Source organism: Peromyscus maniculatus, chromosome 7 (genome assembly GCF_049852395.1).
Source record: "Peromyscus maniculatus bairdii isolate BWxNUB_F1_BW_parent chromosome 7, HU_Pman_BW_mat_3.1, whole genome shotgun sequence".
In the NCBI taxonomy this organism is placed as follows: domain Eukaryota; kingdom Metazoa; phylum Chordata; class Mammalia; order Rodentia; family Cricetidae; genus Peromyscus; species Peromyscus maniculatus.
Genome location: NC_134858.1, coordinates 10,204,430 through 10,492,787, shown reverse-complemented (window position 1 = coordinate 10,492,787; position 288,358 = coordinate 10,204,430). Strand labels below are relative to the sequence as shown.

At 42.2% G+C, this 288,358-nt stretch overlaps 3 protein-coding genes and 2 pseudogenes across 26 annotated transcripts; 2 read left to right on the top strand and 3 right to left on the bottom strand.

Annotated features, from left to right (window-relative positions):
• The first annotated feature begins 52,828 nt into the window (after positions 1-52,828).
• Positions 52,829-53,526, top strand: LOC102920887 (biorientation of chromosomes in cell division protein 1 pseudogene; annotated as a pseudogene).
• Positions 53,527-85,582: 32,056 nt separating this feature from the next.
• On the bottom strand, positions 85,583-86,660 carry LOC102922431 (sorting nexin-3 pseudogene; annotated as a pseudogene).
• Positions 86,661-109,777: 23,117 nt separating this feature from the next.
• Positions 109,778-197,017, bottom strand: Fam76b (family with sequence similarity 76 member B). 7 transcript variants are annotated; one of them, XR_013052606.1, is made up of 11 exons: positions 196,882-197,017; positions 196,131-196,195; positions 195,141-195,195; positions 194,013-194,168; positions 191,927-192,126; positions 188,648-188,695; positions 188,393-188,473; positions 187,606-187,741; positions 184,672-184,773; positions 147,932-148,127; positions 135,129-135,546 (listed from the first exon to the last, which is right to left on the bottom strand). XR_013052606.1 is itself a non-coding variant. In XM_076575664.1 (10 exons), the coding sequence occupies exons 1-10, from the start codon at positions 196,966-196,968 to the stop codon at positions 109,785-109,787; spliced, it is 1,008 nt and encodes a 335-aa protein (XP_076431779.1). In that variant the 5' UTR covers positions 196,969-197,017; the 3' UTR covers positions 109,778-109,784. The 7 variants fall into 7 exon arrangements, 6 of the variants coding, with proteins under 6 accessions (XP_076431779.1, XP_076431781.1, XP_006992861.1 ...); XM_076575664.1 differs by lacking the exons at positions 135,129-135,546; positions 147,932-148,127 and adding an exon at positions 109,778-109,862; XM_076575666.1 differs by lacking the exons at positions 135,129-135,546; positions 147,932-148,127 and adding an exon at positions 170,659-170,742.
• Positions 197,018-197,131: 114 nt separating this feature from the next.
• On the top strand, positions 197,132-219,644 carry Cep57 (centrosomal protein 57). 10 transcript variants are annotated; one of them, XM_042280368.2, is made up of 13 exons: positions 197,132-198,095; positions 203,190-203,346; positions 206,300-206,479; positions 206,886-207,007; positions 208,624-208,740; positions 209,305-209,382; positions 211,670-211,780; positions 212,517-212,594; positions 215,955-216,190; positions 217,052-217,196; positions 218,034-218,142; positions 218,756-218,801; positions 219,486-219,644. In XM_042280368.2, exons 1-13 carry the CDS (start codon positions 198,051-198,053, stop codon positions 219,505-219,507), a joined length of 1,446 nt encoding a protein of 481 aa, XP_042136302.1. In that variant the 5' UTR covers positions 197,132-198,050; the 3' UTR covers positions 219,508-219,644. The 10 variants fall into 10 exon arrangements, with proteins under 10 accessions (XP_042136302.1, XP_076431775.1, XP_006992857.1 ...); XM_076575663.1 differs by lacking the exon at positions 197,132-198,095 and adding an exon at positions 198,402-198,678; XM_076575662.1 differs by lacking the exon at positions 197,132-198,095 and adding an exon at positions 198,404-198,950.
• Positions 219,645-220,484: 840 nt separating this feature from the next.
• On the bottom strand, positions 220,485-279,053 carry Mtmr2 (myotubularin related protein 2). Of its 9 annotated transcripts, XM_076575650.1 has the most exons (17): positions 278,750-278,883; positions 274,267-274,405; positions 271,189-271,259; positions 251,838-251,943; positions 246,183-246,258; positions 241,776-241,870; positions 241,308-241,418; positions 238,572-238,673; positions 236,925-237,008; positions 234,671-234,820; positions 233,922-234,110; positions 230,128-230,313; positions 229,433-229,639; positions 225,497-225,589; positions 223,834-223,947; positions 222,048-222,224; positions 220,485-221,644 (listed from the first exon to the last, which is right to left on the bottom strand). In XM_076575650.1, the coding sequence occupies exons 5-17, from the start codon at positions 246,226-246,228 to the stop codon at positions 221,483-221,485; spliced, it is 1,716 nt and encodes a 571-aa protein (XP_076431765.1). In that variant the 5' UTR covers positions 246,229-246,258; positions 251,838-251,943; positions 271,189-271,259; positions 274,267-274,405; positions 278,750-278,883; the 3' UTR covers positions 220,485-221,482. The 9 variants fall into 9 exon arrangements, with proteins under 9 accessions (XP_076431765.1, XP_042136300.1, XP_006992859.1 ...); XM_042280366.2 differs by lacking the exon at positions 274,267-274,405 and having other exon boundaries at positions 278,750-279,053; XM_006992797.4 differs by lacking the exons at positions 271,189-271,259; positions 274,267-274,405 and having other exon boundaries at positions 278,750-279,046.
• Between the last annotated feature and the right edge of the window lie 9,305 nt (positions 279,054-288,358).

Here is a 288,358-nt window from a genome sequence, read left to right as displayed (position 1 = left end):
GACACTCTGAAGAAGACAGCATTGCTTCTGGACCCCCAGCAGCTCAGACGACAGGAACCCCTCCCACAGAAAGCAAGATAACCAAGAGACAGCCTCCCTGGCCACTCTGTGGTCGACACTGAGACCCGAGCTATCCACTGTGTTTAGAAAGTCCAAGTGCTATCGGCCATGGACACCACATCAGCACTGGTGGGGAATTTCCCAAACGAGGTCAAAATTTCACTGCACAATTTACTGATTGCTGTGATGATTATGGGATGTCCTAAGATTGGCATGGCTGTCTATGAGAGCTCATCACTCTCTTCTGGGTTGGGGTCAGAGAAGGATCCTTTCACATTGTAGGATGTTATCAAGGTAGGAAATGACCTAGAAAACAGCAGATCAGGACCAGCTCCTACTCCTGATGGTCCCATGAAAACTGGCCCCTGGTGGTGGCATTTTCCATCACTTCATTGCATCAGGGAGGCAGGGATCATGATTTCATGAGCTATGAATCAGAATTTTTTCTCTAGAAAATTGCTTTTTCAAAGGGCCTGGTGGTTCTGACTAAGAGTTTTTGTGCACGGGGGTTTCAGTTAATGTTTGGGTTTTTTTTCTTATTATGACTTGAGGGAAAAATCCAAATCTAAAATTAGCCCTTGTTTTTTCAACTTAAATCTTTGTAAATAACCAGCAGTGCTGTGTATATGTGTGTATGTGTGTCTGGGAGTGTGTATATGTATGTTGCTCTGTATGTGTGTGAGTGTGTGTGTGAGTGAGTGTGTGTGTGTGTGTGTGTGTGTGTGTGTGTGTTTCAGAGAGCATTATTACAATTTCTTGACATTTTAATTGCTGTTTCTTGACATACTTAGTGAGGTTTTAAAGGTTTATTCAGAAGTGGGGGAAGAAAATAACAAAGAAAAAATGGCTGTCTTGCAAATCAACATATGTTTCTAATTTCAAATCCAAAAGTAGAAGACAGGATTGAACGCAAGCTGTGCAGCCTTGGGGGCCTGGGGGGCGGGGGAAGCGGGGTCTCCTTTTAAATTGACTTAGAATTTCAGCATTACCCAATGAAAAAAATGATTAGTGAGAATGAAAAGAAAGTATTAACAATTGTTGAGGACCACTTCTGTGTAGGAGGTTTGAATGAAGTCTAGCTGGGGATGGAAAGGTATAAAAGAAAGCACATATTCAGACAGGCATGGTGGCTCAAACCTATGACCCCAGCACTCAAGAGGTAGGAAGTTCATTGAGATTGAGGCCGGCATGGGCTACATAGTGAGTTCTAGACCGGTCTGAACTGTAGCATGAGACCCTGTCTCAGTGGTTCTCAACCTTCCTAATGCTGAGACCCTTTAATACAGTTCCTCACGTTGTGGTTGACCCCAACCATTAAATTATTTTCATTGCTACTTCATAACTGTAATTTTGCTACTGTTATGAATTGTAATGTAAATATCTGTTACATAAGATATCTGATATTGACCCCTGTGAAAGGGTCATTTGACATCCCCCCCAGGGGTCACAACCCACAGGTTGAGAACCACTGCCCTGTTTAGATAAATAAATAGCCAATTCAAGATGTTAAGTGGGTGACTTTCCCCCTGGACATTCTTGGGTGTTCACAAAGAAGGTGACCTAGTCTAAGAAGGATTTCTGGGTGAGATGGTTTTGATCTGGGTCCTGAAGAGGGCTAGGAGGACATTCTGGGCAAAGGAAGTGTCAGTCCCAGAAGTACCGGGATGGAAGGGATCCAGCTCATCAGGGCATGAGGTGGTTTCTGTGGACGGAGCTATGTTGGCACCCTGGGAGTGACGTAGACTGGCCGCACAGGCCTAGGAAACTGTTGCTGTCCCACACATCTATACAGTGTAAACAGGTCTGCAAGGGAGGGTATCATGGCACACGCCAGGGCACAGTAGAAAAGGCCACATTTTTTCATACACTCTACAAGAAAGCCAAAACGACAGGCGCTGGCGGGAGAGCTAGCTGCATGGCACAATGCACGGCTTTTACTTCAGAACCATCCATTGGGCTAGGGTCCCACCATGAAATCCCTGCCATGCAGGTGGAGGCAGTCCTGCTTGGCTGAGATTTCACGATGAGGCTGGGTTTATGTGGCAGTGGCTGGATGGTACCAGATTATGGTTAATTTTAATTGGTCAAGAGCTGTGGTTTTCTTTCATGGTGTCATGTAAGCATGTGGGTCCTGATAGGGACCAATTCCCTATATTCCAGCAGGTGCAATGATGTTTTAAGCAGGGCAAGGAAATTAGAATAGGTAAATTAAAGAATAGACCCAAGGTGACCACATAGATGCACAAAGACTCTTAAAGCCACCCTACTCTGGGTAAGTCCTCATCTACTGTGGGATGCTACATGTCCCAGCAAACGGATTAAAAGAAAGATTCCAGGTAAAAAATCAAAATAGGTAAAGGCGGCTGAGCCATAGAGCCTAATATCTCCTATTTCAGTGACCGCTCTCCTTGTACACTTATGTTTTTCTCTGAGTCTCCAGCTCTTGGGTCAAGTCCAGGTACAAACACTCTGCGCACCGAGGCTCAAGGGGCCAGGGCTGGCCAGGAGCTCAGGCTTCTCAGTCACTTCATCTGTGAGTACCATGTGTTTAGTTGGAAACTAGATTTATTACTTCGTGTTAGTGACAGACAGGGAAGTGAAGCAGTTCAGACATCGCAAGATTCGGGTACTCCAAGTGTGTGGTTTCTCTTTCTCCACCTCACAGCTCTGCGGTCCTGATGCGGGTCTATTCTCAGGCTGGTTCTTCCAACGGTGACAAGTGCAGCTAACAGCTCCAGGCTCACACTCCTCTGTTCACCTGCCCCACTGAAGTAATGGTGTTGTGATTTCCGGAGTCATTTCTCCATCACCACAGCCAGACTTCCAGTATTTACAGGCCTTCGTCCAGACAGTGGCCAGGAAATGTCAGGATCTTATTGGCTAGTTCTGGGCACAAGTCTATCCCTAGTTTGGGGAGTGGAGAGAGAGGCTCTCGCTTCATCTAACCCCCACAGTATATGAGTGAGAAATGCGTTTCTGTTACCGGCAGCTGTGATGGTGGTGTCGAAGGTATCGCCAGGGATGGGGAAGGGCAAAGGGCTAGCGAGCAAGAGGGAGTTAGTCACCTCCACGAGCAAGCAGGAGGGACTTGTAGATTGCTCGTTCTGTCTGCTCGGTGTGTGACTGCGAGTGTCCTCTCCAGCTCTGTCACTAACAGTTTCTATGCCACACCATGCTCCAGAGCCAACGAGGGAGCTAGCCTCCATCTCACATTCGGGCGTCTGCAGGCTGCTCCTTCCTCCGGAATGTAGCCCCATCCCACCCGTCATCCCAGTATCCACCCCATAAATTAAACATATATTTTGACATCTCCAAGCATGCCTCCTGGCAGAACAGCAGGCATTCTTTTCTGTCAGGTCCCATGTGTAACAATTCAGCTTTCTACACAGAGACACACATACACACACTCACAAACGTACACACAGTGGCACACTTACATACACACATGCACACATATACCCATGCATACATACATACATATACACATGCATATACACACACATACAAATGGAGAACATATACACACACTCACAGACATATACACTTACACATGCACACACATACACACATGTACACACACCCATATGCATACACATACATATACACATATACACTCACAAAGACACATACACAGACACACACTCACATAGACATGCACACACATGTACCCACACATACACACATGGGGACACACATACTCATTCAACAGATACACACACACAGAAACACACACACTCACATACACATGCACACACATACACACTCACACAAACCATGACTTCTCATGGCTTTGCTTGGGAGCATCATCTACAGCAGTGCACCTTGGTAGATTCCAATAGTACCTGGAAGAAATGGTTTGCTGGTTTCTGTCTGTGAAGAAGCAAGGGAGACCCTTTCTCTGCTACCAATGTGCCGCAGACCCTACAGGCCATGCATGCCTGTGTGGATTAATATCAAGTCTTAGCAGAGTCACGCCACAAGGTCTGTGACCTGATTTTCTGCCCAGCTTTCTCAGAGAACATGCCAAGTCTTTCTCACAGAGCGCAAATATCTTTTAGAAAGATATTAAAATGCAAAATCGTCTAGAAGTTTTTGCGAACACTGATTCACATTCTTCCCTTTTGCTTAGTGATGATTAACTTTTGAAGTCCCAGTTAGCTGAGCGTGAGGTGCCTTGGCCCTCCTTACCAAGGCTTTCCCATCAGACATCATGATTCAGGAGGCATAAGGGTGGGAATGAGAAACTTCTCCCGTAAACACGGGCTTTTGAACACTTGGTCCAGGTTAGTGGTGCGGTCTGGGGAGGCATGACGGCGCACCCTTGCTGGAGGAAGTACACCACAGGCTTTGAGAATGAAGAGTTTCACCGACAACCACTTTGCTGTCCCTGCTTCATGGCCAAAGGACGCAAGCGCTAGCACCCTGCCTGTACCACCACGCCTGCCTCCAGCAGTCACGCTTCCTCCTGATTTGTGACCAGCGTATGTGGGGACAGGCCATGTGACAACCAGTCTAAGCCTGTCCCAGAGCTCCATGGGCCCATGTAGAGAGCAAATCACTCTTCACTCTCCCGCCCCAGGCTTTCTTTTGTTTGTTATTTTTCCTGTTTAGTTCACCAGACTCTGGCTTATAAACCACTCCCTTCTCTGACAGGCCGTTTGGATAAAATAGGATGGAGTCTTGTCCCTCTGGAAGCATAAGCCCAAATAAACCTTCCATAAGCTGCTTTGGTCATGGTGTCCTCTCACAGCGACAGACAGGTAGCTAACACAGGATGGTGTGAAAAGACGGGAGTCTCTTCCAAGGTCCAGCTCTACCAGCATGAGAGTCTACACTAGATAACCCAGTTTATTCCAAGTGAGTGGCCTCAGGGAAAGTTCTTGTGGGTGGTAACTTTCTGCCCATTACTTTCAGTGGGATAGATTTAGGGCGGGGATAGTCGGACACTAGGATGGGGCCTCCTGAGAGGCTCCTGGCAAACTCTGGGCTTTGACTCCAGCAGGCGAGACGCTCACCTTTTGTACCCTGTGAGAATCTCAGTTTCTATCACTGGTGAACTTTGAGGGGAGCATTATCACACCTGTTTTCCTAGGTATGATGTTCTGAGCCAGCCAGATGGCTACGGGTAAAGGCACCTGCCTCGACACCTGATGACCCAAGTCACAGTGGAAGGAAAGGACCCGAAAGCTGACTCCTGACCTCTGGCAAGCACACTGTGCCATGTGTCCTCTCTCACACACATATATTTTTAAAATGTAATAAAAATTCCTTAGGAGAAGGGATTTGAAGAAAGCAAGTACCTTGAGAGGGAATTGGGTGTGTAAGATAATACCCATATTCAAAAGTGAACTCCAGGGTACTTGGTGAATTCCATATTCTGTCTTGTTTGTTGGCTTTACAGTGCTGAGGACCAGACCTGAGCATCCTTCAAGATAAACAGTGCTCTCCCCGTGAGCTGTATCCCAGCCCAAGCTTCTCATCTGGTAATATAAGATATTAGGGTAAGTCAGAAGAATACCAAATGACACTCAAAAAGTAGTCCCCTCAGGCACCTGTACACATGAGTGTGCTGTACATGCATGTATGTGTGCACTTGCACACACACACACATACACACACACACAGAATTAAATCCTTTAAAAATAATTTCTGTTAGGGGTTGGGGGGGAAGGCATACAGGAAAGAAATCAGACACATAGTTAAAAACCATAGTTAAACTTACATTGCTATAACATAAAATGTACAGATGAGGGTGAGTAAAATGGAGCTAGAGAGATAAATCGGGAGCATGTTTGGAGTTATATTGAAAGAGTGAACAATATAGTAGCACATGTGTGTCTGGTCCTGGCAGAGGCCAGAAGAGGGTGGCAGATCCCTTGGAACCAGAGTTACAGATGGTTGTGGGCTGCCATGTGGATGGTGGAAACCAAACCCAGATCCTCTGTAAGAACAAGAAGCATTCTTAACCAGAGCCATCTCTCCAGCCCCGAGAGGTCAGGCCATTTTCACAGGCATATCTAATGTGCTCTGAGTGTCCATGCCCCTGCTCCATCCCCTCTGCTGGCCCTCCTCATCCCCAGTGTCGCCTCTGCTCCGTCCTCAGTACATATGGGAGTTGATGTAGCTATAAAGTCTAGGATCCACAGGTAAAAGTGAAATGCAGTGTCTGTCTTTCTAAGACTGAATGGGGCTCTTAACATTTTTCCCCCATCTAAAAAATGCTAAGTTAGCAAATCAGAGAGACACCAGTCCACAGCCCATGCATGTCAGCAACACCATCTGCCAAGTGCCTCCCAATGTAGGTGCCCAGTGAATGGGTAGAGAAAATGTGGTTTATATACAAAAGAATCTTTTTTTTTCAGTCATAAAGAAGAATGAAGTCTTTCATTTGCAGGAAAATGGGAATTATTTTATAAACTGTTCTCTTGGTGGCGCATGCAGCCAGGCCCCCAGCTGAGAGTGAGGACGGAGGAGGGGGTTGTCACAGGACAGGAAGCCATGGAGCGATGGAAGAATGGCGGCTGAGCAGTATGCAGAGCCCGGTGACGGTGACCAGTCACATGACTAAATGAGGCAAACTCTGGCTGTCTATGACAATGCCGAGCTGAATGATTACTGCGAGTATGTAGAGTTGACTCTAGACAGTCAAGCCTCCGTAGCCAAACCTCCTTCCAAACATTTCTGTTCACAGCTCAGTGGTCAGAGGTTTGTGTGGGGACTCAGAACTAGTGGAACTGGTGAGAATGAGTGACAAGTGCATGTTTAGTCCTAAATGGGGGTCTCTGTCAGCTACTCCCTGTCCCCAATCCACAGGAAGCATCATGGAGGAAAGGGTGGAAAGGATGTCCGGGAAGCATGGAGAGAAGTGCTGAGAAGTTCTGAACATAGCATTGTCATGGTGATCATAAACCCACAGCTACTGTAGTTACCTGTCCAAGACCTGTGTCAGAGCAAGCCAGTCAGCACTTCTGCACAGATAAAAGTGCTCATGAGGCTCCACCCACAGGTGAGAAGCTATTCGCATCTAATGGTCTCCGTGGGGATGTGGCTGCTGCTGTGCTGCCCATGTTCTGGGGGGTGGTTCCACACCCATCAGCCCCGTGAGCATGTGGACACTAATTGGCCTCAGTGGGTTATAAAAAGGGGGTGGGGAGAACGAAGGTGGGAAGGTCTGTTAGGTGGGTAGATAGTGGGCGAGTGAAGGGTAGACATGGTCAAGATGCACTGTCTACATGTATGAAACCGTCAAAGGAAAAAAATAATTTTTCTTTAAAAAGTAATGCTTCTCCCACAAATGAGCATGAACAAGAAGCTGATCCCAGCGCCATAGGACTCCTTGCAGGGTGTCGGTTGCTTGTTATGATGGTTCTATGCAGGGTTTTCATCCTATTTCTTGGATCTGCTTCCTGCGTACACCCATCATGTTCCTCTCCCTCTCATCACCACGTTATCTTAAAGCATCTGTGCTCACTGGCATCCTTTTCTCATTTCTCTTCCAGTTCTCTCTCGTGCGACTTCTCTTGCTGTCCCATCTCCTCTCCTCCATGAATTCCCATTTCTCTCTACTCACTTCCTTCCTCCCTGTCAGCCCTGGTGTCTCATCCCCCGCCCTGTGGTTTTCTTTGCATGTGCTTGAGGCTGGCTTCCGAGTCGGATCCTCCACCTCGTATTGCTCTCCTAAGTCCTAGCCTGCCTTGCCCATGTGTTCCAAATAACAAACTAAATTGTTCCCTAGTGTCTTGGTGTAAGCTGTATCTGTCGCAGTAATAGACTGTCATACTTAGAAGGTTGATTAACCGTTCAACCTTCTCCCCATCACCATCGTACATATTCTGTCAATTAACCATCATCCAACACCCAACCACCCACCTTATGTGTCTCCACATTTCACAAATTACCGGCAGTGGATATGAAATTGGGAAAATATCTTAATAAAAATACAGTTCTTAATGTCAGTTTGAACACAGTGTTCTATCCACTCTATCTCTTTAGACAACTTACCACAATCTCTATGCACAGCCTGACAGTTTTCGGCTTCCAGAGAGACTGGGGGGAGATATGAATATGAATATTTAACCTGTTTCCCATTGAATTATCCAAAAAGAAAGCAGAAATGGAAACTCCACCTACTCACCAGCCCTAGTTGCACAACTGAGCATTCTCAAATTTTATGGTTGGGGCCACAAGGGAAAACTCCAGATGAAACCCCGGGTCTTTAATCCATGCGTGTCCCTCCTTAGCAGGCAGGAGGACGGGCCCTTACCTTCCCCTGTAGCTGACAGGCTTTGTTTAGAAGCCAAACAAACGGAGATGTGTTCTTGGAAAATGCTGGGTAGCTGGGGCATACCAAAGGGAGCTTGGGATGGTTTATGTGGTTTGTAAGTTCTTCAGGCCAAACTCCCTTCCTGTTGCTCTTGGCAACTACAGTCCAGATTTGGGAAGGATGTGACCAGCAGGGCTGTCCTCACCACCTGGCTGGATTTCCAGTTGGCCTTACTGTTTCACACTAGCAAGACCAGTCCAGTCCTCTAAAGGACCCCTTTTAGTTTTGATTTCTATTTTTATTTTGAAGCTTGCTGCTACCAGAACAGTTGGACCATGGAAGGTACCAGCTCACTTTACCCTCCGTTTAGGCACAAACCATCTCCTGTGAGAAGGAGTTCCTATGAGTTGCCCACCCACCCCTGTTCCTTTAGTCCTGGAAGAGATGGGATCCATTTGGGATTGTAATTAGCTTCTACCCAAGGCTGAGAGTACTGAAAATTTCAAAGTAGTGGCTGATGGTCATGGATTTAGTCATGCCCAGTGTTCCCACCAGTGTTCCCACCATGTTCCCACAGTGTTCCTACCATGTTCCCACAGTGTTCCTACCATGTTCCCACAGTGTTCCCACCATGTTCCCACAGTGTTCCTACCATGTTCCCACAGTGTTCCCACCATGTTCCCACAGTGTTCCTACCATGTTCCCACAGTGTTCCTACCATGTTCCCACAGTGTTCCTACCATGTTCCCACAGTGTTCCCACCAGTGTTCCCATTGTGTTCTCACCAGTGTTCCCACAGTGTTCCCACCATGTTCCCACAGTGTTCCCACCATGTTCCCACAGTGTTCCTACCATGTTCCCACAGTGTCCCCACAGTGTTCCCACTGTGTTCCCACCAGTGTTCCCACCATGTTCCCACAGTGTTCCCACTGTGTTCCCACCAGTGTTCCCACCATGTTCCCACAGTGTTCCCACCAGTGTTCCCACCATGTTCCCACCAGTGTTCCCACAGTGTTCCCACAGTGTTCCCACAGTGTTCCCAGTGTTCCCATTGTGTTCTCACCAGTGTTCCCACCATGTTCCCACCAGTGTTCCCACAGTGTTCCCACCAGTGTTCCCACCATGTTCCCACAGTGTTCCCACAGTGTTCCCACAGTGTTCCCACCAGTGTTCCCACAGTGTTCCCACAGTGTTCCCACAGTGTTCCCACAGTGTTCCCATTGTGTTCTCACCAGTGTTCCCACAGTGTTCCCACCATGTTCCCACAGTGTTCCTACCATGTTCCCACAGTGTTCCCACCAGTGTTCCCACAGTGTTCCCACCATGTTCCCACAGTGTTCCCACCATGTTCCCACCAGTGTTCCCACAGTGTTCCCACCGTGTTCCCACCAGTGTTCCTACCATGTTCCCACAGTGTTCCCACCAGTGTTTCCATTGTGTTCTCACCAGTGTTCCCACAGTGTTCCCACAGTGTTCCTACCATGTTCCCACAGTGTTCCCACCAGTGTTCCCATTGTGTTCTCACCAGTGTTTTCACAGTGTTCCCACCATGTTCCCACAGTGTTCCTACCATGTTCCCACAGTGTTCCCACCAGTGTTCCCATTGTGTTCTCACCAGTGTTCCCACAGTGTTCCCACCAGTGTTCCCATTGTGTTCTCACCAGTGTTCCCACAGTGTTCCCACAGTGTTCCTACCATGTTCCCACAGTGTTCCCACCAGTGTTCCCATTGTGTTCTCACCAGTGTTTTCACAGTGTTCCCACCATGTTCCCACAGTGTTCCTACCATGTTCCCACAGTGTTCCCACCAGTGTTCCCATTGTGTTCTCACCAGTGTTCCCACAGTGTTCCCACCAGTGTTCCCATTGTGTTCTCACCAGTGTTCCTACCATGTTCCCACCAGTGTTCCCACAGTGTTCCCACAGTGTTCCCACCAGTGTTCCCACCATGTTCCCACAGTGTTCCCACCAGTGTTCCCACAGTGTTCCCACCAGTGTTCCCACAGTGTTCCCACCATGTTCCCACCAGTGTTCCCACCATTCTCCCATTCCCATTCAGTTATCCTAACAACTTCTTCATTCCCTTCCTTCTCAGTTGGCACTGAGATGGTATGTGTGGCATGTGCACACACATGTGTATGTGTGTTGTCAGGTGTGTGTGCAGGTGCCTATCCATGTTTGGGCATGTCTAACATCTTTCTCTTCCTTTCCTACTTTATTCATGGAAGCAAACCCAGTGAAACCCAGAACTGGCCTGTAAGGTTAGTCTCCATGTATTCCCTGTATCTGTCTTCCTAGGTTGGAATTGCAGGTGGCATTTTGACTGGGTCCTAGGAATCTCTAGTCCTATTTCTCATGCAGCAAGTGTTTCAACCATCTCCCTAGCCTGGCTCTGCTTTCTTTATTCCAAGAGTGTACATATTTGCTTATGTCTTCTACGCCTTCTGTATCTGTGCGTTAGTATCTTCTCTCCCCTCACCATAATTTCAGCAGGATTTGAGGGAAAGAGGACATAATCATCAGTCAATCATTTTTAACTAGAATCTTAGTTTTTTGTGTGTATGCTTGCTTCCAAACTCTGGACAGATGTGGATTGACTAACTCTCCTGACCACCATGCAGCATGCCAGGCATTTTTGGTAATTCTTACTGAAAAACAAGAAGATGAAATGAATTTATTTCAAGGTTCCTTTTTGGCTAACTAATGTATAGCACAAAATAAAAGTTTAACTAGATAATGAATATATGACAGGCATGATGTTAAGAAACGGCTCGATTACGCTTTGGAGGTTGGCATGAGAGCCAAAGCTCGCTTTTCTAAACTGCGTTTTCAGAGTTGACGCTTGTGTCTATCTTTGTATTCAGATCCCCAGAGAAAGTCTTCCATTACCCAAGGGTGGGACTGTGTTTGTGTGCAACAAGTTGGGGTAGCACCTCCCCCCCCCAACCATGGCAGCAGCATCTTTGAATGGATCTCAGAAGGCAAAGAGTGCCTGCCAGACTGAACAACTGACTAAGGTGGGTGAAGAGGAAATATGGGTGGTCCAGCCATCTAACCCACCCCACGCTGCTGTGCCATGATGATTTAAGCTATTCCCTCTCATCAAAGGGGAGCTTTCAGCTACTAGAGACAGCCTGGAGCTCTCTGTCCCTGTTCCACTCAAGGGCAAACACACCTTCCACCAGAATGAAGGATCAAGCCAGGCTTCTTCCAGAACTCCAGACCAGCTGGTTGTAAGAATTTTAAATGTGTGTTTAAAAATGCATCTGCTCTTCCCATGTGACTTCCATGTCCTTTTTAATCCAGCAAGTGGAGAGTCTGTAGTTTGAAGTCCAACGAGGAGCTGTACTCCAGTACTAACTGCTTCCCTGGTTTTGCTGGTTCCTGCATATTTATAAAATGGGTGTTCCGTCCCTCGTGTTCACAGGCTGCCTGCCTGACACACTCAGTGTCGACTGCATCCATCTTCTCAGGGTAGAAAAACATGGCACTTGTACAAGAACTTGGCTTATATATTTTGAGAAACCTAAAGCCTTGCGAAGCTTTTCTGAACTGGTATTTTGAAACTTCTAATGCCCCAATTAAAGGGCTTTACAGTTTTCTGAGCTTCACAGCTCAGCCTGGTGTAATCGGGATTGGGAGGCTTCCAGGGGAGGAGGTCAAGACAAGGGCAGATTCATGCATAATGCATGTGGGTTTAATAAGCATCTTCCACACTGCAGCTTCTTGTCATGGCTTCCCATAAAACTTCATGAGCCACAGGCACGATCACTATTATTTTTTAAAAGAGCAACAGAAGGAAATATCCTCCCTCTCCAAATCTACATTGTTCCAGGACTTAAATGTCTTTATACAGATGCCTCACAACAAAAATATACCCATGGCAGTGATCTCCATCAACTTATATGAGGGCTAAGAATCCCAACAAGCATTTCCCAGTTAGAACGTGAAGATAGTTTAATGCCCAGAGGAGCAGAGGTTAAACAATGACCCCTGAACCTAGAGACAAAGTAGGCAAGAAGATACAAGTTAAACAACCAAGACTCCAAGAAGCAGTTGCAGGGGAAAGGTGGTGGTATATTTGCAATCACAACCCTGAGGCAGAGAAAGCAAAAGTTCAAGGTTAGCCTCCTCCACTACCCAGAGAGTTTGAGGCCAGTTTGACTTCATGAATCTTTGTCTCAAAAAAGGTTTAAAATTTTAACAAAGTTTAACCAAGCAACTTCCCACCAGTTTTATTCAACATCTGTTTTACAAGATGAGTTTGTATCAGGTTTGAATGGAACCTTGGGAAATGCCTAAGGTCTTACCATGCTAGCACATACTGTCTACTGTTGACTGCAAACTCCCTTATCTACTGTTTCTCACTCAGAAAGATTTAGGGGGGTCTTCCTCTGGGTCACATGGACTCGTGTTTAGACTTGACACACACCAAGAATCTAGAGTTCCTACTGTAGTATATGAGGTTTGGCATCTCCTTTTGAGAGATAATAGCTAGCAGGGATTGGATCAGGGGCAGGGAACTTAAAAGGGTTTGCTCCTTTCTTGGTCAACTCTGAGGATTAGGAAATGCTCCCTTTATATGAAACTGAGTGTTAGTTGTGAAACTTGCAGTTACAAATTATAGTCCCTCTTTTCTGTTTCTCTTGAAAAGCCCCTGACACTGTTTAGATATAGCCAAAAGCAGCAGTGAGGAGGCCTTAGGAAGACTGGAGAATCTTATGTGTTTGTGATGAGCATCTGTATACAGAGTACTCTAGTCACGTGTGTGAACAATTCTGATCCACAAGGTCTAAAACAGCTCAACTCCAGAGTTGGTGAAAAAGATTCGGTTGCTCTTCAGCCACAGGATGGAACAGAATTCTTATAAAACCAAGGTGATTCCTTTAAAGAAGGGAGGTGGAATGGTGCTGAGTAGCCCACAATGTCTCAGTCACCACATACGCCTTCCCTTGGTGCGGCACAACAGGAAAGAGAGGATTCTCTTTTCTACCACAGGAAAAATTCAGTTACCGGTTTCCCTTTTCCTACGTCTCTTTGGGGCTATCCATCTGGCAAGCATTCTTTTAGGGCAAGGCCAGATATGGTACTTCGTAGACCTTAACCCAGCACTAAGTGGGAATTTACTGAATAATCTTCCCTTCAAAACAGGTTGTTTGATACAGACGGGAGAATTGAATCAGGAATGCTCCATTCTGTTCTCATGGTAAGAGCACACGCAGGAGTCACCGCATGTCCCACACGGGTAGACAGGAACTCTCACATGCAGTGGAGGGAGACCCCGGGGCCACCCTGGCCAACTTCAGCTCCGTTCTTCCTGGTCATGTGTAGCCAGTCCAAGAAGAAAGGGGCATTGTGGGATTCCTCCTTGGCAAATGGCTCCACCCTACCAAGCCTCATGGTTCATTGCTTTTGGTTTTGATTCAGAGATTTAGGGGATTTTGGAGGTGGAGAAGATAAAGCCTTAGGGATTTTTCAGTCATGCAGCTCCCTTAAAGAAAAAATTAACAGCTGACCAACTTGCTGGTGGAGCCAGTCTCCAAACACGTGTCCCTATGGTATAGGGGACTTAGATTTATACTTTTGCTTCTTTTATTTTGCCATCTACTTTTATTTTGTTGTGGAGGTGGGAATCAAACATGCAGGGCCTCACACATGCAGGGCACCACTGTGCCTCTAGCCAGGAGTTGTTCTTTATCATCCCTCTGGACCCAAAGACTGCGTCCATCTTTGCCCTGCCTCAAAGCAACTCAAAACACACGTTAGACATGTAATTGGAGAGGTTTGTGTATTTTTGTGTGTCCTCCCAAGTGCCAGGCTTACATCCAGCTGTTCTGACTTCTGGCCTCATGTGTACCATTTGAAGTAGAGAACTGAGAGCAGCAGTCCTGCTTCTGGATGACGAAGACTCTCAGCTACCTTGACCTTCTGGGCGTGTATCAGAGGGATTTGGAGGAACACTGGTTTCCCTGCCCATCACTTGCCTTTTCCTTGTGTGAGGTGACTGGTCAGCAGGGCCATGTCCCCACCACACCCAGGAGCAGGAAGAAGAAAAGAGACGCCATCTCCTGGGAACTCCACGGAGCCTTGTCACCACCTCACTGCTGTCCCCGGAGCTCCACAGCACACCCACACCCTGTCACTGGTGCCCTCCCGAGTCGCTTGTTCTTCCCGATAGGAGGCAGGAACCCTTGCTTGCCTGTTCTCTCCTTTTGAAATTTTTACTTTAAATTGGTGGATAAAAAGTTCGTTTCGTTACAGCACGCCCAGACATATTTTTGCTGTGGTTCACCCTCCACCTTCTGTCCAGTTTCAGCTGCCGGCATGAGGCTTTCATCCGTGTGTCCTGTTGTCTTCTTTTTCAACACTTCTTACTTCCCCCACACCTACACACACAATTGTGTGCAGAAAAATAGATGCTTCTCTTTCTGAATCTGGGTCACCTTGTTTAAAGGAATAATTTCCAGACCAATCCAAAGTTGTCACATTTCACCTTTTACAGCCAAATGAATGGCCTTTGTTGTACGCAGCACGCTGTCATTATCCGTTTGTCTGTTAATGGGCGTCTGGGTTGGATCCAGTTCATCGCCACTGTGAAGAGAGCAGTGGACATAGATGTTTAAGTATTGAAGTGATGGGATACAGAGCCCTTTGGTCATAGACTGCAGGCTGCTGCTGGGTCAGACGATAATTCAGTTTTTTGAGAAAACTTCATCCTGGTTTCTATGAGGCTTTACCAATCCACACTCCCGCCAACAGCAGACATGTTTTCTTCTTTCTGCACAGCCTCTTCAGCCTTTGGTGTTATGATCTCCTGAGGACCGCCATTGTGAGTAAGATAAGACAGAACGTCAAAGTAGTTTCAGTTTGCATTTCCCTGAAAATTAAGGCTGTTGAACCCTTTTAAAAAGATTTATTGGCCATTGTCTCTCTTTTTTAAGAACTGCCTGTTCAAGATACCCCCACAATAGACTTCTGGCAATGGTCAAGAGACAGCCAGGACTGACCTACTCTGGTGATGGGATGGCCAAACACCCTAATATTGTGCCAGAAACCCCATCCAACAACTGAGGGATCTGGATGCAGACATCCACGGCTAGGCCCCAGGTGGAGCGCCGGGAGTCTAATTAGTGAGAAAGAGGAGGGTTTATATGAGCAAGAATTGTTGAAACCAAGGTTGGATAAAGCACAGGGACAAATAGCCAAACGAATGGAAACACATGAACTAAGAACCAAAGGCTGAGGGGCCCCAACTGGATCAGGCCCTCTGAATAGGTGAGACAGTTGGTTGGCTTGATCTGTTTGGGAGGCATCTAGGCAGTGGTACCAGGTCCTGTGCTCATTGCATGAGTTGGCTGTTCGAAACCTGGGGCTTATGCAGAGACGCTTGGCTCGGCCTGGGAGGAGGGGACTGGACCTGCCTGGACTGAGTCTACCAGGTTGATTTCAGTCCTTGGGGGGAGGCTTTGCCCTGGAGGAGGTGGGAATAGGGGATGGGCTGGGGGGAAGGGGAGGGGGGCAGGAGGGGGGATAACAAGGGAATCGGTGGCTGATATGTAGAACTAAATGGTATTGTAAAATAAAATAAAAGGAAAAAAAAAACTACCTGTTCATTCCACTAACCCGTTTCTTAATTGGCATTTTGGACTTTTTTTGCATGTTAAATTTTTGAATTTCTTTATCTATTATAGATATTAACACCTGACTGAGATAGAGCTGGCCAAGATTCTCTACCCTTCTGTAGGCTGCCTGTTCCTTTTACTGTGAGAAACTTTTTACATTTTAGATTTGTTAAATCTTGGGACATGTAGAAACTACAGAGGCAACACCCTTATCTTCCCAAGGGAACACTAGATTTGTGGGGAAAGGAATTGGGGGGGGGAGCTTCTCTCCCCTTCATTTCTGGCCACTCTCCAGGCATTCCATACAGCTCCTCACAGGTTCCTATTAGATGAAAGCATTGGTCTGTTTCTTAGTTACTCTTCCCAGCCCAACTCTTGTTCTCAGAGATGATGTCTCGGGAGAAACAGCCTGCATGTGAGCCTCACGTGAGACTCTGCCTTTGGGGGGACATGGACAGAAAATACTATGAAATGAGAAAGCACAGTGACCCACAAGCTAGGAATTAGAACTCGGGTTCACATGTTGGCTCGAGTGCTCCAGTCCCCTGAGCCCACAATGAACAAGGCCAGCAGAGTGAACAGGCCGTGAGAGGATGGAGTGGAGAGTGAGAGTGGAGAGATGTCAAGAGAGGGGACCAGGAGCCGAGAGAGACGGTCAGGCAGAAACGACTGGACACACGGGGATCAGAGGCTAAGGAAAGGGCAGCAGAGCCCAGGAGCTGCAGAGGTTCGGGACGGGGTGAAAACTGCTGAGAGGAGCCCGGAGTCTATAACAGGCACTGGAAGAGCCTGACAAGCAGTATCGGCTTTGATACATTAAACATAACAATATATTCTTGATAAAATCCGTAAAGTGTCCTGAAGTCAAGTCCTTGTTTTGTTTTGTTTTTTTCTTTTGGTTGGTTTTCTTTTTGTTTGTTTGTTTTTTGTTCATTCGTTTGTTTGTTTGTTTGTTTTGAGACAGGGTTTCTCTGTGTAGCCCTGGCTGTCCTGGAACTCACTCTGTAGACCAGGTTGTGCTCGAACTTAGAGATCTGCCTGCTTCTGTCTCCTGAGTTCTGGGATTAAAAGCGTGTGTCATTCAGATCTTTCTGATCTGGACACCATTTCTAAACATTCTGGCTCTCGGTCAATTTTCTGCCAGTGGTAGAAGGCTATAGTTCCAATGACAAGAATAAACAAAGCTTTAGAAGTTTACAAGCACATACTGTCCTAACATTCAAAAGATGGAGACTAGAGGAACTGCTTACAAATTCCTGAAAAAATTCTAAAGTAAATTTAAAAAGATTCCTTGATAGTATGAGTAAAGAAAATACTGATTGCTTAAAAATGATATAAACCCTAACCCTAACCCTGAGGAAGAATGGAAGGAAGGAAGGAAGGAAGGAAGGAAGGAAGGAAGGAAGGAAGGAAGGAAGGAAGGAAAGAAGACAAATGGAATCCTTAGGCCACAATTCCAATATAAGCAGAAATAGCTGGAAGTTTGACTCCTACAGGATGAGAGACCCCCGGACAGGCTGTGAACACAAATGGGGGCATATCAGATTAGGGCCTGAAAGGACTCATTTATAAACCCTCCTACAAGAAAAAGAGAAAGGTCATGGGTATAGCTCAGCTGGTTGGGTACTTGCCTGGTATCCATTGCCTGGTTGCACTCCCCAGTACCCCACAAACTGGGCATGGTGGTGCAGATCCGCAATCCCAGCACTGAAGAGGTAGATACAGCAGACTGGAAGTTCAAGCGTATCCTTGGCTATGTAGGGAGTTTGATTCCAACTTGGAACATATGAAATACTATCTCAAAGGAATAGTGGAGAGAGGGAGTGAGGCATGGAGGGAGAGAGGGGGGAGGGAGGGAGGGAGGGAGGGAAGGAGGGAGGGAGGGAGGGAGGAAGGGAGGGAAGGAGGGAGGGAGGGAGAATGAAATGCTTGGACTTTAGTAAACTCTATTTAAGGCAAATAAAAGCCTCCGCTTGAGGTGGGGTTTTCTTTCATATTCTCTCTATCACATATTTATATAATGATGAAGGAGCCTGCCTCCATTTTAGGCTTAAAATCCCTTTTGTAGCAAAGAAAACCCAGGCCTGTTCCTGTTTATGATTAAACATCTGTTTCTCAAGGATTGGGCTGTGCCCCACCTGTGACCTTAATTATAAATGGCTCTGCACTGCCTGTTCCAGGAAACAACAATCATGCCTTTGTTTGAAAAAGTTGTAATGACCATCTTGCAACCCTGCCTTGGTTTCAATAGGTTGTATGACTGCCTTGTTATGACCACTTTTGCAACCATGTTTTTGTTTCAGGAGGTTGTTATGACTAACTTATTATGCTTATGTTCTGCTCTTGTAACCCCACCTATTTGCCTGCCAAATCCCCCATTTGGAAAGCCCCTACCCTGAGCTATAAAGGCCTTGTCTTCCTCAAGTCCAGTGCTGATCTCTTGAACCCCACTTTTAGAGGGGACACAGCCTGTGTACACAAATTAAAAGGCTTGCTTTAATTCATTTGGCCATGATGATTTGGATTGGTGGTTTTTCTCATCTCATCTTCAAGATTAACAGTAACGTGTATTTCATCTGTATCTCTACACATACACCTGCATATGTTGCCTGCGTGCATATGCATGTAGCCTCCAAAGCAATATTAAAAGTAAATAATATTAGTGTAGGATTGAAAACAGAAGCCAGTTGCTGGGTGTGCAATTTGTCACACCTAGTCTCCTTGGCACTGACCCACAGAAGACTGTGTGGTCACACCTAGTCTCCTTGACACTTAGCCACAGAAGACTGTGTGGGTCAACCACGACTTCTCATATTACAACTTACGCTGTGGCCAGCAGAAATTTGTGTCATGCTTGCTTATTATAGCATGCTTTCTCACTTTGTGCCTTTCTGGGTGGTTCTCACTAATTATGGCTATGCTGCATCCCAAGGTAACTGCTTTTCAATCACTTGTTGTCTGAGTCTTGCTGAATTTCAGGAAGGAACCTGGGCTGTTTGTTCTTTTGCACTCGGGTGCGTCAATGGTTCGACCTGGCAGACTGAGACTCTCATCTCCTCTCCAAACCAAAGTTCAGCAGAAACCTGCCTGGTTTCTGTGGTAAACAGATTTCTGTGGCAAGCTGGGAACTTTATAACAACGTGACATGCAAGGAAAATCTGATTCCACACACATAGCCCACAGACAATCCAGCACATTATTCAAATGAATAATGGCACTGTGATCACTTAATAAAAAGCCTGGTTTGAATGCCTGCATGTATGGTTCCCGTTAGTGTACAGTTTGCAGTTTTTTGCAGTGGAAGGTATAACTGTCTGCTGAGTACCAATGTGTGGGAAAGAGTAAACAGTACTGTCATGTGCAGTGGAAACCGACCAGGCAAAGTTGAATACACCCAGATTTCGCTTTCCCAAGCCAAAAGAAGGATCTCTGGCTTCTATCTGTGACCCTTGGTTCCAGAGGAGGTGATAGGAAGAGATGGACAGCCACCAGGAAAAGTGTCTTGTGTATGTACAGACACATTTTCTTATGTTAAAAATCAGTACAGCAGTACATAGCATTCATATACATTGATGCGTACATTATATTCATAACTCTATTCTCTCATCCTTTCCAACTTCAACATCCCTCAGTAACTCCTCTGAAATAGAGGCCGGCTCTGAGAAGTCTGTTGGAATAAATATTCCTGGAGGAAAAGTCTTTTGTCTCACATTTCTTAATTTAAATTTTTGAGAATTTCATAAAAGAGTACTGTATTTACATAATTTCCACCCTTCTCTGCCCCCATATAACTCCTTTTATGTTTTCCTAATTCCTTCTTAAATTCATGAGTTTTTCTGCTTTAATTATTATCATTTTACACACACACACACACACACACACACACACACACACACACGGTTTTCAGCAAATGGATATGATGATCAATATTAATTGTCAACTTGTCTAGACCTGAGAGGGCCCCTGAGCATGTCTGTGGGGAATTATCTTGATTGATTGAAGTAGGAAGACCCAGTTTGGTTGTGGGCTAGGCTATTTCCCGAGGTGATCTTGGACTATATAAAATGGAGGAAGAGATAAGCAGGTTTCTCGACTAATCCCTCAAACTCCTGCCACCGTGACTTGGCCACCCTGAGAGGCTGCAGTCTGTGATCCAGAGCAGAACAGGAAAGGAAACTACACAGTAGACTAGGGAACCCTGGCAAAGCAATGGTGCCTGGTGAGATGATGGCGAGGAGGCCCAGCACTGTGTATGTCTCCAGTTCTCTTCATTCCCTTAGCGGGCGGAATCCAAGCCTTAAGCATAGTTTGGCATTTTAACAATTTACTTTACTTAATCAATAAAATTAATTGAAGTCTTTTTGTTTGTTTGTTTTGTTTTTTTTGAGACAGGATTTCTCTATGTAGTTTTGGTGCCTGTCCTGGATCTTGCTCTGTAGACCAGGCTGGCCTTGAACTCACAGAGATCCACCTGGCTCTGCCTCACAAGTGCTGGGATTAAAGGCATGAACCATCACTGCCCAGCTGAGTTCAAGTCTTAATACTGTTATTATAGTCAAAAAGCACCAGCCAGTGTGGGCTTTAAAATCTCCAGGCAGGTAAATGTCTTCTGTGTATGATTAGATTGTTCTGGAGAGCAACATTAAGATTCATAAAGATGATGATTTGCCAGTTTACCACACCTAGACAATGGTTTTCCCCTGAACTGTGACGCTCCCAGCTTGTATGTGCCTCAAACTGTATACTCTTTCTGGAGATCATGTCAACTTGTACCTGGGTATCTCAGTCACCCATTCTTACGTGTTCTTAGATTGCATGTAACCTAAGGAAAATGTCTACTGTGGCCTTCTTAACTCAAAGATAAGAACTAAGCAGCTGAAAATATCCACCCAAGAAAATAAAAAGTATATCAATACTTCCTCAATATTACTGTAGTGATGCAGAGCCTTGGGGTGGACCCCACACAAACAGCATCAGAATCCCACACAGGGGTAGGGATGACTTATGTGGTCATCCCCAAAGGTTAGTCTACTCCCTTCTAAAAATGAATATGTATTTCCATCTATAGTTTACAATTATACACACACACACAAACACACACACACACACACACACACACACACACACACACACACACACACACACACAGAGCTAGATAGAATATTTAGCAAGAAAAAGATGTCAAACCCACCCAGAAATCTGAGGGTTCTTGCCAGGGTCAGCTAAACAGTGATTTTATAACTCTGTGTTGTACTAGAAACAAACTGTTACCACAAGTAAAGACCCAAGGTTTATAATTTGTTTATTTTGTAAGAGTAACAGACTCATAGAAATCTCATATGTTATTTTTATTAACCTTCACTTTTCTGTGCTCTATTTCTGAGGGGAGAAGAGAAAAACATGACATTTTGATTAAAACAGAGTTAGAGTATAATCTAAGAATGTCTAAGATGGAGCCACAAGGTCATGTGTATCTGCATTATCATGTCCATTAAAGGAAAAGACAAGAAATTCTGAGCAACACCATAGAGTGGTCGACTATCATGTAGACTACTATGTATGTGCTGTTGACAACTTGAAATCAGCCTAAACACACAACACCGTTTGCTGACACACTTCTGTACATAGATGCCATTCGAGGGATATTTAAAACCTGTGTCCTCAGACACTGATGGCATTGGGGGAAAGTTGTTGTGTTAAAAAAAAATGCATGTTTGTTGTCTCAATGGGAGAATTAAAGATGGAAAACCTAACAATATCAGTGTGAGGAGAGTGGGGGTGGTAGAAGACCCTCATTCTGATCGTTCTGATCCATCAGGTTTTCTGTACACCCCATGTGCTCCTGGTGAGTGCACACAGTCTGTAACTGGAGGCTGTTGAGAATGTTTGGAAAATAAGAACTAAGGTCCAAGACAACAAGAAGAGAGTTGCTGCTCACCCGTGTCAATTTGAATGGACTTTAGAAGCTACATAGTTAGAGGAAGCAACATGGAGGTGCAGGGTCTCTAAATAACTAGGCTGGAAATTAACATTTTAATAAAAGATGTATTTGCTTGTGTGGGGGTACTTATGTGTAGGAGGCCAGCTGCGAACTGTCCAGGGTTCTTGGGGGTAAGAGTGAGGAATGAGGAAGTATTAGATAGAAAGACAGATGGAGACAGAAAGACAGACACAGGATAGCTTTAGGAGGACCCTGGGTCAATACCCAGCAGCCTCAAGTTTATGTCTAATGGGATTTTTATACACTAGCAAGGGGAGAGTGAGGTAGATCACTGAATCTACTCTCAGAAAAAAGATAAAGAAATAATAGGATAACTGGGTAGATCATTAAATTTACTCTAAAAATAAAAAGGGGAAGATATAAAAATGACAAAAGGCAAATTATTGAATCTATTATGAAAAGAAAAAAGAGAGAATATGGATATGATAAGATAAAAAGAGAGATTATTGAATCTACTTTTAAAAGGAACTACTTGTTTTATATAAGATAAGTAATGAAAATTTTGTCTGAGTTTATCAAATGTTTCTGGACTGGACATTGTTAATATATATATAATGGAGTTTTTCATCTGAATCTGTCAAATTTAATGGACTAGACATCATTAATATAATTCTTGACTGTATATATTGTATATATTTATTAGATACAGCTTTTCTTGCATTAGTTATAAGCTTTTTTAAATTTTAGACAAAAAAGGGGAAATATGGTAGTATTGTGTTCCCCAAAATATTTTACACCCTAATAAATTTATCTGGGGTCAGAGAACAGAACAGCCACTAGATATAGAGGCCAGAAAACGGTGGCACACACACCTTTAATCCTATCACTTGGGAGGTAGAGATCCATTCAGATCTCTGTGAGTTTAAAGCCACACTAGAAACAGCCAGGCATGGTGACTCACTCCTTTAATCCCAGGAAGTGATGGCAGAAAGCAGAAAGGTATATAAGGCATGAGGACCAGGAACTAGGCTGGTTAAGCTTTCAGGCTTTGGAGCAGCAGTTCAGCTGAGATTCATTTTGGATGAGAACTCGGAAGCTTCTAGTCTAAGGAAACAGGAGCAGCTGAGGAACTGGCAAGGTGAGGTGGCTGTGGCTTGTTCTCCTTCTCTGATCTTCTAGCATTCACCCCAATACCCAGCTCCAGGTTTGTTTTTATTAATAAGACCCTCTAACAATTTGTGTTACAGGAGAGACAAAAAACCTCCTCCTTTCAAGATCAAAGCACAATGTACAACCAAGTGTAGACCCTTCAAAACACCTGGTAACCAAGCCTTTGGCCAAATCATCTCATTATGTAGCCCTGCTGGGTAAAGCAAGCTCGGACTTTCTGACCTTGAGTACAGCCTCACTAGGGAGCCTCTGTGGCCCCCACACTATGACGGTTCCTACACAGGGAGGCAGAAGAAGGTTCCAGTGTCCTCTTCTATCTTGGCTTATCCTTTGAGCAAGTGTCTCTCTCTGAACTTGGGGACTCCCATTTTCTCAGTCTGGAAGCCAACAATCTCTAATTGTCCCCCCATCTCCGCCTACATTGGAGTTGAGGTCACAGGAGTGCTGGGTTCTGAGCTCTGGCCCATGACTACAGCAAGTGCTCTTAACCACGCTGCTGTCTCTCCAAATGTCCATAAATTCATATTTTAGTTTCTTACATTTTTCCTGTTTTAGTCACGGCAGTCATTTAAGAATAGGTGTTCTTTTTCTCAGAGATGAAATTGATTTTAGCCTTTCTAAAGCTTACCTTTTAACTTTTCCCCCCGCCTTTTGATTCTGCCCTGTGTTTTCATCTTTCTCCAGAAAACTCAAAGCAGTGGCTTGATGCCTGCTGGAATCAAGGCCCTTGGCTACAGTGAAGGTCATGGAAAATGTCTGAGATGAGCCTCGCACAGGGCTGAGAATTGATGGTTCTGAAGCCACAGCTAAGAGGCCTTCCTCAGTTTCTCATCCCTTTCTGCTCTTTTTGTATGCCTCACCAAAGGCTCAGTCCCCAGGGGAAGCTCTAGTGAGAGGTCCCTGTGTAATGAGAGTGCTGACTTCAGTGATAAGTTTATGGATTCATGAGGAATGGCCACACTGACCTGGCCCAACTCGGGGTGTCATCATGAACAGCCACCTCTTTCCCTCAGTGGTTTGTCTCATGTGGCTGTCACAGCGTCTGACACATACTCATCCGAAGTTGGTGTCTGGACTCTGCGGAGGATGTTATTAACCTCCCATGTTTGCTTTGCTCTCTGCTCCTGAAACTTGAATTTCCTCACAAGTCCGTTAGGAATTCTAGCAGGAGATCTCCTGAGACCAGGGAAGGATTTTCAACCCTTAACATCAGCAGCAGCAACAACAACAACACTGGTGCTTACACCCACAAATTAAAAATTAGATAATTCTAAGAAAAATTCTTATTTCTGTGAGGATTGGATGAGATCATTTATTAGACACTTAAACTCACTATAATAGGTGGCTGATCTGTGTATGTCAGCTGACTCTAAATTTCATGTCTCCAAGACAATTTATGGGAGGAAACAACAGGGGCTGCTGAGGATGTGTGACTCGGAAACTGTATCTAGTCACTCCAACACTTGCCAAGTCCATGAACTGAGCATCTCTAAGTAGTAGGTGTAACTATAAGACAGTAACAGTTACCACTAAGTCCATTGTGAGAGGTAAATATATTTAAAAGCAAGTTCCTATAAATCCCTAAAGTTGACAACGAAGCCTTTATTGTTGTTGATAGCATTAATAATCAGTGAGAGCCAGAAGGGAAAGCTACAGTTCTGAAGACTCTCTACATGGGGATAAGATAGAAAAGGAACCCCAAAACAGAAAAAGACTGTTTGACTTCCTCTACTCCTAAAATCCACCCAGAGTGAACATGGGGTGTTAGCTTTTCCTCATCTCAGAAATGCAGTATAATGGAAACAGCGACTAGGCCCAATCTAAATGAAGATATCTACAGGAATAACACTTCCAGAGACACGGGATTTGTTTTGGCAAAGGAAGAGTTTTCTGATTGTTTTGGTTTTCTCCTCTTGGAGCCAGGCAGCATTTGGCTTTGAGAACTCTGGGCATGGTCACCATATGTCACTACATTCTTTCTAGAGCAATCTCAATTTAAAATTTTGAGTCATGTCACCCTCAAAGAACTCTTGTATTTGTGAGACCATGGGTCCTTACTTGCAATTCAGAAAACAAGGCCAGTGTGACTAGACATCAGGACCTGACAGGGTCTAGAGCAGTGGTTCTCAACCTTCCTAATGCTCTGACTTTTTAACACAGTTCCTCATGTTATGCTGACCCTCAATCATAAAATAATTTCATTGCTGCTTCAGAACTATAAATTTGCTACTGTTATGAATTGTAATGTAAAATCTGTGTTTGCTGGTGGTCTTATGTAAACCTGTGAAAGGGTCATTAGACACCCCAACGGGGTTGTGACCCACAGGCTGAGAACTACTGGTCCAGACAGAGAGCTCAGGAAATCAGGGTAGGTCATGAGCTCAAGAAAAATGGGCCTGTTTCCCCCTTTTCTCCTCACATTTGATGCCAAACTCTGGTTTGGTGCTTCACTCTAAATTTTAGAGTCTAAAGTGAGAAGGTGATGGGTTTCCAGGGCAACGGTGACAAGTCCAAAGTTTTCCCAGAGTCATCAGTGTTCAGGAGATGCCGTGTAGTCTGTTAACTTCCGACTGAGAGAGCGAATGCGGCCAGGGAGATGGCTGAGCTGGTAAGCGCCTGCTGCGCAAGTGTGAGAACCTGATTCGGTCTCCAGAACCCACATTCTAAACAGCCAGTGGTGGTGGCTTGTTTCAGCAATCCTCGTGCTGGAGAGGTAGCCAGGAGGCTCCTGGAGCTCGCTGGTTGGAGTGTGTGAGCAACCCTGTCTCAGAGAGAGAAAGATGCTTGCCACTGGCTTCTGCCTCCACACAGAGGCACACACACGCACATACACATGCACACTCTACCACACCCACACACACAAAGAGAAACGGGAGAAGGGGTTCATAAGTAACTGATAGGGCTCATAAAGTCACTGGAAGTTCTAGCATAAACAACATGGCTGGATGTCCAGCATTCATTAGTTCATCCCGTACTAGCGATGACCTCGGAATGTGACACTGTTATTCTTCCATGCTTTTGTGGAAATGGACTCAGAGAGACTAAGCACCTTGCTGAGAGTCACATAGTTGACTAGCGGCAGAGCTGGGACTGAAGCCAGGCTTACCCAGGGTTTCTCAGTATGTAGACTCATCATACATTTCAAGTATGTATTTTTTAGACAAGAAGATTGAGGGTCAGCACCTGCAATTTCTGGGGTGACTGTGGAGCTCTGGGAGTATCAGGAAGGCTACCACTCCAGGAGAACAATTCTCTCAAGGAGTTGTTTTACAAATTGGAAAAAAAAAAATCTTGAAACCAGAAATCCACGCCATGAAAGTAAATGAGTCTGGATGGGATTATTTGGGACCAGCGAGTCCAGGGGTGCTGTGGGTTTGGCTCCACATCATGTTCTATTTTTCAAAGGTTCTGGGAGAGGCAAAACTCAAAACATGTTTCTGCATAGTAATTACCCACTTTAGTCTCAAATCCATGTGTATTTCTAGAGGAGCTGACTACCCTGGACCTGTTTCTTATTTTGGAGGATGCCCCTCCTATGAATGTGTGCAGACAGGGCAGGCCACAGCACACCGTGGCAGCCAAAGGCCTGGCTTAGCCTGCTGGGAGCAAGCACACAGGAAGTGAGTGGCCCTGCCCTGGCCTCTGTGCAGTGAGTCAGGGCAGCTTCTTGGGTTGGAGCAGGAAACAGAGGATAACAAATGGGGTACCTGCTGTGCGAGCCTTTGTTCTTGATGCTGGGCACCACCTCATCCTTAGGAAATAATTACTCCACCGTGTGGGAGGACAGTGTTCCACAGACACACAGAGCCGGGGACTCTTAAGGTCAGCTTTGAGTGGTATCAAGCAATGTATTTCTGGGTAACAAATTTTCAAAAACTTAGTGTCTTAATACCACAGTCATTTCTTTATTTTCCATTTGTTTGTGGGTCAACAATCTGGACAACAGCCAGGTAGAGAATTCTTTATCTTCAGCTCTGGGGGCTAATTTATCTGTAAGATACATGGCAGCTTCACTATCACTTCCCTTGGCCTCCTGGGGATCACCAGGTTTTGTTAGTCAAAGCAGATGTAAATATTGCCAGGTCCAAGAAGAGGAGGCAGATGTATGCCTCACTTCTTGATAGGGGGATAACTAATGTGTGGCTATGTTTTAGAACTTCCACAGCCATCTCTAGGACCGTCAATTCTTTAGTATACTATATACACCAAATTCCCTTCTAAAGGCCTTCACTTACTATGGTTTAAGGCCCAGGGTCTAGGATCTCACCATCAAAACTGATCCAGAAGTCATTAAATCTTGTCAGGTCCATTTCCTTGGATATGGCTGCCCTAATCCTGGATGCCTATAAATTGAAAGTATTTTTTTCTATCTGTGTTCCCCCAAATGTGCCAGAGACGGCAATGGGATGAAGAGGAAAGGCGTGCACGCAGGCATGCTTGAGAAGGCATGTGTTCACCAGCTGACAGCACTTCAGCTCACTCAGGATCATATACCTACTTTAACTAGGGTTTGATCACGCACTGGGACTCAACGGTCCATTCTCCAGGTTCTTGGTTCCCCCTCTGAATCATTCCAGCCTAGGTCTGCAGCCAAACACATCTCTCACTGTGCTTCCTGCTCACAGGAGTTCAGAGATCCAGCCTTGCCTCCCGGCACTGTTTCTGGATCTTTTCATTCACACTGAGAGAATTCCCTTGAAAGCCTTTTGAGTTTCGGTTCAGGTTCGTTCATTTTGCTTTAACAAAGATCTGAGGGCAGACGATTAACAAACAACAGGAATCTCTTCCTGGTGAGTCTAAGATTCCAGAGCTGGTAGGATCCATGTCAGGCAAAGGCGAGCTCTCTCAGAATGGTGTATTGCTGCCACACACACACAGGCATGCACGCACACAGGAAAGCAAAGAGGAACAAACCTATCCCATCAAGTCCATTGATAAGACCTCTAGTCTTATCTATGATGGCCGTTTCCCATCCTCATGACTTGGCACCTTCTAAAGTCATGCCACTTAATGCTGCCGTACCAAGCATTAGGAGTAAACAAAGCGATTTTAGGGCACCATATTCTGATGAGAGTATAGTTTCTTTGCTATGTTTTTAATATTTGTTTCTTTGCTATGCTACAGTACAAGTGTGGAGATCAGAGAACAACTTGCAGGAGCTGGTTCTCTCCTTCCACCATGTGGGTCCCAGGGACTCGGCAGCAAGCACTCTCACCTTGCAGGAGCTGGTTCTCTAGTTCTACCATGTGGGTCCCAGGGACTAGGCAGCAAGCACTCTCACCTGCTGGGCCATCTTGCTGGTCCTGTATTAGCTTTCGTGTGATGATTTATAGAATTAATTTCAACAAAGATCCATAGTCACTCGTACTTTAAGATTAGCTATTTGCAATCCTGGACTTTGGGACCATTCTGAGACAATGCTTCTGGGACTCTCAGAAATACAACAGTGACCTGTGAGTCCTATCACCTATGTCCATAAGATTCTTAGAGAGCTCTTTACTCAGCAAAGAGGTTATAGAAGTCAAGAGTATGTAAGATCCCAGACTTCCCCCTCACTTGACGTTTCTGCCATTATGAAGACTGCTGGAAGGCTGAGCTGAAGATGATTGAAGGGGAGTTTACCAGAGTCCAGAGAAAATGTCCATTTGGAGACAATGTCTTTTTGTAGACTAGGCCTTGGATCTGGAACCAAGCTGCCTGTGAACCTCAGGAACTGTACACACCCAAGAGCTGACCAACAGGTGACTGTTTCTGGGAGAGTAGATGAAGGCTGGGTATGAGGGCTGAAGTGTCCCTGTGTGATGGAGAATGCAGCCTCCTGCAGTGTGAGGTGAAGAGAAAAGAGATTGCATTAGGGAACCTGAGCCAGGTCCTTGCAGTTACATTTGTCAAGGCTTCAGGCAGGGAAGAGCTGAAGGAGCGTTGGAGAGGTTGATTTATAATGTGAAAAGTGATATTCAGGCTCCCTTTATACTAATAGTATAAACTATTATCCTTGGAAGTTTGCAGTACAAGCTGATGTGTTTATACCATGTCCTGGGGACAATATGCAGCTATTGTAGGATTTTAGTCTGACAAGTGTTGTTTATTTACTGGTATCTCACAAGAACCTGCAAGGGTGCCTGGGATACTGTAGACCCACAATACACATATTTGAGTGAGTTACTGACATTTGAGTTCTGAGAAGGTTGCTCTGTGGTAGTGAGAATACTCCCAAAGAGAGTGGACTGAGAATTTGGGGACATGAGTTAGATTTACTCTTAAATCTGGAATGTCCCCTCAGAGGCTACTGTGTTGAAGGCTTGACCCTTTGCTGATGATGCTGTGGGGAGATGGTGGGGTGTCTAGGAGGTGGGCTTTCACTGAAGGAAGTAAGTCATTGGGCCATATGCCCATCCCAGGACAATAGGCTGAACCTGAGAACCAAAGTAAAGCTACCCTCTTTATAAGTTGACTCTCCAGGTAGTCTGCCATGGTAGCAGATAGTGATGTGGAAGACTCTAGAAGTAATAAGAGGTGTTGAATAATGTCCCGATTTACAGCTATTGTGCTGGGGATAACTGCAAGAACAGAAATACAGAGGTCTGAAGCTGTGTCTGAAACACCGCTACAGTATTTACAGTGTTACAGTATGGGTCCATCTCCCACACTATCTGTGGGATCACTGACAGCAAGCTGTAGCTTCCTCATCTCACTGAGGGAAATGCCTGGGAAGACATATGAACACTCCCGAACATAAGTACACTGAATTAATTATGCACAAAAGGATTAGAATGGGATTCTTGTAAACAAGATGCCTTTGTTCAGTTGAGGAAGCTGTCCTGGACAGTTGGCACAGACTGAAATCTGAGGGTCTTTATGTAGTCCACAAAGCTCTGATGCCACCTGGACCATGCTCCTCTCCCTTTCTCCTTTACTACTGGCTTCCTTTCTCTTAACCAAACAGCCAGTTCTGCTTTCCATCTCATGGTCCCCTCACGCCTACATCTGTAGTTCTCTCTGCTCTTCCTCTAGCTCTCTACTTTGATTGGCATTATCATAACTCAGATTAAAGCTCACTTTTCCAGATGAGATGTCCCCTGACTATTTAGTGTAAAGCAGTCAGAGTGCCTCACACCCCATCATGGCCATTTCACTTCCTTCACAGTTATCATGATACCTGAAAAGAGCTAGCTCTGTGTGTGTGTGTGTGTGTGTGTGTGTGTGTGTGTGTGTGTGTGTGTGTGTGTGTGTGCATGTGTGCACATGCAATGGATTGAAGTGAAGGGAAGAGTGACCAGTTCTAAGACTTCAGGTAAGAAAGGTAACCCAGTGATCAGAAAGCACATGAACACCACAGGCCTCCAGTTCAGGAGCCATCAGGTGTATTACTGCCCACTACCTTGAAGGTCCATGTCTGGGCTTGTACTGCATGGGTATTAAAGGAAAAACCTTAAACAAGTCTGGCTTTGGAGCTGTGAGCCCTTGGGCAAGTCATCCAACTCTCATGGGGACTTCCTCAATTTGAATTCTGCTCCCTGAGGTCAGTATAGTTTGTTAGCTGTCCTTGAGTTAAGGGATTGCAGAGAGAGGCACACTGAGCACCTTCTCTGTAAGTTGTGCTCAATGCCATTTGGGCATCTAGAAATACTGAAAGGTCTAGACACACAACTGAGAAGCAATACAGATCAATGGAGATGTATATGATTAGGGGTCCAAGAAAGGAATGTGCAAGCAAAGCTAGATGGGATGATTTTAGACTAATGTCTCTGTTACAGCCTTTTATGATGTGCTCAAAGGTTTTCCTGGTAAAAGTATCACAGAGAAGGATACATTTTCCCCAGCTGGACATTCTTTTTGTCCTAACTCCTCGGTAACACTATGCCTGGCTAGTAGGGAGGGAACTCACTCATCACCATGATTAATATTAACAGCGACTTCCTGAGAATAGCTTCTCTGAACAGCTTCCTGCCCATGCCTGGGTCCTGCACTTATTAATCCAGTCTCTACTTGCATTCTCCTCATTGTGTCCCTTACATTGTAATTAGACACTTATTCATTACCTGAGATTCACACTAGCACTAGGTTCTTTGAAGACTGGCATTGTGACATTTGTATCAGGTATGTAACTTGATGCATGGCACAAACTGAGGACAGAAGATTGTAGGCAGAGTTTTTCTGTCCTGGCAGTCACTTCCAAATAACTGCAAGAGACCTAATATTAATTATAAACGCTTGGCTGATAGCTTAGGCTTGTCTCCAGCCAACTCTTACAACTTAAATTAACTCATTTCTATTAATCTATGTGCTGCCCTGAGACTTGATTACCTCATCTACGAACTTCCCATGTTGTTTCTTCCATATCTGGCTCAAGACTCCTCAGACTCCAGCGTTCTCACTGCCCCCAAAATCCTGCCTAGCTATTGGCTAATCAACTATTTATTAACAATGAGAGCAACACATTTTCACAGTGTACAGAAGGATTATTCCACCACAAGAGGTGATAGATAGATAGATAGATAGATAGATAGATAGATAGATAGATAGATAGATAGATAGATAGATAGAGATAGGTGATAAATGACATGATAAATTATAGATAGATGATTGATAGATGATAAAATATAGATCAGTGGTTCTCAACCTATGGGTTGAGACCCCTTTGGGGTTGAATGACCCTTTCACAAGGGTCACAAATCAGATATCCTGCATATCAGATATTTATATTATAATACATAACTATAGCAAAATTACAATTATGAAGTAGTAACAAAAATAATTTTGTGGTTGTGGGTCACCACAAAGTGAGGAACTGTATTAAAAGGTCACAACATTAGGAAACTTGAGAGCCACAGATATAGATGATAAATAAGTAGATAATAGGTAAATTGGTAGATGGTAGATAGATTGTAGATTATGATTGACAATAAATAATATCTGATAGATGATAAAAGATAGATGATAGACTGACAGAAAGTAGATAGATAGATGATTTCTATTTGAAAAGTCATCTGAAATGAAAGAATTGGAAACAGGTCTGTCGACAGAACAGCTTTGTCCTCCACTCAGGGAAGCAGATGTGGAGAGCTTTTTCTCACACTGGCAGCTAGGGCCATTTGTGGCTGGATCATGAGCTCTCCTTGAACCTTTAGAGTTTAGCTCTTGCTTCTTGAGCCCCGAATAAGAGAAAGAAAAGATGTTTTGAAGTAACCCCAAAGAAAAGTCTGTTTGTTCTCAAGACACTGAGCATGTTGTTCAGTGCAGTGAGTTCATCCCTCATCTTCTTGGAGCCTGTGAGGGTCATAATGGCAGCTGCATTACAAGCCAGTGGTTCAACTCACAGCCACCCAGCTGCCCCAGGGCAACGTTAACTTGGGTAGTTGCTTTTCTTTTCCTTTCTGAGTTAAATAGACTGAAAAGAGAGGACTGTTATAAGCCAAAAAAAAAAAAAAAAAAAAAAAGAACAAGAAAGAAACAGGGAAGAGGGTGGTAGGCTGGATGGAATCAATCACTCTTTAGAATGGGGTTTATTAGAGGGAAGTCTAGAAACCATGGGGGTGAGAGATGGGGGAGCCTAGAAACCATGGGGGTGAGAGGTGGGAGGAGCCTAGAAACCATGGGGGGAGGTAAACTATGGGGGTAAGAGGTGGTGGGGAGGCAAACCATTGGAGTGAGAGGCAAGACAGAACTCTGAAGCAGGAAAACAATTTGATGGGACAGCACATCAAATCAGAGACAATGTGGTGGCGCCTTGAAGACATGGTGAGAAAGAGGTTTCCTTTTAAAAACCTGGAGATGGAGAGCATTCTAAACTTTATGAGAATGTTAAAAGACAGTTTAAGGTAAAGAGTAAAGAGAGATAGCCTTTGTGTACAAAGTGATAGGGAGACCTAAGGAAGCAGAGAGAGCAAGCCTTCAGAGAAGTCTGTGTCTCCCTTATCCTTTCAAGGAGTGGCAGGAAGCTCCACACCATTTAGTCTGGGTTAGTCAACTCAACGCCTGACAGGCATGAGCCAGGTACTTGGTAGGGCGATCATTTTATCTTGCAGCTGAGAGGGGGAGGGGCGGGGTTTGCTCTCTCCCTGGAGATCTGTGAAGGATGTCACAGCCTTCACAGAGGGGATGGATGTGAGGGAGTAGCATGGTCTGATTACTTAGAGAAGCAGGCCTACCAGAGGCTCTCTGACCTCAGGGCTATGGAAGGACATCTTGCTCCTCTAGGGCTCTCTGTGTCTCTGTCTGTCTCTGTCTCTGTGTCTCTCTCTTCCCTTCTGTTGGTCACTACTGCCTTTGTGACAGAGATGACCAGCCTGAATGCAAAGCAGCTCTCACCCCACCCTGGAGCTCACTTTTCAGACAGCAAGAAAATGGAGAGATAATAAAAAGAACCCCAGTGGCCATCCACTCTAGGTACTTAGGAGCCAGGAATTCTTCTATTCTTTGGTTTAATCCGATTACTTCTGAGGACAGAGTCCTGTGAGTGCCTTGAGGTGTATTCAGTTGAGGGGACTTATCCACATAAGACCTGGCACAGCATATGACCAAATAAGTTAGAGGAAAAAATGCCCCTTAAAAAGTCCCAAGTACAAAGATTAATGTCCAAGAATAAATATTACTATATGACTTACAGGATTTAATGCAGGGAAATACTAAACATACACAATAAGAATATCTCTCTCTCTCCATATATGTGTGTGTGTACCTATATGTATAGCATTTGATATTATATTTAATAAAATGTTCAACACATTATGTTAAAATGTAATGACATGTCACATTAGAGAATGTGTTAGTATTTGTAAAGGAAAATAAAGGATTACTTGGTTAGGAATAATTTTTTCTACTTGATATTAAAATTTTATTTTTCCAACTTTTCAACAATAAACGTCTAATTTGTGTAGGCAAAATTAATACTATTTAAACTAAATTATTATTATTATTTTTAATTATCATCATTCTTATGCTGGACTACATAGCAAGGGGGATTATTCTTAAACAGTTTAAAAACAAAGCATGTCAAATAACCAGCCAGCATTTTCGAAGGGAAGCTGAGAGACTCACGGAAACAACTTGTAAGCCCTTGCAGCACAGGGTGCCAGGCTGATGCTCGCTATGGTCCCCGCAGAGCCAGTGGCTTCCGTGTTCAAAGCCGGTGCTGTCTGCCTTTCCGGGGTTTGCACTTCAGCTTTCCTCTGCAGTGAGATGACAGCGGCCTGTGGTTTGGGGAGCTGCAAACAGCGGGGAGCACACTGAGGCATGGGCACCTAGTTCTCTCAGGACAGCATTAGGTCCAGGTTCCGAAGCCTTGATCTCCAACTCCAGCTTTGTTGGCTACTGACAAGCTCCAGCTGCCTCAGCTTTAAAGCAGGAATGATGCTGCTTTGACGGCTGTTGTCTTAGCAGACAATTATTTAATCAGCAAGTGTTTACTGAGCACTTACTTTCTACTGTGCTCTAGACACCTTCTACCAGGGTTGAGCCCTGTCTTTAACACAATTTGTAATCCAGCAGAACTGGGCAGACACACACACACACACACACACACACACACACACACACACACACACGACAAAGGAATGGCTTCCATAGGGACAGCATGCAGCAGTGCAGGTGCAAACAAGAATTGTCCCAAATCACAAGCCTGCTCAGTAGGTAAGGGCACCCGCCACCAGGTTTGGCGAACTAAGTTCAATTCCTAAGAGCCACATGTGTGGAAAGAACAGACTCCTCAAGTTGTCCTCTGACGAGCATATGCACACACAAAAATGAAGACATGTGATGAAAACACTTTTAAAAATCATCCTAAATCTGGTAAAAAGGGTGACATAGAAAATAAAACACAGTGGTGAGCAGGAACTTCCTGTATGAAGACAGAGAGAAGGCAGCCCCAGGCAATGTAAATGGAAGGATGTAGACCGGTTTAGTAAAAGATCCAGCAGTCAGAAGTCACTGACAGCCACTCAGAATGTACTGCCCAAGAGCTCTGAAGTTGCAAGGCTTTGTTTGGAGAGAGAACACACTCAAATTTCAGTTGCAGGGGCCAGAAAGGTGACTCGGCAGTTACAGAACTGACTGCTCTTCCTGAGGACCCAGGTTCAGTTTCCAGCACATACATGGTGCCTCACAACTGCCTGTAACTCCTGTTCCAGGGGAACCCAATGTCCTCTTCTGGCCTCCGTGGTCATCATTGTACATCCAGTACACAGATGCCAATGCAGGCAAAACACCCATCCATGTAAAATAAAAATGAGTAAGTCTTTCTTTCAAAAGTTTAACTGCTGACATAAAAGCTTTTGCAAAGTTTACTTAAATTTTAAAAAATTATTAGTAATGGTTAGTTGAGGTAGTCTATTACATTAGTATACTAGATCATGCATCAAAAGCTGTCTTGAAATTTCTGATGCTAAGAGAAAAAACATGTCGTGGTCATTAGAATGTTCTCACATTGTTTAACTGTGGCGTTTTCTTTAATGTTCTTCTCTGCATTCTACAAATGCCCAGTATGGCTTGTATCCAGGCATAGTGCACATAAGAGCATAAGCAAGATTTGCCATGGGAACCACGGTAAGGCATCTATGGGATAAAGGAACTGTGACGATCGTACCCCAGGAATAATGTACAGAGGACCAAGACTTCAAGGGTTCCATCTATTTGAGGGTGCTGAGGCTACACATGGCCGCCTTTCAATGGACATTGAAAATCTAGAATCTGGCTGGGCAGTGGTGGCGCGCGCCTTTAATCCCAGCACTCGGGAGACAGAGCCAGGCAGATCTCTGTGAGTTCAAGGCTGGCCTGGTCTACAGAGTGAGATCCAGGAAAGGCACAAAGCTACACAGAGAAACCCTGTCTCAAAAAACCAAAAAAAGAAAAAAGAAGGAAGGAAGGAAGGAAGGAAGGAAGGAAGGAAAGAAAGAAAGAAAGAAAGAAAGAAAGAAAGAAAGAAAGAAAGAAAGAAAGAAAGAAAGAAAGAAAGAAAGAAAGAAAGAAAATCTAGAATCTGTTCCCAAGAACAAGCTGACACCATCAGGAGTAGTTGGCAATGCTGGGAAGCATTTAGTTCAGAGAGGAAGGACACAAAAGGAGACTGTCTTCAAGTGTGAAGACAGCAGGTCGGTGGATGGCATCAGATCTGCTCTCTGCCAGACCCCAAGAGACACTCAGCTGGGCCTCTTCAGCTCAATATAAAGATCTCAGTCTCAACACCCCAAACCCACTCTCACTATTAGGAGATGCCTTCTCTAGCACAAAAGTTACCAGCCATATGTGGCCACTCAGCACTTGCAATGTAGCTCAGCTAATCTAAGATATGCTATAGATGTAAACTACAACCAGACTTAATCATTACATAGCCCTAGATACCACTTATTGCAATGATATTGAGTATATTGCATTACCTAACATCTGCTGTTAAAATTAATTTCACTGGTTTCTTTTTATTGTTTAATGAATTTGCTAGACATATCAAGATCACATCTGCAGCTGGTCAGAAAGGAGCCTGCCAGTCTCAGCTAGGCTGCACGCCCCTCTCTCCTAGTCTAGACAGCAAGCTCCTTGCCCAGCCATTCACTGGAGGCTGGGAGACCCCGGACCCTGGACCCCATAGTCAGGGCCTCACAGCAAATCTGACTGTAAACCACGACAGAGGACAAACCATGCTGAATTCAGAAAGGAGCTGAAAGACATCAAAAGGTGTTAATTCTAAAACACTCAGCTGAAATACAGCTGAGGGGCATCTTCAAGCTAAAGCTGAACCTATGTATTCCCTAAAGCTGGTGAACAACAGCATCATACTGAGCCAGCACTAATTGCATTTGGGTTCTTGCTATTATAACCAAGTACAAAATATTTACCGAGCCTGTGTGTTTTGGCTTCTGGCATAGAGACTGCTTTCAGAGTGAAATGAGTGCAGTCAGCATTCTTTTCTACCAGGCAAGCATAAACGGGTGTTGCCTGTCCACAAGTGGGCGGAACTGCTGTGTCCTCAGGAATACGACCTGAACAGACTGTGGTTACCTTTTCAGACTTGCTTTGGTCTGCAAGGTCGAAGGCCTCAGGGCTGAAGACACAGTGCTGGATCAGAGGGGCCTTGTTTCAATGGCTGCTTTTTCTGTTGGCCACTGTGTAATGGTAGGCAAGTCACAGGATTCTCCAAAGCCTAGTAGACATGCCCTGTAGACACAGTGCCTTCATATAGTTACCAGGAAGATTCTGATCAGCGAGTGTAAACACCATCGGCCACACCACCAGCATCATTCCCAGTGAGACTACTAGCTCCTTAGGAGTGGGAACCTGCCTTCATTCAGTCAATACACAATAGTTCTTACTGAGGGGTGGGTGCTGGGGATGTGGAGGGAGTACGTTGCCCTGTTCTAGAGTTGATGATCTATGATCTAGAGCAAGTCACACATAGAGTAGTCCACAAATACACCATTTCAGTAGTGCTGAGTGCTAAGACAGAAGGCAGAGTAGGGTGAGGAACAGAGGTTGAAGCTGGGGCATGGCAAGCAAGACATTTACAGCTAGGACGTCAGGGAGGTCTCCCCAAGCAGAGATTCAAACAGGGTGCAGAAAGAAGCTGCTGAAGGACTTAAAAAAAAAGATATTATTTCAGGAAGAAGAGTAGAGTGCAGCAGTGCAGGAGCAGAGCACAGGGCTTTGGAGACAGGAGCAGAGCACAGGGCTTTGGAGACAGACAGGAGCAGAGCACAGGGCTTTGGAGACAGGAGCAGAGCACAGGGCTTTGGAGACAGGAGCAGAGCACAGGGCTTTGGAGACAGGAGCAGAGCACAGGGCTTTGGAGACAGGAGCAGAGCACAGGGCTTTGGAGACAGACAGGAGCAGAGCACAGGGCTTTGGAGACAGGAGCAGAGCACAGGGCTTTGGAGACAGGAGTGAACAAGCATTGCATAACTTGGGCACTGTAAAAGATATGATCAAACTCTTGACTTGGTCAAAATAAAACTCATTAGTGACCTTGACCAGAGTGAAAGAAGGTTAGAGAGACGGATGTGAGTGGAATATTTTAAACCAACGTAGGAGGCTAATAGCTAGACAAATATGTAACGATGCTTGGAAGAGCTTTGATTAAAAATAGGGCAGAGAAATGCATTGGCAGCTAAGATGGGAGGCACTGGAGTGAATTCCATTAATGGAAATCACTTTGCAGAGGACAAACTGTCAATGAAGGAGACAGAGGAGATAATTTAATGGTGACTATGGGAACAAGTCCTTGGGTCAATGTAAGAAGAGATGAAGCAGCTCATGTCCCTGTTTCCTCTTCAATGGGAAAAATATGGGGTTGTGCACACAGGCAGAGCCATCAATTTGGTGATGGGTATCTAAAGAGAGACCTGCTGCCCTCCATCCCATAGAGCCTAAAGAAGATGAGGGGAGGGAGCAAGGGAAGGCAGTCAGCTGCCGTCTTCCTTCCTGCCTTGACAGCAAAGCCTGCACTGGGGTTCTCAGAAGTCTATGCTGACTTCCTGAAAGGGTTTAGGGCCCATGACTCACAGAAGGGCCAACTACCCTTCTCTTCCATGAAGCTGCCTCACACCTCACCTGCCTTCTCACTCTCTCCCCCACTGCTGAGTTCTGCTCATGGTTAACAGGTAGACTGAGGCCACCAAACATTTCCTAATTGTTTGTTCTGTGGAATACCTATGCGAGAAGCTGAATCCATCAACGGACTCCTAGGCCTGGGCAGGATACATACTTGTCTAGACATCTAGAAAGTCAATAGATGGTAGTCCTGAGGACAGCGCAGAAGAGCCCTGTTGGGAGGCCTTGGCCTTTCACAGCATCAGGAAAGACTAACCCTGCCGGGTCTTCATTCCCTCCAAGCTCTCTCCAGCCACCTGAGCTGAGCTTCCCTACTTCTAAAGCCCCTCTCAGTTTCCTTCTCCTCAGTCAGAAAACACCTCTTCTGTTCCCAGGTTGTGTGTGTGTGTGTGTGTGTGTGTGTGTGTGTGTGTGTGTGTGTGTGTACATGTTTACACATGCATGTGCACAGAGGAGCATGCATATGTGGCCTGTGTGGATGTCAGAGGTCAATTTTGAGTATCTCCCTCTACTGCTCTTCACCTATTTTCTCTGTCTTTTTTTCTTTAATTATTATTGCTACATGTGTGTATACATATACATGTATAAATACAACTTGCTGAGTCCATTTAGCATTGCTGGTATGCATAGTTTCAGGGCTGACCACTTGGGATCAGATGACCAATCAGGAGGCTTATCCCTGGGGAATGATTCTCCCTCTCTCAGGGACATTAATTGCCTGTAGCTCTTTATCTAGCCGGCCTTATTTTTTGAGGCAGGGTCTCTTGCTGAACCTGAAGTTCACTGACTCAGCTAGTCGCCTGGCCAGCAGATGCCTGCTGTCTTCACCTCCCAGATCTAGAAGGACACACGTGTGCCACTGTGGTGGCTTTTTACTTGAGTCCTGGGCTTCTAACCTGGGGTTCTCACGCTTGAAACAGCAAGACCTTCCACCTGCTGGGCTGTCTCCCAGGCCTTTGTCCCGTCTTTCTGAAGGGTGGTAAGTGATGCATTTCCTCAGCAGCCCAGGGCCAGGCACTCCCCTCTGAAAAAGAGACACTGGTATCAGCAGTGCAATTCCAAGACAGAACTCTGGGTGAGAACAGTACTCCCCAGGGCCTTAGCCTCCTGGACCCTGGGCTCAGGCGGACAGGATGGGTGACTGGGGGCAGGTTAGAGATGAAAGTGGAGCCAGGCTCACAGCTTCGCCCAGATTCCTCCTGTGCAGCTCCTCCGGGTTCTGTTGAGCTTGCAAGGCTTACTTGAAATGCTTGCATCCAGCGAAGAGCTGGAACTGCTGTCCCTCGAGGCTCTGGGCAAAGCAAACATGCTGCCTGGCATACTCACTGGAGGGAACAAGGCTGAGGGCTGTAGGGCAAGCTGCCAGCTGGAGCGAGTGAGACATCAGGCTGGAGAGCTGCAGAACTCCGAAGCACAGGAGTACCAAAAAGGGCCTGTTTTGCTCCAAAGCAGAGCAAAGGTTTGCTGTATTCCTGGTGACTGTAGTTTCTAAAACTCTGGGGGGAAGGTCCACATGCATTTGTGCAGTGCCCTTCACAAAGGCCCGGGTATGCACTCACCTGAATTCTGATGCACATGAGGAAGTTTGCCTGAGTGTGTCAGTAAAGGCTTTATCTCCTCCCCTTCACTCCGTCTTTCCTCTCTTCCCTTTCTCTACTCTACCAAAGAAGTTCCTCAGAAGGAAGCCACAGGCTTGAAACATTAAGAATAAAATTCATATGGAAAAAAGGCCTCCTGTTTTCGGGTCCAGTCATTTTGAGATGAGAATGAAGGTGTCTGCATTTGGTATGCTGACTCTGCTATCGTGATAGCTCAGGGCTGCAGGCCAAGGGTGAGATCATGCAGTAATTTCTTTACCTCTATAAGAGCTGAGCTAAAAACAAGATTCAATCCAAATCACTTGGCTAAATAGCAAGCCATCACTACTCATCAGCCTCCCCTCATGAGACAGGCTGAGGACAGGAAACTCCTAGCCCATTCCCAAGGCATATTTGACACTCTGGAGATAAGAAAGAGCTTTTCAATGCACGTGAACCACAAATCTCACTTCTATCTTATTCTGAAACAATATAGAAAATGCAAGAGTTTCACCCTGGCCGATTCCAAAGCCCACTACTTCTGTAATATCAAGTGCTCTGTGGTCCCTCACGTCTCAGACGGTGACATATCTAAACAGCCCAACCTGGAACATTAATCCGGATCATCATGAGGCACTGGAGGCAGCTGGAAGCCAGTGTTGCTACTACCAGCCTCCCACTTCACTCTCCACAAGAGAAGCTGACAAACTGCTATGACTGAGTCACCAGAAAAGAGGGACAAATGTGAAAAGCAAAGCTTTCTTCATATTTTTTCTCCAGCGAGCCATTGGCTGTCCTGAAGTTTGTGACTACCCTTTTCACACCATCTTGTCACAGCTGCAGGAAAAAGTCTTTGTGCTTCTAAGATGTCTTCCTGCCAGCTGTCTCTTGGGGGAGTCAAGGATCATTAGAACCAAGGAAGGTAAGTTCAAGACATTCTGTCAACAACTGTGGAAGAAATGAACATAAGAATGTATGAACTGACCACCTGGGGTACTTGGGGACAATGATAACCTCAATTATTTGAAGTTTGTTCTTTCTGAAATACAGTAGAAATGACGTTAATGTAAAGGTAGACTTGAAGGTACCTATTCTTAGATCAATCCAAGATCACAAGGAGAAACTTGTAGAGTTATTCAAGGTGTGGACCATGTTCTTGCTTCCTTGCTGTTGCTGGAATAAAACACTGACTAAAAGCGACATAATGAAGGAGTGGTTTATTTCAACTCTCAGGTTGCAGTCCATTGTTACAGGAACTCATATCAGGAACTCCAGCAGGATCTGGAAGCAGAAATAATGGAGGAAACTTGCTTGCTGGCTCACTCATTAATTTCCTATACAACTCAGGACCCCCTGCCAGGGAATGGTGCCACCCACAGTGGTCTGAGCCCTCCTGCATCAATTAATAATCAATACAATCCCTATATACAAGCCTACAAACCAAACTGATAAAGACAATTACTCAATAAAGACTTTTTTTCCCAGAAGATTTGAGGCTGTGCAAGTTGATAGCCTATGCTAAGCAGGACAGGAACTGACATGAATGGTGCCATTCCCTCATATTGTTATGCTGACTGATTTTATGCTAACTTGACACAAGTGATCTGATTGGAGGGGGACCTCAATTGATAAAATGCCTTCAGAAAACAGAGCTTTAAGCAGACAAGACTGTAGGGGCTTTTTTCTTAATTAGTGGAGCCATCCCTGGACTGGTGGCCTTGGGTCCTATAAGAAAGCAGGCTGAGCAAGCATGAGGAGCAAACCAGTAAGCAGGACTCTTCTACGGCCTTTACATCAACTCTTGCCTCCAGGTTCCTGCCATATTTGAGTTCCTGTCCTGACTTCCTCCAGTGATGAACAGTGCTAAGGAAGCATGAGCCTACTGAACCCTTTCCTCCCCAAGTTGCTTTGGTCATAGTGTCTCATCACAGCAATAGTGACCATGACTAAGGCAGGTGTCTTCTTAAGATTCTCAACATAGCTCCAAGTGTTGGCCTGCTTGGTCTGCTGTTCCTAGTGGAGACACTTGAGGGCCTGTTCCAGGCTCACGTTATTCCTAAATTTATCATAATTCTCATTCCTCCCAAGGTCAGAGAAAGCTCAGACAGAACAACTCTTGTCTCTGGCCCAATGATGTACCTTTCAAGAAGTGCTACAAAGCCTTGACTATAACTTCTACCCCGAGTCCTCCAAGACCCTGACTCCCATCCTTGGGAAACCCAGATTCTCTGAAGGACAGTTGGGCTATTTCTCCCAGATGCTTGACAAGGGCTCTCAGCTCCATTCCCAAATTGCACCTGCTTGAGGATGGAATCAGGCAGCCATCTTACCGGGGTTTAGAATCCACGTCTTGGAAGCATTTGGAACCTTATTTGTGACTATCTTCTCATGCTCTGGTCTAACCTCAGCGCCATCACTGTGCCTTGACATATGAACCCCAGAGAAAAAGCAACTGTCAGCTTTCCACCATGAGATAAGATGTCAATCTTTTAGAAGCAAGCTTCAGGTTTGAACAAGGAGTTTCTTCTAATGCTGAGAGGTAAAATGAGTTGCAGCTGATGATTGGAAGAGCAGGTTAGGATGTAATGCCCAAGAGTGTGGGTGATTAATGTATCTGGCCTACTGAACAGTTCATGAGACCATGAAAACAGTCTTGCTTGATTCATTGTTTGTCTTCTGTGATATTTCCCTCTCTCCACACTAAGGATGACGTGCACATTCCAAATATCCACAATTTTCATTCTCTTTCTCCCCTCCCTTCCGCACTCTCCTTACTTAGTCTAGTTTTAAATTGTCCAACCGTAACCAATTCACTCCCTATCTCTTTCTCAGATCTTCTGTAGAGGTTGGACATGAGGTTTACAATTAAAAAAAAAAAAAAAGCCTGCCCCTTTTTGCTCTGGCTCCCAGGAAAGTGGAGGAAAATGGTCTAAGAAAAGACATTGATGTATTAAAACAGTACATGAGACAAAACAAGCTCAGAAACATGTCAGCTATTGTTACTACAATTTCAAGAAAGGGGCTCAGCCCGGAACTCAGCACCCAAAAGCCATAAGTGCTCAACTGAGGGGACCCGTGTACTATACCATCTCATGATGGCTACAGGAAGCTTGGTGGGAACCGGGGAGTCCCTCTCCCAGTTCACCTGCTTAGCTTTAAACACCCGCTTGGCCTTGGCCAGACTTTCTTTTCCACACCCTCGCCTCTTGGGATTTCTCAGCTTCCTGTGATCTACTTGTGAACTCAAAATCCTGAGCAAGCCTAGGCGGCTCCTTCTTCCAGCACCAGCTACCACCAGCTGAGTCTCCTCCCCTCAAAAACAACTTGCTATTTGCCCAGAGGGTAGAGCTCTAAGCAGAGCTGTTTACCCACAGTGGAACTCCAAAGGAGGCTCATTCAGCAGGTTTCCTCCCCACAGTCTGAGAGCAGGTCCACCCAGCCGCCCCATAGGATCTGACACATATCTTACACAACTGATTCAGCAGTGGCCAGCCTCCTACATGGCGTTCTTTCCAGTTGGATATAAATTAATACCTCTTCCCCACACTGTCACATTCAGATTCCCTTGTGAGCAAGAGGTAGAATGGCCTCTTGATGGTCAGAACGCTAACTGCCCATACCACCTTATGTGCCCTGAGCCCCAGTCAAATCCAATTAGAGATGCCAGAGCCAGTGTGCTTACCGCACCTCCAGACCTTCACAGAGGCTTCCCCTCCCTCTGCTGGGAACCTCCTTCCCTACCAGAATTGCCACCCATGAACTGAAGAACTTGAATTTGTCATTTGGAACTTGGTATCATACCTCCACTCCTGAGACCTCTTAAGGTCTTACCAGTACCCATCCCCCAAACTGGAGTTAGTTACTCCTCCTTGGTTTATATCTACTAACATATCATGTTTAACTTGTATTTTGTTTTCCTTAGTAAACTATGAATTCTTTGGCAGCTGACACTTCATTTTATAGCTGTGTATATCTACTAACTATAGCAATCGACTCATCAAACACTAATATTAAGCAAATAATTGAGCCCTGGATGAATTTCTAAGATGACTTGGTAGGTTGGCTCTGTTGCCTTGTAGACCAGAGAACAAAGATCTGGAGCTGGAGGGACAATGCATTCAGTAACTTGCTTGCCTTGTGAACATAAGGATGTGATTTCAATCCCCAGGACCTACATGAAGAAGACAGATGTGGCAGTAGACACTTGTAATCCCAGTGCTGGGAGGAGAGACAGGTAGATCCTGGGGGTCCGATAGCCAGCTAGCCAAGCTGAAGTGGTGAGTTATAGTTTAGCGAGGGGCCCTGTCTCAAAAGAGTCAAGGTGGACAGTGGAGGAAGGGGGATGATAACTAATGAAAAGGAAGCTTGTTCCCACAGAAGTTGAGTGTGCCCTGAGTGTGCAGGATAAAGAGCAGTAGCGAAGCTCTCCAGTCACAGAGAAACATCCTCAGTTCTTGTGAGGTAAGAAGGAAGCTCAGCTCATATGACTGAGTTAGCCGAGCTGATCAAACTTCTGAAGTCTGATCCCAAGTGCTTTATTTTTAACATATTTAAGCACAGTACAACTTGGGAAAAAAAGTTTCCTCCTGACAATTATCACACCAAAGCTCAGGATAAGGGTCTGGGGAGGAAGGGTTTGTGATAAGCATCATGGCAAACTCTTTTGCAAAGTACATGGGACCTCTGATATGTATTCACAACATGCCCCCATGGTTGTGCATGGTCGCGCATGCCCTGCGGGACCTAGCCACTTCTGCCTAGTCATTTCCGGGTCAAAACGTCTCACCCCGTGGCTTTTTGTGGTTTCATAAAGCATGCAGCGCAACCATGTGATCTACACGCACGTGTGGAATAGTCACATGGCCCTGTGTGCGCAGGCGCGGCCCAGCCTTTATAAGCCGGCACCGTGATTCCTGGACCCACTTCACTCACATGTCTTTCCGCAGGCCTGTGCACATCTGTCCCTCTCCCTTACCTTAATAAAACTCTTGTTAGTGGATTCTGTCGTGTTTCATGATGTTTCCTCACAGGGTAAGAGCACCGCAAAAAACAAACAAACAAACAACAAAAAAGAAAAAAACCTCTTTCCTAAGAATGGGTTATTTGTGGCCCGGTGGTGGCGCACGCCTTTAATCCCAGCACTCGGGAGGCAGAGGCAGGTGGATCTCTGTGAGTTCGAGGCCAGCCTGGTCTACAGAGTGAGTTCCAGGAAAGGTGCAAAGCTACACAGAAAAACCCTGTCTCGAAAAAGAAAAGAAAAAAAAAAAAAAGGAGTGGGTTATTTGGGTGAGGTCTGGTCCTACAGATAGTAAAAGATCACTGGGCTACTAATCAACATCCACTCCTCCAGCCTTTTGGATGGAACAAGGATAAATCCCTTCTGTTGAGAAGAAAAGCCTGAATGCTTAAGATTTCTGGTTTCTCTAATGCTTAGTTGAGAGCATGTGAACCTCATGCCCTCCACAAAGGTGACAGTTCTATAAAGGGAAATGCAACCAGGAAGAAATCTTCCTGTAGACAAGTACTCTCCCCAAAGGATGCCATCGTGGCCCTTACCATCTGGCTGTTAGAAGAAGGTTTCAAAAGAGCCAGTGTTCAAATGACAGCCCTGTTCCCCTTGTTCTACACATGTCAAAGTTGTAAACCCACGTAAGACATGTTTATTATAAAAGAAAACAACTTAAATGGTTTTTACCAGGAACCTCTTCATGGGTTCCCAGAAGAAATCCTTGTTGAAGGCTAGACAATCTAGCTAATAGAAACCTATGTTGAAGGTGTAGGAGCCATGAGAAGACACTCTGGAAATAGTGGCTAGTTCTAATTTGCATGTTTCTGCTTGTCAGCTGCACAACCTTCAAAGACCAGATTCCCTTTCCAGCAAATTAACAAAGCTATGGTCTAAACAAGAAAACCTAAAGGGAACCCACCGGGAGGCACATTTACACTTAGAGACCAAAGCTAAGTTCTTGGAAGCATCCAAAGGGACAAGCACTCACAGGGGAACACAGTTAAGACCATATAGTCCATCTCTCCTCAGAAGTCATAAGGTCAAAGACAAAGTAGCCCAATGTTTTTCAAATACTGAAAGAACAGGATTTAAAGGTAGTTTTCTATTCTTAATGAAAATATCCTGGGTGAAAAGAACCATGAGAGGAGGTGTTCTCGACTGGGAAAGCTGGTTCAGTTTATCATGGGCTGACATGGAAAGGAATGACTGAAGAATGTCATCAGAACAGGTCAGGAAAGAAGGAATCCCAGGACATGTGGAGAGAAGACAGAAGGGTGTATCATGATAAAATGCAGAATTGTTTCAGAAATCTGAAAAATTCTGGCAATCAATAAATTTAGCAAGGATACAGGATAAAAACCCCAACACAGACATGGTACATTCATATACTAACAAAAAGCTCACAGAAACCAACAAAAATTAAGTATGACAGTGTTACATTCACTCTAGAGTAAAAGAAGTACATGTGAATCTAAGAAAATGTGTGCTGTGAAGCTATAAAACACTGGTAAAAATACATCACAGGATCTGAACACATGAAGTTCTGTTCTTCTCTTTAAAGAGTAGAAGATTTACTACAGTAAATGTGGCAGTTCTCCTTATGTAGATATGGAGGTTCGACACAATTCCTGTCAAAACCCCAACAACTGTTTCTGCAGACATAAATAATAATATTCTAAAGTTTATATGAAAATGCAAATGAGCTCATTTGCTAAAATAATTTTGAAGTTTTTAATTAAATTTGTTATTAGGCAGTTCACCCCTGTGCACAATGTATACCAACCAGTCCCAACTGCCTCCCACCCCTGTCTACTCCAGCCCGTGACTCCACCTTCTTGCTCTTATATACTTCCTACCCCCTCTTCCGCAATGTCCCTGAGCCTTAGAGAGGGTGGTACAGGTGATGTGTTTAGGGCTGAGCCCACAGCTGACACATATTCTCTGTATCTTGGGCAGACATGAATCTAATTCACCACCATTGGTTGTAAAGAAGAGGTATCTCTGATTTATTCCAGAACTGGGTGGTTAGCTGGGCTTATGGTTCCAGGATGGATCCCCCTTCCCCTCACCTCCACAGAGCAGTCCTAAAATGCAGCCAGCGGACAGATGGTGACCCCCACAGCAGTTAGGCACAGTTTCACCAGGAGCACATCTTGCCCAGAGGAATGGCCTGATTCACACGATTTGCAGCGAACCTTTGGCAAGATGGATGATGCCCTTTCTCCCCCAGCAGCCCACTTAGCACCCTCTGGTGTGCTGGATGCTAGTCAGCAGGGAGGAAGTTCCCAGCCAAAAGCCAGCCTGTTTTCTCTACATCCTACAATCAAGCTGTGTGGTGTCCTCTGTAGTGGGACCTTATGCTCTAGTTCTGGTGGGCAGTCACAAGGGTCCACAAGCGCTTGTACAGTATCGGGTTGGACTGATAGTGAAGTGGCCTTGGCCAGCTTGAGTTTTGACATGTTTTATTGAACATTAAATGAACTTATCACTGCTTAGCTGTGTGATGAGCACACAGAGGCCCAGCTCAGGCCTGGGGCTATGGATTGTATTGCAAAATGATCACATTATATACAGACTTTTGAGACTGAGCTTTGATGTGTGTGGCTTAGCGCCTTGGGTCCTCTTACTGGAGAATTTAGTGAGACCTTCCTAATTCAGCAGACACTTGATAAGTCTTTTTAGTTTCCACCTAAGAATTTTCTGATTATAGCCTTTCTGCAAATGTTCAGCAGGAGCTGAGGTGAGAGATACAGTAAGAGTTCAGTAAATGCTTTGAGTATTCTCGGCAAACTATGATCACATTGATGAAGATGAAGCCAGGTCACAGGAATTCTCACTGGAAGTCATACTCCTGTGAGGGCCTGAGTGGAGAAGAGTTTTCTCTAATCTGCCCAAGAGGTCTCATCAGCCTTCTGGGCTAGCCATTGGCATCTGAGAAGGCCCAGCACAGGGTTAAGGGTTCTGTCTGCGGCTACAGAACAGAGAGAAGCTAAGAGGCCCAAGAGGGGATTAAACCCATGACCTACTCCTCATTAGTGCAGTGTTCGAGCAGACTGAAAAATAACACGGGCTTCCAGGGTGTCAGCAAATCCTGACCTACTTAGACAGGAGGGTTGGAAGTGCAGATTTCCCCTCCAACATCAGCACAAGCCGTCTCTGGGAACAGAAAGGACAGAGAAAGCCCCTTTACAGGGAATTTCTGGGTCAATAACTCTCATCTCTTGCTCGTACAGTAATTACTGGATTATGTTGCCCAATTATCCGTACATTCAGTAACTGCCCCTCTCTGCCTACATGCTCGTGTCCAGTATAGTATAACAAATATAACAAGTAGTGGGCAATATGTTAAGGCCACTTGAGGCCTTGTGACATGGGCTATGTCCCTGCCGCTAAGTTCCCCTTTGCTTAGATTATTTCTACCACCCCCACTTCCACCTCTACCTCCGCCTCCTTCATTGCCATGCCCCCTGTTCCTTACATATACGTATACATTCACCTGGCTCACACAGATTCACTCCTCCTATCCCAGCAAGCTGCCCTAGAGGCTTTCAAACCTTCTAAGGGCTGAATAAAGACCTGCCTGTGTGCGCCCCTGTGTGCTCAATCCTACCACAGCACTGAACAGAATTATTGCCATGATCTGTTTTCCTTCCTCCAAGCCCTGCACTATAAGAACAGGGGCTAGGTCAGGTGAAAGCTGGATCCTAGCTGCTCTGTACCCCATGTAAAGTAGAAATTCAATAAATACATGTTGGATGACTGAGGCTAACTAACTCCAATTCTCCTCTTCTATATTAAACTCCCAGAATTCTGCTAAGTAACATCTAAAAGTGTTAAATAGTGCTGACATCAAAGCAGCCTTAACTGCGTCCCCTGGACTGGGCGTTTCCTGAGACAGGATGAGAAAGTGTCTTAGCCTCACACAACTCTGAACTGAAATTCTGAGGTGTTTGCCAACTGCCTCCCTTCTAGTGTTTCTAAATGGACATGGCACTGAGTGGAGACACTGGGAAGATGCAGGAGGATCACGTATGTAAGGGGCCTGCTGCTCAAAGCATTAGCAGATAATGTCTTATGCTCCCTAGACATAGGGATACATTCTCCTGAATTTCCTTCTGCCCTGCTTATCAAATAATAAATACTGTTTTATTTCCATGTGTACACAAACATATCCACTTATGAGCTAACTGAAAAGGTGGAAAAGAATGAAGAGCTGGGGATCAGTATGTCACTCAATAGTAGAGGTCTGTCCTAGAATGTGTGAGGTCCTGGGTTAAACGCCTGCGTGTCAAAAAGAGTTAAAAATTGACTGTGTTTTTCTTCAATCCAAAGTAATTCCTTCCAGTATTGTCTGTAGGGCTGTCGTGGTGGTCAAAATTCCTTTTGTTTGCTTTATTATGGAAAATGTTTCTTCCCCCCTTGACTATGACAGTCTTACATAGTCTTTCAAAACTCATGGTAACATGGTCCAAAGCCTTTCAGCTTTGAAAATAGCCATTGAAAAATCAGTCATTATTATGATAAGCCTCAGGACTTGATCGTTCTCTCTTGCACCTTTCAATTGTTCTATACATTTAGTGTTTTGACTACTATATGCCATGGATAATTTTTCTAGTGTGTGTGTGTGTGTGTGTGTGTGTGTGTGTGTGTGTGTGTGTGTGTGTGTTTTACTCTATAATAAGAGGACAGTGCCTCCCCCAAGACAACATAGGCTATCAAACAAATGTGACAGGTGTGTTTTACCTCCTTTCAAGTTGTTGGTCAGTGGGATCACTTAGACCACCAAAAAAAAATTACAGTTTTTGCTATTGCTCATAGTAACCTTCCAGACCTGATGATAAGACCCTATTACTGAAGACACCACATACTTGAATCCCAGGATTTGAGAAATGAAATCAAAGTGATACTTACTTGGAAGCCTTACCCCTACTGGCCAGCTTTCATAGCACTGGAAGGTGCCGTACAAACTATCAGAGAAGAAAAGTAACCATTGATCTTATCCAGCTGTCAACTGCATGAGCTACAATAACTGGCCTAGCAAGATATGCCCAATGTGCAATAGTGTTACAAAAGTTACAGCAGTAACCAATCACATTCAGATCTGATTTAAAGCCTCTTCCACAAAATGAACTATAACTGTTAACTGGGCCAGGTTAACTGTTAACTGTGGTGATATTTTGTTTTATGTATTAACAAATAAAATTTTCCTGAAGGTCAGAGAACAGAACAAGCTACTAGATTAAACAGAGTCTAGGCAGTGGTGGCACACACCTTTAATCCCAGAACTTGGGAGGCAGAGATCCATTTGGATCTCTGTGAGTTCAAAGTCACCCCGGGCTACACGGGATTAATCCAGTCTAAAAGGGAAACAAAGCCAGGCAGTGATGCACACACCTTTAATCTCAGTATTTTGGAGTCACATGCCTTTAATCCCAGCACTAGGAAGGTTGAGACAGGAAAATATGGCTGGGTGGAGAAAGGCATATAAGGCAGGAGGAGAAAGGAACAGAGACCCCTTTCGGCTGAGGGCTCAGAGGCATTCAGTCAGGGGATATGTGGAGTTAGCGAGGTGAGAAGTGCCTGTGGCTTGTTCCTTTGTCTCTCTGATCTTTCAGCATTTACCCCAAAATCTCCAGGTTTTTATTAAAAAACAATTTGGGATTCATGCAACAAGAACCAGTGACTGAGTTTACTAGGAAAGCAACTACTACTATTATTCTGCTAAATGGACACAGTATTGAACTCTTCCTAAGCACTTATCTTTGTGCCCATAGGCTATCAAGCCTCACCGGAGAAGCTTCCTTTAGCTGAAAATTAATACAGACTCACAAGTAGAAAGTACAGAGATTAAGAGACAGTGGAATTAGAGCCCGCCCTAAATGGGACATCATTGTCACATTTCCTGCCACAGGGCTCAGAGATGATCATGCTAGAGAGGGCAGATAGATTGTGAGAGCCAGAGATAGTAAGCAGCTATTGTGGAACAGTGTTTCCCAGACATTACAGGCTGGTGCTCACAAGAGCTCACAGAGGCTAACGTGTATGTAAAAGACCTGCACACGACTGAGCCCCACGGAACTCCAGCAGAGATGGGGAGGGCCCTAAGATGTCCCACCCCTAGCTGAGGACCTATAGCTTCTAGGAGAAGGTGAATGAGTTTTGATCAGAGAATCAGCCCTTGATAAACTGCCCATGCTCCCACACGGCCACACCCATGCACATAAGTGGACTCGGTGGGTTTAAAAGAAGAGCACATGGCATTGGGAGGAGAAGTGGAGTGTAAGGGGTGTGAGAGGGACTGGAAGGGAAAGGGAGAAGAGCAAATTTGATCAAAACACTTATGTGCATGTAAGAAAGTCTCAGTAATTAGAAATTTAAAGTGAATGTGATATCTTACGTCTTGATCATTTACATCCTTCCTACTAATGTTTAGTTTACATGGATTTGATTTTGTGTTATCTGACTCTGATATTCTTGCTACGTTCCTGCTTTAAATAAATTCTGATATTTCATTTTAATTCTTCATTTTGTAACTATCAGTTGAATCTCTTGTGGTTTCTCTAGGCATTTAAATATTCAACTTTAACAATATGTAAAGGGTTAACATTGCACCAATTAATATACAGAGTCTTGTGCATAAAAGTTCTGTTCATATCTTTAAGTTTCTAGTCTTTGTTTTTCTGTCATGTAAAGACTGTAAAGCTATGTAAAGACTGTAAAAAACTTTACACTAGAATGTTACATTTTCTGTCTTAAGCAATTTTGTTTAAAAGTCATATGCGTTTTAAATCTCTCTTTCTCTCCTCTCTCTCCTTTCTCTCTCTCTCTCTCTCTCTCTCTCTCTCTCTCTCTCAAACACACACACACACACACACACACACACACACACACACACACACACACACGCTTACTTATTTTCCTTTCCTCCCTCTGTGTTATTTCTTCCTGTAGATCTGAGCTTGCTCCTGGTACTATGGCTCATAGTTCACAGTGCATTTCATCTTTCACTGGGAACTCATCTCCAGTTTTGCCTACTAATTTTTAGTCTCGGTAAAGCTTTTGACTAGCGCATGCATGCACGTGTGTATACAGGTTTGTGTGAGTAAGAAGTACTGGAGCAGCCATAAGCATGTTTAGTAAGCAGGAAAGAGAAAGCTGGTTCATTCATGTCCCATTTAGTTGAGTGCTGGGGAAGTTCCGGCTGGGAGGACTAACTCTCCTAGACCAGTATTTCTGAAATGTCTGATCAAGGTGTGAAATGTGCTGTGTAAATAATGGATCCTGCAGTGCCTGGTGTTAAATATGCGAGGAGCAAAAATTTTCCTGAAAATGGGGCAGAATCCGTGAGTCTTTGGGAAAAGTTTCTAGTCATCAACAAGGAAATCACAGAGCTGAAGCTTAACACTCTGGTCAAAGGTCCCTTTCTACAGAAGGTGCTGGATAACTCAACATACAGAATTCTAAATTTATTTTGCTTTGCTTCCCTTCCCAAGAAATTGGGGAAAAAAAAAAAAAAAAAAACAAAAAACAAACAAACCTGAAATCTACCAGAATTCCTTATAGGTCACAAACACTGGGTGTGGTGGCGCATGTCTGTAATCAGAACACTCAGGAGGCTGAGCCAGAAGGATTATGACTTCAAGGCCAGCCTAGGCTACGTAATAAGACCCTATAAAAAGAAGAGCAACGGGGAGCGCCCTGAGTTCTGCCGCCTACCACGGTCGCCGCCACCTCCTCCGGGAGGCTCTCCGTTTAGCGCAGGTCGCTCGCGTCTCCCGGAGGAGCCCGGCCATGGAGGAAGATGCGGGAGCAGGCGTGGCGGGCCTGGCCTCGGAACAGGAGGCAGGCTCCAGCAGGCCAGGCAGTTCCGTCAACCTCACCTCCACGCCTCTGGGAGACCTGCGGTGCATCCCCCACATAGTGAAGCAGCTCAAGAACCGTGGCCTGTTACACAGCTTCTTCCCGAACTGCCCGGCCAATGTGGATACCAAGCCAGAACCTGAAGCAGAAAGTGGATAATTGTGTGTCAACACATCTGGACAAACAGGAATGGAATCCCGCAATGAACAAGAACCGGCTGCGAAGTGAGCTGAGGCAGAGCATAGTTGAGTCGGGCGTTTGGAAGTAGGAGTGGACAGGATCATTTCTCAGGTGGTGGACCCCAAACTAAACCACACCTTCAGGCCACAGATAGAGCGAGCAATCCATCAGTTCCTGGCTGTTCAGCTCCCGCTCCAGAACTCAAAAGCCAGGATCCTCCAGCGCCATCTCAAGACACTTCCTAAGAACAAGCCTGATTGATACCTTTGGAGAACTCCATCTAATAAAGAAATGGATTCCTGGTTCATAAGACTATTAGTCGCTTACTGATGTCAAGATTTTGGCCTTGACTGGGGTGGTGTCCATATGGGGATGGAGAGCAAGTTTGGTGGTGGGACAATTGTTAGTACTCACTCATGCATTGTGGTGCCTTTGACCAGTCTGTCCAAGGGTGTGACCCCAATAGATGCTACAGAGGTTTAATGACTCCATGATCTGGGCTGTCCTAACAAACCTTTATACTTGAACACGGACACTGCCTGTGGATGTTAGGCTTGTGCTCTGCGGTAAGCAGAAGCCAGGCTGGAGGCTAGCGGGTCAGGGCAGCAAAGGCCAATGGGAGCAGCTGTTTGACCATGGGTTTTGGTATTGTTGCTACACTTACAGGCCGGAATGTACAGCAACTAACACCAGCAGCCCTACGGTGGTTGGGGCCTTCTTGTTCTTGGGGATTTTAGTGGTTTCCTTTCCCTTGTCAGAGCTAACTTGGAGCCCTGGATTGAGGTACCTTGGGGTACAAAGAAAGCCCGGTCATCTCTGCCCTGGTCCCCCTAGCCACAGGGGGTGAGTCACTCTGGATGTGGTGATCAGTTCTCATATTTGTGTTTTTACAAAATCAACTGCTAATGAATAGCACATGTTTTATAATAAAATCATTTGATGATTTTCCCCCCTCACCCCATCCTCCCCCAAAAAAGAGGAAGGAGGAGGAAAAGAAGAGGAAATGATGATGATGATGATGATGATGATGATGATGATGATGATATTGGATCCAGAGATAGCTCAGCAGTTATTTCTTTTAAAAGAATTAAAAGAAGTGGCAAAAGACTAAAATATGAGGACAGATAAGGACACTACAGTTATATGAACTGTTGACAGACACTGTGGGGGGGTCGGGGACTGAAAGCATGCCATATTTCCAGTGCTGTTATAGTTAGTATATAGTATTCACAAGCAAGGCCTGATCATCAACCAGTCTCTGGTTTAGTGCACTGTCTTTTCACTTGTCAATACTCACTTTGAAAGGACACCAATAAGAACTACTGGGGTTTGCAAGGTGGCCCGGAGGTGAAGATTCTGTTGTTGTAGAGGACCCCAGTTCTGTTACCAAGCCCCACTGATGACTCACAATCACCTACCCCTCCAGCTTCAGGGAGCCTGGTGTCCTCTTCTGACCTCTGAGGGCACCTTGTACAGTGTGGGGATTGGGGTTTCCTGGGCTGTCTATGCTAATCTGTGGTCATTATTAGAGTTTAGAACATGCACAGACATGGATACTGGATTACGCTCTGCCTATGACTTCTGAAGCCACCCCCTGGCGAAAGCCACTGGCTCTCACCCTGTCCTGGACGTCAGTGATTAATAATGTCTGTGCAGTGGGTATGTAGTAGGGAAACAGAAATATCTCTGTAAAATAGTTTGCTTTCAAACTGCAGGGAAGGGCCTTGAAGCCCAGAACTAGGTCTAAGTAATTACCTTAATGTCAAATCAAGTGAAAGACTGATAAGTGTCGTGGGGTTAGGCTTTGGAGGAAATTCTGTAATCCCACGGATGGCTGTTCTCATCATGCTCTGTCCTCTAACCCAGACAGCGTCACTCTTCTGGGGTCTGACCGTGTGTGTCCTCCACACACATCCCGAATTCTCCTCCATACACATCCTTCTGAAACCTGCAGTCCACTGAGGTGCCTTTCAGAACTCCCTGTTTCTTCCTCATCAACAAGCTTGATTGTTTCAGGCAAGGTGGGAGTCTCAGACAAAGACACAGAGAGAAGCCTGAGTCTACAGAGCAGCCCTAAAAAATGAAGTCTTTCGCTCAGCTCGCCTCTTTTAGGAGGTTGGTAGTAGGACACAGTGCTCCTTCATGGAGATGATGTGGGTGGTGGAGGCAGAGACCACAAAGCACCGGTCAGCATCTGATTCAATGGCGTGTGCAAACTCTGCCCAGGCAGGGCGGGAAAGCCCCAAGACTGCCCACTTCAGGGGAAGCTGGAGTCAGGTGTTGAGAATTCTTTCTATTCCTCAACAAGCAAGCAGCCAGCCTGCCTCTTTCTCTGAGTAGCTGCATAGTGCTTTAGTCCTTGAATTAAATAGGCCTCCACATGTGGCTTCTTTGAAGAGTCACCTTAGTTCCTGTCCCTTCCCTTGGTGAAGGCTAAAGTCAGGGAGGAAATGTGGATGACGACGGTTTACACTATGAAGGCAGTAGACTGTGTTTATTTATTGGCCTATTGTGTGCCAAGCCCAGCTCACCAGGCAAAAATAATAGCGATCATTATAGCCCAATACATTATGTGTCTACCCTGTATGGCTGTGCTAATGGTTTATGTAGTTTTTCTATTTTTCAGGTCTCAACATGACCTTAAGATGTTGTGTGATGGAACAGAGCTTCTAAGGGTTAAAAGCTTGCTTACAAATGAAGACAGTAAAATACCAAAGCCAAAGTTGAGAACCAGTTTGCTTAATTCTAACTTCTGCTCTAAATGTCATTCTAAGCTTCTTCAAAAGTGACAAAGTGGTTTCTGACCTCTGAACAATGTAGTTTCTAGTCCAGTTAGCAACTCAGCAGAATGGAGTCCCAGACAGACAGGCTGAACTATACAAGGAACTCTGAGACCCTTGGGTTTCCACACCACCATCTACTTCCACAGTCTGAAGAGCTCCTCTGTTTTCCGGAGAGCTACTGGAAGGTTTGAATGTCAAGCCGTCCCGTCCCGTGCCCACCCCCCCCCACCCCCCCCACCCCCACCCCCGCTAGCCCACGTGTTTTAACATTTGGTTTTTGGCAGGCAGTGCTGTCTTTGGAGTCTGAGGAGAGTGGGAGGTGGGGGTGGGGTAACCTGGAGGAGGTGTTGCTATGGGAGTTGACCCTGAGGGTCACTCAGAGACCCAACTCTCTGCTTCCTTGATTCTCAGAACAGGGATAACATGCCTCCCTTACTGTGATGGGTATACCTCTTTAAACTAGGAGCCAAAGCAAACGTGTCTTCAGGATGCTTCTGCCAGGTGTCCCACCACACCACAGAGAGGAGAAACCAACTCCAGGAGTTCCTATGTTCTGTAACTTTATGCTCAGCACCTTGCCCTCTGCTCTGCTCTCAAAAGCCCAGACCAAGAGAAATTCCACACACAAAATTCATCCAACCCAGAGAATGAGTCACCTCCTAACGTTAGAAGAGTAAGTTGAGAACTGGAGTCTGAAATCGGTTAGCATTAATGGAAGTTGCTGAGTATGTACCTGTCAATAGCCTGCCTACCTGATAGTGAGAAAGGGATTTTGCACAAACTATATTATAATGTTAGAAAGGCTTAGCAAATGCACATGTGTGCAAATTATAAATATCCAGGTAGGCAGAAGCCAGCCAAGCACATTTCCAAATACATTTAAATAGAGTTATATTGATTAAATCCTTTGGAATTTTCAATTCCATATAAATGTTTGCATTATTACATTCATTCTTTACAGAGCTCTGTATCTTGGGTGCAATATCAAGCTTTAAGGTAGAAATAAAAAACAGTACTGTTTCTGGGCTGGAGAGATGGTTCAGTGGGTAAGAGCATTTGCTGTTCCTTCAGAGGATGAAAGTTCAATTCCAACCACCTACATGGCAGCTCACAACCTTCTGTAACTCCAGTTTCAAGGGATCCAGAGTCTTCCCTGGCCTCCTTGGGCAGCAGGCATGTATGTGGTGCACATCCACAGATGTGGGCAGACCATTCATACATATAAAATAAAATTAAGTTTAAAATTAAAAACCCATGTTGTTCCTTGGGAATTTTGCTTGCTATTTCATTTAACAATAGCATTCAATGAAAATCACTTTTTTTTCTTCTTGTGTTTTAGCCTAATTTATAATATGTTTTCAACTTAGCTCTGGACTTGCACTTTCTTCTCTTCATCAGGCAATTATGTACCTCAAACAATCCTTCTGATAAAGCAGTTGAAACATTGCCTCTGTGTATCCATTTGTATATTTAGAATATTTTAAGTGCATCACTGAGCTGGTACAAAAGCATCCAGTACGCTGAAGCTTAACCAAAGTGATGATAAGATGAGAAGCATGGAACCACAAGGGCTGGTTTTGGCCAAGACTCTACTAAATCATGGTGAAATGGAATGTTTGTTTTGAGGGCTGCAAAATTCATGAAAGTAGATCAAGTTGAAGACATCTCCAGAGTAGAAAGGGAAACTGTGTCCCTCATGTACGCCTGTCCTCTCATCCAGTACAGCTTCCTCTTAGAAGTACAGCAGGTAGACCTCTGCTTGTTTTATTGCGTGTATGAGTGTCTTCCTGCATGTATGTAAGTGTACAACATGCATGCCTGGTCCCCTTGGAGAACAGAAAGGCATCAGATCCAGTGGAACAAGGCTTACAGGTGTCACATGGATGTAGCTGTCACATGGATGCTGCGAACCAAACCCAGGTGCTTCCCAAGAGTGGTATGTTCTCTATTCTCTGGGCCACCTAACAAGCCCCAGAGACATCTCTTTTCGTCTTGGCAGTGGAAACAGGATAAAGAAAAGTCATCTGATGATTTTAGAACTATAACCAGCCCTGTGCATGTTTTTGGTCTAAGTCCAAACCTTCTATAGGGTGAAAAAAATCTCAACATTGAAATTTTAATAAAATGGCATTGTATTTTGGTTCTTACTCCCAGCTTATAAGAAGAAAGCAAAAATATTACTTGAGGTAAATAAAGCTATTTCAGCATGACCTAAACAAATTCTATGGATAACAGAACAAAAAATATTAGGTAAAGGTTAAAAAAATGACAATATGTAGATAAATAAGACAACATGGCTAAGAATTATCAGAAACAATGCTGCAGACATAGCCAGACAAAACTCCCAAATATTAGAATTATCACACACTAGATATAACTTAAAAGATGTTTGATCTGCTTGAACAAATAAGGTCTGAAAATAAAAGCAAGCTATAAGACCACCAAAGCAGAGCTGAAGAAAAATAACTTGAAAATCAACATGACAAAAAGTAAATGGAATTAAACAAATGGAATCAAATAGAAGATGAGGGATGAGGGCTGAAGAGCACTGGCTGACCAGAGGACTAGGTTCAATTCCAGCACTCCCATGGCAACTCATGACCATCTGTGGCTCCAGTCCCAGCATACCTCACAGGACATCAAACATTCACACAGTTCCCCAGATATACATGCAGGCAAAATCCTCACACACATAAAACTGAAAGAAATTAGAAGGTTGGAGAGAGAGAGGCAGGCTGCACAGTGAGTGCAGGTTAGTCATAAAGTCTTTGTTCCCGGAGTTTCCGAAGCATGTGTGAGCGCAGGTTAGTCATAAAGCCTTTGTTCCCGGAGTTTCCAAAGCATGCACAGCTAAACACGAAGACATCGGTAAACTCAGAAGTCACGACTAGAGATCTATCCCATACAGACTGCAATCCCAGAAGGAAACTACAACAAGAATGAGAAAAAAAAATGTGAAGAGATAATTGAGGATTTTCCAGAAGATACCAGCTCTGAGCCAAACATGGCAAGACAATCCACACCACAGAAAGCTCTAGAACGTGGAACACTTCAGGAACGGGTAAGAAGCAGCTAATGAAGAAACCTAAACTTGCCTTTTGTTTCTCATCTCTAAACAACATAGTGAAGCCAGATGTGGTGGTGTGGTCCTGGAATCCCAGGAACGGAGGCAGAAGGATTAGGAATTCAAGACTATCCTCAGCTCAACAGGAAGTTTGAGGTCAGCCTGTGCAATAGAATTGTCTTTTAAAAGAAAAAAATGTAGAAGGGGGAGCTTAGTGGTTACGAATACACACCGTGGTTACAGAGGACCCACATTTGTTAACTCCAGAGGATTTGAACCTCTTCTGGTCTCTGAGGGTACCTGCACACATATGCATGCATGTACACATCTATATGATTAAAAATAAAATAAATTAGCTCTTAGTGGCTCTCAGTAATATTTTCAATAAATGAGTGAATGTATGTAGCAGATCCAAGATGGAAGCTTCTGATGGTAAAATCTGTACACAAACATCACAGTACAGGAATCTCGGCTTCAGGAGAACCCTGCTTCTCTCTTTGGGTGAGATTTTATCTTCTTTCCCCTCCCAGTGGTGGGCACTTGTTATGTTTTGAATGAAAATATTCCACACAGGCTCACATATTTGAACACTGGGATCCTGTTGGTGGCACTGTTTGGGAGGTTATGAAACCTTCAGGAATGAAAATAATGTTTCCTAATTGTCTTAGTTTGGGATTTTATTGCTGTGAAAAGACACCATGACCATGGCAACTCTTAATAAGAAAAATTTAATTAGGGTGACTTGCTCACAGTTTCAGAGGTCCAGTCCATTATCATCATGGCGGGGAGCATGACAGCATGCAGGAGACATGGTACTGGAGTAGCTGAGAGTCCTACATCTTGCAGACAACAGGAAGTGGACTGAGACACTGGGTGGTATCCTGAGCATAGGAAACCTCAAAGCCCACCCCCACAGTGACACACTTCCACTAACAAGGCCACACCCCCTCCAACAAAGCCACACCTCCTGATAGTGCTACTCTCTCTGAGATTATGGGGGACAATCACATTCAACTACCACACTAAGTCTCTTTTTTTGTTATGTCACTGACCAAAAATTTCAGAGATCATATATTTCCAAACACCACATCAAATGGCTCCCGAACTCTGCAGCAGTGGTGTTGTTTTTAGCTGAATCTCAATCATTCAATTTTGCCAATAAAGACTCAGGAGCCAGAAGCTGGGGTGAGAGCCTGCTGGCTCAGAGAGGCAGAGAATGTACCCAACTAACCTTCTGCCTCAGCTGATGTCCCCAAAAAAAACTCCTTTCTCCTACATGTTCTCAAACAAAAAAACCTCAAACTGAATGCCTGTCCCTTCTACTCCTGTATGTCTCTCTATTTGTCCTCCTGACTCCCTCTTACTCTATGTTTTTTTCTCATTAATCCTATGTTCACTTCCTGTCAACTGGCTGCTTGCTCCACCTCTTGACCTATGGTTGACTTCATTTAATCCTGCTTACAATATTCAAGCTGAAAGCCCTTGGATTAAAGGTGTGTGCTAGGGCTGAGCCACACCACAATGAGACACAGGATTTTCCAGTAAACAATGCAATCTTGGGGTTCACAGTGTGATCAAATATCCTGCAACACAGTGATATCCTCTGAAGCAGTGATACAACTAAGGTTGTATTTCACGGTGGCCTTAAGTCTACATGTCTATGGCTTGGGAAGGTCCTAATGTATGCAATTCTTTCTCTGCTGTAAAGGGAGTAATAACTACACATAAGCTTTGATTCAAGGATAAAATCATAATATATGTTGGATGTTTTGTAAGCTTGGGCTTGGAATAGCTATCAGTAGCCAGCTGTCAGACACTCATTCTGTCCTTCATTCCTGTTCCCATCTACTGTCCTCAGCTGTATCCTGGCCTTTCTTATGGGTCTTCTTGGCTTCTGCTTTAAAACAATGGCTTCAAAGTCTTTCTACAGCATCATCAGCAATGCCTATGAGTTTGGTAGAAATACACATTCCTGTGCCTTCTATCTAATCAGACACTCTGGAGATGGAGCAGTGTGTGTGTGTGTGTGTGTGTGTGTGTGTGTGTGTGTGTGTGTGTGTATTGCATGTGCACACCCATGCTCATGAACTCCTAGGTCATATGAAGGTGTCAGGTGTCCTGTTCTATCACTTTCCACCTTATTCCCTTAATACGAGGTCTCTCACTGAACAAACAAGGCTGGTGACCAGGAAGTCACAGTGATTCTCTTTCTTCTCCTCTACAACACACACACACACACACACACACACACACACACACACACACACACACACACGCAGCACTGGGATTATAGGCACAGAGACAATACTGGCTTTTTGTTTTGGTGCTGGGATCAAACGCAGGTCCTCTTGTTCACACAGCAAGCACTCGTATCCACTGAAACATCACCCCAGCCCTGGTTTGTGCCTTACTAAGAGTGAGTCTCATGCACACAAGGCCTCAGCTCCAACCTTATACAGATGACTCAAAGAAAAAGCTTTTACAACTGTGGAGAAACTCTTGGCTCTCACAGTGTTTGATGGAGCATTCTAGCAATTGATGGAGGCTGGACTGCTCAGTATCCAGAAATATTCCTCCACTGTTACCTTGCCCTGAACCTTCTGAAACTCTACATCTTTTCTGAGGCATGGCTCCTCTCCTGCATACTGGATCTCCATTATCCATGTTAGCCCAGACCATTATCTCTCTTAAGCCACATTGTATACATTGAATATTCTTTCTCCTCTATGAAGGTGTTAGCGTCCCACAAAAGGCCACCATCCATGTATGCAATCAACAAGAATGTTTATTATTCTGGCATGCTGGGACTTGCCATCCCACACAAAGGCAAGATGGTGAAGACCCCAAGAGGGATGTGTGGCTTCCTTGTAAGCATAGCCAAGGGGAGGTCCTAAGGCAATCATATTTGTGTGTTTTAATTGACCAGGGCTAGTCAGGGGCTGGCCAGGGATACAGTTTTCCATTTTTGGACAGAACTGGACAAGTCTCAGGCTTTATCCTTATTTGGTTATAATCTTGAGCTATTTATGGCTCAGGCCACCAGGCCTCCTCATTCTTGCTGTTGGGGGTACTGGAGATTGATTATCCTTTGTTTGTGGCTCTTCTTCAGAAACTGTTTGCTCCATTCCAAAAAGCAGGGACTGAGGCCTAGTTCTTAACTGAGTAATTAGGGCAGGCTGTCATGATATTTGCCTGGCTCTCTCAATAGGCAGCATTGGTTTTGCAGTTAAAGACATGGACTTGAGGGCTTAAGAGATGGCTAAGCAGTTAAGAGCACCAGCTGCTCTTCCAGGGAATCTGGGTTAGACATTCTAGTGCCACATGATGGCTCACAACTACCTGTGGCTCCATTCCCAGGGGATCTGATACCCTTATTGTGAGTTTTCCACCAGATGAGATTACTTGAACATGAGTTTAAGCCAATAGAACATCTCAGAAACTACACAAGTGTTGGGGATCCAGGGTATCATTGGGACTTTCTCAGGGTGAGCTTTTAAGCACACACACACACACACACACACACACACACACACACACACACACACACACATTCTGAGTTGACATACATCAGTTAACAAGAACAGCGACCAGAAGTTAACAAGAACAGTTAACAGAAGCCTGAGAGGGAGGTTGGTACATTTAGAGACTGTCCTAGAACTACGGACTGGGATGGATGAAGCCCTTCTTTTCATTTCGGCAGGCGGTGCTGTCTGTGTGCTGAATTTTATGGTCTGACTGGCACTTCCTTCATGGTGTCAGTTGTGCTAAGGTCTGGGGCCTGTTACAGCCTCTTCTACCTTCTGTGGGCACTGGACACACAGATGACACACAGACACACATGCAGTCAAAACACCTGTACATATAAATAGAAAATAAAAATTTCAAATCTTTTAAAGAAGAGGACACAGACAGGGGAGTAATAATGTCTAAGTATGAATTCCACATGCATGTAATGGGTCTTAAAACTCATCCTTTCTTTGCCTCAGTTTCCACAGCTGTATAACAGAAATGAGAAGAACACTTTATAAACAGTTATGAGGGCTGAGCCCTTAGAATGGTATAGATGCTGGGTACTATTGTGCTGCCTCTCCTTCAGTGTGCAGTGTGAGGAATCTGCTGCCTGCTTCATAGGCCTGATTAATTTACTCATCAAGGAACCCCATTGTTATTATTAATTCAGCTTTCAAATGATCATTAGAAGACCCAAAGAAGTCATGATTGCTGACATTAAAACTGTTAAATACCTCTGTGTGGGAGGAAACACTGACTTCTTCATTGTCTCGGGCCCAGAATGTGGGGCAGGAGTTCCAGGCTGCTTGACAGAGTGTTTGGCCCAACATGCTCCTGGTGCATCTCTTCCTCCTGTCCCAATGACAGCGTAGTGCAAGGACACAGAACCTCAGGATCCCAAGCATCACTTTCCACTTATACCAAAGAGGTGTAAGTGAGGGCACAACCATATTTTCAGAGTCTCTGAGATTCTGTTGGATTCATGTTTTTAATAGATTTTTAGAAGGAGGCCTGTTTCCTGCCAACTTCTGATGGCTGTCCTCCACTACCTGCACTTTCTCTTCCCAGAAGACCACAGACCATTAGCCCAAGAATGCATCACTGGCACAAGTCCTTCCTCTCTTGGCTCTAAGCTCAGTGTGGCCGATAAAGTGCTCCTTGGAGCTTGCCCTTCCAAAGAGAGGCATCCAAAGCTGGAGGTGATGACACCCCAGCCTGATGTGGAACATGAGGTGCCTGGGGTCGTTATTTAAAGCAGGAAGAAAGGTGCTTGGGTGTGGAAAGACAGGATCCCACAGAGGTGCTGTGTTTTTGTTGTTGTTTGGGGAAGGCTTCACTGATTCTGTAGTGTGACACCATCCAAGGTAGCCAAAAGCCCATATAGACTACAGGTGCCCCTTTGAACTGCATAAGACATCATGTGAGAATACCCAGATAGCTCATAGCCAAGTTCAAGATTCCAAGTAATACTCTCATGCTGATAGAAAGGACCTGGGCTCAAACTAAAGAAAATAAATACATTTATATTTTTGGTGTCCCAGTAAATGCCCCTAAACTAAGGTCTGTGAAGGAAGCCTCCATGGTGTTTCATAATAACTATGGAGAATTAACAGTGTTTTCTTAATGCATTACATTTACAATATCTAGTCTATTTGTATTTGGCAAATTCAGAGAAAATACTCCATTATTTATCCTATCTTGGTAAGTTCAAAATTCTATACCTAATTTACCTTCTATCATAACTAAAGAAAACTGCAGGTATAACTAGCTAGTCTTCAACTCCATCAAAAACCCCAGAAGGGCCAGGCAATGGTGGTGCATGCCCTTAATCCCAGCACTCAGAAGGCAGAGCCAGGACAGGCACCAAAACTACACGGAGAAACCCTGTCTCAAAAAACTAAAACCAAACAAAAACAAAACAAAAAACAAACACCCCCAAAAACAGAAGGATGTATCATTATCTGAGTAAACAGGAAGTACAGTGTAAGCCACTTCCAAACCTAGAGAAACTATAGACCCATCTTTGGCCTACAGGCCTAGAATATCTTGCAGACTCTTCTATGAAGCAGGAATTTTGAAGGACTGTTCTGCCTTGTCTTAGCAAAGTTGAGCAACCACTTTCCTGTGTGTCCTTCAGAATGTCTGGCAGATTTTTCTATGAAGCAGGAATTTTGAAGGACTGTCCTGCCTTGTCTTGGCAAAGTTTGACAGTCTTTTTCCTTTGTGTCCTGCTTGTCTAATCTGTACAGCATACTGTCAACAGTCAAGGCAAGAACAGTATCTTGCCCAAATGGGTAGCTTGCCACAATGAAGACAAACTCCATATGGAAATTCTTTGATGCCCATCATCCTTTTATGAAGTGGATTGGTGCTGCTAGGAACACACGTGTCTCACTCTCATGAAAAGCCAATGTTAACAAAACATTTTAAGTGCCATATTCTGTAGTTCTTTAAAGTGTTTGAAGACCTTCTATCTATCTAAAATATACCACTGTGTGTTCTTGAAAACATACTTAACATAACTACAAGTTTGATTGTTATAAATGACTAACTACTAACCTGTTTCTTAATTATCCTAAAGGTTTATAATAATAGCTTTCAAGGACTAGAACACAATACATTTTTAAATGAACTGCATAGGTACAATACCTTAAACAAGCATATAAACATATATACAGTATATTGTAACAAAAATAACCATAAATTTGTATCAATATACAAAATCCTTTGAACAAGAGTAGAGACATACACACAGTATAACAAAAATAGCTCAATATACCAAAATCCATACCAATGTAAAATGTTTGATGTTAATAGTTGTCTTTTTATCCTATATTCCTATATCCCCCACTAAATGATGACAAACATCCATAACTGAATGACCAAAAATCACCCACACCACCTCTTGGCAATGTGGGTGTTGTATTCTCTAGACTGATTTCAGTTGTGTGTGTATGGTGGTATCTTTAGGGAACCTGAGAAAATTGAGATAATGGTCAAGTCCTAAGAAAACTAGCTGTAATATTTGTTGTCCAGTCTCTCTGTAATGGGAAATCACAAGGCTTATCTGCAGTCCTGGCTAGGATAGGCTGTGAGGCTGGACCATCTCAGCCAGCAGCCATGAAGCTGTTCTGGATGCAAAACTCCAAGGAAACTGCAACAGAGACACTCTGAGAGGCTAGATCACCTGGGTCACTCATTTTCACTGGTGTCTGGTCATCTTGCTCTGAAAATACACAGATTTTCAAAGGTTAACATACATATCTGCATTGACACAAGTATGGACTGTGCGTTGTACAGGCCAAAGATGATTTTTTTTGTTTTATGTTTGAACAGGTAAAATATACATCATGTATCTTGTAGTTTATCTAGGTTTATTTCTTTATGTCTTGTAGCTAGGATTTTCAGAGTGTCTTTCTAATCAAACCCAATCCTATCAACCTTGAATGAATCCTGTGGAAATAAAAGTATAACCTCTTCCCCAAAGCAATACATTTTCTGACTTCCATTTTAAAGTCAAGGCATTCCTAAAATATCTAGGCTGTTTTAATTAATGAGTCCCTATTGCAATCCCATGTCTCAGCAGTTGCCATTTGCTCATCAGAAATCAAAAAATTCAAAGTCAACACAACATACAGGATCCAGATTCCCTGTGTATTTCCCATCTCTACATGGCTTATTTTTCTATTATTATTTATAAACTATTTACTTTTTTCTATGACTGTCTAATCCCATTTTCTTTTCCTTGTAAGCCTATGCATATTTTTAAACGTACTGTAACCTGTTTAAAGGGTTTTGCTTGCTTGCTTGCTTGCTTGTTTTTTCATCTGAACCTGCTTTACTGCATCTCTCTAGCCTTTTCTGTCTGCATGAATGAGCAAAACCTTAAACTGCTCAGCTACTGCTGGGTCCTCCGCTTCTGCTTTGGTGGCTGGCTCTGCCCCATCCTGGGGTCTGTGAGAGCTGAGCCATAAGCTCCCTGGCTGGTCCAAAGGTGTGTCTGAGTGAGAACTGCAGTCAATCACCCCAGCTCTGAAATGCCAGTGCCCACCCTGTGGCCGGCATTTTCACGTAGCTTGCTGCTTCTGCCAGGCTGCTCAAGGGCTCACAGTATGCAAAACCTCTTAAAGGAGCCGTAGCCATTTTTTGTTTTTGTTTTTCAGCTTTCTCAGGCCCTATGTTGGACACCAAATGTACCAGGCTTTTTCTTTGGGGCCATCAACCAGCTCCCAAATCATGGGGTGGAGACTTATCATTCGTTTTGAAAGCTTTGGCCTAGCTTAGGCTCATTTCTAGCTAGCTTTTTTTCTTTAACTTAAATTAACCTGTTTTTCTTCACCTACATTTTTCCTTGGGGCTTATTATCTTTTTTTCTGTATGCCCTACTCTGTGTCTACTGGCTGGCCCTGGGTGTGTTCCTCTCCTTCTCCTCGTTCTCTTCTTTCTTCTTGTTCTTCTTGAACCTAGATTCTTCTTCCTATTCATTCTCTCTGCCAGCCAGCCCTGCCATACTTCTCCTGCCTAGCAATTGACTGTTCAGCTCTTTTATTAGATCAATCAAGTGCCTTACATGCAGGCAAAGTGAAACAGCAACATATCTTTTCATAATTAAACAAATGCAGCAGAAACAAATGTAACACACCTTTATACAGCTAAAGTAATATTCCACAGCATAAAAAAATGTAGCACACATTACATAGTTAAATATTCCATAGCAGCAGTATTCACGTACATCTTTCATTTGTAGGATCCTCATCGTTCAGATATCAATCCATATGTAAAACTGTGGAATCCATACATCAATCCATATATTAAACAGTGTGGAAATAATGGCACTCATACTTGTATTTTTAGATTATTTTACTTTTCTGTGATGGGCACAATATTCCTCCACCCCCAAAGACGGTGGCTGTGTCTTAACTTCTAGAACATACAAATATGTAATGTTACAACAATAATAAAAAAGAAAAGTTGTGTGCTAAATTAAGATGACTAATGAGCTGAATTTAAAAACAGAAAATTTATCCTGGATTCTCTAAGTGAAGCCTAAGTCGTCACAAGAGTCCTTACAGGAGGAAAAAGTAGCAGAGGCATGGGAGGGAGACGCAGCCTTAGACTTCAGTTTGATGCGGCTGGACTGGGAGCTGAAGAGGTCCATGGCCAAGGGAACGTGGGTGGTTCCCGAGGAAACGCCCTGACACAATGTTGGCTCTAGCGCTGTGCCGTCCATTCCAGACTGCCGTTTGGAAGGAGAATGCCTTCGTGCTGTGTCATGCCATTAACTCGCTAGGAACTGTGTTACAGCAGGCAGAGGAACTCATACACTCTGATAATGCACTAAAGAAAAGCTGTAGGCCATCCGTGTATGTGGTAATGCAGGGTAAAAGAACAAATACACACACACACATACACACACACTTACATTGTTAACTTTGCATCTTTTTCCTTGTAATTCATCATGTTTTCTCCTCAATCCTGCCAGCATAGGACCAGCTGCAGTATTTGACTGAACCAGGAGATACTGGAATGTGGTTGATATATTGTGTACCCCAATAAACTTATCTGGGGGTCAGAGAACAGAATAGCCACTAGATTGGACATAGAGGCCAGAAAATGGTGGCACACATGCCTTTAATCTTATCACTTGGGAGCAGAGATCCATTCTGATCTCTGTGAGTTCAAGGCCACACTAGAAACAGCCAGGCATGGTGACACACACCTTTAATCCCAGGACTTGAGATCTCATGTCTTGCTTGGGAAAGAGACACACCTTTAATCCCAGGAACTGACGGCCGGAAGCAGAAAGGTATATAAGGTGTGAGGACCAGGAACTAGAGGCTTTAAAGCTTTTAGGCTTTTTAGCAGCAATTTAGCTGAGATCCATTCCAATGAGGACTCAGAGGCTTTCAGTCTAAGGAAACAAGATCAGCTGAGAAGTTGGCGAGGTGAGGTTAGCTGTGGCTTGTTCTATTTCTCTGATCTTTTAGCGTTTGCCCCAATATCTGGCTCTGGGTTTTTTAATTAATAAGACCATATAACAATTCGTGTTACACTGGAATGCCCACACAGGTATTGTCTACATTGCCTGGGGATAAAATTCTGATTGCATAATGGAGAATGAAAACTCATTAGATCTCTGACAAAGAAGGAATCTGTGGTGTTTTGAATAGAAATGGCCACCACTGACTCATATGTTTGAATGCTTGGCCCATAGGGAGTGGCACTATTAGGAGGTGTGGCCTTGTTGGAGGAAGTGTGTTACTGTGGAGGCAGACTCTGAGGTCTCACATATGCTGAAGTCATGCCCAGTGTGGCAGTCTCTCCTGCTGCCTGTGGATCAAGATGTAGAATTCTCAGCTCCTTCTTCAGCACCATGTCTGCCTGCACACTGCCATGTTTCCCACCATGATCATCATGGTGTTTCCCACCATGATGATAATGAACTAAACCTCTGAAACTGTAAGCCAGCCCCAATTAAATATTTTTCTTCATAAGACCTACTGTGGTCATGATGTTTCTTCACAGCAATAGAAACTCTAACTAAGGCAGTATCTTTAGAAGAAAGTTGTCCTTTTGTTAACACAGTTAATCATTTGCAAATCTGCAAAATGAAGGCATAGTATAAAATAGGTACAAACAGATGACTATAAAGAAAAAACAAAAGAGTAATTTGGGTTTGCTTGGAGAGGGCCAGCTGGTCATATCCATCTCCAGGATTATTGCAAGGAGAGCTACCTCATGCTCTGAGTGTCAGCTAACGGTGCTATGAGGAGACAGAAGTACCTCCAACCCTCACCAGTCCCGTCAGTCTAAAGGGTCTAAAGTGTCGGCCTGACTGACATCCTGAAGCCACTGTCAGAGCCGGGTGTTTTCTATGAAGAAGCTCTATCCATTCTCAAAGCTGCTTCAGAAGAGGGTTCCACCTCATGCCTGCCAAAGAGAACCTCTAAGCCCCTCCTATATGAAAAACTAAGAAATACTATTTATCTGCAGTCTTTTAATTATATATTTATTTCGTTTTAATAATCACAGAGTAATATAAATCAAGTAGTACACTGAAGTAAAGATGTAAAGAAAATTAACAGAACCATAGCCATGGCTAGAAACATGGCTTTCCCAGTTCTGATGAAGAGAAAAACAAGAGTTGCATATTATTTCATTCCTGAATGTTCTTGACATCTGTATTTCCATTCTTTTGATTTTCTTTTTCTTAAACATGGTTTTGCAAGTGGCCCAAACTGGGTTTGAACTTCTTATCCTTCTGTCTCTGTGTCCTGAGTGCTAGGATTTCAGTAGATGCCAACACAGCCCATTTGGTCACCTGTACAGAGTCACAGAGTGAGTGTAACAGTGTCTTCCCTCTTTCCTGATTCTCAGAATGGTGACCAGCATCTTCACTAATGTGCTCATTTTGTAGAAGAAACTGAAGCCTAGAGAGAACATAAGTGGCTCCCTCGGGTTACCTACTGTCCAGTGGTGGATTTGAACTCAGATCTCAGGTTTTCTGTGTGCTATGGGCCTCTTTGCATTCACAGAGTGGGAGTTCTTTGTTTGCTAGGATGCTCTTTGTTAATGTTGTACCCATTTCATGAAACCCCCAGAGACTACCAAGGAGCCAGTTTCCAATGCAAGGACATCAGGGTCCTTTTATTGTCAGGTTAGAACCTGGGCCACTGCAGGGCAGATGGAGGGAAATGTGGCAGTGGTGGCGGCGGCAGCAGGCCCAGGAGTAGAGTTTTTATAGGGAACAACCACAATGCTTTGGCATCTTGGGATTGGGTAGAAGGGATATGGGGCAAGGTGATTTTTTGAAACTATTGGTCTAAGACTTTTGGCGTAAAACCACATTTGAAACTATTGGGTTGGACTTTTGGTGGGGAACCACAACCTGCTGAACAGGATTATCTGGGCTGCTCAGCAGGATTATCTAGATATCTTCAAGGGCCATAAACTGCAGACAGAATGTCGACAGGATCATACTGCCCTGTATCTATTTGAGTTATGTCGACAGGATCATACTGCCCTGTATCTATTTGAGTTGTCATGGCACATTCCTGAGGTCCTTCCTGGAACTGAGTACAGCAGGTGGTCTAAGATGGTGGCCCTTCCCTAAGATGGGGTCTATATTGCCCTCACATTACCGACTTCTGTTGTGCTTCAAGTGGATTAACAACCAGTTGCCTATTGTCTGCTTGTGGAAGGCAGCTGGGTGCAGAGCTGGGTAATTCAACCTTCCCCTGGTCAGGCTTACCTGTCCTATAAGGCCATGGGTCCCACAGGCTTCGTTTACCAGCTTTTATCAACTTCTTATTCCACAGCTTAATGAATACAACTGTGCAAAAGCATGTCATTAGGAGGAGGCAAAGACAGGGTCAAATATATGAAAATGTATATATTAATGACACACCTTATGGAAAACTCTTTTTAAAATCTATGTTAGTATCATTATCTTTACAGACGTCAAAACTAATATTTTTGCATCATGGATTGAAGAACAGGCGAACACTCTTCTAAAAGTGCCCGCTGGTGTATCTTCAGTTTCATGTCTCCTTCTACCCTCTAACTAAGGCCTAAGAATCCGTGAAAGGGAAGAAAGGACCGCGGTGAGGAGCAAGGAGGCTGGCGGGAAGAATTCTTGAAAAGCCAACTGAAGAAGTCACAGTAGAGAGGGAACCTGGTCTCTTCTGCCTTCACCACCCCTAAAAGGGAAGAAGCTCTGGGTCCATATAAAGACCCAGGATTGGGGGCCCATGATGGGGAGGGGGTGGCGCTCTCCAGATAAACAATAAAGGGAAATGGAAGAGTTAAAATGTAAAACAAAATGAGAAGTTCATCTGAGAAGACTAACTAGAAAAGGATTTTTAAGTGAGGCCTGAGGGATTGCCTAATGGTTTTGTACACATGGCTGCTGTATACGTCCTGTTCTAATGCCCCAGGAAAACCCCTACACAATATGAAAATTACACGTGGGCTGGAGAGATGGCTCAGTGGTTAAGGGCACTGGCTTTTCTTCCAGAGGACCTGAATTCAATTCCCAGCACAAGTTCCAGGGGATCCGACATCCTCACACCAATGTAAATTAAATAAATTTTTTTAAAAAAGAAAGGAAGAAAATTACCCATGTGGTGTTTGGCTTCCAGGCTCGCTCTTCCTCATTTCCAACACCTCCCCAAGTTTCAAACCCAGAGATACTTGGGGGGGGGGGGTGTTATTTGGTGACAAAGGCTTAATGGGTTGAAGATGTCACTTCATGGTCCAGGGTCCCGAGGCAGTCACGTGACTGGCTGGAGACTCACTGATCAAACCCACGGCCGAGTCTGCATATGAAACCTCAAAGAAGCCAAATGGGGCCGGTGCTTGAGTTTGTCTGAGCACTCGTGGGCAACTTTGCTTCTAACCCTTCTCCCCCATCATTGTGATTTCACTTAACTAGTTTTTTATTAGTAATTAGGACTTGGACTCTGTGCAAAGCTGTGCTAACTTGAAAACTGATAAGCTGTAAGGCTATCGTAGCCCCGAGAGATAAATATAATAAACGTCCAATTAACACGATAACCATTTCATTGGCTTAGGATGCGACAGATGTGTACACAACTTAATCTCTCTTCAGCATCCTTGAATCACACAGGACTTACTAACAGTTTATTATTCATTTTTATTTTCAATCAGTGATAAACTATATAGTTTACAAGGAAACCTGTGTAAAAATGATGCAGGAAAAATCACTACAAATGAAGAAGGATTTGGACTTTAGGACTTTGGGAAACGCTTCTTTCAAAATCAAATAAAGCAATCAGATGAAAGCCAAAATATTATCTCATAGTCATTTAAAAAGTCAGCATTTTAAACTTGTACAACCACTATGGAAATCAGTATGGCGGTTTCTCAGAAAATTAGGAATCAAACTACCTCAAGACCCAGCCATCCCACTCTTGGGCATATACCCAAAGAATGCTGATACATACCATAAAGATACATGCTCAGCTATGTTCATAGCAGCACTATTTGTAATAGCCAGAACCTGGAAACAACCTAGATGCCCATCAACGGAAGAATGGATGAAAAAAATGTGGTACATATACACAATGGAGTACTACTCAGCAGAGAAAAACAATGAAAGCATGAAATTTGCAGGCAAATGGATGGAACTAGAAAATATCATCCTGAGTGAGGTAACCCAAACCCAGAAAGACAGTTATGGTATGTACTCACTCATTGGTGGATTCTAGATATAAAATGAACAATCAGACCACAACCCATAGAACCATAGAGGCTATATATATATAGCATGGAGGTCCGTAGGACGACTGTGGCATATAATAAATTTCAGTTTTACTCAATTATTGAAAAAAAATAGCCAAATGAATGGAAACACATGAACTATGAACCAAAGACTGAGGGGCTCCCAGCTGGATCAGGCCCTCTGAATAGGTGAGACAGTTGATTGGCTTGATCAGTTTGGGAGGCATTTAGGCAGTGGGACCAAGTCCTGTGCTCATTCCATGAGTTGGCTGTTTGAAACCAGGAACTTATGCAGGGACACCTGGCTCAGTCTGGGAGGAAGGGACTGGACCTCCCTGGACTGAGTCTACCAAGTCGATCACAGTCCTCGGGGGAGGACTTGTCCTGGAGGAGATGGGAATGGAGGGTGGGCTGGGGGTAAGGGGAGGGCGTGGGAGGGGGGAGAATAGGGGAACCCATGGCTGATATGTAGAACTGAATGGTATTGTAAAATAAAAAATATATAACACACACACAAAAAAAAAAGAACATGTAAATACACAAAATCAAAAGTAATAAAAACAAATCTCTAAAAAAAAAAAAAAAAAAAAAAAAAGTCAGCATTTTTCTTCCATTAACTACAGAATCCCTTCGTCCAGTATCTCCATCATCATCTTCCTGCTTCCTTCACTGTGGTCTAAATTAGTCCTAACATGTGTGTGGTACGCATTTGTATATATGTTTAAATGTTTAAAATGTATAATTTGGGCTAGCTAGATTACTCAGCGGGTAAAGGTGCCTGCATGCAAGACTGATGACCCAAGTTCAATCCCCAGAACCCACAAAAAGGTAGAAGAGACCCACAAAGCTGTCCTCCGGCCTCCATATGTATGCCACTGTATGAACTCTAAAATACATAACACACTGATAAATAAGAAGTTTAATTAAAGGAAAAATATATGTTTTGACAATACTAAGTGTTAACATGTTATTAAGTACTCAGTGAACAGAATATCATTTTAATCCTCACCACCAATTCAGTTTGAGTAAGGTGAGGCCCAGAAGAGCTAAGTGATATTTTAGAATCATCTACAAGTAGAAAAACATAGAGCATTGCGAACTGACTTGGGAAGGTTGTGTATTCTTCCTGCCATGTGTTTTTCTGCTAAAGACAAAGGCAGTGCCTCCTGGGGCATCTTGGAAAATCATGGAAGCTGGAAGGTGGGTGCTAACAATGGTAGAGGATGGAGAGCTGCTGTTAAAGAACTAATTTGCATTGGTCTTGTGTGACATTCCCCATTCAGCAGAGGAGACTGCTACTCCTCCCAGTCTTCCCTGACTGGGCAGAGGTCGTGGAGGCGCCCACCAGGTCCCAGCCCAGTGGTTTTCTGAGGCTCCCACTCCTTTCCAGCAGATGGTCAGCTTCATTTGTTCCACTTCTTAGTTCCAAACTATGGTTTCAGCTGCCACTCTTTTCCTTTGTCCTAGCTCTAGTTGGGGTGGAGATGTTGATCTTCATGCTTTTGTCTCTGACATATGATAAGACAATGTTTAATTTGGACTCTGGTTCTCATTTATTTTTCTGGCACTTGTCCCAGAGATCAACTCAGAAGAAAAACACACAATCATAAGACGCCAATGACTTGGTTCATATCAGGGCCCCTGACACAAGAGTTCACAGTTCTCTTCCTAGCCACCAACCACCTTCCCCAACAGCACGACATACGGACCCAACCTTTGTGGGTCCTCACAGGGCCCTGACCTGCCCCTTGTATGAATTTTACTCCACGGAGTTAGATATAGTTGATGGTAACAACTAATAGACAGATCTGCATAGAAACCACACACGAACACCCCTGGACACCAGTGCCCCAGGACACTTTCACACCAGGACTCCTGGGTCTCAGAAATGGAGACAACAACAGAACAGGCCCCAGAACTCCACCTTCTCTGTCAGTCAATGTCTCACACGAGAGTCATCTTTCAGGATTTAGTGTGAGTCTGTCCTTGTTATCCTAAGATACTTAGGGGTGCTTTTCCTCCAATCCTTGTTGCTTCCTCCCGGGTTCTGGATAACTAACTTCTCTGAATTTCAATCCCTTCACCACAGTGAAGGCTTTCTCTTGAGTCTCCTCTGATTCCGATTCTCCTTGGTTTTATGTCTAGGTTTGTCCGTGTTTTTGCCATCAACATAGACAAGGGAACTGTTTTTCTCTGTGTAATATCTGTACTCATTAGTGTTATAATTCACTCAGGAGAAGATGACCGAGAATGCCGAGAGATGAACAGAGGCCAGGCAGCATCTCTGCAGCCCTCCTGTATTTTAAGCATTATGTTAAGAGTGTTATATAGTTCACCTCATTCCCTTGTCATAACAACTCCAGGAAGAAGCTATTACTGTCTCTGTGTTAACATTAGCACTGACACCTCCAGACTCAGAAAGCAAACAACTTTCCCAGGTCACTCAGCTAATAAGTGATGATACCGCAGTTTAAACTCATGTTTGTCTGGTGTCAGAGCTCATGTACTTTCCATCATACACCTCAGCATCTTCACTTCACTGGGGTCCTTTGAAGTAAACACTGGAGAATATTTCCTTAATATGTAGTCAGCTTGATCAATCTAAAGAAAATTTAAATTAGTGCTTTCATGGGTTCCTCACTATGAGAGTCATAGCTTTAAATATACATATACACATATATATGCATGTATGTGTATATATATATGTCTAAATGTACACATCTGTGTGTATGTATATCTATTTGTGTGTATATAACTGATGTTCCTCCCCTTATAGAGGTCATGATTTAGTGTAAAAACCTAACTCTAAGAAATTGAGTTGCATAAGAAAAAAAGAACTCTGAGAACCCAAGAGTCGGGATCAAAACTAGTTCTAGGAATCAGGAGAGGGTGCTGAGGAAGTGATATTTGAACTACAGATAAAGGGTGGAAAGTTAGCTAAATAAATAGGGAGGTGCCACTTCAGGTATTGGGACTGGCATGTGCACAGACTGGGGGTAAAAGGAGAGTATGTTTAGGTAACTCCCACAACAAATCGATATGTTGATTAGTTGATGTAAGAGATGTATTAAACTTGAATTTGAAGAAGTTGAATGGGTGTGTGTGCTCACTCTCACATGCACAATGTTTTATTGTGTCTTTTGTTTTGTTTTGTTTTGTTTTGTTTTGTTTTGTTTTCACTCAGGTTTCAATCCAGAGCCCTATAAATACTAAGCATGCAATTTGCTACTAAGCTCCGGTTTAGACTGGCTTTATGTTGGGTATATGGTGCATGCCTGTAGTTCCAATTCTGGGAGGCTGAGGTGGGAGCATCACTTGAACTCAGGATTTTGAGCCAAACAGAGAGACTGACAAACTCCATGGATCAAAGTGCATTCTTCACAATACATTCATAATGTCTGAAATTGAAGCAAAGATCACCAGGCATACAAAAAATGTTAAAATATGGCCCATGATGGGGAGAAAAATCAGTCAGAGTCAATCCAAAATGATTCAGAGAAGGACATTTAAACAAATCTATATTCTAAATGCTTAGACATTGAAATGGAGGCAAAGCTATTACAAAGCTCCAGTATAGAGAAGAATGCTGCACTGACTGGACACTGTGACAGACAGGATTATAAGAAAAAAATGTTGCAGAAGGAAAGAATGATGAACTTCAATACAGACCATTAAAAATCATACAATGAGCTTCAAATAAAAGATGAAATGAGCACCCAAGAGCTGTCGGTGTGCTTCAGATGTCCTAACTTAGGTAATTCAAGGAATAATAACAAGAAACATTAAAATATGATGAGAACTCTAAATCCAAGAAACTTGGTAAGTGCCTTGCATAAGAAACCTGAAGAAAATAAAATCCAGGCACACTATCAGCAAACAGCTGAAAGTCAAGGATGGACACAAAACCTAAAATCAGCTAAACAAGGGACACGCTGTGCACAGGAAAAACTGGGACACAAGAATGACAGCAGACTCATTGCTGGGGCAATGGTAGCAGGAAGAGGATGGAAGGTCTTCATAGTCCAAAAAAATGGAACAACCAGCTTTAACTTACACCCAGCAAAAACAGCACTCAAAGTAAAGGTGTTTGCAGACACACCGGCTGAGCCCATCACCCCAACCCCAGATTTGCTTTAACAAATTTGTTAAATAAAATCTTTCAGGTAGGAAGTGATACCAGATGGAAACCTAGGTCTATATAAAGGGATGAAGAGCAGCAGAAATGGACACCACATGGATAATAGGTGCTATTTGACTATGCAAATCTCTTTAGAGATAACTAAACAAAATGGCAACGTATTGTGACATTAATAACATAACATCACTACATGTTTATGCCCCTCAAAATCCACACTGGTACTGGACAAGCCACTGAGCTGTTATTCAGATGTGGAGCCTCTGAAAGCTTATTAGGTCATGAGGATGGAGCCCTAGTGAGAACTTTAAAGCACTTGGAAAAGAGACAAAAGAGAACTTGATTCTCTCCCTGGTCTCTGTCCTTTGAAGACAAAACAGAGATAAGTGACTTGATGACTATAGCCCACTACCGCAAAGCAGTAAGTGCTGTAAGTGCTCGGCAAGTCTTCCCTGAAGACACAACTGTTTTCAGTAGTAATGGCCGCAGAGTTTAGATAGAATTAACGAGAAGCTGCCTTCAAGATCAGGACTTTCTCAAACAAGGCTGGATGGTCCAAAGTCAAAGTACAGATTGAGAGTCAAGGTCATGGAGGAAAGCCTGTGGGGATATGACCAGGAAGTCGCCGTCCACCAGACACAGAGTCTGCCATCATCTTGATCTTTAACATGCACAGCACCATAACTGAGAATAAATATTTGTCTATGCAACATAAAGGCTGAGAAAGCAGAAATGGAAAAATACTGTCAGAAAGTTCTTAAACATTCATGAAGTAAGTGCAGTGGCACTGGCTAGTGGTATGTGGTCCATTAAAAACATATACCCCATAAATCTTAAAGCAATATCACCAAACCCTAAGGCACTCATTGAACTCTTAAACAATCGCTGAACCCTAAAGCAATCACTGGACCCTAAAGCAGTCACTGAACCCTAATGCAATCACTGAACTCTAAAGCAGTCACTGAACCCTAAAGCAATCATTTATTGGCTAATTAGCCAATAAAACAGAAAACTGGAATCACTAGAAACAAGGTTAATTAATTCAAAATAAGACAGAAGAAGAAGAAGAAGAAGAAGAAGAAGAAGAAGAAGAAGAAGAAGAAGAAGAAGAAGAAGAAGAAGAAGAAGAAGAAGAAGAAGAAGAAAGAAGAAACCAGGAACAAAGAAAAGTTGTAACAAAAAGCAAATGGCTCAAACCAAACATGTCAACAACTACATTAAGCGTAAATGATCTCCACACCCCAAGTAAAAGCAGAAATTCAGATAGGAGTTTAAAAACCCAACACCCAACTAATACATTTTATATGAAAAATAATTTTCTACATAATGGTGTAAATCAGTTAAAAATAAGAGATGAACAAAGGTCATCCTAAGAATGCTTTTTAAACATAGCATGAGTGACTTGATTTCACTGTCCTGGAGTTCTCTAATTAGGTTTGATTAGTTGGCCAACCAGGCCCAGAAACCTGCCTGTTTCCATCTACCAGCACTGGCATTAAAAGCACACACCACCACATTCAACATTTTTCACAAGGATTCTGGGAATCGAACTCAAAGTCTTCACGCTCTCAAGGCAAGCACTCTGCTAGGTGAGCTGTCTCCCAGCCCCTGGCAACATCATTCACACAGGACTTTTAGAAATCAGCCTTTCTGTCAGGATCTAACTAGCCAGGTCAACTTACTATGCAAATGAAGCTAGGATGGTAATGGCATCTGAAGAATAAACTCTATATCAGGAATGTGATGGGGCCCACCATCTAGAAGCAGAGTTGTACTTTCTGTGTGGAATCAGCACCTGCAGAACCATCTCAGCAACACTGCAGCTTGCTGCTCGTCACTTCTTAGCAGGCAAGGAACTTCATCAACTGGTGGATCCCCAGACACCAGAATTCTTTCCATTACAGGGACTGTAACTCAAACTCAGTATGAGTTTTAGCTCAAACACAAAGAACATACATTCTACTCTGCACCTCATGGAACTGTCTCCAAAACTGACCACATACTTGAATGCAAAGCAAGCCTCAACAGATACAAGAATATTGGAATGACTCCCTGCATTCCATCAGACCACCATGTATCATTAGACCACTGGGTATCAACAACAACAGAAACAACAGAAAGCTCACAGACTCATGGAAGCTGAACAACTCTCTACTGAATGAAAAAATGGTTCAAGGCAGAAATGAAGAAATTAAAGACTTCCTAGAATTCAATGAAAATGATGACAGAGTATACCCAAACTTATGGGATACAACAAAAGTGGTACTAAGGGTAAAGTTCAGAGCACTAAGAGCCTACATAGAAAAATTGGAGAGAGCTCATACTAACAATTTAACAGCACACCTGAAAGCTCTAAAATAAAAAGATGCAAGCACATCCAAGAGGAATAGACAGCAAGATACAATCAAACTGAGGGCTGAAATCATATAATACAAAGAGAACAAGACAAAGAATCAATGACACAAAAAGTTGGTTCTTTGAGAAAATAACAAGATAGACAAACCCTTATCCAAACTAACTAAAAGGCAGAGAGAGAGAATATCCAAGTTAACAAAATCACCAAGGGGGACATAACAACAGATACTGAGGAAAGCCAAAGAATCATTAGGTCATACTTTGAAAACCTATACTCCACAAAATTGAAAAATCTAAAAGAAATGGATAACTTTCCTGGTAGGTACTACTTATGGAAGTTAGATCAGATAAACATTTTAAATAGACCTATAACCTCTACTGAAGTAAGAAGCAGTAATTAAAAGTACCCCCTCCCAAAAAAGCCCAGAGCCAGATGATTTTAGCATAGAATTCTACCAGACTTTCAAAGATGAGTTAATGCCACTACTTCTCAAATCATCCCACAAAATAGAAACAGAAGGGACATTTTCCAATTCATTTTATGAGGCCTAGTTACTCTGATACCCAAACTACATAAAGACTCAACAAAGAAAGAGAATTACAGACCAATTTATCTCGTGAACATAGATGCAAAAATACTTAATAAAATACTAGCAAACTGAATCCAAGAACACATCAACAAGGTCATCTGTAGCACAAATTCTAATTGGTCTTAATAATAAAAACCCAGAGTCAGATATTGAGGGTGAAAGCTGAAAGATGAGAGAAATAAAGGAGCCAGCCACTAGAGAGACTTCTTACCTCTAGGAATCCTGAGACTAAAGGGGGGGGGGTGCTGAGCTGTCTCCATCCACCTTATATTCCTCTCTCTGCCCAGCCATTTCACTTCCTGTCTGCACCTCCCTAGTGTTGGGATTAAAGGGGTGTGCCACCACTGCCTAGACTCTATGGTTAACTAGTGGCTAGCTTCACACTCTGATCTCCAGGCAAGCTTTATTTGTTAGAGAACAAACAAAATTCTGGGATGGTTCAATATAAAAAAAAAAATCAGTAAATGTAATCCACCATATAAATAAACTGGAAGAAAAAACTGTGATTATCTCATTAGATGCAGAAAAGGCTTGTGACAAAATTCAACACCCTTTATGATAAAATTCCTGGAGATATTAAGGATACAAGGGACATATATAATTATGTCTCAATATAATTAAGACAATTTACAGCAAGTCTATATCCAGCATCAAAGTAAATGAAGAGAAACTCAAAGCAATTCCACTAAAATGGGGAACAAGACAAAGCTCTCCATTCTCCCCATCCCTATTCAATATAGTAATTGAAGTTCTAGTTAGAGCAATAAGACAACTGAAGGAGACCAAGGGGATATAAATTAGAAAGGAAGAAGTCAAAGCATCATTATTTGCATATGCTATAACACTATACATAAGTGATTCTAAGAATTCTACCAGGGAACCCCTACAGCTGATAAACACCTTAGTGGCTGGATACAAGATTGACTCAAAAAATCAGTAGCCCTTCTATATACAAATTACAAACAGACTGAGAAAGAATTCAGGGAAACAACACCATTCACAATAGCCTCAAATAATATAAAATATCTTGGGGTAACTTTAGTCATGTTAGTGAAAGACTTGTAAGATAAAAACTTCAAGTCTTTGAAGAAAGAAATTGAAGAATATATCAGAAAATGGAAGGATCTCCCATGCTCATGGATCAGTAGGATTAACATAGTAAAAATGGCCATTTTACCAAAAGCAATCTACAGATTCAATACAATCCCCATCAAAATTTCAACACAATTCTTTATAGATCTTGAAAGGACAATTCTCAACTTCACATGGAAAAACAAAAACCCAGGATAGCAAAAACAATCCTGAACAATAAAAGAACTGCTGGAGGTCTCACCATCACTGATTTCAAGCTGTACTGCAGAGTTGAACTAATAAAAAGCAAATGGTATTGCCTTAAAAACTCATATGTTGCTGGGTGGTGGTGGTGGTGCACGCCTTTAGTCCCAGCACTCGGGAGGCAGAGCCAGGCAGATCTCTGTGAGTTCAAGGCCAGCCTGGTCTACAGAGCGAGATCCAGAACAGGCACAAAAGCTACACAGAGAAACCCTATCTCAAAAAACAAACAAACAAACAAAAACATATGTTGATCAATGGAGTTGAATTGAAGACCTAGATGTAAATCCACACACATATTGACACCTGATTTTTTATAAAGAAGCCAGAAATATACAGTGGAAAAAAGAAAGCATCTTCAACAAATGGTGCTGGTCTAACTGGATGTTGGTGTGTAGAAGAATACAAATAGATCCATATCTATCACCCTGCACAAAACTCAAGTCCAAGTGGATCAAAGACCTCAACATAAGATCAGATACACTAAACCTGATAGAAGAGAAAGTGGGGAATAGCCTTGAACTCATTGGCACAGGAGACAATTTCCTGAACTGAATACCAATAGCACAGGCACTAAGATCAACAATTAATACATCAGACCTCATGGAACTGAAAAGCTTCTGTAAGGCAAAGGACATCATCAGTTGGACAGAGCAGCAGCCTAAAAAATGGGAAAAGATTTTTACCAACTCCACATTCAATAGAAGACTTGTTAGGGAATATTATTTTAATGTGTGTTATTTTTGCTTATGTTACATATGTTTTACTCTGTGAAGTTGTGTTACTTTGCCTGTGTAAAACACCTGATGGTCCAATAAAGAGCTTAACAGCCAATAGTGAGGCAGGAGAGAGAAATTGGCAGGGCTGGCAGGCAGAGAGGATAAGTAGAAGGAGAAATCTGGGAGGAAGAGAAAAAAAGAGATGGAGGAGCGAAGAGATCTAACAGCCAGAGAAGGAGGACTCCAGGGGCCAACCACCCAGCTACACAACCAGCAACAGAGTAATATTTACAGAAATAAGAGAACAGGAAAAGCTCAGAGGCAAAAGGTAGGCAAGATAAGTTAAGTTAAGGAAAGCTGGCAAGAAACTAAGTCTCTGTGTGTAAATTTATTTGGTAGCTGGTTGGTGGGCCCCCTAAACAAGAGAAAAAAACAACTAACAACAAAGACTAATATCAAAAATATATAAAGAATTCAATACACTAGATTAAAAAGAGGAATCCAATTAAAAAATAGAGTACAGATCTAAACTGAGAATTCTTAATAGAGGAATTTTAAATGGCTGAGAAACACTTAAGGAAATGTTTGACATCCTTAGCCAGCAGGTAAATGCAAATCAAAATGACTCTGAGATTCCACCTCACACCTGCCAGAGTGGCTAAGATCAATAACACGAGTGAAAGCTTATGTTGGTGAGGATGTGGAGTAAGGGGAACACTCCTCCATTGCTGGTGGGAGTGCAGACTTGTACAGCTCACTATGGAAATCAATATAGCAGTTCCTCAGAAAGTTGGGAATCGATCTATCCTCCATTGCTGGTGGGAGTGCAAACTTGTACAGCCCACTATGGAAATCAATATAGCAGTTCCTCAGAAAGTTGGGAATCGATCTATCTCAAGACCCAGCTATATCACTCTTGGGCACATACCCAAAGATTGCTCATTCCTACCACAAGGACATTTATTCAACAATGTCCATTGTGGCTTTATTCATGATAGTCAGAAATTGGAAGCAACCCAGATGTCCCTCAACAGAAGAAGGGATAAAGAAAATGTGGTACATTTACACAATGTACTCAGTAGTTAAAAATAAATGACATCATGAAATTACAGGCACTAGATGAAACTAGAAAAAAAATGGATGAAACTAGAAAAAAGTTGTCCTGGGTGAGGTAACCCAGACCCAGAAAGGTAAATATGGTATATATTCACTTTTAAGGGGATATTAGCTGTTAAATAAATGATAACCAAGCTACCATCTGTAGACTGAGAAAGGTTACATAAAGAGGAGGGTTCTAGGGGGGAAGCAGGAATCTCCATGGGAGGAGAAAACGGAATAGATTATAAGGGTGGACTGGGGATGGGTTGGAGGGGAGTGGGTGAAATCAAGTGGTAGGAGGTCATAGGGTGGAGGGTGGGAATGTAGGGGGAGACTGCTGGAACTGGGGGTGGACGCTCTTGGGAAATTTTGTGGAAACCTAGAGCAGTGGAAACTTCCTGGAATCTGTGAAGGTGATCCTAATGACTACTCCTAGTAATAGGGAATACAAAGTTTCAACTGGCCATCTCTTGTAACCAGGAGAGACTTCTAGTGGCAGAGCTAGGTTTTTGCATGGAAATCCCCAAACAACCCAGGCTGTATGCTAAAACAAAAGGATGCTCTCTGCAAACTGACAATGGGGCTCCATTGCAGAGGACAACACCAACACAACGCATTGAGCTGGTGCCTACATGGAGCTTTCACTCCTATGTTCTAGTCTCTTTGGTGCAGGAAGATACCTTGCAGGCTACTGAAAAAGAAACATGGATACCAACCCAGTCACAAACCTTTGACCTACAATTTGTCCTGCCTACAAAATATGCTAGGGCAATGGTGGCACAGACTTTGTCCAATTTAACCTAAGGCACACTGAACAAGAAGAAACTCACACCAAACACTGCCTGGGTGACCAAGACCCAGAGACTAGATGGTCCAGAGACCTAGGGTAAAACCAAACACAACTGGTTAAAAAAAAAAATCAGTAAAATGATTCCTAATGATATCCTGCTATACTCATAGACCCATGCCTTATCCAGTCATCATCAGAGAGGCTTCCCCAGGCAGCAGATGGGAGCAGATGCAGAGACCCACAGCCAGATACTAGGTGGAAAGAGAACCTGAATTGGAGGTGTCTGTCAAATCCCTCCTCTCTGAGCTCTGAGGAGGCAGAAAGATTGTAAAAGCCAGAGGGGATAGAGGACACCAGGAGAACAAGGCCCTCTGAATCAACTAAGCAAAGAGCATATGAGCTCACAGAGACTGAAGAAGAAAGCACAGGGCATACTGAGTCTGCACTGGTTTTCTGTGTATAGCTATTAGCTTGGTGTTTTTATAGGACTCCTGACTGTGAGAATGAGTGGGTCTCTGACTCTTGTGCCTGCGTTTGGGACTCTTTTCCTCCTGTTGGGTTGGTGTGTCCAACTTCAAAATGATAGTTTTGCTTCAGCTTATTATATTTAATTTTTGTCATGTTTGGTTGTTGACTCTTGGAAGCCTGTTCTCTTCTACTGAGAGACAAAAAGGGAGTAAATCTGGAGGGGAGGGAGGTGGGGAGGAACTGGGAGGAATAGAGGGAGGGAAACAATAATAAGAATATATTGCGTGGGAAAAGAATCTATTTTCAATAAGAGAAAAAAATTTAAATTATTTAGAACTTGAAAATGGGATAAAAATAACTATCTGATCTTTGTAGCTGGAAGGTTTCTCTGGTCCCACCTGGCCCTACAGTCCCATGTTTCTCCATCCCACCCTGCCCCATGGTCCCACAGCCACTTATAAAATAATCATTCAGAGACCTAATATTAATTACCAATTGTATGGCCTATGGCAGATTTCTTGCTGACTGACTCATAACTTAGCCCATTTCTATCAATCTATAAGTTGTCACATGGCCATGGCATTACTGGTCTGCTGGCATCTTACTGCTCCTTCAGCAGTGGCTGGCATCTCTCTGTCCTTTCTTCTCTCTGTATATCTGCTTAGATTTCCCACCCGCCTCTAAGCTGCCTTGCCATAGGCCAATGCAGCTTTATTTATCAACCAGTCAGAGCAATACATATTCACAGCATACAGAAAGATATCCCACAGCACTTCCCCTTTTCTGTCTAATCAAAAAGGAAAGTTTTAACTTTAACATAGTAAAATTTCATATAATAGAACAGTTATCAAGCAGGAATTACAGTTATAATGTCTAGTCTATTTGTATTTGGCAAAATTAAAGAAAATATTCTATCTGTCCTATATTTGGGAGTCTAAGTTTTCATATCTAATTTGCCTTTTATCATATCCAAGGAAAATTATAACTACTTAGTCTTCAACTACATCAAAGACCCCAGAAGGATATAATATTACCTAAGTAAACAGGAAGTGCATTGTAAGCAACTTCCAAAAATCTAGAATGACAGAGACAGCTGGTTGCCTGGACAGTCACCCAAAGTTTCTCTGCAACATTGAGGCATTCATCTTCGGCCTATAGGCCTGGAATATCTGACAGACTCATCTCTAAAGCAGGACTTTCTTTCTTTCTTTCTTTCTTCCTTCCTTCCTTCCTTCCTTCCTTCCTTCCTTCCTTCCTTCCTTCCTTCCTTCCTTCCTTCCTTTCTTTTTTGCATCTCAACTTTTATTTGAAAACAACTTAAATTTTTAGACAAATGATTTTAGTATATAAATTTGATTTTGTTTTTATACAGAATATAAAGATTTCCCTCATTAATCTTCCATGTGAAGGGGGTTACAGGCCCAAAGAAAGACACACTATGCAGACAAAGCACACCTCGTGTGTGTGGCCCTGGAGACAAACGGTCGCTGTGCTCCAGCACATAAATGAGGACCGAGTGGAGGCATCACACAGTAGGGGGATGTTCTAGTCAGTCGGATTCCAGAAGAAACAGGACACAGAAACTGCAGATAAGGCCAGGTCAGCAACTTTAGTGAGGGACTCGGGTTCTAGGGGCTTGTGAGGCTACAGTGTGCACACGGACACGGAGGGGCAGAGCTGGTAGAGAGGCTCAAGGAGCGAGTTTCACTAAAGCAAATGAACTAAGGGAGATGACAGGGAGTAAGTGTTAGTATATCCAGGGCAGGTGGACCAGTGTCTGTGCGGCATGCTAAGTTAGTTACAACTTCTTCATTGGTGTGGATGAATCATTAATGGTCTCATTTCTGTCTCTTCTTTCCAAACTCAGGCGTGTCTTATTTTAGATGGAGTATAGCTTTTATCTACTATTTTATCCTGTAAAAACATGTGAAGACAACGTTCATTCTGGGTCAGAGGATGACCAGTGAGTTTATAAACTGTTCCAGTTCCTGCTTCCTTTCCTCGATGAAACTGTCATCAAATATTCCATCGTCTCCTCTAAAAGGAAGCTGCGGCAGAAACGCTTTCCCAGGGTGTGGGGGAACTACAACCTTGCTCTTGCTCTCTTTCTAGTTCACTTCGAAGCCATTCAAAGTCACTGTATTTTCTTCTAACAGTGGATTCCTTCAGCTTGAAGATAGGAAGATTTGTCTTGGCCCAGATATCATAGGTGGTGAAGCGGCCCTGGCCGATCCCACGGTCTAAGGGTTGCTCACGGCTATCTCCAGGAAGTTGCTGGGTGGCCCAGTAGGCGTCATTCAGGTTCTGCAGCTTGGTGATCAACCGCTGGGTCTGCGCCAGCCATTTCGCTGTCGCCATGGCAGCCCCAGGCTCTCTCCTCGCCTCTGCCTTCTGCCAATGCCGCCCTGCTCCGGGATTTTCTTTTCTTTTCTTTTCTTTTTCTTTTTTTTTTTCGATTTTTCGAGACAGGGTTTCTCTGTATAGCTTTGTGCCTTTCCTGGAACTCACTTGGTAGCCCAGGCTGGCATCAAACTCACAGAGATCTGCCTGGCTCTGCCTCTGGAGTGCTGGGATTAAAGGCATGCGCCACCAACGCCCGGCTAAAGCAGGATTTTCTAAAGAGCTTTCCTACCTTGTCTTGGCAAGGATCAGCAGTCCTTTCTTTTGTGTCTTGCTTGTTCATTTTGGACAGGATACTGTCAGCAGTCCAGGTAAAAGCATTTCCTTGCCCAGTGGCTAAATTTTGCCACAGTGAAAGTAAACTCTATATGGAGTTTCTTCAATGACCATCATCTTCTCTGAAGTAGATTGGTGCTGCCAGGAGCAGACATGTCTCATTATCATTTTAAAAAAAAGAAAGAAAGAAGAGAAAGAAAAGAAAATCTATGTTATTAAAACATCTTAAGTGCCATATTCTGTAGAACTCTGAAGTGTTTGAAGATGACCTGTCTAGCTAAAATATATTTCTACTTGACCTTGAACACATACCTAATATGATTACAAGTTTGATTATTTGTAATAAAATTACAAGTTTGTAATTACTAACTACTAACTTACATTTCTTTATTATCCTAAATAGTTGGTAATAACTTTCAAGGACTAGAAAATTGCATTACATTGTTAAATGAACTGTACAGATACAATACCTTGAACAAGATTAGAAATATAGGTACAGTATTTTCTAACAAAATCAATCTCAAATTTGTATCAATATGCATAATTTGTATACAATATACAAAAATCCAATCCAATGTAAAACATTTAAAACTAGTAGTTGCTTACAAAAGTAGATTTATCTTTTATCTTATCATTTCTATATCTTCCCCTTTTTTCTTTTCAGAGTAGATTCAATAATCTACCTTTTATCTTATCATATCTATATCCTCTTTTTTTCTTTTTTTTCAATTAAGAACCCTGAATCTAATTTCTTTTGTTTAGCCTTTTTCCTGACCATTATCAATTAACAGCTTGTAACCAACCATCCTAAATAATGACAATTATCCATAACCCATTGAAAGACCAAAAATCACCCACCCCAACTCTTGGGAATGTGAGTGTCATGTCCTTAAAATTACTTCCTGCTGTCTGGGGATGATGGCATCTTTAAGGGAATCCTGAAAAGGAAAATTTTGGGATGATTGTAAGTCCTGGGAGAGGTAGCTGTATCATTTGTTGTCCAGTCTCTGCATAATGCAAAAATGCAGGGCTTGTCTCAAGCCCTTGCTCGAGTAGTCTGTGAGGCTGGATCATCTCAGCTAGTCATTTCAAAATTGTCCTGAGAAGTTTGTAGTCCAAAGCTGATCTTTGGGTGGTGTTTGTCAGCTTAGTGGTATTATCATAGTCCTGATGGAACTGTCGTTGTGGGGCCCCATCATCTTTTTTGGAGACTTCAAAGTTGCTGTTAGGTGCAGTCATTGGGTGACAAATGTAGCCTGAAAGGTCTCTCTGGCCCCGCAGTCCTGTGTTTCTCCATCCCACCCAGCCCTGTGGCTCCACAGCCACTTATAAAATAATCATTCAGAGACCTAATATTAATTACCAATTGTATGGCCTATGGCAGGTTTCTTGCTGGCTGACTCATAACTTAGCCCATTTCTATCAATCTATAAGTTGTCACATGGCCATGGCATTACTGGTCTGCTGGCATCTTGCTGCTCCTTCAGCAGTGGCTGGCATCTCTCTCTCCTCTCCTTTCTTCTCTCCATGTATCTGCTTGGATTCCCACCTGCCTTGCCATAGGCCAATGCAGCTTTATTTATCAACCAGTCAGAGCAATTCATGTTCACAGCATACAGAAAGACATCCCACAGCAGATCTTTTATTGTCATAGTAGGACATCTTCTAGAATGCACATCAGAGAGTCACAAGTCCCTCTGGAAATACAATTTTGACTAACAACTAGAAACCTTCTAGATATTTGCATGCAACTTGGTAATCTTATTCCACAATGGAAATTCTATTTCTCAAATCCTCATTGAACTAGCTACATTGTTCTAGAAGTCCCTTAATCATGTAAATAAAATGTTGGCACAGATTTCTTGTATTAAAATTGTAATAACACTTCATAATGAGGTTTGTCCGCTTAGCGGTTTGCACATGTGCAGTGAGCAGCCTTGCTAATGGCAGGCACGGTGTTCATCTCCATCTAGGATGGAATGGTGTCGCCTAACCACTGAAATCACCACTTTGCTTTGTGTTCCTATGACTCTGCCTATTGAGCTACTGCAACACAGTCCAGTGTGCAGCCTCTCCCGCTCAGTGTCTTTCACCCAGCTAATGTCACCCAACTAACATGAGGCATCCTTCTCTTCAGGGGCTGAAAAGATTCCATTATGTGATCCCTACATTTTAAGTATGTCTACTCATTGGATGACATCTGGGATGTTTCTACATCTAGGCTACTGCCGTGAACCTGGGAGAGCAGATCCTCTCCTGAAGATCTGGATTCTGTCCTTTGGATGAATCACCAAAAGCAGAACTGCTGGATTGTATGGAGTCCCATTTGTATTTCCCCCCCCCCCCACAGTAATCTCTGCACTGTTTGCCTTAATCACATGCCAAGTTCCATCCTCACCACATGTACAGGGTTCCAAATTCTCCACATCCCAGGAAACATTCTTCCCTTCTGTCCTCTCTACCTTCTTCCCCTTCTCCATCCCTCCCTCCCTTCCTCCCTCCTCCCTTCCTTCCTGCATCCTTCCTTCTCTTTCTCCCTCCCTTCCCCTAGCCCTCACTCTCTCCCTCCATTCCTTCCTCCCTCTCTCCATCCTTCCAATCCCTTCCTCCTTCTCTTCCTTCCTCCATACTTGTTTGGTATGGGTTAAGTCTGAAATGTCTCCCATGGGAGAAATGAAGTAATTAATTAATTACTTCACTATTTGAATCAAGGTTCTATGTATTTCAGGCTGCTCTCAATTTACCTGTTGAATTCGAAGACTACAGGTGTGCACCACTGTGCCCAGTTTACAGGGCCTGAGACTAGAAACCCGGGGTTGGTGCATGTTATGCAAGCTCTTCTCCAGCTCACGTTCATTCCCATCCCAGGCTGGTGGTTTGAAATTGTGGGTCATAGCTTGTGATGTTATTTTGAAGACTGAGGGGCCTTTAGGAGACTTCTGGCTGGTAATAATCATTAGGTTTGGGCCTCTGGAAGTTATAGCTGCTCCTGGTTCTGGCCTGTTCTTTCTATTTTCCTTTTTTCACCTTGGTGAGAACAAGTTGCCACTACATACTCTTGTGACTGTGAACACCACCATGGCCCACTCAGCATAATACGATGAAATGTCTCAGAAACTGTGAGCCAAAATTCACTTTTCCTTCCATAAATTGTCTCCTCACAGTGACCCGGAAGCAGCTAATTCTCCACTCAGCAAGGATGACTCCTCCTGTGGCCCTGATTCCCACTTCCCTGGTGATGAGCAATGCTAGGCTAAAATAAGTCACAAAAGAGTGTGGGAGGTGAAAAATACAGACACTAAACCGAGAAATTCCAAAGTGTTTGACAGCAGATAAGAACAAAAGAATCAATGGACTCAAACATGAGTCATCCAAAAGGACTCAGAGAAACAAAAAATAAAAAGGAGTGAGAAATTCAAGACAGTGTAGAGACTTGTAAGACATCATTTAATCATTACAGTATTTCAGCAGTTTCCCAAAACAAGGACAGGTAAACAGGCAGGATGCTTAGAAAGATAACTAGGAGCTAACCCTCCCATCCCAGACCCAGGAGGCCCAACAAACCCCAAACATGAACCCCAAAAGTCCGTATGAAATGCTTTAAAATCCAACTGTCAAAAGTCAAAACTAAAGAAAGCTTTGAAAGAACGAGGAGGTAAGTAGCTTTCCCATCCAGGCAAACCTCTGTGAATCTATGACAAGATTTCTCAGAAAAAAACTGCAGTCCAGAGGGACTACACTGCTATGTTCACCTTGCTGGAAGAAAAACACTACCGAGCAGCAATGCTCTACTGAATAAAGCTGTCCTTCAGGAATAAGTGAGAAACACAGACTTTACCAGACAAATAAAGCTAACTAGGCCTGCCTTGAAGAAAGCACTAAAGCCATGTCTTCAAGTTAAAATAATGGTCTACCAAAGATGAAAATTCAATCATACAGAAATCTAAAAGTAAATATACAGATAACTGCAGAATAGTTTAATTCTATAATAATGGAGTGTAAACCACTTTTAATTCTAGCACCAAGTTTAAAATATAAAAGTATTCAAAATGATCACAATTACAAAGACATTTCCACAGATACACTATATAAAATATGGAAACCTTGGTATCAGTATAGAAAGTATAGTGAGGAAAAATTTCAAGTGTACAATTGTAGGCAATTATTGAAGTTATCATCAACACAAAATAAAATGCTAAAATTAAACCACAGTTTAGATAAGCCCTACAAGTATCCAGAAAAACATTATATTGGAAAGAAATTTGTATTTACTAATTTGAAAATTGTGAATTGCCATCTTGGAATTCAGCTGCCATTTCTTACCTGTGCTTATATCTTGGCACTGAAACCATGCAAGTTTCATTACTTAATTCCTGTCAGTTGTCTCTGGCCACCTACATACCAGGATGCCTGAGGACAAAGACTCATACACCCTTTAAAGCTAAGGTCCATGCAAGCCATCTTGAATCTTGCAGGCATTTGCTTTAGTTAGACCCCATGGGTCGGAGGGAACAAAGATCTGCCCAGAGTATCTGCATATAGAAACTGGCTGTAGAATCCTCTGGGACTGGCCAGCAGCACTGATGCTACTCTGTCTGGTCTTTTCCTGTTTCTTTGCACTGCATGGGCACACTTCTTACTAGAATCACTTCAGCTCGCCCATGAGGCTTGAGCCTGAAATGGTCAGTTTCTCTGGGCATTCACACAGCTCCCCCTGAGTCCTCTGAGCCTGTCATGCTCCGTGTGTGCAGTGATTACACTGAATCAGCTGTGCATCATTGCCACAGAGCACATTTTCTTAAGTGTAAGAATCTATGTTCTTGGCACTGCGGTGCAAAGATTATCTGTCTTGTTACTAGATTCACAGTGGTGAGTATTATATGCAAGGCAATCCACCAATATTTACTGCACAGAGTCCAGATGCAGAGGATTTATTCTCTTTATCTGTCTCTGAACAGCATTGCCTGTGATGGGTTGTTTCAGGCATCCATCTCCAGTTGATCGCTCTGATTGCGGGGGAGGGGGGCAGGGGAAGGCAGAATTAAACGTTTATTTAGAGCTCTTCTTTAGCAGAAGAATTTTTTCTTGAAGAAGTTTATGGTACAGTAACCACCATAATTAAAATACAATGTACGAATGTGTATGAAAGGTAAGCGTTATAATTTCTGCTTCTTGGGGGAAAAAGTTTGGGAAGTGAAAACTATAAAGTCTTCTCATCACAATTCTTAAAAGGTTTAAGGGTACTTTAAGGGCGACAGAATGAGGACTCACTTCCTTCCATTCCTGAGCAAAGCGGCACAGAGACCATGATTGACCGGCTGAGGCTGCCGTAGCCATCAGTTTCCGGTCTTTAGCCGATGGGAGCCTTCCCAGAGTCTCTGTGATGTTCCTTTCACTTTTCAGTACGGAAAATGCTGACTGGAGTCAGCTCAGAATAGCTCAGACTTAGGAGGGGAATGAGAAAGAAACTGAGAGGCTGGAAATGACAGCGAGAGGCCCCTAACGATCTGGCTTTAAGCTTCTGCGATATCCCCAGCATGGTCCAGTCCTCACACTCGCTCTCTCTCAATAGGAAATAATCACAGTGACTAAGTCACAACAGCAATCCTTCTGCATTTGTTTTTCTCCTGACTATGAGAAGCCTGGTTGGGGAGTCGCCATGGAGACAAGGGTGTCATGGGCAACATGGTGCATGGCACTGAAGCCCCAGAGAATCGATGTGGGGCTTGTTGGAAGTGTTTCCTAGGCGAGTTTATTGTACTTAAGGAGAAAATGGGAATACGACCTGAGTGAGGAAAAACACCTCAAAACATTGTGTCTGCAGAGGGTCATCAGGTTGGTCACTGAGCACTTTGCAGAGGGAAGTACCTATACTATTCAGACACACAAGAGGCTCAAGGAGAGCATGGAGACAGACTCTGACCAGCCTCTCCTGAGATCATAGCATGTCTCGTGGTAGTACAGCAGCGACTTCTTTATTGGATTTTTCAGCCATGTTGGAAATGATATTATGATATTAAATAAAAATCACTGTTATTAAAGAGAAATAAGAACCTCCTAGACTAAATAGAGCAGAACGAATGGGGCTTAGCAGAGGTTTGAACACACTTGGGACACATGTGCTATGGTGGTCATTGTGGATGCTGGCTTTCTAAAGCCAAGGCTTCTTCACCCGTTATTCTGATGGCTCACCGTGGGCTCGCTCTTCCTCTCCTCATTCTAGGAGTCATACAGACCACAGCTTTCCACCGAAGTAGTCTCTCTCTCTCTGTCTCTCTCTCTCTCTCCATATATATATATATATATATATATATATATATATATATATATATATATATATATATGTATATATATACATATATATAAAATGTGTAGCTATGTCTATATCTATCTATCTAAATACATACATAGATAGATATAGACATGTTTAATATGAACAAAAGAGACCTAAGGGCAGTCATCTGAGTATAACAAACTGAGAAGCCGAAAGTTACACTATGAAAACAAGTGTAATAGTGCAGGCTCATTGTGAGCCAATACATCGCAGGGATTTGTGCTCCAAGCCATCTCGAAGTTATAAGAATCACCAGGAACTATGGCATTTCAGTGTAAGACTCTCGACCACAAATTCCACGTGGCAAGTATTTTGAAGCAGGTAGAATTATATCAGAACAGCCACATTGAAACAGAGAACTACCTGAGTGAGTGAACACCTATTTACTTCCCGTCTTTGTTTTAGGTGAAATGTATATAATATAAAATTTATCCCATTAAAGGAAGGTTTAATGGCATTTAATATATCCACAATGCTGCATGAATAGCACCCCTATCTGGCTCTAAATTATCCTTATCATATTAAAGCTAAAGCCTGATGCCAAGCATAATGGAGCACACCTTTAATCTCAGTACTTGGGAGACAGAAGCAGGCAGAGCTGCTCCATGTCCGTAGAATGCCTGCAGCTCACAAGGGGTGTTCTAGCTTGCATGCCTACTGGAGTCCAATGACGTTTTCTAATGATGATTGTGGTGCCTGTGGCATTGGATCTTCATTAGTGGTAACCTGTAGCTGAAAAGTGTGGGCCAGGCCATAGCAATACGACATGCTGCTGCAAGAGACTCTTGTGCATTCAGCTCACTCTGTCTGTCTGTCTCTCTGTCTCTCTGTCGAGGTAGGCTCTTATATAATCAAGGCTAGCCTCAAACTCACTATTTAACTGAGTCTGATCTTGAATTCGTGATCCTTCTGCTTCTACCTCCCAAGTGTTGGAGTTACAGGTGTGGACCACCAACTGCCCGAGACTACACTGGGAGTCAGACAGAAATGCTGATGACTAGTACTTCAACTGGGACAAATCGGTCAACCCCTGTGAACCTCACTTCCTTCCCCCATAGATGCGGAGTGACAACAAGTACCATATAAAACTTGTGTGAAAGTTCGATGGCACACTGTAATGACAATCCCTGTAGTACACTGGGTGCTGGTGCTCGGTAGATGGTAACCCACTTTCATTTCCTTTTGCGTCAGCCTAAGCAGAGAAGACACCTGAGCTCTCAAGAAGTGGACTCCCACGAGACAGTCTCTGCAGCCAATTCCCGCAGCCACTTTCCACCCTTTGGTTGCTGAAGGCCATCGCAGAAGCCCTTGCTGAACCAGACCTCCCCTCCATGCCCAGGCTGGCTTTTTACAGAGTCCCACTGGACTTCTAAACTGCCCCACTTCATTAGAGTAGAAAAAAACGTTTGCTTCTTGCTAGCCTCATGAAAGCTTTCCAATAACAAGGTTGGCTGATTTCACCTAATAGCTTTGAGCAATTAGTATTTGAGTCAAGGTTTTATACTATTATGTGTCTGTAGGATTCTTATCTCTCCTTAATCAGACTGCACACTCCTCAGAAGGAAAAGACATAGTGTATTTAAAAAATACCTTTTGAAAATCCACTGAGAGCCAATTTGGGAGGAGATAAATTAATACAAAACTAAAAGCATTCATCAAATAGCAGCAAACGTTAGCAATGACGCTATAAAGGTTAAGTTTGGCCCAAACAGGCGGGGGGTGAAATGACTTTCAATTTGCAGATTATGGAGACACCATTAAGAAGTGAAATGACAAGAAACCAGAGTCAGTCGCTGGGAAAATCCTGACAGCCTGCATGAGTCTTCTCCACAGAACACTCTCAGCCTGTGTGGAGCCAAGAACTTGCTCCAGAATCTGAGCGGGAAGCTCAGGGGACGGCAGTGCTACCAGAGCATGTTCTAGTGGCCACATTCACGCCCTCCACTCAGCACAAAGGGACAGCACTGACCGCCTGTCCGTCCCTCCTCCCCTCTCCTTACGTCACAGATTTAGTCAGTTACTGTGGAGGTTTGAATAAGGATGGTCCCACAGGCTCATATATTTGAATGCTTTGGTCATTAGGGAGTGGTGTTAGGCAGTGTGACCCTGTTGGAGGAAGTGTGGCCTTGTTGGAAGTTGTGTGTTAATAAGGGTGGGCTTTGGGCTTTCAAACGCCCAAGCCAGCCACAGTTTCTCTTCCTGCTGCCTTTGGGTCCAGATGTAGAACTCTCAGCTCCTTCTCCTGCGCTTCTGCCAGCCGGCTGCCATGCTTCCTGCCACGCTGGTAATGGACTAAACCTCTGAACTGTAAGCAATTAAATGCATTCCTTTCCAAGAGTTTCCATGGTCATGGTGTCTCTTCACAGAAGTGGAACACTGACTAAGAGTTATTTGACAATTTCATACATGTGTACAATGTATTGTGCTCATATTTTCCCCCATATTCATTTCTTATTCCTCTCCACTCCTGCTTCTTACCTTCTTCCTACCAACTCTATTTTCATATGTATGAGTGTGTTTGGCTGTGTGTGTGTGTGTGTTCTCTCTCTCTCTCTCTCTCTCTCTCTCTCTCTCTCTCTCTCTCTCTCTCTCTCTGTGTGTGTGTGTGTGTGTGTGTGTGTGTGTGTGTGTGTGTGTGTAGATAGCTTCACTTTTGTGTGTTCATGATTTGGTGGCCATATCATATCTGAAGACAGCACTTCACAATATTCCTCCCCATCCACTGGCTCATATAACCTTTCTGTGCCCTCTAATACAATGTTCCTGGGCCTTGAAGGTGATGATGCAGATGTCCCCTGTTCCTAATTACTCATTCTCAGCACTTTTACCAATTCAGAGTCTCTGTGTTAACTGTTTCCCACTGCAAAGAGAAGCTTCTCTTCCCTGGACAGCAGCACTAGTCTAAAGATAGAAGCATAAATATGTAGAAGACAATTTGGTTATACATTTATTTAGTGTAACATCAACAGTAAGCTCCCTGCCCCTAGGGTTTGTGACCTTCCTGCCATAGGCTTTGACCAGGTTGTAGCACCAGGAGCAGTCCTCAAAGCCCATTAGAAGTAATTGGTTACCCTAAAACAACCACGCCACTACTGCACCAGTGGACACATCTTAACCAGCGGTCAGTATTACGGTTAACGCCTTTTCTCCCCCAGCAGCCTGATAGCACTTTCGGGCACTATGAGTGCTACCCAGCGGGGAGGAAGCTTCCAGCTCAGTTCCAGCTTGATTTGTCTCTGTGGTGTCTTCATCAGTGAAGTCTTACCATCTGTTTCTGGTGGGTTTCCAAGATCAGCTCTTCTCTTAGCACCAATGTGGTAGAGGCTGGCTCCTTGGATGCTCTTCATATGTGTCTGTGTGCCTTTACTTTTAGCTATTTGAGATCAAGAGCCATGTTCTTTGGATCTTGCACTGAGCATGTCTTCATAGTGGGACCACATTTTAAATACTCAACACATGCTATAGTTAAGGCTGTTGTTAAAACTGGGGTGACATGAAGATGCCCACCAGAGCTTAGAAGGGAGGCTTCCCTCTAAACTAGTATACTAGTTCTAACCAGATACCATTTGTTAGTTTCAGAAAGCACATCATATGACATGCTCTGAAAGAAAGAGGTCGGGGCAGTGAAACAAATGACTACATTCCTGATAAGAAGGAAAGGTCTGGTGCCCAGCAGAACATGGAGTGTCACAGGGACACAAGGATGACAATGCCTAAGGATCTAGGAATAACATATAAATATATACACAATTGATAAAAGTAATAAAATATAAAAAATAAAAACAAAAATTAAATTCAAGGAAGGTAGGGAGTGAGAATTGTCAGTGTTACTCCATTTTCCTGAGAAGAGGACCTGAGCATGGTCACCAGAACATTCTCTGAGACAGCTGAGTTGACGCATCTGTGAACGGCAGCTCCACGTAGGGTGAGAATCCCGAGCTCTCCATACTGTACCCAGCACTCACCATGCAGCAAGTCCTCAAGCAAACGTTACTTGGATTAGTGATGAGCTCCTGCTTTTAAAATGGCACTCCGGGTTAGTGTGAACTTAAAACTGAACTGTACATACTAGTGAGTGGACAGCCACTAGCTCTAAATTGAATGTAATTTCTCCCTAGGACTCAAGCCTTTTCCTAGAACCTGGCCAATCTCTCAGTAAAGCAAACCCCACCCTCCTCTCTCATGGAACAAGCGTGCTTTCTCTGTCCCTCTGCTTATGACACGCTGTCACTTCTTTAGTATTTTTTGAGAGCAGGTCTCATATAGCCCAGGCTATCCTTGAGCTAACTACATAGCTGAGAATCACTTTGAACTTTCAATCACCCTACCTCTCCATCCCGAGTGCTAGGAGCATGGGTGAGCACCACCACACCCCATTTGTGACATGTTGACTGAACCCAGAGCTTTGTGCAAGTCAGGCAGGCACCCCGCTAACCCGGCCACACTGCGGCCCTCTTTTGTAATTTCTAAGAAACAATGTTCTGTGTACATACATCCCATAGTTTTACACCCATAACACTGACAAGATTCTTCCACCAAGCATGCTGAGTGTGGTACTGGCTTTTGTTTTCCAAATGTGGCAGTAAACCCACTGTGTGACCCATCATAATGTCTATACTAAAATCCTAGAAACACAGTCTCTCAGCCTCTGTACAGCACAAAAGGAAGATGAAGATATGCTGATAGTCATATAAATTCAGGTATGGGTAAGAAATAGCTCTTTGGCAGATGAATAATTCAAATTATAATTTACATATTTATTTCTGTGGGCTCTGATTTTGATTAAGCCCTGGGAGCTGAGAGCCAGGCAAGTGTGAGATAATGAGCACATAGCGCTCTAGGGATGCACTGCAGCCTAGGCCTGCCTGAACCAGGCTTCTGCCTCACCTTCACACCTGAGCATCAGCCGGCTCCAAGCAAAGCCTGAGGATTCTGACTTTGGACCTGTCTATTTTAAGTATGCAAATAAGAGATAGTTCCCAGTACAACGGCACCACAAAACTGGTAAAGATACAGTACATCTTTGACTCAGGGTCTGCTCAATGAATATTCAGAACACACCCTCCTGTTCAGAATGAGCTAGGCACCTTCTGCCCCATCACTGCCATTCCCACCTGGCTCCTGAGGGCAGGCCACCTGTGAACCCTGCTCCTGTAACATCTTCATACGAAAGCTCCCCGCAGCATGGCTTTCTTCTGATCACTCTTGTATTTGAGTCCATCTTCTGAAACCATCACACTCACCTGAGGGACAGTGCATGGGACCCCTCCCTTAGTGCCAGGATGTCTCTGTTCCAGTTAGGCTTCAGGCTGGGCTGCAGTCATCAAGAGACAGAATGAGGACACACCTAAGACTGTCCCATTTCTGACATGGGACAGCCCAGAGGCATACTGTTCCACCATGTTGAATGCCTTGGTTGCTGCAGGAGGTTATACCATCCTCCCATCATAGGACGGAGGGACAGAAAAGGGACATAGAGTGGATGAGTGACTGCAAGTCCCTCTCCTCCTCAGCAGAGCTGTGTCCTTGATTCTGTCAAGTGCTCCCCCCAACTACAACAGCTGGACAATGGAAAGCTCACAGTAGCTCTCCAGTGGAGAGGCCCTGTCTTAGTTACTGCCCGCCACTCCATGAAGACTTCCTCAAGCTGAGATGCCTGCAGGGTCTATCTGCCTCAAAGAGCTCAGACTATTCTGCACGGGACAAATATCCTCAGCATGTCTTCAAAAATAATGAGAAGGGATGTATAATAAAACAAGTGGCAGGAAACTAATTTGTTTGATGTAATCTTCATTTATTTGTGATTGTGATTACATGCAAACAAATAATAAGTAAATGCTCTGAGCTCAGCCCTAGGGATAGAGTTAGGTGGGTGTGGTGTCTGCTACTGGTTCTGTCCACTCATCCTTTCTCACTGTCCAGGATATCACTGGCCATCCTGGGTCTCGGGCTTCCTGCAAAGGGAGAGACAGAGAGAGACACAGAGAGAGGGACAGAGAGGGAGAGGGAGAGGGAGAGGGAGAGGGAAAGGGTCTATGTGGCCCTGGCTTGCTGCATGTGGAGTTGGCATGACTAACTGGGTTCCTAATACTGGGGGATGCCTGCCAGGGAGCCTCTCCATACCTTTCTCTCCCTCCCTGGGGATGAGTTCTTTTCCCCTGCAGACTAGAGTGGCAAGGGCTCTGCTCTTACTAACCCTGGGGCACCAAATCAACCCACTCTACCCTTCGCACTCACCCTACCAGTATAACTGTCCCTAGTACTAAGCCTGGCTGGGAATGCTTTGAGCAGGTGTCACATTTCTCTGTCAGAAAGAATTTGTTCTCAGAAAAGTTCCTGTCCAGTGGGAGGCAAAGACAGCGGACAAGTACATCATTATACACTGTGATCAGATCCAGGAAGGAATCAAAATGGTCAGTGAGAGAGATAGCAATCTAACAGGATGGAGAAGGCATTTAGCTCAAGTTCCAGGGAATTGGGGGCAGGAGAGCTTCTTGGGACAATGGAGGAGTATGTAGGAAGTCAGAGATAAACATGAGTTTGGGGAGAGCAAGGATTCATTAGCAGGAAGACAAAGTTCAAGAATTTTTTCCTCTAAGTTGTGTTGAGAAACTGTCTATCCCTGTGCAGAAAAAACGAAATTAGACCTTCCTCTGGCACCAGATACACAGCTCAACTGGAGATGGATTAAAGACTGAAACAGAAAAGCTGACACTACCAAACCCTCCAGGGAAAAATTCCAGAACCTTGTTTTAGGCCATGACTTCTTGGGACCAAACTCTAAAAGCAGCAGCAGCTAAACACAGATGCATCAGAGACAAGCAGGTGGGTTCCACAAACCGAAACGCTTCTGATGTCCATGGTGAAGATATGAACTGCTCCTAGGAGGCTGAGAAATCAAAATAAATACAGTGTGTCCTACCCTAAGCAGTAAGAAGACCGTTTTTTCAATGTACACTAATGTACATGGGACATTTCAAAAAGCTAGCAGGAAGAATTTGAAAGCTTTTACCACTTAGAGAAAAATCCTTCTTTTAGGCTATGCCCAAATGATGGCTCACTTCAGTCCCTTCCTTGTGTCCACTTCTTCACCACTTTCCCAATTTCAGGTGTTCATTCAAATGCCACTAGCTACACCCTCTGAAGCCCGCCCCCCCCCAAAGTAGTCTAGACGGCACCGGTGATGCCATCCTAGAACGTCGATCAAGAACTTGTAGAACTTGTAGAGCACTTGCCCAGCTATGTTCATAGCAGCATTGTTTGTAATAGCCAGAACCTGGAAACAACCTAGATGTCCTTCAACTGAAGAATGGATAAATAAAATGTGGCACATATGCACAATGGAATACTACTCAGCAGAGAAAAACAATGACATCATGAGGTTTGCAGGCAAATGGATGGATTTAGAAAAAAATCATCCTGAGTGAGGTAACCCAGACTCAGAAAGACAAATATGGTATGTACTCACTCATAGGAAGATGCTAGATGTGGAACAAGGATGACTGGACTGCTACTCACATCACCAGTGAGGCTACCTGGAAAACAGGACCCCAAGAAAGACACAAGGATCGCCCAATGACGGAGAAATGGTTGAGATCTACATGAACAACCTGGACATGAGTGGGAGCAATGAAGGGCGATGGTCGAGGGAAAGAGAGCGGAAGATCCCAGCTGGATCAAGAACAGAGAGGGAGAACAAGGAATAGGAGACCATGGTAAATGAAGACCACATGAGAAAAGTACTAAAGAGGCCCACAGAAATCCACAAAGATACCCCCACAAAAGACTGCTGGCAATAGTCAAGAGACAGCCGGGACTGACCTACTCTGGTGATGGGATGGGCAAACACCCTAATAGTTGTGCCAGAAACCCCATCCAAGGACTGAGGAATCTGTTTGCAGACATCTACAGCTAGGCCCCGGGTGGAGTGCGGGGAGTCTAATTAGTGAGAAAGAGGAGGGTTTATATGAGCGAGAATTGTTGAAACCAAGGTTGGATAAAGCACAGGGACAAATAGCCAAATGAATGGAAACTATGAACCAAAGGCTGAGGGGCCCCCAACTGGATCAGGCCCTCTGAATAGGTAAGACAGTTGATTGGCTTGATCTGTTTGGGAGGCATCCAGGCAGTGGGACTGGGTCCTGGGCTCATTGCATGAGTTGGCTGTTTGAAACCTGGGACTTATGCAGGGTCACTTGGCTCAATCTGGGAGGAGGAGACTGGACCTGCCTGGACTGAGTCTACCAGGTCAATCTCAGTCCTCGGGGGAGGCTTTGCTCTGGAGGAGGTGGGAATGGGGGTGGGCTGGGGGGAAGGGAAGGGGGCAGGAAGGGGGAGAACAAGGGAATCTGTGGCTGTTATATAGAACTGAATGGTACTGTAAAATAAAATAAAATAAAATAAAAAGAACAAATATGCATAAAAATAAAAAAAGAACTTGTAGAACTTACTGAGTTTTTTGTGTGTTTGTTTTTTGAGACAGGGTTTATTTCTCTGTGTATCAGCTCTGGCTGTAATTCAGTATTTTTAAAGAACAACAAAAAATTGGTGGCTTTGGTTGAGCACTCCCAAGAACTGACTTCCTTTCTTTGGAGAAGGTGCCTTGCCTCGGGCCTCAGTCCCATCGACCCACTCTTTTTGAATGGCTGGAACTAACCAGGATTGTGTCTCCACACCAAGGTCCTAACTTGACCATCACAAAGTCCCCCTTGATGTGGCAGATATGATAGGCAGAGGCTCAGAGGACCAGGAGATGGACATTGCTGGATCCACTAGTCTGTCTAGTATGTCATCTAGTGGCTGGACACTGTCCTGGTCATCCTGAATCCCAAGGTCCTGATCACAATCTTCAGGCCCCTTGTGTATTCCCCATTCAGTTCTGTAACTATTCTGTTAAGGGGAAAACACTGTCACTTAGAAGTCACTAGACTAAAAACAAAAAGCCTAGGTTCTCAGCCCAGGTTTCTCTATTTCAAGTGAGGAAACCAAGACTCAGGAAGTCAGACTGTCACGTCTGAGCAAGGGTAGGATCCACAGCATCCTCTTCCACTTTAATGCACAGGGGCATCAACTTCTACCACAGAGGTGGGTGAAGACGCTGGCCAGGCAGTCAGGTGGAGGGGACATTCCTCGCCGCTTTATCTTCTGCAGAGAGTGTGACTAGAGGATTTCTTAATCCAGAGCCAGAAGGAAGTCATGGTTTGTTCTCACTGAGTAATTTTCCTTTCACTGCATTTGATCCCCAACTGTTTATTTCCCACGGAAAGAATAATCCATAAACCTTGGACCTTGCAGAGCTGAATGCCAGCCCCACTTCCCTGTATTGTGTTGCCTATGCGATTCCTGATGTTGACATAAGCCTCAGCTCAGATGAAGCCACCTGTGTCCTCTCTGGAAATTTCCTATGACGCTCAGCTGCCTGGAGCTGGCTCCATCAGACTACGGAGAGTGATTTCTAGCCGAGCTCTTGGTCACACTTTCCAGAGTGTCTCTTCTCATGGGACACGCTTGTACCACAGCAAATCTTTGGAGGTTGACTCATTCAGCCACCCATGGCCAGTCTCAGTTTATAAGCACATGAAATTTAAATCACATACTTGAATTTCATTTCCTAACAATACACCTTTCTCTGTCTTTGAACCACTTCCACAGTGTGCTGCCTCATCCTTTTGACAGTACACTCCCCTCTGAGCTATATTCTATAAAGCCTAGAATCTTCAAACACTCCAGAGAATCTGCAAGTGTCCATTATCATACTATCATTATTGCTAGGCATTTGTCCTGTTTCCTCTGGGCTTTCTCAGACATTTATTCTACTTTTCATCCATTTTCTTCTCCAAACTAAAGAAAACATGGGTCCCCTCTTCATTGTCATAGAGTATATCTGTTATTTTTGTCTGGCTAAATTCCTCTTTTTATTTCCATGTAATTGTCTCCAATCCCCCACCCCACCCCCACACACACACAATAAATAACTTGTAGGGACACTGAAAATTGCAGGGCAACATCCACCTCCCCCCCCCCTACACACACACACACACACACACAATCTACCACAGGGCTGGGCAAGTGACCAGGGCCAGGGCAACTTAGCATGGCACATCACTGTGATATGCTAATGACCTCAACTGAACCAGTTGGAATCTCCCATGAGATTTACATGGACTAATGCTGGGAAAGGGTCAGTGGCCACTGAGGTGGAGACACTGCCGTGGAGCCAAAGGCCTGGAACAATAAGTAAGTCACACTGTGTGGCGAGCAGAGCACCTCACACAAAGAGGAGCCAAGTGGAAGGAGAGAGAGAGAGAACCTTGGCATCCGGCTGACCCAGAGGCCAGCCACCACACTTCCAGTTCCTCAGGTAGCATGAACCAGTGGATTCTTTCCATAATGTCAGGTTTGGTTGGGCTTCTAGTGCTGCATTGGAACAATTTGCAACTAATGACATCTTTCCACATCCACCCTGCTTCCTCCTACCATGCTTAAAGTGTTTCAGATAGATGTTACTTCTTTGCATTTTATTTCAAACCCTAAATTATTTCAACAGATTTTAAAGATCCTCCAAAATCTGTAATGGCTAGAGCTGCATCTTTCTTGAAACATTAACACCCCAAATGCATATTCTCTCCAAGGACACACCGAGCCTTCCTGGAAAACAAGCCACTAATTCGGGGCTGTGCATTCTGGTACACCACGCATGTTGAATATTAAGTACCATTACAGTTATAACTGATGTGCAGGAAAACCTTGTCTGTCCTTACAGGAGCCTGCTGGGGCTGTTAGGAATCTGGAACAAACCCAGATTCAAAACTGGCTGAGAAACTTAAACAAAATAGAGTGAAATCCCGTCAGCAGTAGAGAAGCTGTTTCTGAGAAATCCGGCACCAGGTGAAAGAGCCACCAACACTGAGTCCCAAACTCACCCCATGGCTGAAAACAAAAACACAGAAAAACCAAACCACCCCTGTTAAGACTGGAGATGGCTCAGAGGGTAGAACGCTTGACATGAAAGCCTGAAAAGCCAAACCTGGCCCTTAGAGTCCACATAAAGGTGAAGAAGAGACCTCACGACACAAAGTCATCCTTTGAGTTCCACATGTATGCTATATAAATGCATGAGCACATACACACCATGAACATACAGATAATAAGAATAATGTATCATTTTTGTTTATTTTTTTGAGATGAGGTTTTTTTGTGTAGCCCTGGCTGTCCTGGAACTTGCTCTGTAGACCAGGCTGGCCTTGAACTCAGAGATCTGTGTGCCTCCCGAGTGCTGAGATCAAAGGCATGCACCACCACCACCTGGTAATAATATATAAAATTGTAAACTCCTGTTGCATGGCAGGCAGTCCCTTATATAGCCTTACCTCAGGAACACAACAGCAAGAAATGGAAAAGTCTAGAAAGACAGAAAGGGGGCATGTGTGGAAAAGTGATCATGTGGCTCTCAGTAGAGGCAATGGAACCAGAATGTCACCAGCAAAGGGCTCAGCAGAGGCTCCAGCACTGTGTGCGATGCATTCTGGGAAGACAGTGAAGCACAGCCATAGGTAAGGGACCCAAGGGCCTGGCAGACAGAACATGCCGTCAGAAGGAGGAGGAGCCAATAGTCACTGACATTCACAAAGGCCTGCCACCTGCTACACGGTGACAGTCTTGGGATTCGTATGTTTCTTCACTGCACTAGGAGTAAAGTCACTTATACAGCTGAGCCCTAGTAGTACTTGGGGATCAGAACCACAGCCTTGGGCACACCAGGGAACTCCCAGAGCTTCCCCCCTCCTCAGGCTAGCTTGGAACTCACTCTGCAGCCACAACAGGCCTTGAACTTGCAATCCTCCTGCCTCATCCTTTCCAATAGCTGACTCAAGCACATTATTTATTCCCATCACTACCACTATTAGTAAAAGTAAATGTGGCTTTAAAGGCCGTAGAGAATTCAAGAGCTCAAGTCCACACTGAGATGTCAGAAGAGTATTGAAATCCATGTATTTTCAGACAACCCTGTCTCTCCGCCCACTGTGATAATCCTGCAGAGACTGGGGCAGCGACAATGGAAGTCTGAAGATAGACATTGGGGGTGCTTCCTTCATAAATGGAATAAGCCAAATGCCCTTCTCTATGTCTTTACCCTGAGCATAATTATTTTCCTATTTCTTGCCCAATGCTCAATAGAAAAAAAACTTATGAATAATTGAAGTGATAAAATCAGGTTCATTATTATATTCCATAGAGGGCTGATTTTGGTGTTTCAAACCAAGGTATAATACAAGAAAGAAAAATGCGCTTAGGGAAGGCATGATAAGGTCATATCCCATAAGAAAAATTATGTCTGTGTCAGTTGGGACTTGGAGGGAGGACAGAAGGAGAATGGGGGTGAGTAAGACCAAAATACATTATGCATGTGTAAAATGTCATGACAAACCCCACTGTCATGTATAATTAATATATGCTAATTAAAAACATTAAAGCTCCGAGTGAGGGAAGAAAGTTTGGGAGATAGTCTCCCTGTTGGAAGCAAAAGCACATAGTGAGATGATCTGTGTTTTCTCCCTAGGTACACAGACAAACACGATTGCTCTAGGAGTCAAAAGTACCACTGCTTAAAGTGTTCCCAGGGAACTGCTAACATGAAAAGGAACAGAATTTCAAGGTAGGACTGCTGTCTCACCCTTCCTTCCAGAAGCTTCTCCAGCTGTGAACAACACTACAGGTCTCCTTCCTCGAGTTTGTAGGAAATGGAGCATCTCTGACAGCAGTGTGGCATAAATGCACTTCCTCCTGAGCAAAGCTCTCGTTCACGGTGCTAAAGAAAACTGTAGCCTGATTGCTGAAGCAGCATTATCTGAAGAAAATCGTTCTTTCCTTGCCCTGGACCTCTCAGAGCATAGAGGGCACCCTTGTGGGTGGGAGTCAGCTTCTCATTGCAATGTTTCTCAGGTCCAGTTTCTCATGACAGAAACTTAGAAAACCTACCAGTCAGGTTCCTCCACTGAAAAGGCTTTTTGGAAGGCCAGAAACAACGCTCGGGGGGGGGGGGGGGGGGGGAACCACTGTCATATGACCGTCCTTTGCAGTGTGGCATTTCAATGTCTTAGAAGTCACAAAGAACACCAAGTTCGAGGTGACTAGTATTTGTTTGTTTGTTTGTTTACTTATTGAGACAAGCTGTTATGTGGTTCATTCTGGCCTTGAACTTGCTCTATAGCTGAGGATAACCTTGAATGTCTGATCCTCCTGTCTGTCTCTCACATGCTGGGACTGGGATTGAACCCAGGGCCTCATGATTGCTCAGCAGACACTCTACCAACTGTGCTTCATCCTGGGTCTTGACTTGACTCCCATGGATGATATGTAGCAGAAGCCAGAGACCTTTAACCAGACCAATGACTCATTGCAATGAACATTTGCAAGGAAAGCTGATTGGACAAAAGAGTCTACTGTGTGCCATACCACAACTTCCACTGTGAGACTTTCTTTCTCTATTTTCTTTTGTGGGAAGGTCACAATAGTGGAGGGCGGGTATGGAAGGACTGGGAAATGAGTAGGACTGAGGTGCATGGCATGAAATTCACAAAGATTCAATTAAAAAATATGGGAAAAAAAGGAGCAGTCTGAGCAGTCTGAGGTCATGGTGTTTTCAGGAAAGCGGTGTTGATGCTGTCATGGTTCTGACACACACTTGACCTCCAATTTCACACATGCGCATGCACTGCAACCATGTCAAGACATCACCGACTCGGTCTATGATGCTGGCAGCAAGCTTAGGAAATGATGCGCATGTGGTGTCCTCCAGGGGTGTGTTCCACCAGTGGCATTCATAGCGCCCATCATCTTGGAAGTTCCTATTGTACATAATGACATTTTGACTCTGTCTTACCTCCTTCATGACAGGGCTTCTTGGAGTTCTCAATAGGCTCGTCTCACAGAACAGCAGCTCGGCTCAGTTACTCATCAATGTTATGGAACTGTTTTAGCTACAGAACTTGGACACAGCCCAGGTATATCCCTCTCTCTAGCTCATGAGGTTTTTTCAGGTGCCTCTTTTTTTTGTTTGTTTTGTTTTGTTTTGTTTATTTTGAGACAGGATTTCTTTGTGTAATAGTCCAGGGTGCCCTGGAACTCACTTTGCAGACCGGGCTGGCCTCTAACTCACAGAGATCTGCCTGCCTCTGCCTCCTGAGTATTGGGATTAAAGGCATGCACCACCACCACCCTGCTCAGGTGCCTCTTTTAATTAGGAAAAAAATTTATATCTTTTCTCATTAAAAATATTTACAGCATTAAATAAAAATTTAAAAATCACCTATCAGGAGGACAGCCATCCATCAGTATCCTTGGGTACCCTGGGCTATGGTTTAGAGCAGTGGTTCTCAACCTTGCTAACACTGCAACCCTTTAATACAGTCCCTTGTGTTGTGGTGACCCCCAACCATTACATTACTTTTATTGCTACTTCATGGCAATAGTTTTGCTACTGTTATAAATCAAAATGTAAATATCTTTGTTTCTGATGGTCTTAGTCAACCTCTGTGAAAGGTCATTAGATCCCAAAGGGGTCGCAACCCATAGGTTGAGAACCACTGGCTTAGAACCACTCTGGGCCACAAGGCTTTACCAGGCCTGCGGCTTGCTGTGTTTTCCTCCTCTTTGTCTTCACCTGTTTAAAACTTGAAGGTGTTCTGTGAAACCACTTGTTTCCAGTGACTCATCTTGAAATTACTGATTTCGTCTTCCTGGTTCTTCACAAAGCCAGAAATAAAGATAAGACCGCATTGTTTTCCCCTTCAAAACACCTGCTCTGCAGCCTGAAGACTCCAGCGCTGTTATTGTTAATTTACCCAATAACATTCTCTTTCCTCTTTCACAGAAGCAGAAATCTGTCCAGACAATGTGGCCCCTGCCTGCTGTCTCCACCTGTAAGCTCCCGAAATGTCTGGAAGGGATTCGCCTAAGTTAGCACATGCTTCTGGAGCCTCAACTTTTGCAGCAGACAGTGACGGCCCTCGAGGTGTTCAGCTGGCACAGGGACGAAGCTTCTCCTCCTGGGAGTTTAAGCCCTAGTAAGAGGAAGAGGATAAACCCGGAAATAAACACGATTAGTCCAGGCTGAGAAAGGAAAGAGGGTGGCATAGCACAGAGTGACAGGTGGGACACTGCAGGCTGGTGTCAGAGGGCAGCCCTCCTAAGGCGGCCTCTGAGCTGAGGCCAGCTTTGCCCCAAGGAGAACGGAGCGGAAGGGAAAAGGTTCCAGATAGAAGGAACGTCCTAAGGTGGGAGAAGCTGGTGCCATTGAAAGTCTCGAGGGAAGTGAGGAGTAGGTGAGGTCAGAGGTCAGAGGTCAGAGGGCTCCTCAGGACCCAGACCTAAGCGCAGTGAGAAGACACTAAAGGAGTCTGAAGCTAAGATTTGGACCGTTGGCATAGGCTGGCAAAAAAGGTGCCTAAAGCCCAGTTAGAGTGACTGTGTCGTTTCCTTGAGGGGGTGGCCAGTTTGGTCCCGTGCCTGTGTATGTACAAGCAGCACTAAAGGGACATAGTGGGCTGTATTTTGTTTTGGTTTGGTTTGGTTTGGTTTTGGTTTTTCGAGACAGGGTTTCTCTGTGTAGCTTTGCGCCTTTCCTGGAACTCGCTTTGTAGGCCAGGCTGGCCTTAAACTCACAGAGATCGGCCTGCCTCTGCCTCCTGAGGACTGTATTTTTTTAAAGAAAAGAAAGAAAGGATGTTTGGAGGAAGATGGGTTGTAGAAACTACAGGGAATTGGAGGGGAAGAATGAGAGTGTATAATCAAGACACTTTGTATGTAAGTTTTCAAGGAATAAATAAAAGTATTTTTAATGAGAAATGATCATACTTGGGCTAAGAGTCTGGAGAAGATGGGAGGAGGTAAATGTCTTTCAGGGGTAACTGCGTGAGGCAAAAGCAAGTGACTGAATTCCCCCAAATACTTAGTCAAGGCTGTCACCGGTTTCTGGACCTTGGAAGTTTAATAGAGGCAAAGATTTGGGGCAAGAGTGAAGAAGGCTGATGCAGCGCTGAAAATGTCGTTTGAGTTCTCTAATATTTTAGTTTTCTAAATAGAAATGTCAAGCAGGCAGCAAAATATACAACCAAAGAGATGTTAGAGGAGGCGGCCATGCCTGGAAGTACAGAGAACACCCCATAATGCTCCTGAGAACCGGGGCCTCGCAAAGTGCTAGCTCAGCATTCACACCTAATTGTGCCTGGACCTCTGTGTGCCCTGTGTGCCTCGGTGGCATCTGGTTCCCTGTCGAGGCTTCCTTCCTTTGTCATGCATGTCTTCGTGAAGAACCCACCCAAGCCAAACCAAAGGGTGTCACAGGCCTTCCTCAGTCACATAATAACCTGCTTTCCGTGACAATACAGGCGACTGTGAGCGGACTTGTAAGCAGGAGGCTTCTGACCAGAGACACTGGGCCCCCGGACCCGTCATCAATGCTCACCTCCTTCTCACCTCTCCAGCAGTCTTCGTTTTCTTTGTACAGGTGCCCAGCTGCCTCTCCACTCGTGCGGAGCCTTGACTTCTCTCTGTAACCAGCCAATGTTTTGATGTTTAAAGGTTTACTTATCTCCAGGGTCATTTGCTTTTTCACTTACAAGGTTGAAAGAACAAAGATTTTCAGGTTCATACAAATGATTCTCAGAGGAGGAAATGTAGATGTAACCAACCGTCTTATTAAATAAGAAACACAGAAACAATGTAAAGGAGAAAGCCGAGAGGTCAGAGCTCAGAGCTAAAATCTCACCCTTCCTCCTGCTGTCCCAGCTTCGCGAAAAGAGACCTACTTCCTCTCGGTTCGTATTTTTAAAGTATGTTGTTCTGCCTTCTCATTGGTTGTAAACCCAAACACATGACTGCCTCGTCACTGTCTGAATGTACAGCCCCCTGGGTCTTAAAGGCATATGTCTCCAACGCTGGCTGTATCCCTGAACACACAGAGATCTTATGGGATTAAAGGCGTGTGCCACCACCGCCACACTCTTGCTATGGCTCTAATAGCTCTGACCCCCAGACAACTTTATTTATTAACATACAATCAAATTAATATTTCAGTACAAATCAAAATAATATTTCAATACAATTAGATTACCACCACATTTCCCCTTTTCTATTTTAATAAAAAGAAAAAAAGCAAAAGGTTATGACTAACAAAAGAAAAACTATATACAAAAGTACAATAACTATATACAATATATACAAGTAATAAATACCTAAACAGGTATTTGACGAATCAGAGAAAATAATTCCATTATCTATCCTATTTTGATAATTCCAAGATGTATCTAATGTACTTTCTATCCTAATTAATTTTCAACTATAACTAACTAATCTTCAACCATAACTAACTAATCTTCAACTCCCTCAGAGACCCAAGAAGGGAATAATATTAGCTAACAAAAATAAAAACAGGAAGTGCATGCAAGCAACTTCCAAAAAAATTTTGTGAGTTAACAGAAACAGCCAGCTGCCTGGGCAGTCACCTGAGGTTTCTCCACAGTGTTGGGGCATCATCTTCAGCCTATAGGCTTAGTGTATCTGACAGACTCATTTGTGAAGTAGGATGTATACAAGGTCAACAGTTCAACCTCACATTGGGTGAGAGCAGTCCACGTACCAGAAACACCTGAATTCCACTAGTGTCGTGTCATGATTCAGGATTTTAAATTCTGGAAATTGTTGACAGTTTTTTAATTCAGCTGTTCATTCTTCTTGGCTGTGTATATATGGCTTCATCTCAGCATCCCCTTCTTCTCCACATCCCTCTATTAAATGCCAGTCTACTTTTGAGAGGCATGAGCTTTCAGCTGCTGTTCCATTGTACAACAGAATCCATCGGCCCTCTGCCTGTTAAGCTGCCTTCGAAGAAAAGGGCACCGTACCTTTTCCGGATGCGAAGGCCACTTCAGGGATGGGGCCATATTGTCCTGGCCTCAGAAGATGCCTTTTGATAAAGCCATAACCACACTTGTTTTGGCAAGAATCAGTAGTCCCTTGTTTCGTGATCTGTCTGTCCATTTTGTCCTGTTGATTCGAGGATACTTTGTTGTCCAGTGGCTAACTTTTGCCAGAATGAAAGTTGACTCCATATGCAGTTTCTTCAATGCCCATATTTTCTCTAAAGTAGATTGGTACTGCCAGGAGCCGACATGTCTCAAAAAAGAAAAATTTTCTAAGTTATTAAAACATTTTAAATGCCATATTCTGTAGATCTCTGAAGGGTTTGAAGATGACCTGTCTAAAACATCTCTGCTCAATTTTTAAAACATATCTAATATAACTACAAGTTCTATGATAATGTCTAACTACTAGCTTTCATTTCTTTATATCCTAATAGTTGATAATAATAACATTCAAGGATCAGAAATTTGCATTACATTGTTAAATGGATGGAATAAATACAATTAGAAATATACATATAGCATTTTCTAACAATATCAGTTTCAAATTTGTGTACAATATAAAACAATTCAATCCAATGTAAAGTATTTAAAACTAGTAATTGTCTTTTTCTTTTCTTTCTTTCTCTTTTTTTTTTTTTAAACAAGAACCTTAAATCTAATCTCCTTTGCTTAGCCTTTTTCCTAACCCTTGACAATAACTTGTAACCAACCCCCCTAAATACTGAAAATTATCCCAGACCCAAAACCCATTAAAAAGACCAAAAAACCACCCGCCCCACACCACCTCTTTGGGAATGTGGGCGTCGTATTCTTAAAATTGCTTCCTGCTGGGTATGGGCGAAGTTTTCTTTATCCTGAAAGAAAAATTTTAGGTTAATTGTCAAATTCTAGGAGAGGTAACTATATCCTTCATTATCCAGTCTGTGTATAATGCCAAAGTTGAGGGTTTATCTCAAGTCCTTATTCAAGTAGTCTTTAAGACTGGATCATCTCAGCTAGTCATCTCAAATTTGCTCTGAGCACCTTGTAGTTCAAAGCTGATCTATGGATGATGTTTGTCAGCTTAATGATATTATTATTGTCCACGTGGAATTGTTGTTGTTGTGGGGCCCCATCTTCTTTCTGGAGACTTCAGTTGATGTTAGGCCTGGCCATGATTTCCTGCAGAAAACTGATAAGAGACTCGAACACAAAAACATATATATGCAGCTAGCCTTTTTTCTAGAATTAGTTAGTACTCTATGTGACCATTCATATCTTAACAAAGTTTAAAATGTATATATATATATTAATCTTGTAAATTTTGATATAAAATTTATACTTTGAGAAAAGTTTAAAGAATCAGAATAGAATCAAAGAGTTGAGATTAGTAATAGAATAGTCCCTTAATTAATTTTGCTTTTGTCCTGTACCATAGCAGAAGATGGCTCTTATTCTGGCATGATACAGGGAGTTTGCATTTTCCTTTTAACAACATGCTTGATTTTAAAGAAGGAGAGAGCCATTCTCCAACTCCAAAGTCAGCTTTAAATTTTAATTGAACTGGGACTATTAGAAAACCAAGAGTGTTAAATCTTTAGAGAAAAGCAGAAACAAACATTTAGGAAGACATAAAATTTTTTTAGATAATATATACCCATACACCGTTTCACTCTGTTTCTTGGGATAGATGATTTGTCCCTTTTCTTCAGTTGTCTCATTTGTCCAGTGTTCTTCAGATTCCTTAACCTTCATTCTCCTAAAAGACAAAAACAAAAACTTTTCCCCAAGACTAATTTTGGGGATGTTCCTTTTTGGCAAGTTATTATCTGATGAAATGAAAAGGCATGTTTTATTGATACAAGTTAGTTTAAATTGGATGTTCATGCTGGTTGATGAACTATCACCTCCTCTAATTAAGAGGTCTCTCTTGTTCAAATCGAACCTTTATCAATTTTGATGGTACCCACAGCTTATCTTCTCCTGTAGAAACAAAAGCAAAACCACGTCCCCAATGTAATACATACCCTGGTTTCCATTCTGAGGTCAGCACATCCTTAAAGTATATAGGCTGATTTAATTCTGTAGTTTTTTCTATTATCCAATGTCTCTCTGCAGCTGTTGTTCCTTTCTCATTGGCATTCAGAAAATTCAAAGTTAGAAGAGCATTATGCAGTCTATTTCTGGGGGTTTTTGTTACCCATTTCTGTTTATTTAGCATATCCTTTAGAGTTCTGTTTGATCTTTCTATAACTGCTTGACCTGTAGGATTATGTGGTATGCCTGTAATATGCTTTATATTGTAATAAGCAAAAAACTGTTTCATTTTAACAGAGACATATGATGGAGCATTGTCAGTTTTGATTTGTGCAGGTATACCCATGATGGCCATAACTTCTAGCAAATGAGTGATTACAGAATCAGCTTTTTCAGAACTCAAAGCAGTTGCCCATTGAAATCCTGAATAAGTATCGATAGTGTGGTGTACATATTTCAATTTTCCAAATTCTGCAAAGTGAAACACGTCCATCTGCCAGATTTCATTTCTCTGAGTACCCTTTGGGTTACATCCTGCTGGTAATGGCGTCTGATTGTAGAAGGAACAAGTAGGACATTTCTTTATTATTTCTTTGGCTTGTTGCCAGGTTATGGAAAAATCCTTTTTTAAACCTTTACTATTAACGTGATGTTTTTTATGAAATTCTGAGGCCTCCAGCACATTTCCTATCAATAATTTATCAATCTCTTCATTGCCTTGTGCTAGAGGGCCTGGCAGACCAGTATGGGATCGAATGTGAGTTATATATAAAGGATGATTCCTTTTCCTGATTGTGTCTTGTAATTGAATAAATAGTGAAGTTAATTCTGAAGCATCAGGGATAAATTCTGCAGTCTCAATATGTAACACCACTCTTTCAGCATACTGAGAGTCAGTTACTATGTTGAGAGGTTCTGAAAAATCCATTAATACCAACAGAATAGCATACAATTCTGATTTTTGCACTGAATTATACGGACTTTGAACCACTTTACTTAAATTTTCTGATTTGTAACCTGCCTTTCCTTCTTTGTTGGCATCTGTATAAAATGTACGAACTCCAGATATGGGTTTTTGCCGTACAATTCGAGGCAAGATCCATTCAGCTCTCTTTATAAGATCAATTCTATTGCTTTTGGGATATTTGCTGTTAATTTCTCCCAAAAAATTACTGCAAGCTCTTTGCCAAGGTTCACTTTCTGTCCATAATTTTTCAATGTCCTCCTTAGTTAATGGTACGACAATTTCTGCTGGGTCTATGCCTGCTAATTGACGAAGTCTCATTTTTCCTTTGTAAATCAAGTCAGAGATTTTTTCCACATAAGTTTTTAATTTTTTATTTGGTTTATTTGGTAAAAATATCCATTCCAATATAATATCTTCCCTCTGCATTAATATTCCAGTAGGAGAACGCCTAGAAGGTAAGATAACCAAAATGCAATCCAGCTTTGGATCAATACGATTCACGTGTCCTTCATGCACTTTCTTTTCTACCAAGGCTAATTCTTTCTCAGCTTCAGGTGATAATTCTCTTGGACTATTTAAGTCCTTGTCACCTTCTAAGGTTTTGAACAAATTAGTCAGTTCATCATTTTTTACCCCAACAATAGTTCGTAGATGAGAAATATCTCCAAATAATCTTTGAAAGTCATTAAGAGTCTGTAGTCTATCTCTCCGAATTTGCACCTTTTGGGGTCTAATTTTTTGTAGCTCTATTTTATATCCTAAATAATTAATAGAATCTCCTCTTTGTATCTTTTCAGGAGCAATTTGTAATCCCCAGCGAGGCAAAATTTTCTTTACTTCTTCAAACATTATTTCTAAAGTATCTGCATTTGAGTCAGCTAGTAAAATATCGTCCATATAATGATAAATTATAGATTTAGGAAATTTTTTACGTATCACTTCCAATGGCTGTTGTACAAAATATTGGCACAGAGTTGGGCTATTCAACATTCCCTGTGGGAGGACCCTCCATTGAAATCTTTTAACCGGTTGAGAATTATTATAAGTAGGCACTGTAAAAGCAAATCTTTCTCTGTCTTTTTCTTGTAAGGGTATTGAAAAGAAACAGTCTTTTAAATCAATAACTATGAGAGGCCATCCTTTTGGTAACAGAGTAGGCAAAGGCATCCCAGATTGTAGAGAACCCATTGGCTGAATTACTTTGTTAATTGCCCTAAGGTCTGTTACCATTCTCCATTTACCAGATTTCTTTTTAATAACAAATACAGGAGAATTCCAAGGGCTGGTTGATTCTTCAATATGCTGAGCATTTAACTGTTCTTCTACCAGCTCTTCTAAAGCCTGGAGTTTCTCTGTTGTTAAAGGCCATTGCTGGACCCATACAGGCTTGTCTGTTAACCATTTTAAAGGTAGAGCTGTTGGTGTCTTTGGAAGATCATCAGTTATTGTGCCCTGTTCTTGTATAATATGGATGGCTGGTGACCACTCATTAGAACAATATCTTCTAATATTTCTCTCAGTAACATGTGCTAGTTTATGATTTGTTTCTGAGATTGGAGGGATGTTAATCTGAGTATTCCATTGTTGCAACAAGTCTCGACCCCACAGGTTCATAGTTATGTTAGCCACATATGGTTTTAATTTTCCTCTCTGTCCTTCTGGACCTATACATTCGAGCCATCTTGCACTCTGTTTCACCTGAGATAATGTCCCAATTCCTAACAGTTGAACGTTTACCTCCTGAAGAGGCCAAGTTGGATGCCAAAATTCTGGTGCAATTATGGTAACGTCCGCACCTGTGTCTACCAGACCAGACAACAAAACACCATTTATTTTTATCGTTAATTTTGGTCTTTGTTCATTAATAGAAGTTTGCCAAAAAATTTTCTTTATGTTTTCTCCTGAATTTTCTATTCTCTCTGTTTCATCATTCTGACCAGCATGATTTATTCCAATAGGCATTTGGTTATTTAATCGCTCTCCAGAGCAGGCATTTCCTCTATGGCTGCCGGAAAGGTTTGAACTGGATTTGCACTGGGGGCCTGTCTGAGGCCCCTCTGGGAGTTTCCCGAAGACTGAGGCAAAGGATTACCCTGTCTGTCCTTTGTTGATCTACATTCGTTGGTCCAGTGTTTTCCCTTACCACACCTTCTGCATACTCCAGAAGGAAGGGGCATTCTGTTGCCATTGTTCCTTGAAGAAACATTGTTTCTGGAAATGACCTGTCTACAGTCCCTTTTCAAATGTCCTTGCTTTCCACATCCAAAACATCTAACACTCCTCAAACCTTTTGAAATTACTTCTCCTACCCATGTATCATCATGCTCATCAGCTTCAACATTAATTGTTTCTCTAATCCAATCTTCCATAGGTGCAGATCTTGCCCTTAATGGCCTGATTATTCTTTTGCATGCTGCATTCGCATTCTCAAAGGCCAAAGATTCAATTATTGCCTTACCAGCTTCTGAATCCGAGACCGTTCTCTTTACTGCTGAAGCCAGTCTTTGTAAAAAATCTGTAAAAGACTCTTTTGGGCCTTGCTTCACCTTTGTAAATGACTCAGATTTTTTTCCTGGTTCCTCAACTTTGTCCCATGCATTCAAGGCTGCCGTTCGACATAAAATTAGGGTTTGGACATCATATAAACATTGTGCTTGTGCTGAAGCATATTGGCCTTCGCCCATAAGCTGATCCTGGCAAACTTGTACTCCTTTATCCCTCCATTGTTTTTCTATGTTTTTAGCCTCCTCCTTAAACCAAGTCAGAAATTGAAGTCTCTGGCTGGGTTCCAGAACACCTTGTGCGAGGTCCCGCCAGTCCTGTGGTACTATCCTATTATATGTTGACCAAGTGTTTAACATTTGCTTTACATATGGGGAATGCATGCCATAAGATACTATTGCCTCCTTAAACCTTTTTAAATCCAACATTTCAATTGGAGCCCAAGTATTTTGTGTAGCCATTTGATCAGGCATCTGCTGTACTGTTACAGGATAAATTAAGGGTGACTGTGTGAAAACAGGCTTTCTTTCTGCAACCTTATGATCCCGACTTGAAACAACTTCACTGTTAATTTCTTCTGTCTGAATTTTTACAGGTTTAACAAGTTCTTCTAACGCTGTTATCTTGGCACTTAAATTGACTATCTTTTTAAATATTAAAATGTGGATTATTATAGTGATGAGGTGCATAATTCCACCAATACTAATATTATATAGTTGTTCCATTGCCAGACTGCCTAAAATTTCGAACAAAAACCAATTTTCTTCCAATGTACACATAAAACCCATTTGTTTTTTAATGTGGAAAAAAATTCTCTTTTAGATAGTTTCCTTTAAAATATCTGATATATTATGACTTACCAAATCTGCGTAGAACAGTAGAAATCCGAGGGGATTTTCAAAGCAGCCACCTAGTGTCCCAGGTGTAAATCCAGAGAGAGAGAGAGAGAGAGAGAGAGAGAGAGAGAGAGAGAGAGAGGAAAGAGAGAACGCACAAGAAAGCGTAGCCGGCTAAAGCTTAAATGCAGCCACGTGTTCCCTCTTGTGCCGAGTCAAGGCTTGGGTCTGGCTTCCTTAAGCTCCGACCACGTGCGTTGGCTTTACAGGCAGGGCCCTGTTCGGCAGGGCAGGTCTGAGTTGTTTGTAGCACCGGCTTTAGGCAAGCTGCTCACAGACCTAGGCCCGGGCTAGAAGTTGCTACCCGGACTAGGACGCCAGCAGCTCGGACTAAGAAGCCGATCGCCGCCGGCCGCCGTGTGCCGCCGCTGCCGCCGCCGCCGCCGCTGCCGCCGCCGCGGGCCGCCTGCCGCCCTTGCGGGAAAGTGGACCTGCCGCCAAGCCAAGCAGTTTTTAATGGATTCTTGTCACGTTGGGCGCCAGATGTAGATGTAACCAACCGTCTTATTAAATAAGAAACACAGAAACAATGTAAAGGAGAAAGCCGAGAGGTCAGAGCTCAGAGCTAAAATCTCACCCTTCCTCCTGCTGTCCCAGCTTCGCGAAAAGAGACCTACTTCCTCTCGGTTCGTATTTTTAAAGTATGTTGTTCTGCCTTCTCATTGGTTGTAAACCCAAACACATGACTGCCTCGTCACTGTCTGAATGTACAGCCCCCTGGGTCTTAAAGGCATATGTCTCCAACGCTGGCTGTATCCCTGAACACACAGAGATCTTATGGGATTAAAGGCGTGTGCCACCACCGCCACACTCTTGCTATGGCTCTAATAGCTCTGACCCCCAGACAACTTTATTTATTAACATACAATCAAATTAATATTTCAGTACAAATCAAAATAATATTTCAATACAATTAGATTACCACCACAAGGAAATACATGTATAACCTGCCTAATCTCAACACAGGGAATGATTCTTGTCCTGTGGCTACATTGTCCACGGTTTTTCACCTTGTCCATCTTTGAAATCCCTTTGTGGGGAAACTGTTAAGTATGCTATAACACAGATAAAATTGAGGGTATTGTGCAAAGGGAAATAAGCCAATCGTGGCAGAAAAATTCCATGTGCTTGCTTGCAGGAGGTATACAGATAATTGAGCTCTTAGAAACAGAAAGTAGAATGTGGTTTCCAGGGAGTGAGAGGAGAGGCAAATGGGGAGATGTTCAGTAGGGAGAGAGTTTCAGTTTTGTAAGAGACAGATTTCAGCACAATGTGAATTTAACTTATTGAGCCATGTAGTTAATACTACTCAACTATGCACTTAATAAATGCTGAGAAGAAAACTGTGTGTTGTGCTAAACCACAGTTAAGACCTAAGAATATTGAAAGCTAAAAGAACACGAGATTTGTACAAAAAAAATTTGAAAGGATTATAACTTTGAAAACTGTTTCTCCAAAACTAAGAATTCAAGAAAACTGATCTAGGCATAAGTATCCTAAGCCCAATAAACATAAGCAGATATAACTCTGCCAATAACAGAGGACTTTGTTGGATATTGTTCTGCCAGGATTCTCTGAATAGAAAAATCAGCCTAACTGCTATTTGATTTTGACTTGGTTTGTCCATCCCTAACAGGAAGCCCAGTTCAGTCAGGCACTAAGATTTGAAGTCACTAAGAAAAAGCTCCTTCGCTTCCCTTCCCTCCTCCTTGCCAAGATCCGTCAGGCTCCTCCCCTAACAGCAATGCTAGGCATCAGTCAATGTCCATGTCAGCTCCTCCATGACTCCTCCATGACCCCCGAGTGTCAGTACGTCCCAGAGTCCCCAGCCACATGCGTGTTTCAAGTCCTCTCACTCGGCCTGCACGGCACTGGTGCTCCTGTTTCATGCTTGGCACATTCTTTTCTTTCTCTGGACTCTGTAACCACTCTTCTCCTGCTTCCCAGTCTCTTTGCTGGGCCCTATTATGTCCAGTTCCCATTCAAATGTCTTCTCTTGACCCTAAGTTTTTGTTCTGTTTCTTTGCTCAGTAATTGTTCTTTCCTCAGTAAATCGGAAACTCAACCCCAGTTTACACCTTTCAGTCTTACTTATCAATGCTACATTGAGAAACAAACAGATTTTTTTTGACTGTCCCTTATAACTGTCTACACAAAGGTGGGTGGGTCTTGGCTTAGCGTTCCAGAGACCAACCTCAGACTCACCACATCCAAATCCTTCCTTTATTCCTAAATCAGAACATTCTCTTGACAGTACTGATGTGTATTATCTTACAGACTTATCAAAGCTAGAAGAAAACAGGTGTGCCCACACCTCTCACGTCGCCATCTCTGCCTTGAAGTCTTTTGATCTTAACCTGTCTTGCCCCTAGGTTCTCTGTGAACACGCCCACGCATGCCATCGTGTCTACTGTCCCTTTCTTACCCTGTTCTCACTTCCCAGTGGACTGTCCCCACTCCTTCCTGACTTCCTGCCCCCTACGCGCACCTTGTTCCCAGTGCTCCATTCTTTACTCCGGGGTGGTCTTTCTAAAACGCCAACCAGATACAATGGCTTCACTTAACGGACTTCCTTTGCTAACTCTGCCGTTTTCTTTGTCTACCTTGAGAAAGTTCAAAGTCCTTCCCATGTGGTAAGGCCCAAGTCCCCTCCTTGCACCTTAAGCTTAGAAACAAACTAATGTACCAAAATCATCATAAAGACTTCTTTATCTTCATGTCTTTCTTTTAGACAAGTGGTTCCTTTTGTCCCTCTTCTAGTTTAAAATGTCACCCCCGCCCAGCCTGTTCTAATCCCACGGTGGCATTCTGGGTGCTTCTTTACACCATTTGCACCTAGTACAAACCAACAGCAATGAACTTGCCAGCACTTCCACGGATTTGTCCACTCCATGTCCACCCCAAGGGTGGAAGAAATGAGTCTATTCATTCTGTGCCCTTAGTACCTAATGCAGCACCACTGTAACACATTTTTAATTAAGTAATAAGTTTAATTACAGCCTATTCCTGCATATAGGTCATTGTACTTTGCTCTTTAAAAAACGAATTATTTTTATTTATGTGGATGCAGATTGTGTATATAGGGTATGTGCACATGAGTGTAGTGCCTAAAGAGGCCAGAAGAGGGTGTCAGATCCTCCTAGAGCTAGAGGTGGGTGGCTGTATGCCACCTAACATGGGTGCTGGGAACAAAACTTGAGTGCTCTGAAAAAGTGGTATGAAAACCTCATAACCTTGGGGCCCTCTCCCCAGCCTCTGCTTGTACCCCTCGTCACACCCCCCATGCCATGACTATAATCTTTGCTGGTTCCTTCATCCGCTCAGATAGTCCCTGCTTCCGCTGTCATCTCACACGCTCCCTGTCACTAGCTCTCCACCTGCTTGTCACCAACCCTCTGTCTCAGTATAATGACTATACTCTGAGGTACACACGCACGAATGAGCTGTCCCTTGCTCCTTGCTAAGAGCTGATCATATTTGGAAAGACCAACACAGAAGTACGTTGCCAGCCTGTTAGTAGTGAGAATAACAGTATCTACTATTTACTCTACTCTGGGCAACTTTTCCTTTGTGGTTTCATTTTTATTTATGATATCCCTATGACATTTACAGAGGTGTCAATACTACAAATGTCCCAAATTTTATGTGAGTAAACAGAAGCCTAAAGAAGTCAACTAATTTGCCCCAAATCTATAGATACAAAGTCAAGATTCAGAACTAGCTCTCCTTGTCTCCATATTACTCAGCTACCAAAAATATAGTGAGCTGTATAAGATAGTCAGGATTTCAGAGACTCCATCAGACAATCTACCCCAACAAACGTTTAACTTAGAAAATCCAGTCATTGTATCTGTATATGGTGACTATATGAAAACAAAGCCAGATTTTAAAAATTAATCCTTTTCCTTCTTTTCCTCCACAACAAAAATTCATGTGTACATGTGGCCGAAAGAGCAAACAGATATCCCCTTAGCTGCTCTGAAAGGTGTGTGGGTGTGTGCAAACACAATGCAACCAAGCACAGTCCAGATGACGTTTTGAAAACAGCTCTTTCTTTAGATACTCTTTACTTTTAAAAAACAAGTTTTTTACAGCAGAATGTAATGTGTGTCTGACACATATAAGCGGTGCAGCACATGTGCCAATTGCTTCCCAGGTGAGGTGAGGCCGAGGGGGACGAACTGAGCACTCCAACCTGCGGTGTGATCTCCACTCTTGTGGCATGACTTTGGTCTACCTCGTTTATCTTACAGACAGATTTTACTCAGAAAAATGTAAGTATTGCTTTCTGCAAAGCAATGCTTTACTTTGATCATGTAGCCAGTTAGAGTATGGAAATAGATTGTCTATGACTTTCTTCATTGGTGAATTTCTTTCTGATGAATTTGCTTGTGAGCTCTGCTCCTCTGTGCATTTCTCACTCCTTGAGGAAAAACCTTCCTTCCTTTGGTCAACAGAGTTGCTCAGGACTTTAAGCATGAGACATAAAACAGGTGGATCCAGCTCGATTCTAATGCAACAGACTGGATCTAGATACAGATATTCTGCTAGATGGCTTGAGTGGGGTTCTCATATGGACTATAGCCCCTGTTAATGAGACTGCGTTCCTGCCCCAGCTCTGCCCTTTTCAGAGTGGGTGATCTCCAGACAAATTCCTTGACCTCGTGGCAGTTCCTCATCTATGAAATGAAGATAACAGTAGACACCATTTTTTTGTGCCCTGGAAACGCTCAAGTGCATCACCACATGTAAAGCACCTTGGAGAGTCCTGGTGTGCCCTGTGACTAACAGCTGACAAATTTCTACATGTGATCATCAAGTTTTAGGATTCCTGGGGTTATCTGTACAGGTCAGCATTAGCCCTCTGCAGCTCCATAGAATAAGAATTCTGTACACACACCCCTCCCACCTTTAGCAGCTGAACACAACACAGAATATGTCTATTTCTGGCCACTATGGAGACTACCCAGCAGGACTGCAAATTCATGCCTCAGCAATCACTGTCAAGCCAGTTGCTTAGGAACCCAGAGGTTTCCAGAACGGTGCTCATCCATCTCTCCACTGCTTATGTGCAGTTCTCTACAGGAGGTGTCGGTATATCAGCACTCAGCACTGAGTAGGACATACCCCCATAGGAGAGATGAAAGAGGTTGTGGTTACAACACAGCACAGATGTTAGGCTACTACTGGACAATATTTGTGCAATATATTAATCATCTTCTCTTGTGTTTGACTGTCTTCTACTAAACCAGGAACTGTTTTCTCTGGCAGATTTTGCCACAACTCAAAAGCAAAGAATGAGCTACAGTTCAGCTTTGCATTTGCAAGGGAGGGTCTTGAAGCCCATGGCAAATTGCAGCCATGAATGTGTTTGCTCACCTCAGAACTGAAAGCAGTTTTATCAGAAGCTCTAGATTACAGGAAACTTGGGTATTTGTGACCTATGGGGTTTCCTGTTCTTCTAAGGATTAAGAAGAAAGTGAAAAGAACTTCTGATTTGAGGAACAACATTCAGACGAGGAGATCTAAAGATAAAGGATGGGGAGAGGCTGATCGTGGTTCTCTGAGTACGTTCTTGGCGCAGAGGCCAACTGTATGGAAGCAGGGGGACTTCATCATGATCTATAATGCAGTAAAACTCTCAGACATGTTGAAGTAAAACTCACAAGTAACTCTCTTACGTTCTGCTTTCTCAGGCTATCCAGCTAGCCTTGGAACAGCAGAGCAACAAAATATGGAAGGAGTATTTGCAAGACAAATGTGGCACTGTGCACCCAGCTTTCTCTTGGCACTTACATCACATGGAAGGGATCTAGACACTCCTGGATGTTTCGGGAAAATGTTCACTATGAATGCTGAGTGATAAATTTACTCAATCCAAATATTAGCCAGACCTCAGATGAAGAGTCTCTCAGAATTTGAAGTAACAGAAAGAGACAAAATGGGGGGGGGGCAAATGAACAGAAGACAAAAGCCAAGCTTTTTGAGAGACTTCACTGTGCATTATGTCTTGGAAAAGCACAACTTCATTCCAAAAGCCAGAGAGATGCTCAAGGGCAGATCTGATGTGAACAGAGACTACTTCCCAAGCAATGTCAGATGATGCAAGTGGAGCAGATACAAGCTGAGCACCCAAGCAGGCAGAGGGCAGCATGCAAGCAATTCACCTCCTCAGCATCCCCAGGACCCCTGTAGTTATCCAAGCCTATCCCTGAAGCCAGGTCCCATCACACTTTGAGGCAAGAGTTAGGCTATTTGGAATGGCTGATTATTCATCCAAGGGACAGTTATACTGAAGGTCAAATGTGTACTGTTTTCTAGCATTGGCAGAAATTCCAGACTGAGACAAAATTAGTCATTAAAACAAATTAAAAAGAACATCCACAGCCTCTATGCAGAGTGGCTGACCAAATTTGAGTCCTCAAGGCCTAGCCTTAAATTGGTATGAGAATCTCAAAAATACAATGTTCCAGCTATAGAGGGTTAAAAGGTTTCACAAAGAAATAATGTTTGAGGTGAATTTTGAGGAGATAACAGGAATTATCCAGTTAGAAGGAAGTTAAAGTATATTTTAGAAAAAAATTAAAAAGCCATATGAGTCAAATAATTTGGGTCAAAGCAAATACAGCATTGTCTGGAAAAGCAATGTTTTTGGAAGGCATTGGGGGTGGGGAAGGTGCTTACTCAGGAGAAAGTGCAAGCTTGAGGACCTGTGCTCACTTCCCACATCCACACAAAAAGACCGACACGACGGTGCACACCCGTGGAGACAGCAGGATCCCTTGCTGACCTGTCGGTCTCAATAATCAATGAGCTGCAGGCTCAGTAAGAGACCCTGTCTTAAAACATACGGTTGAGAGCGACTGAGGAAGCCACCACACTGACCTCTGGCCTCCACACACCAATATAATACGTGTGTGCTCCCATGTCTGCATGCACACACATACGTGAACACGTGTGTAGATACACACCAAGAGAAAACTGAAAGAAAGGAGCATAAGAGCAACTGTCTTGAGCAGGTAGACTGCAATACACTGCCTGTAGCTGTGAAGTCATTGTCCTACAGGGTCCTCCAAGTGGCTGGGGACCAAATAACATCCCCTGTTCTTCAAGGTCTCTGCATTCTGCATCAGGGATGCACCTCTGTTATAATTCACTCCGAGGTGTAATCTACTCACTAGGGCACCCACTGGTGCCTTAGCCTAGGGATGGGAGGCACCACCTTAATTTCACACAAAAACTTCATATACATTAACAGAGAGCTTTAAAATACGGCCAGCTCTGCAAAGCCATGTGAGTTAAAGAATTTGATCTTGAAGAACAGAAAGGAGCTACTGAAGGGTCCTGAGCAGGGGGTGGGTGGACATAACAAAAGGATGAGTTCCAGCAGCAGCTGTATGCAGGCTAGATAAGGAGCCCAGAGACTCCAGAAGTTACTGTAGTTGACCAGGCATGAAGCAAAAAGGGAGATTCGGTGGTATCCATGGTAACAGAAAGAGAGAGATAGGAAGATGATTTTGAAGGCAGAAACAACAGGACTTGATTACTGATTGGCTGTGAGTGTGTGGAAGAGGCGGCCGTGATAAATGACTCCGGGGTTTGTGCTCAGGAAGCTATGGGAATAAATCTGAAATAGGAACGCTAATCAGAGATGCTGCTTTGAGAGGGAAAATGGAGAGTTAGGTTTAAGGCATGCTGAATTCCACATAATGATGGAATACATGAGTAGAAATGTTCTCTGTACATCAGAAAGGATAAGTTTAGGACATTTCCTCTTTTTTTCTCACCCTCGCCTCTTTAGTTTTAAATGCATATGAGAATGCTGTTTGGAAAAAGGGGATCTGGGGGATAGATTTGTGCCTTCTTTTATTTGTAATAAGCTGTTGAAGAAGACCTTCACCAGCATCATCAAGTGAACACAAAGAATTACTCAACATGTACTTGTGCTTGCCAGTTAAGTAGATACAACTCACAATAACAGATTCTGAACCTCTGACAGGTCTCCAGGCTTAGAGAGCTGACATTTAAAGGCCAGTCATGAGAGAAAATGGAGGACAATAATCCTGACCTACGTGAGGTTAAAGTCCATACGCTACATGGGGAAACCATGGAGAGGAAGGATGTGGTACCAAGTCAGAGCAGTGGGGCTCAGGGTGATACTGAGGGTTTGAGATAGAATTCCTTTTTGGATAGGGCTAACTTAACTTATCCTTTCCTTAGCAAGGAAAAGCAGATTGAGGATGCTGCTTACGTAATAATTATTCATTTATCTATGACCCAACTTTATACTACCTTATCACCTTCATGGATTCTGTAACATATGCAAGACTATGAGGCTGACCTGCAGCAAAACTGGACCTCATACACAAATCCCCAGTTGAATCATTCCAGTGAAGATGAGAAAGTCCACAGTGTTTCATAAGGAAATTTAGCTACTTATTAAAAATACCAGAGAGTAAGGATTCCCAAAAGAGGACTGCTGGGGGCAGTGTCTTCAGCAAGCCTCCTCCCCATGGACAAACAGTTCTGCCCCATGAAAGATTCAAAGCAGGTGTCCCCACCCTTCTCATGTGAATGGCACATGCCTTCATAGGCATATTTCTATTTACCCCAGGAGCTAGGTCTCTAGATTTCACAGAGGACTTGTTCAGCTCTTTCAACTGAATGGGGCAGGACTGTGCATCCAAGGGATACAGTGACAGCATCTTACAGAAGAGCAAAGAGAGGGGGAGGGAGGTGGGTTTTCTCCCCACGTTCCCACTATCCCAGCCTAGTGCAGTTGTACCAGTGTATTCGGAGCTGGGACAGAAGTGACCAGGCTCAGGGCATGTCACTCCACTTCCACACCTGTCTACTGTGCTGTCAGGAGAGTTGGTCAAGCCTTGTCTGGATGCCGAGGAGATTAAAAAGCTCCATCAAGATTAAAAGGCTCCAAGGCGCCACTCGCAGAGTCCAGTGGGATAGCAGGGGAGTGAAGGTCCCATTCTCCTATGCTGGCACCCGTCCAGCCCCCAATCTCACCTAACAACAAGCTGGATTGACTGTCTATAAATTGCAGACATTGATTCTTCACATTTAACCTTTACATAACATGTTTTCTTTCACTACAGTAGAGGGACTTTCCTACAGCAAGGATCTTTATCTTTGCAGCTAGCTCAGTGTATGAAGTTTGGTTTCTTTTCTGCCTGGCAGTTTCCTCCAGAGCCTAAACCTTACCAGCATTCTATGACTCACAGCTGCAGTTCTCATAAGTCGATGCTGAGTGCTGTCTCTGACGCTATTAGAATTGGTGGATTTAAAAGTCTCAAGAGAAAAAGAACGCAGTTACACTTGAACTATGCGGGATGTTCCCACTCTATCCCTTCTTTTCTTTTCTCTTTTGCTTTCTACTTGCCCACCTGCTTGTCACAATTCCTGTTCTCTGTAACTCTCACACTCTCCACAACACATGGCCTCTTATCAGGAGGATTCTGTGGTCCCCTCTTCTCTCTCTCTCTCTCTCTCTCTCTCTCTCTCTCTCTCTCTCTCTCTCTCTCTCTCTCTGTTTGCCCATTGCACCCCATGTGCTGCCCTCCCCCGTCCCAGGGCAGCCTGGTCTCAGTGCTGCTCCTCTCCCTCAGCCCCAGTTACTTCCTTTCACCAGTTTTATGTGCTCTGCTAACTTCCCGAGAGCAAACCTGCCTGGTATTCCTCAAGGGTCACACTCCATGAAAACTGACGGTAGTGAGACAGAGTGTATTGTGCTTTCGATGGAAGAGCCTGAGTGGGTATAGATGTCACGGGCTTCCACAAGTGAGTTCTGTGTTGAAGACAGTTTCCTGAAGGAGCTTAGGAATCTTAACCCTAACCCTAACCTTTGGTAGCAGAAACACTGACCTCCATTGAGCTGTCTTTCCAAAGGCTTTTACATAGGAAGCACTCTCAGAAGCTAGACTACACCCAGTGCCTCTTCAGGGCAGAAGTGCTTACTGCCCATCACAATGGATTAAGGTCCCTAATGTCCACGGTCCTCTCCTGTTACACAGTCTACTCCATGTGCACACACTGCCCAGCCTTCTCAAATTCCCTGTGGCTATTCGGACTCAGAAAACTCTCCCTCTCACTCCAGCTCTCCCTGTCCTCATAGTATTTTCATACTTTGCCTATTTCTAGTACTCTGAGTAATCTGCCCTTTGTTTTGGCCCCAAGAGTCTTGTGTGTTCTATGAGAAGCAGCTAAGAAGCTAGCTGGCTAATGTATTCACTCACAAGTAGGAAAAAAAAAAGAAAAGGAAAGAAGGCTCAGCCCTTCACAGTTCTTGACATTGTGATTTTTTTCAGCTGTCAGTAAGAACATTAAGAAGATAAAAACTTAGAGGCTAAAATTTCTGCTCCATCAACATCTTGAAATAGTTAAACCCCCCCCCGCCCCCTCCACTCCCACCTCCCTCTAGTTTAATGTACCTTCTTGGCCTCCATAATGATGGGCTGTAATAGCCCATTTATTCAGTAGAGTGGATCTCTAAAGCCCATTTCCAGATTACAGCTGGTGTGCCAGAACTGCGTTTATTTTCATTAGTAGAGAGGACGGAGCAGCCTGGTAAAGCTGACTTTTCAATTGCTCCGTCAGAAAGTGGTCTGAGTACTTCTCTCCACTCACTTGCTCACACCAGTGAACAAAAGCTTCACCGAATGAAGACTCCCAGTGTCCAAGCCCCTCGTTCAGACAGCAGCCAGGCGAGCATTGTAATAGGTGTGGAGAAAGGACTTCTCTCCGGGCTGGCTCTCCTCCAAACAGAGAGCAATCTCAGACTCAAGACGAAGTACTCTCCTGATTTTTTAAAACCTCTGACCTTCAGAGAACTCAGAGATTGAAGTGTGCCAATCAATCAAGCCAGCAGCATTTTAATATCATCGGTTTACAGTGGTAATCAAATAAAATAGATATCTGTCATTTCAAGTTAATTCAACACATAATGATAATTGTGTATCAGATGAGAAAAAGCTGTGAGTCATGATGAGTCTTTAAGAGGTGACAGAGGAACTCTTTCAGCACACACACTACACATCACATATATACATACACACATCAAATGCATACATACATACACAGTACATATATCACATACACAGCCACACATAGCATATACATCTATACACAATTATACATACTCACACTACACATCACATACATACATACCAAAAACACACGTACAGTCTCACAGACATTTAAGTTGTAGTTTTCCCAAATAATAATGCTGTGATGACAAATGCATCTTAGAGGTCAAAAGAAACTCTATCCTCTGCGGTTAATCCTTCTGAGTCCCTGTGATCCCAGTTCATTCCAAACTCTAGCCTCTGACCCTGCCCAAGACGGACCTTTTCTATTTTAAGCATAGTCTTCAGAGAGGGGGGTGGGAGGGTAGAAAGCTTGAGCCAGCTGATGCAGCTTGGTTACTGAGTGGGGAAGGGACGGGGAAAACTCACTGGTCCTTCCACCAGGGTATCCAGAAGCATGCTGGGGAAGGCTCTGGGACGGAAGGATACTCTCAGTTCCCATTTTTTGCTCAGGGTGGGGGAAGATAGGGAGGAGAGCCCAAAATACATGCAGTTTTCTTTGTGAAGTGTTGCCCACAGGTCTGTGTGGTTGAATCCTTGGTCTCCAGCAGGTGGCGTTGTCTTGGAAGAGTGTGGAAGCTTTAGGAGGTAGAGCCTGGCTGGGGGAAATATGTCACTAGGTTGGACTTGAGGCTTCACAGCCAGGCCCTGCTTATTTTGTTGCCTCTGCTTCCTGACTGCAAATGTGCAAAAAAAAAAAAAAAAAAATTGTGATCATCCACCCCACACTCCCTTCTGCCATGTCTTCCCTGCTATGATGGACCATGTCCCTTGGAGCTATAAAGCAAAATCATCTTCCCCTTAAAGCAGATTCCTGTTGGGACTTTTTATCATAGCAAGGAGAACAGTACCTAATACAGTTTCCCGGCATGCACCCTGCCATTCCTGCTTATAATTTTGAGTAAAACTGCCTTCTTTCTTGGTGTCGGTAGCCCTTTAGGAACAGAGCTACAGACATTCAAAAGGTAGACTATGCCACACGCTGCACACTGGCTGTCATACCCTCCCTCGCACCCCAAGATGAGACAGAATATTCCCTCTAGATTTATAGAACTGGATGAGAAAAAAAAACATAAAGACCTCCGTGAACACAGAAGAGATGGAGAAACAGTCTAGAGTATCATTATGGAAAGACATTTAGATGCTCAGTTAATAGCTCCTCATGCTGCCATCACTGGGACCCCTGAGAGTTTAAAAAAAAAAAAAAAAAATGGCATGAGGGAGACTTCAGTCATCAGATGACCAGAGCTGTGAGCTGACTGACCGAACAAAAGAAAATCTCCAGAGTTTCAGCACCACACAAATTCAGTGAGCACAGGAGAGAGGAAACCAGAGACAGAAAATGGCCTGAGAGTGGGGGCCACTATGCAGCTGCTGGCAGAGGGCGCACACATTCACAAGTTAGGCTAAGCACTCTGCTTCAGGAAGCGGCCCCTGCCGCACAGACCTACTGGGAGTGCAGAACAGCATGGCGTGTAGTGTGATAAGACAAAATCCAGAGGGGGAGGAGACAAGAATGACTTGAAACTGACGAATTCCTGGTAGTGGTTTAACTGATGATAACTGGTTGGGCTGGATCTCTCCTGAGGATTCTGATAGCCTAGATCCTGCTGGTCTGAGCAGGGAACGTTAGCAACAGCCCTTCCAGAATGTTACTACAGAAGGGTTTTTCCTATCTGGATATACTACCCCAGAGACCAGGAGGCACCAGCCTGCCCAGGGGTCCCCAGAGATTGTGTTGGGATATATAACTGTCTTCAGAGAAGGTACAGTTTGACTCACCTGCCCCCAAATCATCTCATTCAACAGCTTTTATCTGCCTGAAGTTCCTCACCCCTTTGGTTAAAGTAAGCAGTGTGGAGGGAGAGATGATGGATGTTTTTAGGCTTGGGCTTCTGCTAACCACTGATGAGGCCCCTCCTTCAGATCAGCCAGAGAGTAACGTGAACAAAGTGTATATGTTTTACAAATCCAAAATTGGGTGAAGTGACTGGACATGTTAAAACGTAGTTAGGAGCTTCAAGGTGTGTTTTTGGGTTTTGGTTTAACCACAGCAGTGCCAGATGAACTGGGAGAGTCAGCACCCATGAAACAGGGTTGTGTTAGTGGAGGAAGAGGCAGATGCACACTATAACCAGGTGAAGCGGAACACGGTGCTGCCTGTCTCTGGCGAGAAGCTTCTCTTTTCAAACTTCCGGAATAAAGTTGCCCTCTGACCTTTTCAATCCCATTGCTGGCTGGAGAGCGCCACCTACCGCACACTCTCTGCTACTCTCCATACAAGAGTCCCAGACTGCCCAATGCCAACCCTAATATTTATAATTACCAATTGGACAAGTGTGTCTTGGGCTGTGGGAATCAAAGAACGTGGGAAAGGGGGCAAGACAGAGGAGGCTTTAAGCGTCCCTTCACTCCAGACACCTGCTCCTAAGGATGCCTCAGGACTGGGTCCACAGCCACATAGCAAAGTAATAAAGCACAATCAGAGGAAAGAAAGACTAGGCTGGAATGTCTGTCAAAGACAACCAAGAGCAGAGGGGAAAGAAACCCACACAGTAGCTAAGAAAGCGATACATTGAGTTCCACTTTTTTCACAACCCCCTCCTAACACATTTGTTACTAATTAACAACTTTTAGTCAGTTCGGTGGGAATCCATACTTGAGTCTGAGCAATCTGATCAGTGTGCCTGTCCCTCGATTGCAAGATTTAGCCCTGGACATTGTGGTTTACTCCAGGGCCGGTGTCTGCCAGCTGTTTGTTTTACAGCTGTCTTTCAGTAGCTTGTGCTGTTGTTGCATTTTCCGCACTCACTGGGGTTCCCAACCCTGGAATACTTCCCTGTTCTCACAACTTCATCCATCTCCTTCAGAGTCAACAGACATCAGAATTCAGACAGGAAGAGGTTCCCTCTCACCTGAAAAACAAAACAAAACACCTAGACAGCGAAGTCTGTCCCCTACAAGGGATTCATGGAAGGACATGAAGGTAACACTGAAGATGTTAGGGACAGGAGCCATCAGAGGTCTAGCTCATCACTGTACCTTAAAAATGGAGTTAGGAGAAGCTAAAGCCTTGCCCAAGATCAAACAGCGAGTGACAGGTAGGATGTGAACCTGTGGCTCCCAAAGCTCTATATCTTTCCATGTATAATGCTGCACTAGATCTCCTGGGCTCTGCCAAGTCTGATCCTCCGTGATAAATGCCTCCACTTGAAGAAGTTGCCAGGACCACCATGCTTCCAGCAACATCAGGTTAATGCATTTGCTTTTAGTAGGTATATGCACTTGAACTGTAAGGAGTAACTGTCCCCCTGTTATCTGCTAAGTGAATGCTATGAAGGTGTTGTGAGAGGCCATTTGGAGACCACTCTACAAAACTCCTGTGGCCATCTGGGAAGAGGTTAGAATCTTCTTGAAGCAGACAGTCATCATATTTATTTTTCTTACACAAAGCACACCAAGACAGCAGACTCTCAAGAGGTTCTAAACAGCCAGCTCTTGGGAGTAAAGCCCTGACTGGTAGTGCTTTTTTCTGTGGTATAAATTCTCCCAGTGTGCCAGCTTTAAGCTGTCAACGAAACACAGAATTGGGGAATGGGCATGTCCACCAGTGCCTCTCGGCCACATGAGCTGACTCCAACACACCACAGCTCCAGGATCTGTGTGTCTATCATGGGACTCGGGCCATGAACATCCAGGAAAAAAGCCTGAAGCAAGTAGTGGGACTGCCGGGGTGAGGTTATGGATGTGAGCTCTGGGTTGGGTTTTTATGTTGGTTTGTATTTTACTGACTTTAGCCCTGCATTTGATTATTTATTGTTAACTTTCCTGTAGTAAGAGGTGCTTTGCTCTGCCTGAGAGCTGCCAGCTGTACCTTCCTCTTTCCTTTAGCCTTGAAGGAAATACGCACTCTTCCCAGGTCCATGGCAGCTTTTGACTGCAGCTGGAGGGTTGCTCTTCTGCCTCTCGGCTCTGTGCTCACACTCTGGCTACATCATCAGTCCTCCTGGGACAACTGTGCTGCTTCTCCAGAAGCTCTTGGGGTTTGACACTCTCCTAAATTAAATGGACTACATCCTAATGAAATAGTATTCTTCCATTAAAATCTCTCTCTCCGCTTCCCTCCACTGTTTTGTCTCTCTTTTTTATCTTGTCTCCTTTTGTCTATTACTCTCTAACTCGTGTGTGTGTGTGTGTGTGTGTGTGTGTGTGTGTGTGTGTGTGTACATTTAAATATATGCTGGAAGGTTCTATACATGCTACTAGAGGAGAAAAGTAATCATCATTCTTACTCACCCTGCTACAATCATGCCTGGCCTGGCGATACATGACCACTGATACAATAGGGACACAAACATAGGAGTAACCAACCACTTTCCAATTGGATTGAACGCCTGCTCCACAAGATGAAATGCACTCCTGGTAACACTATTGGACTAAGAACCCATGGTTACAAATCTCAGGCAAAGGCCCTAGGGGAGAACTTACTACTATTACTCTGATTGATATATACACATGTAATATATGTAATACATATATATATATATATATGCATATACATATACATTTTCCAAATTAGATGCTTTGTTGTATCTAATAACATCTACATATATGTGTGTAACAGGATTTAATTTTTTAAAAAAGTCCATGAATTTGAAAGAGAACAAAAAGGGGTATATGAGAGGGTTTGGAGGGAGGGAAGAGAGGGGGAAATGGTGTAATTATTTTATAATCTCAAGGTATGAAAGAAGTAGTTTAAAAATAAAAGAAACTGATGCCTAATTGAAAAAAAAATAATATGCACTTCATGAGCTAGAGAGAGGGTTAAGCAGTTAGGAGTGTTCGCTGCTCCTGCAGAGGACCTGGGTTTGGTTGCCAGGACCCTCTTGGGGACTCATCACCATTTGGATCTGCAGTTTCAGAGACTGATGTGTTCTTCTGACTCCTTCAGACACCAGGCATGCATGGGCTGCATATACATACATGCAGACAAAAAACTCCATCCATATAAAATAAAATAAGTAAATCCAAAAATGTTTGTTGAAATAAAGGGGGGGAAAGAATGTGGTCTCTGCAGTCAGAGAGCCCATAGGCTCCAGAAGCTGGGCTTTGCCAGTACCAACCAAGAAATCTGGGTAAATGACTTAAGCCGCCCATCTCTTGAGGCACTCATATACAAGGGAAGAAAGCCCATGTTGGAAGGCTTCGGGAAGAAGTCCCGGCCCTGAGACATGAACAGTGTGGGTGTAGGTTACTGGGCTAGGGAGATGGTTCAGTCAATAAAATGCTTGTCTTGCAAACATGAGGACCTGAATCCCATCCACAGAACCTGCACTTAAAAAACAGTCAGACACTGGGGTACAACTATAAGCTCAGTGCAAAGGGTGCAGACAGGTGGATCCCTGGGGCTAGCCTACTTGGCAAATTCCAAACCAATGAGAGATCTTGTCTCCAAAGAAATGCCTAAGGAATAATACCCATGGCTGACATCTGGCATCCACATACACGAGAATTCACATGTACAAACACACATGCATGCACACAGACATCTACACACTAAATACACAGTATCTGTTAAATACCCTGTGTTTTTCAGTATTAGATCCTACTAAGGCCCTGTCCCCAATGTCTCTTGCAAAGTTCAGGAAGAGTAAGAAAGATGATTGCCCTACACTCAAGCAAGTCAGGGGTTGTGATGGGAATTCTGACCCCTGGGGAATACTTGCCTGTTCATGTTAGAGGTCAGCTGCCCTGCAGACAGTCCCTCTGTCACCTCCCTCACTGCACAGACAGTCGAGGTGGCTCTGCAGCCAGGGTTATTCAGACCGGACAGTTTCACCTTCCACAAGAAGGCAGACATTGGGGTACATTCAGGGCAGGCCTTCATTTGATACAAAGAGAGAATGAAGTATCATTCTGGCTACGTCCTTCAGTGTGCCATCTTGGTTCTGTTTTTCTTTTTCCTTCTATGAAACGGAGTTTTGCTACACAGTCCTGGCTGGCCTGGAACTCACAGAGATTCCTCTGCCTCTGTCTCTGGAGGGCTGGGATGGAAGGTGTTTGCCACCACACCTGGCATTTCTGTTCTCAATCACAGAGGAGTCTATGTCACCCTGCCCAGAAAAGTGTGGCTTCTCTATTTTAGCAGCACTGAGACACGGAATCCTATTCAAAGAGAAAGAAAAGCAATAAAACAATTAGATATATGACAGAATTCATCTTTCTCTCACTTCCATCTCTACTTTTTGAAATTGCATGTGATTATCTTTTCACTTCTGTCTGCTTCCCAATAAATTACTTTTAAGATGTTATTACCTCAAGCTTAGAATAGCATACCAGCTGTCAAAAACATTGTCTGATTTCAGTTTGGTTCATCAGTGCCTTTTATTTTTCAAGTTACCTTTTTATTTATTTTAGTGGGAGTGTGTACATGTATGTGTAGGTCAGAGGACAAACAGTGGTAATAGGTTCTTTCTTTCCACCACGTTGGAGCCAGGGATCGAACTCAGGTCATCGGCCTTAGCAGCAAGTTCCTTTTCCCTATAAGCCATCTTGCCAGCCCCTGTTCATCAGTTCTTTCAGTCTTCCGGTATTGGGCGGTGGTATCCAGCACCGGTTAGGAGGCCCTGCACAGACGAGGCTCCTGTAGGAACAGTTGTGTGTGACCCTTGACCTCACAGCACTGTCACCACGTCACGTCACGTCACGGCGGAGAAGCAGCCAGTGTGTCCTCGAGAGCAAACAGGTCGTTTGGGACTGCTGTCACTCTGAAGCAGGAGACAGGAAAGAGGGATGGGCGTCTAGCTGAAGTCGATCGGTGCTGAGGGAGGAAACTGAAGAGCAGGAAGAAGCAGGAGAGAACCACAGGGTGCAGGGCCTTAACAGCAGTTAGCAGTGCCCTCCTTCAGCTCATACCCACATTTTCTTCCCCAAACCTCCTTGAAAAGCCTCCCTTCCCTCCCTTCCCTCCCCTTCCCCTCCCTCTTCTTCCCTTCCCCTCCCTCCCCTTCTCTTCCCTTCCCTCCCCTCCATTTCCTTCCTTCCTCCTTTCCTTTAAAATAGGCACTGGCCCCGGTTCCGGTTCCTTGCATGACTTTCGAAGCCCTGTTCACTCTCCAGCAGACCACTTCCCAGCATCATTTGCCTAGCCAGTAGCAGGCTGGCCCTCACTTCCTTCGGCACCGTTTCTTGCATTTTTACGCACTCCATTTTACACACTTCTTATTGCCAAGGCCTCACCATAAAGACAAACCCAGGAAGTGATTATGAACATTTCCTTCCCCGTGCATACTTTCTTTACAGTCTTTACCAGTCTTCCACCTCCCACTGCCGGTAGCAATTACTGACCAGTTGACCTGCCTAGTGATGCCTCTAAAAAGGACACCATTAATCCATGCCTGGTTCTCTAATGGTCATGTGCTTTGAGTAATATAGCCAGCAGATCTCTAAACCCCTGGAGTATATCGGTGAGAGCGAGCATCTAATCCAATCGTGCAGCAGAGTGAGCCTGAGCCTAGCAGACATTTTCCCTTGAGGCTGCCATTTCTTCAGGAGTTCCTCCAGGGAATTATACATCATTCCTCCTGGGAGCTTACCCTTGTGAGAGTGCTCTGGGCTCACTTCATACCCTATATTCTTCAGCCTACACGACAAGGGACAGAGAACAGACAGAAGTGATGAGTCCTGGTGAGGGGCACACACAAGTAACTTCTCTTCACTTCCAGAGATGCCTCACCACCCTGGGGTTTGGTTTTTTTTTTTTTTGGGGGGGGGGGTGGTTTGGTTTACTTTGGTTTGGTTTCATTGGTTGTTGTTGTTGTTGTTGTTGTTTTGCTTTTGTTTTTTGAGACAGGGTTTCTTTGTGCAGCTTTGGCTGTCCTAGAACTCTCCGTAGACTAGGCTAGGCCTTAAAGTCAGAGATCCACCTGCCTCTGCCTCCCAAGTGCTGGGATTAAAGGTGTGTGCCACCACCACCTGGTCATGAACCCCTTGTTTTAATTCATATGAAACAAGGGGTTAATAGATGTCGGTAGCTAAAAAGCAGATAGAAAATTTTAAGATCACAAATGTTAGAGATGGAAGGAACTTAACTCACATCTACATCCCATGCAATTCTGGCTGTGTCCCCCACAGCATGAAGTTGGTTCCTCCTGTACAATGAGGAGAACATTTCCCTAAGGGGTCTGTGTGAAGAAGTAGTGACAGGCATGTATAAAGTTCTTAGGAACGTGCCTGGGTAAAAGTCGGCGTGGTAGTGGCGCATATTCACAAGGCCTAGCAGAAAGGTGGAGAAGAGGATACACTGGATGGCTCTGTCTCATCTGTGCACTATAAACAAAGCTGGCCTGTCCCAGTCACAGGCACTAGGACTACTTAGAAGTCTACCCCCAAGACCCAGGTCTCAGCATTCTTCGTTTGCCAAAATAGTCAGTCAGACATCTAGTTGCTTCTTCTTCCTGCCCACACTGTCTCTGCTTTGAGAACTCTGCTCCCTATTGCTATCTCTGAACTCTTTTGCTCTAGTGACCCCGAAGGACACTGTAGACCTGATCTGCCCTTGTGACTCAGAACTTATGTTCTGGGTTCACACACACTCCAGTGTGAGTAGAGATTGTCTTTCCTCCCCATCCTGTCCAGGAAAGACCTTCACTTCCCACTGAGGGAGAAAGAGAGTGGCCCACAGTTGCCCTAATAGAGTGATAGCTAACGAAAACAAACATTCATCACCCACTTGAAAGGAGTAGCAGTCAAGTTTGTGATCATACTTTCGCTAGTTACTGAAAATAAAGTCTTCCATATTTTAACATCATGCATTTGCTGCCCACTCTTAAAGGCTCGTGGTCACTGTTGCTAATTCTTTGACACAACCCATAATATACAATTACAAACACCAAAGCCACTTACAACGCATAACCACACACAAATGGAAGACAAAAACTAAACCAAGCCAAACACAAGCAAACCTAAAATGGAACTTGCCAAAATCTGTCCGTGGCTATTTCCTTAGGCACTGCCTCCAGGTCTTTTTCTGGGATCCGCTGTCTCCTGGCTACTTAAGTCTCAGCTACTTGTCAATGACTGAGCTATTTTAAGTGAGGGGGAAAAAAAACACTTGAGGCCTAAAACACAATACTCCCAAGTATCTCCTGTGGCATCTGCACATCTCTAAGAGACACTTGAAGGAAGACCCAGAGAAACGACTCTGTTGGGGTTAGACTTGAGATATAAAGGTTGAAAATTATCTCTGTTCTTGAAATCACATCAGTTGTGGGGTTGTTTCGTTCATCTTTCACAAACACTAAACCCCAGACATAGCAGAGAGAAAGCACCAGGAGCTGTTGTGGGAAACACTCAGCTCTCTTCTTTCACGTGACCTCTGAGGTTAGAAGGGGTCCCGTCTTCCCAGTTGCTCCAAGATGGATCTTAGAACAATCAAGACTGGGCATAGATTTGGATTCCTCCAGGCATCAGGGCTTCTTTGAAAACTCACAGCTTTTCCTCAGACCAAACCTGAAAGAAGTGGCTCTCTGTAAAACCCAAGCTGGCCAATGATTCTGGAAGAATATTATTCTAACAATGAAACCATCAACACAGAAAAGGCAGAAATGTCCATCCAAACAGTAGCATGGAGCCTGCACAGGAAACTGTTTAGTCCAGCCCTCTCAAGACTGTTTCCAGAGAACTAAGGCAGCTTCCATTCCATGGATGGGTGTCTTCCCTATGTTCATTTCAAGATTACATCTTATTCATGGGAAGACAGAGACTGAAGAAAAGGCAAAGCAACCAGGGCAGAGGGTACAGAACACGAAACGTGGGGAAGCTTGTCTGAGATTTCAGAGTCAGGAAGGGTGGAAGTCGTGGTAGTTGGTGGGTGTGGCTTCCAGACCAGAGAAGACTGCAGGTGAGAGCAGGGGACCCATGGGAAAGGGCAGTGGGAGAGACTGAGCACTCCTCAGGAAGCACAGGACAGTGGGAGAGACTGAGCACTCCTCAGGGAGCACAGGACAGTGGGAGAGACTGAGCACTCCTCAGGGAGCACAGGACAGTGGGAGAGACTGAGCACTCCTCAGGGAGCACATCAGAGAGAAAACAAGGCAGGGGCATCTGAACGAGCCAGTGAAACGGTATCTGATACACTCATTCATTATTGTCACCGAAGGTCAAAGACTCTCACAAAGTCAGAAACACTGAGATGGTGACAGTTAATGTCATGTTGGAACCTCAGAACTCCCAGAGCCAGGCATACACAAAGTCTACAAAGTGTAGTAGATCCCCGAGGGTCCTCTGCCTCCCTTCTCCTGGGTTTCGTGTCCTGCTCTTCTTCAAGTCTGAGAAAAGGAACCAATGGACCTAAGTGACTCCAAGTGTGGGTTTACTGGCGTCTCTTTAAGTTGAATGGGGGCAGGCTTTGCCCACTGCTTCACTTCAGCTTCTGAGCCGGCAAAAACTGCCTCCTTGTTTAGCCAGGGTGGAAAATGTTGGGCAGAGTCAAGGTGAACAGCTAGCAAAGAGCTGGGAAACCCTCCAGGGAGAAGCTGAGGGCATGAGTCACGCAGCAGTAATGAAGGACTGTGCAAGCCTTTGACTTCGTCAGCTCCACCCTCCTCATCTCCACTTTCACTTAGTAACCAGTGCTCAGTGCCTGTCTTGGGCCTCCCATGAAGTAAGGCCAAAGGGACAGAAACCAAACCTGTCCATCTTTTTCACCTTGAACCCACCAAAAAAGTATGGCCCAGCTTCAACCATCTCCCCTCAAAGGTATTTTAAGATGCAGCTAAATGTCACACTGAGGTCCTTACTATGTGCAATCAGGGCCTGTTCATCAAAAACAAAGGGAAAGACTGACAGAGCCTGGACGATGAGAGGCCACATGGGGCAGAGATGTCCCACAAGCAGTGGCGGCTTTTCTCTAGGTTGTTAATAGAGAAGAACATAGATTTCTGTCTACTTAAAGCACAAAAAATGTAACCAAATACAGTATTTGAGAGTTGAAAAGTTGAATTACTAGTAAAATAAAATGTTTAGGTCCAGAAACTTATCTAAACAACTTGCTTTTCTGGAAGGAACTTCCTTCTCTGATAGAACAAGATAAATGTTCCTCATCAGTATTCAAGAGCAAAGGGTCATTTCTAAATCAGCCATTTCACAGTAAAGGGACAAAGATTCAGGGACTGGGAATGACGGGCCTTGGCATGAAGCCACTTCATAGCAGAGTGCCTCTTTCCTTACTCCGGGACTTCGTATTGGTTGTTAATCACATACACACAGTCCCTGAGTGCCTGTCATGCACACAGCACATCTAAGGGCTATGGAGAATCTAACCCAAGTAAGTCCTGGTCCCCACTCCCCTTGAGTCCATGTGGAGGTCACTGTTCACCAGATGACATCACTGTGTCAGAGAGTCGGGCTCACAAACATCGCCTTCTGGTTATGCACATTCAATTCCTCAGTCTTCAGCTGAGGAAATTAGGACCCAAGACAGCCATGCAACTGCCTCAAATGAAATAACTCATCTGAAGCAGAGACCAGATTTGAACCCAATGGTGCCTAAATCCGAGACCTTGGCTCTTCCCTTCATCCAAGGTTATGCCACACTTAAATGTTCCCTGACCCCTCGAGGAAATGGGAGATAACTTTAGCTAAGTGTAAAAGGAATTTCTGAATAGCAGGATTTATCAGCTCTGAAACATTTTCCATAGAAGTCCCCATAAAGCACTACTGTATGTAGTTCTGAAATGAGAAGGTGCCGGATGGAGGTCTCCTTTGGAGCAGGCCAGCCTAATGAATAGTAAGAAGTGAGAACAGTGTATCTTGGGTTTTCTCCCACACCATGACTCTAAGGAGCACGAATAGTAACAAAAACGTTCCCCTCTGTTTTCCCTGGCATTCCAATGAGCAGAAACTGATAAACAGACTGCAAATAAAAGAAGCTAGCAATGTCCTAGAGAAAAGACAGATGCGCTTTAAAGAGCTGAGGAGATGGGAGTGTTTTTCAGGCTGGTGTTGAAGTTTAGGCAAAGGTATGTGTTTGTGTATGGTGACTAAGCCTGTGTGCATGGGAAGCAGCCACTCCAGATGGCGGAAAATGTGGTAATGTTGGAAGACACGTGTAATGATTGGCACCCTAAATGAAAAACAGATGTCTCCTCAAAAGAAAGATTTTAGAGTAAGTTGCCTGCTGACCTCTTCGGGCCTCTTTAACTGGGTCTCAAAGTCAGTGACACAGAGGAACTATTCAGGCTTCACTGTGTCCCGGGAAAGAAAGAGCAGCGGTAAAAGGCAGCGTGCACTTGTGTGCACACGCACAGCAAATAAACAAAACAGAAACAGAAAACAACTTTGAAAGTATTTTGCTGATTGCACAGCATGGCCAAGGCTCTCACTAATTTATGCCTTCATCAGATGGAATTTTAACCTGGGATTATAACAAAATTGGTCATGGTGGACATCAGAGTTAGCTGCGGAACTGCTCTGTGCTCACTTTCCCTGGGCACTGTTCCCTACTAGCTTTGGCATAGATGTATGTCCTAGTGCTTCCCGCTTTGTGGGAGTCTGCTGGAGTCCAGCTCCGACCTGCTCCCATCTGCCGAAGGGTTCTTGGGTGGAGGAGAGAGTAGTGAGGAAATATGAGGTAGAAAGATAGACAGAGGTGATAAGAAAGACAGACACAGGATAGCTTCAGGAGGGCCTTGGGTCAATACCCAACAGCCCAGAGCTTTATTCAAAAGGGCTTTTTATAATATGTCAAGGGAAGAGGCAAAATTGACCTCCCCTTTGCAAGATCAAAGCATACCCTACAACCAAGTGTAGCCCCTTCCAAACACCTGGTAACCATGCCCATGGCCAAATCATCTCCTTATGCAGCCCTGCTAGATAAAGCAAGCTCAGATTCTCTGACCCTGAGTAAGGTCTCACTTAGGAAGTCTCTTGGCTCCCACACCACTTCCTATCTGGGTTCAGAATACTGTGCACTAGAATGTGATAGGAACAGAAATATCTGGAATTTGAGAGGGTTCATCTAACAGGGTGTCCAGTCCATGGTGCCTGAGAGGAATGTGGAACTGGATAGCAATGTGTGGCCTAATACAAAATCATAAACTTCCTTTAAAAATTATGAGATTTAAAAAAGTAATTGTTTTATAACTCAATTGTATATTTCAAGCATGAACTTTATAGACGATAATGTTGTATTGCTATACCATGCAAAATAAACACACGCATGATCTTCCAACCCATGGATTGTGGATTGAATGCCCATGTATTTAACATCTACTCAAGAGAATTCTTTGCCCCATGTGTCTCAAAGAAGCAGTAACACTGGGGACCCTTGCTAGACCCTGGACGGAATGACACTACATGAACTCGACTGCTCATGTACTCATGTGTGTCACCCTCAACCTTTGCTGTAGAGAGGGAGAATCAAGTCATCTGCCACTTATCTTATTAAATGAGGAAAGAGCACAAATGATAGATGGATTGGTAGCTAAATCACTAACTCACTTCCCGACTAACAAGTCTATGGGCTGACTCAAGTGGATAAATGAATGATAGCCCTAGACACCAAGAAAGCTTGTTGTTCATCACCCTGGGAACACAATGAGAAACTGTCCGAGAGAAAGAAGGGCGTCTATCTTCTGTTTGTCAGGAAAAGATTTCACAGAAAAGACGGGAACTGTCTTCAGCTGAGGCCATTTAAAAACGGCCTGACTTTTACAATTCTTCACTGCCTTTTCTTGATGGCTTTTCTCCCTTCTGCCCTTCAGGTCACAGACGTTCTCCAGCTGAAACTGCAGCTGTCTAGTGGGAACAGCCTAAGAAAACAGCAGTAAACCCCAGAGGAACCGGGCCAGGGGGACAAGGCTAACTTGTGCTTTACTTGATCCAACTGGAACTGTCCTTTGGGACTCTCATGCTGAGTGCTCGAAAGCCAGAGAGAACATTGGGGGGTGGGACGGGGCCAAGGGAAGACATAACAAAGGGAGTTTTGGAAAGGAGAAAGGGCTCAGGCTGGAGCTGGGCCAAGGGAACACTGGAGGTCAGTAGAAGGCCCTAACCGCTGTGCTCGCCGGCCATTCCCTGGGGCACTTTCCTGGACCCCGGCTCCCTTCCCAGCAGCTCTGTCCCAGCCTCCCGGCCACCTGAAACAACAAACCCTTCAGAACCACGGCCAAGTCCTGTGTACACAGTGGGGGCTCGTGGTGGACAATGTTACACAGAATGTGTGTAACATATTCTGACTTTCCAAACTGCGCTTGCCACTCATGCTTGCTAAAATATTAAACCATAAATAATTCATTAGCATATGTTTAGGTTCTGGTAAAAGCCAGACCAGGATATCCATACAGTAAGTGTTAGAGTGCACACGTTCTGTTCTACTCTATAATGATTCCATAATTACTTCGAGGGTATATGCTTTGAAGGACCATATTCCATTCTATATGCATTCTTTCTATTTCATTTTTGGTCTAGACCAACAATAATCCAATTTCAATATATTTAACAATTACTGAATGAAAGGACCCTCAAAGACACGTGCACTATACTCCATAGGTAAGTGCTTTCAAGCAAGTTTAAAAATATAAATCAAGTATGTGTACACATGTTCATGTGTGTATATGCACATGTGTGTGGAAGCCAGAGGCTGGCATTGGGTATCTTCCTCAATCACTCTCCTTGGTGTTTGAGACAGAACCTCTTATTAAACCTGAAGCTCACAGGTTTGGCTAGGCCGGCTGTGCATCAAGCCTCAGGGATCCTCATATTCCCACCTCCCCAGGTCGGAGGTTACAGGTGTGCACCACCGTGCCCAGGTTTTCTTTAGATGGGCGCTAACAATCAAACTCAACATTGTATACTGAGTCATTGCCCCAGATCCTTAAGCAAATTTTTGTCTCAATGGATTTTCCATCTAGTTTCAAATTTTGAACATACCCAGTTGCAAAAGTCACCTCCATGCACAATGGTATGTACACTTTCTGGATAGAAGATCTATTGCTTTGAAATGTTCTCTAAATAGTTCGGAAGTAGCAGGGAAACTATCTAGGGGACAGAGGGAAATGGGGGTGGGGGAGGGGTGATAATTAGCAGGGCAGGACAATGTGGAGGGAATACATTCGATGTAAAACATAAATAAGTGTTTGAAAATTGAAAATATACATATAAACATTAAAAGGAAGAATGGGAATCAGGAAGAGAGAAGGGGAAAAGCAAGCCAGCTATTCCTAAGAGAGTTTGGGAAGGAAGAAAAGACCCTTGAAGCCTTGGAACATCTATCTCAACTTGTAGCAGGAACTCACAACGTCTGTCTGGCCAAGGTGAGGCATCTGCAAGTTCTGTGCTTCAGGGATATTTCCAGGTCACACTCTAGAAGAACTGTTTGCAGAGCAAAGGTCATAATCTTCCCAGAACCACATCCCAGACCAGGCTGGGTCCTGCATGTGGTCCAGCTTCCATGGATATGGGCATCCTGGACCAGGCTGGGTCCTGCATGTGCTTCACCTTCCATGGAAATCGGCATCCCAGACCAGGTTGGGTCCTATGTGTGGTCCATCTTTGTGTGGTCCAGCTTCCATGGAAATGGGCATCCTGGACCAGGCTGGGTCCTATGTGTGGTCCAGCTTCCATGGATATGGGCATCCTGGACCTCGCTGGGTCCTGTGTGTGGTCCAGCTTCGAGAGGTCCAGCTTCCATGGAAATGGGCATCCCGGACCAGGCTGGGTCCTATGTGTGGTCCAGCTTTGTGTGGTCCAGCTTCCATGGAAATGGGCATCCTGGACCAGGCTGGGTCCTATGTGTGGTCCAGCTTCCATGGATATGGGCATCCTGGACCTCGCTGGGTCCTGTGTGTGGTCCAGCTTCCATGGAAATGGGCATCCCGGACTAGGCTGGGTCCTGCGTGTGGTCCAGCTTCCACGGACATGGGAGGACAGCATGAAAAGACACTTGTGTCAACACTCGCACTCAAAGCATCAATTCTGAACGCGGGACAATTACAAAAGAAGTGTGGAAAGAATCCTATGCAAGTTGACCTGTGAAGAATGTCAGCCAGAGGCTGGGGAGATGGCTCAGCAGTTAAGAACACTTGCTCTTCTAAAGGACTGAATTCCACCTCTGGCACTCTCATAAGTGGCTCACAAATGCCACCTCTGGCCTCAGCAGGACTGTCTTTTTCTCCCCAACTGTCTCTACTTCTTTGACTAACTAAAAACAATGTACAAATAATAGTTTGACGTGGCATTTTCATTCCTTTATCATCGCATTCTGCTGGCACGCTCCCCGCTTTGGTCGCCCTGTCCCCGCTTCCACTGTCCTCCGCTGCTTTTGTGTCACACGTGTGTTTAAAGTCTGGATTCCACAGAGGAGAGAAAAGGCGACGTCTGTCCCCCTGCCTCACCTCTCTTGCTCTTCCCTGTCAGCCTACTCCCCTTTCCGGAAGCTGCCCCCTCCACTCTCATGTCAGGATAAATCTAGATTCCCCGTGTGAGGGAAAGCATGTGGAGGTTGTCTTCCTGACTGGATAACCTGAAGATCTCCAGCTCCACCCATTGCCCGGCAAATGACACCATTTCATCCTTCTTTCTGGCTGCACAGAACTCCACTTTGTCTTGACCCATTCATCTGCTGGTGGGCAGACTTAACAGTGTCCTTGCTTCCACCCCGCTAATCCTAGAAATTGACTGAGTACAACATTGGGAAATCTAGATACTTATCTACTTCGTGCCTAGAAATCATTTTACCAAACTTGTAGAAGAGAGGGGAGTTGTCACTTACCATACAGAAGGCTTCCAGCCAGAGCTCCTGCTACACTGATGTGTAGCTTCAGTATTGGGGAGGGCAAGAAAGGGCTGAGGGAAGAGCCTTTGGAGCAACCCTTCCCCTAGGCAGTAATGCTGAGACAGGGGTAAGTCAGATTTGGTGTGTGTGTGTGTGCGCACATGCATGCACACGTTGTCTGTCTGTGTGTATGAGTGTGTATATTTGTGCCTGTCTGTGTGCTTGTCTATCTGTGTGCCTGTCTGTGTGCATGTGTTGAGTGTGTCTGTGTGCATGTGTATGTGTGTCTGTCTCTATGTGTGTATTCTAGTGAAATATTTTGAAAGTCAACGTGTTCATAGTTTTCAAGTAGTTCGTAAAGATTTAAAGGTCCAGGATAAAGGGAGTGTCTTGGTTAGTGTCCTATTGCTGTGAAGAGACACCATGCTTTCTTTCATAAGAGTTGGCTCTTAAAGGTTCAGAGGCTTGGTCGATTCCATGGCAGGGAGCATGGCAGCATGCACGATGCTGAAGCAGTAGCTGAGCGCTACATCCTGGTCCACAGGCCAAGAGAGAGGCAGGAGACTGGGCCTAGTATGGGCTTTTGAAATCTCAAAGCCCACCCCCAGTGACACACTTCCTTCGACAAAGCCACTCATCCTAATCCTTCTTAAACAGTGTCACTCCCTGATGACTAACCATTCAAATGCATGAGCCTTTGCGGCCATCCACATTCCACTCCCTGGTCTCCATAGGCCTGTAACCTTATCACATTGCAAAATGCATTCAGTCCAACTTCAAAAGGCCCCATAGTCTATCACAGTCTCAACACTGTCTAAAAGTACAAAATTCAAAGTCTCTTCTGCGTTCAAAATCTGTAACCCCCTGTAAAACCAAAATAAAAAAGTAGATATACTTCCAACATACAATGGCAGAGACTATACATTAGCATCCCAAAAATAAGGGAAGAAAGCATAGTGAGGAAATACTGGACCAGAGCAAGACCAAAAACCATCAGGGTAAACTCCAAACTCTGCATCTCATGTCTGCTGCAGACCACACAGCTTTCCATGTGGAACTGTGTACAGGGTAATGCATGAGCTGGGACCAGCAAGATGGATCAGCAGGGAAAGGCACTTCCTACCAAGCCCATTAGCCTGAGTTCCAAACCTGGGACCACATGGTGGAAGATGAAAAGATGTCCACAGTTTTGTCCTCTGACCCCCACACATTTTTTTGCTGTTACATGTGAATGCACCTACAATACATGCATACACATGTACACACACGCATATACACACGCTACACACATACACCACACATATACATATATACACATACCACGCATACACACTACACACACACCATACACACACCACACATACATACAGCACAATACACACTACACACGTACATATACATACTACACACACACACACACACACACATATAACACACACACACCACACATACACACACATCACACACACAATTATGATGACAATAAATAAGTACAAGTCATGGAAAACATTACAAATCCCAGTATTACAGTTTACACTTTTAAACTATGTCTTATATATACATTAACATCACTTCCTATTAGTATTGTTTCAAACTGGGAGCTTCTCTTCAGTTCTAAATGAAAACTTCACCAGGAGCTGGAGAGAGGGCTCAGTGGTTAAGAGCACTTGTTGCTCTTGCAGAGGACCCAAGTTTGGTTCCCAACACCTGTGGCAGGTGGCTTACAGTGCCTGTAACTCTTCTGGCCTCTACACATTGCCCCGACACACACACACACATACACATAAATAAACATGAAAATCTTACAAAGTAAATAAAGAAAACTTAGCTGGACAGGATGTGCTTTTTGTCTTCACTGGAATAATATATCATTTCCCCCCAAAAAATCTCAGTTTTTGTTTGTTTTGTTTTGTTTTTCGGGACAGGGTTTCTCTGTGTAGCTTTGGAGCCTGTCCTGAAACTCACTCTGTAGACCAGGTTGGCCTAGAACTCACAGAGATCCGCCTGCCTTTCCCTCCTGTGTGTTGGGATTAAACGCATGTGCCACCACCACCTGGCAAAAATCACAATTTAATAATTAATAATTATTAATCCTTTAAATAAATAAAAAAGAAACCTCCAAAGGTAACAACTTGCTGGGCGGATTTCAGATAGTATTCCTTTTTCACAACGTAGAGGTGCACAGATGCTGCGACCATTAGTCCCTGTTTAAGGTTCAATATTTGTGATTTGCAGATGCAAAACTGGCCTCAGATCTGCTCAAAGCCAATGTGTTTCAATTGCAAGGTTTATCCCAAGAGGAAAATTAGAATAAATTTTGCATGATAAAATCACTGATTTGCATTCCACAGCTTTAGCTGGTTTCTACTCTAATATGGAAGAATTATGGGAAACCATTTCTGGAGCACGTCCATCATTAAGTTTCCTAGGAGACAGCTGCTTACCAGGCAGAAAAGAGCTAGAACAGGAGCTGGACATGCACGGTCCCCCGATGCTGAGAACTCAGTGTTTTTCTCCACACAGGACATCAGATATTATTTTTAGAATTCATTCAATCTCATAAAGCAGGTGTCTTCATATGCTGAGATTTCATTGATATGCTTCTAGACAGACTTGCTTCAGTCCTTTTGGGGAGTTTACCTTTAAAGCAGTATTTTAATAATTAGCTTTAAAAAAAAAAGCTCTTTGATTTCAGTGCAGCTCACACAGTCAAATCCTCTTCTTCCAAAGGTGGACTGAAAGGGAAACTCTCTCTTTAGGAAAATCTTGGCTTACCTCCAGCTGATGTATGTGCTACCACCCATCATCTCATTGTCCTTCAAGTCAAAAGACAGAATTCAAGAACTGGAAATGACCTTGTGGATTACTGTGCCACTGACCTACTTATTTTAAAGTGAGCAATTAAAGACCAGAGCTGCCTCTTCTATAGATACCAGTGCTTCAGAAATCAACACACAGATTTGTCAGGACTCGCTCCCATGGATGCAATCAGTTAAAGTCTTAGGGTTCCTGTGGTCAGTGCCACCTGGGCTCTGTTTAACATCCCTCATGTTGTTTTTCTAGCATGGACTCTACTCCAGGCTGGGGAGCAGACTCTCTCATTGCATCATTCTGTTACCATAACTTGCAGGCGTTTCCAAAGCTGGAGTGTGCAAGCCGAGTGCTAGCTGGCTGCAGGGGCTCAGGCCTGTAATCCCAGCGCTGGGAAGTGGAAGTAGGAGGGCCAGAAGTTCAAGGCTTTAGAGTGAGTTTGGGGCCAGCCTGGACTACAAAATAGCCTGTCTCAAAATACTAAACAAAAGAGCTGTAGAGATGGCTTGGGATTAAGAGCATTTACTACCCCTGCCTAGAGGACTGGGATTCAGTTCCCCTCTTAAGATGGTTTTCTCTGGTATTTTGGAAAATAGACTAACATAAGGGTTATACTAGCTTATGGAGAAAATTTTGGATTTGAGCTCTAACACATAGTCCTGAATACCACCATGTCCAACACCCTTTAGTCTATCTTTGGACAAACAGAGTGATGACTCCAAGCCTCGGGTCATGTGAAATAAATTAATGGTACCACTGCAAGGGTTAGAACAATAGTTTAATGAAATCAAGTTCTGTAGCGATCATTGAGCAAATGTTGGCTCCTGTTTGTCCTTCTGATTTCAAGTACCCAAGGAGAAGCTTGACTTTCATCCAAGGAAAATACACAAAACACAAACATCATGTAGGCAGAAACGACCTTAAAATAGCCACTCTATAATTAACCGAGTCCTCAGAAATGAAAACAGTTTCATGATGAGAAAAGGGAAAAGAGCAATTTCAAAGTCACCTCAACTGGGGCATCTGAATGAGGGTGCCTCTGATCTCTTTATAGAGCCCCGCTGCACTGTTGAATTTTTTACAGCCTTGCTGATTCCAGATGCCTGGGGGTCACCTAGGCTGTAAGCTGCTCAACAATCTAACTAACCATTCCCCATGGAACAGTGAGCTGCATAATCAGAAGAAGATGTGAAAGTCACCAGTATGCTCTTGTCCTAACTGACAGATGGGAAAGATTAATTTTTTTTAAAGTCCAAGTTTCTTGCAGTGGTTGTCTTTTCTAAATGTATTGTGATTGATATATAAAATATAAAACCACATTAACCAACTTAAAGAAGAAAGGGCTTGTTTTAGCTCAGAGTTCAAGGTACAGTCCATCATGTGGGGAAGCAAGGCAGCTGGAAGGAGCTTGGGACAGCTGGTCACGTCACGTCACGTCACCTCACATCAGAAGAGAAAACAATGAATAGTTACTGCCGTGCATCTCCCTTTCTCCACTTGTACAGCCCAGAGTCCCAGCCAGGGAATGGTGCCACCCACAGTGGGCAGGCCTTCCCTCAAATCAAGATGATGCCCCATGAGCTCATGTACTGGGTGCTTCTAGATTCTGTGATGTTGACAATGAACACTAATCATCACGACATAACCCTCATCAGAGGTACAGTCTGCCAATATGTTCTCCAGTGCCATGTGCTGCAGGATCCAGTTTGATGGTGTTTGTGGAGGATTTTTGTGTCTATGTTCATGGAGGATGTTAGTTCATAGCTTTCTCCTGTTGTAGTCTCTTCTGGTTTTGCTAGCAAGACAATAACTGTCATATTCCTTCCTGTTCTACTTTATGGAAATAACTTGAGAAGAACTAATGCTGGTTCATCTGGAAATGTTTGGTCAAACCCAGCAGTGAATCGTCTGATACAGGTTCTTCTTGAATGGGTGGCATTCAAGCAACAGACTCAAAAATCATGACTTGCTCCATCCAGGTTGTCTGTTTCTCACGACTCAGTGTTGTTAGAGTCTGTGTTCAAGAATGCATCAATGCCTTTTGGTTATTACATTTTGGAGATCATTCATAATAATCCCTAATGACCATTGTACTTGTACGATATCAATTGTAACATGTCTCTCTCTCATTTTCTTAGTAACTCTAACAAAGAGTTTATTCCATTTGTCTTTCAAAGAACCAGTTTTTTTGTCATCAATCATTTGCATTTTTGTCATTTGTTTGTTTGAATTTCCGCTCTAGCCTCCATTATACCTTTCCTCACACCTTTTCAGAACTGGATTGCTCTTGCTTTTCTAGTCCCTTGAGAAGAAAGCCTAAATTGTTTATTTGAGACCTGTCTAGTCTTTCAGTTTAAACACTGAGGCCTATCATGTTTCTTGTCTTTGCTCTGCTTTGTCTCCCTTAAAAACAAATTATTGTGACACTTTGTGGCCTAGCTTATGGCTTTTGATGGAGAAAACTGAGTGTTGATGACATGTATTTACACGCATTCTGAAAGAATGTTCTGTAGATCCCAGTTCAGTCCATTTGGTGAAAGCACAGTTTAACTCTTCTGGGTTTTGGTTGATTGCACCTTAAACAGGTTATTAAAGTCCCATCTATTATTATATGGGATCAAACTCTCCTTATACTATTTTAGACACTTAAGAATATGTTATTTAGAATGATTTCTTCTTGCTGAATTGATCCTTTTATGATATAAGGTATGGTTTTTGGTATGGTGTGTGTATGGATGTGTTCATGAGGATGTGAGCACACATGCTTGCAGGTGCAAAGGCCAGAGGTTGACACTAGGTGCCTTTTTGGATCTCCTCAGAGTCTCTTACTGACCCTGGAGTTCATTGATTTGCTTAGATTGCCTGGCCATAAGCTTCAAGGATCCTCCTGTCTCTGCACCTTGATCCCCAACACTGGGATTACATGTGCACTGCTGCACCTAACTTTTAACGTGGGCACAGGGGATCGGCGCTCAGGTCCTCATGCTTATGTGGAAGACACTTTACCCACTGAGCCATCTCTCCAACCCCTAACCCTTGGATAAGAGAATACTGTGGTGATATTTTATTTGTACTGAAATGTTATTTTAATTTTATGTTAATAAATAAAGTTGCCCTGGGGTCAGAGCTATTAGAGCCATAGTAAGAGCGTGGTGGTTAGAAGAGCTAGGTAGATTTCTGTGTGTTCAGGGATACAGCCAGTATTGGAGACATACGCCTTTAAGACCTGGAGGGCGGTACTTACAGGCAGTGATGAGGCAGTCAGGTGGTTGGGTTTACAACCAATGAGAAGGCAGAACAGAAAGATTATTTAAACAGGGACACAGGAAGTACCTCCCTCTCTCGGGGAAGCTAGGAGCACTGCAGGAGGTAAGATTTTATCTCTGAGCTCTGACCTCTTGGCTTTTCTCTTTTACCTTGGCTCTGTGTTTCTTATTTTAATAATACGATTGGTTACATCTACATCTGGCGCCCAACGTGACAAGAATCCATTAAAAACTGCTTGGGGCCGGCTCCCTAGCCGGAGCAGCCGGCTCCCTAGCCCCGGCCCAGGTCTGGGCTCAGGCTGGACTGTGAGCTGCTTGCTTAAAGCTAGTGCTACAAACAGCTCAGGCCTGCCCTGCTAAACAGGGCCCCTGGCTGTAAAGCCAAGCCTTGACTCGGCTCAAGAGGGAACAAGTGGCTGGCTTTAAGCTTTAGCCAGCTACCCCTTCGCTTTCACTTTCACTTTCGCTTTCGCTTTCGCTTTTGCTTTCTCTCTTGCTTTCTCTCTCTCTGTTTCTCTCTCTCTCTCTCTCTCTCTCTCTCTCTCTCTCTCTCTCTCTCTCTGGATTTACACCTAGGACTCTAGGTGGCTGTTTTGAAATTCGCTCGGATTTCTACTGTTCTACGCAGATTTGGTAAGTCATAAAGGAAACTATTTAAAAGACAAATTTTTTCCACATTTAAAAAAATGGGTTTCCTGTGTACATTGGAAGAAAATTGGGTTTTGTTTGAAATTTTAGGCAGTCTGACAATGGAACAACTATATGAAAAGATTAGTATTATGGGAATTATGCAGTTTATCACCATGCTTATTCTCATTTTACTATTTAAAAAGATAGTCGATTTAAGTGCCAGGATAACAGCTTTAGAAAAACCTGTTAATTTTAACAGTGAAGTTGGTTCAAGTTTGGATCATAAGGTTACAGAAAGAAAGCCTGTTTTCACACAGTCATCCTTAATTTATCCTGTAACCGTACAGCAGATGCCTGATCAAATGGCTACACAAAATATCTGGGCTCCAATTGAACTGATGGATTTTAAAAGGTTTAAGGAGGCAATAGTATCTTATGGCATGCATTCCCCATATGTAAAGCAAATGTTAAACTCTTGGTCAACATATAATAGGATTATACCACAGGACTGGCGGGACCTTGCACAAGCTGTTCTGGAACCCAGCCAGAGAATTCAATTTCTAACGTGGTTTAAGGATGAAGCTAGAAACGTAGAAAAACAATGGACGGATAAAGGAATACAAGTTTGTCAGGATCAGCTTATTGGAGAAGGCCAATATGCTTCAATACAAACACAATGTTTATATGATGTTCAAACCGTAATTTTATGTCGAATGGCAGCCTTGAATGCATGGGACAGAGTTGATGAACCAGGAAAAAAACCTGAGTCATTCACAAAGGTTATGCAAGGCCCAAAAGAATCTTTCACAGATTTTTTAGAAAGACTGGCTTCAGCAGTAAACAGAATGGTCTCAGGATCAGAAGCTAGTAAGGCAATAATTGAAGCTTTGGCATTTGAGAATGCGAATGCAGCATGCAAAAGAATAATCAGGCCGTTAAGGGCAAGATCTGCACCTTTGGAAGATTGGATTAGAGAAACAATTAATGTTGAGGATGATGAGCATGATACGTGGGTAGGAGAAGTAATTTCAAAAGGTTTGAGGAGTGTTAGATGTTTTGGGTGTGGAAAGCAAGGACATTTTAAAAGGGACTGTAAACAGGTCATTCCTAGAAGCAATGTTTCTTCAAGGAACAATGGCAACAGAAGGCCCCTTCCTTCTGGAGTATGCAGAAGGTGTGGTAAGGGAAAACACTGGACCAACGAATGTAGATCAACAAAGGACAGACAGGGTAATCCTTTGCCTCAGTTTTCGGGAAACTCCCGGAGGGGCCTCATGCAGGCCCCCATAGCAAAACCAGTTCAAACCTTTCCTGCAGCTGTAGAGGAAATCCCTGCTCTGAGCGATTAAATAACCAAATGACTATTGGAATAAATCATGCTGGTCAGGATGATGAAAAAGAGAGAATAGAAAATTCAGGAGAAAACATAAAGAAAATTTTTTGGCAAACTTCTATTAATGAACAGAGACCAAAATTAACGATAAAAATAAATGGTGTTTTGTTGTCTGGTCTGGTAGACACAGGTGCGGACATTACCATAATTTGCACCAGAATTTTGGCATCCAGCTTGGCCTCTTCAAGAGGTAAACGTTCAACTGTTAGGAATTGGGACATTATCTGGAGTGAAACAGAGTGCAAGATGGCTGGAATGTATAGGTCCAGAAGGACAGAGAGGAAAATTAAAACCATATGTCGCTAACATAGCTATGAACCTGTGGGGTCGAGACTTGTTGCAACAATGGAATACTCAGATTAAAATCCCTCCAATCTCAGAAACAAATCATAAACTAGCACATGTTTCTGAGAGAAATATTAGAAGGCATTATTTTGAGTGGTCACCAGCCATCCATATTATACAGGAACAGGGCACAACAACTGATAATCTTCCAAAAATACCAACAGCTCTACCTTTAAAATGGTTAACAGACAAGCCTGTATGGGTTCAGCAATGGCCTTTAACAACAGAGAAACTCCAGGCTTTAGAAGAGCTGGTAGAAGAACAGCTAAATGCTCAGCATATTGAACAGTCAACCAGCCCTTGGAATTCTCCTGTATTTGTTATTAAAAAGAAATCTGGTAAATGGAGAATGGTAACAGACCTTAGAGCAATTAACAAAGTAATTCAGCCAATGGGCTCTCTACAATCTGGGATGCCTTTGCCTACTCTGTTACCAAAAGGATGGCCTCTCATAGTTATTGATTTAAAAGACTGTTTCTTTTCAATACCCTTACAAGAAAAGGACAAAGAAAGATTTGCTTTCACAGTGCCTACTTATAATAATTCTCAACCGGTTAAAAGATTTCAATGGAGGGTCCTCCCACAGGGAATGTTAAATAGCCCAACTCTGTGCCAATATTTTGTACAACAGCCATTGGAAGTGATACGTAAAAAATTTCCTAAATCTATAATTTATCATTATATGGATGATATTTTACTAGCTGACTCAAATGCAGATACTTTAGAAAGAATGTTTGAAGAAGTAAAGAAAATTTTGCCTTGCTGGGGATTACAAATTGCTCCTGAAAAAATACAAAGAGGAGATTCTATTAATTATTTAGGATATAAAATAGAGCTACAAAAAATTAGACCCCAAAAGGTGCAAATTCGGAGAGATAGACTACAGACTCTTAATGACTTTCAAAGATTATTTGGAGATATTTCTCATCTACGAACTATTGTTGGGGTAAAAAATGATGAACTGACTAATTTGTTCAAAACCTTAGAAGGTGACAAGGACTTAAATAGTCCAAGAGAATTATCACCTGAAGCTGAGAAAGAATTGGCCTTGGTAGAAAAGAAAGTACATGAAGGGCACGTGGATCGTATTGATCCAAAGCTGGATTGCATTTTGGTTATTTTACCTTCTAGGCATTCCCCTACTGGAATATTAATGCAGAGGGAAGATATTATATTGGAATGGATATTTTTACCAAATAAACCAAATAAAAAATTAAAAACTTATGGGGAAAAAATCTCTGACTTGATTTGGAAAGGAAAATTGAGACTTCGTCAATTAGCAGGAATAGACCCAGCAGAAATTGTCGTACCTTTAACTAAGGAGGACATTGAAAAATTATGGACAGAAAGTGAACCTTGGCAAAGAGCTTGCAGTAATTTTTTGGGAGAAATTAACAGCAAATATCCCAAAAGCAACAGAATTGATTTTATAAAGAGAGCTGATTGGATCTTGCCTCGAATTGTACGGCAAAAACCCATATCTGGAGTTCGTACATTTTATACAGATGCCAACAAACAAGGAAAGGCAGGTTACAAATCAGAAAATTTAAGTAAAGTGGTACAAAGTCCTTATAATTCAGTGCAAAAATCAGAATTGTATGCTATTCTGTTGGTATTAATGGATTTTTCAGAACCTCTCAACATAGTAACTGACTCTCAGTATGCTGAAAGAGTGGTATTACATATTGAGACTGCAGAATTTATCCCTGATGCTTCAGAATTAACTTCACTATTTATTCAATTACAAGATACAATCAGGAAAAGGAGTCATCCTTTATATATAACTCACATCCGATCTCATACTGGTCTGCCAGGCCCTCTAGCACAAGGCAATGATGAGATTGATAAATTATTGATAGGAAATGTGCTGGAGGCCTCAGAATTTCATAAAAAACATCATGTCAATAGTAAAGGTTTAAAAAAGGATTTTCCCATAACCTGGCAACAAGCCAAAGAAATAGTAAAGAAATGTCCTACTTGTTCCTTCTATAATCAAACGCCATTACCAGCAGGATGTAACCCAAAGGGTACTCAGAGAAATGAAATCTGGCAGATGGATGTGTTTCACTTTGCAGAATTTGGAAAACTGAAATATGTACACCACACTATCGATACTTATTCAGGATTTCAATGGGCAACTGCTCTGAGTTCTGAAAAAGCTGATTCTGTAATCACTCATTTGCTAGAAGTTATGGCCATTATGGGTATATCTGCACAAATCAAAACTGACAATGCTCCATCATATGTCTCTGTTAAAATGAAACAGTTTTTTGCTTATTACAATATAAAGCATATTACAGGTATACCACATAATCCTACAGGTCAAGCAGTTATAGAAAGGTCAAACAGAACTCTAAAGGATATGCTAAATAAACAGAAAGGAGTAACAAAAACCCCCAGAAATAGACTGCATAATGCTCTATTAACTTTGAATTTTCTGAATGCCAATGAGAAAGGAACAACAGCTGCAGAGAGACATTGGGTAATAGAAAAAACTACAGAATTAAATCAGCCTATATACTTTAAGGATGTGCTGACCTCAGAATGGAAACCAGGGTATGTATTACGTTGGGGACGAGGTTTTGCTTTTGTTTCTACAGGAGAAGATAAGCTGTGGATACCATCAAAATTGATAAAGGTTCGATTTGAACAAGAGAGACCTCTTAATTAGAGGAGGTGATAGTTCATCAACCAGCATGAACATCCAATTTAAACTAACTTGTACCTGTAACACATGTCTTTTCATTTAATCAGATAATAACTTGCCAAAAAGGAACATCCCCAAAATTAGTCTTGGGGGAAGGTTTTTGTTTTTGTCTTTTAGGAGAATGAAGGTTAAGGAATCTGAAGGACACAAGACAAATGAGACAACTGAAGAAAAGGGACAAATCATCTATCCCAGGAAACAGAGTATATGGGAGTATATGGCATATGGGTATATATTATCTAAAAAATTTTATGTCTTCTTAAATGTTTGTTTCTGCTTTTCTCTAAAGATTTAACACTATTGGTTTTCTAATAGTCCCAGTTCAATTAAAATTTAAAGCTGACTTTGGAGTTGGAGAATGGCTCTCTCCTTCTTCAAACTCAAGCATGTTGTTAAAAGGAAAATGCAAACTCCCTGTATCATGCCAGAAAGAGCCATTTTCTGCTATGGGACAGGACAAAAGCCAAATTAATTAAGGGACTATTCTATTACTAATCTCAACTCTTTGATTCTATTCTGATTCTTTAAACTTTTCTTAAAGTATAAATTTTATATCAAAATTTACAAGATTAATATATACATATACATTTTAAACTTTGTTAAGATATGAATGGTCATATAGAGTACTAACTAATTCTAGAAAGAAGGCTTCAATTAGCTGCATATATGTGTCTTTGTGTTCGAGTCTCTTATCAGTTTTCTGCAGAAAATCACGGCCAGGCCTAACATCAACTGAAGTCTCCAGGAAGAAGATGGGGCCCCACAACAACAACCACCACAATAACAATTCCACGTGGACAATAATAATATCACTGAACTGACAAACATCATCTATAGATCAGCTTTGAACTACAAGGTGCTCAGAGCAATTTTGAGATGACTAGCTGAGATGATCCAGTCTCAAAGACTACTTGAATAAGGACTTGAGATAAACCCTGAACTTTGGTATTATACACAGACTGGATAATAACAAAGGATATAGTTACCTTTCCTAGAATTTGACAATTAACCTAAAATTTTCTTTCAGGATAAAGATAACTTCGCCCATACCCAGCAGGAAGCAATTTTAAGAATATGACACCCACATTGCCAAAGAAGTGGTGTGGGGCGGGTGGTTTTTTGGTTCTTTTAATGGGTTTTGGGTCTGGGATAATTTTCATTGTTTAGGGGGGTTGGTTACAAGTTGTCAAGGGTTAGGAAAAAGGCTAAGCAAAGGAGATTAGATTTAAGGTTCTTGTTTTTTTTTAAAAAAAAAAAAAAAGAAAGAAAAAAAGAAAGAAAAGAAAAGAAAAAGACAATTACTAGTTTTAAATACTTTACATTATTACCAACTATTAGGATATAAAGAAATGAAAGTTAGTAGTTAGACATTACAATAGAAATTGTAGTCATATTAGATATGTTTTAAAAATTGAGCAGATGTATTTTAGACAGGTCATCTTCAAACCCTTCAGAGATCTACAGAATATGGCATTTAAAATGTTTTAATAACTTAGAAATTTTTCTTTTTTTGAGACATGTCGGCTCCTGGCAGTACTAATCTACTTCAGAGAAAATATGGGCATTGAAGAAACTGCATATGGAGTTAACTTTCATTGTGGCAAAAGTTAGCCACTGGACAACAAAGTATCCTCAAATCAACAGGACAAAATGGACAGACAGAACACGAAACAAAGGACTACTGATTCCTGCCAAAACAAGTGTGGTTATGGCTTTATCAAAAGGTATCTTCTGAGGCCAGGACAATATGGCACCATCCCTGAAGTCGCCTTCACAATCTGGAAAAGGTACAGTACCCTTTTCTTAGAAGGCAGCTGAACAGGCAGTGGGCCGATGGCTTCTGTTGTGCAATGGAACAGCAACTGAAAGCTCTCGCCTCTCAGTAGTAGACTGGCATTTAATAGAGGGATGTGGAGAAGAAGGGGATGCTGAGATGAAGCCATACATACACAGCCAAGAAGAATGGACAGCTGAATTCAAAAACCATCAACAATTTCCAGAATTTAAAATCCTGAATCATGACATGACACTAGTGGAATTCAGGTGTTTCTGGTACATGGACTGCTCTCACCCAATGTGAGGTTGAACTGTTGACCTTGTGTACAACCTACTTAACAAATGAGTCTGTCAGATACGATAAGCCTATAGGCTGAAGATGATGCCCCAACACTGTGGAGAAACCTCAGGTGACTGTCCAGGTAGCTGGCTGTTTCTGTCAACTCACAAAATTTTTGGAAGTTGCTTTTGTGCACTTCTTGTTTTTATTTTTGTTAGCTAATATTATTTCCTTCTTGGGTCTCTGAGGAAGTTGAAGATTAGTTAGTTATAGTTGAAGATTAATTAGGATAGGAAGTGAATTAGATACATTTTGGACTTACTAAAATAGGATAGATAAGGGAATTATTTTCTCTGATTTGTCAAATACAAATGGACTAGACATCGTTTAGGTATTTGTTACTTGTATATATTGTATATAGTTATTGTACTTTTGTATATAGTTTTTCTTTTGTTAGTTATAACCTTTTGCCTTTTTTCTTTTTATTAAAATAGAAAAGGGGAAATGTGGTGATATTTTATTTGTACTGAAATGTTATTTTAATTTTATGTTAATAAATAAAGTTGCCCTGGGGTCAGAGCTATTAGAGCCATAGTAAGAGCGTGGTGGTTAGAAGAGCTAGGTAGATTTCTGTGTGTTCAGGGATACAGCCAGTATTGGAGACATACGCCTTTAAGACCTGGAGGGCGGTACTTACAGGCAGTGATGAGGCAGTCATGTGGTTGGGTTTACAACCAATGAGAAGGCAGAACAGAAAGATTATTTAAACAGGGACACAGGAAGTACCTCCCTCTCTCGGGGAAGCTAGGAGCACTGCAGGAGGTAAGATTTTATCTCTGAGCTCTGACCTCTCGGCTTTCTTTTTTACATTGGCTCTGTGTTTCTTATTTTAATAATACGATTGGTTACATCTACAGAATACAGCTTATCCAACTTAAGTATAGTTAGCCTTGCTTTCTTTTACGGTCCATCTCTTCACTTTCAAGTTATGTGTGTTCTGCAGGTGAAGTGAGTTTCTTGTAAACAACATATATTTAGATCTGGTGGGTTTTCTTAAGCCCCCAAGTTGCTCTCTGTCAATCCCACTGGGTAAATTAATCCACTGATATTCAAGTACTGAGAGGTAAGTTAGCACCCGTCATTGAATGTCTTGATTTCTAGTTTTATTGCAGTGGCTCTTTTTCTCTCTTGGTCTTTCCATGTGGTTAAGTGAACTTTTACACTAATATGTTTTGATTCCTTACTGTGTTTTGGTTTGTCTAACAGTGGAATTTCTTTGTGTGGTGGTTTGAATGAAAAATTTCCCCTATAGTCGCAGGCATTTGAACACTTGGTCCTCAGTTGGTGGTGCTGTTTAAAGATGTTTAGGGTGGCACAGCCTTGCTGGAGGAGGTATGTCACTGGAGAGAGGATATCACTTTCAGCTCTGTCTCTCTTAATGCTTACAGCTGAAGATGTGAGCTCCCAGCTTCTTACATCTGCCACCACGCCTGCCACTTTACTGTCGTGCCTCTCTGCCTTGATGGACTCTTGACGCTCTGGAACTGTAAGCCACAATGAACTCTCTCTTCTGGAAGCTGTCTTGGTCATGACGTTTTAGCACAGCAACAGAAAAGTAACTAATACACTTGGTGATTACTATGAGGCTTTAAAACATCTTTGAATATAATAAACTATTTCAAGATGAGAGCAATTTAACATGAACATAAGGATATAAACAAAAGCAAATAAATGCAAGAGAAGATGCACTATTAAGACGTGTCCACTGTTATTCCATTTCTCCCATGTTGAATTTGAGACATCCCATTTTACATATATGTATGCTGCCTATCTCCTAAGAGTAGTTTAGTGGTTTTGTTTTTAGTCTTCATACTGACCATGTTACTTCCATACCACATGGTAAAGCTGGAGGACTCTATGTGTGTGACTTCTCTTTTGCTGCATGCTAAGACCTTCTGAGTTTGTTTTCCTCACTGATGTCTCTCCAGTTTGAAGATCTTCCCCTGGTATTTCCTGTAGAACATGACAGAAGCGTGTTCTCTTGGCATTTGTTGCTCTAGGAGCGTCTTTATCACACATGTACTGCTGTTCTTCCTCCTGTTGCAGTTTCCCAATGCTGGTCCTTGTGTGTGAGCATCTACTGAGAAGCCCTAGGGTGAGCCTCTTTTCTCTTGAATTTCATCTTTCGACTTTGGGAACTCAGTTCTAAAAAATCTCAGGCAGGGGCTGGAGAGATGGTTCGGTGGTTAAGAATGCTTACTGTTCATCCAGAGGACCTGGGTTCAGTTTCCAGAATGTAGTGCACAGACACACATGTAGACAAAACACTTGTACACATAAATCTCTTTTTCAAAACTCTTTGTTAAAACATCTCAGGCAGACTTGGTTATGTTAGGCTGGTGACCTTTGAGCTTTCCTGTCCTGTTTGTACTCTTTCTAGTTTGGAGATGTTTTCTGTGTTATTTCTCTGAATAAGCTTTGCCACTGTGGCATTCTCAAGCCCTTCATAAGCCAAGTGTTTGCTCCGTTCATACTATCCATCCCAAAGCTCCCACTGGCATTTGTTCATTCTCTCTTCTCTGTTCCTCTGCACCTGCGCTGGGAGCTCACAGACTCATTCTCCTGTTTGATGCACCACACCCCTGATGCCTTCTGTTGGTTTAGCATATGTATTTGTTTATGTTAGCTGCTTCCATCTATTTGCTAAGTTTTTCTCTTACAGTATTGAAATGTGCTCTGCTTTCTTCAAGCTTGTTGTTACCTCATAACAATTATTTAAAGTTCTCTGAGAGTTCTCCCCTATTGATTAGTATTTGGTCAATTTATGGCCAAGTCCTAAGTAAGATACTCTATAGCTCGATGACACCTTGCTATTGTGTATATAGGATCTGGAATTGAGAGCGAAGTGTTTATTTAGGTGGTCCTCACCTGGCTTTATCTGTGTCAACCTTTCTATAAATTCTAGCAAGCTGCTTCTTTTCTCTGAGTCTGTGGTCCCTTTAATGGCCTGGGTGAATCTGTGAATCTGTTGTTGCTATGTTATCATGAGAGAGTAATCTAAGCTCAAGTCCATCCCTGATGCAACAGAGGTGTGTTGTTCAGAAAAAAAGAGGATAAGAAGAATCATCTGCCCCCATAAGTCTCTCTCTCTGGGGTAAGAGTAAGCCAATATACCATGTTGGTAGTTGTCACCTTGCGGTCAAGAGTCAGGATGTACCTGGATCTAGACAGCCACCCATCATGGGGACTGGGAACCAGGCTCCAGTCCTCTGAAGGACCAGTAAGTGGTCTTAATTGCTGAGTCATCTACTAACCCTAACCTTTCTTTTTCCCATGAGAACATTTCCATGCTAGCTCCTTAAAGGTAGATAACTCATCACACAATGAATATTCACTTAAAAGCTATAGAATGGGGCCAGAAAGACAGTTTAATGGTTAAGAGACCTGCTGCTCTTTCCAGAGGATCAGAATTCAGTTCCCAGCACCCAGGTTGAGTGCCTCATCGCCCCATAACTCTAGCTCCAGGGGATATGATGCCCTCTTCTGGCCTCTACAGGAACCTGCATACAAATGGCATACCACCCAGAGGACAGGGAGGGAGGCAGGGAGAGGGGTAGGGAGAAAGAGAGAGAGGTGGGGGTGGGGAGAGAAAATTTTAAAAACTGTAGCATGGAATGCATGCTCAGGATACTTTGATGAACAAAGGAGCTAAGAGTGGAAATAAGCTGAAAGAGATCTTGACAAGCAGGCACAAAGCCCTATGTTCAATCTCTAACATCTATAAGGTGGGCATGAAAGTGCATGTCTATAATCCTATAACTTAGGAGGCAGAGACAAGAACCTCTCAAGTTCAAGGCCATCCTCAGCTAAGTACAAAGTTTGAGGCCAACCAGAGATGTGTGAGACTGCCAACACACAAACAAACAAAAAAGCAAAACCAGAAGCACGTGGTGTTACAGATGAAAACATCTGCAGAACGGGACCAGGAATCCTGGGCTGGGGTAGAGGAGAGGGGTAGAAAGTTCCAACCATAACCAAAGTGAGCTTTTAAAAAGTCCAACATAAGCACAGTGTCTCCAGCTGCGTTGGTTACTCTCTATAGCCAACACTCAGCTCTCAGTCTTTAATGAGTTGGCCTAGAGTTAGGGCCTATTACGTCCTATCCCAGCAAAATATGTTCTCTTTATCTCAAAATTCCCTTCCTAGTGTGATCTGTGGGTCTTTATATAAGCAAGATCTTTTAGAAAAAAATAAAAATAAAATGGAAGAGAGAGTACTGTGGTCATAAGTGTGTTTTCCAACCAAATAGCCTGTGTTCAAATTCCAGCAAAGTTGCTTGTTCATTATGACCTGGTTACCTCATCAAGTATACTAGCCTGGGGCACATTGGCCCAAAATAAATAACTGAAGTTTGAACGTTTGAGAATTGCACTATCTCTCTGGATCAAAATTTAAAACATTCCAACAAAACCTAGAAATGCATTTAACTTTAATAGGCAGCACTTTCTAAATGTATTCACCAAGACATAATTTGTGTGTATGTGTGTATACATGTACATGCATGTGCAAGTATGTGTGTAGGTGTGCATACATCAATACAAGCTTGTGTGGAGACCACAGGCCAATATTTGGTGTCTGCCTCAGTCATTCTTCACCATATTTTCTGAGGTATGCTCTCTCATTGAATCTGGATAGCCGGGCGGTGGTGGCGCACGCCTTTAATCCCAGCACTCGGGAGGCAGAGGCAGGCGGATCTCTGTGAGTTCGAGGCCAGCCTGGGCTACCAAGTGAGCTCCAGGAAAGGCGCAAAACTACGCAGAGAAACCCTGTCTCGAAAAAAAACCAAAAAAAAAAAAAAAAAGAATCTGGAACTTTGCTTGCTGGCCAGAGACTCCCTCCTCTCCATGTCCTTTGTGTCTCTCTCATGCCTAAATTCATCTCCTCTTCTCTCTCTCTGCCCAGAGGTCCCACCTAATCTCTTCTTGCCGAGCTATTGGCTATTCAGCTCTTTCTTAAACCAATCAGAAGGTGCCCTGGCAAAGACACATCTTTATAGTCCACAAAAAGATTATTCCACAATAATTACCTACTGAACCAACTCCCTAGCCTCCTAAGAATTCGTTTTTGTAGGTTTGGGAATTAATCCTAAGAGATACAACAGCAACCTGTTGTAGGACTGTAAAGTTGGCAGGGAGCCACATACTCCTAGTGACCATCAGACTTTGACACAAGAAGGCACAATTCAGAACTGTCCCTCATTTGGCTGGCAGTCCACTTCTGCATCTAAACATACAGCTTCCCTTCCCATCTACCTTTGCAGGGCCAATGTAGGCACTAGCCTTGGCTAACTGAACACGCAAAGAGGTATCTATAGGCAACCATCTCAGTATATATTCAATTCATCATCTGAAAAAATCATAGATGAAAGCAATATCTAATGGGTATGAATACACAAGTAGCTATTTCAATTAACTTTCAATTACCCAGTAGAGGAATGTGGTCACTGATGAGCTCCATGAATTCACAATGTGTTGTCAACAGAAAAAAAGGGAGAGAGAGAGAGAGAGAGAGAGAGAGAGAGAGAGAGAGAGAGAAAGAGAGAAGAAAAAGGATCATCCAATTTGTTACAACATTAATCCTCTAAAATCATGCCAACCCTAATTATTTTAAGGCTTCATCTTGTTTAATGACAAAGATGAGGGAGTGTGTAGCAGGCTTTCTTTTGGGCCACCAACCAGCTCCCAAATTAGACATGGAAATTTGTTATTAGTTACGAATGCTTGGCCTTATCTTAGCTCTTGTTTTAATCTGTTTTTCTTTATCTACATTTTGCCTCAGGGCTTTTTACTTTTCTTCCTTCCTTCCCCCCATCTCTATCTCTCTCTCCCTCTCTCTCTCTTCTTCCCTCCCTTCCTTCTTCCCTTCTTCCTTCTTTCTTTCTGCATGTCCTACTTCCCTGTTTCTGTGTCTATCTATCTGGCAGCTGCCTGGCTTCTGGCCACTAGAAGCCTCTCTTTCTTCCTTACTCTCTTCTTTCTCATTCTCTTCTTCGGAGTCTAGATTCCTCCTCTTACTTATTCTTTCTGCCTGCCAGCCCCACCTATCCCTCTACTGCCTAGCTATTAGCCATTCAGCTTTTTATTAGACTGACCATGTGCCTTCGGTGTAGCTGGAAGCTTTCCTGTGTCCTGCCTGGCCCACAGTCAGGACAAATCTCTCTTACCTGCTGGTCCCACAGCCGCTCAGTCCCAAGTAAACAGGCATATGTTATTTACAAATTGTATGGCCATTAGCTCAAGCTTATTACTGACTAGCTCTTACACTTAAATTAACCCATAATTCTTATCTATATTTAGCCACATGGCTTGGTACCTTTTCTCAGTTCTGCCTTCACATCTTGCTTCCTCTGTGTCTGGCTAATGACTCCTGACTGAGCCTTCCTCTTCCCAGAATTCTCCTTGTCTGCTTATCCCACCTATACTTCCTGCCTGGATATTGGCCAATCGGCATTTTATTTATCAACCAATCAGAGCAACAAATTCACAGCATACAGAGAGACTTCACACATCACTTAGGCAGGCAAGGTGAAACAACAACACATCTTTACGTAATTAAACAAATGCAGCATAAACAAATATAACACATATTCACATAAAGAAATACAGCATAAACAAATGTAACACATTTTTGCCTAGTTAAAGTAATATTCCACAATATAAACAAATGTAACATATCTTTATGTAGTTAAAAGTAATATTTCACAACAAGGGTGTTCAAGAATACCCAAGTGTCACCTTCCATGAAGCCAATGTGGACAGCCACATGAATGTGAGCTGTGATATCCTGGTATCTAGTTCATAGTGGTATGACCAGGGATCTAAAGTCCCACATGCACAGTGTACTTTACACCAAGCCATCATGGAAGAAGCTCCAGGCCTATGAAAGAGGAGGTTGTGTCCTATTTATGTAAGTTCCCAGTGATTGACAATGCCAGTCACATAAAGCTCACTCAAACAACATTGGATGAAAGATCAAATAGGATAATAGGTTAGATTGGATAGAGAAACAATTACTGAAGTGCTGTAACAAGAACTCCGCAATGGGGAAATAGATGGAAGTAAATTAATAGATGCATTAGTTACTTTTCTGTCTCTGTGATAAACACCATGACCAAAAGCAATTTATAAAAGGAAGTATTTTTTACATGGCTTATGGTTCAAGAGGTAGGTTTCATAATGGCAGGGAGGTATGGCAGCAAGTGGCAGGAATGGAAATATGGCTGATCACATTTTCACAGAAACACCAAAAACCAGAACAAACTGAAAGTGGGGTGATGTTATAAACACGCAAAGCCCCCTAGCCCCCAGTGATGTACTTCATTCAGTAAGGCTGCACCTCCTAAGGATTTCATAACCTCCCCTGACAGCACCACCCACGGGGCCCCACGTGTTAAAATACATGACTCTATGGGGGACATTCTCATTCAAACCACCATATCAAGCATCGGTGATGCATTCGGTGAGTTCAGTGCTCTGCACATTTGTTCTCAGCCCCTTGCTTCACTCTGAGAAGTCTTCATTTTCTCAGTGCTTCATGCACAGTGCTTTGTAGCAACAGGCTGAAGTGAGTCCCTCTTTAGGCTTCCCGTGTACTTTTTCTCATGGCTCTCTACCTTCTGGGTTGTTGTTCCACGAGCTTTGAGTATCTCAACTTCCCCAACCAGTTGGTCTTGTCTGTGTCCTCCAGACAAGACCAACTGGTTCTGTTCAGACTCCCCTCGACTCACTGCCATCCATGAAGTCCAGAAAGCTGACGTGCCAGGATACCCACATTGCAGTTTTCTTCCTCCCAGGGACCATAGTCCTGGACTGCTGTGCAAAATCTGAGCAAAGCTTTTCCATACACATTTATCCAGTTTCCTGTACTCTGGGTTAAGGGAGCAAGTCCAGCCTCAGTTACATCTGGAAATGTAATGCCAGAACTGTTTAATCACTATTGTACTTTAGGCAAAACAGCTTTCCAATTAAAATAAGAATCATGTGAATCCACAAAGACTTAGCCTTCCTCTTCAAAGACCAGGGTAGTCCCTTTTAATCACTGAGCAGAAGCCCTAAGGTGATGAGGTTAGCAGGGCTTCTACTAAAAAGAAAGAAGTTTCTGAAGCCTTTCCACTGAGCAAGCATCGCTGCCAAGTGGTCCTTTCTCGTCACTCCCTGGTTCTGAATGCCCCACTTTCTTCTCAAAAGTCTCTCAGTAGAATATTCTGCCTAATTATCCATCTGTTCAAAGTCCAAGTTCCCCATTCATGGACTGTTCAGTGTATGGATGGTTGCACTCCAGGGGTGGTGGGGAGGCTAGCTCTGGGGGTATTGCTTTAAAAACAAAAACAAAACCAAGGTAAGAACACCTGTTCTTTTAGGAAAATTCTTGCTGGAGACAACAGTTCTGCCTCTATTGTTTAATACAGAAGACAATGTCTAACCAACCCAGGGAGGAACGGAGGCCCCCTAACCCATCATTCAGGGGGAACACTTTAATTAGGTCTGGACTTGGTTCATCTCCAGAAAGGCAGTTAATAATATTGGAGAATTTTTAATAACAACTAACTGAAACATGCCTCTCTCCTTCAGTCAGCAGAAGGGCAATGGAAGGGACCATTCAAAACATTGTCTAGCTAATTGACCTCTGGAGAATGATAAATTACACCTGGCAAGTATTTATAGGTTTTAATTTGGGTTTGTTTTTACTCTTTTAAGTAATTCATAAGGGATATATGGGAAGCCTTGGCTCATTAACTCAAGAAGTGTTTACTTTACTCCTGTGTCGTGTCATGCTCAACACTAGATAGTCCCTGGTGATGAACTGAGTGCAGTCCAGTGGCCAAGGAGCACACAGTCTCTGGAAGGAACAAGATCTGTAACTAGATCACAGTCTGTGATGATCACAATATGTGTGATAGAAAATACAATGTGAATGTTTTCATCTACAAGAGACAGGCTTAGAGAGCTGCTGGAATACAGAGGTCTGAAGATGAATTCTTCATGTCACCGGATAACAGAAGAGGCACAGGGAAGGAGCGCGTGGGGGGGGGGGGGGACAGGACGACAGGACGACACACTGTTCTGTGGGTCGTGAGGAACTGTGTACAGATAGGTCAGCGGACCCTCTGCTGTGCTCACATTGCCGCCAAGAAGTGGGACCAAGGCAAGAGAACAGGTCTGACAGATGGCTGGAGGAGGGAGTCAGCCCAAACAGTTCAGGGAATAGTGGGGAAATGTAATGGTCACGTGAGCACAGCAATGCCTACCTCCAGGCCTGAGGACGTCAGAGAAAAACTAGCCCACTCACCACTCACCCCAAATTTGCCTTTGCTTGTGTTCACATGTGCATCTGGACAGTTCGAGTTTGTGTTAGCTTCAAACAGAGCATCTGAGAGTGAAGGGCCTGCTGTGCTGACTCCCGTGGCACCGGGAAGTGCTAGGAAGCCAGGAGGCATAGGCATGAGGCTCATGTCCTCCTCATGGGTGGAACGGCCTTGCAGTTTTCTACAAAAAGACATTTGACTTGGACAAATGCAAACATTTTATGATTTATTGTAAATTATTCATTTATATGAAGTACAGCAAATCCTGCCTGGATGTTAGCTTCTGTCTGCATGCATATATGTGTATGTATGGTTTGTGTGTAAACTTTGAAATATTTCTTTGGGGGTGAAAGTTACATACACAGAAGGAGAGAAAATACTCAAAGAACCCTCATATGGCTCTGACTGGTTTCCATTAATTACCAACATCTAGCCAATCTATGCCTTGATCCCCTTCTCCCTTCACTTGACTCTTATCCTTTTCTCATGTAGCCAAGGCTAGCCCTCAAACTCACTGTGTAGGTGTGGATGATCCTGAACTTCTGATTCTTCTGCCTCTACAGTCTCAGTGCTGGGATTACATGCCTGGTTTATGGGGTACTAGGGAGAGATCACACCCAGGGATTCATGTACATTGGACAAGCATTCTACCAACTGAGCTAATCCTCAGCACAAGAACTCATTGTAACAAATGAAACCACTCTTTAAACATAAAAATATTATTGTCCCTCAAATATTACAACCAGTGATGTTTCACCAGTGTTTAGACTTCCATGATTGTTTTCTTTTTTTTGTTTAAGACAGAGTCTCACTGTGTAGCCCTGGCTGAACTGGATTCCATCATTAGAACAGGCTGGCCTTGAACTTACAGAGATCCAACTGCCTCTGCCTCCCACAGGCTAAGGTTAAAGGCGAGCGCCACCACATCTGGCCCTGGTTGTTTTCTTAAGACAGAGTCCAAACAAGGGTTACTGAGCTTTCCTTGCTAGGACTCCACAAGTTCACTTGATCTCATCCATTCCTACCATCAGGGCCCCAGGTGTTCCTCCAGGAAGCCCCCATATCTGGCCCGGGCCTGTAACAGAAACCTCAGGGACCAGCAGGCTCACATGAAACTGGTTTTTTCTTTCCTCTCAGTATAACTCAGTAGCCCTTTAACTACAGTGGGTCTGGCTTCGCATTTACCTTCTGCCTTCATTTCCAGAAGCAGCTCCTTGACTAGTTGATCGTGTCTCTTATGACGGTCTATAGCTATAACTGATTTGAAATTCTACTGTGGATAATGTGTTCATGCCGCTGTTGTGCCTGCATGTTGTGCCCAGCCAACACAGAACAGCAAGAGTGACAGAGTGTGACACACACAGGTGGCCAGGAATCTTCTACCTTTTTTGCTGGACAAGTCAATCATCACATGAAACTCAAACTACACGAAGAGACTTCACACAGGAACTCTAATTGACAGTCCCAGCAGAACCCAGTCCTTATGCTACCCCATTAGCCACCAAGCTTGTGCTTAGATTTTTCTAGAGGATTCTGTCTTTCGTTATTGGGGTTGCTGCAGATGCCTCATAGCTCCCCATTGAGCCTCTAGGTGTTGTGAAGCAGGTAAAAGCTGTCCCCATGTAGACTGTGTGAGTCTCAGAGGCCTGACTATGGGCCTCAGAAACCATCAGCACAAAAAATGGTGTATTTGTTGCAATTTGGTAACGCATTAATAACCAACCACCCTAGTCCTTGCTTTGCCGGATTAAATCCCTCCAAATTTATGACTCAACACAACACACTGAGTGTCTGTAATTTAGCTGAGAACTCGTTAGTGGACTTAGAAATCTCACCATCTCTATGCAAAATGTAATGCCATCCCCATTTTTAGCACACTGACTCACTCTGGCCTCTGGCCTTGCCTGTCATCACTAATTACAGAGTGTCTTGATTTGAATTTTCTGTTGAGCAAGCCTCCAGATGCCTACCTTGATAGGGATGGGCAGAAAGTTTCAAATAGTTTAGGTTTTCATCGGTGTTTCACTCAGCTCTCTAGCGTCAGTCCCCGCATCTTTCCTGAGTCCTGCCGAGCACACCAGCTGCCTGCCTCACTGGAGCTTCGCGCTCTGCAGGCATTATGTCTCAGCTCGTCTAACCTATCCACTTTCTCTCTTCTGAAGTGCTTGTTAGCGGCTCCTGTCTGCCACGATGTCCGGCAGGGCGGAGGGCCTGTCTCTGCTGTGTGTGTGACTTTCACGGTGCCCCACCGTCCTCTCATCTGAGCCACACACAAGCTCGCATGCCAACTGACTTTCCATTTTGTTTGCTGTAGCTTTGGGGCACTCTTCTGTTGCAGCCCTGCGCCCCATTCCCACCCTCCAGGACGGGTGCTGAGTCTTGCAAGGCTCCTGTGGGGGTGAGTCATGCTGCTCCCCACTTGTCAAACTCTTCGCGTCTGATAATGACATCTAACAGAGTTCACACACTGCCACTGCTGAGCATCCGGTTTGCAATGGACTGACAATTTCTTAGACAGTACAAACACAGGGGCATGTGAGAGAGCCAGTTATGTCTTTTACAAATTCAAAAAGACTTCTTTTTCATGCCTGGTCTGTAACTCACTGGTAGAATGTTAGACTGGTATGTATAAAGCCCTGGGTTCAATCCCAAGTAAAGAAAAGGGGTTGATTTCTGATTCATGCTGTAAAATAAACACGGGAGTAGAAACACATAAAAGAAGGTTAATATCAACACTCAAAAGCCATTAGTGAGTTTCCACATTCCAGAAACCAGCAGATAGTGGATGAGTGAAGAGAAAAGAACTCCAGCTCTGGACACGTCCCTGGAAACCTAAGACTGGAATGTTCAACACAAACACTACACCATCCTCAGTTCCACCGGTGCTTATTAAACACAAACAAATGGAGGATGCCCTATTAGGTACTGACCTATTTCGTCACTGCAGTGACTTTCTGTGACCTGTCACAACTGCAGTTCAGCTCTGAAGGAACTCTGGATAGTAAAGCTGCACAGGATGTCGTTTCCCAGCTAGTGAGGGCAGCTCTGTGCTGTGCTCACACAACTTAGGTACAGGCATTCATAACTACTTTGGTATGGTGAGGATGCTAATTAATTTTTTAAGAGGGTTTATTTTCTTTTTTATTTTGTCTTTGTGTCTGTCTAAATGTATACATGTGCACCTCCATGCAGATGCCCCAGGAGACCAAAAGACAGTATCAGACCTCCTGGAGCTGTAGTGACAGGTGAATGAGCCACCCAGAGTGCATGCTGGAAGCCAAACTCTGGTCCTCTGGAGGAACTGCAAGGACACTGAGCCACTGAGCCATCTCTCCAGTGCTGATGTTAAGTTTTTAATGTTTTGCATGCAGATTTCAAACTTTAAAGTGCACTTTCTTTTTTACATTGTCTACACTATAAGTTGGACAACATTCATAAACTATACTTTAAAACTGCACATGCCCTGCTACTGAAAGTCAGACAGCGACAAATAAATGCCCCATCTACCGAACAGTCAGATTACACCATGTTCTCACTCCTATCTTTCCCAAAATTGCCCATTACTCCATAAAAATGCTACCTGCTCAGTAGAAGACACCCTAGGATTGTTGACTAACATTAAACAGAACATGGCATTGTTGTGACAAAACATGTCCTGGAGAGAAATGTGTCCCTCACGACAGATAAGGAGTCCACGAGAGACCAAAGTATGGATATCATAATGGAAAGCAAACAATGATTTTGGGGCAGGGAGAGCTTACTTAGAGGAATGTGGGTGAAGGGTTACTTACAGGAGCAGAAATGACTCACAGACAGCTGCATCCCCAGAGCCCACCCCAGCATGGGTGACAGCTCACAAAGCTGGACCCTGGAGCACACTGCAGAGCCTGCAGGCAGCTCCACAGGTTGGAGAGTGTCTCTTCCAAATGACTCTGGGCTAAACTTCTTCCCGGAAGTTCAGTTGGTTTCTGCCTCTTTCAGGTAGCTAGTCTGCCCTTAGAGCTGTGGTTCTCAATTGTCCTAATGCTGTGATCAGCTGATGTAGTTCCTCATGTTGTGGTGACCCCCAACCATAAAATTATTTTCCTTGCTACTTCATCACTGTAAAATTGCGACCATTATTAATTGTAATGCAAATATCTATGTTTTCCAATGGTCTCAGGTGACCACTAGTGAAAGCCATTCAACCCCAAAGGGTCAAGACCCATAGGTTGAAAACCACTGTCTGAGTCTTCTTTGCAGCTTGGCTTGTCTGAGAGTCTTTTTTAGCAGCCTGGCTTTGCTGTGGATATCGTTCTGTTATAAATAAAACTCTGATTGGCCAGTGGCCAGGCAGAAAGTATAGGCGGGACAAGGAGAGAGGAGAATTCTGGGAAGTGGAAGGCTGAGTCAGGGAGACACTGCCAGCCGCCACCATGACCAGCAGCATGTGAAGATGCCGGTAAGCCACCAGCCACGTGACAAGGTATAGATTTATAGAAATGGGTTAATTTAAGATAAAAGAACAGTTAGAAAGAAGCCTGCCATGGCCATACAGTTTATAAGTAATATAAGCGTCTGAGTGATTATTTTATACGTGGGTTGTGGGACTGCAGGGGCTTGGTGGGACCTGGAGAGAAATTCTCCAGCTACATGGCTTCTTTACCCTGGGAGGGAAGGAGCTAGTGAATCTGGTCAGTTTCAGGCACTTCCTTGAGCTATTTTGAGCTGTTTTCTTTCCAGCCTAAGTAAGGAGCTTCCCTGTAGGATGGAATGTTTCAATCTTGAGGAAAATGGTACACAACAGCATTCATAGGTTGCTAATACAACTTCATGAGAGGGTACATACACCCATCAGAATTTTTTTAAAAAAGAAAGAAGTAGAGTGATAAACCAATGTAATACATTTTTTCTTTATAGTGTAAATATATCCTATAGCATACTTTGGAAGTTTATGAGGAAAAAAATCATTTCTAAAGTTTTCTCAAAACAAGTTAAAGTATGTATTGGAAGTTGAGGCATCACTTGTGGTACCCAGAGTGGCCATTCCAGCACCATCCATGACTGCTCATGTGAACTGCCTTTCCCATGGTGTAGAGGTCTAGTGGCCACGGTCAGACTGCAGGGGGCTGAGCCCTTAGCCACAGCTGAATGGATTTGCAACTGATACTTAGGCCAGGCGAGTCAGTTGGATTCTCTCAGCTAAGATTTGAAATGTGATTTCTTCTTCATAGAACAGACTGAAAGAACACAACACTGAAATGTGAGGAGGGTTTCTGGTGGTGGAAATGAGGTCCAGCTGGCTTGAAGATGTCCTAACTTTTGCTCAAGGCTGCTCTGGGTGGGTGGGAAATAAGCCATGAAAGAATCCAGCAAGAAGTCTTCCTTCAGGATTCAAATCCAAGCTGAGCTTTTAGGCCAGCAGGCCACTGGAGCATGGTATGCCTACATTACAGAGAATGAGGTAAAACTGCCCCAATGACTTTTAGAGGATTCCAGGGGAATGTGGAGAAGCTCCAGCTTTGACACAGACACCTGTCTCATTTCAAGAAGTCAGCTCTAGACAGCTGCTAAGTGCAGAGAGTGAAGCTTTCAGGTAAGCCAAGTATGGTGGCACATGCCTGTCACCATGGTGCTCAGGGGGCAGAGCTGGGGGATCGGGAGTTTAATGTCACTCTTTGCCCCTACACATTGAGTTCAAGGCCAACCTGAAACAAAGTAAAACTCGACTCTTACTGCCCTTGTCTGAGCCAGAAAGAGCGTAAACTGAAGAGAGCAGGTAGACGGCAGCTGGAGAAAGGCCGTGGTCTCTCCACCACCACAGATGGCTGTAGACAGTCATCCACCTTATAGGATGGTAGGTGCTGGCAAACCTTTGAAAGCATGTGAAGAGATATGGAAACTAACACTGGATTTAGGAATATGAATGCCATATGTGCATATATGTAACAATATAAGGCTGAAAGTCATCACTGAGACACCAAGATACACTAGAAACTAGATAGCAAAAGTACCATGGCTCCATCTTCAGATCTGCTCCACTCCTTATACTGGGTTTCATTCACTATTTTTCAGAAATCTTTTAAATTATACATTGAACAAACTGCAACATGCCAGGGCATATTATTCAGGGTGCTAACACATTAAAACATTTGGTCCAGTACCTCCATAACACCGGACATTTGCTCAAAAATTGTTAAGCATTTCATCTGACAAAATTGACACACTTTATCCTACCCCAAATTTGTCAGGTTTTCACATGGCAAAGGAGACACAATTTTCTGAGCTGCACTGAAAATGACGAATACAAGAAGAGCTTACAGCAGCAGCTCTCCAGCCCAGTCTGTAGGATTCTTGTTTCCCAGACTGCCCTATTAGCAATGCGTAGGGAAGCCTCATCAGACATGGAAAGAAAGGCCTATCAGCCGAAATGCACACATCAAGCGACTACTTTTTAAGGACCATCTATAAAACAATGGTTCTCAACTTTCCTAATGCTGTGACCCTTTAGTACAGTTCCTCATGTTGTGGTAACACCACCCAACCATAAAGTTATTTTCTTGCTACTTCATAACTGTAATTTTGCTACTGTCATGTATCATAATGTAAGTATCTGATATTTGATACCTGAAGGAGCCAGTTGAGACGCACAGGTTGAGAAGCTGCTGATCTTAGGCATGCAAGAGCTTCACTCAAAGCATACCACTTCTGCCTCAGTGGCAACTGAAGGCATGGGGGCACTTTCATGGTTGTACAAGTTGTGTTGTATGGCACTACGCTGCATCCACAGAAAAAGTGATGCACTATCCATGCCACATCTTCCCAGGACACACTGTCTGTGTTGGAGATGTCAGCTCCTAATTCAGGACTGCTATCTCCTCATCTACTGTGCTGCCCTCCAGTGCAGAAGAACAGGAATGTCTCAGTATACCCAACGGGGAAAGGAGGACAAATACATATTGTAATCCAAGCATTAGTGAGACTATGTTCAAAAATACTCAGTGTGATGTTCTCAAAGCAACTTGAAAAATACTAATTTGGAATTTAAAAGCAGTCCATCCAAAGAGAAAATTGTATTTTAAAATTTACTTTTATTGAGCTGTTTAGTTGACTAGCTCAAAGGGGGATGGAATTATCTGAAACTAATTGCTTCTGAAAATGTATTCTCAAATATAACAAAACATTCAACTATAAGTAACTAGAGGGCGGGTGATGGCTCAGCCCTTAAAGGCTAGGCTCACAACCAAGTATGTAAACTAAGTAGAAAAACTTGATCTAGCCACAGAGGGTCCTAGGGCTGGGCTGGCTAGGTACCTACTATAGAGGTAGTATGGTTTTGTAGCAGAGCCCTCCCTCTTGTGGACACTGGTAGGAATTTTAACAAAAAGGTTAAAATCTTACCAAGATTCTTCATTTCCCCTTAGTATGCATAGAATTTTAAGATGGAGGGATAGTTACTCATGAGTCAGTGATCTGCTGTTTTGTATAAGTTGTTTTAAAGTCAAGGTCTTGAGGCTATTGGAAAGCTGAGATGTAAGTCCATTTTCAGGCTTCCAGTTAGAGGAGTTTGTTGTCTCTCTAAAATTCCTCTGCTAGATCACCACGTGATGGCAGTAGGAAGTGACAGGATGCAATTAGATCATGCCTTAGACATGAGGAGAAGCCAGCTGTCTTGACTGTCCACTGTGGATGTGATGAGAAGCCACCATCTGAGAATGAGCCCTCTCCACTAGTGGAAATCAGTCAGTGCCTTCATTGTGAACTCATCCTGTGAAGCTGTGAGAATCAATGTTAATACCAATCTAAGGTGCACTAGGTCAGATGATCTCAATTTGAGCTTACGCCACCTTCACTAGCAGCTCTTGGTTGTGCAGGCGTTCCCCCATGTTCACTAACAGCTCTTGGTTGTATAGGTGTTCCCCCATGTTCACTAGTTCACTAAGAGCTCTTGGATGTGCAGGCTTCCCCCACCTTCACTAACAGCTCTTGGTTTTGCAGGCTTGTTTGCTGCACTGCAGAAGGTAGACCAACCTTTATTCACTGGATCCCAGTAGTAGCCTCTATCCAACTCCACCTGCCCTGATAATCAAAAATTACTCCAGGAAAAGTCACTTCAAAAAAGGAACCACTGGAGGCCAGAGATAAGGTGACCTTATTTAATAGGCTCACTCTGAGAATCAACTACAGCCAAGTGACATACTAGTGGAAAGGGCGGGGGGGGGGGGGGGGGGACCTGGCAGAAATTTTGAAAGAATGGGCAGAATGTGAGAAAGAGAAGAGTCCAGTACAGTACTGAAGATTTGGGTCCCAATAAACTGAATTAAGTTCCCACCAACTAAGGTGAGAACACCAAGAGTGGCTGGTTTGGCTGCCATTTGGACTGGGGGCCGGGGGCACAGCCAAGTACTAGGACACAATTTTGGACATATTAAATTTTAGAGGGTTGGACTGGCAAGATGGCTCATCAGGTAAAGATGCTTGTCACTAAACCTGATGGCCTGAGTTCGAATCCCAAGACTCAGACAGTAAGAGAGAACTGACCCCTGAAAATAGTGTTCTCACCTCTACATGCACACTGTGTCATAGGTGTGTGTATGTGCACTTGCACATGGATAAGTGCACACACACAGTGTAAATAAAAAGGTTAAAATAGTAAGATATATTTAAGAAGCTTAAATATTTAGATAGAGTTGCCAAGTTGTACTGATACAATGTGGAAATGAAGGTGGATCTGGTCTGCTATTATACGCTTACGCAACACTTACAGGTAACATTTAATATACTAGGAAATGAACATTGTTTTAAAAATTTTAAAGGAGACACAGGATGGAGGCCTGAATGCCTCCAACCCTTCAATATAAGGGATGAGGAGGGACTAAGAACAGGAACAAGGCAGGAGACACAGGTAGCTGTGGCAAGCTGGGGCCCTGAACTTCCGTAGTTTGTAGAATGAAGAAAATAACAGTGCCAATGACATCCTCTTGGTGTGCCTTTCAATATGACCTTGGCTCTATTTCCTGCTAATATGAAAGAAGCTAAGTCTACCAAATGGGCAACTAACTCTATTGGAGTGCTTCTCCATCAGAAACACTCAGTCTAACAATGTGTCTTTTCTGAAGTTTTAGCTACTTCTGGTGCTCTCTCTACTGTAAGTTGCAAAAACAGATAATTATTCCAAGTTTTGGCATTAAGTGGATTTTCCTCCCAAGAAAAACTGCCTCTATTCTATTTGCCTAGTGGTTGAAAATAATATCAATGTTCAAAATAATGAATTATTGCCTAATCATTTGCCAATGGTGACCAATTACTGCTCTGGTTTTGAATTTCTCTGTAGTCTAATTACATTTATAAATTCATTCAATGTTACTGAATTTACATTAATTGCTTTTATCTTCTATACTAAACTGCTATACTCAGATTGGCTTATCCATCTCACTAAGATAGAATGAACCGGATAGGATATTCTAATGTTTAGTACCAGTCATTTCCCTTACATCTACTGTGTTAGGACTTCACTGGGAACAGGGAAAACCATGAACCTTGGAGTATGGTTAATAATGCCTCGCCCAAAATTTTCCATGAGATTCCTCCATCTGGAAATATGGCACCCTACTGGACAACCGGGGCATTGCAGATGTGTTTAAGAGTGAGACTGGGAGATTATGCTGACACAAGAGGGCACACTATACCTTGTAAGAAGGAAGAAGAGTGGGGCTAAGGAGCAGAGATTTCAAGAGGTTACTCTGGGCTTTGAAGGTGGAAAACACCCAACCAGTTAATAGAATGGAACTCTCTGAGTGGGAAGAGGCAAGGGAATGCTAAGCCCCTCCCACCATGGCCAGGACCACCCTGCCAACACCTTGATTTCAGACTGAGACCAATTTTGGATTTGTGGTCCCCAGGACTTTGTGTGTGGGTGTGTTTCCACACAAATTAGAGCAATTAGTTATAGTAGAATTAACACAAAGCTTTTGGAATATTTTTATTGTGAAATATTGGGTTTAGAAAAAAAGTACAAAATGTCAACAGTCAGATGTGTACAGGTACAGTATTTTGTTAATTTATACATGTGACCAGCATTACAGGTTCACTGTAAAATGCATATTTAGACCAATACACTCTAAAGATGACTGTAATATTCACAGGCTATTAATACATGATAAACTGGAGCCCAAATGACCCTCACTGGGATATGCTAACTGCAGCAAACAGGCTAAGAGCACAATACAGCACACCATAGTATCTCCGGACAGGTCCACATTTAAAGGGTATCAACTCATTAGGTCAACACACTACGTATCTGCGATTGGGACTCAATTACTAATTTATACAATTGCAAAAAAAATTAAGTTATAAAATAAAGTCATGGAATAAAGAGTTTGTCTAATTAGGACTGAATACTGGAAGCCCCTAAATGTAGGTTTCAGCCTTGCACTTTACAAAGCTTCACTGTTTTTAAACTGATTCTCAATTTCCATGTTAGCTAAAGGGGGGAGAGGAGATTCTGTTTCTATTGTCTCCAACAAGATAGAAGAACTACTGTAGTTCATTTAGAATTGTGACTACTGTGGATTGAAAAATGGCCAGGAAACTAATATAAATAATTACAAAATTTAAAGCAAAGTAATGACTACTTTATGGATGCAGGAAATCCTCCAAACATTAGCATCCACATTAAGGCATTATCTACTATGACTGAGAACAGTAAACTAACATTATTTGTGAGGGTCTCATAACAATAGACTGTCTTACTTTTTCCAAATCTGACTAATTCAATCTTACTGTTACTTGAAAATTACGTTTTTGAAAATTGGTAGATTTGCTTTCACTTGTAGTAAACAACTGTGGGAAGTTTACTAAAACTTGGATAATTTAAAAAGAACTGTTATAATTATGTACGCTTAAGAACACTAATCTTTGATATGAAGACCACTATAAACATTTATCTAAAACATTCATCTACAAACAAAACCTTCAGAACTGATTCAAAGAAGTTTAACTGCACATTTCTAAGAGAAAGAACCATATGTTGTTTCTAGCAATGCCTTTAGTTTTAAAATACACCTTGAAACCAGAACTAACATTAAGTAGATCAATTTCAGTTACTGGCTGAAAACCACTAGAGTTCAGAGGCTAGTTTGCAATTTTACAAACTCTATTCCATACTATTGTACCCTTTTATAGACAATTTTATACTTTGAGACAAATTACTTATAAATAATGTCTGAATCTTACAGATTTCAATTATTCAGACATAAGCACTGATTTGATTATAAAGTTATTTAATTTTCCAGATTTGTATTAAATTTACAAAGTAAGTATGGTGTACATAAATATTAACTTAGCAACACATTATAAAAAAAGCAGATATATGGACCGTTATAGAAACATTATAAATTTTAAAGAAATTTTATATAAAAATAAAGCAAAACATGTAACTCACAAAATATAAACATGAAGCCACACAACATAAAAATAAAATCACTCTATCAAAATGGAGTTAAAATTAAATCTTTAGGAAAGTATTTCAACATAATTAAATGAACTCAATGACCAACAGCTTCCCTTATGATACAGAAACAAACCACAAAATCACTTAAGTCTATATGCATTATCAGTTAATTCTTAATATGCAATTTTGCATGTTACTAACAATTGATTTCTTTTTGAAATTGGGTTCTGTACATATGCACTTATATACAAACACTTATTAACATGATTTTTAAACAAATCATATGTACAAAAGATCAGCATTCCTATAAATAAAAACATTAGGTGGCAAAAAGGCACTTGTAAGTAAAAATCTACAGTTTTTACAAAACAAAACCACATTTTACCTTGGATGCTGTACAGTAAACATCAATCCTATAACAGTAATGAAATGTCAGATTACTAAACTAATGTTAGTGATGTAACTTTTAAAAACATATTTACATATACTCTGAAGCTCTTTTAATAAAAGCACCATGATTCTCTAAATTTATGTTGATGCGAAGTAAAAATACAATTCCCAAAAAACCAGTGTTCACCATTTTCCTTGTTTAAAAGTTTTGCATTTCTAAATTGAAAACTATTTATCTGAAATCAGCATAGTGTTAAACAAAAGCAAAACACAAAACCCCTGCTGCTGTTCTTCCAACCGCTCCATTATTGCATGTTGCATTTTATACAGTGCACACATGTGCACGCCACAACCTTTAATACTATTGCTAGAAAAAAGTTCTAGGTATCAAAGAATTAAGAAGTCACTCCAAACCAGCTGAAGTTTTATCTGCATGTTTACAACTTAAAAAATGCTGTGTGTCAATTACAAAAGTGAGTAAGAAACACACCAATTTCCTTGGCATGTAAAAATATTTTTCCACTGCACAGAATTTAAGGGCTTCCCCGGACCCCTCAAATATCCACTGTCAAGTAGAAATGCTAAACAAGTGACCTTTTCAAGGAGACGTTAGCACGCTTCCACTCTTGTCAAACTTTTTACCCTTTGACAAGGCTGCAACCTGTTTGAGTAGTTCTCTGTTTTTGGCCTGTGAGAAACAAAAATTCAAGGTTTAAAACATTTGAACTATTAAGTTATGCTGAAAACAACTACTTAATACCATTTCTTCATTTGTATAAAAAGTTTTTTATCAACAAAACACTAAGGAGATCCAAGAGTTGTATATTTATTTTTTTTAAGTTCAGATAGGTAGAAAATTCTAGGTTGGTTTACCAGCTCTTGACAAATGTCAATATAATTTGTCCAAAAATAGTTAGTTACACAAGAAATGGTAAGTGGCTCTCTCTCTAGAAGATTTAAATTTAAAGAAAACTGGCTGGTTCTTTAAAGTATGAAAGCTATTTAAATGCATGTTAGCCTACAATTGATAGCACCAAAAAAATGAATCAAATGTTTATTATGAAGAATTTTCCAGTGAGACTAATGAGGTCTTTCCAATTACTGTTTACTGTTATGTAGAAAAAGTAGAAGACTATTTGTAAAATTCACTATCACTTTGCCAAAGGCCCTCTTAAAAAAGCAAAGAAATTTTAATTATTCATTCGTGTGTGTGTGTGTGTGTGTGTGTGTGTGTGTGTGTGTGTGTGTGCAGGCTACAATATGCACGAAAAAAATCAAAAGACAGACTGTGGGGTTCATTCCCTCTTCCTACCATGTAGGTTCTGGAAATCAAACTCTGGTTGTAAGACTTGGCAGTAAGATGCGATTCTTTACCATTTTTCACCAGCCCAATGGTCCTTTCATGTGATGATGACTTTAGTATCATCTAAGCAAATTCCTAACAGTACTGGTATAATTTCATAAAAACTTTTTTTTGGTCAAAGTCTCAAAATTTCACTTTACCAATGATCTGAATTTCCCCTGACCATACAGTGGTCATCGGACAAGAACACTGTCTGCAGGGGTGCTGTTTGGTAACGCTGGTGCTCACTGGAGGATCTTGAGGTAGGACCTTCAGTGAGTCTTCTCTCATTCTTAGGGCTGTACTACTCTATGCAGTCTCTGGGAACTTAAGGAAAGTCCCTCCTGTAAACAGATGATTATCAAGGCAGTTCTGAAATTTCTGAGCCAACTGAAACAGTGTGGAGCTTGGGCACTACTGAAAAACAACACAATCTTAAAGTAAATCCTGAGACACACAAAGGGATATCCCACTGCTCCAAAGCTTAATCTGTTACTCTCTGACAAATCCTAGTCACTGCTGGATGTAAACAGTTACAGAGTAGCTATGTATTATTTAACTAAACAAGTCCTAGTCACTGTGGATGTAAATAGTTACAGAGTAGCTATGTATTATTTAACTAGACAGACGCACCTGCTAAGAACAGGAAACTCAAGAAACAAGTTTCAGAGTGTAAAGCAATGAAGGGCACGGAAAGGAAGAGGCCAGGTCTGCAGAGGCAGTTACTAACCAGCATCTACCCTGGCTTACCAAATACAACTCCACTTTCAATCAAGAGAGACTAAAGTTACATTTTCATTCTTAGAACAAAATGCAGGAACTAAAAAAATAGGTGTTGAAATCAGTTTTTCTCTTTAATACTTTTGCAGCTAATTTTCAGTATGTATTTATAGATTTTGTCTCCCAATGACATCAGTAACATGTTGATAAATTATACAAGACAAAGGCTTTAAGAAAAATAGTGTATTATTGTTAAATAAACTTAATCAGTTTTATTTTAAGTATTTGCAATATAAACTGCAATGCGGTATTTAAATATATACACAATAAAATTTTATTCTAATACTGACTTTATACCCTATAGAAGTCAATGAAATTATTTTAATATTTAAGTCAGAAACATTTAAAAATGTCAGCCTAAATAAAGGAAGAATGTTCCATGAATAACTACACAGACCCTGACTATCTACTTACCCAAACTTAACTGGAGGACACCTTATCGTAACCAGAGACTCAAGGAGTTGAAAGAACTAATCTCACAGCCACAGTGCAGAGGCCTGCACACAGCAGCATTCACGGGTCATTTCCCACCCCCTTTTGTCTTACTAAAGACAACATTTTCACTTGGCATTATTGGTACTTAGGAGGATTTTATACCATTTGGGGAGGAATTTCAGTCTGTATTCCTAGGTTTGATAGTTTAAAATATTGAAAGAGCTACTAGAGCAAGATAAATTTTGTTAATCGTTAACTTCTGTGTGTCATAGAAGATTAAGAAAACGAGAAGTAAAAAGGACAAATCCAAGTACTTGGAGGCTGAAGGAGGATTTTGAGTCTGAGTCCAAACTGGGCTATATAGTGAAGCATTACCTCAAAAACAAAACAAGCAAATGAAACGATATTAACTAGGTATACTCACCTCAGTAACTGCCACTAAAGCCAGTAGGTGGGGACTACACTTAGCTGTAAAGAGTTCCTCTAGCAGAAACTCTGTGTACAGGGAATTGATAACGAGGACAAACAGATATACCTAAATAACCTAAGTTGTGAGCTGATGCAGGACGGAGGAATGTACGGGTAAATCTGAGGCACATAATGTAAATATCTACATCTCACTAATGACAGAACCAGTTTCACCTGTAAGATGCAGGCCGTTCAGAACTCAGCTCTTGCAAGGAGCAAATATGAACAACATATACAGAGCAGACTGCCTATAGCTCTCTTGTGCGTGTCTGCCACAGTGGTACCATAGAACATTTAGCTAAGAGGAAGTAAGCTGAAGACACCAACCAGGCTAAGGCAAAAATGGTTCTCTTGCAACTGACTGTAACAAACAGAATTGTTCTTTGGAGCAGTGGGAAGTACATACCAGGTTAACTCAAACCTAGGAAGTACTTACCGTTACCATGGTTATTGTATAACTTAGAAGTATTTACTTCAGTACTTCTGTTACAGAAGGTTGATTATATCCCAGGTAAACATTCAACATAACTTACTAAGACTATAATAAAACAAAATAATGGCTGGTGGGAAAAAACAGTTAACTAACGAGCAAGAAGACCACCTCCCAACAGGCAATCTCTGATGAGGGAAGGCAAACACATTTCCACAAAGCACCATCCAGGAACAAATTCCCTGAATGTTCACTATGCCCTGGTTCTACAGAGGATCCTTTCCAAATTCCTGTCACCAGTAAGAACAGGTTAAAGAGCAGGGAATATACATCTGGATTCCAGTAAATATCTAAATCCTATTCAATTAGGAGGCATACCAAACCACAAGAGGAACAAAAAATATCCATGGGTGTTGGGGGAAAAATCCAGCAGAAAACAAAACAGACAAGGCAATATTCACACATTCCTTTCAAAGCTGCACTCTCCCTTCAAGTCTGAAGTCTGTATATGACATCATCTGTACGCTTAAGATTCAAAGCTGCTTAACCTAGGGGCTAAGCTTAGGGGTAGAACACTTGCCTAGCATATGTGAGAACCAGGGTTTGATCCTAGAATAGCAAAAATAAACTAAAACAATCCTAAGCCTGTTACTCAAAGATTATAAATGTCACAATTTATAAACTGCAGAACATGAAATCAATATAGTGTAGTTTCATGCCCAAATCTATAAAACAGATAAAAATAGTTTTAATAAGGGAATAACCCTTTCTCGGTTGATGCTCGCTATCTTCCCTCTCTGTGATGGTGGTGACTCTCGGCTTCTTTGGTCAGTTGTTCTGTGTGTCTAAAGAACATAATGCAGATGTTCTATCTATATCAATACAACAGTGAACTTACTACACTTTCAGATGGTCCACAGTTAAGGGCCATCTTGATTTGTGGCATTTGCACACAGCATAAAGGCCTTTCAATCATGGTCTTTGAGAATTGACTTTGAGGATTTTCTTTCATCTACCTCCCTTCCAGGTATCCGAAAGGCAATGGGAAGAATGAGTATAGACCATATCTTCACCTTAGCACCATAATGAGATTCTGACCTTAGCTGAACAGTCAAGTGAACAGTCTTCACTGCTTTCTGGGAATCCCACTTAGTGTTTTCATGCTTTCAAGATTAACAGTGAGTCAGTCACCTTTGCAAAACTTTATAAAGTCAGAATTAAAACTGGAAATGCACAAAATAGGGGTAATAATACCAACTTACCTAAGTCAAGAAACACTACACTACAATTTAAATCTCCAGCCCAACACAAAACCTCACATACATAACACCATTACCTGAAGTTGTTCCACAGTTTCTTTGTGAGCTTTTTCCATACTGTTCATCTTAGTTCTCAAATTTGACTCTTGGTACTGAAAGTCTGCCTTCAGTTCAGTTAACTGAAATGAAAAAAAAAGATGGCATTCATGTACACACATATTACCCCAAACAAAGACACCATTTAAATATTCCTCACAATAGGTGCACACTTGGTATGCAGATGGAGGAAGTCAGTAGCAGCTACATCTTCTGTGAGACAAAGAGTGGTTTTCCTGCTACTGTCAGGACTTTAATGGGAAGGAAGATCATCTTTGAGAAGCTGCTTTTGGATTAATTGGTCACACTTGCACAACTAGCATGCCAAAGCAAAGTTTAATGATTTGTATCCTGGAAAGTGTTTCAAACAAATACACTTCACATTAAGTAAACAGGTTTCCAGTTAAAATCATCTTTCAATGATGAAAGGGAAAAGGCTTCTTAATGTGCAATTTTACACACAGTTATCAACCAAGGGCAACAGTGTTTGTATTTGTACCCAGTATTGTGTACACAAAGCCATTATACATTGACCTATCAGCACAGAAATACAATCAATGTGGCATGTTGAAAAGCAATTACTGTAAATTCTGAACCAAATTAGACAATTATTATGAGAAAAGTCAACGGTGTAGAGACTACAAGACAATGCTTTCATAAATATGAACACAAACAAAAGTATAGTATCTTATGATTTTAAACTTACAACCTAAGTTTCTATTAACAGAACCATACAGAAACAGCTTCAGGTTTCTGTCACTATGTAAGCTTTCAAAGTCTGTACTAATTACCAAGTACCTAGTATATAAAAAGATGCAAAAGCCAAGAGAAAAAGTGAGTTTTATGCTTATCCTTCCAAACAAAGGGCTTTAGTCACTCTCCTGGGCCAATATTGTACATTAAAATTAGACTTCTGTTGTGAAATGCCAATTCTTACACTATCAACTTTGATAATTATTCTAGTCACTGAACTGTGATCGGCTTCCAGCCTGTGAACTGCTGGAAGGTAAAGACAGTATCTACTTATCTGCCTGTGACTCTTTCTGACCTAGTACAGTGCCTGGCTTTGAAAGTCACTTGATAGTTCAAACAGCGACAGGAAACTAACTTGATCCTTTCAGAATTATAAAGAAAAATGTCAAGTGTGTAGTTAATTTTAGATAAACAATTATTTTCCTTACAATCATAATTATAAACTTGCTAGGTTTCTGGTTTTTAAAGCAAACACTAAAGCGTGAGATGTCAACAATCCACCTAAACACAACAGTGATGCTAGGGATGATAAAGGACCCAAGAGTCTACAATGGAGGTTCTCAACCTATGGTTGCAACTGCTTGATGGGTGGAATAACCCTTTCACAAGGGTTATCTAAGACCCCTGGAAAACATGGATACTTACATTACCATTCATAACAGCAGCAAAACTACAGTTGTGAACTAGCAACAAAAATAATTTTATGGTTGAGGGTCACCACACAGGAGGAACTGTACTAGAGGGTTATAGCATTATGAAGGATGAAAAACACTGATCTACAATTTGTTAATGCCTAGTTTGGAATTACTACTATTTTGCAGTAACTCTGGCATTTTATTCAACGTTAATGTAGACATAGTTGGCTTTGTGCAATACGTTAAGGCTTTGTGTACACATTTCCATAAAAGCTAGTTAATTTGAAACTTCTGTCTCTCATGAAGAACCCTAAAATAGACAGCTACAACTTTCCAATTTTACCTTACACACCAATGTCCATTTTCACATACTGAATTTACTCAATTTGTGGTACATACTAAAATAAAAAGACTGGGCATGTCTGTAGTCTCAGCACTTAGGACGAAAAGGCAAGTGGCTGCCGAGTTCCAGGACAGCCAGAGGGACACAGTGACACTCTCAAAAAAAAAAAACAACAGAACAGAGCAGTGAAGTGAAGGCCATCAACCATCCAAGTGTGGACCTGCAGCAGGGAAGCTGCTGGGCCCCAGCTCAAGCACTGTCTTCACCCTACTGGAACTGTTTAAATCAACCTCTTCTTTTGCTGATGGCAAGCACCTTTCAAAGATTCTAGGTCTTCTCTGTGTCCATTTCTTTTGTCTATTAAAATTACAACTAATTCTTAGGAGTCATTTTTTTTTTTTTTTTTTTATGTTTTCATGTGGATGTTTGTCTGGGACCTAAGCATGCAGTAAGTTCTCTTCCAATGTGATACAAAGCAGCATCAGCACACTGCCATGAGCAGCAGGAAATACTGCACATACAAGTCAGCACCGCCATTCCATCAGGTAACACAACACGCATGTTTATGGAATGAGAAACCAAGGCCTCAACTAATGAACGTGTTCTACTTAAGGCCACACAGAAATCGCCAGGATTGGGATTTCATCTTGAATATGGCTAAATACTATAAAGCCAGTAAGTACATCCACTTCCTACAAAACACTCGTAGACACCTATTGCTATTCACTACCACAGGACATTAGAATATTATTACCTTTCATCAGCTACTGATACAAATTGACAGAAATATGATCGATCTATCTATCTATCTATCTATCTATCTATCTATCTATCTATCTATCTACCTACCTACCTCAAAGACTCTTGTTTTCAATTACTTTTGAAACCACAATAATTTATATATTCCATTTATTATATGTATTCCATATATCTCATTTTAAAATTAAGATATTAAACCTATTTTAAATTTACATGCTAACTGAAAACTAATGCTTAAAAATTACTACTACACACCCTTTTTACTTACCTTCATTAGATGGTTCAGACCCAATTTGGGCATCTGTAGTTGATCTTATAAGAGTCATATATTACAAACTATACCAATGAGTTAAAGAGAATTTGCAAGGGTTAACTAAGAGCCAAGACACAATCTTCCCAGACTTTATACTGAGCTACAGTCTCACCTTTTTATCTTTCTCTAGAATGGTCTGGTCCCTTTGCTGTAAGAGACGCTTAAGTGACATCACCTCTTCTTTCAGTTGACTTATGAGGACAAAATTGTCTGTTCCCCCACTATCTGCTGACTGGTTTATAGAGCTACTAAAGAGAAAAAAGGAAAACAGAGTTACACAAAGTAGAAGGAAAACCTGCAGATGTTCAAATTGCATAAATTAGACAATTCCACAAACATCCTTAAGGCTAATGCAAAAAAATATGTACCTGACAGAAATGGATGCAACTGGCAAATTACCTTACTAATGGCACACATTACATACACCTGCAGAAATATAATTCAGTATTAGCTTTTAGGGGGTCAATACTTCTAGTGTAAAGCAATAGGCAGCCAATTTGTACAGTAACATCAGCAAACTTTGGCTAATGAACTAAAAAACAAAGTCACACTCATTTTAAATCAAAACATTTCTAAGCAGGTCAATTTAAAACTACTACAATCAGATTTGTGTTTCTTTTCCTTGAAGAACAATTACAATAATGTTCTCTACTCAGATTTGTTCTTTCTTAAAACCCAATTTATTCCCCAGTTATAACAACAGAGTTCAGTGCCACTTTCTTATTGCCAAAATTTTCTTAACTGGTTATGTATGTTTTACTTTCCCAGGTGACTTAAAGAAGTTGGTGTGTGAGACCCATGCTTCTATTCTCAGATAAAATATGTAGTAATAATTCATAATTAACCAGAACTATTCAATTAAGTTCAACTTCCATAGCACTAAAGACATTCATTTTTACCTATCTCCATTAGATGGCTTAGATTCCAATTTGGGCTTTTTCTTTGGAGTTTCATTCTGAATTGCTGCAGAGGATTTATGGCTGAAAGCAAACATTAACAAAAATTATTAGAATAAAACAGGCATTAAGTTATAAGCTACTCTTCCTCTGAAATACCATTGAACATCACTAGGTTTTTCAATCTAAATAACCACGTTACAGAGGCTGATTTACACAAGTGCACTTGAAACACACACCACACACCAGCACACTTACCTCTGTTTCCACAGTCCTTGCTCCTGCTCAGGACTTAGACTGCTGATTCTGAAAAACACACGAGTAACATGACAACATTTATTTAACACAGTCACATTCAACATCTTTCCCCACAGAATCAAGCTGTGTTATAATCTTTTGTTCACAGAAGCTAGATAATCTAATATATGGAATAAACCACATTTTAATAGGACAAACCCTAATGATTAGTAGCCAGTTTAAATTTGTTTAAGGCACGTACACTGGCAGACTGCATTTCCATTTTCGGACCTCCAGGACCTCAATTTAAAATTATACTCAGGTTTGGAGCACATGAGCACAATAGCACAGCGGGATCATGTACGACTCAGGATGATGTCGTCAGCTGCCCTATTTATTTCAGACAGACGTCTGCATCTACCTGGCTGCCTAAATGCAGATAAACCTCCACATAACTCAAGCTGGACCAGGAAGTAGCTCACTTCTTTCATTTCTTCCTAGTTTCCCTAAGAAACCTCTCCTTGGTCAGTACTATACACAAAAGTCACACTCAATAATTGGAAAATTTCATTAAAACAACTGATTTCACTTATAATACTATGACTTCCTTTCTATTTTGCCATAATATTAATAACCTACATTGTCTATGAACAAGAAACAATGTATTTATACAACTTAAGAAATGCACATCATCTAGGCTGTGTGACCTTTATGTAGTAATAATTTATTACATAAAGGTAATATAATTTATTAAAGTTGTTTAAAATCCCCATGTCTCAACTGCACATCTGTGACACAGGTGTAATTCACTGTTTATGGCTACAAGTGTTTATATGAGTAAGACCACCTAATACAGTATTAACATGTATAATATATACATTTCTATGTGTATAAAACCATTTCAGTCTTTTTTGTTTTTTCAAGGCAGGGTTTCTCTGTGTAGTCCTGGCTGTCCTGGAACTCACTCTGTAGATCAGGCTGGCCTCGAACTCAGAGATCCACCTGCCTCTGCCTCCTGAGTGTTGGGACTAAAGGCATGCACCACCACTGTCCAGTTCAGTCATGTTTTTAAGCAAAGTAAAATAAAGAATTAAAACGTACCCAGAAGAATAAAACAAACAAACAAAGGACCTTTAAAACCCTATTATTCAGACTGAGCTGTAAATGAAAAAGTGGGGAAACAGGAGCTATGACCCTATTAAGTTGGATCACTCTTCACCTGCAGCTGCAGTCCTAAGGTGGAGTTCCCCTATACGTATAAGTATGTTTAAAACAAATCTCACTACATGTCAGCATTCCCAAGTCACATAATTACTCACTAAGTGGCTAGAGAAAATTAATTATCAGAAACTCCTGGAATCTCCATCTTAGTGATCTGAGGGCATCATTCCTGGATCCAAAATGATTTTAGTGCTATGTCCTGCTATAATGAACCTTCACTGTCAATCACCATCTATATCATCCTGTGCCTCATTCTGATCTACTCAACTTAAGACAGAACCCAACAAACTGGCCTGCCTATCTACAATATGGCCTTCATTGTACCATCAGCCCTATGTATTGCCAGGTTCTGTATCTGAGGATTTAGTCAACTGCAGAGAAAATGTAGGTGAGCCTACAGTGGTTGTTTGCACTGAAAACTACAGAACTTTTTGTCTTTTCTGCATAAATAACATAGTCGACAATGAGTTACGAACATATCCACTGTTAGGTATCGTTAACTAATTTACAGATCATTTACAGTGCGTAGGAAGGCACAGGTCAGGCAAACACTAGTCCACATCATGGAGGAGACTGGGGCACTTTGGACTTTGGTATTCAAAGGACTTAGAATGGATCTCCCATGAATAACAAGGAATTAATGTATCCATCCCTCCAAAAGAGAAAAAAAATTGAAAGTCAGCATTGTCTTTTCCCCCTTTCCATTAGAAAGTTATCCTTTTAAAAGATTAGATGGCTGCCACCTAATTCTACATTTTCTTCTTTCCCATCATGCTAGGAAAATTAATCCTGGAAAGACAGCCAGGAAAGAATATGTTTTAGAGTCTGACGAGGAGGTCCTACGGTACATGGTTGTCATTCTTCTTAAAGCAAGAGGCAGAATCGAGGCTTGTGTTCCTTGGACAGAAAGGACTGACTTAAGTCACTGCACTGCAGTTTACCATTGTTACCCTAGGAAACACTACAGCATGGAAACAGTAAACGTCAGGGCCTCAACGAATCCTCACCATCTAAGAGGTACTTGCTGGCAGCTGAGATAAAACTTTTGTGCTGAAAAATGTGGCAGCCATTTGTTTCCTACATATAAAGTCTTACTTAAGTAGCTACCTGAAATTCTAAAGACACATAGGCAAAATTTAAGAGAAAAAAACAAAACTTCTGAAAAATGTGTGTATATCATGTCCTTATTTGCAATTTGTATTTACATGTTAAATTTGTTTTAATGTTAATTTTTTTTAAAAAATTAAAATTACATCTAAATACACTCTCTGAATAGTATACACAGTTAAAATATTACTACTACATAATTTCTCTCCACCTGAAATCACTCTAAGAATTAAGATGTTTTATTTGAACAGCATTACAACTACATCTATGTTTAAAAAAAACCCCAACAACCAACAAAAATCAAAAACAAAGTATCCATAGCTAACAATACTATCTCTTACACTTTGGGACCGCCAAGATTAACAAGGCTTCTAAAGGGGCTGGGCATGTTTTGCACATAGAAGGTTCAATCCCCACTACAAAGGAAAAACCATCTGTTCTCTGAAAGAGCTAAAGGTGTATTTCTCCCTTGCTGCTTTACATATGCTTTTAGTAAGATAAAGGAAAGGCAAGCGAAATAAACTTCACATACTGGGACAGCAAGCTAGCTTAGCAGGAACAAGGGCTTGTCATTCTGGAAGCCACAAAGGTGGAGGAGAGAACTGATTCTACAAGACTGTCCTCTAACCTCTAAGTTTGTGGTGGTATGCACACACCCATAAGATTAAAAAATAAATAAAATTTATAAACATAAAGCCCTAAAATTATCTTTAAAATGGAAGCTTTTGTTAACTGGCATAATTGAAATGCCAATTAATGCTGATATATCTTAATTTCACACATGATGACTTTATAGATGAATTCTTCAGTGTGTGGAAATTTTTTCACAGTACAGCCAGACATTAAAGCAGAGTACCAAGTGCAACAGGAACTGGCCTAGCATCTATCTCATCACCACACTGGAGTAAACAGCCATGCGAGGATCATTAATAATGCCAGGAAGGGTTTAACAAAGAATCTCCAAGTGCTTACTTGTGGTGGCCACTGCTGTGGCGATGGTGGTGGTGATGGTGGTGGTGGTGGTGTTTTGAATGGTGCTGGTCTTTCTCAGTGAGAGAAGATGATGAAGAATTGGAATGTGAAGACCCCAAACTCTTCCTCTGTTCTTTTGTCTTCTGTAAAACTCTCTTGTATGATAAGGTACAGAGCCAGCACAGTAACTTCCCATCGACCTTTAAAGAAAATATCTGCATTGAGCACACTTGTAAACTAGCTCAAGTGAGTCCAGCAAGCAAACTCAACTTGCACTTATACTTCACATCACCTGTGCAACATTCTGTGAGCTTTATGAAATTGCAGAATATGAATGTAATATGCAGGATTTTTAAAATTAAGACATGTGACACACTTGAGATAATATTGCAAGAGGATTATAAAATTGGCTAGGAGAACTGATTTATAGACCTCTAGCATTGTTAAAGTTCTTTAATTTTGAGAGACACTACCTTTATTTCTAGAAAATAACTACAACAGGGGCTAGAGAAACAGCTCAGTAATTAAGAGCACCTTTGCTCTCACAGAGGACCCAGGTTCATTCTTAGCATGAGCATGGTGGCTCACAACCACTTCTTAATTCCAGTTCCAGGGCATTCTATGGGCATCAGGCAGGCACATGGTGAATATTCATACATGCAGGCAAAACACTTACAGATATAAGTAAGGCAAAAATATTTTAAAGGAGTACAAATTGCTGATTATTTTTAAGAAATCTAGCCTAAATGTTTTAGTCTCAGTGTCATTACCAATATGATAGAGTACTTCCCACAATAGTAAATACTGTGACTTAAACAAAAATAGGAGCCTAAATAACAATCAATTCTCATTATATTCCGTTTATTTATCTATAGATTTGCTTATTGTCCTCTAAGTCTGAAATCCTGTTTACAGTCATTCACACAGACACAGAGCAGTGGGAACTCCTGCCAACAGACGTCACGGTCCCAACTATAGCAGGGCAGTGTGGTGATACTCTTCTACGCTCCCTCTCACACTGTCAACAACTGGTCTTTCCACAGGTCATTTAGTTTTAAAACTTGTTCCAAAGGCTGTGTTGAACCTTACGGAAAAACATGTAAAGTTTTGTTCAGCTATTATTACTGCTCCTGGCCATGAGTTTAATTAAATTTACATACATCTTAAATAGACACAAAAATCACTAACGTATTGGTGAACTGACAAGCATGTTAGGGTTATAGACAGGAACTTAATCCTGCATTTCCCTTACAAGTCACAATTCACTAGCCACTGGTGCTTCTGGCAATTTTACAGACCATAACAACTGCAATTAATGAGAATCAATCATGTGAGTCCAGGGGAGAGAAAGTGACTTCTTTCAAAAATGAAGATACAGTTTCTGCCTTCTCTCATTTCATACAGGAAATGCTGGTGGGACATGTCTTACAACCACGGTACATACAGTGCTGTGGGGTTATCTGGGTAAGCCCCTCAGAGACAGTCATCCTCCAGAGCAACTGAAACTGACAGACAACAGGAGGCCTGTGTGAATGCTGCTCAGCAGAGGAATGGCACATGCACATCTAATAATTGTCACTGTAGGCAGAGAGAAACGAACAGTGGTTTCAAACAAGAGCCTAAACAGAAGGCAGAATACTAACGTCGAGTTTTATGTGCTAATATGTCAGTGGGTATCTGTTCACGCCAACAATTTTAAGTACCCAGCAAAAGGGTGTAAGTGGAAGGATTTACTACAAAACTGAACTGGGGATAACAGTGCAGAATAGCTATCACAGAGGAATTAAAGAAATTTTGAGACAGTTTTACTGTATTGTCTAGACTGTTTTTCAATTCCTTGGTTTGAATGACTCTCCAGCTTTAGCCTTAAGGAGCTGGGAGCATATTCAGCATGACTGTCTTAAAGTACAGTCATCCTAACTAACATCCAACATGACTCCACACACGGTGCAAAGAGAAATATATGCTATTCCTCCACCTCTGCTCTCAGGTGAAAGAACAAATGTCTTAGAGGTATACTTATAGTAACTGCCAAGTTGTTTGGTATTTTATTTTTAGAAGATGTCAAAACATAAATAAAACATACTTTTCTTCTTCCTTCCTCCTTCCGATCAAAAGCACATTGCTGTTTGCACTGTTCACAGGTCTGAGGTGGTCCATATTTTTTTTCTGAATTTGTGCAACGCTGACACTTGGTACCAATAAATGCTGCAATTATGTTACAGTATTGACAAGGCTTGGGCTGCAAAATAAACACATTTAGTTTAACTGAGATATTTAAAACTTTGTTGCATAAGACACATCCAGTGGTAGTAAAATATCTGGGGAGTTAACGAGGAAAGTGTTAAGTTAAAAACATTTGTTTCTGCCAAGTACATGTTTAAAGTCAAATATGGGTCCATTCATTCAATTAACATTCATTAATTACAACAGTCATGAAGCTCAACTGTGCATGCTCAGAAGTCTGACCATCATGAAAAATACACGCATTTACACAATACAAAATTTGCTGCGAGGTAAAACAATTATTCATAGAAAAGTCTCATGAACCTCTAATTTGAAGAAATGAACTTATAGTGATATGCTAGTTGAATTAACTGTTATATCATTTATTTAATTAAAAAGAATTTTATCATATTTAGCTATTTGTCACAGTAAATGTATACTACAAGTATCTTTTCAATAGAAAAAATTTAGCATAAGCATATTCAGTTTAAGTAACAATGAACATGCTTGATTTCTTAGATTTCAGGACAGTAAGGAGGCTTAAGGTCAGCAGCACTTTGACCTATCATAAATAGTATTGTTATGTTAACAACTACAACATACATGTGGGCCAATCTGTACCAGGATACTGTCATTAGTTTTGAACACTTGAACTGTACTGCCACATAAAAAGTTCCAGAAATCAGGGGAAAGTTTAATTACATTAACACTGTAAACAAATAGGTCCACCACATTCAGGACTTTGCTGTAATTATATCTTTAAGAAATAGCTTCACAAACTGCACACTGAAATTCACTACATAACATGTAAAGCATGCAGTTGTTTTTAATATTTTCATTTTCTCATCAATTCTATAGAGATTTCCTTCCACAAAACTATTTTGATATGTTGAGATACTTAAGTACAGACACTGGATTGTTTTAGGAGAAAGTCATGAAGAACCATAACTAGCCAATAATAATGACATGAAATGAAAAACATACTTACTGTTCCAAATTGCTTGACATTTTGAGCACACTTCTTACAAATTGTGTTAGTTTTGCTGAAAAGGAAATCATATCCAGATGATTACACTCATGTCACCTTCTAGGGTAAGTAACACATGCTGATCTATAGTAAACCGATAAGTCAAAGATCTGTAGATTACTTACTCTAATTCACAACGACTATCTTTTTAAAAACATGAATATTAATTTTAGGTTAATTGTTTGTAAACTTATTTCTCTTAAAGACAATTTTTCCATATATTAACTTATTAGAGACAAGTGTCTCGAGGTCTCAGGATATGTGTCTAGGTTGGTCTCTAAGTGGTAATTCTCCTGTCTCCACCTCTAAACATTGTCCTCATTTAGACAACCAACTATAATTGTATAATTTTTGTAAAGAAAACAGCAAAAGCCCTAATGTCTTCCCCCCGGTTCTGAACTTTCCCTTACCAATCTAAACGCACATTCTCATGCACCAGAGCCCAGCTCACTTCTCGGTCCGCTGTTCTCCACTGGGATGTCCACACATACAGGAATAAAAGTATTTGTTCTCTTGAGCTACTTACTTGTGTGATCTCTAAAAGAGGATTTCCTGTTAAAAACATCTGTGCTAGTCACACTGAAAAGTCAGTGACTTCAGTCTTGAAAGGCAGCTGGTAACACTATAGCTCTTTCCTCTGGTTCATTAGCATTTTTCCATTAAAAATAGTTTAAAAATAATTGTTCGTATTTTGATTGTTGACAAAAGTGTACATTTTCCATCCATCAATTTATCCCCTATTTTCTCATGTTCAAATTGAAGTCTAGTTCTAAAATAAACACTAGGGTTTTTCAGTTAATGTGTTCTCTCATACTATGTATAAAAAAGTTCTTGATTTTAAATTTCAGAAGCCAAAGCATTTTTTTTCAAAACACTTTAACACAAATACTACAACCCCCAGACATTCCTTACATGAATTTTTAACAATGAAAAAGTGCTCAGTATACAAACCTCTCCTGCTGAAATTCTGATCTGCAGTAAGTACATTTTACAATAGGATGTGCAATCCGACATTCCTGGAATAAGACAATACATTAGTCAGTATTCATCTCACAGACCCAATCTCACTTTTCTGGTAGAAATTACTCAACCTAGTCAAGTGTCTGAAATGTCAATAAAACCTGGCTGGCAACGTAAACAACTGGGTGACTTATCCCATCAGCAGCCAGTCACAGTATAATCCCACCAGGAGGCCATAGATATTTCTGTCCTTATTGGATGTGGGGGGATATGGAACAGACACATTAAGGAAGCTGTCAGGACTGACTTCCAGGGGCGGTCTTATGTGTTATTTTGTACAGTTGCTCACAGACAGCGTCCCAGCTTTTATGGGATGGGAGGAGCTCCAAATCAGAGCACCCTGTTCCCAAACCAGTCGCTTCACTTTCCGGGACAGGAAGCAGGATGCCATCAGCTCTGCAGCTTCGGGTTCGGGTTCCTAGCAAGAAAGTGCAAACACGGCGCCCTGCCTCCCAGTGGAAGCAGAGGGCAGCCCCTGACCAGGCTGGGGTGAGATTCTGCACCAGGTCTCTGCGACGCTGTGGACTGGTGGCCGCCCGGCTCTGCCCCACCCGAGACCGCCAAGCGCGGCGGAGCCGGCCCCAGCCTTCGAGCAGGCGGGACGCGGTCGCCCCGGGCCTCTCCCACCTGATGCCAGGGCCCCGGCGGGGAACGGCGCGCCGAGCGCCCGACACCCACCGACCTTGCAGAGCTGTTGGCCTTGCGACAGCTCCTCGAAGGGGTAGCGCTGCGTGCACTTGGTGCAGGCATACAGGGCCGACGCCGCCATCCTGCTTTCAGGCTCCTCCGCGCGCGCCCAGGCGGGGCCTCCGGGAACTCGGTTGCCCCGCCCGCGAGCTCCTCTGCCGCTGCGGCCCCGGCCTGGCGACCGCCGGGCCCCCCGTGTCTCCCTCCGCCTCTGCCGCCGTCCCGGGACACCCGCTGCCGCCCGCCCCGCCGCTCCCGCTTAGGCCCGGAACGCGGCGGAGGGAGACGAAGCGGGCGCTAGGCTGCGGATTCCGCTTCCTCCTCGGCCTCGCGTCCCCTTCTATGATTGGTTGCAGAGAACCTCACGTCACTCAGAAGCTCCGCCCAACCCCTGGCCTAGGTGACGTAGGGAGCGCCCACAAAGAGAGGAAAGCAACAACCAATAGGAGGCTGGTGCTCTGAGCGCGCGAAATCCGCTTCGAAGAGATCCCGCCTACAAGCCACGGCCAGTCCTAGTGTGGGCGATGCGCCGGAGCCCATTGGACACAAGTCACGCAGCGCCCCTATTTTCAGCCCCTGGTTTCCATTGGATCATGTCACTAAGCCCCACCCACTCCCGTTTGCCATTGGCCGAAAGGTCATTACTTCACCTGGAGAGGCGGAGAGGCGGGCGAACGCTCTCTGGAGTTTATTTCTGGGGCACCGATGGAGTGTTTGGACTTCCCACTGGCCCTTACTCTGTTCCTGTCATCCGCCCGGGCCGTCGCCGGAGGCTCCGGCAGCCGTAGCCTTTGCTTGCTGCTCCAGGACGCCCAGCCCTTCCCAGAATACTCTCGGAGCCGTCTGTCAACTCTCAGCGTTGCGGTCCCCGCAGGCTCAGCAGCGCGCTACCTTGTGACGTCACCTAGAGAGGCGGACTCAGCCTGCCGCCAGAAGATGTCCTCTTTTCTGATTGGCTAACGAAGACGTCTGTCAAGACGCGTTGCTCTTTTGGTGATCGCTGAGTGTGGCGTCCTTGTAGGGTGTGAGGCCGAGGCTCCTAGCCGGTTCGCAGCGCGCCCGCCCTTTCCATCGGGGGCTCGGCTTCGGCTCGTCCCAGGCGGGCGGCTGTCGAATCCGGAGGAGGAGCTCGAGGACGGCGGCCCGCGTTGCGCAGGCGGGAAGATGGCGGCGGCCTCGGTCTCGGCGGCTTCGGAGTCTCATTTTTCGGTAAGCGGCGGTGTTGGCGTGGGTTCCAGGTGGGCCGGGACGGCTCTCCGGGTCGCCTCGCTTTTCTGACGGCTCTGGGTCTGGCGTCAGTCCGCGGGGACGGCGGGCTGCTTGGGCCGCGTGCCTGTGTCGGTCCCTCCGGGAGGCTGCACCTGTGTCTTGCGGAGCAGCAGCCCCGTCCGCCTGCATTGCCACCCAGCGCTCGCCTGGCCTCGCAGCCCGCGCTCGGAGCCTTGTCCCGGCCGGGCGGCTGCACTCTCAGGCCTGGGAAAACAAAGCTCGGTCACGTGAGCCTAACGGCCCGGCTCGGAAACCCTCAGAAAACAGGCAGGTGTGCAGGTCTGCGGAGTGACGGCCGCTGAGGCCCCCGGAGTGCGTTTTCGTCGTCGTCTGCAGGGCTCGCAGTGACTGTTGCGCGACCCTTGCAGCAGAGCCCGCGCGTTCCCACCTCTTGGGGAACACCTGGACTCGGGGTGGAAATGCTGCTTTGGAGAAGCCACCCGGGGGCTCAGACAGCGGCGGGTTTAGTCACTGGCGTTTGTAAGATTCTGTTGTGGAGCCCAGTCTTTTGGAAAACGCACTAGTAAGAAGAGATAAGAATTAAGTGTGACAGAGCTGGAATTGCGTTCGGAAATGCTCTGTGCCTCGCCTACTGTTTACAGTTACTCTAGAAACCCCACTGAAGGACAAAGCACTGTACTCATTAGATGATTCCTGCCCTTCGTGTTTGTACCGAGGAGTCTGGAATTGATTGATTGGCAGCAGTGTTAGGGGAGGTAGTTTGTGGAAGAGAACATAGAACTAGTTGCTCGTTGAAGGCATTAGAAGAGAATAGCGCACTGCAAACTTTTTGAGGTATGTAGCAAGACAGTAGTCATTTCCAGGACATCAGAGGGTAATTTGTAATAAACAGGTAATTCAGAGGTAGAGTTGGGCAAGAAGGACTAGAAAAACAAGTGAGAATTGAATAATGGGGGAAGTCAGAATATCACGGTAATTTCATAACAGATGAGGGAAAGGCTGTTAGAGATCACAGTCACCTTCAGAAAGTCACACTTAGGAATCTGTTTCAACTTTCTGTGGCTACTAGAATCTGTGATAACAAGGCCAGACTATCTCAGGTTTTCAGCACAATGGCTCTAGAGCTGAGAGGCGGTGGAGCAAGCTTTTGGGAGTTCATTCACTGACCAGATCGATAAAAGGTAAAAGAAAGACTAGCAGAAACAAGTGTCAGTGGAGTGGGTTCATGAATTATACAGAGACAAGATTGCTTTGGCTTGGGAAAGAAAGGAGGGCTCTTCTTTGCATCAAAACTTAGAAACTGGAGACCAACTAAAGAGTAGGTAATAATAGATTGAGCTTTACCCAAGGCCATCAAGGCAGTGTCACAGGGATGTAGTTAATCCTTAGTCCTTATGGTAGACCCAACTGAAATCCTAAAGCCTGTTCAATAGAAAAGTATATGTATTTTGTGCAATGGTATTGTTTTGGGTTTTTTTGTAGTCTGCATTGCTGGAAAATTGGTAGGGAGACAGTATCAAAAGAAAGTGTCAGGAAATGAAACAAGGGTTAGCCTGGGACTGCATTATGTGGAGGTTTTATAAACTATGGTAAGAATTGTGCTCTGTTTTGGAAAGCCATAGGAGAGTTTTGATTAGAAATACTAACTTGAATTCCCCCACCTCCTTTTTTTAGGATCTTTATCACTGGCAAGCTGTTTGGAAGAACATATTTAAGTGTGAAGAGTAGTTAGCATTTCACAGTCATTCAAACTTAAACCAACTATAGCAACATCTAGGGTAGTAGGGATTCTAAATATGTTAGGGAGAAAGAACCCTAAATGATTTGCAGACATTAGATCTGAGTGATTGAAAATGACTCCATACAAGGGCTTTGGACAGGGCAGTTTAGTAAATGGCAGTGCCATTTGTTTTGGTATGCTGTGTGGGGAGCAGATTTGGGAACTAACCAAGAATTTGATTAGAGTCATTAAATTTTAGGTGCCTGATCAGACATACAAGTAGGTAATGAGTGATGTGGGTTTGGAGTTTTAGATTCAGATCTCAGTTCCATATTTTAACTTAAAAGCTACTGGCAAATTCAAATTAAGGCCTGAGAGTAGATGCGGATTTTTTAAGAGAATCCATGTAGATAAGAAAGGAACCTTGGACCAAGCTTGGGGGACTCAGGCATTTAACAAAAGTGGGAGGGGAGATCCAGGGAGTTAATGATGGAGAGACCTAGGAGGTTGAAGGAGAATCATTGCTGCTCCCTCCACTGAGTGAAGTGCTTAGGTAAATGATTTCTGTCATCCATGCTTCTGAGAGAGATTAGTTTAATTTTCATAGTTTTATTAGTGTGTGCCTGGTGATGTGTGTGGGGGTGAACATGCCACAATTGGCTTCTGGAGGTCAGAAGACAGCTTTGAAGTTGCCTCCTTCCACCTTAGTGGGTTCTGAGAGCTAACGTGGCTCAGTAAGCCTGTTCAGCAAGCACCTTCGTCCACTGGCCTGGATTTTGTTTTTAAAGCTCAGAAATCAGTCTAGGGTTGAGGCCTCTTGGAGTTGAGGAAGAGATTTGTCCTTTTGTGGCACCAGGAAAGTTGTAGTGGAGAGCAGAAGAGGCACCAGGAGGGCTTTAATTGTAGGATCTAAGACTTAGAGAGGGTAAATGGAGACAGATAAGTCATATGTTTGTTGCTTGTTTGATAAGACAGAAGAGCTAATTCATATTTTATTTTTTTTTTAAATTAAAAACTCACTGTTTTTCAAATTACCTTCAAAACCTCATACCATTTTGCCTTTAGACTTGTAAAAGGATAAATGTTGGTCCCTGAGTGTTACGGGCCACAGGAAAATATTATAAGAACTCAGCTGGTTATGGCAAAACCACTCACTACCTGAAAGGATCAAGGAATTCCTTCAAAGGAAACCAAATCCCAGGGAGCTTTTGGTGTTATTTGGCTTGTTGTATATCAGCTGTCTTCTGTTATGAAAATCATGTGTGCCTTCATAGTTTTCCCAATTGACGTTTCCCTAAGAAGGGCTAACAGTGTGGACTGATCACTCTCTGGACATACACATTCAAGGTACAGAACAGCCTCAGGAAAGGCTTCCTTCCCCCAGCCCATCTGTTTCTCCCCTTTCAGCACTGGAATCAGATATCTCCCTTAGCCACTTTCAAGGACTAACAGAAATAACAGTTGAGACCACCATTTGCTAGTCTCCTGATAAAAGGTAAATTCCACAAGGAGATACCGCCTAGGTCAGGCGGACTTTAAGTAATAGCTTTACACAATTTAGCTCGGACCCTCCTTTCTTACAGCCTTATTAAGTTTATAGACCCCTAACTTCATACTTAACTACTCCTAGGAATATAGATTGAGCACATAAATTTCCTTTTTGATATACTGATATTAGCTCTCAGCTTACCTTCTCCCTTAACCACTCCATTTTCAGGTCATAAAAGAAAGCCTGACAGTCACTGCCTGAGGAAAATTCTTACCTACCTTTATGACCCTGTAGAAGTCAAGCCTGGTGACCTTGCTAGACCAGAGAATTGCTATTGCTTGGGTTTATAACTAGATTCCTGAGAGACTTAGGGAGAACTGAGAGAATAAGGAGATGGAGAAGAGAAAAAAGAATGGAAGAACTAGATGGGTAAGAACTGGAGAGGAACAAACTGAGACAGGGAAGAACTAGATTGAAGGGCTAGAAGGGAGTACTAGACGAACAAGATGGAAGATGAGGAAGAGCCAGATGGTGAAGTACTAGCTGGGTAAGAATGAGATGAAAAGGACCTAGATGAGGCAGGATTTAGATGAGAGAATTAAGATAGAACTTAGATAAGTATAGAGAGAAATCAGGCAAGAAAGGAGCTAAGCACAGGAACAGAACTGAAGCTGTGTAAATAGGATGTTATCCCAGAGGAATTAAAGCAAGTGGAATATAGAGCTCAGTGTGCTGAGATTCTATTTCCCCAAAACAGTCCTCTGTGTTCGTAGTTCTCTCTCCTGAGCTCCTGGAATGTATAATATTAAGGCTGGTCCCTCTAATATTATACAGGACCTGAGCCCACATATTACATCAGATAGAGCTCTCATTTGATCTTAGGCAAAAGGCTGAGAAATGACAGCACTTACGTGACTAGGGCTCTTTTTGAGGCTTGTGTCCAGCTTTCCTAAGCTCATTGCCCCCTGTAGTTTTCACAGCAACAGTGTGTTTTGTAATTGCCCTTATAAATCCACTGGAAGTATTACTGTAACACAAAAGTACAAATTTTTATTATATAGGTATTTGGATAGTTTCATTTATTCAAGGAAGTGGTTTATTGTTATAAATATTCATAGTTCCTTTGTACCTACACAAAAACTACGCTAATATTTTAGCAATAAGAGTTCTTCAGAAAATTGAAAATCCTAATTTGCTGTGGCAATCTGAAAAAGGGAACTAGATGTGTGAGAATTCTGAGCAGCGGCAGTCATCCTGTCTTCTTCCTTAGCTCCTAGCATCTCTATTATTTCCTTCTTATTGAAGCGTCCAGCACCACAAACTCACCTACTACTAAAATTCCGGTTAACATTTAGAGGTATACTTTGGTAAGTTTATATCATGTGGAACATACTCCCAAATTTGACAGATTTGTGACAGATGGTGTATGTGGAGAAAGAGTTTTATATGAGAATATATAAGCCCAAATGTTTTATAATTATTTCCCCTTTTTGCTAACTAAATATAAATTTTTAAAGAAAAGAACATGCTTTCTTTAGGGAGTTTTTAGTCGTTATAAATATTTGGCAAACATTTTGTTTATTGAAGATAGAATAAGCCAGCAATTTGTATCTGTTTCTGATCTGAACAAAAATTGGACTTGCCTAAATATTTGTATTGAGGTTGTGTGGGCGTAGTGTTTTTGCCATGTGTCTGTTTAACCCTAAATGTTGCATCTCTTCACAGTCAGTAGTGGTTGGGTTCTACTGTGAGATCATGCACTGTTTTTCCTTCCTGTTGTCTTTTAGAGAAACATACAGTGTTACTCAGTCATGAATATTTGCTTTAAATGTCTGCAAGGTAATTTCATAATTTTCTTTTTCAGAACATCCTAGCTGAACCATTGAGGTCTAACAGAAATATGGTTCGTCGTTCTTCATCTCCATATGTATTATATCCACCTGATAAGCCTTTCCTTAATAGTGATCTGCGACGCTCCCCAAATAAGCCCACACTTGCCTATCCAGAAAGCAACAGCAGAGGTAACCAACTGGAACAGAGTAAATGTTTACAATTCTTAGTTTTGACCTCTGTTTTCAAGTAAAACAGTATTTATTTTCCTCTTTATTTCGGTGAATTTATATGCTTTTCATATTGACTACTAAACATTATCCATCAACTCATGGAAGCTAAAATACTTTGAGTCACTTATTACTAGTCTCTCCTCTCCAGAATCAGTCTCAGGCAGGGGCTGGAGAGATAGCTCAGTAGTTAAGAGCATTAGCTGCTCTTCCAAGAGGACCTGGGTTCAGTTCCCAGCACCCACATGGTAGTTTACAACTGGCTGTAACTATTCCCAGGGAATCGGACACCCTCTTCTGGCCTCTAGGCATTGGGCATGCACATGGTGTACAGATATACAGTAGGCAAAACACCCGTACACATTAAATAAATAAATAAATAAATAAATAAATATCTTTTTTAAAAAGTTAGAGTTATGTAGACAGCACTAATTAGACTCTGAATTGTATTCTTCTAAAGAAGACAAACATTAAGAGGGTGTGTGGTGTGTGGATTAGGGGTAAGGTCCTGGGGGATGTGAAAGGAAGTAGGTGCCTATCATCCAGGTGCATTACATATATATGTGAAAGTATCAAAGGATAAACAACCAATACTTTTTTTTTTTTTTTTTTAAGCCAGGCTTTTTGACACATTTCTATTCCCAGTGCTGTGTGCCAGAGACAGACAGACAGATCTCTGGGACTCACTGTCCAGCCAGCATAGCTTAATCAGTGAACCTCAGTTGTGAAAGACCTTGGCTGAACCAACACTGTGTTACCTGATGAAGGGAAGCCAAGGTTGACCCCTGACCTTGGCATATGTATGTACTTGATGTACATACAACAGAAAAATATTTGAGACATCTGTTGATACCTGTTGCTGGGGATACATGAACAAGTGTCTGCTTGCCACAGAGAGGTACCAACAACAGACCAAAGAGATGGGGCCATTAAAGACAAATTTGATGAGGCAGTAAGTTTGAGCTTTCTCACATGACAATGGACAAGTTACAGGTGACTAAGGAAGAGTCTCCCTTGAACTGACAGTTATTAGCAACCTCTGAGGAATCTCTAAGGAGAAGGGCCTTTTATCTTGCCTCCTGAGCAGCTTGGTAAGCTTTGGAAGCCTCCTTACCATCCAGGAGGGAATGTTAGGACACCTTTTTAGGGTCTTCTGTGGATAACCATAGCTGCTCTGATTTCAGTGCATCATCTAGGAGCCAAATGGTTGACAACATTTAATAATGTACTTTGGGACTGCCCTAGTCAGTGTTCAGTCACTGTGAAGAGACATCTTGACCATGGCAACTCTTACAAAGGAAAGCATTTAATTGGGGCTCACTTATAGTTTCAGAGGTTTAGTTCATTGTAATCATGTCAGAAGCATGGTTGCATGCAGGCAGACATGGTGCTGGAGAAGTATCTGGGAGTTCCACATCCAGATCTGAAGGTAGGAGGAAGAGAGAGACACTGGGCCTGGTGTGGGCTTCTGAAACCTCAGAGCCTCCCTACCAGTGACATACCTCCTTCAGGAAGGCCACACATACTCCAACAAGTAGTGCTGTTGGTGAAGCATGCAAATATATGATCATATGGGAGGCATTATTATTCAAACCATACTCCCTGGCCCCTATAAGCTTGTAGCCATATCACAGTGTTGCAAAAATGCCTTCAGTCCAACTTCAAAAATCCCAATAGTCTATCACAGTCTCAACACTGTTTAAAAGTCTTCTGAGACTCGTGGAAATCTCTTCATTGTACTCCTTTAAAAACAAAATAAAAAAGCAGGTTACATACTTCCAATATACAGTGGCACAGAATATATATTACCATTCCAAAAGGAAAGAAAGAGATATAGTAAGGAAATACTGGACCAAAGCAAGACCAAAAACCAGCAGGGCAAACTCCAAATTCTGCATCTTATGTGTGATATCCAGGAGATCTTCATATCTCCAACTCCTTTCACCTTTGTTGACTGCAATGCACTTCTGCACTTCTCGCTGGTTCCACACCCTGTTTAGTAGCTCTCCTTGCCAGGTATCCCATGACTCTGGCATCTCCAATATCTTGGGGTTTCCAACACAATCCAGGTTTTACCTTCACAGCTTCACACAAATGTTTTATAAGAGTTGCTGTGTTCAGGCACACCCCTTACACACACATGGCCTCAGTAGCTTTCCTTAGCCTCAGAGGTAGATTCCACCACCCCTTTCATGTATCCTTGACTGTAAAGCCAGAACTACATGGCTTTATATTACAGTGGCATGCAGGTAGACATGGTGCTGGAGAAGTATCTGAGAGTTCTATGTCTGGATCTAAAGGCAGCAGGAAGAGAGAGACACTGCTTGGCTTGGGCTTCTGAAACCTCAGATGACACACTTCTTCCAGCAAGGCCCTATCTACCCCAACAAGCAGTATCTTTCCTTGTTGACCAAGCATTCCAATACATGAGCCCATGGGGGCCACTCTTATTCAAAGCATCACAGGACAGTTGTGAATTTATGTATGATTGACTAGCCAAGGTGGGTTTTTTAAAAAAAAAAAAAAACTTTGTAATTTTTTTTTTAGACATTAGTGGTGGTTTTTGTTTCCTTATTGTTTTTTTTTTTTTTTTTTTGACTTTTACTTGAATAACTAGTAGAACCTTATAAAGAATTCAGAATGATGCCTTGGAATGACATTTTAATTATGAAATAATGTTTTCAGAGAATGATCTGCCACTTGACTTGTGTCAGTCTTCTAAAATTTCTTTTCAGAGCTGGGCTCTGTGGCTCACATCTTTAGCACAGCCCTTGGAAGGCTAAGGCAGGAGAATTACTATAATTTTTGAGGTCACTTGGGGTACAGAGTGAGAATCTATCAGAAGAAAATTTCTTTTTTGGTAAGCTGCTCTGTGTGTATTATTAACTTAAGGTGTGCATTTTATACTTGGCAGCCATATTTTCTGCTCTTAAGAATCTTCAAGATAAGATTCGACGCTTGGAACTGGAAAGGATTCAGGCAGAAGAAAGTGTGAAAACCTTGTCTAGGGAAACAATTGAATATAAGAAAGTATTGGATGAACAGATACAAGAGAGAGAGAATTCAAAGAATGAAGAATCAAAGCACAATCAAGGTTTGTTTAACTAAGAGGAAACAGATCTATCCAAATATTGTAAAATTATTTTAGAATTCCACATTGGTAGTTTGTGATGGTCACTCTAGCCATTACAGAATTACATCATAATCAGGTATATTATGAGGAGCAAGTGACATCATACATAGTGCTTATTGGCAGTGTGTGGCATATTTGAGTAGCATAAGGAAGAACATAAGTCATCCAGAGAGGTTTCTAGGACTACTGTGAGAGACTGGCAGTTTTGGAGGCCTGCTGTTTTATTTTGCAGTAATCGGGCATACTGAGCAAGCACCCTACCACTAACCTTACCTCTAACCCATGTAAGTCCAGTTCCTGTTTACACGCTGTTGGGACACGTCTGTGTGTTGGCTAATGACTACTTTTTTGTGTGTATTCATTTTAGAATTGACATCCCAGCTGTTAGCTGCAGAAAATAAATGTAGTCTTTTAGAAAAACAATTGGAATACATGAGAAATATGATAAAGCATGCAGAGATGGAGAGGACATCTGTCTTAGAAAAGCAGGTATGGCACCTCCCAGATTATTAGCAGACCTTCTCAGAGAGGCCTGCTGGCACTGTTGTTAAAGCCCTGTGCTGAAGTCTGTTGGGCTCAGGGTAGCATATAGATGGTGGTTTGATTGGCTGTTTATTATGTATGATTCTTGAACTTGGTAAACTTGTGCTTAAATGTGAAAAATAGTCACGTTAATGTCTTGGAGTCTATATTATCAAATGTGTAAATAACCATATGTACCTGTGAAATCCACTACTATTTGTAAAATTTTTTGCAGTTAAAAAAAAAAAAAACACGTAATTAAGTTGCTTATTGAAACAGGGTCTCATAGAGTTTAGGCTGGCTCATCATGTTGCCCAAGGATGACCTGGCCATTCTCATCTTTGACTCCATCTCCAGAGTGCTGAAATTATAGGCCACATCACTATACCTGGTGTGTGTACTGCTGTGCATTGCACCTCAGGCTTTCTCTGGTGCTAGGCAAGCACTCTACCAGATGAGCTATGTGCCCAGCTACTGCACTTGTTAAATTTAAAACAAAATGTTTTTCTTCTGTTGCATCAGTAATCTTTGTACTTAAGTAACTTGTACATTTGTAGAGGATAATTACAACATTAGTGTCCAATATATTTTTTAAACATCCTTTTCATATGGAAAATTTAACTATTATGCAAAATTTGATTTCTTACATGCTTAAATGCTAGAAAATCTGCAGTTGTAAAAGAGAAATACTATTTTCTAGCCCCCGTCAACTTTTGGTCCTAGTTTGAGAACTAAGACTACATGTATAAGCAGTTATACAGCAGTGTTGGGAAAAATGTGCCAGTGACTAATCGCATATTATTCATCTCTTCACTGTGTTGTTGCTTGGGTTGTTTTATTATTCAGAGTTCTCTTGTATAATTCCCCACTGTCATGGAAATGGCAATGGCTTACTCAGACTTAGTGTTGGGTGTTTCCAAATATATCCAGTTAGATATTTGCCCATCTATTCTGATTTGTTTATAATGAAACTGTTGTTCCTTAAACAGATGGGCAGTCTTTCCAAATCAGACCCTAAGTGTGAAGGAAGAAAAGAGTATATTTTGCATTCAAAGGAAATATGCATACGAGTTCTTACAGTTTTTAAGAAATTACTTAATAGGACCAGACTGACTGGAAGTATTTGTGTATTTATGTAGCCTGTGTATCCAGTAAATCCTCTATCCTAGGGTATAAGGATATATGCCCTTAAATAAAACCTTATATGGAACCATATACTTGGTAAAGTACTATATTGAGAACAATATTCTAAGGATGGTGAGATGGCTTAGTGGATAAAGGCACTTACTTGCATTGAAGCCTGAAAAACCAAGTTTGATCCCTGGGACCAACATGGCAAAAAGAGGGAACTAGCTCTTACAAGATGTCCAAAAAGGCACGCTGTGCATATACATACAAAATTAAACACAGACACAGATCATTGTTACCCATGAAGTCTTAGTGTTCTATTCCTAGAATTCCTTTCCACGTCCAGCAGGTCTGTGAAAGGACAGGCAAATTACATATAGTATTATGTTGGGTGTGTGCTGTGTTTTCAACTTTTTGATCATCACATTATATTGCATTTTGATACTGTTTCTCAGGTTTCCCTAGAAAGAGAACGGCAACATGATCAAACTCACGTTCAGAGCCAGCTGGAAAAACTGGATCTTCTTGAACAAGAATACAACAAACTTACCACAATGCAGGCCCTTGCAGAAGTGAGTGAACATGACTTTTACTTACTGATGTCTAGTGTTGTGGTTGTCACTATTTTTTCATAAACATGGATATTTATAATGTAAAGGTTTTTCTTATACATAGTCTTTAAAAAAGAAAATAATTTGAAAAAGAATGTTGACATTTTGCAATCTTAGTGTCTAGACATAAGGTAGTTCTTTCTGAAAACAGTGAAGGGTGAAATGTTTTTGATACTTAAAACTTGCGTTATGTAATTTCTTTCTAACTAATTTTACTTTTAATTGTGTTTTACTTGAGAGACATTTAATACTACTGAGTGAAGATCTAGATTGTCTTTATGTAATCTTTACCTTTATACAAAGCTGTGTTTTTTGGTCGTAGATTTTTTTCCCCCCTTAATCCTGGCCACTTAACTCACAGCTACCTCACTAATGACTGTTAGTTGATCTATTAGGAGAGTGTCATGGATATTATCAAGGCCTTAGCCATCAATAGAGTGAACTAACGTGATTATTTTTACTATATTTAAAACTCTACAAAAAGATACTTTTAACCATTATCTGTTTTGATATTCTTATCACTAGAAAAAAATGCAAGAATTAGAGTCTAAACTCCGTGAAGAAGAGCAGGAAAGGAAGCGAATGCAGGCTCAGGCAGCAGAGGTGAGTGGAATGATGAACAGGTAAACACATGGTTTAAAAGTGAACAGTTACGCATGAGTACATCAGATCCATATGTAGACCTCAGAGATAGCTTAGTATTGGAAATTAGGACTGTAACTTTGCAAAATAAAATTTGAGCAGTTCTTTGGATGTTTCAAATCAGAGTCTGGATTAGTATTTTTAAAGCCCGTGAGGTTGGAGCTGGAGAGATGGTACATAAGTCAGAGCACATGGTTGTCCTTGTAGCAGGCTTCGCTTTGATTCTCAGGACCTACATGGTGGCTTACAACCAGCTGTAAGTCCAGTTCCAGAGCCTGGCACTCTTCTAACCTTTGGGCACTGAGCACATGTACATACATAATGCAGGCACTTTTGTAATACATAAATCCATACACGTAATATAAAAAATACTGTGAGCTAAAAAGGTGTCAAACACAGAAGTATTCATATAAAGCTTAGGTCTGATGAGCTCCTAGCAGATGATTCAGTATCCAGTGTAAATGTGTGTGTTGGGTAGAGTTAGTTGAGTGTAGAAGGATGCCTAGCATTCAGGAGACACTTGGTTCAGTCCTCAGTACTGCAGCAACAAAACTGTTGCTTCCCTTGAGACTCTTAAGATACCAGGACAGAAAGTAAACTCCTGTCCTTGAGAAGAATGAACTCTACTCTCCTAGTTTTGAATTTTGTGCCATGCAGTGGCCAGCCACCTGATAGTAGAATTGTAAAAATTCAAAGCATGAGTTCATGTATTCCAGCCGGAACTGCATTATAGAAGACACTGTAGAAATAATAAAGTTTTATTTTTTAATTTTCTATTTGAACTGGAGACTTTTCTCTGTGGTTATTTGCTTGGATATTTCCTAGATAGTCTCTTTTCCAACCTCTTTAAGATTATGCTAGTATTGGTAACTTTTATTATAGTAACACAAGAAGCAGGTCCTAATCTCAGAAGTTACTAATGGACCCATTGTAGTTGAGTCTGTGGCATCCTGTCTAGTGTCCTGCATTCTCACAGCTGCTGATGCAGGAATAGAATATTACAGTCTCTTTCTGCTCGTGCTCCTTTGAATCATTGATTGGATATATCTGTTTTTTATTACACTGGATATCATTTGTAGATTTACTCTTTCTGTGTGCTTGTTGAGTTATATGGCCACTTAACCATTTTTTTTTTTGTTCTGGCTTTAGGAAAACTATTTTAAGGTGTTTCTACTCCTCACATGTAACATTGCAAATGTATGGGTTATTCTTTATTAAATTGTAGTGTATAGTTCTTGTATGCTAAATAGAAATCTTCACAAATTCATTAATTGATGAATTCTTATCAGTTTGAGTTCTGATGGTAATGAAAGGCAGGTGGTGAAGGAGATGCATTCCTATATCTTGCTGATTCTGTATAACCTTGAACAGCGTATTTAACCATCCAGAGCCTGGATTTTATAGTGCTAGGGAAATCAAACAAATGGTAATAAAGATACTTTAAAACTCAGGGACACATATAAGACATCTACTAGAAAAACTAGATATGAGCTAGAATCAAAAAGTATCAATTAAGTGGTTCATTTGTTACTCTTCACACTTGTTGACAGTATAAATATTCCAGAGGGATGATATCCTTTGGAGTTTTGTCTAGTATAAAGTATTACTCAGTATGTCCAAGTGTGTCGTGCTCCTGAGGATGGAGAGCCCCGCATTCACTGCCAGTGAAAACCCTGTCCTAAGAGTGCTGAATACTAAAGGAATGTTCTCAGTATTCCTTGTATTTCATTCATTACTTGTGCTGTTTCTTAAAACTCAGTCATAACTTCTGGGGAACTTTTCCTTACTTGGAATTTTTAAATTCTTTAGGGGAGGAATCTAGTCATTGGAAATTTTACCAAACTCCAGACTATTTTTGATATATAGAGAGATATAAAATAACCACTTTTACAAACTTTTGGAGAGTGGAGCTGTTGAAAGATAGTTTAGAGAAAATTGCAGCTTCTCCCTCCCAAGATTTATTTTTGTTTTATATGTATGGGTGTTTTGCTTGCTTGTCTGTGTGTAGCACACTGTCAGCTTAGAGCTACACGCATTCCATTGAATTCCTGAAGTAGACTTTGCAGAGTAACCACCAATAGTGGAACAGTGCTTCCATGCAAGACATGACCAACTAAAGGCATACTGTACAGCCATGTCATCTTTTCAGTGAGATGATTGCCAGCATAGTTACAGACTTAGGTGGCACTTTAAATGTGAATTGTAGCTTTTATTTTACGTCATTAACTCTATGCTAATTTTTTTCTAGTTGCAGACTGGTCTAGAAGCAAATAGACTTATTTTTGAAGATAAGACAACTTCATATGTTCCAACCAGCACTAGAAAAATTAAAAAGAAGAAGTCAAAACCACCAGAAAAGGTATGAAAACTGCACCAGTTGCAGTCTAAATACCAACTTTATGTAATAATTTGTGTAAACAATACTAAAGCCATGTGGAATTAGAAGCTTGGAAGAGTGAGTCTCTTTCACTCTTAGTTTCTGTACTCAAAGCTGAAAATAAATAAAATTTATTTGTGAATTCTTACCATGGTAGTGAGGAACTATATGAAAGCATTTGGAACTACAAAAGAACAAAAATACTAGGAATATTCAGCTGTGTTCATTACCTTTGACTCTTAAAATGCTTTGTGAATACTGTTCCTCTCCTTAATTCTGACATGGTTAGTTAGTCCCCACCCCCCAACCCCCTACCCCCATTAGCCTCCAAGTGATATTATGATCCCTGATATAAACAAGTGTTGTGGTTTGAATGTGAAATGACCCCCATTAAGTCACTGGAAAGCAGGCCGTGAGGTTCCTAGCCTGGCCCACTTCCTGTCCTGTCTCGACTTTCCGACTCTTGGTACAGTGTGATGAATACCCACCCACCTGGGACTACTGTTGCCATGCTTTCTCCATGTTGAGTTGTATCTTATCAAACTGTGGGCCAAGAAAGTCCCTCTTTCAGAAGCAGCTTCTTGAAGCCTTGTTTCTACTTGGTCAGAGCAGCATGACATCTGGTTAAAGCTAGGTACCCAGTAGTTCCACAGTGAGCTGAAGTCTTGGGATTAATTCACCAAAATAAATAAAATAGCTTTCTTTTTTCTCCATCCAGAAAGGTTCTAGAAACTATTTCGGTGCACAGCCACACTACAGATTGTGCTTAGGTGATATGCCCTTTGTTGCTGGAAAGGTGAGTTGTAGCTGTTGATTTTCATGTGTAAATTATTTCAATGTCTTTTTTTTTCTTTCTGTTATATGTATAAGTGTTTTGCTAGCCTATGTCTGTGTACTATCTTTATTTAATGCCCAGAGGCCAGACAGGGTGTTGGATCCTCTGGGACTAGCATTCCAGATGATTGTGAGCTGCCATGTAGGTGCTGGGAATTGAACCTAGAATTCCACTGGAAGAGAAGCCAGTGTTCTTACCTGCTGAGCCATCTCTCTAGCCTGTTTCAGTCTTTATTACTCATTTTATGGGATATAAGTGTAGCATGAATCTTAAAAGTTCTTATTAATAAAATCAAACCTGAGCCAGGTATTGGGGTGAACTGGAAGATCAGAGAAACAGAATGAGCTACAGCTAACCTCACTTGGCCAACTTCTCAGCTGGTCCTGTTTCCTCTGAGTCCTCATCCAGAATGGATCTCAGCTGAATTGCTGCCCAAAAGCCTGAATGCTTAACCAGCCAAATGCTGCTAGTTTCTGGTCCTCACGCCTTATATACCTTTCTGCTTTCTACTACCACTCCCTGGGATTAAAGGCTTGCTTTCTGGGATTAAAGGCATGATGAGTCACCATGCCTGGCTGTATTCTTGAACACATGGATTTCTGCCTCTGGAATGCTAAGATTAAAGGCATGTGCTACCACTGCCTATCCTTTATGTTTAATATTGTGGCTGCTCTGTCTCTGACCCCAGATAAGTTTATTAGCATGCACAATATTTGGGGGAATACAGTACCACAGATAAGCAAACTTTGAACTTAAAAAATAAAAAATCCGGCCGGGCGGTGGTGGCACACGCCTTTAATCCCAGCACTCGGGAGGCAGAGGTAGGCGGATCTCTGTGAGTCCAAGGCCAGCCTGGGCTACCAAGTGAGTCCCAGGAAAGGCGCAAAGCTACACAGAGAAACCCTGTCTCGAAAAATTAAAAAAAAAAAAAACCTCAGCCTCAAGACTTCTGGGATTAATAGGTATGAACCACCATACCTGACTCTAGGAAAACCTTTTAGAAGGCACAACCTATTATTTATAAAATCAACTCAAGGAACAGGTTCTTTTCCTGAATCTTTGTATAAGCCTCTGTAAGTATGGGTGTGGAGTTATTTTTATGTAAACTTATTTTTTAATTTGTGTGTTTGTGAAAAACATTTGGTTTTTGATGTGAAAATGGAGAGGGGCCAGCGATGCATGTGGAGGTCAAGGTACAACTTGGAGTTCTCTCTTTCCACAGTGGGTTCTGGAGATAGAACTCAGGTCATCATCAGGCTTGTACAGCAAGAGTGCTTTTACCCAGAGCCATCATTCTGTCCCTGTGCAGAATTTTTAAATTTGTTGTGCTACATTTACCCTATTCCACCTGACAACCTTCATTCTTTGTCCTGTCCAAAGTCTCATCATACCCATTTTGTTGTCTTTGGTAATTCTCATTGAAGCCATGAATCACAAAGGACAAGACAAGGCTTTCGATGTGAAGTTGTTTTAAGTACTTTTTATGAATTGTTATTACAAAAGTTTAAGAAAACATAATTGCTTATTTGAGCCCCTCTCTACAAATTTTGAAGAATTAAAATATTTAAAATTTTAAAATTTTTAAATGTTTAAAATGTAAAATTACTTATTGTTATAGTCATGCTTACATATGTAATAAAAATGAGTCACTAGAAAAGTAAGACTATAAGCCCAAGTTTTTCATTACTAGACTCAACTGACATAAAATTACATTATGAGTCAGAAAAATAACAGTAACAATAAATTTTAAAACTTGTTCATTGCATATTAAAGTATACACACTGCCCATTATATGTGTGTGTGTAACTTACTGGCAAGTAGTGATGACTCTGATGTCAATAGCCACCTTTGTATTCCTAGGATCACCCCACTAGGCTTTGGTGTATGATTCCTTTCCCAGTGCAACAAACTCAAACTAAACACAAGGAAACATTTTTAAGCAATGAGCACATTAGATCTTAAGTTCTTCCCACAAGTCTGCATTTTAAACAGGTTGTCTGCTGATGGCTTATGGAGCTCAACAAGCCCAGCCAACTATTGAGATTGTTACTTCCCATTAAAACAAGTTTGAGAAAGCTATCAGGTTCTATTTTATGTTTATGCTGTGACAGATACACTTCAGTTTTTCCTACTATTCAAAGAAAGCTGAGTGTGGTGCACACCTCAAGATATTTACATTTACAAAAACATAGATACTTACATTATGATTCATAACAGTGGCAAAATTAGTTATGAAGTAGCAATGGAATAATTTTATGGTGGAGGGTCACTACTATGGGAGGCCAGCTGGGATATCAGCTCCCACATTTTACAAAACCCAGGTACTCTTGAGGAGAAAGGGATAAGAGATTTAGATAGAAGGATAGAGGGGAGAGAAATAGAAATACAGGATGGGCCTGGATCCTTATCCACTGGCGTCTTCTGTTTCTTCTAAAGGGCTATTTATAGGAATGCCAAGGGGTGGAGCAAAGACCTCCCCCTAACTCAGCCAAGTGTAGACTCTTCCAATCATCTAGGAACCATGCACATGGTCAAGCAATCCTCTAATGCAGCTCTGCTGGGTAAAGCAAGCTCAGATCTCACTAGGAAACTTTTGTAGGCCTCCACACACAGCATGAGGAACTGTATTGAAGGGTCGCAGCATTAGAGAGGCTGAGAACCCCTGCTCAAGGACCAGGAAGAACAAGTGAGTAGGTAAAATAACATGCAGACGCATAGAGTATGCTGTGATAAACAATGGTAGACAGATGTAAAAATTACCAGTGGGCTAGCTGAGAAGTGGAGTGGTTAACCTCCCAGGCTTTTAGAAATGTTGTTTGAACTAGGTTTAAGACAGGGTATAAAAGTGGCTTCCCCAAAGAAATGTTATCTGCAAATACAGTTTGTTCCCAGAGTAAGCCAAGAAACAGAGGGTTAAGCAGTGTAGGCTGTGCTCTACACTCAGAGCCGTTTTCTCTAGCCTAAGGAGTTTGGATTTCAGGTAGAATCATGATGGTGGAGCAAAGAACACAAGGCTGAGGCAAGAAGGTCAGTGGGGTGTTTTGTTTTTAGTAGTGCTTTTCTGGCTGGTTTTAGATGAGGTCTTGAACTTCACTGTAGCACAAGATGAACAATTTTTGGTCCTCTTGCCTCTGTCTCCCTCTGGAATTACAGGTCTGCACCAACATACCCAATTTATATGATGCTAGACTAAGTATGTGGCACAGAGTGGAGGGTGAGTGCTGATTCACCACAGTAAAGTCCCATTTGTGCCTTAGATGGTTAAGAACTAGAAAACGGGAAGAGAGGATATTGGCTTGCCTGACTAACTTTTCTCTTTAGTCCACCAGTCCCAGCCACGCTGTGGTAGCCAACGTTCAGCATGTCTTGCATCTGATGAAGCACCACAGTAAAGCTCTGTGCAATGATCGAGTTGTTAACAGTGTTCCCTTGGCAAAGCAAGCTTGTTCACGAGGTAGCAAGAATAAGAAGTCAGTGACGCCTCCCTCTGGCAGTGTCAGTGAAGAACTGTCAGATGTCTTACAGACTCTACAGGATGAATTTGGGCAAATGAGCTTGTGAGTTTGTAGTTTTTGCATTAAAAATCACATTTGGTTATAAAATCTCTTAGCTGCTTGAATTTATTAATCCTAATTTTGTTAACAGATGTTGAGCATAATCCTTACACTAGCCCACTGTCTGGGAGTTAAATAAATCTAACTGTCATGACTGAAACCTCCCTTTCTAATTTTGTTAGGTATCTAAAGCCATGTAAAAGCTCAATAGTGTTTAGGTTTAGTTAAATGTAACTGATAAGTTAGGACAGTGTCTGAAAACCGAATTTGTTTATATGTAATGTTGATGGAGGGAGCAGAAAGTAGATAAAAGTGTATTAGCTTACAATCCTGGATGAACAGAAACTTGTCTAGAATTAAGAATGCTTGGTTAGTGCCAAGCGGCGGCGGCACATGCCTTTAATCCCAGCACTCGGTAGGCAGAGCCAAGCAGATCTCTGTGAGTTCCCCCAGTCTGGTCTACAGAGCAAGATCCAGGACAGGCACCAAAACTACACAGAGAAACCCTGTCTTGAAGAAAGAAAGAAGAAAAAAAGAATGCTTGGTTATACCTTCATTTTGTATTTATTTTTCTTTATGTGTATATCACATGTGCAGATGCCCAAGGAGGCCAGAAGAGGCCATCAGAGCCCCTGGAGCCGGGGTCACAGGTGGTTGTGAGTCACTATGTATGATGTGGTTGCTGGAACTGAACTCAGATTCCTGGAAGCAGCAGTACTTTGTCAAAAAGCAAAATGGGTCTTTTAAAAAAAAAAAAAAAAAAAAAAAAAAAAAAGAGTGGTGAATCCCATACTGAGATTTAAAGGATATAATTGTTAAACATGGGAAACTTAAGGTTAAGTTCCATATGTGTTTTGTGTGTAGCGATCACCAACAGCTTGCTAAACTCATCCAGGAGTCACCAACTGTGGAACTGAAGGACAACTTGGAGTGTGAATTGGAGGCATTAGTTGGGAGAATGGAAGCAAAAGCCAACCAGATAACTAAAGTCCGGAAATACCAAGCCCAGGTACCTCCTCCTCCCTTTACTTGTTTGTCATGAGTACCTTTTTCCTTCTTAGGTGTTCATTTCCTTCTTAGGTGTTCATCCTTCATAGGATGCTGAGGTGTGTTTGTCTTAGGCTGTTCCTAAGGACTTTTTTTTTTTTAATAAACCAGTCTGTGTTACATGGTTTAATAAAGAAGTGTTGTTAATCTTACTTAGGTTTCACATAAGATATGTTTTTACTGAATATATTTAATATCCTTAGCCTTATGAATAAATTTTAACTTCTGGATAAATTTAAGTGGTTGAGTTTGACCAAATTAAATTGTCTAAAATACACCTAGAGTTTTTTTGGGTTTTCAACTTAGTGAGATTAAATATGAAAAAAGCATAGTATGTTTGCTTATACCAAAACCTATTTGAGCTCTGCCCACTTATCCCCAAACTCCAATTACTGTCAGCCCGGGAACTGGATTCCACCTTTGTTCTGGCTCTGGTTCACAGTAATCTCAAAAACAATCTTTCTCTAGATAAAAACCTTGAGTAGCTTTATTTAATGTGAGTATACCTTTTACTTTTATTTAGTATGTGTGTTTTTATATACTTCAGTACTGCTGAATACTAAATGATTTAACGATCTCTGCAGATTTATGTGCTTAAAAAAAAAAAAAAAAAAAAAAAGAACCACCAGCATGTATCTTTGGAGTGTTAGAGGAAGATTACTGGTGTACTCGGGCTGAGGCAGGAGGATCAAGAGTTTAAGACTGTATATAGCAAGAACCTGTATCAAAACAAAGTACTTGAGCTAAAAGAAAATGTTTTTATTGAATTTGATTTTTTTCCCTGCCTTGATTTCGATAGCTGGAGAAACAGAACACAGATAAACAGAAAAAGGAATTAAAACCTAATAAAAAGACTCTTGATGAAGAAGGAAACAGCAGTCGTTCATCTGGAGTCACAAGGACCACAAGTAAGAAGGATTTTGCCAAACAGAGACCTGGAGAAAAAAGCAGGAAAAATCTTCAGTTACTGAAAGACATGCAAACCATACAGAATTCATTGCAGAGCAGTAATCTGTGTTGGGATTACTGACACCAGATCATAAATGATGTATCTTACTGGACAATGACAATAGACTTTCCAGGTTTCATGCTTGCTAATGGTGCCATTACTAGCAGGTGTTAAGGGGCCCAAGCTTCATTACATAATCTCTTGTGTTACGCAGCACAACTAAATGGAAATGGAGTTTTACAGCCCGAGAAGCTGTGCTGTCTCTTTGAATTTGCTGTATTCATATACTGCACTTTGTAAACAAATGACCAGTTTTTTACTTGTGGGTATGTTTTTTAAGTAGGAATATATGTAAATTGGGTTTGAAAATTCAGAATATGAGGCTGTCCCCATAGTCAGTGCTTGAAAAGTCTCTCGTTTTTAAATCTTCTCATAGTGTGAAGTAACCACGACTTTCCCTTCTCCAGATGTCCATTAAATGTATTGTTTCCAACTACAGATAGAGGCTTTCTGTATTTAAGTATTTATATATTTAAGAGGACTTTGTTTTGTTCTGCTTTTTGGTATTTCAGATGTTCATCAGTATGAAATCACTCTTAAAGACTCAAACATTTTTAAGTAAGTTACCCGTGAAATATATAACATCTTCTAAAACTATAAACAGTTGTTAATGAAATAAATGAAATTTTGGAATAAAAAATTAGAAGGGGGATGTTGTGAAATGTACACATTTGCAGTTTTTAGACAATACCTATTTGTAATCATGTTACTCAGTTAAGCACTGGTTTTAATCTTGACTCTTTGAGAACCCCATGCTTTTAGTGTACAGAATAAGGGTAGTGTGTGAACTGAACACACCTGACTATCATTATGTCAATGTAAATTATAATTTTGAAGAGATCAACATGTTTATTAAATTTGGTACTAAAATCAATAAAGCAACTTTTAAACTTTGCTTAGTAGCGAGCTAACAAAGGCTTTATTTGTTATACAATCTCAAGAGTGCATATTAGTATCCTGATTGAGAAACAGTGTTCGGTGCATGTTTATCACTCTCCTGTTTTCAGAGACTTAAGCCCAATGTGACTGATGGAGTGATTTATTAGACAGGCTGGTGAATGTACCAGCCATATATTAAAGGGATTGAAGTAGACATAATGGATTACAGCTTAACAGCATGACCTGTTCGTGCTACAATTTTCTAGTTAGAATTCTCAGAGTCCTTACATAGTTTTTTGAGATGTGTAAATCTCCCGAAATTGTTATAAACTTGACTTGTATATGCAATTTTCTGACAAGCAGGTTTGCAGCAACAGTGAACTGACACCAGTGAGTCCATAGACCCCAGGAAGGTGAGAAAACTGCTGATGACATGGTAAATACTACATCTCAACCACACTTCAGCTACTCCACTTGTGTTAACTTCTTGAATATCAGGACATTAAACTGTCTGTCATGTGAGTGGTAATGGCTCCAACTCCTAATTAGAATAGTAATTGACAGATGCTATCTTACCTGTCTCCAGCTGGATCCAAACTGTAGGGCTTTGGGTTTTGATCTTGTTCGCTCACTCACAGAAGAGCTCCCCTGTACTCGGTACAAGATGCCAACATGGATCCCATGCTGAGCAAGAAAGAAGTGCCAGGAATGTGGTTGGATTCCACAAGAAATGCTTTTAGTGTGTACACACCACACTGAAGATTTCTTGGAGGTCACAGAAGACATCAGAAGGTTTTGAAGGGAAACGTGATACGAGTTTCACTTATATTCCTCTGGTTTTTGAGTGATTGTATAATCAGCTTTAATGTTTGAATCCCATCTGCATACCTTCGTGCCATATCAAGACGATAAAAGTTTCAATGAGGAAAATAGACTAGAAATGAAAGTGTGAACTACTATAGAAATCTTACTTGAATACTGGTTAGTAAGAAATACCTTAAAAATTTTCTTATGACTAATTTTATATCAAACTAAAGCATTTGGTACCAATTTTGTTAATACTGGGTTATGTTGGGGATAGCTCAGTAGTATAGCACTTGCCTGGCAAGTGTGAGGCTCTAGGTTCAATGTCCAGACAAGCACAAATAAAAGAGGAATGGGGAGACCTGTGTGTATATGTGCATCGTACTAATTCCAGTAACAATGGGATGAGACAGTTCAGTTACTCAATTAGTAACTGAGAATAGTGTTATTTTTAGTTTGATTTAGGTGTCAAGGACAGGTGGGCTCAAATTGAACATTTCTAGGTAACATTTTGGGAGTCGGGTGGAGGGAGATACTTTAGACAACTGTGGACAAGGACAAAGTTTGAAGTCATTTAATTAAAAGCCCAAGTGGTAATAAGCTCCTTTGTTACATACAGTACATTACATATGGCTCTTATACAGAGTAAATAGACACCAGGAGGTGAACTGTTCACACCAGCACCCAACTCCAGTGAGTAGAGAAACAAGGCTTTACTTGCTGGCACTGAGATTGTAACTCTTTACATGCAGTGTGTTCTTTGGTAAAGTGTTCATGTGAAACTTAAACAGAGCACTAAAGTCAGACTTGGAAGGTTTTAAAATACTGTCTTAAAACTTGCCAATTAGCATTAAGATAAAGTAGAGTAATAGTTTCTAAAATGTCTTCTGTGATGTTAGTGATCAGCACACAAATGGAAATTAGTCTGAAGGGTCTGGAATGTTCTTTGAATTCCTGGATGACAGTTACTGCTTTGTCCCTTCATCCCCCTACCAAAGCACATATATAAGGCATAATTTCCTAACTGCCATTGAAAATACCCTAATTACAATGTCAGCAGCAATCTTAAACTACTGATACGCCATAATAATCTCAAGACAATGCTTTTTACTATATTAAATACCACAAAAACTGGGAAATTTGAGAAGTGATTTTGCTCTAACATGTCCATCAAGGTGCAGTACGTATGCTCTCAGGTATAAGAACAACTGCTCTTGCTTTTCTCCCATCTAGAGATCTTATCTGTCAGGTGCTCAGTTTTTGTTTTTTTTTTTAAGACATCTTTAAATTAAAAATTTGTTCCCACTGTGGATACAGGATTCCAGTACTTGAGTATTCTTTGGGTGACTAAAGATTAGTGTCATCTTTAATTACAAATGAAATGATTTCCATTGTCACCTGCACCAGGCGTTTCTAAACTCATCTAAGAGAGACTTGAAATAAATACAGCATCTGAAGGTTTCTCCCATAGATGGGTTTAAAACACGGAAGGCTTTCTACCAATAAGGTGCTGTAATGTCAACTTCCTGGCAACGATGCCCCGACTAATAGTTCTTTCATACAACAGTTTGGACAGGAGTCACACACTGTGCAGGAGAGCTGGCTCTCTCTGAAGAGGAGGTTGAGCGGTTGGAAATTTCTCTCTGAAGTTCCTCTACTTTTCTCTGAAGCTCTGCTCTTTTGGCAAGAAGTTCTTTGTATCTGTTGTGGATAGGTTCCTGCAAGAGCAAACAAAATCACTGCAGTAGGAATCCCAGCCAAACTCAAGATCTTAACCATTCCCTGGGCTTTGTGACACTGGTTGGCTCAATAGTTGGACAGCCCCACACTTCAGTTCCTCAGTGGAATTAAATTCAGGTTTTATTGTCACACTGCTTTTTCACTGACTTTAGGTGTTTCTGGAAAATGCTACTTTATAATAAATACATCATTTAGTTAAAACTCTTCAGGACCTGCAGTTTTTAGGCTTTTATAAAGTTTTTTTCTTCAGGATGTGTGCAGTTGGGAAAGTCTCATGACTGCTTTATGCAGTGCTTCTGTGACTGGATTATCACCAGTAATCGAGAGAGTTCTGAGTGTGACAGACCTAGTAGAGTCATACTGTGTATTGTAGACTTGTACCTGTGGTTTCATCCGGGGGTTCCACCTTATGTAATATCCCACCCAGAGTTCTAGGTGGCGCATGCTGGCTACTGGGTAAAGGACATGATTGGAGTAGCTCCCATAGAGAGGATTAGTGAAATCTTCCAGCTGGCTGTTTATGTAGGACCACAATGACACTGTCCTCTTAGGAAGATTCTGCAAGAGGGAAAAATAGGTAAAGATTCCCTACCACATCAGCAGTTTAAACCTTAGGTGAAATTTGTGTAGTGTTGTGTGATCATTAAAATCAACAGTAGAGGAAAAGGACTGGACACTTTGGTGACAGACCTACTACAATGAAAATGAAAGCAGTTGTTCAGAGTTAAACACAGGTAACCTGAGGGACCCAGAAGTTCCATTCTTTGCAGATTGAAAAATATTTGTACATGAAGTGCCTCAGTGCTTGAGAAAGGATCAAAATGTATCCACAATGGGTAGCTCAAAAAGAGAAACAAAAAAAATCAGCTCCAGGGCATCCAATATCTTCTCTCGTCTCCCACCATGCAAACACACACGACAATACACAAAAAATAAAAGTGCTCCATATGTTTAAAGTAATACTGTTCACAGCAGGCAAAATAAAGAACAACCCAAAAGACCATCAACTGATGGACACAGTGGAAGACTATTTGACCATAAAGAGAAAGGGAGTACTATGACATAAACATTGAAAAGATACTAACGCAAGGAGCCAGAGACAAAGGTCACATGCTGGAAGATTCCATTTAAATGAAATGTTCACAAGAGGCCCATCCACAGAGAAACCAGGTTACATCTGCCCAAACCTGGGAGAATGTGGACAAACAAATGGGGGTGGGGGTGGGGGACTGGTGTGATGAAAATGCTCTAAATTAAATGGTGATGGTCCTGATTCTGTGGCTCTACCATTACATTATTACTTTAAAAGAGGGTTTATGAGCTGGGCGGTGGTGGCGCACGCCTTTAATCCCAGCACTCGGGAGGCAGAGCCAGGTGGATCTCTGTGAGTTCGAGGCCAGCCTGGTCTCCAAAGCGAGTTCCAGGAAAGGCACAAAGCTACACAGAGAAACCCTGTCTCGAAAAAAACCAAAAAAAAAAAAAAAAAAAAAAAGGGTTTATGGTATTTAAATTGTATGATTAGGACTTACTGAAAGTAATAAGAACACTGCTGTGCTCTATTTGTGATTATCTAATATCCCATAACATATAGAAAGCCTACAATGCACAGAAATACATTCACTATTATACTACCTCAAGGTACAGTCTAAGAAGCACTTAATTTTCACAACAGTAAATACTATTTGCCTCTTTTACAAACAAAAATGAACTTGGACGTTAGTGAGTCTAACATCTGAACCTGGTAGCAGGGTTTTTCAGGGTGAGTACTCTCCTAGAAGAACCTATTTTCTGACAGTTTTCAGAATACAAGTTGATGTGCATGGAGGATGCTACCAATACCACCAGCAGTGACACCTCTACAGAGCGGTTCTTTTGTTTGTTGTTGCTGTAGCAGGATTAAACGCAGCACCTGACAGAGCTGGGCAAGCAATCCATCACTGAACTGTACAACTCCAGCATCTTTTCTTCAGACTTATTTTGAGACAGGATCTGTTTTAAAAGGCTGGCCTCAGATTTGTGATCCTTCTACCTTAGCCTCTAGAGTTTTCTGGGATTAGAGGATGATTCCCTCATCCCCATTTCATGGGTAGAAGTAATCCTAGTATATCTTGTGAGAAACAATAAAACCAAATACATACCAGAGTGAGAGCCACAGCTTATACTTTACCTCTTTCCCCCTTTGCTGTTCGCTGTTACAGAGGAATGTCCCAAATAAACAGCTGTACAAGTGGTCCAGGATGGTAATGAGGAAATATTCATTGAATTCAAATGCAGTAGGGAACTGCAAATTGAGCACAATTCTCTCTGTCATGAGTAGATCCTTTATAACAGTATTCAGATAGATTTGAAACTACCTAAGCCATTATGGATTTTCTGTTTTCCTTTCCAAGGTAGAGTTTCGCTCATGCAGCAAGTATCGAGTGGACTTAATTCTGGTTTTGTGTCTGCTCTGCCTTGACCATCTATAATTGCCAGACACTGAATTATGACTTGGAGCAATTCTGATGAGTCTGGTCTTCTATGCTTAGTTTTCTTTTAGTTTCAACATGTCTTATTTCTAAGAATTAAAAATATCAAATGTGTCCAGCAAATGCCATCAGTATATACACAGAAGTCAGTATCCATACAATTATGCAGATCACTTACAAGTCAACCTATTTGTCTGTTGAGAAACAGGTCCTGTGAGTCAAAACTAGCAGCATCAGTCCAACATAGACTTCACCCTTACCCAAGCCTCAGTGAGTGTCTTCATTTTATACAACCCAATTTTGGAGGACCATCAATGGAAGGATTAAATTACAGACCATCAAACAGTAGCAAAAGGCTTAATTTAATCCATCCTATCAGTATTACAAAAGCATTCAGAAACTTACTCGTAAATCTGTATTTATTAGGAGCTTGTGAAAGATTCCACAACAACCTGGAAAATACTGCCTTGCTATTTTAGAAAAAGTCCCTGTTGACCTAACTAAAATCTATGGAGACATGTGGTTAACTGCTAATACTTGTTTAGATAAGTAGCTAACATACCCTCAAGCTGCTTTCAACTTCTGTTTTTTTTTAACCCCTTCTTGATTTAGAATTGTATCACATTTCTAAAAAAAAAATCTCCCCATCCTACCGCAACAGCACCTTAATCTGTCCCAGCCCCCAGGTTATACCTAGTGACCGTGTTAGGGGTTGGTGGATCCTGCCAATCAGACAGCTGATCCAGATTCTTGCATTATTTGTCTTCCTGGCTTTTCTCCAATGACAAGAACTATATGCCTTCGAGCTTAACCCTACTCCTGAAACCATTTTCAAAACCATGCGGCTCTACTTCCTCTGTGAACCAAGTGTTATCTTCTAGTACCTTTCTAGACTGAGGCAGTTAACACAACTATTCCAAACAAACACACTGCCTAAAAGGCTGTTACAGTGTTCTCATAGCTCTATAATTGAGAAGGGGCTCAGTGATCCCTGCCTTACATTTTCTGTCTCAACACTTCTTCCTTAAAAACAACTAAAATAATACAAAATAGTGTTTGATTTGGCTAGGATTAATGTAGCTTGTTTCTTCATCTTCCTTAGCAAAGTACACAGAGCTTTCAGTCAGCAAAGATTATTATTTCATAGGAGGACTTTTACATTTTTATCAGTTCCCTGGTTGAGATGTTACTACTATCCAACTGTTTATTAATATTTCTCTAAACAAGTTTTAATACCTGACAATAACACCAGCTGTTCTTACCAGGAATTCTACCCAGGAATCATAAGGCAATCACTGATCAAGTCTCCCCACTCTGGGTTTAGAGGAGATGTGTGAGAAGGGTATTAGTACGATGTGTTACCTGTCTTGTCATCTGCCAGACACAGTCAATAAACTGAAGGAAAACAGGTGATCTGTCTGCATCTGCATGGTTCTTATCTCCATGGCCAACTCTCTGAAGCAAAGAATGAAATGTCACACGTACGCTATTTGTATAATTTGGTCAGTATTTTAATTTCTTCAAAACATCTTTGAAAGTATTACAAAGTAGAAATCACAACTCTACCAAGCAGAAATTTATTAACATTTTCACACATGCCAACTGCCACATTACTACTTTAATGAATGAAACCCAGATTCTAAAACAACAGAGGAGAAATAGTCCTTAGAGCCTAGATTTTTGTCCTAGAGATTTAACTTCCTATGATAAGTAAGACATTCATTATGAAAGGGCCTGGACAAAGGGCCCCTCCTCAGGAGATAACTGCATTAGCACAAATCCCAAGAACTTTCGGAAGTACTTGGATGTGTTCTTCACACAAATGAGGTCCCTCCCATGCAACTGAAAATCTCAAAGCAAGGATTCATTCAAAAAGTGGGGTATAAGACTTCTGGGGCAGGCTTCCATGTAAAAATACTGCCATACTCCTAAGATGTGTTTTGGTTCGTCTTTCCCAGTGTGCAACATTGGTACTTGTAGTACAAATGCATACTGCTGGTGGTTGTCAAGCTGGGCTACAGTAGACTATGTATTCTATGCTGCAGATGCTCATGACTAAAAGAAGAAAATCAAGTTTTCTTAGACAATATCATTGGCAAAGCAGGAAACATCAATTTTAATAAGACCTACCTAGGAGTAAACACTTTAATCCCTGACAAAATGGAGAAGGCATATGTGTGATTTGCTATTATCCCATGCATCAGAGTGCAAGGAAATAACATTTTCATGTTAACTATGGGGCTCATAAGACTTGAATATTTGACGGGATGGTTTTCAAAAATGTAGTTTGTTTTCCTAAGGTAAAATACTATGGACAGTATTTGTTGCTAATCATTTGAAGATCTGAGTTTTAGTAAACTTATGCCTTATCCACTTTTCTGATAAAACCACATACATATGCCTCTGGTACAGTAGAATGAAACAATCAATCAGGAGGCTCTGTATAACTCTGAGCTAGTGTTTTCTGCATAATCAATGCATAATATTAGAAAAATTGTAGAAAATGTAAGAGAAAAGAATTTGGGGGTCAGAAAGATAAAAAAAAATTTTTTCTGGATTTCATAACCTTAAGAAACATATCATTTTCTAAGTTTTGACAGATTTCAAAACATCCATAAATCCCCAAAAAGGCTCCTAAAAAGACTATCTACCTATATTTTCCTCATAAACTTCAACAGATTGACTGTAGCATTAGTCTTGACTGGATGCCTTCTTGATGGGATGATCTTTATTTTAAGAAAAGAAAAGGAGCCCTTTTAATGGTACAACTAGAAAGAGTAAAATGGGTGACCAAAGCAAGTAATCAAGCAGTTACGGTTCTGAAACACACGACTCTTTTAAGGAAGAATGTTTTAAAGACCTTTTCCTGTTAAGTACATTGGATAAAGAGAAAAATGGGAAACTGTTAGGCACCGAGAACGATGCTGCAAGTGCCCAGTTGTGCTTGACAACTGACATTCAAAAGAGCCAACCAATTTTAAGTGCCAGCTTTTTGAAGTTACTCATAAACACGGCTGGTAAACCCTTCTAGAGACTAATACTGAAGAGCATCTGTGCAGATTCCAGGACCCATATCCTCAGTGCCTTCTAGAGCATCTGTACAGATTCCAGGACCCATATCCTCAGTGCCTTCTAGAGCATCTGTACAGATTCCAGGACCCAAATCCTCAGTGCCTTCTACGGCACCTGTGCAGATTCCAGGACCCATATCTTCAGTGCCTTCTAGAGCATCTGTGCAGATTCCAGGACCCACATCCTCAGTGCCTTCTAGAGCATCTGTACAGATGCCAGGACCCACATCCTCAGTGCCATCTAGGCCTCTAATGCTCTGGCGGCTTCCTCAACTAGACTCTTGCCTTGGTCATTACTAATTCTCAACCAAGACATTTGCCATCCTACTCCTCCTTCCTGGGAAGATGACCCCAGTCTTCACTCTGATTCCAATACAAATAACATAGAAGGATAACAGAGGTTTACAAGGTTACCGTTCCCAGGTTTCTTGATTCCAATACAGTGCTGAATAGAAGCCATTTTAACATCCCACCGGAGAATGCCCTGAGTCTAAAGCATAGTACGAGGAAGTAAAGGCAAAGTGTTTTCTCTTTTCAAGGAGGACATAATCCCATTTCACTAATGAACGGGGAGAAGCTGTAGGTACCACACTTGCAGACAGACTTAAGTAATACTGGTAGACAACTGGAGAAAAGACCAATTAAGGATGTTCATCCTGAAAGCTGAAGCTTGTGGGTAATGTGAAGAGACAGCTATGGTCAAATACTGAAAAACAAGAAATGCTTTTTATGTGTCCCCAAAGGGGGTGTGGGACAATAGGAAGCAGGAAGCCTCATTCCATTATCACAAAGAAATTCCAGCAGGGAGTGTAAGTGGGACTGATGGCCTCAGGAAGGGGTATATGTTTGTTTCTGGACATGAATCTAAACACTGATTTCGTAGGTACACTTTAGCTGTTTTAGATATATACTTTGGATTATGGATAAACAAACTTTTTAATCCCACTAACAACACATTCTCAGGACCTCCTAATTGTGAAATTTACTATAAACAATTGGCCAGTCCCAGTGGTACAGACAGGAGACTGCAGCTGCTCACAGCACTGAGGCTAGAGAGTCACAAGTGGAACTGTAACTACATTTAGGGGTCAGCCCGGGAAATGTGGCAAGACCCATGTCTCAAAACGTTTTTTTTTTGTTTGTTTGTTTTTTGGGTTTTTTCATTTTTAAGTGGTACAAGTGCTTGTCTGGGCTGTATATGGTCTTGGTTTAATCACAAGTTCTAAATAAATAATAAACTTTGAACAATACAGGGCTCAATATTTTATTTCCATAAGAGAACCTGTACCACTTTCCAAATTTATGGAAAGCATAATCAGGGAGGTAGATTTTGGTCCAAAGGCATTAAAATATTTTACTCTTATGTGTATATGAGTGTGTGCACATGAAGACTGACACCCAAAGGCCAAATGAGCATCAGATCCTCTAGCACTAGAGTTACAGGCGCTTGGGAGCCACCAGACCTGAGTGCTGGGAAATGGAACTTAAATCCTCTATACGAGCAAGTGTTCTTAACCATTTAGGCCCCAATTTTTTTTACTCCATTATTTTAGTTACTAATTACTGTAGACCTTGATCTACATTAGCAATATTATATATAACTGAATTAATAATTGAACCACTGTCATTTTCATACAAGCCCAAAGGGAAAGCTAGCAGTATTTTATTGCTCCATTTGGAGAGACAGCACTATGGCCATTAGTAACAGCTGAATTTCTAGGCAGAGATCATAGAAAAGACAGGGTCAGATGCCTGACAGATGGCCCACCCTGGGTTCAGACCGCAATACATTAAGAATATACTAACACTTTGCCAACTACAGTGTTCTCGTGACTTCACTCTGCTGGATAAATGGCCAATTTTCTATCTTGTACAAGATGTTTTTGAAACATTAAAAATGAAGGTGCTGGGCAGCTTAGTCAGAAGTATTTACCACAAAAACACCAAGACCTGAGTTTGGTCCCAACACCTAAGTAAAAGACATAATATGCATGCCTGTAATCCCAGCATGGACAGGCAGAAATGGCAGATCTCTTAGTATTGCTGGCTAGCAGCCTACCCTGAACCTATAGTCTCCAGGTTCAGTGAAGGACCACATCTCTAAATAAAAGTAAGGTGGACAGTAACTGAGGAAGAAAACCGACAACCACCCCTGGCTTGCACACAAATGCACATACCCCCATGACCACAAAGACTACACACAGTGAAAGAAAAGTTCTGTACTCACTAGCTGGAATCGGTGTCCAAAGCTTAGCCACTCTTTCTCCACAAGAACTTCAAATCCTCGAATGGTTCGGTAGTATCCATCCAACATGAGCATGGCCAGGGAAGTGAGCTGAGCTGTGCGATCCCATCCATCACTGCAGTGCACCACCACCGACGTCTTCCCTGACTCTACCTTGTCAGCAATCCTAAGAGCCCCTGCAAGAATGAGCTGGAAACAAAGTGGAACACTTCTTAAAAGAAACTAATACAGTTTTGTTACATCTAACTACCTCAGTCACATGGCAAGAAGCATCAATCAGTAATCAATAAAAAGGAGGCAGGTGCCAAGGCTCATGTCTGAAGTGGAGGCCTGCCTGGACTTGAAGAGTAAGAACTTGTCTCAAGAGCAGGCAAATAATTGAAGAATGGCATATCAAGTGGGGTGGGGTTGAGAACCAAGAGACTAGAAATGGACACAATATGGGAAGACTGTCACAAGTGAAAGACACCACCATCTTGAGCATGAACAGAACTTAGATGGCAGAGGGAACAAGCAGCAGCAGAAACAGGCACAGCACACGATGGATGCAGCTCTTTCCGACCTGAGTGTGTGCAGACCACAGGGCCACTACTCAGCAGGTGCCCTGCTGATTTCAGCTACAAGAGCCAAGGCAGACAAAGGGGTGGAGGCCTGGAGAAAGCGTAGCAAATACACACCTTAATGTGTTCCAGCCAGTGTGTAGATTCCAAATTAGACAACCAGTGAGTTTCCTCAATGTTGGGGTACACAATCTCCTTAAGCTTTCGTAATGATTCTCTCATAACATGAATATTGTGAATATCCAGAAAAACGAGTTCTGCATTTTGATAGGCATCTTCACTTTCATAACCTCCTCCCTTTGCCTGCAAAAGGGCACACATCACAGAAAATCATAAATGAATCAACAGTCATCTTTTGTAGACATCCCTTATAAAGTTCCATACAATATCTGAAATGTACGAAATAGGATGAACACTGCTGAGGATAAGGAAAGCCCTGTGGGAAGCAGGAGTAGCTCAGGCCACTTGCAATAAACATACACCGCCTCACACCATTTCTAAAACCAAGCCTGTACTGAGCCTATGTGGTCGGTATTTTAATTCTGAATCATCCCAAGGTACTTCAGCATTTTAAAGAAAACTTTCCCTGTGCGTATCAAATCCTATCTATAACTTCTTACAAAAACTTCCCTTCAAACTTGCTGAATCAGATTATCATGTCCACATCCAAGAATCCTATACTAAACCATCCAAGCTTATTTTCCTTTTCACATTTCACATTTAATAACAGAAGAACACACTCATTGTAACCACAATGACTTCCAAGTCAGTGTTCAGTTGCTGTGAAAAAGTCCTCGAGGAAGGATTTCTTTGGGAAGATTGACTTCACAGTCTCTCCCACAGGTTTCAGACTTCACAGGGAGGCGGCACGTTTTCTGGAGTGTGGTGTTCATCACGGGGAAAGAGCATGGCAAAGGAAACCATTCATCCACGTCAGCCAGGGTACAGAGAGGAGTAGCAGGAAGGGCAGAGGGTCACCCCTCAAAGGTACACCCCAAGTGGTCCCCTTCTTCCAGCTAAGCTCCACCTTCTGTATACCAAACTTTCCAAAATCTAAAGTTTCAATCAAAAAGCGTATTGACCCATTGGGCAGGTCAGAGCTTTTCTCTCTCAAAATGCCCTCACAAATACACTAGCCCTCTTTTCAATCAAATTGACAAGATTAGCTATCAGTTTGCTCATGTTATAAGCAGCTAATTTATTTTAAATTTAATATATAAACCAGAATCCTACTGACATTACTATCCTCAAATCTATAAAATAAAATACATGCTTTTCAAAACAAGCTATAGCTGAAAAAGAGAACCTGATTTTCCCAAGTTTACTATTTTCTGTCTCGCCTAACTCATATATAAAGTCACACTTCTGGGAGCCCTAACAAAAACAAATTGGGAGGATAGTGGAGCAACTCTACTAATAGGATCATGACGAGGATACCTCTGATTTCAACTCCAAACTAATCGTAAAAAATTGGTCAGATTTCTAGTCTGTAGAGTAACTTATGTTCAAGATGGTCACAAAAATTAATGTCAGTACTACTTGTTAACAAAGATGACTTCTGAAGAGAATGGGTATTATGGTCACCCATGTCACCCATGGGACTATGTGTTGTATACTTGGGCCCTAGCTGCTAGTACTACTTGGGAGATTATTGGATGATGTTTACAATATGAGGCCTAGCTAGAAGTAGGTCTCTCCCAGCATGCCTCAGGGAGTAGCTGGCACATGCTCACAGCAGCCCTGTCAGCTCTTCTGCCCCAGGATATAAAAGGTAACTAACAAAGTAACTGTAAGACTGAGAATAGAGAAATTTTCAAAGCAATTTTGTTGTAACGACTTTCAGAAGATGGTAGTAGTAGCTACTATACAAGCCCATCCCAGAAATGAGAAGAAATACTACAACCCATAGCATGGCAGTACCCCACTACTTTACCCCACTACAGAAACAGGATAGAAATATTACCTAACCCACAGCCAAGATGGGCTGTGAATACACTAAAGGAGTAGATATTTTCTTATGTTGCATGAGTTATATCTCCATTAAGGGTTTTTTTAAAGGGCAACTAGATAATGAAACAAAATATGAAAATCATTTAAAATTAAACTTGATGATTAACTACTGTGTATCAAAATATCAAGTAAAGGGAAGTGTAGGGCAGACTACCAAGAGCCCCAGAGGGTGACTGCCATCAGTGAATGGGAAGCAACAGACTGCAATGGATACAGATGACCTCAGTTACAAGAACCTCAAGAAAGTCATAGTTTTGAGTTTGATTTTGGCTGTTTTGCCTTTCTTCTTTAATCTCAGAAGTGTAGCTAACCCGGCCACGGCAGCTCACACCTTTAACCCCAGCATTCACTAGGCAGAGGCAGGCACATCTCTACGAGTTCCAGGCTAGCCTTGGCTCCACAGCGAGAGGCTGTGGACCTCAAGCTGGGAGGGGACCTTCTAGCCTGACAGCCAGTGCTAAGACCTAGAGTAGGTGTGTAAAAGGCCAACACCACACAATCTCTACAAATTTCTACCTGAGCAGCCAAGGACCCTCATTTCTGAGAAGTATTTATCCTGATTATTCAAAGAAAAAGCATCTCTTTACAAAAAGAATACAACTAGTGTCCTTTAAAAGTACTATTTTAACCCAAGTTAGTCAAAATAACTCAGATTCATTGGTCAGCAGTGGCCCTCAGAACAAATGGAATGTAAATGTGAATAAACCTGAGAGGTTTGGGGACAAAATAAAAGCAACCCACACTGTGAAGCAGTCAGGGGACATGGAAGAAAAAGCTGGACAGGCAAGAGGAGGCCACAGATCAAGACTCCTAAGAGTATTCTGGAAGATGAGTCCAAAGCGCAGAGTGCAGAGATGCATCCCTGTGAAATGCATAAAGATGTGTGAGAAGCACAAGATAAGAAGAGTGATTGCCCCAGGGCAGCAAGTGGCTTGGTGGGATCCTGGCCACAGGAGCAGTTACAACAGTAACTAATCAAGTAAATTTTTAATTTTAATACCTGTAAAATATCAAGAAGGATTACATAAAGAAGAAAGATTCATTGGTGATGAACAGTGTGTTATACAGTGTAATGTAAAACTCATGATAAAGCATGTCTGTGGATGATGCCTGTTTGATATTCATAGTATAAATGTAGTTCATATGATGTGAGTCTACTTTTGAAAACTGCCTGTTATTTCAGGCATTCAAATTATTATATACTCATTGAATGAAAAAATTTTGCATCACAAAATCTTTTATGATGAACTTGGTTGTAGTTTTAACCCCAGTAAAGGTAATCAGTTTAACTGACAAAGAAGAAATGATATAAAAAAAAAAAAAATTAACCCTGCTTTACAACTGCAATGACTTAGGATATCGTGGTCCTCCCTCACCTCCTTTAAAAGACCGTTTGCAAAGAACACCTGAAGCTCAAAGAAACTATGCAGATGCAGAATGAGGGATATCCTCATGAGTTAAGGAAGGTCATTCAAGCACCACTCCTAATGGGGGATAAAAAGTGTAACATTTACCAAGATTATTATCAGACATTCAGATGACATTATAAGTTTTCATGGACATACAATGTGTTAACTTAAAAAAAGTAATCCATTTCACTTCAAATATTTATGGACAACTACATAGGTCTGGGGGTATAAGCAAAACTTAATGACGTTCCAAGTTTGGGGGTGTTTTAAAACATTTTTTCATTTACTTAGCTAACTGCAGTAACTAATTCTTCTATAATACTGATGAAATGCAGTCTTGGAAAGTCGTCATCACGTGCAGTCTGACCTCTCTCTGCCTCCACAGGGTCTGACTACTTTTTACCAGGCTACAGCACAGACAAATTTAACTGGCTTCAGTAACATCAGAGTGACCATTATTAAACAAAACAAAACAAAACAAGTAACACTCACCTTATTGGCAACAGCATTGACACTTGGCCGAGCATCAAATATGAACATTTTGTGAGACTGGGCATTGGAGTCCATGATGGCCTGCAGGTACTTCTCGTCCTCTTTGCTGCGCTTGCCACTCACCCCCACCATGGGCTGGCTGCAGCGAGTGACTGTGGCTTGACTCTCAGGATGAATCCATGATAAAACCTTAATGAAAGGGACATGGTGACACTGTGTCCCTGCTTGTAAGCCTCCTGAAGAGCAGACCTCTGGCAGGACAGCCTGAGGGCCCTTCAGGGTGCCAAGAAAACATGCCACCCTTCTTTCTAGCCAAGTCTGCTTTGTAGAGAGTTGCCTAATTCCTCATCAGATACTGTTGTAAAACTTATTGAAAAATCGTGTCTTAGGAAAAACATACATTAAAACAAAGCTAAACAAACCCTGCTTTTTTATTACTCTATCAGTAAAACTGTAAAATCCTAAAATTATTTCATCTGCTCTTCTGAGATACAGTCATACATCATCAATTTGTAAAGTTTCCTAAATTCTTGGACTTAGTGGGCAAAAAGCATTCATTGCCATGACTAAAGAATATATAAGATACAGAAAGGTAACCAATGCACAGGCCAAAAGTTAGGAGTTAGGCAATTCTGTTTTAACTTTATAGTTTAACTCAGTCTCTGATATCCTCATATAAATGCTGTGACCGTTATCATTCCGTACTGAAATGTACCTACAGAGTCTCATCAAGGCACTTGGCTACTTACTGGGATCCGGCCCCGGGACCTGAAAGACGCCACTCTCTTTAGCTCCTCATCAGGGATGTTTGCAGGCACAACCAAGAGGGCAGGGTATGTGTCACAAAGTTCATAGCGTTCGTTTATCTTTGTTACTCTCCAGCTTTCGTTTGGAATTCCCTGCACACAACATCAAACACAAGACAAACTGTTAGCTAAACTATAACAGGCAGCAGGACAGTAAGCCAGCCTCACCCATCTCTAGTTCTCCTACCTTAACCCGCTCAAATGGTGATGTGGACAGGCTTTTAGGAAGACACATACTCTAACGGGGGATCTGCGTTTTTTTGGGCAGCACCAGATGTAATGTTTAGTAGCCTATTAATTCATTAAATACTATCAGAGGGGGAGGGCGCGCTACTCGTATCTGAGGGAGGGAGAGGGAACAGAAAGACAGCAAGTGTCCTGCTCTCACAGGGCCATCCATCTCAGGTAGATGACTGATTTTCTGGGATGCATGCATAGGTATACATCCTCTAGAACTTTCTCTAGTAGTTAGTACTCTGTCAGGAAATGTTTGTATTTCACTTCCATTTCTGCAGGATATAATTACTGGTAAAGAATTAAGCCAGCACAATTCATTGTACAATCAGGTCACACCATCCTCTAGTCTCTACTTTCACTTCTGAAAAACAACCTGCCAGCGAAACTTTTGCTTTAAAAGGTAGCAATAAAAAGAAATCAGTTATTATTAATGGTAGGGAGTGGGCACCAGAGAGAGTAAAGACAGGTATCACAGCTCACCTGTCAAGGCCAGAGGACAGCTGTATACAGCTGGTTCTCTGCTTACATCCTGATGTCCATTTGGGGGATTAAACTCAGGTCTCCAGGCTTGTGTGCTTAATGCCATCTCACCAGCCCATGATAATTATTTCTTCTACGACTCCTCTTACGACTTTGTAGGTCTGATGCTCTACAGTTCCTCTGTGCTATGTGTAAACTTCTTTACAGTCACCTCTGAGGTTAACTCATCTTTCACTCTACAGACTGGTATCTTTCATTAGTCTGACTGACTAATGCTAACTTACCTACTGAAATAGAATTTTGTGAATTCAAATCCTAACTTCCACATTAATAAATACATTACCATGGACAGATTGCTTAATGCCTCAGTTTACTCCTGCTATGTAGCTATTTAGAACCTTTACATCATGTGCTTAAGTACAACATTGTTTAGTAAATAAAACCAATATGCAAAAATTTGTTAGTTAACATAGAGAGCACACACTGTAAGCAAATTCTTCCCTTAGCCTCACATATTCACTCACTCAACAGACACGTGCCTATGACATGTCAGACATTGCTACATCCTGATAACACAGCAGTCAGAAAACTGGCCAGTACCTTCCCTGTTGGAGCACAAGCAATGACAATACCAAAGAATCAACAGATGACACCTTCAAAAGACAGAGGAAACAGCCCAGTGAAGAAGAATAGAAAGGATACACGTGGCACTAATAAATACTCATCAAGTTTAAATGAATCAAAGTTGAGTGGAAAATATTTAAGAGGCTACCAACAGGAATTAAACTTTGATCTACATGTAAAAGGGAGACATCGCTCAGTAGTAGAGTATTTGCCTAGCACAGATGAGGCCATAAATTCAATCCCTAGTACATAGCAAATATAAACAAGTACAACTCTCTCTCTCTCTCTCTCTCTCTCTCTCTCTCTCTCTCTCTCTCTCTCTCTCTCTCTCTCTCTCTCTCTCTCTCTCTCTCTCTCCTCTCTCTCTGAAGTTAAAACGTATGGGCACTGACCAAAGCAAGTCAATGCTGCCCTTAGCACAAGGGAAAGTGTAAACTCTATTCTCTGTGAAGAGTAAAACCCAAACTTTTGCAGAGCTAAATTAGAAGCAGTACATTTAATTTTTTTCATAATTAAATTACAGAATGCCTAAAAAGAAAAAAACTGAATGAATAATATTAAGGCATATAAGAACATTAAATTTTATACATACTGATCCCACTTTCATTTTTATACTGAGCAAATATTTTTTCGGACAAAGTGACACTTATAAACTCCTAGATAAGTAAAGATTCATAGATCACTAGTGTATTCTGAATAGCAACTTAAAGGAAATGAAAAGAAGCTAAGCAAACCAGGGTTAGTGTTACTTACAGCAAAAAGGAAAAGACACTGAAGGAACTCCTTACTTCAGTCTACTGTTTATTTACAATGAAAACAACAGAGAACATGAGAGCTGGAACAGAAAAGCACATACCTGCCTTCTATATTCTAGAAGGGGGTCATACAGTTTCCACCCATTTTCAGGGAATACTTCTTTATACTCAAAAGCAAAAAGAGGCTGCAAAATAAACAATTGACAGCTTAAAAAAGACATTTAAGAAAGAAATGAATCAGAAATATGTCCTTAAATGGTTATAATTATGCTTTAATTTACTTATCTGCAAGAGTATTTTAAACTGCCCCTTTTAAAATAGTTTTAGTTTTATGATTGAAATTACTGTTTAATTACAATACTAAATATTTTATATGCTTTAAAAAGTACAGAAAAGCTCAAAGACCCACTCTTAAAATTTACCAAATGCTAGCCTATTTCCTTTACATATTTTGGTAGTTTTTGTAGGTTTAATTGTAAGTAATAAATGACATCTTCAAAAATGCACTTTCCAACAGAAATAACAGGTCCAACACCAGGCAGCAGCAGCTGAGTGGCTCTGAAATACATTCTCTATGTTCTAATATGCGAAAGAACCTTTTATACTTTAGCATGCAAAGCTTTTTTAACATGTAACTAGAAAAAACTATGGTGTTTAAGAAAAAAATTGCAACTTTTAGTGAGAACTGCAGTATCAATCCAGTATTAGGTTAATAGACTCTCTGCCTTATCCATCCTGGCTCTCGTATGGGAAGGGATTTGGCTGCTGTGAGGTGAAATTCTATCATATAGATGAAGGAACCTACACAGTCACAATACTGCTGGACTAGTAATTGCTCCATAGTCTTAGTCTTGTTTGTTTTTTGTTTTTGTTTTTTTTCCCTGAGGACTGAACCCAGGGCCTTGTGCTTGCTAGGTAAGCTTGCTCTACCACAGAGCTAAATCCCCAACCCCATAGTCTTAATGCCAGCTCCCACCCAGGAAGATTTCAAACTCTAATGAAGACTACATAAAGCTTTTGATCATAAAACATCCTAAAGAAAAATATTATATAAGTTGATATGGTAGTTTGAAAGAAAATGGCCTCCAAAGGGAGTGTTACTATTAGGAGGTGTGGCCTTATTGGAGTAGTTGTGGTCTTGGAAGAAACTGTCACTGTGGAGGCGGGCTTTGAGGTCTCATGTATGTTCAAGCCATGCCCAGTGACACAGACCACTTCCTGTTATCTGTGAGTCAAGATGTAAGAACTCTCAGGTCTTTCTCTATCACCATGTCTGCCTGCTTGCTGTCTTGCCTGCCACAATAATGGACTAAACCTCTGAACTGTAAGTCCCCATAATTAAATGTTTTCCTTTATAAGAGTTGCTGTGGTCAGGGTGTCTCTTCACAATAGAAACCCTCACTAAGACAGCTGAGATGGTGGCACAGGCTGTACCAGGCTTCTTGGACCTGAGGCAGGAGAAGCCAGCCTGTGCAACTTCACAAGACCTTGTCTCAGATAAAGAGACATAAACAAAATCACCCTGGTCCAGCATTTGCCTAGCACGTGTAAAGCCCTGGGTTCAATCTCCAGTTTCCTCCTCCCCAGATATCAATGTAATTATAAAATGTCCTTACTGAAATGGACCTTGGGCACAAGCTAGCCTCTGGCTAATGGTCAAAGTAGGAACACAAAGAGGAGGATCTGGACAACCTAGTTGAGTTTGTTCACACGAAGAATTAAGATACAGGTTAGAGAGAAACATTTACCAAGCCATTAGACACAGGAAATGCATATTTCATTAGATTCTCAAATATGGATCTTCTTGTTCGCCCCTCTGGTTTATGAGCAAATCGTAAATTCCTGATATCCTAGAAAAGATATAGTATCCAATTAAATCACTTTGTTCCTTTTTAATGAATAAATGAGATAACTTGGAAATGTTGGATAAAGGTGAAGCTCTATGTATAGGATACAAAACAATAGCTCCTAGAGGCAAGAAAATAACAATGGTTCACTGGGAGCACAAGAAACCCAAAGTACTCTACTACACTGCAGAGAATCTAGAACTGTGCTCCTAGGCATAAGTAGTGACAAATACACACTACCAACACTTGTCCTCTCCTAGGCAGAATGCACACTACCAACACTTGTCCTCTCCTAGGCAGAATGCACACTACCAACACTTGTCCTCTCCTAGGCAGAATGCACACTACCAACACTTGTCCTCTTCTAGGCATTAGAGATTATTCAGAAGGTAAAATGCTTGCCTCACAAGCACAAGGACCTTAGTTCAATTCCCAGGACTTGATTTTTAAAAATAAAAAACATGATCAGCTTTCATTACATTTCCATCACATATGGAGATCACTTTCTTATTCATTACTGCTTCCCAGGGCTTACTTTATATGTCTCTTCTGCTAGACAGACAGGACCAAACTGCCTGAAGTTCTTCTTCCACTTCAGGAACATTCTTAATAGCTGGCTCGGCACAGACCCGGCTCTACAATGGGATCTCAGGGGCTCTTTCTGCATGTGTCCTCAGCTATTTCCCATACTCATGCAGAACGATATTCATAGTCTAGTTTATGCTAGCTCATAGCATTCAGTAAGAGAATTTGAGATTAAAAATGATTCAGAAGTATCCATTTTATTTAAGTACTTTTACCTAGGCAGAAGTTGAATTTACTGTGTTACAGTCTCATTATCATTGAGATCAGGCTATATCCTATTCCGTGTAATACCATACTGCACAATATGGAGTAATAATACATTAGTAATAAAATAGTTTTATTTGTTTTTAATCCGGAGTCTTGCCCTAAAGACTCCATTTTACAAGCAATTTCAGATCCCCTGAGAGGAAGAAGGACAACTGCAACCCCAGGAGGACCCAGAAATGGCACCTTGTGTTACACATACCACACACCCGATACAAACTGACAAGTGATTCATGCCTTAGAAAAGGGAGCCAGCCTATAAGTTTACTGGGGTGAACTGACAGGGCAGATGTTATATCAAAATCCTATCAGGGAAACCAAGGGCAAAAACTTACCAGATACAGCAGACTATGGAAAAGATAGAGCTCCGGACCCCATGGCTTCCACATCTGAAGCCTAGTGTGCCAAGACCTGAGAAGTGCCCAACTGCTCTGGAGCTCTGGCTGGGCTAATCTACTCCTCTAGTTCCTGACTGCCTGTATGGCCCTTGCTTCAGATCCTCTTCCTGCCCTGGCTGGCCCCCAGTGGCAGCTTGCCCCCTCCAGCACTGGTCTGACTTACTACTTATGGACACAGACTCTCTCAGCCTGCTTCTGAAACCTCCTGAACTCCACCACAGCCTCTTACACGTGCATTCATTCTGTAACCCTTATAAATGCCAACCAATATATAGAAACATTTACTGCGTGACCTGAGAGTTCATTGTAGCAATTAAGACTGGAATAAAAGAACCTTCAGCCAGGATACAAGGGTAGTTAGGATTGTATGACACATTGCTGTCGAAACCACTAAACATTGTGAATTTACTGCTAGTCAGTAATTCTGACATCAGAAAGACACAAACGTGCCCATACATTCCTAGCATACATAGCACACACCTGACAGCTACAAAATACCATGCAGACACACTACACAGTGAGCTTTCAATACAAATAAAAAAGCTTACTGCAAATCTGAGCCAAACCATTCTGTGGAAATATACATGTGTATATTGAAGTTGAAGTCTGTGTCTTCCAGTAAACTCTACTAGTAAAGACACTCAGATCACCTTCTTGGTTAATCTCTCTCCAGCAGAGACCCAACTATAATTCATAATGCTATAGGTCCACAGAAAAACATATCTAAAATGATAAGATCTCAAAGCCAGCCTCTTCCACACTGTCTTATACTTTATGCACTGTTTATTTTTGAAGAGAAATGACCAAGAAACAATGTACTGTGCACATAGATGACAGCCATTACACTCATGGAGCTCTTTTGACATCAATGAAGAAAATACCAGTTACTCAGTCACTAATTTTAACATCAGATTCAACAAACGTCTAAGATTAACATATACAATCATTCTGTATGATACACACACTGTTTCTTTTACTTAGGGCACTGAAAGAACAAGCAGAAGTGATGTGGTCTGAAATTGGGACGTGCACAAGCCAGGTGGTGGTAGCACACACCTTTAATCCCAACACTCGGGAGGCAGAGGCATCTCTGAATTTGAGGCCAGCCTGATCTACAGAGTAAGTTCCAAGACAGTTGGGGCTGCATAGAGATAGGTTTGTTCTCCTCTGTTTTGGAAAAACAAAACAAAACAAACAAATAAATAAATAAGGTGTGCACTGGTGATGATTAGGTCCTGGTATAAAATGCCATGTGCATGAACAGCAAATAACATTTGCTGTAATAAGAACACATTTGTAGTACGCAGTCCACTTGTACTGGTTTCAAATACAGGTTCTATTTAATAGCTTTCCAAAGCAAATACAACCACACCAGTATTGTAAAAGTTACCTTGCACACAGTCTCCAGGCCATAAGAGTTTTCGCCTCGGCTAGATGCACCACCAATTTTTTCTACTCTACTTATCACTCCAAGAGAAGCATCTAGAACAAATGGGGGGTCCTGCAGATGAAAAGAAAACATACAACTTCTAAAAAACTGTAAAGTGCTTGAATAACAGGAACAGGACAGGACACTGGGTTCAATCAATCTCCAACACTCATCTCCCCAAAATGTTAAAAACCCTAACCAGAAATTTTTGAATCAAAAATTACCCAGAAGTGAACTGGGTGTGGTGGGGCACAACTTTAGTCCTAGCACTTGTAGGCTGAGGCAGGCAGGTCTTGGAGGACAGTCTGGTCTACACAGCAAGTTTTAGGATAGCCATATTTACATAGTTAAGACTTTGTCTCAGTAACAAAAAGTAAATCAGAAGTGAGCAAACACATCCAAATGCCATGCAAACCAAATAAACCTCACCCGTTCCATGCTCTTGAAATATAATCTGTAATTTGTGACCGTCAACGTTCCTCGGACAGCACCAGTGAAGGGACATATGTAAGTCACATCTTTGGCTGAAAAGACAAAATAGCCAGTTTACTTGACACTATGTGCTATTAAAAACTGCTTACACATTTTATAAAATTAATCTGACTGCTTGTCTAATTAAGACAAAATAAGTCACAGAATAAACGATTTAAAGAAGTTTTAGAAGCCTAATCCAAGCTTCCAATTTTGTCTCAATCCAAGAACTGTAGAATAAACAGAAAGGCAGAGGGAGCCTCTCCTGAGCCAGCAAGAAGGAACAAACACCGCCTGCTGTCCCTACTGAATGAAACAGGTCAGAGGTTGGAGTGGCAGGGAGATGATCAACGTAGGAACAGAGGCAGAACTCACTTCCAGTTCCTAGGCCACTTTTGTCAGTGGCTTTGTCTTCCAGGTCACAATTTAGTTTGCACTATTTCTCTAAAAATACAATGACCACAATATGCACAATACCAGAAGTACTGAGCTGACTCTACCTCTGAGGCATTAAGACTGCACAAGGAATAACATTTCTTTGCATGTTTATGTTGTTTATGTGTTACCAGTGTTTTAACTGCATGTGTGTGTGAGTGTGTGCGCGCCGTGTGCGTGTGCGTGTGAGCCTGATGCCCAGACAGAAGCAGTGCTGGGAATGAAGTCCCTGTCTTCCAATAGAGCAGCAAGCACTCCTAACCACTGAGCCAGCTCTCCGGGCCTCTTTGGAATAAAGTATTTTAAAAAGAGAATAGTATATTTCTGTCCAAGTAACTGACATCAAATTTTAGAAATAAACATAATCAATGTTTTATTAAATGCTAAATGATGGATTTATATGGCATTACACTTCTAAATACATGCACTATCTGATTAAACATGGTAAGTACAATCACTAGTTCAAAATATATTTACCATGGCAGACTTCATAATGCCCAATACAAGGTTTTGTTTTTGTTCTTTTGTTTGTTTGTTTGCTTTTTAGTCTTTAAGTATTATAAATTCCTTCCATGCCACTATTAGAGCAAAACATCAGATTCCCCCAAGGAAATGCAGGACAATCCTACAGAACCAAAGCATTCTACAAACTTCCCCCCAGGGTGCTTTTGGGGAGACATGGACCTGCACAATCTATAAGACACTGAAACTTCCTGTCTGTGCTTCATGTTAATCAATCTGAAGGGCTGACTGCTTTGTATGGGATTTGAAATGAGACCAATCTTTTAGCAATTGTCTCTAAACTTCAAATCAGCTCCCCCAGAAGTGTGAGCTACATTTTCTTAATCAATTTCCAGTGCATGTTTCATTTAGAGGGAAACTTTTGAAATCAAATAAACCCACCACTATATAAAGATAGATTTTGTTTGCCTTATGATTTTGTAGCTTAACTAAGAAAGTTTTATTAGAGCCACTGAAATGGTTCTGGATGTCAGTTTTCTTATGCAGGAAAAGCAATCAGCATTCTTATCCTACAGCCATCCTAGGAGGCCCTTTTTGCACTCCCTCATCATTAGATAAGGAGAGAAGATGCATGCATGCGCTTCTAAAGTTGTAAGGACTGTGCAAATAGAGGTCTACAGCAATGTCACCATTGCCAATACCAGTCAGTCTCTGCTTTGTTCTCCAAGCTCTCTCACTGCAGGCCCTCCCCAAGAGATGGCTTTAGCAGGTTCACATCAGTGAGAAAGGAGACTCTGACTAGCACCCTGAGCAGAGTACCTGGCAGAACCAGCCAGCAATGGTCACACAGTATGTAAAGTGTATGAAGTACTTTGACTTGGATCCAGTTCTCCTGACTAAAAACATCCCTTGCCAAGAATATTAGGCTACTTCTTCACAAAGCTAACCCAGTAACAGCACTGTTGCTTCGCATCTGACCCCTACATCAAAGGCTGAGTAACTAAAGTGTGGGGATACCAGGCCATAATATTCTGAGACTATTAATTCCTACAGCATTCATTTAATGCTTCTACTACCATTTTTGCTTTTTATTACATTTATTGATTTGTAAGTGTACATGCCATGGCCACAGCATGCATGTGGAGGTCAGAGAACAATCTGAAGAGGTACATACTCTCCTCCTACCATGTAGGTGGCAAGGACTGAACTCATGTTGTCAGTTTTTACAGCAAGTCCCTTTACCCACTGAGCCCCCTCACCAACCCCCAATTTTACTAAACAAAACACCTAAACCACAGATTTATATTAAGTCAATGTAAAATCCAAGGTCTTTTTAATATGAATATACGCACATTTGTCCCAACCTTTGGCTTCTGTCTAGTAAATTTATGTTTTGAACAACTGTGTGAAGATGATTCTAAACATTTTTATGTTATGTTGGGTATTCTTCTAAATTTGGCCAGAGCAATGCTGCCCAGTAGTGCTGAGGTACGTAGATTTCCTTATCTTAAACTTTTAGAGGTCAAAGGAAGGCTCCCTAATAGTTACTGTAAGGGATGCCAGCATAGAGGATAATGAACCTGTTCAAATCACATAGAAAGATGCAGGGCGGTGGTGGCGCACGCCTTTAACCCCAGCACTTGGGAAGCAGAGGCAGACAGCTCTCCATGAGTTTGAGGCCAGCCTGGTCTACACAGTGAATTCCCCTAGGACAGCCAGAACTATGTAGAGAGACCATGTTTAAAACAAAACAAAACAAAACAAAAAAAACCCAGGAAGTACTGTTGCGAAGGGAAGTCCACTCAGCCACAGGGTCAGGGAGCGCTCAAGCAGTGCAGACATGCAGACAGGACTCTGCAATGGCAAGTACAAGTGTGGGGAGGGCATGAACCCATGCAACAGGAGACGCTGGCTGCCCTGCAGAACGTGCACAGCGCACTCAAGTGAACTCAAGCGTTCAGTCTGGCCCGCAGTGTGTTCCACCCCACACTTCCTCTCCCCAGTTTCCTCTGCACGTAGCTTTCAACTCTGTGAACTGAGTTAATTTGCTCCTCCCTCTTTTCAGCAAACATTCATGTGCTAATGACTCTGAATTATTCATCAAGCTCAAACCTCTCTTTATCGTTATTAATTATGTCCATGTCAAGTCACTCATAGGTACTTGCTTCCACACACTCAGATAACACTATTTATGGCAACCAAGAAAGTATTTAAATTAGAAAAGAGCAGAAGCAGAGACAGCAGCTCCTGAGGGTAAGAATTTAAGATAAAGAGTGAGGCTGAGGCTAAGAACATTTGGAATAGGGAGGGATGCTCGGGATAGCTAAGCCTGGTTCAGAGACAGAGGCACTCGTTACACATTTTTGAATCTTTAACTCATATATGTGGGTAAACCTACTAAGTAGACATGACCGACTGGAAAGAACCAGCAGTAAGGAAATGGGCTGTGGATGAAGTCCGGGCACGCAGACAGTAGAAGCCTCTTTTGTAAGAGCACACACTAGAATGGAAGCAGCAGCATCACTGGGCTCAGAACAGCAAAGAAAGTGTCACGGGTGAGCTAGGGCTTTATTAGCTAGGACGGCCCCTATGCTGAGACAGCTAATGTCTTTCCCACAATATTATTCTAAAGATCATTAGGATAACTATCTCCTCACTTAGCATCCCATGCTGATAATATAGCTAACTCAACAGGAACTCACCAGATCAAGCTTAGTCACAGATAGATCTGAGAGGAAGAAAGATGGAGGAAGTTACTCAGTGTCAATTCAAACGACAAGCAGGGCTAAGAAGCTCAGCTTGGTAGTTAACATCAGCCCATCCGAGGGCAGGCCCTCACTCTGGCATGCCTATCTTACACTACTAGAAGTGACACTCAGGGAAAACGAGGCATTTCCTCTAGAAGAGTGTGAGTGACGGTAATATGAGAGATAGTGCTTACTTTAGCACAGAGAGTGCTTCCTTCACCCTCCTAACTTATTACTCCTCAACATCTATGAGTACTTGTTTTGTGAGCAAGCATAACAAAACAGGAGCACAAAGAATAGCTTTTCTGCTCATTCCCAGTGCAGAATCCGAATCAGGAGTACTGCACTGGGCAGCGACCGTGTCTACACACAACGCTTGCTTGCAATGGACATGAAAGACCATCCAAAATTAACCTGAGTTTATCCAAGGAAGAAAATTATAAAGTAGCAAATGAGAGGCATACTTTAATAAAAATCACTTGTTTAGTTAGGCAATCCAGTATCTGAATGCAGTAATTCAAAATAATTAAACTTCCCTTCACAGAATTCAGCAACAATTTAAAAAGAATAACATTAAATTTGCATATTTCCCAACAGCCAGACAGGAGTACTCCCAACAGCTCTGGATCTGGGTTTAGAGCACACAGGCTGGGAGCTACAGGCAAGTGAGTGAGCAGCTGTGCAAGTCAGGAAGAAACAATTTGAAAATACCATTACAGACCCATGTCTTTAATGTTTTCTCCTGGAAGCAGGGTTGGTTCCTCCATTTCTGCTAATTTGTTTGACTCCCTCAGGACCTAGATGGGGGTGTGTAAGAAAGAAACATTTTTTACTGAAAGGCTATTTTTTCCCATTCAAATTTCATTCAGACTGTTTGCTTTTATTTGAAATTATAATCTTATTACGCTACTTTAAAGCAAATTATATAAACTGCCACATAAAATATGAAGCTGCCATTTTTCTAAAAGTATTTCCTTAATGCTTAAGAATTGTAAAATCTTACATTCATATGAAAAACTGCATATTTTCACAATAAGTCCTAAAATGCCATAAAAATAAAGTAAGCTTTTTATCCTCATTTCATAGGTAAGGAAAACTAGGTCCAAGTGGCCGTTAACTTATTCAAAGTCACAAAGGTAAACAGCAGTTCAGGCTCCGTAATAATGGTAGGAACGTCCAAAGCCCACTTCCCTTCCAACGAGCCATGTCAAGAGTGCAGAGTGCATTTACAATGGGCAAAGTTAGATCCTTGTGTACATTTACTATTTAGAAATTGTTTTAAGTCATACTGATAGCTAGCCTGTGCTGGCTGGTTTTGTGTCAGCTTGACACAAGCTGGAGTCATTGGAAAGGAAGGAGCCTCAGTTAAGGAAATGCCCCCCATTAAATCCAGCTGTAAGGCATTTTCTCAATTAGTGATCAATAGGAGAGGGCCCAGCCCATTGTGGATGGTGCCATCCCTGGGCTGGTGGTCCTAGGTTTTATTAATAAACTGTCTGAGGAAGCCAGGAGAAGCAAGCCAGTAAGCAGCACTCCTCCGTGGCCTCTGCATCAATTCCTGCCTCCAAGTTCCTGCCACGTTTGAGCTCCTGTCCTGATTTCCTTCAGCAATGAATACCAATGTGGAAGTGTAAGCCAAATAAACCCTTTCTTCCCCAACTTATAAAAGGTATTAAATTAAATCCTGACTCAGGAAACATGCTCCACTTTCCCAAGAAGCAGATACAGAATCACGGTCATGCTGTCAGATGCTGCCTAAACATTTGTCTGTACATGCGTACCATTATTGCCCTCTTGGCCAGAGATGCTACTCTTTGAAGTGGTCAGTAATGAATGCAGACATGACTGGTCAAAGTGCTGAGAATAAGTTACTATTGAGTCCTTAGCCCTAAACAGACATCTATATCCCCTATGGAGGCCCACAGAGGCTTCCTAATGAGACCTTACTTAGGGTCAGAGAATCTGAGCTAGTTTTACCCAGCAGAGCTGCATAAGGAAATGATTTGGCCACGGGTGTGGTTACCAGGTGTTTGAAAGGGTCTACACTTGGCTATATGGTGTGCTTTGATCTTGCAAGGGGGAGGTCTTTTGCCTCTCCCCTTGGCATATTACCAAAAGCCCTTTTGAATAAAAGACTGGAAGGCTGGGTATTGACCAAGGGCCCTCCTGAAGTTATCCTGGGTCTCTGTATTTCTTATCATCTCTTTCTATCTTTCTACCTAATATTTATTTCCTCATTCCTCTCTCCTCCACCCAAGAACCCTTGGTGGGAGCAGGTCGGAGCTGGACTCCAGCATACTCCTACAATCCCCACTCTGCCAGTCATGAATTACTGCAACCCCCCACCCCCACCCCACACACAGCGCTCACTCAGGGAACACTGCAGAAGAGGGGCTAGAAACAATGTAAGAGCCAAAGAATGGAAAGGAATACTCTGGAAAGCTCTCTTTTGGACATGTGATGGCCATTACACTGGTAAACTCACTGCAGCTCTGGGTACCTGAAGAAGAACAAGGCACCAGAGAGAGGGAGGGGAGGGAAGAGAATGGGAGAGCACAGGCAGTGAGGACGCTCACTGAGGTGGCAGACAGGGGTAATTGCAGTGGGAACCGAGAGTAGATATGACCAAGATCCATTGTTTACATGTCAAAGAATAAATCAAAGATGAAAAGAGGTAACAGGATCCTCTGGAAAAATACAACCAGAACATGGTATGGATAAGCATCTCATGATGCAGAAAGTAAAGAACTCTCCAACATCACCAAGTTTGTGAGGCCTTAGCAAAATATCTTCCCACTGGGAGCTTCCACAGTGAGAGAGAGCATCGGTCACTCTAAAGTGTACATTAATATTCACAGGCCCATAATGAAGTAAATGACTAAGTAACTAACTCCAAATAGAAGGGCAGAGAAATGTATCTCCCACTAATAATACCAGTAATGTATGTAGATGTTCCGCCTGGGTCAGGTAACAGAGCACAGCTCTCAAGGGTGGGCTGTATGTAGCAACTTCTTTCCGAAGACTTAAGTCTAAGGAGACAGAGTATTTATTCTACACTGAATAACCCCCACACCTCAATCAGCAAGGCGAACATGATGGTGCTGAGCCTGCTGGCAGTACACGGACAACACTTCATCTCTCAACACGGTCTCTCCAAAACCGGAACCGGTTTAACAATAAGTAAAAATGGAATGTATTCTACAGAATTCCCATCACTTTTCCAAATAGTCACTGGGAACAAGTCTTAGTTAGCACTGTCACAGTGTGGGGATGCCTGAGAGGCACGACTGTTAAACGTTCTGGGTAAGAACTGGATTCTGGAGCGAAGAGGACCCTCATTAAACTATGGCAATCTGAATCAAAGGCTGACCGTAGTAACGGGAGTAAGTACCAGTTCACTACACATGACACACGCACCACACTAATGACATATGACATCAACAACACAAGAACCTACACGTGACCAATGAGGGAACTCTGTACTAATGGTTGGCAGTTTTTCTTAAACTTGAAACTGATCTAAAATTAAGTTGACCTAATAAGAATAACAAATAATACTTTATATACAAATGAATACTCTCATCCTCATTATGCCCAAGTCTGAGACAGTCACTTATTACTTACGGCACACATGGTATCCTAAGAAAATGAGAGAAGCCTTTATGCCAAAGGCTCTCAACCTTCCTAATGCTGTGACCCTGTAATACAGTTCCTCATGCTGTGGTGACCCCAACCATAAAATTAGTTTGTTGCTATTTCATAATTGCATTTTGCTACTGTTAAGAATCATAATGTAAATAGTTTTGAGAGGGATATTGACCCAGAAGTTGAGAACCACTGCTTTATGCAGAGATGGTAACAACAGAGGTAAATTTTATTTTTAACTAAAAAATTGTATTTTCAACCAATTCTGTTTTAACTAGTAAGATCTGACCACAGGTAGACAAAAAAGTTCAAAAATCAAGCTTATGCCCTACTTTACTTTTATTAATCCAACAACAGACAAAAATAGATATAAAGCACATGTAAGAAGAACAGCAATAGACTCACACACCATTTGAACCAACATCCCAGGAAGCCAGCTGCTGGCACTAGCACAACACACACAGACTGTGAAGACAACCCTTGGAGCTGGAGAAATGACTCTCATCTAGAGTTTCATGAGTTTCACCAAAAAAAAAAAAAAAAAAAAAAAAAAAAAAAAAAAAAAAAAAGACAAATATCTCAAAACCTTTATAGATATCCTAAATGGTCTTCATGCATTTATTTAAATGAAAAAGATAATATTTTCAATAAATATTCAACAGCAAAAAACTTCATTACTGAAGATATTTATATTCTCTACCATGTGAATAACAAGACAAGCCAGGAAGACTACTGTAGAGGAAAAAATAGTAAAAGCACTGTATCTAGAGTAACCTTTGGAATGGTTTGTTCTCTAGAAGTATTTAGACCTTTAAGAAATCATTGTGGATAGCAGTGTTTTCTGTTATCTACGGAGTCGTTTTTCTGAAGGAGCTAAAGCAGCCACTGCGTGACTGTAGTCACAGACACTCCTGGCACACTGGAGCGTCTTGCACTACTGAGTAGTGCACACAGTGCACAATAAGAAGCAAAGTTGCAGGGTGGGATGTTTTCCTTCACGAACACATAGATAGGTCAGGGGCTTTGGTATAAGAAACTTGTTTTACCCAAATAACAACTTCTTTGTAACTATCAATAAATCCCCCTTTGCATGGCTGTTCAGGGTTCAGCTCATAGAAACTGTTCCTCCCTGCTGCCAGAGAGCCTGAACTACATTCTGGGGTGAACTTCTTTCTTTGATCATCCTGGACAACACAGAACACTGCACAGAATATGCTTGCAGACAGTGGTCTTTATCGTTGAACCCAGACTTCCCATCTTCCAGAACTTTGAAAATGAATGTCTACTGTTTAAAAAGAAACTCTGAGCTTGGCGGTCGGTGGTGGTGCACGCCTTTAATCCCAGCACTCGGGAGGCAGAGCCAGGTGGATCTCTGTGAATTCGAGGCCAGCCTGGTCTACAGAGCAAGATCCAGGACAGGCACCAAAGCTACACAGAGAAACCTTGTCTCGAAAAACAAAACAAAACAAAACAAAACAAAACAAAACAAAAACAAAAAAAACAAAACAAACAAAAAAAAACGCTGAAGAAAGGGTTAAATTAATACCATACACAAAATGTATTTTCTTTATCACTCATAAGCAAGTGGTTGAAGAAAAGCAGATGAATTCACAAACATACTATCATTGATGTGGTTAATTTTGTAGAAATAAGACAAAAATACAGGAATATTTTAAAAAGGTACTGAGATGTGTAAGAATGATACATCACCTAGTGCTTATGTAACAACTATAGAATTGGACTCAACAGGACAGAAGAGTGGTGTGGTGGCTAGTCTTGGGTGTCACCTTGACTACATCTGAAATCAATTAAAACCCAAGCAGCTAGGCACCGCTGTGAGGGGTTTTCTTGATTAAATCATTGGAAGTGAGAAGATCCACCTTCTATCTGAGTCACACCTTCTGGACATGAAAAAGGACATGAAGAAGGAAGCTTTTGCTTTATGCCTGCTTGCCTTCACTCTTGCTGGTAAGTTCGTCTCTTCTGCTGCTAAGGCATTCCTTCACTGGTGTTAGAGTCTACTTCTTCTAGATACTAACACAGACTGAAGACCAGGAACTCTCTGCAAATTCCCTGGGACTCCAGCACCAGATCGGGACTGCTGAGACATCCAGTCTTGTGGACTGAACAAACTACTAGGTTCTTGGCTTTCTTCTCATCAGGAGACAACCTTCAGTGGACTACTCAGATCATAGCCTGTAAGACACACTAATAAATCTCCTTTATATATAGATTTTTCATTCTATCAGTTCTGTTCCTTTAGAGAACCCTGACTAATGCAACTGGCAATACAACTGATTAGCTATGATATTAGCTATGAGTCTCTGGGCATATTACTTAATCTGAGATACTATGTGGAAATGACAGAACTTCACAAGTATTACAAGAGATAATTTAACTTCAACACTTAGAGCAATGGTTAGGTTATGGTAAGTTATCAATGCATGTTAGCTATTACTCCCTGTTAATATGGAAGTTATCAGGAAAAGAATACCACAAAAAATTAGACAAAATATTAAAAAGTACTAACTTAAGAAAGAAACGTACATTTTTTTTTTTTAATAGTAAGTAAACATTCAAACTTGCTGGCCTGGTCTGGAACAATTTATAACAACTGAGGTCTTTGAGAATTCTCTGCTATTACCTACTTAATTACTAAAGGTTCTGCTGAGAGTGCTGGCCAGACACTGAACAGTATGATCCCCTCAGTATGTTCATGCAGCATACATACCCTCAAGTCGGGAGAAAAGTTGTCTGCAGAAGTTGAAATGGAATCTGAAGACACAGCAGATGCTGATTTCGTGTGCACCGAGTTCTCTGACTGAGAAGTGGAGGCACTACAAAGATAAAGACACAGTGTTTTGGAAAACGGGGCTTTGTGGACCAATTTTAGATGTTTGCTTTATACACCAGCGTTTACTGCTACCTGCACATCAGCAGGTCCTGGGTGCCTCTTCAATGGCTCCTAAAGACAGGAAAATTACAGACTCTGTTCTGTAACAGTTACGTATTCTTGACACTCAAGTCTGAATAGACGTTCGCAGTACTCATGATTTGTATGAATTCCTTCCATTTATCCACTCATCCATCCATTCAGTTATTTATTTATTCATCTAAAGAAAATCCATGGGGGTGAGGCTGGTAAGATGGCTCAACAAGTAGAGGTGCTTGCCTCAAAGCCTGATGATGTGAGTTCAATCCCAACTCCCCACAAATTGTTCTTTAATGTCCACAGACATGCCATTGCACATGAGCACCCAAATAAACACACAAAATAAATCAATGTAAAAAAATTTTAAAAGAACATTCCAATATTCCATTAAACTACTACATCAGGCACAGTGATTCAAAGGTAAATTGGCACAGTCCCCTTGCGAAGAAAAGGAGCCAGCCAGGCTGGTGGGGCCAAGGCCGCCTTGGCAGTGCGCATAACCATGCAAAATAGCATCCTCCCTTAAGCCAACCTGGAGTCTGCTGCTGCACTCGGTGACCTACGAACTTCAGACGGATGGGGCCAATGAGAAAAAGGCAATACAGCTGATGAAATGGCCAACAGTCAACAGGGTGCCAGGGCGGGTATTTAGGCTCACCCCATATCTGCAATACAAGAGCCTGCCTTTTGCTTCTCACCTGACTCCTGGTGTCTGCATTGCTGACTCCATGCCTTCTCAGTCCCTCCCCTACCTCTTCACCTGTTTAGGCAGTTCGGCTGTAACATCTGGTGCCCAACATGGGGCTGGTGCCCTCATGGGCACGGGCACTGATCCTGCATTGGTCTATTTTATGAATGCTGCAATCCTTTTTTGGGTTCTGATTTTTGCCCTTTGCTGCTGTTCCTCTGGATGTCCCCTTTCTGGTGGAACCCAAGAACAGCTCCGGACTGCTGCTCCCTGCCCAAAGACACTGTATGGGCATACAGCCGTGGCCTGAAAACCCATGGAAGTCCCCCACTAAGCACAAAACATTTGGGCCTGACACATTTTCTGCTATTGTTTTCTACTGTCTTAGAAGATGAACAATCTGATCTCCCCACTGCCTCTTGAGGTGCTCCTGCATCTTTGGATGACGAAGAAACAAGCCAGTTGTGTCCAGCAGCCCCACCAAACCACCTCAAGTTTCTCCATCTGCCCCTCCCCTTCTGGCTTCCACCCTCTGGCTTGCTCTATTTGGCCCCTCCCTCTACTCCCCCCACACACTCCTCATACATCCGCTCCCACCCCTTCCCAGCTATGTAGGCACTGGCCAGAGGTTTATCCTGTTAATCTGGGACCAAATGCAGCTAATTAGCCAGGAGTGCCTACCCTGCGACTGACCTTTCGCTCATCTGTAAGGCAATCAATGAGTCTGCTCCAGACTCCCCCTATTTTGAACAAGTCCTTAGACAGTGGGCTATGCAATTACAAACCCACAAGATTGGTACCACCTTCTTTAAGGCTTAGAACCCATTGTTTTTCTCATTTGGTGATCTGCATATGATGACTAGGTGGAGGCCCAGGCCGCCTCAACTTACAGTATGGGCTTAACATCATCCTAGACATGTTCACTGGGAGAGGTCAATAGATTGATCCTTTCTCACAATCTACCATTGGCCAATATGCCTACTTCCTACAGGTCTCCGATTTGGCCTTTAAGGACCTTAAGGCATGCGCCCCTGGTGACCCCTCCACTTACTTTCATAATCTTGTCCAACAACCCAGGGAGTCTTTCACAGACTTCCTCACTCAAGTAACTGAGGCCCTACCCGAGAGATTTAATTAAGCAACTGACATAGGAGAGGCTTAATGCCCCAAAGCATAGTGCAGTAGTTGCAATAGTACTCAATGAGGAAATTTATAAATGAGTCTTGGCCCTAGGGAGCTCGACCCCAGAGCTGGCCCCATCATTGCCCTGGCAGCCTCTCTTGATGCCCTCTTATCTGACTGACCACAGTCCATAGATCACCAGGCTCCTGCCAGTCCAGCAGACCGTACTTGTTGGGGCTGTGACAAATCTGACCACTTGCAGCAGGATTACCCTAATTCATGTCCTAAGTCACACTGTCCCAAGTGTAACAAGGCTTGTAATTAGGGCTTCCATTAGGCCAAGGACTGCCATTCATGGCCTTCAGACAATATGGCTCCTTTAAGTGCAACCCTCAGCCCTGCCAGTAAAAGGTAATGGTCCTACCCCTACGGTATTCTGTATTCTGCCTGTTTTCCTGCAATCACCCATGATAACTGTGTACCTTGATGGCTCACTTGTTAAAGGGCTATTGGACATGGATACAGGTGTCACCATCCTTACAGAGACTGAGGTCCTTTGGTTTCCTCACTGGAAGTGCCAACCTGGCCCTGCCATCAGCAGCATGGGAGGCCAACAAAATACCCAAGGTACAGGGCACCCTGTCCACTGGAAGGACCTGCATGGCAATCAGGGCTCCTTTTCCCCAATCATAGCCAATGTCCCTTGTAACCTATGGGGAGAGGACATTCTGGAATATCTTGTGAAGTCGTACAGGCCTGGTTTATGGATATCAATAAGGCTGTCTTTTAACCAATCCCTTGAGGGCTATTAGTCAATGATGGGTAAGGACCTGTTCAGCTGGCCATCCTACGACAGGCACAATCCAATATGCTGGATGCTCTCTGAGGCTGGGACAAGGCAGGAGCATGGAACCTCTACAGTCAGAAGTTTTTCAGTGTCCCACCTCACCCTCGTTGGATACAAATCTCTCCCATTCGCAACCCCAAAGCAAACACACAGAGGCTTATCTTAATTATAACTGCTTTGCCATTAGCTCAGGCTTATTACTGACTAGCTCTTACACTTAAATTAACCTATAATTCTTATATATGTTTAGCCACATGGCTTGGTACCTTTTCTCAGTTCTGTTTTGTCATCTTGCTTCCTCTGTGTCTGGCTAGAGACTCCTGACTCTGTCTTTCCTCTTCTCAGAATTCTCCTCATCTGATCGCCTGCTTATACTTCCTGCCTGGCTACTGGCCAATCAGCGTTTTATTTAAAAAGCAACACATATTCACAGAATATAGAACAACATCCCACAGCAAACCTCAACTCCCACTAAACTGCCAAAGAAATTAATAAAAAAGTGGATATGTGGGGAGAAAATGAGCCAGCCGGGCTGGCAGGGCCAGTGAGAAAAAGCTAACACAGCCAAGGAAATGGCTGACAGCCAATGGGGTGCAGGGAGGGGGTTTTTAGGCTCGCCCCATATCTGCAATAAATGAGTTTGCCTTTTGCTTCTCATCTGACTCCTGGTGTCTGAGTCATTGACTCCGTGCCTTCTCTCCCCCTCCCCTGAGAGGTGTTCAGGCAGTTGGCATGTGCTTGTGGTCCACAAGCTTGTGAAATAACATACAAGTGAATAAATGGGTCATGTGACAACAGCTCCCCTCCCCATAAACACACACACACATCAGAAAATTCAGGGTGAACATAGGCAATGGCACATGATGGGAGCTTTTTTATAGAACACCAAGGGATGAACCAGATCTTGTGCATGCCAGGCTGTGCTGTATTCCAGCCCTTTCTAAAAATAGTTGAGTTAAGTACAAGCCCTCAATGGCTTTACCAGACTCATAAAAGCCAAACAAAAGTATTGCAAAGAATACTTTCTGACCATAGTACATAGAGACATGATGTTTAACTGGTACTCCAAACAGTTTATGTTAACACAAAAGAACTAAGAGTTAAAGATTATGTTTGTGAATTTTCCTTTTTAGTGTCTCACTAGTGGGTTGGTTAATATTCTACATTAGTGAGTAGATTTTGGACAAGATTATTGCTTGATTTGGGGCGAGGGGGAACAGCAACATAGTTTTTACTGAAAAGTTATGTTGCTATTGACATAAACCTGATGGTTCAGTAAACACTAACGTGGAGATTACAGATGGTTTTGTGTTTCAGGACCCAATTTGTGAGCATGCTCTAAGACCACAAAGTGTTATTGATAAACTTATAAAAGCAAGCATTCCATTCAGAGTCTGCCCTGGTTTTAAGGCTGGTTAGTGCAGTGATCTTAAAATGCTGTTATACTAATTTTCTTTTTAAAAATGTATTCACATGCTGTTTGAGAAGTCTTTACTTCTGCAGAGAAGTGTAAGAGGGCCTTAGAATTATTGAGTGTGAAGGGGACCTATAACATACAATGCATCATATAATACTATGTGACATGAATGACACAGTATTATATTTTTTTTAAATGGGACATTTAAAAATAAAAAGTTATGCAATAAATTTTCATGAATAAAAAATTACTATGAAGGTATGGCACCATCAAAGCACATAAAACATCCAAGAAACTAGGCGTGGTTCAGCAGGGCTGGGTGTGCAGATAGGCCTGCCTTTCCTATCCCATTTGACTCCACACTCTCACGGAGACTGTCATGAACTACTATGGAAGTAATCACACTCAACAGTTATCTTTTTTTTTTTTTTCCCATTCCCGTTCACCTGCCATTTTTTTTTATTTTATTTTTTCCATCACAGGCAATTTATTTTGTTCTATTCATTCACAGTTAATACAGAAAATACTTGGAAACATTTCCATATAATGTTTGACATAGAAATCATCAAATAGAAGTATACAATTCAACAGTTATCTTACTTTCTTAAATTCTTATACAACTTTTGATACTTGATCACATTACACTTTTTATTATTTACTGATGTCAAATATATAATCCAGGCCCCCCACACACACACTTTAAGTCTCTCAAGGGTAAAAATTATGTTCTTATTTTTATTACTAGAAAAATCTAAATCAGTATAAAATATTCATATGGAAAATATTCAAAAAAGACAACAATGAAAAGACACTGCATTAAAGCTTAAAATGCAGATTTAAAATATATATACAGACATGTTAGTACATACATGTGTGCGCGCGCATACACACACATATGCATACACACACACACACACACACACACACACACACACACACACACTTTTAAATTAGTCTCACAATTTAGCCCAGACTGGCATCCAATTAGTAATCCTCCTGCCATCAGCCTTCCAAGTACTGGGATTACAGGTGTGAACCACTATGCACAGCTTAAAAAACAAACAAACAAACAACAAATAAAAAACATGTATTTTTTAAAGTCTCATTCTCAAATATATTAAAAGTTTTCTTATATAAAAAGTCAAAGCCAGGTGGTGGTGGCTCACGCCTTTAATCCCAGCACTCGGGAGGCAGAGCCAGGCGGATCTCTGTGAGTTCGAGGCCAGCCTGGGCTACCAAGTGAGTTTCAGGAAAGGCACAAAGCTACACAGAGAAAACCTGTCTCAAAAAACCAAAATATAAATAAATAAATAAATAAATAAATAAATAGTTAAAAAGTCTAAATTTATTTCACTATATTTTCTTGAAATGCTTCCTATCTTAGAACTGTGACAATATTGATTAATTATTTTAGCTTTAAAATAAACAATTCTATCTTAAGCCTGTCTATAACAACAACTACATAACAAATAAACAAAATATTAAATCACTGCATAAACAAACAAAATAACTGTTATTTTGTATTATCTAGTTCTATAACATAAAAAAAGAAAAACTGATTGGCTGAAAATGTCCCTCTTGTTTGCAGCCAGCTTCTGACTAATTTAACACTGTTTTCCTTGGCAGGTGAAATAAAGCTTAAGACCACTGTGTAACTGATATTCATTTTTACTACTCCATGGAAGAGTCCCTTTTCTCTCCCTTCACATGCTGTGATGAGAGCCTGAGCAGACAGACTCCACTTAGCTCCCTTGTGGCTAGGAAGACCACAAGAGACAACTCTGGTCACTGTGAGTAGAGACGAGATGGGAAGTCTGCTGATGGCAATGAGATCTTTTCTTACTAACAGGGAATATGGAATATACAGTTCTTCACTTTCTCTTGCCTGAAGTGAAAATATCCGTCTTGGAAGTACAGCAGTCATTCTGTAAATAGGGGAACTACAAAAAGTCTACCAGGACAGAGGGTGGGTCCTTAGGGCTTCACAAAACAGCTGGACAGCTGCAGCCATCCCATAGCCCAGGAATTCATGTCACATAGAATAAATAAACCTCAATTTCTAAAATTACTGCAATAGGGTTTTCTGTTCTATACAATTAAATAAAACTAATACAGCAACCTCAAAGTCTATTTGAGAAAGTTCAAATACATATAGGACTATCTCACAACCTTCTGCAAGAATAGGGATAATAACTCTTTTTTTTTTTTTTTTCTTGGTTTTTCGAGACAGGGTTTCTCTGTGTAGCTTTGCGCCTTTCCTGGATCTCGCTCTGTAGACCAGGCTGGCCTCGAACTCACAGAGATCCACCTGGCTCTGCCTCCCGAGTGCTGGGATTAAAGGCGTGCGCCACCACCACCCGGCTGGGATAATAACTCTTAAAAGCAATTAAAATACAATTAAAAATTATATTTCTAATATTGACAGAACAATGTAGCACGTAGCACCAAGGAACCAAATAACTGTTAGAAGCAAAGAGAAAAATAAATAAGAGAAATCAACAAACAATTTGCAGTCTCAGATTTTAAAATCTGGGCTTTCAGGCAAAAACGAGCTGGCCAACCTTTAAGTTCTCTTCTCAGACAAGATGAAACTGGGGGGCACAAGGGTGTGGATGTGTCACAACACTCTTCCTGTGATTACACCAGGAACACACTGGCAGGGCTGCCAAAAGCTGCTATCCATATCCAGTGCTGCCGGTGTGTGTGTGTGTGTGTGTGTGTGTGTGTGTGTGTGTGTGTGTGTGTGTGTGTGTGGTGTCTTCTCAGACTAAGGGGCCACAAGATGAAACTGGGGGGCACAAGGGTGTGGATGTGTCACAACACTCTTCCTGTGATTACACCAGGAACACACTGGCAGGGCTGCCAAAAGCTGCTATCCATATCCAGTGCTGCCGGTGTGTGTGTGTGTGTGTGTGTGTGTGTGTGTGTGTGTGTGTGTGTGTGTGTGTGTGTGTGTGTGTGGTGTCTTCTCAGACTAAGGGGCCACAGCACAGAAGCACAGCTCTGCTTCAGGACCTTTTTTTCCTTCTCACATATTAGTGTATGCATGCTCTGGTCACCATGGCTACTAATACAACACATTTAATTTCTACTTTTTTTCTTTCCATTTCTCCATAATTCATCTTCATGTCACGATCTGTTTTACCAATTGTTCCATAAGCCCAAACCTCATGCCACCCCACACAGGCTATTTCTTTAGCTCAGTCCATTTATTAACAGTCTACCTTTCCTATCAGACTCAGGGAAAAAAATCTAGGTTTTCCAAGAAGTTCCCAGCCTTCCAGCTGGAACTGAACTCTCTGTTTTTTTCCACAGTCTTGAACTTCACTTAACCACTTTCCTCATAACTGGAGAGCCTGAGCTACAGGGCCACCTCCCCTGTAAATTATAAACTGCCAGAAAATAAGAACCTTGTAACTGGCAAGACACTAGATCTCAGGGCAAATTGTGCAGTCTGCTAACATCATTTATCAACAATACCACACTGGTCCTCAGGTTTCCTAGGCACACACTCTTCATGAGTCAACCCCACATCCCTGTCACTCTTGCTATGCTGGGCTTCTATTTCTGGTCATCTCTTAGTTACATGTGTTTGTTACCATATTACTCCATTTCATCCACACACTTTCTCTGTCTAGGACGTTCTCCTCAATATTTATGCTGAAATATTTACCCCACAGAGTATACACCCCTGGCATATATAGCAGAATTCTCGAAGTCTCGACTCAACCTTAGCTGACACCTCCCAGGAATCTACTTCCCCCAGCTCCTTGAATCAGAGCAGCTTTTTTTTTCTTCACATCTAATAAAGGCCAAAGAAACTCATCATTCTTCTAGTTCAGTTCCCATGTTTCTATAGTAGTGTACTTTCCCATCTTCACATAGAAAACTTATGAGATAAATGACATTTTATACAACATGTAATCCCTCCTTGTTAATTAATCATGCCTCACACACAAAGGGTTTTTCCTGGTCACCTGGTCCTTTCCTATTTCTTTCTATTCCTTTTGTGGCAATTTTACTATCCATCAGGATATATGCCCATCCACATTCCCAGGTCATCAATGTGAACCTTATTGGTTCTACAACAACTCTGCCTCTATAATCTTTAACCTAAGGGACATTTCCAACAGTCTTGCTTTCCTACTTGCCTTTTAGCTAGTCTTCAGCCCGTACAGACCCCACCCCTCAACCCTTCCATTTTTCCTGATCCATTGCTCTCCTTTGCCTGCTTCACGTCCCCTTCCTATCCAACCTGAACTCAAGAGCATCAAATGTTATATTTTGTCTTTGCAAACCCTCAATGTCCTCTTGTATCTTGCAGCTGCTATGTTAACCCCTAACTTTACACTTTCACAGGCTTACAGCTCCTGTGAGGCAATCGGTTAGCACACGATATAAACTACACTTTCACAGGCTTCTTAAAGCTTAACTGTCAATGAAAGCTATCTTGAAGTTGAGTCCACTTAAGGCTCAGCTAGAACCACGGCAGCACCCAGAAAGAAGTCTATTTCCCAAGTGACTTCTGAAAACCATGACTATCTTTTCTCCATTTCTGTTTTACAAACTGTTCTACAAGTTAGGGTTTCTTTCTTTTCTCTTCTCCCCCCCCCCCCCCAAGACAGGGTTTCTCTGTGTAGCTTTGCGCCTTTCCTGGAACTCACTCTGTAGCCCAGGCTGGCCTCGAACTCACAGAGATCCGCCTAGCTCTGCCTCCCAAGTGTTGGGATTAAAGGCATGCGCCACCACCGCCCAGCTCAAGTTAGGGTTTCTAGTGCTGTTATAAAACACCATGAGCAAAACAAACGAGTTGGAAAGAGTTCATTTCATTTTACAACTTTCAGGTCACATTCTATCACTGAGGGAAGTCAGGATAGGAATTCAAAGCAAGAAACTGGAGGCAGGAGCTGATGCAGAGACCATGGAGGAGTGCTGCTTACTGGCTTGCTCCCCATGGCTTGTTCAGCCTGCTTTCTTACAGAACCCAGGACCACCTGCCCAGGAATGGCACCACCCACAGTGAGTTAGACCCTCCCATATCTATTATCACTCAAGAAAATGCCCCATAGTCTTACACACAGGCAAATCTAGTCGGGACATTTTCCCAAAATGAGTTCCCCTCTTCCCAGTGACTCCCAGCCTGTGCCAAGCAGATGTAAACTAGCTAGAACACCAACTTCATCTAATCATTCTAAAGTCCTGTAGACCCATTTCCATATTATCTGGACAGGTTACTTCAGTGAAATGTTCTTAGTCTTAATTCAACACCCCATCCTTAGACTACTGCAAATTACATGTCTATTTTCCATTTGTCCAACAGGATATTATAAATTGGCAAAATGTAGAGAAACTACAACTCAAACACTCCTGAATGGAAGGCAAAATGGAGCAGCCACTTTTGATGGACAAATGAGACTAACTCTACATGATGGTTAGTTCTGTCAAGTAGCCAAAATTTAGAATCACTTGAGCAGAGAGGCTCAGGTAAGGAACTGTCTAGATTAGGCTAGCCTATGAACATGTCTATGGAGGGATGTCTTAACTGTTAACTGATGGAGGTAGTACCATTCCCTAGGCTGGGTTCTGAACTGTGTAAGAGTGAAGAAGTTCTTCAGACAGCTTGGGTGCATTTGTTTCTATCTTAACTGAGGACATGATGTGACCAGCTGCTCTTCAGTTTCTCCTTAACTTACCCTCAATAATAGACTGTAACCTGGAATTGTAAGTCAAATAAACCTTTCCTCCCTAAGTTGCTTTTGGGCAGGGTATATTATCACAGCAAAAGAAATGAAACTAAGACACACTATCACCTAGAAACTCCACTCCTAATTATAGACCTAAAATAAATGAAAATATGCCCTCACAAGACACATAAACAGATACAAACATATACATAAATGTGTACAGCATCATTATTACAGCAATAGCAATAGCAAAAAGGTAGAAACAAACCATGTCATTCTCTGGCTTAAATCCTTTTATGAGGCAATTGTGGAGCTAATTTTGGGACTAGGGAAACTGAAGCAGGATTATCACAGTCCTGAGGCAACCTGGGCAACACAATGATCTCTTATCCCCAAAACAGCAAAAAGCAGCAACAAAGCCCTCCAATCTTACCACAGATTCCTCACTGCATGACCTAATTAATCTCGGACTTCTCCAGCTTCCCAGTGGGTATCCATCTCCCCGTGTCCAATAAACAAGCCTTCCCTATGACCCTTAAATGAACCAGACTTCTTCTGGCAGCATGGTTCCCCCAGGCACTTTCTTCAATTTCAGCTCTCAACTAAAACATCACCTATTGTGGGATGTTTATACACTGTGTGAAGCTGTATTGTTGTGACTGGTATAGTAAAAAGCTGAACAGCCAACAGCTAGACAGGAGGTATAGGTGGGATTTCTAGGGAGAGGAAGAATCTAGGCAGGTGGGAGATGCCAGGAGACATGGAGAGGAAAGAGGAGGTACATGATGAAAGAGAGGTAATGCCATGTGCTAGAACATAGATTAATATAAATAGGTTAATTTAAGTTATAAGAGCTATAGGGCGGGCTGGAGAAATGGCTCAGTGGTTAAGAGCACTGGTTGCTCTTCCAGAGGTCCTGAGTTCAATTCCCAGCAACCACATGGTGGCTCAAAACCATTTACAATGGGATCTGATGCCCTCTTCTGTCAAGAAGATATGCAGGAAGACAGAACACTCACACACATAAATAAATAAATAAATCTTAAAAAAAAGAAAAAAAACAAGAGAGCTATAGGTCAAGTTTTCATAATTAATAAGAAGTCTACGTGTCATTATTTGGGAGCTGGCTGGCAGAACAGAAAAGGATTCATTACATATCACACCCAAAGTGGGGCCACGTATATTCACTTAAGGCTAAGAAAGCTTAAAAAAAAAAAAAAAAAAAAGTTTGGAACATGGAGTCAAAAGCAGCTTCCTAGTGACTGCATAGGCTTGGTATACAAGATGCTCGGCTCTGTTAAGAGGCCCTGCTATGCAGCAGAGTACATGAGCAGGCCAGCACTGGGCACAGACTCCTGCTTCAGACAGACACAATATATAAAATAAAAAAAAAATGTACTTAGATGCTAAAGAAAGAAAAAATGGGTATAAACAGGCATAGAAAAATAAATACTTTAAAAATAATAGTCTTTTTATGATCTGCTTTGTCTTTTTTTAATTTTTATTTTATTTTACAATACAATTCAGTTCTACATATCAGCCACGGATTCCCTCGTTCTCCCCCCCTCCCGACCCCTTCCCTCTCCCCCAGCTTACCTCTCATTCCCACCTCCTCCAGGGCAAAGCCTCCCCCAAGGACTAAGATCAACCTGGTAGACTCAGTCCAGGCAGGTCCAGTCCCCTCCTCCCAGGCCAAGCCAAGCAACCCTGCATAAGCCCCAGGTTTCAAACAACCAACTCATGCCATGATCACAGGACCCAGTCCCACTGCCTGGATGCCTCCCAAACAGATCAAGCCAATCAACTGAAAAATAATAAAGTCTTTAAAGAGAGAGTGAAGTAATATTTTTAAAAAGCCATGTAAAGATGGGAAATACTCAGGGCATCTGGATCCTGTATAGCGCTTTGTTAACTTCGAATTTTTTGAATGCTAATGAACAGAGAGGTGCAGCTGCTGAGAGACACTGGATTGTAGAACGGGCTCATTAATTAAATCAGTATATATACTTTAGAGATGTCTTGACTTCAAATTGGAAGTCGGACAATGTGTTGCACTGGGGGAGAAGTTGTTTCCACAGGAAACAAAAAGCTATGGATTCCTACAAAGTTAGTCGAGATCAGATTTAACAGAAGGAGACCTCCTGAGGATCTCAGCTACAGACATGAAGGGAAAAGCCAAGAAAGACTATAAAACGGATGATATATAAGCTGATACTTTAACATGGGAACAGCTCTGAGACAGATAAGACATGATAAATCTTTTTTTTTTTTTTTTTTTTTTTGGTTTTTCGAGACAGGGTTTCTCTGCGTAGCTTTGCGCCTTTCCTGGAGCTCACTTGGTAGCCCAGGCTGGCCTCGAACTCACAGAGATCCGCCTGCCTCTGCCTCCCAAGTGCTGGGATTAAAGGCGTGCGCCACCACGCCCGGCTCAACATGATAAATCTTGATGGCTACAGAATAAGCTTCATGACTTACTTCACATGGTATGGAGAGTCAAGCATGTTATGTCATGACAGAAACATAAACAGCACAATTACACTTTACATTATTTACGTAGACATCTTTTCCTATGAGAAATAACACCTCACGACAACACTACAATTTTACTCTACTGTATTAGATTCCGACTATTACCCCATAAGAAGACCACAAACAGCTGAGGTGCAACTTAATGGTTATGTGCTGGCCTGGTATAGAAGCAAGACCCCTGGGCTCAATGCCCACCACAAATGCATTTATCTAAATCTTCAGCATTACTCTAAAAAATGGAAGCCAATCTAAGATTCTCTTCTCTTTCTATCCCAAATTATATTCTTAATTCCTACATAAGAAGAATAAAGCTGGTATTATCTGAATGCTAATTTCTGGTTTCAGAAAAGAACAAGTCCATGCATCCATCGCACATACCTCTGAAAGAACAGAACGTAAATATACAGAAAAGGAGGGCAGAGAACAGCAAGAGCACTCAGTCTCCATCCCCAGCCATCCCCCACTCTCTGCCAGAGGCAGTCCTTCATCCAGCACAAGAACCAGCCAGAACCAGTCATCTGACTCAGTCACGCTCACACCTGCTCATCTGTGGTACCAGTGCCCTTCTCCTTTGTTGTCAGAACTTCTACCACCACAAAGTGCAGTACTGATGTGAACAGTGGACAGCCAGGTAGAGGTAGTAGACAGGAATTACTCTGTCCTTTTCAAAACAGTATCAAAACATAACATAGAGAACCTTCTACTCGCCTGGGGTTCCTTTGACTTGGGAGCCCCTGTCTCCCAACTACACATATTTCAGAAGTGATTAGGATGCCAACCGGCAAATTAAGAAAATCTCTCCTAAACAAATGAACGCTGGTATTTCTGAGTACCTATGAAAGTACTGAGACAACATTACCATACTTACAAGCATTCTTTGTTAATGCTGCTAAAGAAAACAATAATGTCTGCAGACAGCAGGGTGCACACACCACCTCAAACATCCTTATACCTCACCTCAGCTTCCCAGAAAGATGGAGTCTGAGGAATTCCACCTCTAACTGCAAGGTCAGCTAACTGCCTTCCTGCTCTCTCCTTCTTCCTCTCTACTTGAGGGGCAGGAACTTCTTAAATCTCTTTTCCTTCGCTTTTCCTTGTTTTTTGCCACATAACCAACATAAGCTGTTGTGTCTCATGTATTGTAGAAAGTAGGTTCGCTGTCTTAGAGACTGGCAGGCTAACAAAGGTGCCTAGTTTGATAGACGAGCATCTTATCATAGCCCAATGTGAGAATGAAGGTTCATAAAAGATGTGAAGGAAACAAGGAAAACCCAGAATACAGACAGAATCCAGTGAAACATGAGGTTTTCATCAAAGAATCTTGGTTTCACCACCTGACAAATAAATTCAATCAACTTAATCTAAGCTCTTTCTTTATCCACACAATACAATGTTGATACTAAATAAAAGTAGTCTTTAATATTGAACTAGTAGAAAGCGCTCTCTGCACAACTTTCAGTCCATTCTAAAAGGCTGACCCAAGCTTCAATCACAAAGCCAAGTCTACCACCAGTGTTCTGTAATGAAAACAGCAGTAAAGACTGTCTCTGACACACTAGCTTGCTGGATTGTTAGCAAAATCATCACTACTTCCTTGTCACTTGGTAGCACTCAGCAATAATAAACAGAAAATAAAATCCAAGCATTAACAGATTCCTGCCCCTGATTCCTCCTTACTATTCCTAAAGTCAATAAAACACTTCCTGTAAAGTGAAAATTAGATACTAGAAATGTAACTAGCATCACACATGTTTAACTCAACAGCACAGAAAGTTATTCACGTCACCCACCTGCTTCTCACACTCCTCGTAAACAAGTCTCAAGAGTAGGATCGGCCATGTTCCTTCCACTCCCAGGCTCAGCTGACCACAGTTGTTACAGCAAGATCTAAACCACTTGCCTTGTTTAAACAGCTTCTCTCACTGCCAATTAAATGTGTTGAGTACCCCATGAAAAGAAGAGGTACGTTCAGAGTGTTTTCTTGTTATTAATGCTGTCGCCCACGAATATTAAAGAATTTGTTTTGTATTCTGATTGGAAGAAAGCTTTTCTAGGAATGCAAATTTTGCTCTCAACACTCAAACAATGGACTGTAGTGTCCTCCCTAAGCACTGTATGTGCTTGCGCTTGTTAGTCATTTTGTTGAAAATTTTACTTAAATAATAAAAGGCCTGCAGTGTGCTTTGTAACACAAAAAACTTACTGTCAAAATATCTGTCTCCAAAACAGAAAACAACTTCACAAGAACACAGTAATGTGCACTTTAAGTCAGTTTTTAAATGCTATGCCAGCTCTGCGTGTTTAAATGTAACAAAAATGTAACCAATCTACAGGACAAGAGAGGTGTCAGAAACTATGTTTTATCACAATGCCTGACAGAAATGAGTCTTCATTCAGAGAGCTAAGTGGACCTGAGCTCTGACAGCCTTGGCTGGTGCCGGTTGGCACTTTGGAAAATTCCAGGTAAGAACAGGTCATCCAGGACACACAGTTACATTGGTATCATTTTATTTCCAGATCAACTCAGTGCATATAATCTGTTGTTAATTCCAACATAAATCTGAACAACCAATTTATACTTGTTTTCTCCACAGTATGATTTAACAGAACTGGTAACCACCAAAGCACTGTAATCAGAGTGAGGCCAGCAGCAGGGGCTGAGCACCAGCACCGACCCAGGCAGCCACAGCAGTCCGACAATAACTCCTCCAAATCTATTTTATTAAAAACTGCCGACTTGTATTCAGAGAGCAGCTTAAATGGGTACTTAAGTGGACTACAAGTAGCCTACAGGAAAAATCCCTTACACATCAGTTAGCGGAGAGAAAGAGGCTAAACTGAATTTTTCTTCGGATTAGAACTCATTACCTGAAGTCTGAACTGGTAGTCAGCTTAGTCAGTAAAGCTCTGGTCTGGGCAACACTGAGCTCAGCAAGCACAGAAAGCATGCACATTGAGACTCTTTTTACATTTACTTGTGTTTGTGTTACTTGCATATGCGTCCATGCACCATATGTGTCTGCATGCCTCGTGCCTACAGAGGTCAGAAGAGGGTGCTGGATCCCCTGGAACTAGTTATGGATGGCTGAGAACTGCCTTGTAGGTGTGACAACTGAACCAGAGTCTTCTGCAAGAGCAACAAGTGCTCCTGACCTGAGTCACCTCTCCAGCCCCCATCTGTGCCTTAATAAATGACGGACTGTGTAATCTTCTCATGCTGCTTGCAAATGGGAATTCACTGCTTAGGCTATGCAGGTACTTTCCCAGGACAAGCAGCACTACTATTGCTGCACAAGTCACTGTCCTTCCAATTAGCTAACCTTCCACACAGACTTCAAAGTCTTGGGTAAAGATGAAGTGGAGTTGGGTTGTGTTTGCTTGTTTTCCCATCACTACGCCAAAGCACGAAGAAAGCATACACCACAGCCATCGTCTTCCCAGCCTGGAAAAGTTAACACCTTAGTTACCATTTCTGGATTCCTACCCGACAGTGGTGTGCATCCGTACTTCTGAACAGGTTCCCTATATACCAGGTTAAGTCATTACTTCTAGATTGCTCTTCTCATTTTTTCTCTATTCTGACAGGACCGAGGAATTACTTAATTTTTCAGAAGTAGTTTTAAATGAATAAAGGGAAAGAGAAGACCTAGATAAAATTGTAGTTAAGACTTAATGGGACAGATTGAGCCTGTCATCAACTTTCCAAAAAAAAAAAAAAATTTCCTTTAATCAGCAAAATGTACACCCCAAGAACTTTTACCACTTCTGCTCTATAATTTATATTGGGAGTAAAAACAGTAGAGCACTTACATGAAAATCCAAATTCTAGTTCCATCTTTTACTAAAGGGACACTGGATAATTTTGAGTCTGTTATCTATATCAAATCAGGGCTCTCTTGAGAAATCACAGACCACATAAGCAAAACAGCTTTGCAACTATAAAACTGACATCTGATTGCATACTCATTAGCTACTGTGATTACACTGAATAGATGAGTGAATATCATTTATTTGCTAATTGTTTTCTTTCGTGAATATCTGCAGAAAGAAGTCTTTTGACTTGAGTATTTTCTGTATTGAAGGTGACAGCCTGAACCAATCACCAAGACTCTCCTCCAATTTCTTTTCCATTGCTGTGAAAAAAACACCCGACAAACAACTTCAGGAAGAAAGAGTTTATTCCAGTGAAAGGTCAAGGGTGAAGTCCATCATGGCGGCAAAGTCACAGCAACAGGAGCGCGTGAGACAGCTGGTTACTCACATCCAGAGTCAAGAGGCAGAGATGTAAACACTAGAGCGCAGCTCACTTCCTGCGTTTTGTGTAGTCAAGGCTCTCTTGCCCACAGAGTGGTCCAACCTCTATGAAGATGGGCCTTCCCACACAGAATTACATAATCAAGATAACCCCCACAGGCATGTCAGGTGCCCATCTCCCAGGTGGTTCTAGAGCCTGTCAAGTAGACAACATCAACCATCACGGACTCTTACATATTGAAAGAAAAATTTAGGTTACTTGTGTAAAGATTACTTTAACAACATATGCTTAAATATTTAATAAAATCTGAGCACAAGAAATAAGAAACCGGTCAAGTGATCAATGTATTATTTTTCATTCTGATTTTAAACTAAATCAATGGCAAACATTTACAATTAAATAATAAGGCAACTCTGTAGGTAACAGTTACATTATAGCTGTGATATTCTAGTTTTCCAAACATTTCCCAGGTCATCCTAGAAATGTAGTGTCATTCTGAAGTATCTTTCAGCATATATGAAATTTCTTAAGTAAATTCCTTTGGAAGGGAATTAACACTACATAAAATCCTCTGTTTCTTTCTTTTTCTTTCATGATGCTGGGGACTGAACCTGTGAATACCAAGCACTGCTCTACCAATGAGCTACACTCCCAGACTAAGTCCCTCTTTGGAGATGATCTATTTGCAAATCTGAGCCTATGGTTACAAAACCAATGATAATGGAACCGGTATCTGTGAAGCCAAGGATAATAAGTGTGCAGAGATGAACAACTACTTATAAGAAGCACTTTGAGCCTGTGCAAGCCTCAACTTGGTCCCCCACACCACAAAAGTAAATTATTAACACCTGAAAAGCATCCTTTAACTAAGACATACCTCAAAACACTCAGAAATTGGGTAGTAACATTTTATAATCTAACTTTTTTGTACTTCCAACATTACAGGGTATTTTAAAAAAAAAAAACTGGGCTAACTTCAGTTTTGAATACAAGGTATAATTCAGGAACTGTAAGACACAATATAAAATATGTAAAATAATAAAATTAATTTAAAATGTATGGTTCAAAACATTCCTTCAGAGTTTTTAATAAATATCAATGTATTATAAATACACTGTTACCAGCTATTACAAATACAAGTTAATTACAGTGGTAAGATCTGTGGTTCCATACACAGTAAACTCAGTAACTCCTAACACTGTGCTTCACAGAGCCATGGGGAGAGAAACAATGAACAGAACTGCTCACAACACAGAGCCCACACCTCCCACTTACAGATGCTAAAAAAATGACATCAGGTCTTCACAAGTATACAACACTCAATCCAGACAGGAATATGAATGTCTGACATACAAAAAAGTGTTCTTTCTCCACCAAAACTATTACTCAATGATTTCAAAATCAATCAGCCATACATCTGGCTGAAGACTGAGAAACAGTGTGCAATCTTCAGGAAAATGATGTATCTGTGGCTTCTAGGTTTTTCCAGGTACAATGGTAAACTGGTTATGATGCTAACATGTGAGATGGAGGAGGGGCTTATAAACATGAAGCACAGTGAGGCTGTCTAGCCAAACAAAAAATACTACATGACCCATGAAGACTTTGAAGAAAAAACACTAACCTTTCCCAGCCTCCCAAAATTAACTGTATTTTTGGATAAATAAACTTCCCAATGTCTTTCCCTCATCTGCAAACTCTTGGAGCTGACTGAGACTCCAAAAAGCATCTGAACTGATGGTTCTCAAACTTCAGTACAGACTCTTGGACCTGTTCCCTCTAATTCAGAACGGGCTAGAAACTGCACACTAAATGTTCACAAGCACCACCTGAACTAGAATGTGCAGGTCTCCAGAGCATCTGAAAAGCACTGAGTGGTCCTGATGGATCTAACAGTACTATATATAGCTGTCACAGCACCAAGCTATCAAGAATTCTGAAACTAATTGGTAGAGAGCTTGCCTGGCATTTAAAAAGCCCAAAGTTTGATCCAAAGAATCCCATAAATCAAGTGCAATGATGCTCTCCTGTAGTCCTGGCACTCGGGAGGTAGAAGCTAGAGGATCAGAAGTCACGGTCACACTGAGCCCAGACTCTGTCTCAGGAGGAAAAAAATGCAGCATCTAGCATAGAATGAAAAGATATAGTGAATACTCAAGAGATCAGAGAGAGACAAAGAGATGAAAGGAGCAGTGGGAAAGGCAGGGAGAAGGCTTGCATCTAACTGTCCTCTTCATGACTAAGACATAAACCATGTATGTATCTGCTGCCAGAAACAAGGTCTCCACATAAATATAATTTGTACCCTTGTCATCCTCTTCTCTTATCAAACTTCAAAGTCCTAAGGAAGGAAAAGGAGGAAGTACACAGAAGCACCCCCATGCCCCAAACTCTAATGGAAAATTTCTGGGTGACTAAAACTTAATGACTGCTTTCCCCCAGGTAGAAGAAATCACAGGATGTTCTGGACTAGAACATGGGAGTGAGATTAAAGTTTGAAGTCACTGATTACTCATATGCACAAATTTCATTTGGGATAATACTGGATCCAAAGATAGTACTGGCAATATTACTTTCTGTCCATTTTTGTAATTTCCCATTCACTTACATTATAATTTTTGAGATCTTTTATCTTCACTTCTGATGATCTTCAAATGTCAATGGCTCTTAACACATTAACTGTAAACAAACACAAAGGAACTTAGGGGTTCAGACACTGAATGAGCCCTAGAGTTAAGTATTCTAAACGACTGTGCAAAGTCTGAGGGGCAGGGAAGGAGGGAAAAAGGCTTCACTTGCATAATTCATGTAATCTTCAAAAATAAAACTGTCCTTGCAAATGAAAACTATACAATCACCAGACATCTTGCTTTCTGTATGAAAAAGAAATGTTCAAAGCTAAAGAAAATTCTCAGTTCACTAACGTGCCTTTACACTTCTCCACATGGCCACATGGCAAGAAAGCACCTCTCCAACCAGTGTCAATCTGTGCAGGAACTGTCCTCTAACTGCAAAGCTGTCTGAACCCCAGGCACCTAGTCTTCAGGCACAATCATTTCTGTGTCACACGGACCCTGAAGTCAAACAGACTTGGTCTCCAAGGTCAATACGCTCTAATCTTCAGTTTTCTTTCTCTAACTCTAAAATGGAAACTTTAACTCGGTCTATCTTATACAGACTTATGTGAGAAAAGCACATCAGTAACTTAGTGTCCCAGTCAGCACACAGTAAGCCCAAAACAAACATTCAGGGCTATTGTTTATATTATGTTGTTTATTAACTCTATTAATTTGTTACTCTAAAAACTCACAAGAAAAGCAAAACTTACCCTGGATGTTTCTATTTTTGTTACCCCTTTGATATAATGAATGTTTTTCAATATTGGTAAAATAAGGTTTATTAACTTTATTTTTGACCTTTCACAGACAGGCATACCTTTCACAGACAGGTATCTTTACTTAGGTCAAGAAAATTACAGCTTGCCAGGCAGCAGTGGCACACACCTTTAATCCCAGCACTCAGGAGACAGAGTCAGACGATCTCTGAATTCGAGGCCAGCCTGGTCTACAGAGCAAGATCCAGGACAGGCTCCAAAACTACACAGAGAAACCCTGTCTAAAAACAAACAAAAAAAGAAAGAAAGAGAGAGAGAGGGAGGGAGGGAGGGAGGGAGGGAGGGAGGGAAAGAAAGGAAGGAAGGAAGGAAGGAAGGAAGGAAGGAAGGAAGGAAGGAAGGAAGGAAGGAAGGAAGGAAGGAAGGAAGGAAGGAAGGAAGGAAAAGAAAGAAAGAAAGAAAATTATGGCTCATAGTCATTGGCCCATCAATTATTGTCCTTTTTACAGAAGCACAAACTCAAGGTGACACGTACAACTGCTTGAACAACCACTCATTTGCTGCTATCAGGAACAGGAATTCTGCAGTGCCTGGTGTCATTGGAGGTTTTTACTCTTTTGGGTGGCTCACCACTCAGTTCACACCAAGGCTTACTCTTAATTATAAATGTCCGGCCTTAGCTTGGCTTTTTTTTTTTTTTTTTTTTTTGCCAGCTTTTCTTAAATTAGACTGTCCACCTTTGGCCTCAGGGGCTTTTATCTTTCTCTATTCTTGTATACCTTTTCTTTTCTTCTTACTCTGTGTCTGGCTGAGTAGCTGGGTGGCTGGCCCCTGGATCCTCCTCCTCTGGCTACTTCTACTTTTACTCCCAGAGTGCTCCTATTTTCTTCTATATATCCTCTCTCTGCCTGCCAGTCCGGCCTACCCTTTCTCCTGCCTCACCATTGACTGTTCAGTGCTTTATTAGCCCATCAGGAGTTTTAGACAAGCAAAGTAACATGGCTTCACAGAGTTAAACAAATGCAACACAAACAAAAGTAACACCTGAAAATAATATTCTACAACAGTCAGAGGCCATGCAAGAGGAACAGCAAGCAGTTCTGAACTCATGGAAAATGGCTCATTGGTCAGCATAACCACAGTGGGTGTGTCTCGGAGAGGCAGAGCCCTGGGGACTAGTTTCCTGAGGACCTTGTGCTGTTATTGAGCACAGCTCTGCTTATTTCCCTCACGGTCACCACATCCCTCATAATCTGTGAGTTGTATGAAAACTTTAAGGGGGTTTCTAGCCCTCACTGGGCACTGTCACTGGTATTTAAAATAACAGCGATTGACTTTTTCTAAACACTGCTGCTGGAACAGACTAATGAATCAACCACCACCCTTAGAATTCAGAGATCTAGATTGTTAGGTTAAGATGTTTTATCAATGCCTTTGATGCCATCTTCTGTTGTGACCACTGCCTTGCAACCAGAGGCATCTTCAGCTTCCATGAGCATGGAAGAAACATGCTTCTTGCTTTTAAATGGTTCATTTGTCTCAGGGAGAATCCAGTGCCTGTGAATTCTCTCCCTCCCTCCCTCCCTCCCTCCCTCCCTCCCTCCCTCCCTCCCTCCCTCCCTCCCTCCCTCCCTCCCTCCCTCCCTCTCTCTCTCTCTTCGGTTTTTCGAGACAGGGTTTCTCTGTGTAGCTTTGCGCTTTTCCTGAAACTCACTTTGTAGACCAGGCTGGCCTCGAACTCACAGAGATCCACCTGCCTCTGCCTCCCTCTCTTCTATTCTATTCCTTAAGTCAAAACCTCCAAGTTTTGCCTTAGCACAAGGCCTTAGAGCAGAGCCTACAGAACTTAATAGCCTAGACTGCCTTACAGCTAGCCATGGCAATAGGACCATGAAAGAGCCAACTAGACAGTGGCTTAAAAGCAACTTGTGAACCCCAAAGCATATCTTTTAAAGGGAAGAACTGTCCTCCACTTGCAAATGCAATGTCAGGCTCTAACTGCCATCCTGGCTCACACGGTAACATGAAGAATCTGTATCCTCGGCATTCAAATCCACTACCTCACAACTGCATTACTCTGTGGACTTTTATTGGAGAAAAGAAAATTTGTAGGATTGAATCACCATTAGTCCAGGTTTTCTGTTGTACTCTGCTGAATCTAAACCCAACTTTAGGTGTAACTCAATGGTACAGTACTTGCTTAACATGCATGAAGCCCTGGACTCCACCATGAGTATTTCAAAGCATAAATACCAATAAAAAACATAAAACCTGGGACCTAGGCAACAATTCAGTAGGTAAGGTGTATGCTGTGCAGGCATGAAGACCTGAGTTCGAATCCCCAGTACCCACAAAAAAAGCCAGGTGTAAGTATGCTTCTGTAACTCCAGTGCTGGACGTGGAGGTGGAGAAAGGTGGATGATGAGTGTAGAAGGTCTCACTGGCTGGCCACTCAAGGCAAAGCAGTCTGCTCCAGGTTCAGTAGGGAACCCTGTCTCAAAAATAAGACGGAGGACAAGAGGAAGACATCCAAAATCAACCTCCATCATCCATAGGCACAGACAAAAACAGTTGTACACTCACATGCACACAGAGACACAGACAAGCACAGCTGCACACACACAAAACCTAACCTTAATAAAAAATAAAAATAAAAAGTTCTAACATACCAGTTTTTGGATTCCATGGGAGTGTTATACAATAAAGTATATTTTTAAAGTTCATTTATATATATATATATATATATATATATATATATATATATATATATATTGAAAACCTAGTATCTGTTGTAATTCAATCTGGACTAAAAAGTACTCAAAGAGCTCAAGGTTATTCACAGCAGCAATAGTCTGTGAAAGAAAGTGGTTCCTACCATGGGTCGTGCGCACCCACAAGGAAGAGCTGTGTAGCTTGTTCACTGAGTGTCTCCAGTGATTAGCACACAGTTGTCTGTGTGTTAACAGAGCTACAGGTCAGGGCACTGAAATGACTGTTCCATTAGGAGAGCATCTTCCCCTCCAGTCTCTTGTACTCTGCGTATCCAGGACCTTCCAACATCATCACTTTTTAGAGCCCCATTTTTAACCTGACTTTCTGTAGGAATCAGTCTTATAAAATCATTACAGGTCCTTGATTAGCATCTCTTTAGGAGATTCAGCCATTTATTTAACCTAATTACATAGCACAAGGATACAAAGTACTTTCCCTAAAAATGGAAAATATTCCACAGTAGAATCTGGAGAATTTCCACTACTCAAAATCCTAAATCACATGCAATCTAAGGCTGTGGTGATTTTTAATACAATAGCATAATTTGGCAGCTTTCCAAAATAAACTTCCTGCCTTCTGGCCCTATGTGCCCTCCAGAGTTACTTCCTTCCCTTGGGTACAATTCAGGTTGCACTGGTTTGGTCTGTTTATGTTGTCACATAACTTCTCCATTATAATAATTTTATAAATTATTTTATTGTAATGCATTACATTAGGATCCCTATTTTTAGGAAAAGTCCTAGAGTCTATAGTTTTAACTTGTGTTATTCACAACAGAAAATAAACACTCAGAATATTTCCTTTAAAGATGAGATTTAATAAACAACAACAAAAAAAGTATAGAGGATCCAATCTCAGCCTCAGGACTGACTTTCATACTTTTGAATAGTAATCAGGCTTTTTAAAATCTTCATATTACATATTGGTAAGTTAATAATAATATTGGGCCTTACACAGAAATTAAAGTTCTTTTAGGGTCTAGAAATAATGAATTCCAAAATAACTTTTAGATTACCACTAGAATCAGTGCCAGTAATAACAAAGCCAAGGGGGCCACTGAACCAAATAGTCACTTTGTCCTGAAGCTGTAACTTCTAACACTAGTCCTGGCCAGCTGCCTCAGAAAACACACCAATGCAAATAGGTAAGAATGTGATTGTATATAAACCCATCACTACTGGAAAAACCTGGAAGCATTATTTCCTACCAACACAGCACTTCCTGGAAGTATTATTTCCTACAAACATATCACTTTCAAGTGACCTCGAAGTTAAAACTACAGATGAGATTTTGCAACAAAATATGCTTTAGGCATCCTGGAAACTCTTTACCACTTAAGACTATAATTAAAATTCACAGAAACAGTAACTCAGGATTCACTATTTTCAAATGATGATAATTTTAAGAAAGACATGCAATTTACAAAATGCAATTAAATTGAAGTGTAGGAGAGAGAGTGCACACCTGTAATCACAACATTCATGAGACTAAGGCAGAAGATTTTTTAGTTCAAGGCCAGACTGGGCTACACAGTGAGCCTTTCTAAGAAAGAAAAAAAAAATCAGTTGTGAATGGCCTTCAGCATGTGTACGTTCTCTTGTTAATGAAAGTCAAGCATAAATATGGGACATGGAACATGCATGCTAAATTATCAGCTAGAAAGTAACCGATAAAATCAAAATAACAAGAGACAAGCAAGTATTACCCAGAATAACTACAGCATAAGAATATATGATAAGGGAAAAAGACACACTAAAACGGTTGACATGAAAGTTAGACTAGGGAGTCAAAGTAATCAAGATTAAAAGATGACAAGGTGAGGAGGGCATGAGAAAGGACCGAGCCTAGAGAAGAGAATGCTATCAACAATGACCACACAGGGTGCTGCGTACTTCACATACAAGTAAGCTTAGGATAAACCTGAGGTTGCAACTGTTCAGTCACAACAGGAGAGAGAGTCCTTTTAATCCTCTGAATGAGGACAACAAACAAGACCAGTGTTGAACAAGTATCAACATTCCTTTGTTTCAATGTTCAGAGCACCTGCTAGACACCATGTCTTACCATCTGACCATACACAGAAAAAGCAGGCATCAAAGACACCTACTCAGACAGTGCAGTCCACAGTACACAGCCTGGAAGATGGAAACCAGATGTAAGTGGTAAACTAGTACAATACACTGCTGAAGGTCAGGTCTATCCGAGCCTCCACAACTGGCCTACAGTAGGGATTTATTTATATTTTATATTCCATAGAGTCCTACTTACACCAAGAATCAGAGCAAGACCAACAAAAATAAAATTATAGAAACAGCTGAATGACCAGTATGGTAAAGTTTGTCCCCAAACCCTAGGGAGGGAGCTACATGTGTGCAGAGTAGGCAAAAGCTGCCTAAAGAGGGCAAAGCAAGATCTACCACAGGCGCTGTTTACTACAGTTGTTAGGAACTATCTGAATAAGGGAAAAAAATGGTCTTTTAAAGTCAAACTATCAGATCTATGTTGACCCGGAAGGCAAAGTAAACCAGCACAGCTCTAAAACGACTCACACACTCCATCAAGACAACACACTTTTAGTAGGAAGTACAGGCTCAAAGCCTTTCAAGCAATTTCAACAGAGTACATCCTTTAAAAAAAAAAAAAAAAAAAAAAGGACCCTGAAGTGAATTATAGGGTTCACTGTCATATTTATATTCTTCCCAAAAAGGACAAAAATGTACTATCAATTAACTATTCAAGCAGAATATTTCAACCAAATTCATCTCATAATTGAAGCATTTGAGACCATCAGAAATGAGTGCTTTATCAACTTCAGTAATAAATTTGAAGTTTTTTGCTAAGCTGAGGAGATAGTTTCTCTATTTTCCAACAAATACAAAGTAATAATTTTTGCATAATTTTCCTTGTAGCTAAGCTCAACAGAAATTTAAGTCAGAGCTGATGAGATGGCTCAGCAGTTGTGAGCACTTGCTACTCTTGCAGAAGACCAGGGTTCAGTTCCCAGAACCCACATGAGGGACACATCTGCCTGTCCCTCCAGCTTAAGGGAATCTGATACTCCCTTCTGACCTCCTGGGCTCCAGTGTACATGTAGTACACATAAATGTGTATGCAAGCATATACACATTAAAAAAATTAAACAGTACTCAACTTATCAATCTACTGGGTGAGAGAAACTGTGATACATTAAGCAGTATTAAAGGTTATTTTGTACAGTATATGAAAACAAATTCATAAGATAATTTATTTGCGCTCTGAATTAAAAACAAAAAATAAAGAACAACTTTAGAGTGACAGGACAGAAAATAGCTGAGCTACCATAGTCAAGCATTCATACTTTGTAGTACTTGGTACTTTGTAGACTAAAAAAACTTGAAATAAAATACACTAGTAGAAATAACATAGTCTGTCCTGCCTGTACATGAGAATCACCTGTGACTGTTTGCCTACATTAAAATTAAGCTAACAAGTTTCTATGATGAAGCTATTCTCTACAGTTAATTAAAGATTGTCCCAAACAGACACCACATACAATGTACATTATGTTGGTAAATGTCACTGATGTTTAAGCTAAGAAACTGGCTCCGTGAGGCTTCGTCCCCGCCCCATTTTAAAACTAAGCATGCTTGTCTCCGAGTGTCCCTATAGCCCACTTGTCTGTTGATGTGCTGGCCCCCAAACTCTGTGACAAGGAGGGCAGAGGAGTGAAACGAAGTGTCATGTCCTTGACAACACAACTCCAGTTAAAGTAAAAACGCTGTGTCCTTAAACACAGCTGGAGCAACCTCCACGAGCGGTAAGTGAGCAGGAATAAGAAGGGCAGAGGCCATCAAGAAACTGCATTTTCACCTCTCACACCGCGGGCCCCGCGGAGGAAGCATGGCTCAGCGGGACTCTCCATCCCCGAGCCCGCTGCCCGTGGCTTCTCCTGTCCTCAAGCCTCTCCATCCCCGCCCAGCTCGGCCCTTCCCATCCCTGCCGCAGCCCTTGCCTCTCCTCCCGCACGCCCCGGCCTCTCCACCCGCACGACCCCGGCCTCCGTCCCAGCACGCTCCGGCCTCACCTGGACAGTGAGTCCTCACTGGGCGGCCGTGCCGCCGGGGGCTGCGCGCCGAGACTCTCGCAGCTCGAGCTCTTCTCCATGGCGCGAGAACAGGAGGCCGCTGCACCCTCTGCGGCCGCCGGCGAGAGATGCGGACGGAGGAGCGCACGGGGCCGCAGCCGCTGTCAGCCCCGCACCAGCCCGAGTGCGAGACCGGAAGCGGCCATGTTCCCCCAGCCTGCACCGCGCGCGGGGGCTGCTGGGAGCCGGGACCCCTGGCCCGGCAAAGCTGGGTGCTGCGCCTGCGCCCTGGCCGCCCAGCCCCAGGCCGGCGTGGGGAGAGGAAGCCGACGAGCAGGGTGGAGACTTTGAGCTAAGAGGGAAATTTCCAGAAGGAAGGGAACACCCTTCTATCAGAAGACAGAAGGAAGTGAAGGCTTGGGAGCGGTGGAGCGTGGGCAGCCTGTGGGATGAGCGGGGGAGGGGAAAGGGGAAGACAAGAAACCTGGGGAGACCAAGGGACAGGCGGACTGAAAGATGAGGTTAGAGACAGCAGAAGGCACAGCATACTTGAGGTGAGAATCCGTTGTGTAAAAGCAAGCAGTGAAGCTAGGCGGACTCAGATTCCACTGCCTCCAGTTATCTTGCATTTACGTGGGCTTCCTTCTCTGCAAGTGTACTCGCCTCACAGAATATGGGAGTCAGTAATTGTAAAATGCCTAAAACAATGCTTGCTGAAGACGCACTCAAACAGTAGCCAATGGGTGCACGTCTATAAACAATCTAACATTTAATAAATGGTAACTGTTACTAGAGAAAGCTAAAGGATCACAGACCAGTAACAACTGGTTGGTAGGAGAAGGTACTAACAGCTCCAGTGGGGGATGGGAGGGAAACCGCTGAAAATCACTTTCATCATACAAAGGAGAGTGAGAATGGAGCTGGAGTTTTCGGGTCTCCTGTGACAAGAGTATGGGTCAGTGTGGCTTGGGAGTGTGTCTATAGCTGATAAGCAACCCGTAAAGCATAGGGAGAGGGTTGAAGAGAATGGGGCAGAAACTGGAAAATCACAAGCAGCGTTAGACACCAACTGCTGATTGCAGTGTTTAAAATAGAGGACAAACTTACCTCTCTATATCCCGTGCTCCTTCAGATTCCCTTGCAAAGCAGGAAGGGAATGTGGAGATGGAATGTGATAAGGGGACAGGAACTGGGTAAAGGGGGAAAGTTACTGCCCATGACTTTCTGTTACGCAGAACACAAGAAAGATAGTATTAGAGAAATGTTTCTAATTGTGACTCTGCCTTAGTCACCTCATACATATGGAAATGCGAAAAATATTTCTGTAAATAAAAGAATCTTTTAAAAACCCCTTGCTAGGATAAATACAATTGTGCTGACGCAAATTAGATTTATTTTAATACAATTACTTGATTTTTTTTAAAAGAAAAATCTTAATTTATAGAACCAAGGAAATAATTTGTGCGCTAGCTTTCTATTACCGTGACAGTATGCCTGATGAAAGATTTATTTGGGCTGATGGTTTCAAAGATTCCAGTTTATGGTTACTAGTCTCCATTTTTTTTTTTTTTTTTTTTTTTTTTTTTTTTTTTTTTTTTTTTTTGCCTGTGATAAAAGAGAACATCCTAGCTGGGAACATATGGTAGAAAAATCTGCTCATCTCCGGATGACCAGAAAGGAGATAAGGAGGAACAGAGGGAGAGAAAGCGGCAGAGTTCCAGTCCACCTTTAAAGGGGACTCCAATTACTCCCCTCCTCCTAAAGTTCCCAGTACCTCCCAGTGACAGTCAGCCGACAACCTAGCCTTTAGAGCACATAGCCTCTGGGAGATATTTCAGATCCAAACCCTAACAATTTGTAAATACAATCCCCACAGGATCAACCTATCTCGATTGTGTTCTATGTAAACTAGAAAAGTTACAAATGAATGAATGGATATGTGGTTGATTATGTTAATCCCACAAATTCAAGGAAAAAAACCACTGTCCCAAGTCATCATAGCCAAATTAAGCAATTAATTAAAGCAAATTTATTTGTGTACAAGCTGTGTTTGTATAGGGAGTTGTCTCTCCCTAAAGATGGTGTTCAAAAAATTAGCCTTGGAGGTGGGGAGGATAAGGTTTTTTTAGCTCAGGGATAGGGGGTTTCTAAATGGGAGATTTGGCAGGCAAATAGGTGGGGTTACAGAAGCAGAATATATGTATAACAGCTTGGTCCTCCTGAAACAAAGGCATGATTGCAAGGTAGTCTTAACAGCAAGTTGTCATAACAACCCTTTTGAAACAAAAGTATGGTTGCTGTTTTGTGGAACAGGCAATGCAGAACCAGTTGTAGTTAAGGTTACAGGTAAGGCATGGCCCAATCCTTGAGAAACAGATTTAGACATAAACAGGAATGAATCTAGTTTGTCTTTAATGTAAAATGGCTTTCAAGCCCAAAATGGAGGCAAGCTGGTTCATCAGTTAGCCTCAAAAAAGCCTTTCTCTTCCATTTTCCACGCAAGAGCAGATGGCAAGCAAATATTTTTATCTCTAATTTTTCAAGCAATCTTAATTGTATCTCTCTGATAGGCCAATGGGATAAGTAGTCAAATGAGACACTTTGACAAGCATAAATGTCTGCACAATTCATGAGAGACAGCATCTACTGCTTCTCTGTCCCTATCAACCTTTCTAAATCCTGACTCGTGGACACTTGATACTTTCAACTTGTGTCTTCCAAACTATGCATGTTGAAGAAGGATGAACCCTTGAAAGGAAGACCCATTTCATTTTAGTGTTGTGTTGACTGCTATAAACCTGTCTTCCTGGGTAATAACTTGTGCATGGCCCTCTCTAGTCATTATTATGGAACACTATTAAATGGCTCAAGATTGCAACCAGAAAAACCTGCATTGAGATCCTATGGAGTCGCTAAAGCTTGATCTGAATGTTTGTTTGTCATCTCTGAAAACACAGAACAGGTTGTTTTTCTTAGCAGTCAATCGCACAGGAAGCTTTTAGTAAATAGATTTGTTGCTATTATTGTTTCTTTTCCCACTGTACTCCAGGTTTACTTCTGACCTGAATGATGAAGAGTAAAAAGCAAAGAATACTTTAATTTCAGGTGAAAGTTAAATTGCTGCATTCCTTACCTTACACATTGGTTGTTATGTCACATACTTAAGAAAAATGAACCTAAGGTTTCCTGAATCTCAGTTGTCTCATTTATTTTTATAAGAATAACTTAGCATCAGGGCTTGGGAAGATGGCTCAGGAAAGTGCTGTGCAGCCATGAAGACCTGAACTCCATCCCTTAAGAACCTACATGAAGGAAGAAAGCTGAGCTTAGTGGCCTGCTTGTAATCTCACTGCCCAGAGGACAGAGATGGGTATATTCCTGGTTCTCTCCGGCTAGCCAGCCTATCCAAATTGAGGAGTTAAGGTAAAAGTGAGTGAGTAGGTCTCACAAAAAAAGAGGGGTGGTGTGCTGGTCAGTTTCTGTCAACTTGATACAAACTAGAGTCACCTGGGAAAAAAAGAACTTCAAGGAATTATCCCCCATCAGACTGGTCTGTGGGCATGTCTCTGGCATTTTCTTAATTAATGGTTGCTATTAGCAGGCACAGCCCACTATGGGTAGCACCATCCCCAGGCAGAAGGGTCTAGACTATATGAGAAAGCAAGCTGAGCAAGTCATGTAAAGCAAGCCAGTAAACAGCTTTCCTCTATAGTTCCTGACTTCCCTCAATGATGGATTGTGATGGTGTGTTAGCCAAACAAGCCCTTTCCTCTACAGGATGCTTTTGGCATGGTGTGTATCACAGCGGCAGAGAACCAAGCACCTGAGGCACGAGAGGCCTCGATGCACATGAGCATGCATGCGTCCTTGTATATACACAATACAGTCATACATGAACTGACAACATTTTCAAGTTATAGACACTCATTCATTCAAAAATCACTATATCTATAGGTGTATTACCCACCAGCTTGTCAAAGATGCTCATTAGATTTTTCAAATCTAAGTGAGGAAATGTCTTGAGATGGTAATATGATGAGCTGTGAATGGGAAAGCATAAGGATAGGATGTGTACTTCTCTCAAGATACACAGTCCTTAAGAACATCAAGCATGCATAAACCTTTTAATTATCTACAATAGCTACCCCAAATCTGGGATCTCATATCTCCATAGTTTTGAGTCAACTGCACTCAGCCATCCTGAAGATAGTACCTGGAAAATTCCAGGAAGAATACATTTTAAAGGGTGTATCATCCTGACTAGCTGATGGACTCTCGTGTGCCCTTCTTTCTATGAAAGCAAGATAAGAATCAAATCACTGCATAGTCACTTAGTAGCCATCTCCATTTTCAGACAGACTGATGTAATATTACTACTTCAGTCCATGTGTTCAAGAAACCCCCACATAGTGGCCCACTGCTACACCACGATGTCTGTCACTCACCGCCATTTCATCATAGGGACGTTATATCATAATGTGTCATCTCAAGAAGAAAGGTTGTGCACTAAAACAAGAGTATGAGAAAGATCAAATTTATGGTAAATTGTTCCAGATTGATTAGCTATCATTACACTCTTAATGTGCTTATTTATATACTCAGCTTTATCACAGCATATTAGTTGCTTTTTGCTGTAATCAAATACCTGAAAAAAAACAACTTAGAGCAGACAAGATTTACCTGGCTCATAGTTTGAGGGGACACAGCCCATTATTGTGGGGAAGGCATGGCAACAGGAACAGCTTGTAGAGGGGCCTCATCACCCAACATCTGAGAGGAACAAGAAGCAAAGATGGGACAAGAAAGGGGCCAAAGCTATCAAGGGCAAGGCCCAATCCTAGTGGCCCACTTCCCCCAGTGAGTCTCCACCTCCTCAAGTTCCTGAGGAACTAAGGAGCCGGTATCAAAAGGCAACTGGAAAGTGAGGAAGTTTTCAGATAAAGAGAACACCACACTGTGTACCAGTTCCTGCAATCTCTGGCTAAGCCCTACTTGAGTGTGCACAACAGGAAGGCAGAGTACAAGTGACTCGGAGAAGAGCAGAAGGGAGGAGAGTTCCAGGCAATTCCTGCTGAAGAGCAGAGTAAGAGTTAACTTGTTACCTACATAAGTATGGCAGAGTCCATGTCTAAGCAACTTAATCTCCCCCCTAAACAAAAGCATTAGCACTTTCTAGAAGATTAGAACAAAATCCAAAGACCCTGAAAACAATTTTTTAAAAAGATTTATTTATGTATTATATATACAACATTCTGCCTCCATGTATGCCTGCAGGCCAGAAGAGGGCACCAGATCTCATTGTAGGTGGTTGTGAGCCACCACCAAGTGGTTGCTGGGAATTGAACTCAGGACTTCTGGAAGAGCAGTCAGTGCTCTTAACCTCTGAGCCATCTCTCCAGTCCCTGAAAACGGTTTCTAAGACACAACCCAAAAATGCCTCAGACGTAATCTCAAAGGAAAAAACTAACCAAAAGAAGCAAAACTCAAGAGTCTTAACATGTTAGAAGTACCAGGCAATGGCTTAGGAGCAGCTAATATTACTAGGTTCAATGAAGTAAAAGAAAACAGTGATTCTCAACAGAAAAGCTGCATTTCTTTTTTAAAAATGTATACATATCATACATATTATATGTAATGTATGTACTATCATACAATATTTGGTGATTGGACCTCTTTTTCCATGACATAACGTCTGACATAAACAGAATAAAGGGAGAATTAGCTCACATTTTCAGAGGTTTGATTCCATCAAAGGCAACTCTGTTGTTTCTGGACCAATTACAAGGAACACCAGGTATAACACGGCAACCCAAGGGCAATGCCAATCACATCACATCGCTGCAGACAAGAAGTAAAATAAAGCTGTTTGTGTCACAGTAGACAGAAAGCAGAAAAAGTGGACTGTGGAAGGGTGCCAGGGCAAGACAGCCCCTCCCACTCCCAGTGGCATTCTCTCAGTGACCTAGTTCCCCAACGGGGCCCCCAGCTCCTACTCTTGACCGTCTCCTACTTGCCATTACCTCCCAACAATGCCATCATGTGAAGAATCCATGAAGGAATTAAGTCACACACATTATGTCAGAGCTCTCATTATCCAATCATCTCTGAAATATTTTTAGAGACATGGCCAAGGGTATGCTTTTTATCCCGGATATATCATAACTCAAGATGAGAAGATTATCTATCTTAGGACCAAGTGTAGATTGCCTAGCATGCAGGAGGCCCTGGGTTCAATCCCCAGTACCGAATAAAACCCCTTTATGGTGGGGCATACTTATAACCTCAGTGCTCAGGGGGTTAAGGCAGGAGGATCAGGAGTCAATCCTCAGCTACACCAAGATTTACAGGCAACCCTAGACTAGAGACTCTTTATCCATCTATCTATCTATCTATCTATCTATCTATCTATCTATCTATCATCTATCCATCTTTCTGTTTTCCTTTCTATCATCTATATATCTATCTACCTATTCTTCTGTTTATCCATAAACAGAGATAGACAGACAGAGAGACAGAGATAGAAATCAGTGACTGAGCCTGAGGAGTGAGAAAGGAATTAACACATCAGTCAGCTTTGCTACAGTGCGCTGTGATAACAATCTTTGAATCCCACAACGGGTCCTCTGGGAAAGGCTAGCTTCTCTCTATAATTACTTGGCAGCTGCCCATGTGCTGTGATTCTACTCTATACGTTGCCTTTCTGAGACACTAAACAAAGGACATGAGACATGGCTAGTTCACTTTTCTCATGGCAGAATGAAAGGAAGTTCTTAAAGCTTCTTCTTGGACAGGATCTTCATCATTTCACTAATACTCTGGCATAAGAAGTATGTTCCACCCCAGGAGAGGAAGACCTAATATAATCAGGTTCTATAGACTGCAGCAGCAAAAAATTCGAATAAGTATTCCAATCTCACATAGTGTTTTCCATAGGTAGGCTTTTACCACCAGAAGAACCAGATACAAAATGTAAACGTTTGAATCAGCAGAGGACAGCATGACCCAGACAAGGAAAGAAATCATAGAAAAAAAGATACACAAACAACATGATTAAATGAGCAAAGTGGGGACTTGGGATGCTGCCATGAGAAATGATGCAGTTCTATAAACAAGCTGCAGTGTGGGGATGGAGAAACAGACCTTCAAGGTTAGAGCCAAACAGCAAAGAGGTGCCCTGCCTCACTTGGTCATGTGTGACTCTAACTGATGCAACTAAGTCACATCCATATTCCTACATTCAAAGAAATCTGGCAAATATATTTCAGCTTTCATCCTCTGTAGGTTCAGAAAGAATATATAAAACACTGGATACCATGCATTACATCCACCTCAGGTCATTCCTTCAGCTATTCTGCTTTCACAAGCACCATCCAATTGATACTTCAAATTCCAAATAACAGCTTCAACAATGCAAGACATATGCTCCCAGCCATAATAAATACCCTAGACACAGATAAAAACATGCTCCCTAAAGAAGACAACCTAAGTCCTAGGATTTGTGTCTCTGAGTGGTGTTTATTCTTTTCTCCATAAATCAGAGTGACAACATGGTGCACTAAGGAGATGGGACTGATTAATGATATTATTGAATGATGAAAGTAAGCAGTAAGGAAAGAAAGAAAGATGCATGAAGCAAGATGCTGAGCAAGGGAGGAAATATGGCGTTTGTGACTTCATATGTTTGTCCCAGGGTCTCTTGATGGTCACCATTGAGCTAGTGTATGGCGAGTATCCTGGCTCAATCTCCCATCTCTCTGTGGGTTTAATGGGATCATGGATGCTTACATTACTGTATCCTGCTTTTATATGGATTCTGGCAATCTGAACTCAGGTCATCAGGCTTCCACAACAAGCACTTTATCCACTGAATCCTTTCCAAGCCCATGGGTAGCTTTTATAATTAGTAGTTTATCACTAAGCCTTTGATGGATATTTATAATTCCTTAAGATCTCCTTCCATGTTCCTTCTGTCTTTCTTGGCATCTCAGCTAGTTGAAATTCTTTGCTTTTTTAGGTAAGTGAAATTCATTGCTTCTTACTACAGCAACTACTTTCTGTACACTAATTCACTCACTTTGGAATCTCAAAATAAGCTCATGGAATTCCTAACTTCCAGTCTGGTGAGCTCCCAATGCTCCACAGACAGGTCCACAGGCCAACCCAATGTGGACACTTCCTCACTGAGACTCTCTTCCCAGGTGAGTCTAGGCTCTGTCAAGTTGATAGTTAAAGCTAACTATGACAATATAACATGGAAAATTTGTACACAAAAGATAGCCAAGTGTCTGTACACTCTGTCCAGAACCTACAGAGTTACAACAATACCATAAATCGAAGTCTATAAAGAAAATTGGGATAACACTGTCTCTCTTTCAACAGTCTGATATGATCAAATGAAGTATAAATGAAACACTCGCCAAGAGCAGCGACTGCAGTGGCCTCTCTTGAGTAGCAGATTGTAGCACGAATCTTAAAAGGTCTTACTAATAAAAAAACAAACCTGTGTCAGTTATTGGGATGAATGTTGGAAGATCAGAGAGACAGAACAAGCCACAGCTTCCCCACCTCGCCAATTCCTCAGCTGATCCTGTTTCCTCAGACTGGAAGCTTCTGTGGCCTCATCCAAATAGATCTCAGCTGAACTGCTGCTCAAAAGCCTAAAAGCTTAATGATCCAAAAGCTTCTAGTTTCTGGTCTTCATGCCTTATATACCTTTCTGCTTTCTGCCATTACTTCCTGGGATTAAAGGCTCTTGTTACCACGCCTGGCTGTTTCCAGTGTGGCCTTGAATTCAAGGAGATCCAGGCGGATCTCTGCCTTTGGAATGCTAGGATTAATGGTGTGAGTGCCACCATTTTCTGGCCTCTATGTCTGTCTAGTGACTGTTCTGTTCTCTGACCCCAGATAAATTTATTAGGGTGCATGATATATTGGGAAACACAATATCACCACATTTCCCCTTTTTTGTCTAAAATTAAAAAAGCTTATAACTAATACAAGAAAAACTATATCCAATAAGTATATACAATATATACAGTCAAGAATTACATTAACAATGTCTAGTCCATTAACATTTGACAGATTCAGACAGAAAAACTCTATTTTATATATATTAACAATGTCCAGTCCAGTAACATTTGATAAATTCAGACAAAAAAAAATTTCATTACTTATCCTATGTAAAACAAGTAGTTCCTTTTTAAAAGTAGATTCAATAATCTCCCTTTTTATCTTATCATATCTATATTCTCTCTTTTTTCTTTTCATAATAGGTTCAATAATCTACCTTTTGTTTTCAATCTTCTCCTTTTTCTTTTTAGAGTAGATTCAATGATCTACCCATTTATCCTATTATTTCTTTGTCTTTTTTCTCAGAGTAGATTCAATGATCTACCTCATCTATATTCTCTTTTTTCTTTTTCTTATTTTTTGTAAACAAAAACTCTGAATCTAATCTCCTTGTTCAGCTTTTTTCCTGACCATTAACAATTAACAACTTGTAACCAATCATCATAAACAATGACAATATCCATAACTCATTAAACAACTCAAACCTCCCATTCCACATCTTGGGAATGTGGGCATTGTTTTCTTAAAATTACTTCCTGC

What these genes read in the sequence shown, in the direction of transcription:
- Fam76b (XM_006992799.4), bottom strand. Translation starts at nt 196,968, where the DNA reads ATGGCGGCGTCGGCCCTGTATGCCTGCACCAAGTGCACGCAGCGCTAC. An exon ending in TCAGAATTTCAGCAGGAGAG is followed by an intron (nt 195,196 to 196,130) that starts GTTTGTATACTG and finishes TTTCCTTTTCAG; the next exon opens with CAAAACTAACACAATTTGTA. An exon ending in ATGTCAAGCAATTTGGAACA is followed by an intron (nt 194,169 to 195,140) that starts GTAAGTATGTTT and finishes TTTATTTTGCAG; the next exon opens with CCCAAGCCTTGTCAATACTG.
- Mtmr2 (XM_006992797.4), bottom strand. Translation starts at nt 278,829, where the DNA reads ATGGAGAAGAGCTCGAGCTGCGAGAGTCTCGGCGCGCAGCCCCCGGCG. An exon ending in GCCTGGAGACTGTGTGCAAG is followed by an intron (nt 238,674 to 241,307) that starts GTAACTTTTACA and finishes TATCTTTTCTAG; the next exon opens with GATATCAGGAATTTACGATT. An exon ending in ACTGGCTGGAACACATTAAG is followed by an intron (nt 229,640 to 230,127) that starts GTGTGTATTTGC and finishes CTTTGTTTCCAG; the next exon opens with CTCATTCTTGCAGGGGCTCT.
- Cep57 (XM_006992795.4), top strand. Translation starts at nt 198,051, where the DNA reads ATGGCGGCGGCCTCGGTCTCGGCGGCTTCGGAGTCTCATTTTTCG. An exon ending in CAATGCAGGCCCTTGCAGAA is followed by an intron (nt 208,741 to 209,304) that starts GTGAGTGAACAT and finishes TCTTATCACTAG; the next exon opens with AAAAAAATGCAAGAATTAGA. An exon ending in GAATTTGGGCAAATGAGCTT is followed by an intron (nt 216,191 to 217,051) that starts GTGAGTTTGTAG and finishes TTTTGTGTGTAG; the next exon opens with CGATCACCAACAGCTTGCTA.